This window comes from Antennarius striatus, chromosome 21 (genome assembly GCF_040054535.1).
Source record: "Antennarius striatus isolate MH-2024 chromosome 21, ASM4005453v1, whole genome shotgun sequence".
Classification (NCBI taxonomy): Eukaryota; Metazoa; Chordata; class Actinopteri; order Lophiiformes; family Antennariidae; genus Antennarius; species Antennarius striatus.
In genome coordinates this window covers 13461889-13741692 of record NC_090796.1, presented here as the reverse complement: position 1 = coordinate 13741692, position 279804 = coordinate 13461889, and the positions used below count along the sequence as shown (strand labels likewise).

At 41.3% G+C, this 279804-nt stretch overlaps 23 protein-coding genes, 1 long non-coding RNA gene and 1 other non-coding gene across 31 annotated transcripts; 17 read left to right on the top strand and 8 right to left on the bottom strand.

The window, feature by feature from the left end:
* The first annotated feature begins 6429 nt into the window (after window positions 1-6429).
* On the top strand, window positions 6430-19082 carry scn4aa (sodium channel, voltage-gated, type IV, alpha, a). Its single transcript, XM_068304775.1, has 24 exons — window positions 6430-6556; window positions 6646-6774; window positions 6887-6978; window positions 7124-7417; window positions 7499-7562; window positions 7683-7824; window positions 7952-8149; window positions 8270-8446; window positions 8607-8736; window positions 9255-9493; window positions 9579-9752; window positions 9835-10191; window positions 12234-12683; window positions 12950-12991; window positions 13166-13298; window positions 13386-13540; window positions 13618-13791; window positions 13884-14006; window positions 14270-14551; window positions 14626-14679; window positions 14849-14986; window positions 15088-15192; window positions 15382-15652; window positions 15803-19082. Exons 1-24 carry the CDS (start codon window positions 6477-6479, stop codon window positions 17089-17091), a joined length of 5292 nt encoding a protein of 1763 aa, XP_068160876.1. The 5' UTR covers window positions 6430-6476; the 3' UTR covers window positions 17092-19082.
* A 223-nt stretch (window positions 19083-19305) lies between these two features.
* cd79b (CD79b molecule, immunoglobulin-associated beta) lies at window positions 19306-22530 on the top strand. 2 transcript variants are annotated; one of them, XM_068305451.1, is made up of 5 exons: window positions 19312-19515; window positions 20054-20371; window positions 20494-20612; window positions 20838-20891; window positions 21986-22530. In XM_068305451.1, exons 1-5 carry the CDS (start codon window positions 19464-19466, stop codon window positions 22064-22066), a joined length of 624 nt encoding a protein of 207 aa, XP_068161552.1. In that variant the 5' UTR covers window positions 19312-19463; the 3' UTR covers window positions 22067-22530. The 2 variants fall into 2 exon arrangements, with proteins under 2 accessions (XP_068161551.1, XP_068161552.1); XM_068305450.1 differs by having other exon boundaries at window positions 19306-19515; window positions 20838-22530.
* A 150-nt stretch (window positions 22531-22680) lies between these two features.
* LOC137588393 (interferon a3-like) lies at window positions 22681-23698 on the bottom strand. The gene is made up of 5 exons (XM_068305452.1): window positions 23567-23698; window positions 23389-23481; window positions 23118-23267; window positions 22857-22937; window positions 22681-22779 (listed from the first exon to the last, which is right to left on the bottom strand). The coding sequence occupies exons 1-5, from the start codon at window positions 23696-23698 to the stop codon at window positions 22681-22683; spliced, it is 555 nt and encodes a 184-aa protein (XP_068161553.1).
* A 3973-nt stretch (window positions 23699-27671) lies between these two features.
* On the top strand, window positions 27672-35771 carry plekhm1 (pleckstrin homology domain containing, family M (with RUN domain) member 1). The gene is made up of 12 exons (XM_068305372.1): window positions 27672-27856; window positions 28444-28524; window positions 29428-29669; window positions 30019-30669; window positions 30935-31430; window positions 32048-32195; window positions 32464-33423; window positions 33519-33664; window positions 33955-34148; window positions 34251-34314; window positions 34402-34559; window positions 34730-35771. Exons 2-12 carry the CDS (start codon window positions 28471-28473, stop codon window positions 34836-34838), a joined length of 3222 nt encoding a protein of 1073 aa, XP_068161473.1. The 5' UTR covers window positions 27672-27856; window positions 28444-28470; the 3' UTR covers window positions 34839-35771.
* Window positions 35772-37080: 1309 nt separating this feature from the next.
* On the top strand, window positions 37081-43071 carry LOC137588628 (kelch domain-containing protein 1-like). Its single transcript, XM_068305793.1, has 13 exons — window positions 37081-37397; window positions 38418-38488; window positions 38632-38749; window positions 39480-39592; window positions 39669-39759; window positions 39932-40030; window positions 40125-40199; window positions 40858-40916; window positions 41008-41120; window positions 41512-41584; window positions 41830-41914; window positions 42348-42427; window positions 42775-43071. The coding sequence occupies exons 1-13, from the start codon at window positions 37305-37307 to the stop codon at window positions 42905-42907; spliced, it is 1203 nt and encodes a 400-aa protein (XP_068161894.1). The 5' UTR covers window positions 37081-37304; the 3' UTR covers window positions 42908-43071.
* A 1202-nt stretch (window positions 43072-44273) lies between these two features.
* LOC137588892 (kelch domain-containing protein 1-like) lies at window positions 44274-48300 on the top strand. The gene is made up of 13 exons (XM_068306214.1): window positions 44274-44427; window positions 44993-45063; window positions 45257-45374; window positions 45483-45595; window positions 45687-45771; window positions 45975-46073; window positions 46175-46249; window positions 46379-46437; window positions 46529-46641; window positions 46806-46878; window positions 46982-47063; window positions 47488-47570; window positions 47791-48300. The coding sequence occupies exons 1-13, from the start codon at window positions 44326-44328 to the stop codon at window positions 47885-47887; spliced, it is 1170 nt and encodes a 389-aa protein (XP_068162315.1). The 5' UTR covers window positions 44274-44325; the 3' UTR covers window positions 47888-48300.
* A 128-nt stretch (window positions 48301-48428) lies between these two features.
* LOC137588893 (LIM and SH3 domain protein 1-like) lies at window positions 48429-54463 on the bottom strand. Its single transcript, XM_068306215.1, has 7 exons — window positions 54252-54463; window positions 53604-53698; window positions 53202-53286; window positions 50932-51039; window positions 49290-49359; window positions 49143-49207; window positions 48429-48949 (listed from the first exon to the last, which is right to left on the bottom strand). Exons 1-7 carry the CDS (start codon window positions 54318-54320, stop codon window positions 48776-48778), a joined length of 666 nt encoding a protein of 221 aa, XP_068162316.1. The 5' UTR covers window positions 54321-54463; the 3' UTR covers window positions 48429-48775.
* A 9646-nt stretch (window positions 54464-64109) lies between these two features.
* On the top strand, window positions 64110-64862 carry LOC137588869 (axonemal dynein light intermediate polypeptide 1-like). Its single transcript, XM_068306176.1, has one exon. The coding sequence runs from the start codon at window positions 64110-64112 to the stop codon at window positions 64860-64862; it is 753 nt and encodes a 250-aa protein (XP_068162277.1).
* A 3078-nt stretch (window positions 64863-67940) lies between these two features.
* trnac-gca (transfer RNA cysteine (anticodon GCA)) lies at window positions 67941-68012 on the top strand. The gene has a single exon. It is a non-coding gene; the product is annotated as a tRNA-Cys (tRNA).
* An 891-nt stretch (window positions 68013-68903) lies between these two features.
* On the bottom strand, window positions 68904-80087 carry LOC137588787 (plexin domain-containing protein 1-like). Of its 2 annotated transcripts, none has more exons than XM_068306064.1 (14): window positions 79982-80087; window positions 79553-79868; window positions 74804-74976; window positions 73160-73300; window positions 72968-73037; window positions 72390-72512; window positions 72184-72302; window positions 71965-72064; window positions 71052-71147; window positions 70882-70963; window positions 70747-70807; window positions 70541-70664; window positions 69480-69637; window positions 68904-69393 (listed from the first exon to the last, which is right to left on the bottom strand). In XM_068306064.1, the coding sequence occupies exons 2-14, from the start codon at window positions 79626-79628 to the stop codon at window positions 69268-69270; spliced, it is 1449 nt and encodes a 482-aa protein (XP_068162165.1). In that variant the 5' UTR covers window positions 79629-79868; window positions 79982-80087; the 3' UTR covers window positions 68904-69267. The 2 variants fall into 2 exon arrangements, with proteins under 2 accessions (XP_068162165.1, XP_068162164.1); XM_068306063.1 differs by having other exon boundaries at window positions 79951-80065.
* Window positions 80088-84401: 4314 nt separating this feature from the next.
* On the top strand, window positions 84402-85308 carry LOC137588059 (dickkopf-related protein 3-like). The gene is made up of 3 exons (XM_068304809.1): window positions 84402-84554; window positions 84812-84986; window positions 85103-85308. The coding sequence occupies exons 1-3, from the start codon at window positions 84402-84404 to the stop codon at window positions 85306-85308; spliced, it is 534 nt and encodes a 177-aa protein (XP_068160910.1).
* A 2265-nt stretch (window positions 85309-87573) lies between these two features.
* On the top strand, window positions 87574-89917 carry tectb (tectorin beta). The gene is made up of 11 exons (XM_068306077.1): window positions 87574-87650; window positions 87753-87828; window positions 87904-88094; window positions 88185-88336; window positions 88445-88517; window positions 88724-88827; window positions 88936-89019; window positions 89101-89263; window positions 89362-89440; window positions 89552-89584; window positions 89794-89917. The coding sequence occupies exons 2-11, from the start codon at window positions 87762-87764 to the stop codon at window positions 89865-89867; spliced, it is 1020 nt and encodes a 339-aa protein (XP_068162178.1). The 5' UTR covers window positions 87574-87650; window positions 87753-87761; the 3' UTR covers window positions 89868-89917.
* Window positions 89918-90731: 814 nt separating this feature from the next.
* Window positions 90732-98332, bottom strand: gucy2g (guanylate cyclase 2g). Its single transcript, XM_068306175.1, has 22 exons — window positions 98069-98332; window positions 96403-96751; window positions 96196-96320; window positions 95911-96093; window positions 95687-95831; window positions 95397-95532; window positions 95196-95299; window positions 94939-95105; window positions 94680-94820; window positions 94255-94338; window positions 94045-94149; window positions 93723-93794; window positions 93426-93594; window positions 93182-93337; window positions 92900-93077; window positions 92590-92730; window positions 92208-92400; window positions 91875-92049; window positions 91604-91702; window positions 91292-91383; window positions 91069-91176; window positions 90732-90945 (listed from the first exon to the last, which is right to left on the bottom strand). Exons 1-22 carry the CDS (start codon window positions 98330-98332, stop codon window positions 90853-90855), a joined length of 3279 nt encoding a protein of 1092 aa, XP_068162276.1. The 3' UTR covers window positions 90732-90852.
* A 2041-nt stretch (window positions 98333-100373) lies between these two features.
* On the top strand, window positions 100374-107256 carry acsl5 (acyl-CoA synthetase long chain family member 5). Its single transcript, XM_068305171.1, has 20 exons — window positions 100374-100529; window positions 100641-100752; window positions 101148-101212; window positions 101291-101392; window positions 101491-101590; window positions 102515-102693; window positions 102891-102923; window positions 103010-103061; window positions 103445-103518; window positions 103610-103687; window positions 103789-103923; window positions 104018-104152; window positions 104232-104327; window positions 104575-104647; window positions 104785-104873; window positions 105013-105129; window positions 105789-105932; window positions 106006-106107; window positions 106409-106480; window positions 106588-107256. The coding sequence occupies exons 1-20, from the start codon at window positions 100374-100376 to the stop codon at window positions 106720-106722; spliced, it is 2049 nt and encodes a 682-aa protein (XP_068161272.1). The 3' UTR covers window positions 106723-107256.
* Window positions 107257-129174: 21918 nt separating this feature from the next.
* Window positions 129175-201594, top strand: LOC137588032 (ankyrin-3-like). Its single transcript, XM_068304753.1, has 49 exons — window positions 129175-129295; window positions 147001-147102; window positions 147364-147462; window positions 148159-148257; window positions 149163-149261; window positions 151183-151368; window positions 151829-151852; window positions 153271-153369; window positions 154207-154305; window positions 154457-154555; window positions 154638-154835; window positions 155997-156095; window positions 156305-156403; window positions 157298-157396; window positions 157732-157929; window positions 158990-159088; window positions 159238-159336; window positions 159931-160128; window positions 160252-160350; window positions 160573-160671; window positions 160805-160903; window positions 161101-161196; window positions 161487-161559; window positions 161940-161999; window positions 163220-163255; window positions 165120-165243; window positions 168151-168253; window positions 169900-170006; window positions 170825-170857; window positions 171935-172159; window positions 175092-175246; window positions 175549-175760; window positions 175855-176062; window positions 176414-176510; window positions 176595-176823; window positions 177119-177244; window positions 178506-178628; window positions 179111-179137; window positions 179679-179760; window positions 190578-190652; window positions 191935-192066; window positions 192192-192335; window positions 196329-197040; window positions 197153-197336; window positions 197452-197535; window positions 198802-198885; window positions 199141-199401; window positions 199880-199952; window positions 200150-201594. The coding sequence occupies exons 1-48, from the start codon at window positions 129182-129184 to the stop codon at window positions 199925-199927; spliced, it is 6246 nt and encodes a 2081-aa protein (XP_068160854.1). The 5' UTR covers window positions 129175-129181; the 3' UTR covers window positions 199928-199952; window positions 200150-201594.
* Window positions 138430-141349, bottom strand: LOC137588035 (microfibril-associated glycoprotein 4-like). Its single transcript, XM_068304755.1, has 5 exons — window positions 141189-141349; window positions 139955-140152; window positions 139769-139865; window positions 139328-139495; window positions 138430-139229 (listed from the first exon to the last, which is right to left on the bottom strand). The coding sequence occupies exons 1-5, from the start codon at window positions 141192-141194 to the stop codon at window positions 138979-138981; spliced, it is 720 nt and encodes a 239-aa protein (XP_068160856.1). The 5' UTR covers window positions 141195-141349; the 3' UTR covers window positions 138430-138978.
* A 127-nt stretch (window positions 201595-201721) lies between the features above and the next one.
* Window positions 201722-206171, bottom strand: LOC137588033 (zinc finger protein 260-like). Its single transcript, XM_068304754.1, has 4 exons — window positions 205915-206171; window positions 204422-204524; window positions 204009-204098; window positions 201722-203901 (listed from the first exon to the last, which is right to left on the bottom strand). The coding sequence occupies exons 1-4, from the start codon at window positions 206005-206007 to the stop codon at window positions 202349-202351; spliced, it is 1839 nt and encodes a 612-aa protein (XP_068160855.1). The 5' UTR covers window positions 206008-206171; the 3' UTR covers window positions 201722-202348.
* Window positions 206172-207300: 1129 nt separating this feature from the next.
* Window positions 207301-209731, top strand: g6pc1a.1 (glucose-6-phosphatase catalytic subunit 1a, tandem duplicate 1). Its single transcript, XM_068305536.1, has 5 exons — window positions 207301-207563; window positions 207641-207750; window positions 208204-208309; window positions 208411-208526; window positions 208780-209731. The coding sequence occupies exons 1-5, from the start codon at window positions 207346-207348 to the stop codon at window positions 209292-209294; spliced, it is 1065 nt and encodes a 354-aa protein (XP_068161637.1). The 5' UTR covers window positions 207301-207345; the 3' UTR covers window positions 209295-209731.
* Window positions 209732-210948: 1217 nt separating this feature from the next.
* On the bottom strand, window positions 210949-214005 carry psme3 (proteasome activator subunit 3). The gene is made up of 10 exons (XM_068305616.1): window positions 213864-214005; window positions 213316-213348; window positions 213148-213210; window positions 212795-212899; window positions 212665-212713; window positions 212468-212586; window positions 212162-212298; window positions 212010-212064; window positions 211808-211894; window positions 210949-211686 (listed from the first exon to the last, which is right to left on the bottom strand). Exons 1-10 carry the CDS (start codon window positions 213903-213905, stop codon window positions 211606-211608), a joined length of 771 nt encoding a protein of 256 aa, XP_068161717.1. The 5' UTR covers window positions 213906-214005; the 3' UTR covers window positions 210949-211605.
* An 81-nt stretch (window positions 214006-214086) lies between these two features.
* On the top strand, window positions 214087-225525 carry nbr1a (NBR1 autophagy cargo receptor a). 4 transcript variants are annotated; one of them, XM_068304838.1, is made up of 22 exons: window positions 214087-214286; window positions 214620-214682; window positions 214812-214830; window positions 214987-215009; window positions 215880-216062; window positions 216316-216393; window positions 216538-216761; window positions 216970-217089; window positions 217349-217648; window positions 217999-218158; window positions 218532-218780; window positions 219711-219827; window positions 219914-219989; window positions 220145-220255; window positions 220885-221064; window positions 221183-221341; window positions 221512-221651; window positions 221781-222226; window positions 222393-222478; window positions 222803-222890; window positions 223152-223251; window positions 224089-225525. In XM_068304838.1, the coding sequence occupies exons 1-22, from the start codon at window positions 214185-214187 to the stop codon at window positions 224275-224277; spliced, it is 3213 nt and encodes a 1070-aa protein (XP_068160939.1). In that variant the 5' UTR covers window positions 214087-214184; the 3' UTR covers window positions 224278-225525. The 4 variants fall into 4 exon arrangements, with proteins under 4 accessions (XP_068160939.1, XP_068160938.1, XP_068160937.1 ...); XM_068304837.1 differs by having other exon boundaries at window positions 219708-219827; window positions 221515-221651; XM_068304836.1 differs by having other exon boundaries at window positions 219708-219827.
* A 406-nt stretch (window positions 225526-225931) lies between these two features.
* tmem106a (transmembrane protein 106A) lies at window positions 225932-229734 on the top strand. Of its 2 annotated transcripts, none has more exons than XM_068304841.1 (8): window positions 225932-226084; window positions 227191-227365; window positions 227554-227617; window positions 227782-227941; window positions 228390-228530; window positions 228636-228679; window positions 228787-228840; window positions 229142-229734. In XM_068304841.1, the coding sequence occupies exons 2-8, from the start codon at window positions 227200-227202 to the stop codon at window positions 229248-229250; spliced, it is 738 nt and encodes a 245-aa protein (XP_068160942.1). In that variant the 5' UTR covers window positions 225932-226084; window positions 227191-227199; the 3' UTR covers window positions 229251-229734. The 2 variants fall into 2 exon arrangements, with proteins under 2 accessions (XP_068160942.1, XP_068160943.1); XM_068304842.1 differs by having other exon boundaries at window positions 227195-227365; window positions 229142-229733.
* A 599-nt stretch (window positions 229735-230333) lies between these two features.
* arl4d (ADP-ribosylation factor-like 4D) lies at window positions 230334-232973 on the top strand. The gene is made up of 2 exons (XM_068304843.1): window positions 230334-230524; window positions 231437-232973. Exon 2 carries the CDS (start codon window positions 231561-231563, stop codon window positions 232167-232169), a length of 609 nt encoding a protein of 202 aa, XP_068160944.1. The 5' UTR covers window positions 230334-230524; window positions 231437-231560; the 3' UTR covers window positions 232170-232973.
* Window positions 232974-247474: 14501 nt separating this feature from the next.
* Window positions 247475-256386, top strand: dusp3a (dual specificity phosphatase 3a). Its single transcript, XM_068305510.1, has 3 exons — window positions 247475-247814; window positions 251974-252206; window positions 254055-256386. The coding sequence occupies exons 1-3, from the start codon at window positions 247612-247614 to the stop codon at window positions 254282-254284; spliced, it is 666 nt and encodes a 221-aa protein (XP_068161611.1). The 5' UTR covers window positions 247475-247611; the 3' UTR covers window positions 254285-256386.
* On the bottom strand, window positions 254261-267874 carry LOC137588426 (uncharacterized). The gene is made up of 4 exons (XR_011034057.1): window positions 267677-267874; window positions 267198-267321; window positions 256379-257179; window positions 254261-254400 (listed from the first exon to the last, which is right to left on the bottom strand). It is a non-coding gene; the product is annotated as an uncharacterized lncRNA (long non-coding RNA).
* A 36-nt stretch (window positions 267875-267910) lies between these two features.
* Window positions 267911-272623, top strand: sost (sclerostin). The gene is made up of 2 exons (XM_068305511.1): window positions 267911-268222; window positions 270549-272623. The coding sequence occupies exons 1-2, from the start codon at window positions 267973-267975 to the stop codon at window positions 270956-270958; spliced, it is 660 nt and encodes a 219-aa protein (XP_068161612.1). The 5' UTR covers window positions 267911-267972; the 3' UTR covers window positions 270959-272623.
* Window positions 272624-279804: the final 7181 nt, after the last annotated feature.

Genomic DNA, 279804 nt, shown 5'->3' with positions numbered 1-279804 from the left:
CAGAGTTGAGATTTGTTGTCCAAGTAGTTCTGACTCTGGACTGTGCTGAAATCTCTCCATCAGAAATCAGTTTTCTTAAAGTAATGATTAAGAAAAAAAATTATATATATATATATATATATATATATATATATATATATATATATATATATATGTATATATAATTTTTTTTCTTGTTATTTGAAATATTTGCATTGCCTAAAGTTTTTTTTTTTTTTAGTAATAGCAATATTATCTTATAATAACGTAATTATGGGCCAGATTTGGAAATGGTAATTTCAACTATGTCTTCTTAGTTTTATTTTTAAATGTGTGAGCAAACCTAGTGTTTGTGTGGCAAAGGCTACGACTAAGTTACTGCTACAATAATATGAGGAGGAAAACTGCACAGGAGCATCACATAAAAGGGCCCTTCTTCAATAATCTGGTGAATATTTCCCTCCTGTTATGTTATGGCAATATCCAGTTTGGCCACCTTCTGAATCCTCATAATGCCTCTTCTCATGCCGGCAAAGATTTATTCTTAGCTCATGTCTTCATGGTTAGTCAGATGGAGGTGATATTATGATGCTGTGGATGAATACTCCAGCATTTCCATGCTGTGAATCCAAGTTTCCCATATCAAAGGTTTTACTACAGCTGCAACTGGGCTCGATGCACGCAAAGCAGGTCTTTGGACATGGTGAAAGAGGCTGAATTTTTATTAGATTCTGTCAAAATTGAGTCTCAAAATATTGTGTAACAGGAAGGGCTTCGTCAGATGAGCCGCAGTAGTTGGGCTCAACATGGATTGGGAACATGAGGTGAAGTTTTGCTTGAATTTTCCAACTTAAACCTCAAATATGGTTAATTTCTGTTCTCTGGTGCTGCTTTCTCTGTGATGCATCAAAAACCTGTGCTTCGTGTTCTAAAAATGCACATTTCTGCAGCAGTAGAAATTTAGCAAGGAAGCTACAGTGGTCTTCCTCGACTTGAGTGTGTTTGTGTGTCTCACGTCACATGTTCTTGGACTCAGAAGGTGTCGGGTTTGAGTTTCTTTCACCAAGACAGCTCATGTGACTGCTTGGCTAGGCCTCTGTATTTTCCAGGGTATTCAAAAGGTGAAATGAGGTTAAAGAGGGTTTTTATTTATTTTTTTTATTTTATTTGCTCGCTTCTGTCATTATCTAATCAATCCCTCGGCTGCAGTCGGCCAGGCAGATGTTGTTCGGCTGTGTCCTGACTGGACAGGGGGTGGGGTGGGGGTTATGTCTTTCCAGCTCCTCAGTATGCAACGACAGATGCATACCGTGAATGACTGCAGCTGTCTGCTAAGCAGCAGCATAATGCACATAAATATACAGCACAGCTGCGTCTGCTGTGCACCCATCTGATAAAGACATCAGAAGGGGCTCGACCCCCGAGTGGTAACTGAGGCCCTGAACATGCTTCCCTGTCAGGCTGACATCCATTTTTACTCTGGCTGAACCACAGTATGACCGGTAGTGACACACAATGACACGGTGCAGGAAGTAGCAACAGGTGGGGGGGGGAGGTTTTGTTTTAATGTGGCTTCCCATTGGGTTTGAAATACCGGGTCAACTGGCGGGTGACGGGGGTGTTGAAGCGAGCCAGGAGAGAGGAAACTGTAGTGTTTGAGATTTGACCCCCGTGAGAAAACAAGAAGAGACGGGACCACTTTCATTTGTCCTTATAGCACCTCATGCATTACGATTTCGATTCTCAGTTTAAAGCTGTAGGTCTACTAGATAGAAGATAGTTGATGCCACCTAATTCCTCTACATATTCTTCTTTTTGCGTTTGAAATAATGCATTTATCATCTGTAGTTTGAGTTATCAACTAAACTTTCACCCTTAATAGCTATTTTTCCTGCTTTCAGTGAATTTGCACCTGTATGAACACAAATATATATTCTCATCTCCCAGATGCAGATTGTGATCCAGATTCTGATCTGCATCTGGATCCTGTTGTGCATTCGTGCAGAGTTCTGTTTTCCCTGCTGTTGATTGGTTGGAATAGTGTGTGATTCAGCGTGTGCCAGAATCACTGACTGATCCAAATGTGAAATCCAGTAAACTAAAACGTCTTAAATATTTCTTAGGACACGACACACCCTTTCTTCCCGTTTGAACTCTCCCGGCCCGGCTGAAGTCGAGTTAGTTTCCGGAGGTGAATATTGGCATTTGCATTCCGCGGCCGGCTACTGTAACCAAGAGGTATCTTCATTACTCCGCCTATATCCTCAAGTGGAATGTCAAAGGTCACATAGCCTTCAGTGACATGCAAGCTGATACATATAATATGGTCGGCGAAGGCTTCTGAAATCACCCCCTCCTGTGTGTGAAACAAGCGTGGCCATGTCATGAGATGATTGTCTTCCGCCAGACATTAAAAATCAAACTAGTGGTGGAACCAAATGAGATCCGAGAGCCTCGACCCATCAGGGACAGTTATGATTCTAGAGACTGATTAACTACAGCAGCAATAAAACTGTATTTTAAACCTATTATTTTGATGTCATATTTGAATTATAAACACTTGAATGAATAAATAAATATTCATGTCTACTATAACTGAAGTTCATTTTATGTTTGATTAAATACATTTTAATCAGAGTAATTTTTAAATTTCTTCTCATTGACATAAATGAGAGAAAAAGGGGATTAAATTGAACCTTTTACATAAAACCAGTAAAGTAACATGTAATGAGAGATAGTGAATATATTGGTAGAAGGATGCTGAGTTTTGCTGAGGATGCTGAGGCCTAGAGGAAGACCAAAGAGGAGGTTTATGGATGACATGAAGGTAGTTTGTGTGAGAAAAGAGGATGCAGAAAACAGGGTTAGATGGAGGCAATTGATTCTCTGTGGCGACCCCTGAAGGGAAAAGCCGAAAGGAAAAGAAGAAGTTTTAAGTGATTAAAGTTGATCTAAAGTTTTACGTTTTAGCCCATTTATTTTTGTTCTCTACCGCACAACATTTATATACAGCATGTTTGTTAGTTTACAGATTAACATTTTGCATTAAAGCACATAGTGTGCTTTTAAAAAGCAACACAAATTTCATTTTAAACCAGTGATAACCACAATTTATTAACTTTTAAATTCAGATAATTGTGCAATGTCTGCTGAGATGAAGTTTTCCAATATTCCAAAGAAAGAAGGAAGTATTATATAAAAATAAAGAATGCAAACTCGTTCTTCTTCCCTCTTCCGTGATTCACCTACTGACCAGTCAGGTTTATCTTGGGACCCCTGGAGGGCCCCTAATCATGTTGGAAACCTCTAGACAAAACTGCCTGATTGCTAATTATACACTGAAGCACCAGTATTATCAGCCTCATAATGTTACATAACAGCCTATTAGTTACAGGAGACACTTTTACTCATGATAGTTAAGGTACATTTTGACAGTGTGTTTAATGATATTCACATTAAATTGAAATTATTGAAATTATTTTACATCTTTAATAATTTAGGCTGTGACTACTGTTTTCTATTTATTCCTTATATTCTAGATATGTTTTAAAATGTGTTTAAGTGTAATATGCAAAATCTATTTTGACTGATACTGAATATTGTACTCTAATCTGTACTCTTGGCAACTTTGTGCAGACACTGAAACCGTGGCTACAAAACATTTCCCTTGCTGACATGGGAGACATGGCACCGTCCACTTTGAGAAGACTTTGATGGCTTCAGCAGTCACGGTGTGATGTAATGTAATCAGGAAATGTTCGCCATAAGCCTCAGAGAAACACATCCATTCTCAGGATGTGTATTTTAAGGCTGGCACATGGTGGAGAGCAGCGGGGCCCTCGGCTTCGAGAATCGGGGTTTTGAAACGGGTTGGTGAGGGCAGGAAACTAGGGATCGGAAGGTAGTGTGAGGGGAGAAGGTGTGAGGCGAGTGGCCTTGTGACCGAATGACACTGAGAAACTGTTGATGTTGGTAAGAAATCAGAATGCCTTAGAGGAAATGCTGACCAGTTCAGAAGAAAAGAAGTGTTGCCCTTTATTTTTCAGTGTTGATACAGAATGATCCAAGTGTTGCATGAAAGAAAGATTCTTAGCTTCGTGGTGTCATGGATCAATGGGGGGGTTTTAGGGTGTCGTCAAGTGCAAGTAAGGGTGTGCAGAGTCAGAAGCTTAGCATGTTCAGGGCCTCATGTAAAATAGAAGGTAGTGGAGAGAGGAGTGGGCCTGGTAAGATAAGTTGGCTCGCTGTCGTGTTTATCGGAGGGATGTGAGGCGCAGAGCGGCGGCTGAGCCGGGAAGGAATGAGCAGAGTCATCGGGCCTCGGTAACACGACGCTCCATCTTGATTGCCTGTAGCAGCTGGGAAGCCACCGTATCTGTGCGAATGTGTGCATCTCCTCTACATGTGTGTGAACGCATCGTTTTCTGTTAGAAAGAGGTGTTTTGAGGGGGTTTGCATTGTGTTGATGTGTGGATCTCACACAGCAAACCTCTTCTCTTACTGTATAGCTTTTGGATGATTCTTGACACAGACCTGCTACCTGCTTTCATTGTGTGTGTGTGTGTGTGTATAGATGTCACTGAAGATGGCAATGCCACACGGGGACAGGGATTTTGTTGCATATAGAATTTCTCTACCTTTTAGAGATCTGCGTTTTGCTGCAAATGTGTGCATCGGAGACAATTTTGCATGAATGCATTTATTGTTAAGACCACTTCTAGTCCTGTTTGCCGTCATCCTAAATATATTTTCATACATGTATCAGAGCTAATTTATGATTAATTCAATGCAAACTTGTGTAAAATGCATGTTGCTGTTGCTTTTCTCTGTCAAATACACATCCTGTTTTCTTTTAGATTTTACTGAATCTTTGCACATATGTGGTGTGTGAAAGGTTTTAACCATTTCAAAGCTTGTGCTGGTAGATTCTCTATGAATGTTAAATATACAGCAATTTGTCCACGATAGCAGGAGCCTAACCTTAGCTGTTCTAGATGAAACCAGACTGGTTGCTAAACACATTAAAGGATGTAAGCAAACGCCACTTGGACCCGATGTGAGCATCTGCTAAACTAATAAGTAATCTGATGTAGACAAGTAATGTCTTGGTCTCTTTAGAATGGTGGAAAAGTCCAAGCTCTCGTCCAGAGTAAGAGCCCCTGTTGTCGTGACGGGGTTCGGGGTCGTAGATGTAGGGCAGGAAAAAGGCGGTGGTGAGTTTGGACCTGAATCAATGACACTGAAACCAATGATCAGTATCAACACTGTGGAGATGCAGTTGTAAACAATATTCTTTTCCCAAAAAAATACCTGGAACTGTCCATTTATCTGGTCCTGCACAGTTCTGTGCCCTCCGTCTTTCTGTGTCTTTAAAAACAAATCAGAATTTTAATCTATCATCGTCTTGAAGACAAGATCACCATAACTGTCGCATCTTCGGCCGCTTTACAACCTTGCGGGTCACAAGTGTTGTTGGAACCTATCCCAGCTTGCTACTAGTGCGAGACAGGGTACACCCTAGATGCTTCGCCAGCGATATGCGAGGCCACAAAATTTAAATGGATATTCAAATTATTTGAGGTGATTTCTGGTCATTCATTATTTTGCTGCATTCTCAAGACAAACCCTGTTCAAAATGTCTTCTGTCCTTTGATATGAATTCTTCTCTTCCTAGCACCTTCTAGGGAAACCCCGGTGTGGCGGCATCCCTTCGCGATGCTAAGATGGCGACTTTGCTTCCTCCCCGAGGCACCGATGTGTTCCGCCGCTTCACCCGGGAATCACTGGTCCAGATTAAGAGGCTCCAGGAGGAAAGAAAAAAGGCCGCAGAAGTAGGAGGCCATGAGGATGAGGAGCCGCTGGCCCCACATGCTGATCTGGAGGCAGGCAAATCTCTGCCCTTAATCTACGGAGACCCTCCGTCAGAGCTGCTCAACACACCTCTGGAGGACCTGGATCCCTTCTACAAAGAACAGACAGTCAGTCCGAGCTCACTTGGAAACAGTCATTCAATGAGCCTTACGTCATCCTTATGTCATTTCTGAATGTGTTTTTAGATTCAAAGCTGTGCACAAAATCCATTAAAATACATATTTCTTACGGTGATTACAGGATGTACCCGAAATCTTTGAGCATATTGATTGAAATCTAGATCAGTGCTGTTTATTAACTTTGTTTATCAAAACAGATAACCTATGTGTTTTTCAGACATTTGTTGTGATCACCAAAGGAAACACAATCTTCAGGTTCAACGCCGAACCAGCTTGCTACATTCTGAGCCCTTTTAGCCTGGTTAGAAGAGGAGCCATAAAAATCCTCATACATTCATATCCTTTGACCTCTCTGTTAAAATCATATCAACAACCATGTTTTTTAGAATGTACACTGCATAAACTGATCTAGATGTTGAGTAATGAATAAAGAAGTTAAAAGTTAGCTAGCATGTCAATTCCTTACATCCATGTGTGCCTCCTTCACTCTGAACTAAATTATTTAGCATGTTCATCATGATTACAATTCTAGCCAATTGTGTGTTCATGACCATGAGCAACCCACCAGCATGGAGCAAAACTGTTGAGTGAGTACTACATGCCAAAAGTTTGGTCTTCAGTTGTTTCTTTGCTCTACGTTTGAAACCACTCACATTTGCTTGTTTTGCATTCGTAGGTATGTTTTTACTGGAATCTATACCTTTGAGGCAACGATCAAAGTGTTGTCAAGAGGTTTCTGTGTTGGATCTTTCACATTCCTTCGAGATCCATGGAATTGGCTGGATTTCATGGTGATCAGCATGGCGTGAGTATCTGGAGTTGAGCTATATGAAAGCTGATGTTTGCATGTTTTTAAACGGGCACTTCTCATGTTGAAGCCAGTCCTAGGCTTTAATGAATTGTTTTGTCTTCAACAGATACATCACTGAGTTTGTTGACCTTGGCAACGTGTCAGCCCTCAGGACGTTTCGTGTACTTCGAGCCCTTAAAACAATTACTGTGATTCCTGGTACATTCAATATTAAATTAGTCTTTTTCACAATGTTGTGTGTAACTGAACTGCTGTAATGCCAGTGTGTTTTATTGCATTAAGATTAACCATAAGTTGTTTTACTCATTGATTAGCATCTGCTGATGCAACTGTATCCTCCCAGGTTTGAAAACCATTGTCGCTGCCTTGATCCAGTCTGTGAAGAAGATGGTGGACGTCATGATTCTGACCGTCTTTGCTCTTGCTGTTTTTGCCCTCGTTGGCCTGCAACTCTTTATGGGAAATTTGCGTCATAAATGTGTGCGGTGGCCCATTGAAACAAATGAAACCGCATTTGATTTCTCCAATGTCACCGACCCATTTAACGACACTTTATCCTATCACAACATCACCGGGTTCAACGGAACAACGTATCCAAACAGTACCTTCAATTTCATGGAATATATTGAAAACACGGGTATGATTAACACTTATTAAATTATTTTCAACTCATGCTTCTTCTTTTTCAGTGGAAATGACTTTTCTTTTTTGGTTATAGATAACTACTATTATTTGGAAGACAGTAAAGATGCTCTGCTTTGTGGAAACAGCTCAGATGCTGGGTGAGTACTTTCCCACATTGGCCAATCTGTTTCCAGCTTTTAACATTTATCATATTGCACAGTGTTTAGTTTGATTTTCATTCTGGGACGACAAACATACCATGCTGACTCTGTTGATAGAAAGTGCCCAGAGGGATACACATGCATGAAGGCTGGGAGAAACCCCAACTTTGGCTATACCAGTTTCGACTCTTTTGGCTGGTCCTTCTTGGCCCTCTTCAGACTCATGACCCAGGATTACTGGGAAAACCTGTTCCAGCTGGTTGGTACTTCTTTCATCAGACCTACAATTCAAAATGTCTCTTTTTGAAATTGATGCTATGAAAAGAAATGTGTCCTGTGGTTCTTTTAGCTTCTTTAAAAAAAATTTTTTTTTACTTCAAACGCAGGTCCTGCGGGCGGCTGGGAAAGCATACATGCTTTTCTTTGTGGTGGTCATCTTCTTGGGTTCCTTCTACCTCATCAACCTAATCCTGGCGGTGGTGGCCATGGCCTATGATGAACAGAACCAGGCTACTCAGAGAGAGGCCATCGAAAAAGAGGAGGAATTCCAGCGGCTACTTGAGCAACTTAGGATTCAAGAACAGGTAACTTTGACAAGCTACAAAGACATGAAACCATATTCCTGTATCTCATTGGTTTGATCCAAATTCATTATTGGTTAAAAAATAAATCATAGCGTTGTAGTAATATTTTTGATTTTAAAGGAACAGGCACAGGCGCTCGGGAGCCGAGCGACTCTAACCAGTAAGAAGTCTCTTAGCCGTCACACCACCTCTGAGCAGGGAGATGAGGAACTGAGCCTCGAACACGATGAAGCCATCAAGGATTGTAACGGGAGACTTGTTCCCCGTCTCATAATCAGGGCGCCTACTATGGACAAGGCAAGTTAGTTGCCCCTTTCTCATCTTGAAGGTTAGAGTGAAAAATGACAATCTTGTTTTTGTAATGGTGCTGGTAGCAAAAGTTTTCTAACTCATGCAGCTGAGGTGATTTTAATACATTTTGTGATCAATAGAACCTGACAGATTTATTGATCTCCAGTCTGCTGTAGATCTCGAGCTGAGAGAGAAGTCAGAAAGCTCTGTGCAGAGCATGCTTCATCTGGAGGAACCAGGCCTGACGCAGAGATCAGCCAGCGCTACGACTGTCCTCACCACGGCTGCTATGGAAGGTAAACTGAAGTCATTTTTATAATGCACCTTCCACTGTTATGGGAAAACCCCTGGATGTATGATTCCCTTCCTGGCTACAGTTCAACTGAAATAAGATGATGAAACCACAACACTGTTAATCTTATTTCAAGCTGCTGTTTTTAATGTAAGCAGCACCGCGGATACATTGAGATGACTCAAGTTACTTCCAGGGAATGAAGAGATATTCAAGGCTTAGTTGAAGGTTGCTGAGGGTGAAGCTCTAATGTGAGGTGTGATTACTTAAATTATCAACCTGTCCTTAATAGTATTCACTTATTTATCCAAAGCCAATACGGTAGCATTGTCTTGAGGTTGCCATAGTAGGGGTAATCATGTAGTGAGCTTTAGAAATCCCTGTTATGGTGTTAAGCTTTGGCTATTTCAGTTGGGCTATAACATGGCACAGACGTGACGTGGATACCCAGTCATCAGGGCCTCCGTTAACTGTGCCATGCATCGGATTCATGTTTAATTGTCACTACTTTTTCTCCTCCAGGGTTGGAAGATTCTCAGAGGCCGTGCCCCCCCGCCTGGTACAGGTTTGCAGACATCTTCCTGAAATGGGACTGCTGCGAGTCGTGGGTAGTCTTTAAAAAGTGGGTTCACTTTGTGGTGATGGATCCTTTCGTGGATTTGGCCATCACCGTCTGCATCGTGCTCAACACCCTGTTCATGGCGATGGAACACTACCCCATGACACCCCAGTTTGATTACATGCTCTCAGTGGGGAATCTGGTGAATATGTGCTAATTTAGATCCAATTTGTTCTCACATCTTACTCCTAACTTCATCAACGAGCCTAAAAGAAATACCTCTACAGGTTTTCACTGGGATCTTCACGGCAGAAATGGTCTTCAAACTCATTGCCATGGATCCCTACTACTACTTTCAAGTTGGTTGGAACATCTTTGACAGCATCATCGTCTCTCTCAGCTTGGTGGAGTTGGGCTTGGCAAATGTTCAGGGGCTGTCCGTCCTCAGGTCCTTCCGTCTGGTGAGAAGAACTGTTTGGTATCTATTTACTACAAAGATATTACTTCCCTCACTCTTCTTTTTTTGTCGCATGTCGGAGATAGCTTCGTGTCTTCAAACTCGCCAAGTCCTGGCCCACTCTCAACATGCTCATCAAAATTATTGGCAATTCAGTGGGAGCTTTGGGAAACCTGACTTTGGTGTTGGCCATCATCGTCTTCATCTTCGCTGTGGTGGGCATGCAGCTCTTCGGTAAGAGCTACAAGGACTGCGTGTGCCGGATCTCCTCGACCTGCACGCTGCCGCGCTGGCACATGAACGACTTCTTCCACTCTTTCCTCATCGTGTTCCGAATCCTGTGCGGGGAATGGATTGAGACCATGTGGGACTGCATGGAGGTGGCTGGAGGTGCAATGTGTCTGATAGTCTTCATGATGGTCATGGTCATTGGGAATCTTGTGGTGAGTCTAACTATCATTCACTTTCAACCGATTCCCTAACCTTAACCCTAGAAATGTTAATACATGTAAAGAAACAGTGAAAATGGTGTTACTTTACCAAGCTCCATTTAACTCAGATAAAAATAATTCTCTCAGTTCACCCTGAGGGTAAATAGATGTGATGATTTTTGCGGTGTCGGTGTGTCACATTAGAGACATTGCTTATATCAGCATGCTGTAAATCTTTAGAAGGCGGTCATTCCTGGGGTGCCAGATGCAACTGCTCAGCTACTTATGCAATTTTCAAGCATCTGAGCAACTGTCACTACTGAGAAGCTGTAAAGGTGACAGACCGCCTTGAAAATCTGTGTGAATCTAGCAGTTATCTTTTCATAATGCCGGTAATTCTGCGGCCTGCATGTCTGAGTGGTCTATTGTTAACCCCTTTGGGAGATGGACAGACAGACACAGCTGAGGGAGAACATATTAACCACTAGGGGGCGTTACAAGTCTCTGAGGCGTTATAATGATATCTAAACACACAAGACAGAATATGACCATTTTCTTTCAGTCAGTCAGTCATCTTCAGATTACCACCGCTACATCCGCCGCAGAGGGTCACGGGGAGCCAGAGCCTATCTCGGCGGCATAGGGCGTGAGGTGGGGGACACTCCGGGCACGACGCCAGTGCACCGCGGAGCCACACACAAAGACATACAACCATGCACACACACACACTCATTCCTACGGCCAATTTGGAACGGCCAATCAACTTGAATCGCATGCTTTTGGAGGTGGGAGGAAGCCGGAGAACCCGGAGAGAACCCACACAGACACGGGGAGAGTATGCGAACTCCGCACAGAGCGGGACTCGAACCCGGGTCCGCCGTGTTGTGAGGCGGCAGCGCTAACCACTGCGCCACCTCATTTTCTTTCATTTTATTTCTATTTTGGATTTGAATTTCCTTGAGCCACACAGCAACAGGTACCTTAAGTTTCCTGTGTGTGAATTTGTGTTTGTGACGTGTCAGTTGAATATAAAACATAAAAACACCCGTGACATAAATAATAGAGCTCAGCCACGATTTCTGCATCATATTAAATGACCACAGCCAAATACATTTCCTATTAGGTCATCCATAGAAATGGAAAGCGGACAAAAACGGTGCTAAAATTATCGCAGGTTTTTAAAATCTGACACTCCTCCCCCTTACTTTCAAGACTTATGTGAATATATGCACCATTTGTGCTGATTTCACAGCAAATGGTGTACTCACACACTCAAAAGGAGGGGGTGGGGAGGGTTCTATTTAAATCAAATGACTCGAGCCACCAAACAGTGGTTTTGACCTTGAGCATGAACTAAGATCCGGCTGGAGCAGGCATGCTGCTGCTGAGGGAACAAACACAGACAGCTGAGGGAGCAGAGCTGAGGTGGCTGTTAAGGAAAAGCCACCTGATAGCAGCTCCATGAAGTGTTAATCACACTGTATCGTCATCACTTAAGCTTGTCGAGGAGTGCGGGCATCATTTGAATGTTTTTTTTGGGGCACATACTGATAATTTGGTGTTTTGTTGTTTTTTCTTGAACTTTGAACTTGAACTATTCGGGATTCTTGTGTTTGTCTCATATCTGAATACTTAAAAAGGGCACAATTTACGTCTAAAAATATTTGTTGTAGCTTCAGATTCGACCAATAGACTTGATATTTTATTGGCTAACTTCTATCAATCTTTTGTCTGAAAAACATATACATTTTCCAATGATAAACAGAAGTTTGACCCTGACATTTGCGAAGATGATCTCCCAAATAAAAAATATGACACAAAACAGCGACTGACATAGTTATAAATTAATTAAACTAACTACAGATGGCTGTGTCTGTAAGAAGAGACAGACATTATATTTATTAGTGGAAAAGTCATGCACTATTGTGTTTAGTTTGGCAATCTGTATACTCTGATTCAGTCATGAATAGAGAGAGGAATAAGTTTCTCACTTGTAGAGTCAGAAGGGTTTCATAGAATATACTAGACCAGATTCTTTAATATTCTTTCTTCAGGTGTTGAACCTCTTCCTGGCGCTGCTTTTGAGCTCTTTCAGTGGAGACAATCTCTCAGTGGCGGACGACGACGGCGAGATGAACAATCTCCAGATCGCCATCGGTAGAATCACCCGCATGGTCGACTGGCTCAAAGTGTTCGTTGTTCGATCAGCCTTACGGATTGTTGGCAGAACACCAAAGGTGCAGGAGGAGGAAGCGGCGGACGACATGGAGCCCAAAACAGAAGGAGTTGAAATGAACCATTTGGACGCCGGTCAAAATGTAAAAATTCCGAACTGTTTGGTTGAAGGCCGGTCTTCTGGAACCATTGTGGACGGTGAGATCAGTCTCAATGTGCCAATCGCCCTTGGAGAGTCAGATCTGGGTGAGGATGATGAGGATGATGAAGATGATGCTTATACCAATAATTCAGAGACTGCAGAAGAAGGAAATAAAGAGCATTACTCAGTGAGTAAAGTAGATAAATCAGTAAGTTTACACACATTCACTGGAATGAACGTCATCCTGCAGGTCCACATGACCAAACAAAACATCTCTGCATCCTCATTCTTAGATCCTGCTGCAAAAAGGAGACCGGGCTACACAGAAATTATCTTTAATCCTTGAGAACAACCTAACAATCTGCTCTCCGATAAACTAATGAGTCAATCCGGTTTGGTTTGTCATTCATTTTATGAATGCTCATAACCTACTATATTCATGATCTGTTTCAGGAAAATTCAGAAGATGAAGCTGATATGCGAGGAAAATTGAAAGTGAGTAATAATAAATTAAGAAAAGCGTCTTTGCAATTCAGTGTGTTTATCTGCAGTTTGATTTATGTTCATTTATTTATAGAATGGGTTTCATATTAAAAGGAAAAGAAGCAATAATGCACACCTTTTGCATGTCGCCTTTGTAACTGAGCTGTAATTGTAATTCCTGACTAGCTGATGGGTGCTTTGAATGATGGGGATTCTTCAGTGTGTAGCACAGTGGACTACCAACCCCCCGAGCCTGAACCAGAAGAAGAGGAAGAGGTGGAGCTGGATCCGGTGGAGCCTGAAGCCTGCTTCACTGACAGTATGGCTGGCAGCTGTAAAAAGGAATCATTTCATCTTGAATTTTGGGCTTATCTGCTCACAAAACTAAAATTCTGGTGTCTCTCAGATTGCGTGAGGCGCTGGCCGTGTCTGACGGTGGACATCACCGAAGGTCGTGGTAAGAAATGGTGGAACCTCCGAAGGACCTGCTTCGCTATTGTGGAGCACGACTGGTTTGAAACCTTCATCATATTTATGATCCTCCTCAGCAGCGGTGCTCTGGTGGGTTAACATGACAGCGTTATATTCTCTACCGCTGCGGGGAGATTTACCCAAGAATCTGCATCTTCTTTCGGCAGGCCTTTGAGGACATACACATAGAAAGACGACGAAACATCAAAATCATTCTGGAGTTTGCAGACAAAGTTTTCACCTACGTCTTTATCATCGAGATGCTCCTTAAATGGGTCGCCTACGGTTTCAAGACCTACTTCACCAACGCCTGGTGCTGGTTAGACTTTTTCATTGTAGATGTAAGTTTTGGCAGTTTATTCTATTACTGACCCACTTGAATAACCTTCAGGAGAATATAAAATCGTGTTTTAATGTCTTGATTCTGCTGCAGATTTCCCTGATTAGCTTATTTGCCAACTGGATGGGATACTCTGACCTTGGACCAATCAAATCCCTCAGAACTCTCAGGGCGCTAAGGCCTCTTCGAGCTCTGTCAAGATTTGAGGGGATGAGGGTGAGCGGCTGGCAGTGCGACCATGTCTGAGCAATGCACGTGGCTAGTTTTTGATTTTAGGTGATGCAAAAGCTGTGACGTTTCATGCAATATCGTGCTAGTTTTGCCTGGCTTTCTCCCCTACAATGGGTTTTGAATGCATGTTTAAACTCCGGCTGCTGTGAAAGAGCCAATGGAGGTAAGCATATAGCAACAGCAAGCTTCTGCTACAGAAACTTTGCAACACAGTGAACGAGAAATTGTTTATCATCTCTTTTGGGCAGGTGGTGGTGAATGCCCTCATCGGGGCAATTCCCTCGATCTTCAATGTGCTGTTGGTGTGTCTGATCTTCTGGCTCATCTTCAGCATCATGGGCGTTAACTTGTTCGCGGGGAAGTTCTACCGTTGCATCAACACAACCACAGAGGACCTTTTTCCAATCACTCAGGTCAACAACAAAAGCGATTGCATGGCCATAAAAGAGGCCACTCAGGATGCCCGCTGGGTCAATGTCAAAGTCAACTATGACAATGTGGGGAAAGGATACCTGTCCTTACTTCAGATTGTGAGTTTTCGTCATCAGACAGCTGGAGCAAATGTTCAAAGATGAGTCTGTTCATAATTATGCCTGTTTTTCAGTCCACCTTTAAAGGCTGGATGGACATCATGTACGCTGCTGTTGACTCAAGAGAGGTAGTTGTTGTTTTATATCATATATGTTTATTTGATCTTGAAAATTATCAGTGGATTTTAATCAAATTTTGTGCACGTGTGTGGATTTCTGGCCAAGCCAATCAAAGTTTGAGATAGGATTTTTTTTTCCGTATGATTTTTTTCCTAACAGTTTTTTTGTTGTTGTTAGGTAGAGGAGCAACCTTCCTACGAGATCAACCTCTACATGTACATGTACTTTGTCATCTTCATCATCTTTGGCTCTTTCTTCACACTCAACCTCTTCATCGGTGTCATCATTGACAACTTCAACCAACAAAAGAAAAAGATAAGTATTTTAGTCACAGATATGAATTTAAATCCCAAAGTACACAAACATTGACACTTAATTTAAATAAAACAATGATGTTTCTTTTATTTTGCGTGCACTTTGGAGATAAAGACATCTTCATGACTGAGGAACAGAAAAAGTACTACGACGCCATGAAGAAACTTGGTTCTAAGAAGCCGCAGAAGCCGATTCCACGACCAACGGTAGGTCAACCACTAACCACTGCATTTTTATTTCATGGAATGTGTGGCATGAAAACATCATCAGCGACCCCATGCTGACCTTTTCTACACACTGCTGGTGCGAACAGGCCGAATGACCCCATTGGATTTGTGTGTCTGGTCCCTGCCTTCCCAACCCCTCTCCCCCCTTGGTTTCCCTTTGACCCGCAGAACCTAATCCAGGGAATGGTGTTTGACTTCATCAGTCAGCAGTTCTTTGACATCTTCATCATGGTGCTCATCTGCCTCAATATGGTGAGCATGATGGTGGAGACAGACAACCAGAGTCCAGAGAAGGAAGACTTCCTCTTCAAACTCAATGTGGCCTTCATCGTCGTCTTCACTGGAGAGTGTGTGCTGAAGCTTTTTGCTTTGCGACAATACTTCTTCACCAACGGATGGAACATTTTTGATTTTGTTGTGGTCATCTTATCTATTGCTGGTGGGTACCTGAAACATTACAGGCATGTAAAGGATTATATAGTTTTATACAGTTTTCATTTGGGTGAAAAAGCATTAGCACACTGACATGCTGCAGTCAGCAGGTGTTCCTTTGTTGTCCCTGACTCTGGTTTGTCTCCTTGTCTTTCAGGTACGATGCTTTCAGACCTGATTGAGAAGTATTTTGTTTCACCGACTTTGTTTAGAGTGATCAGACTGGCCAGAATAGGCCGGATTTTACGTCTTATCAAAGGAGCTAAGGGGATTAGGACGCTTCTCTTTGCTTTAATGATGTCTCTTCCTGCCCTGTTCAATATTGGCCTCCTGCTCTTCCTCATTATGTTCATCTTCTCCATATTTGGCATGTCAAACTTCGCTTATGTCAAGAAGGAGGCTGGAATTGATGACATTTTTAATTTTGAGACATTTGGAGGGAGCATCATCTGTTTGTTTGAGATCACGACGTCGGCCGGCTGGGATGGACTTTTGCTACCGATGCTGAATAAGGAGCCTCCAGATTGTGATCCAGACTTTGAAAACCCAGGCACAGAAGTTAAAGGCAACTGCGGCAACCCGGCCATGGGCATGATCTTCTTCTGCGGCTACATCATCATATCATTCTTAGTGGTGGTCAATATGTATATCGCCATCATCTTAGAGAACTTCAATGTGGCCCAGGAGGAGAGTAGCGATGCGCTCTGCGAGGAAGACTTTGAGATGTTCAACGAGACTTGGGAGAAGTTCGACCTCGAAGGAACTCAGTTCATTGAGTACAGCCGGCTCTCGGATTTCTGCGATGCCCTGCAGGAGCCGCTTAGAGTCGCCAAGCCCAATCGACTTCGCCTGATTGAAATGGATCTGCCGCTCGTCATTGGGGACAGGATCCACTGCCTGGATGTTTTGTTGGCCGTCACGCAGATGGTCTTGGGAGACACGGTGGAGATGATGGCAATGCGAGAGAGCATTCAGGCTAAATTCATCGTGAGCAATCCTACGTCGGACTCCTTTGCACCGATTACCACTACGGTACGCCACAAAGAAGAACAAATGGCTGCTGTGGTGATTCAGAGAGCCTACCGCTGCCATCTGCTGAGACGCTGCATGCGCCACGCCGCTTTTATCCACCGCTGTAGGAGGATGGGCAGACACGAGGAAGATGAGGATCCACCAGAAGGAGAGGGGATGCTTGCACGAAGGATAGGCGTGCTCTATGGGAGCAACATGGACCTCACAGAGGAGATGGAGTTGACTGTTTCAGGGACTCTAACAAACCAACAGCCTCCTAATCCTAATCCTAGTCCCGAGACACATCAATCTAGTTCCCCAGAGCCAAATACCTTAGTTGTCCCTGTAGAAATAACTAATGAGGTCTTATTACATTCTGCCCCCAACCAGCACATCTTAACCCAACAGGAAAACCTGAGAGAGTCGATTGTATAACAGACAACAGCAGGACAATTAATTTTGTGTCAGCATTGAGTTAAAGTCTCTGTAATTCAGCTCATTTTGAGAAGAGGTTTCACTCAATTGAGGAATATTCGAACAGGATTTTTGTCCATTAGATTGAACAGACAATTCCCATTTATCCATGAGATATTTAACTTTCTTTTGGGGTTGAAGATGGAGCACATGGTTTGTTTTTATCCATCCACCATTTTTGTGCAGTCTGAGGAAAGAGAATAGATGTACCAGAATTTAATAAAAGGAAAAAAATAACAGGATAATAAAACCCAATGACTAATTATTGATTTTGTATCACAAAATACGATATTACAGTATTCAGCTGATATAAGCGCACACCCTCACCACAAGACAACAAGAAGGATGAACATTTAATGTCAAATTACAGTTTGTTTAACGGTAAAAATGTGAAAATTAATATTCTAGAATATTATAAAATAGTTCCTATTGTAGCATCATTGCTGTGCCTCTGATGTACTTTCTGTGTACACTGATAAGAGTAAATAGTGTTTTATTTCCAAATGAATGGTTTAATATGATCAATATGATCCAGTTTAAAACATTTTAAGGGAATTTCTTCCCATGTTTTTACTGTTAGTCAATAAAATTATGTTTAGTACTGTAAAGTGGACCACAGTGGCTTTCAGTGAAAAATTAGACTTAAAATGTCATTTAGAACCAGATTTTTCTGATGCTCTACACAAGAAAAGATCTAAATAGATTTAAAATAAATGTATATAAAGTATCACTAATTGTGAAGCCTTCATTTAAGTGAACAAATCCATGGATGTCACCAGAACACCAATACATGTGCCCCAGTTTCTCACCAAAGAATAACTTGAATTAATGTTTTCCAGATATGATTTGAATGCAGACCAGTTACATAACTCTAAGGAGCAATATTAGGGAATTAACAGATCCCACATGAGACACCCAGCATGAAAACCAGTCTCAAAATTGCCCGATGTCGGGGCAATGATTTTGAAAGATTTTGTACATTTCTAAATGAACACCTGAAAAATAAGACTTAGCTTTATCACATTTATCCAAGCCTAGCGCTTAAAACCTAATGTCTTGGTCTCCATTCACAATAGCAAAGGTCAGCTGATGCTGACGTCCCCAAGTGCCTCCTGCAGTAAGACCCAGTTTGTATTGCACTATTTATATCCCTTCCAGGTCAACTTAGAGCTTCTGACTGGGAGACTGAGAGACCTTCTTGTTTTCTAAGATCATCACTGATATTTGCATGTCTTATAAATGTTTTGTCTGCTTTTTATTTTTATTTTTTTGTGCCCACAGACTGACCTCAAAGAAATCTCAGCATTTCATTTAAGCACCATCTGGAAGCTGTGATTATAATGCTCTATAAGACTCTGACTTTAAATGAATACCACTCTTCCCGAATGTGTAGATAATCACACTTCATTATCCATAAAAAATATGAGATAACTTTAATGCACAGTAGATCTTACTGTCTCAGGTCTGACCTGGTGGGTGGGCTTCACTTGTTGTGTAAGTCTTAATCTAAAATGTCTTACTTTGAATATATATTCATGAACAACATGAACTCTTTTACAGTTAATAGGTTTTTTATAGACTGTAGAGGCTTGTCTCTTCTCTTGTTAATGTGTTTTACTACCAACCCTGGCGGAGGATAGACAATATGAACATTTCCTCCACAGCAGGTTGTTTTTGTCTTATCCTGCTGCTGCAGCGTGATAGAAATTGACCCTGGCACACTGCTACATTACTTAACTAAAGTCTCCTCTGAATGTCCAGTTGAATCCTCAACATTGTCCTCGTTTCATTTACGTGTCTAAAGGAGGAAGAGCCATACGGAGAGCTTTACTGGTACACTCAATGTCAGTGTTGCCTGTATATATTTATATTTTGTGTTCTGTTTCTTTCTGTAATGTAAATTTCTATTATTTTGTAAAAATTGTAACTATATTGTGGCAATAAATACTTCTTGTAGGGAAAAGTAGGCTGTGATTCTCAGTATTCCGGCTGTCTGAGACTGCACTCGTTGGGGGGCCCCTGGTGGTCATTTGGGTGAACTACAGGTAACTGCTTCACCCTTAAATCCGTGAGATTTTATTTTGAAATATCAGGACACGTTTTGTTTTGGTTTTTTTGAATGTAAGAACATTCAAGACTGTCCTTCCTTGCAGATGCATATTTGTGTTGTAATATTTGAATCATGAGGGTGGTCCTTCTGGTTCCTCTCATTTGCCTAGCGTTGAAGCGTCAGTTCCAGACCACAGACCCACTGATGCACACGTTTCTTCTTGTTCCTGACAGCAGGGAGACTCAGACATACTTGTGGAGATAATTTTCTTTTGCATGTCATCATGCGTTGCTTGTTGGCTGGATACTGTGGGCTCGCTTTGATTCACATGTCAGGTAAAAGTAAACATTTTAATGATTCACTAAAAAATCGATGTCAATAAAACAGTTTTAGCATTGATGCCATAATGTAAAAGAACCCAAATGCTGAAGGTGTATAGTAAATTATATAATCAGTTCATAATGCTTCATAATGTTCTATAACTGTATTCTTTATACATTTTCTAACACAGCTACACAACAAACAGGTGTTTTTTCATGCTATTTTCGACCCCAGGGTGCCCTTATTTCCTGCCCATCTGGGAGGAAAGAGGAAGTTTGTCTGCTGAGACAAACACTGAAGTTGTCTTGTTTATTTTAATATACTATCTAAGCTATATATAGACAACATTAATCCTGTTTTTGAAGTTATTATGGGGTTCAGCTTCAGTTATTTCTTCTTGGAGAAATTTCATGGAGAAAAAGAGAACCTATTAGTGTGGCTGCTCATTCCCAGTTTGTTATACACTTCATGAGAAGTTTGCATTGACTTTGATGCATAACACGTTACAGACTTATGTTACATTAACCCTAAAAACTCCTTCTGTCTGCTCAGTGGCCATAAATAACCAGCTGCGCATCAGCCAGAAGCCCCGCTTCTACGGCGCGATAACCAGACGCTCCGTGCACTTCTACTGCCTGTCCTCCAAGCATCACCTGGCAGCCAGAGCTCGCTGGTTTAAGGTCAATAAATACTACGAAGAACCAGAAAGAGGACAGGAGATGAAGGCAAGAGGAAGGATCAGCATCCGTCCCACGGGCCAAACCAAAGACGGCTGTCTTTATATCAAGGATGTGCACATTGAGGACAGAGGAGTCTATTTCTGCAGGATCAACGACACCTGGGGGCCTGGATCCGAGCTCCAAGTCGCCAGTAAGAGGCTGGGATAACTTAAAATTTTTACTTGAATGGAATTTTATTTATTTATTCACTTATTATTATTTTTTTCAGTGGTCATTTGCTTCCGTCTCACCACCATGCCATTCCATTTACAGGACCGATCAGCCACGTCCACGCCCAGCACAGGTCCAAGATGAAGGATGGTCTCATCATCCTCCAAGGTCTAATGTTGGCTGTGTGCATCGCTGCTCTACTGCTGCGAAAACGCCAACTGGTGAGGAAAAGGATGGGAAAAAAAAACAATACATTAAAAAGAACAAAAACAATCTTATTAAATGTCAAAATAGAAGAAAAATAAAAGAAAGTGGCAAATTTGCCAACATAGCATGTGTGAAGTTTACAGCGTAAAGATTCTTCTAAATATTCATTTTTCATCCAGTTTGAGCCATAACAACTAACTTCAAACCTGTTTCCTTTTTCATCTACATTATAAAACCAGTTGGAAAAGGAGGACATTGATTACGAGGAGCCTGAAATCAGTCACATCTATGAGGTTTGTCAGCTTTTCTCCACTTTACAGTCACATCCATCAAAGGAGGAGGTTCCTGCACAGATGATCTTTCGCTGGTCACACAAGACAAGAGACAGCTGTGTGTTTTACCAACTATAAAAGATAAAAAACAACAACATGTGAGCAAGACACTGCAGGGCACGCGCCACCGGTCTCTGAACCACAACAGTATCTGATTTTGTCAGTTCATTACAAATATTATATTTATGATTCTAGCCTCTAATTTTCTTTATAATACATAACAAGTAGCATTTTTAAAAATAGTTTTTGTAGCATGATTTGGTTTTCGATGCTTTGCTCTAACACATAGGGCAAGGTTTCCAGAAGAAAAACATAATACAAGTTAATGTAATGTCAAATTAAAGGATTCTCAATGAAATACATAAGAACTCGATGTATCTTAATACACAAGAAGACATATTGGGTGGGCTTCTGTTTTAGCTGTATCTTAAATATTGTGGGTATTCATGTTTCTGAAATCTTATCCAGATTTCAGAAACATGACTATATTGCATGTTTTGTCATGCAGACACCATAAACGTTTCTTAGGGAATGAGAAAATGGGCAGGTGAACAGAAAAATAGAATGCAGAACATTTAGAACTGTGATGCTGCTACAGATTTTAGGGCTGAGGAAGCCTTTCTTTAACGGATAACAGAGTACTGCACAACTATTGCTGACTTAGACACTCCCCTTTGGTGAGCATGGGATGAAAACAGAGAAAAATGAACTTCCCAGTCTCATTATATGACATTTAATGAGACTGGGAAGAGACAAAAAAAAGAAACAAAAAGAAGAAGCCTCTGGTTTACTGGACGTTGTTCAACTCCAATGTGTATTATCTCATCAAGAGCTGTAGAGATCGTAAAGCAGATAGCACACATGATATTTATAGCAGGACTTCTCCGTTGTGACATTTAGCAGCTGTATGTGAGTGGTGTCTTCAGATGGATAGATTTATCATCGATGATGCATATTAAAACTACACCGACGTGTCCAGACTGAGTCACAATCTGTGTTTGAGATCTCCTACAAGCTACAGAACTGACTGAAGCTGACTTCTGTCTGTTTGTCAGGGTTTGGTGATCGAAACATGTGGAGGAGGACTGTATGAGGAACTCTCCATGTACACCCAGCCAGAGGCCCCTTGGGAGTGAAACATTTTATCACAGTTTACAGGTTTTTGATTTGGTTTCAAAACCCGTCAGTGGATCCAATCATATACGTGTCATTATGTCTTTATAAAGCAGCATAAGTTTATAAATGTGCAACAAGATACCAATATTAAACTGCTTATGTCTGTTGATAATTATGTTATGCTTTACCCATCAGATGGGATCCGATGTCATCAGAAGTGACCTTTAAGGTGTTTTTAAAAAAAAAAATGTTTGTTTGATGTCAATATGATGACAATAATTATTTTAAATCATTGTGCATCTATAGACTATATTGATAGTCTGAGCGAGGCCTTGCACTGTTGATGTGTGTACAAGATTCATCTGTCAATCCTGATCATAAAATGAATGCGCGGCGGATCCGGTTAGAAGAAATCTGCTTCATTATACAGTACATATATAAGTATAAATGACTTGTGATTGAGAAATAAAATGGTAAAAACTGCTGAGAAAGGAAAATATTTATTGTTTTTCACATAGTTATATAATGACAAAAGCACATGAACTATACTGATATGAAAAATGCTTGAACAAATAAAACATGAACAAATAGATTTCTCTTTATAAAATTTTCTTAAACGAACAGAGAACAGGTCTCAGTTGGTGGCGAGTAGAGATGAAACCAGCAGATCCGCTCTCATCAGATGGGTTTTGATTTCCTTCCTGATCAGCTCCCAGGCTTCAGCGCTGTAGCCCTACACAAAAAAGAAGATGATATTAAAACATGATATTAACCATACAGAACAGTCCAGAGAATAATGGACACACGTACCATTTTCTTCAGGATGTGGCTCGACAGTCTCTTGAAATACATGTTCAGTTTCTTGTTGTTCTTATGGCCATGGCTCCCAAACTAAAGGAATATGAAAAGAAAATGACTAAAGAAGCTCTACGTTCTTTCAGACAAATCAACCGTGGACTTAACTTGTCAACAGGAATTATTTATCAATCCCTCCAGTCACTGAGATCGATTCAACACATCAGAAATCATTCAAAATGCAAAGTGAGGTTATGATGATCCATGCAGACTTACACAGGCACGAAGGCCGTCGGCCTGACGCGTTAGAATGTTAATGAGGTTCTCTGCTGTGTTCTCCTTCCATGATGCAGTGCTTTGATCCTCCTCAAAAAGGGCTGACGTCTGGTTGAGCATCTGCACCAGGAAATTGATTTTATCCTCAGCCTGAAAGAAGAAGATGCACTTACTCCACTGTTTGACAGAAATTTGGTAACAATAAAATCTAAACAACAATCATTCAGTAAAATACGATTAATGAAATGAATCCTAGTTGATCATGACTCACTGACGCGTTGGAGGCCTGGTGGTACAGGTTGTTGGGGAAGGCCACAGTGTCCTCTGCTGCAGCATCCTCAGTGGGGTTGGTGCTGTTTCTGGCCTGAATCACACCAAGACGTACAAGTTGGAGTACAAGTACACAAATTCAAGATCATTTAAGGACTTCATCAGAGAAATCTACTTACCATCGAGTCTAGTAGAGCCAAAGACTTTTCACTGCACTGTTTGAATCTGTTATCGATCCACCTGCAGCTCTGGAAGGCGCCTTCGCAGTACAGACTGAGAGACAAGCAAATGAAGAAAACCCTGTTGAGCATTTTTCAAACGGTGATCTTTGTGTGGCGCAAACTTGAATGCGTGTCGTTGATGGGTTGACACATATCTGCAGCGCCTTATTTATGCCGCAGCAGCCAGGTTTCATTTTCCTCTGGCCTGCGGCAAGCACAACGTAAATTGTGGCGATCGTAAAAAAAATTCCCATACAATGCTTCCGTTTCGGATTTTGATTCCTGTGTTCTTTTGCGGATACAGCGCAAACAACAAGAACGTGTACAGGAGTGCCAAACATTAAAAAGGCCATCAACTAGAAGTCAATACGGATTAGAGGTTAATATTTAGATATATTTAGAGTTTGATATGGGTTTTATTTATGTGTCTAATATACAAATATCCCTTCATATTTCATATGTAATAACATCCCTAGGATTTATCGTTTGTATGCTTGTTTTTTCCTGTTGTCCCTTTATTTTTTAATTGTTAGAATTGATTCATGTAAACCATGAATGAAAACAACTTCAGGACTCTTTATTGCGCAGTAGACACCGGAAGGAGGAAGTTCCCACGAAAGATAAAAAATGAAAGCGCGGCGCGACCTTTGTCGTTACGCGCGTAAAGGCTCCGGGATGTCCCGGTGATTCGGATGTTTTACGTTGTTTTCCTTAGAACAAAAGTAGCCTCATGGAAAGATAAGAGAGATTGAGGTATAAGGAAAGAAAGTAGGAAAGTGTAGATAAATAAAAACGAAAACAAAAATCGACAATTTGACATTTAAAACGCAAAAATATAGCCTGCAATTTAAAATATATTTGGAATTCATATAAATGATGAGCATCAATACTCCCATATGTCTTTTATTTATTATTTCTGACATTTTATTCTGTTATAATGTTATCTTATCATTTTTACATCTTATTTTATTTTAAATATCCACCAAGTTGTAGATTAATATTATGTAAATATCTAAATTAAGAAAGGTTAAAAATGAGCAATTATAGTCACGGAAATTTTTGAACAAGGTAACTTTTTTTACGTTATCTTTTTTTTTTTTAACATAAACATAGGACATCAAATATGTCAGATTTATCATTTCAATTGAATTCTGCACTGTGATTTTTATGTCATTCTGTAATCGTCATTGTGACGTAACGCAGGCCGCAGGCGCTTGATCTTTCGGTTTCTCGCGGAAAAGTTTTGGTCTTTTGACGCGCTTGTCGGAGGACAGAGCACGGACAGCAACGATGAATGTAGTTAGTAGAATATGTGTCATTAAAAACACACGATAATAATCCCTACAAATCATCCAGTCTTCGTTTTGAACATATTTATGTCAGTATTGAAAACTTCAATTTAATAGCCTATTATTATGTAATCCCCCAAAATCTATGTTTCTCGCATCAAACTCCCAAAATGTACTTATTGACCGTATTTGTGACAAAGGTGAAATTTGTTTAATTATTTGACTTAGCGATCCCTTAAATTAAAATAACAAAACGCATTATTCCTCTATTTTGTCATAATTTTTTTTAATCACAAAATTATTTTCTTTTGCCTGAGGCTGACTGCGCTGAGTTTAATCCGAAACACGTGACCTTTAATGGTCCGGTCGAGGTTATATCGATTCATGATTTGCTTGAACCATTAAAATAGTGAAACAATTTCGAAATTTAAGAGTGAAACGGCAAAACAAACAATCAAACAAACACAAACAAACAAACAAAAAATACCACCAACAACATTGACATCACTTCTGTCGGTCTTGTTGTTTACAAGAACAATCTGAAATCTGAAACACAAAAAGTTTTTTACGATCGATTCAATTCACACTGTGAGTCATTATCGATTTATTTATTATTTATGATTAGATAGATTTTACTGTTAATTCATGCCAGCCAGCACCCCGTGACGCGCAACGCCTAAAGAAGTGGGCGTTTGATTAATGAATGAATGAATGAATGAAAGTACAGATGCTCAACCTGTTTGAGGAGAATCAAAGCTCTGCGTCATGGAGGGAGAACACAGCAGAACCTCATTAACATTCTAAGGCATAAGGCGTGCTGCCTGCTGTTAATCACTCCTGATCACTTTGATCAATTTAAAAGGTGTTGTGCTAATCGTTTCAATATGTATGACTGAAAGGATTAAAGAAGAAAAGATTAACTCTGATTCCTACACAATGACTAATAAAGAATACAGAGCTCTTTTAGCACTGTGATATAAAAGCCATTTAAAGAATGAAGATGAATTATAATGCAATTATCATTAGTCGTTTTAATTATCTATATTCCTTTAGATTGGGTGCACGGCCACAAGAAGAATAAGCTTAATATGTATTTCAAAATACTGTCCTTCAGAAACTTGTACATGTCCATTATACTTTGGATTGTTCTGTAGTTTCTATCATGTTTTATTAACGTCTTCTGCTTTGTGTATAGGGCTACAGCGTTGAAGCTGACCATAACACATCCAAACCCATCTGATGAGAGCAGATCTGATGGTTTCATCTCTACTCGCCACCAACTGAGACCTGCTTTCTGTAAAATTAAGAATATATAGCACAGATTATTTATCTAATTCAAATATTTATTTTTCTTATTCATGAGATGTTTGGGTTAGATGAACATGTCTATTTTGGAGAGTAGAATTCAAGAAGATTAAATGTTTTCAAAAATATTTTTATACAGCCAATAAAATTGTTCAGGGAAAATATGTTTGTTTGATTTACTACTGTTACATGAACACAATTGTCATCCAAAAACATCCAGGAACATGTCAGGTTTTTACAATCAATCAATCAATCAATCAATCAATCAATCAATCAATCAATCAATCAATCAATCAATCAGTCAGTCAGTCTTGACAGACAAATAAAACTTGTTTTTAAAAACCTTGTTTTTAAGATAAAGAATTCTATATTCATCCCCAGGATTGTCTTGATTATTATGATCCTGAAAGAATTCTTGGAATGTAAAAATTCTGCAAGTTATTGCTTCTTTCCTGATTTTAAAACAGCATATCTCTTCTTGTATCAATTCAGTGTTGTGTTCTTCCATGTTCTCACTATATGGTGTTATTATGGAACAACGTTTTTAAGAAAATCTGTGGAAAATAAATGATTTTATGAGGAATAGGTAGGCAAGTAGGTAGGTAGGTAGAAAAGTACCTTATTTGTCCATCCCTAAGAAAAAATTCTGCAGGGAAGAACTTTAATTGTAAATTGATAATCATTTCTGATGAATGTGGACATTTTAAGCTTAGGTTAAAACTGTTTATACATATGCCTTCATATAATGGTGACGTAGGCCAGTTTAACATTGTGAATTTCATTTCAGTAAAGCATTCACAGAGCTTCCGCTTCTTGCATGAAAATGCTTAACAAGACAATAAATTAAGCAATCGATCGCTGATCTTCTGATTTTCATTTAATTCATTTAATCGGTAATTATGGAGAGAGTGGCTGACAGCTGAGAAGGTTGTCTTTGTCAGTGTCCTGGAACTGTTCAGGATAAGGAACACGAAGTTCTGGCATGTCAAGGAACACAGTAAAAACATTACCACGCCATAACCCCTGTGCTGCCTTTTAGTGTTACTCGTCAATTACACAACAACATGACGATCAACGTTAATATAAAGTTAACACTTATTTTAGGCGATGCCATTTTACATTATGACGACAACATTTCTGATTAAATCAGCGACTATACTTATAATAAAATCAGCTTTCCCGCTTATTCATGTAGTTTAATTAATAAACACGCAATAACAATTGTGCTTTCACGTCATATTTTCAATTCATTATTCGCATCGTGAAAATTTTGAATAAACTATTTTTTTATTACTCAACGTAATTACGTCATAAAATTGATTTATGTACATTGTATAATAATTGATTAAAGTCAGTAAAATGTCGTTTTTACATATTGTACTAAACATTACGAAGTTTTCTCAGAGAACCTGAAGGCAGCGCTCATTTATTTCCCATGATGCATCTCTTTTCGCTACAGACAGGAGAGCGTCCGACCCCCGACAGCACACACATACAGTATATATAGCTGCGTTTTGTACGCCTCAAGGCATCGTAGCAGGAGCGATAGAGAGCGGCTGAGTAGATTGACTTAGCTTTAACATAAATTTAGGAGGTTTACATTAATTTTCAGAGCACCGGCGGTTGCCCTTGGATTTTAAAGTCAAGCTCTTCGGTAAGCAGTCTTAGCTACTTTTCAGTGGTTGCTAAAGCAAGTCTGCTAATGTTGCTGTCATGCTAACTCTTAAGTTACGTTTGGTGTTACTGCACCAACCCGCTGACCGAATCATGGGTTTGTTTTTAATTCTATGAAGAACTTTGGAGCTTCAAATCCAACTGAAATGTGATTTTGGAGAAACTGCCAATTTTATGCTTGATTGCAGCTATTTTAAAGGGACTTTAGTCATTTTAAAATTGTTGTAATGGTGCTGTGATACTCCTGCTAATCACAGCAATTTCCGCTTGAGGTATTTTATCTGGTTGTCACTACTGAGAAAGACTTTTGGTTTCAGGAAGTTGGTTTGAATTATTGTTGTCCGCGCCTCACATGACTCTGTTCAAAACTGGTTAATCAGGGAATTGTAGATGTCACAGATCACAGTCTTGTGATGTTTAATATATATATTAGATCAGTGGAAAACATCGTGTTTGGTGATCAGGACTTGATCATACTAATCGATGAAGCAGGGGTCATTTTAGATATCGGGGACATTCAAGTGTTGGAAATAATCAAATGAAACGTTTTTTGTTTTTCCATTCTAGGTTGTCATGCTGATATAATCCTTTACCATGCTAGCCACACAGATGCCAGATGTGCCACTCGAAGCCAAAGATGTCAAACAGGTAACACTTAAGATTTTCCTAATCAGAAAACTTTTCCTAATGGTTAAATATTTTTTTTATAACCTTATTGGTGTTTGTTTTATTCGCTTTTGTGACATAGGAGGATATGTTGTCATTTGATTGTTGCAACTGCTTCCACAAATGATCAAAATTACACCACTTTCAGAATTGAACTTTATCACCATTTGACTGCCTGCTACTGTTTGCAGTGGGTGTGACAGCAAATCAAATACTTCCAAGCAGACATGATCAAAAGACAGAATGAATGTTAGAACAATAGGAAGTCATGTTATCTATGCAAAGCTTTGTATGATGAAAACCAATCCTGATAATGTGATTAGTTGTTAGGGGAAGATGCTTGAGGAATGACAAACAAGCTTTGCCAACAAAATAAAATGTGACATTGACGTTCTGATTTAATTAATTTCAATATCATATGTTAAAATATTTTACTATTGTAAAGCTAGGAATGTAGGCAAAATATGTGGTGTCTTAATTCTTTTAAACTGTAGCTCAAGTCCTCCTTAATCAACCACAAGAAATGAAGTGTACTTCAGCATTGAGGGCACATTCAACATGTCTTTGTTAGTTTTTGGCATTGCTGAAGAAACCTATTTTCTGCAACCTATTCCACAATTTTGTCTTTCTTGTCATATGTGTATGCTCTTGGCTTATTCTTATCTGCTGACAGTAGGTATCATGTGACAAGTAATCTATCGCTGCTGTGTTTCAGCCTGAACATGCTGGTTGTATTCTATATACCAGACAAAAATCAGTTTATTGTGTTATGTGTTATTTTTGAGTAAAGAAATAGTTTTAGCCTCTGATAAAAGCAGACCTTGTTTTACCAGTATCCAAACAGAAACAAGGAAGCTGATATTTCCTTCTTCTGTGCTTTTGTAGATTAAAGATAAGCTGGCACAGTCTCTCAAAGCCCTGCAGAAGCGATACGTGACATCAGACACGGTGGTCACCAGTGAAGATGGCGACGCGAACCTCCTCTGCTGTGCCCTGGAGGCCATCTTCATCCACGGCATCAAGACCAAATACATCCGATCCGAGGCTGGGAGCCGGAGAAGGAAGGGAAACCGAGGGCATTTTCCTCAGCCTTTCTTCTGGAGCCTTCTAAAGACTGTTACACACAGGTACAGGCCCATTTGTGTTAACTTGTTGCCTGCCATTGACTTTTACAGATGTCAATTATGGACCCCAGGGAGTTGCCACAGAGCTCACTAGATAAGTTATAGCTGTGACAGCAAAAAAAAAAGTTTTTGTCAAATGTAGACGTAGAACATAGTTATATTTGAAAATAAATTATTTTACTATCATCGTAGAAGGAAAGAGCACGTCTCAAGAACATTGCTGCTTGACACAGCTGGTCACAAACTGGTGCCAGGCATTGTCTTATGTGTTTGTAGACTAAACACCTTTATGTCCGAGATAACAAAACATCTTTGGACATTATTAAATGATTTTGTGCCTTTAATTTTTCAGAGATGTGGTCACTGAGCTGGAAAAGATTTCCTTCCTGACCACGGATGTAGGTCGCTGTCGAGCCTGGCTGCGGCTGGCCCTGAACCACGGCCTGCTGGAATGTTACCTCGCCTCGCTGTTCCGGGAAGACTCCAAGCTGCGGGCCTACTACCAGCCCACCGCCTTGCTGCTGAACACTGAGGAGCGGGAAGTTCTGTTCAGCTACCTGCAGGGCCTGGCATCGCTTACATTCAACCTGTCCTACAAGTCAGCTGTACTGAATGAATGGACCACCACACCGCTGGCTCTCGCTGGACTTTGTCCCGCTGTCCAGGGAGACACACTGAAGTGTGGAGACTTTACCACCCCCAAGCCCACATGCAAAGAACTGTGGGATACAACGTCCCAGTCTTCAGGATCGTCAGATGTACAGGAAGCGCCAAGAGTTTGCCCAGTGTTGACGGGGAGTGCGTCTGCTGGGTTGCAGGGGGGAGAGACTGCACTCACCTCCTCAAATTTAAGCCTGGATACCGCAGGTTCCTCTCAGTTCTCCTCCAGCTTGAGCTCCGACAGCCTCCTGCAGGGACAGGACCCCCCCGGCCTGACAGGAGAACAGTGGTCGTCAAGTGACCTGGACACACCTGTTAGCACGAGCAGCAAGAAGCAGCAGAAGTGAGTGGCTTTGTTTTTGGATATTTTGTTAGCAGTAAAAAGTAAAAAAAGAAGAAGACAAAACAGCAACAAGTCATCTTAATGCTCGTGTTTTCTTATGTAGCAAAAATCTGACTTTTATGAACCCAACAGCTAAATTTTCTAAACGGTTTTTAAAACATGTCATCAGCTGTATCCTTTAGAATCAGACGGAAATCTATCTTTCTACAGTTTATTACATCGTCTGCTTGCATTTGTTTATCCTGACCTCCCCTCCTTTTCCCAGTTCTCTGGCTGACTTTCGAGAAAGCGGCCACTGCAGTCAGGACTCAATGCGGGACGACTACTTAATTTCCAGCTCGGGTCCAGATCAGGACTCTGAGAAGGTTGTTTTCAGCGGGTCTGACAGCGAAGCCCAGGGTCCTGCTACACCATCCGAAGATAAAACCTGTGCCTCAGAGCTGCAGCCCACCCCTCCAGAACAGACACTGAACCATGTGACGTGCTCTTCCTCTGAAGCGTGCATCAGTGCCTCAGCTGAATTGGAATCAGATAAGTTCTCTTTCGACATTAAGGCTGTTGAATCTATAGAGGAAGAATGTAAGGCTGTTGAACCTGTAGAGGAAAAGTATAAGGCTGGGGCTCTGGAGAGTCAGGAACCTTTCCGGAAGGAGAACGAGTCAGAGATCTTGGAACAGAACAACTCGCTTCTGTCATCACAAGAAGGTCCACATTGCTCGGCCAGCGTCCTGAGTGGAAAGCTTTCCTCAGATTCTGTTCAAGTAAGTTTATTATTTCTTAACTAAAAGCTAAGACACGCGAGGCCACAGGCATTGTTAGGCTGATGACATCCCATCATGTGATGGGATTAAACACATCTCTCACAATATCTTGTCTGTTGTAAAAAATCTGTTTTTTGATTGGGCTAAAGAAAGAAATCCCAAAGTGGAATGAGATGAAATATGGAAATATTATTTTTCTCTTGACAGCTTTTTTGGCTCTTCTCATTGAGGAAATGACAAATTGAACAGCTGACTCTTCATAGTGGAAGTCAGGGTGGAAAATTATCACATTTTTCCAGTACTTGATAATTCCTGGAAAAAAATTGTGGTCTCTAATTTGTTTTTATCTGCTCTGGGAGGGATCATGACTTGTCATGTTATTTCCTGTTTGTTAGAAAAAAAATCCTCTGTTCTGCAATAATGGAGACTGATCCTGTGTACAAATATAGTATATATCAGCATGTTTACTACACCCGTGACAGCCAGCTCCAGGATATGTCACAATATTTCCCTTTGCTTTAAGCTGGCCAATTTAATGACATAATGGTGAATGAAGACCAAATCAAAATATAAAAGTTTATCTTTTTTTAAAATGTTTTTATTTTTTATCTTTGTAGTATCCCCGTTCCTGGATATCTGAGGATGACTTTTACAAGCCCCACCTGGAGAACCTGTCAGACGACGCCGAGGTGTCTCCTTCTGCTCCCATAGCTGAGGTCAAGGTCCCTCAGTTGCCTCCCAGCGTCGTCCACAGACGACAAATAGGTGCGGTGTTCTGTTGACTTTTAGTAATTCAAAAAAAGACATGTTCTGTTGATCTTTAACTAATTTTTTTTGTAATATTGTGTGATAGACTGATGGAATTACAAGTTCCTCCCTTCACCATCAATGTCTCCAAGCTTGATTTAAGTTCTCGAATTTCACAGAATTCTTACCGTTTCATTGCTGTTTTATTTAATGTTTTATTTGTTTATCACGTTTTTATAACCAAACACCACTTTCTAAAATCCATGTCCATCCACATGTCCTTCAGGACTGTCCAACCCATTCCGTGGATTGCTGAAACTCGGTCATCTGGAGCGGCGAGGCGCCATGGGCCTGTGGAGGGACTACTACTGCGAGTTGTCGCCCTTTGAGTTCGTCCTGTATCTTAACGCCGACGAGCGGACGTCCTGCGACAGCTACTCCCTGCTGCGCTGTGAGGACATTCGCATCACCACGCTCGACGGACGCTTTGATTTGACTTTCCCCGGGAAGAGACTGCACCTCCGAGCGGCCAATCACGACGAAGCCCAGGACTGGACGGACCGAATAGTGGAGGCTGTCAATAAATACCGCCCGGCACCTCAAGCTGATGATCACTGGGAGGTGCTGGAACCCTTCAGTGTGAATGGTGTGGATGCGTTGTCTCCACCTTCCGCTCCGTCCAGCCCTAACCGTGGAGTATCCCCTGGCTCGAGGACACGTGGAGGGCAGGAGCAATCTCCCCCACAGGAATTTGACTGGACTCAGACGACTGATCTGGAAACGGATGCCATCAAAGAAGAAGTGTTATATTTTTCCGCAGATCCCGAGGCTCGGACTTGGGTACCCCTGGTCTTCTCCCTTTCCTTAGAAGTTCTGAAAAGCTTTGAGGTCAAAGATGGAAGGAAGTTGCTGAGGCAAACCTACCACATTCAGGAAATCCGAGATGTAGTACCTGACGTCTCTGTGGGAGGACCAGCCTTTTTTAAACTCCTTACTGTCAAGGAGACACTCAGACTCAGGGCAGAGAATGCAAATGAGGCTCGCTCTTGGAGGGATTCGATCCGTGAAGCTCTGGACTCCTACTTGGAGAGCGGGGAGGATGGGGGCACTGAAGGGCATGTGGGTGTGACTGGAAACCTCTACAGACTGGTGAAGCATAGACTTAAAGACAACGGGGCACTTCTAGCTCATTTGTACACTGTGCCCTCAGAGAAGGGGCTGGACACACAGAACTTTATATGTGCAGGTAATTCATTTAAAAATGAGTGAAAATGCAGTGAGCAAAACTTGTGTGGAAGAAAAGTGCAATAATTGTCTGATCAATCTTCTGATCATTCACAGGGTGTCCTAAACAGATCGGCCCATCCCTTGGTAGAGCCAGGCTGTGTCACTTCTCAGGCCAGTACTACTGTTCTTCCTGTCACCATGGCGACACTACCATCATCCCATCTCGCATGGTGCACAACTGGGACATCGTGCCGCGAGAGGTGGGTGCAGCGGTGCAGATCACACCGATGACAATGCTGTTTGAAGGAAAAAAAAAAAAAGGCTGGTCAAAATTAGCGATAGCATACATTAAACACACACCTGAGCCACTGATGGACGCAACCTATTTATTTTTATTCCCACAAGCTCTCTTCTGACTTTTAACAAACGAGTCACAAGCTGTGACACGTTTAATTATTTTCCCAGCGTCGCTCATCGTCAGCAATATCTTCCAGCCTGAACATGTGACCCCCCCCCCTCCCCTCTCTGATCGTAACCTTTGTCTGTGCAGGTGTCTCAGAAAGCTCTGCATCTGCTGGCTCAGGTGGAACAGGAGCCTCTGCTGGACCTGGAGCAGCTGAACCCTGAGCTGGTGACGCATGCGGAGCCCATGGCTCAGGCCCACAGGCAGCGGCAGAGGCTTCGCCTCCTCGGAGACTACCTGCTTACCTGCCGCAGCGGAGCCTGCAAGAAACTCCAAGCTAGGTGTGTGTTTGTGAATGTGTGTGTGAGTGTGTGTTGCACATTTTACCGCATTTTATACCAGCAATTTGTCTCACGTGTTTTTCCTTTTTTATCGTTTGCCAGAATGGAGCAGCGAACGTACCTGTTAGAGTCAAGCCACCTGTACAGTGTGTTGGACCTACGACAGGTAGCCTTCTGACGAACCCTTCTGTTATTTCATCAAGTTAATTGACGCCTTAAATCATTTTATTATGGGTGTGTTTGCTTGATTTAGGTAGCAGAGGGCCAATACGTCACCTACCTGATGAAACTGTCCCAGTACGCCGCCAAACATGTTTTCCACTGCGACCTATGCACTCAGCGTGGATTCTTTTGTCAGATATGTCACGATGATGACATCATCTTCCCTTTCCAGTTTGATAGCACCACTAGGTATGTTATCCTGGGGTCTACCTCCCCCCATTTCCTCACCACGAGGTGTATCATTCTGTTGTATAAAACATCCTGCTGAAGGAGAAGGTCAATGGAGGAACATGAGCTTTGTTTTCTTTCTTAAACTTCTTTCTATCAGTTTTAAAAACCTGTTTTTCTCTCTGACCAAGGTGCAAAGTTTGCAAGACTGTGTTTCACCTGACGTGCAAGGCTCCCGAAGACGCGTGTCCTCGCTGTGAGCGAATGAGGAAATACCTGGAAAGGGATCTAGTGGACTGATGCAGCCTCTGGAAAAGATCATCTTTTTCCAGGAAGCTAAAGACTGCTGATGGGGAGCTTTGACATGAAGGAACCTCAAGTGCAATTATTGTTTTGTTGTTGTTGTTGTTGTTTCTGGTCTAAAGGACCTTTAAAACTGAAGGAGGCGTGACAGCCACGGTGCTGCAATAGCTTCACTCTCATGCATTAATTTATGAACTTATTGTTGTTAAACAGTGACTGTGATACCTCGCTCAAACCTGATTCAGCCACGGTCTAAAACTAAAGACTGGAAAGTATCAAAGGCTGAAGCCAAGACTTTTCTTCCTTGGCAGTTTTTATATTTATCACATTGTGCTGAGTAGAAATGCTCTGGATTCCATTCTGCAAATGTCTCTGCTGCACATTTTCTATTTAAATATAATTCAGAAGTGATTTACTGTACAGGAAAAATATCAAATGACTTCAGATATTCCAATTAACACATTTTGATTGTGCCTTCTTTTGCTTTACATTATATTCCTCTTGGTGAATCTTCAGATCCCTTTTTTTTTTTTCTTCAATTTTTTATTTCCATGAAATTATGTGAATACATTAGATGATTTAGGTAAAAGGTAAAAACTAGTAACCAAGAAGGCTTTGTGGAATGTTTCTCTAATGTGCATTAACACAAGTTTAAATCGTAAATCATGATTTATTGTAGCTGCTATCGCTGCGATACAAAACTTTGGATGACATTTGGTTTACATTTTTTAATGCTGCTCATGTTGTGGTCATCCACATGTTTGCTAAAGTATGAATGCATATCTTTGAGGAAAAACAACTGCATTTTTGCAGCGGTCAAGAAGTCAAAGCTTATTTTGCATTTATGTATTTGCACCTAGCCATGACTGTTAAATTCACATGACAATTCAGTTGCAATACTTCCCATTAAACAAATGGACATTGCTGGTATTAATGTGTCAGTTTTTTTTTTCAAATATTAAGTTTCACGGTTATGTTTCAGATGTAGCATACACTTATTTCAGCAGAGTCTACAAAAACATTTTCACATAATTTCAGGAAATTCTGACAAGATGCGAGTGCAGAACTGTTAAAACCAACCAAATCAAATGTGTTATTTATTACTGAACTCTGGTTCAGTGTGAGGGGTCAGCAGCCATACCCCTGTCCTTCAGATTAAAGCCATCAAAGCCTCCTGTGATGTTTAGTGGATTAGAGGACAGACACAAGTCAGTTATTACAAACCTTTACGCTACAAACCACGTTACAGTCTGTTGCTCAGGTAAGACTCATCATACTGTACATCCGTGAGTCAAGAACCGACCCAGAACATTTTGCCTCCACATCAGAAATGTAGTCTGCAGCATCACACATGATCTGTCAGATGTTAGTGTATCCATGATGCACTCATAAACATGTTGAAACAGTAGTCAGTCTACATCACATGTGTGAAACTCAAGGCCCCGGGGGCCAAATGTGGCCCGCGAGAGCATACAAAATCAGTGTATAAAAATAAATAGGTCAAAAGTGTGCTTTGACCAAAAACTACATTTCCCACAATGCAGTATTTAAACCAATTTTTAACTCTTGACAAAAACATTTTGAAAAAAGTTAATATCCTAACTTGTGTTTGATGTTATCTTTCTTTATTAACTTGGATAGTTTGATCCTTGATTGATGGAGTTCTGTGGGTTTAATGATCTGACAAATTAAAAGGATTTATAACAGAGTAACAAGCAAATTTGTTTTTTCTGTTCAACTGTAATGTCTGTAATTTGAATCAGTAATAAATTTAGAGTCATTTAACATTAAGGAGTTGTTACATTTTTTAACGTTACTTTTTAGTTACATTTTAGTTACATTTTTAAAAATTATATTCTCGCGAGGTCTACCGTCCTCAAAATTCCTATTTCCAAAGCCAAGATTAAAAAAAATTATTAATTAATAAAATAAAAAAAATTCACGTGCAACCAATCAAGTATTGATTATCCCCAAAGGCCCGCGGATAGTTCTACAATAATCACTTCCACCTGCGTTTGTCAGCGCGTTCCGATCGCTGGACGGTTTCTTTTTAACGCAAACCAGAAAGACGATGCGTAAACTTGACTTCTCCTAATGACTCACCGCGGGCGTGACGCGCCCGAAATGCGCAGCACGCGGTCGTCCAGGTGAGGAAGGTGCGCGCACCTCCCCTCCCCCCCCTACCCGGAGGTGAACAGCTGATGGGAGGAGTGAGTAATGACAACGATCCTGTTAAACACGTTCCGCAAACTCTCCGATCCAGTCGGATTGTCTGTGCGCAACCGGGGCAGCGGCGGACGCAGCAGCTCCTTCTATTCCCCCCGCATGGAACTCGCGTCCTCATTTGTCCTCCAGCTCCTCCTCCTCCTCCTCTTTTTTTCCCCCTCCTTCTCCTCCGGGAACCATTTAAGTTGTTTTTATTCCTTTCGCTGATCAACAGGTGGATATTCCACAGAGTTCGGGATGTATGCTGCTCGGAGAAGGGCCCTGGAGAGGAGCAGCCACACGGCGTTCATAGACGACAACAACACGCTGTATGTGTGGGGAGGTTACCAGGTGAGTGGGTCGAGCCTGGGCGCGCTTACCTGCGCAGGTACATGATAAAACAACATCGTCTCCATCGTCTTCCTCCACTGGAGGCTTCGTGTGATTCTCGTTTAGTATGAGTTCAGTATTCTTTTACTGTACAATTTATCTGAGATGAATACAAATGCATTTATTTTTTAATTATTGTGGGAAATGTATTTTGTGTTTTGACACACACACACACACACACCTTATTGCACAACTATAACTAATGCAGTCACAGACTGCAATATCCTGCGACACCCCTGAATTCAAAATTGTACCAAGTTTCATAGATCAAAACAGTAGCTTTTATCTCTGAAAGTCAATCAAAGCTACAAATTTTAGCTTTTGTACAATTTGACCTTAACCTAGTTTTCTCAAGGTCAAGATCATCATCTCATTTTCATCCCCTTTGCTGCCCGAGGTAATGCGCTTTTTGTTTCATGTTTCTATCTGCAACTGTAGCAAAGATATTTGATGGACGAACATATGAACACTGACGATTACAATACGTAACCGCTTTGAAGCGGGATGTAATAACAGCCTTCCAAATTTCTGTTTGATCAACTCCTTTCTCATTCATAAACCGGGAAAGGTTGCAGAGCAACTTGAACTTTTATTAGCATGACCTAATAACCTGTACATGGAAAAGAATGTGAACCTGGCCCATAGCGTTGAAATGCTTTGGAGCTTGCTACACAGCTTGAGGAATCTTTTCTGACTTTCTCCCCCTGCGTGAACGTGTTTCAACAAGACTGCATTTCTATAGCCGTATCTTGTTGCATCTCAGGTGTTGATATAAGTTGAACTTGAGCTTGATCCAAAAAAAATAAATAAATCAAACCCATCTTGGATCTTTATGGTGATGCTCTGAGGTTGATGGTCACCACAGCAGCTGTTTTTAACCTGTGTTCTCTGCATCTGACAGATGTCTTTTATTTTCCGCCCAGCAGATAAGGCTTCAAGTTCACTGGTGTCAAACATGAGTTTTATCTCCTTTGTTTGCAGGCGGTTGCCGGAGAGGACGTCATGTTGCCCAGCGATGAGATATGGCTCTGCGACTTAGACAGTGGGACCTGGTGAGATAGAAAGAAGATCAGATAGATGGCGTGTCGTTCTGACATTTGTGACTATCATTTAGGACATGTTTGATTGATAAACCAGGCTTGTAAAAATGTAATCATGACGCTACGGCTGAAGGGGTTTTGTGTGTTTGTGACAGGGAACAAAAGGAGATCATCGGAGAGACCCCCCCAGACTTAACGGGCTTCTGCGCCTCTCTCGTCAACGACACGCTCTACATCTTTGGTGGATGTGACACCTTGGGATACACAGACCAGGTGAGTCGCTGTGGGCTGATGTGGATCGGATCCTCTGGATGGAGGAAGCGGAGTTTTTTCCCCCCGTCGTGTAGGATCAACAGAAACCAATGGAAGAAGCATGGACCTCACTGCAGATGTAAAGGAATACCATACAGTATGCACAAACCGGAATATCCATTGTCCTCCTTGTTCCTTAAATTTTGCCAACAAACTTCTGTCTTGTATTTCGAGCCGTTGCCGTGTGTTTTGCATGCCCTCAGGTGATTTTGTACTTTCGGGCCAGTGAAATTAGATACTTGTAAATATCCTGATACCTGACACTGCATGATTGTCGAAACCGGAGTCCGACCCCAGGTCAGACTGTCTTAAATTTGGTTTATTGTTATAATAGTTTACTTTTGGTCTATTGAGATCATTTGTTGTGTGCAGCTCGATGAAGATTTTCCAGGAGAGACCATCTGTGTGCTTGTAGGCTAACATTTAAAGTACTGGTGCATTTGGACTGAAGTAAAGTGCTTCTTCAAGTTTCTGAAGGAGAATAGGAGAATTGTTTCGACTAAAAATTGTCGTCTGGGTGGTTTTATTTGCTTGGCGTCGTCGTATGAGTTGAAACCAGACCGAGACAACCAGTTTTTGATCAGCGTGTCAGATGTTTATCTAAAGACGTAGATAAGACCGACTTTAAAGATCATCTCATTCGTGACGGCGCCTTGAGCGACCTGACGCGCTCCTCTCTCCTGTTGATTAGATGTTCAGCGTCGACCTCACGAAGCAGCCGTACGCGTGGATGAAAGTGACCGACACCAAAGGGACAACGCCGTCCCCACGAAGCAAACACTCCTGTTGGGTGCACAGAGACAGGTCGGTCTCATGAGCGCCCAGGTTCCTCCAAGTGAGCCCAATCCAGAATCCATCGTGTGATTTTCCTTCTTCACAGGATAATCTACTTCGGAGGATACGGGTGTAAAACCATGGGGGAGGTACAAAACTCATCATCAACGAATTTCATCCTGGAAGAGATGTCCTGGGTAATGAATTGTTTGCAGCTCTATTCATTCCGTTTAATGTGTTTTTGCACTTGTGCATGTACAGGAAGTATCTTCTCTATGATCATCAGTTTGTAATTTGAATAATCATTACAGCATAAACATTTTTACGAGTTTCCTGCTTGGTGCACCTCATCATTTTCATATCTTTTAGGCTATGATCGGAAATGCGTTATTCAGGTGCTGGGGCTGGAATAACGAGGTCAACATCTTTGACACGCATACGGCTACATGGACGGTGCCAGAGACTCGGGTGAGATCAACAATCAAAAGTCAAATTCTAGTGTGTTACTAAAAGCAGTGGGTGAATCGGAGTTCCAAACCAAGACTCTTTCTGTTTCGTCCAGGGTCCAGCTCCCACCCCCAGAGGCTGCCACGCCAGTGCCATTCTGGGGAACAAAGGTTATATAGCTGGTGGCGTGGTGAGTTGATTTTGGGTGTTTTTAAGCAATTCACAAACATGTGACAAAAAAAAACACCAGCAACCAGACCAGGTCAGACCCCAAAATTTTTGCTAACACTCATGGGACTCAATGGGAGACCATCCCTCCGGACAGACTACCAGAGATTGAAACTAGCAAACTGGAGACCTTTTAAAGCTGCAGATTAAAGATTGTTAGCACTTATGTTTGAGTGAAACGTTCAGATGTCTGCAATTTTGTTTGTATATTGTCACCAAAAATAGAGGACAAAGAAAATTCCACTTATGTGTGCTTCTGGATCATAATTTGCATATTGAAGATGGATGTAAATACGAGCTGGATGACTGGTTTTTCTGATTTCTTGCATCTGTAAAAGGGGAGTTTTATCAAGGTGAATAAAATGGATCCATATTTATCATGATGGAAAAATCTTAATTTGGTGTGAGCCAGATTTGAGTAACTCAACGACATCATGGCGACATCGCCAGAGACTAAATAGAATGCTCATACCCCTCTCATGCACACGCCCGTATCATTTTTCAGAGGCCTGGCAGAAAAAAACAGTTCTCATTGTTCCTGTGTTTTATGATGGTGGTGTGACTGCCTTCTAGTCATGACGAGTTTCTCCCCTGTTTCAATTAAATGCATTTGTTGGCAGGAAACTGCCTTCTTGGACATGTTCTGCCTGGACCTGGAAACCTGGACCTGGACTCAAATGTAAATAATATTCTCTCTTTCGCATGACCAGTACTTTTATTTATGTTTTTTCTAATTCTGATGATCTACTCTGGTTATTGCTCGTCACTAGGGACATCTCCCAGTTTAGTGCACCTCTTGGCCGCTCCATGTTCACCATGACGCCTATAACAGATCACACACTCTTCATATTTGGCGGTCTTGGCGTGGATGGAAACACTCTCAGTAAGTCTTGACTATGATAGGGGTCAATCTTTAACTCATCTGCAGGAAAATCTGAGTCTTTACGACTTCAGCTTTGAGTCGGACCCATGGACGGATTGTGGTTCAGCAACCTGGACCCACTTTGTGCTGATAAAAACAACCACGAGGAGTTTTAAGAGCGATGTCAGTGCTTCGCTTTGTCTCTTTGCATACGTTTTATGTCACTTGACATCATTAAATTTGTCTCTCATGGCTTTATTTGTGGAGTTATTTTGCATCTTTCTATATTGCTATAAATATTACTTCAAAGAGTCCGTCCTTGGGGCGGCGTCTGCTCAGAACGACCAATGCTCTTCCTCAACGTTCTGTCGGAATATAAACCACAGGTTTATCTTCATTATCTCTCTGCTAGATGATGCCTGGCAATTTAACACTCTAGAAAGGAAGTGGACTAGGGTGAAACACCCACACAAGGACAAACCCAGGTAAAAAATGTGACAATACTCGTATCGATCTTTTTTCAAAGAATGAATGAACTCTGACAATGATTCCCAAATTCCTCTTTGATTACAAATGATTAATTTGTACCTAAGGTTTTCCCGGAGGAATTGCGTGAATAAATGCATCTCACACACAGTTTCGGCTGTAGCAGTATGTTAATATAAGAAAAAGCTGCTCAAGAGTAGAATTACTGTCTAAAGACTTAATCCATAGTGTTTGTCTTCCTCAGGGTTTGTCACACAGCCTGCTTGGGAAATGACAGTGACGTTGTCGTATTCGGAGGAAGCAGCAACATGGACATCCTCCTGGACTCGGTACGGAAGAGTGGAATTAATTTTTTTTTTTAACTCCACAGGGAGGTATAGGGGAAAGTATTTAAACTTCACACAGCATAATCTTTTCCCACACACAGCGCTGACTTCAGCAAAACTGCAGCATTATGCCTTTAAACCTTCATCCCTCCTGTAATGTTTTAGCTTGTGCAAGCTGTTGAGTCAACCATTTATAGATCACCATACCAGGGTGTGTGTACTTACGAGCTAAAAAGACATGTGGTCAAATGAAATAGTGTTTGGACTTGAACTTGAACTGAATGGGACTGGATTACTGAAAACTGTTCAGTCTGATGGGGCTTGCATTATTTTACTTTTTAAAAAAAAATTTATTGTTTGAATCCATAACAGGATTTTTTTATTTTTCAAATTGGTGGTGATGTCGATGTGACCATCTAATCTAATCTTTTCTCAGGTGGCGATCCTGAGGGCTCCATCGCAGCATCACTGCAGCAACGTGTTCACGTTTCAGACCCAGCCTTACTCCCTCCTAAGGTAGAATCGATCATCCATGTTTATTGCTGCGTGGAACATTGTTTTGACTGTACTAAGCTCTGCTAACGCTGCACATTGATTGGATGTTAGCACATGCCTGTATGTTGTTTGTCCAGGCACGCTTAAGCGATTTTAACAATGTCCACAGAGCTCCTTTTTAAACCCTTGGAGATATTTGCTTTAACACACCTGTATGCAGGTTCAAATGGAACAAAATACTACTTGTTAGATAACTTGGCTTTATTTTCTGCCATATGTTTAGCTGGAGCGGGTTAAAGTTATTCACTTGAGGTTTATTTGACCTTTTAGTAATATTTGGTGATATGGAGCCGTGTTTTCCTCTCCAGATTATGTGAGGACTTTGTAGGAAGAAACTCCAAGATGTTTGGGAAGCAGCTGTACTGTCTACCATCAAAGATGTGCAGAAAAATCAGCAAACGAGTGGCGTTGTTCCTACAGCCTGAAGAGGATGAATTTTAGCAACTGTAAAAAAATTATTGTCTATGTACTGTCTCTATTGTGTTAATGATTTAACTGAATACAATGATAATCATTGTTTTAACTGGTATATTTTGTAAATAAAGCTTATTCCTTATTTTATTCTCCCAGCATGGATAAAAATTTTACTCCATATTGTAATTTGATGTGCAATCTGTTTTTGAATAAAAATCTTGATTTTGTATGTTATGGTGTGAATCATTTCCTGAATGTACAATGTAGAAATAATTTAAGTCACACCAAATAAGCATTTGTACTTTTAGACTTATAAAAGTAAAACTTGTTTAAATCAGCGACGGGTTGTTTTTCTGCTGATATCAAACATGTATGAAATTGATTTTTTTTTAATCTAAGTTTTTTCAAATGAACATTTTGTGGATGTTCTCTTGACTATAGGAGACTCCTTAGTTCCATTCGCACATAGAATGGTCGTGCACATATGGTACATTTGACAAAAAAGTTGACTATGATGGAAACTTGTCCGGATACTTTTGGCCATGCAGTGTGTGTGTAGTACCCTTTTGTGCCATTAGGTGGCGCATTTGTTCCACTTTGTTGAACCTTTGAAAATTGATGAAGCGTTGGCGTAAAAAAACCATTAATATTCACGAACCTTTTAATATGAATCAAACACAATTCGAGCTTGTCGGGATGGGACAAGAAAAACTAGATGCTGAATAAAAATGAGAAGCCAGGCTAATGGCATGATTTGGGAAAAAGAGGAAACAGACTAAATAAGGGGAGGTAAAGAAGCAATGAGAGGATGGAGGTGTGTATCTGTGAACCAACACTCTTCTCATCACTTGTTGAACAGTCATTGCAGTGAGATGTCCTTCATGCTGTCACTGTCAATAGTCTGGCTGACTGTGGGTCGGCCTGGACTCGTTTGTCAGACGAGTGCTTTATCTTCCAAAGTTCAGAGTTTTAGGTTCTGGTTCCTCACACTGGTGGCGTTCTGCAGATTCAAGCACAAAGAGTTCTGTAATTTAGTGCTTGTTTGGATCAAAGACTTAAGTCAATGAAAGACTGAAGGTGGAGGGGAATGCTGTCTTACCATTTTTGAAACCTGCCTCTTTCTGCTACTCCATTGTGTTTGTCTTCTTTGCCAATATGTATAAAAACCACACCAGCCGTTATCGATTGACAACCCAAATGACATTGAAAGAGTTTCAGAAGTCTCATCTGTCAAAAAGGCCTTGCTTCAAAGCAGACGAGGAGCGGTGCAAGCTTTGGAATGACTTTAAACCTGTAAAACTGGTCCTGCACACACACCCCTCCCAATTCCAGACAATTGCTCAGTGTGAAGCCAGAGAAGCAGATCTCCTCCCTCAGTCCAGACAGGATTTTAGTTGTTTTCTGTCATACCCCTAATCAGCTGCTTGATCTTCAGAGAATTTGGGATGAATGCTGCTCAGAGAACCGCCCCGATGATCTGGCCAGGGAGGAGCAGTCATGTGGCCTTCATATGCAACAACACACTATATGCCTGGGGCGGCTACCAGGTAGGACAAGTCTGTGTGTACATTATACCCATTAAGGTCCATCTGCTGGGAGCTTTGTGTCACAAGACCTAAAGTCTCTGTTCTATGTGTGTTTTTTACTGTAGTGAGCTTCACGTGTCCTCTAAAACTTTTTGTATTCTTGTTTAAAATCTGTTTTCAAAAAAATATTTGGAGGACGTGTTTTGTGGTGCTTTACCTGTTTTTCTCCCTACTTTTTTCCTTTAGTCTTAAGCTTTCATGGTATGTGTGCATATAGACCTTAGAAGACCTGCAGAAATGCTCCTGAAGATAATTGGCTGCCCCCCCCCCCGCCCCGCTTTAACGTGTTTCAACACGAACACATTTCTATGACTCTGTGTTGTTCCATCATGGATCTTTCTATGAGTTTATATCCATGTGTAACAACAGGATCAGAACATTAATATAATCATCCAATCATTACAGTGACTAAAGCATCATTTTTGATCCTATAATCAGCCTCCAAACGCTGCTTTTTTAATTTTCGGTGGCTTCATTCAGCGGATCAGGTTTGAATGCATATAAATGTGACTCTATCTCCTCACAGATTTTATCTGGAGAAAACAGAAGCTTGCCAAGCGATGAGATATGGTGCTGCAATTTGGACAGCATGACATGGTAGGTTTGAAAGGAGGCTGTTAGGTACACGTTGTGTCATCTGAGATGCATCTGCAGACATGAACTCAAAGCAGATAGATGGAAAGATACGACTCAAGATCAGCAAATTCCAAATTAAAAAGAAAAATTCGTGTTATCTGTCGTTTCCGTCAGTAGCTGTCTCTCTTCTTTAGTGTGTGTTTTTGTGTGGCAGGGAACGGAGGGAAATCTTTGGGAAAAAAATTCCAGAATTATCAGGTTTCAGTGGCTCCTATGTCAACGGAACGCTCTACATCTTCGGAGGCTGCGACCCTTTTGGATACACAAACAAGGTGAATTACTGTGGACGTGCAGTTTCATCAACGTATTTGAGTCACAGTGTTGAGCAGAAATAAAAACTACACTAAGCAACGTAAGAATTTTTTTATTTTTTTTTGCAGATGTTCAGCCTGGACCTCAGGCAGCAGCCCTACGTTTGGAAGAGAGTGACGGACGCCAAAGGAACGTTGCCTTTCCCACGAAACAAACACTCCTGCTGGGTGCACAGAGACAGGTCAGGCCTTCTTTCAAACTGCTCTTGGGGAGTGATGTGGATATAAATTACAACTGGGTGGCTTTTCTCTCTTTCTTTCTTTTTGCTCCAGATTGATCTACTTTGGCGGATACGGATGTAAGACCATGCTGCAAAACACATCATCTCTAAGCTTCATCGTGGAAGAGATGTCCTGGGTAAAATAGGACAGTAACAACAGTCACACTTCAGTATCCAATAGGAATGTTCACTGCACAATGGAGAAGAGGGCATTGCCCTCACCATTTACGTGTTAGATTCATGCTATCTGTTTTTCGTCATTCATATTTTAACTCAGACTTTCTGTACTTCCTTTAGCGTGTGGCCTGTTTGGTACTCATTTCCCAACATTGTCTTCTAGAAATCAATTGGAAATTCATCATTCATGTGTTGGGGCTGGAACAATGACACCCACGTCTTTGACACTCGTACGGCTACATGGAGCGTTCCCAAGACTCAAGTACGAACAACACAATTCTGTCTTTACCCAACTTTTATGCACGATATTACCTTGTGCACCAAATGATCACTTATCCTGTATATATATTTGGTCTTGTCCAGGGCCCGGTGCCCTCGCCTAGAGCTTGCCATGCTAGCACCGTTGTGGACAACAAAGGCTACATCTGTGGTGGTCTGGTGAGTCAGCTTGGTATTGCCGATAAGGTTAGGTTAACTACAGTTATGTGTTAGCCATTGTCCAGATGCAGCATAGCATGAACGGCTGCGTAAAGACATAATGTTAAAAGTTTGTGTCTGTTTTTGCAGAATCTGGCAGAGTTGGACATGTTCTGCTTAGACTTTGAAACCTGGACCTGGACTCAGTTGTGAGTTGTTGTTTTTTACACACTTGCAACTGTAATGCTAATGATTGACATCCTTCGCATCCTTCTCACTGCTCACTTTGCTTTCCACTAGTGACATCTCTGAGATCTCTGCACCTCTGGGGCGCTCTATGTTCACCATGACACCCATATCAGATCACACACTCTTCATATATGGAGGTCTTAGCGTAGATGGATACACTCTGAGTAAGTCTAGGAGAAGGAATCTTTTTTGATATCACTAACTAGAATTCCCTTCTGCAAAATGTCCACATAGAGATGACATCTGTGCTATAACTGAGATTAAATGTTTAACCCTGAGGACAAAAAATATTATAAGTAGGTGTTTCATGGTTGTCCCTCTCTGTCAGGCGAAGCCTGGCAGTTTGACACTCTCAATAGCAAATGGACCAGGATGGTACACCCACACAAAGACAAGCCCAGGTAGGTTGCCTGAACTCTCCCATAGAAATGTTTAAATTTGTTTCTCCTTTGATTTGAATGCAAGTTCTGAGCGTATAATTTATGCAATGCTTGCCTCCCTCAGGGTTTGTCACACTGCGTGTCTGGGGAGTGACAGTGATGTTGTCGTGTTTGGTGGCAGCAGCAACACATTTTTCGTCAAATCGGTGAAAGAATAGAGAAGTTCAATTATTACTCACTTTACTCCTAATAGTTAAAGGTTTTATTTGGTATATTTATTTGCAGCTCAACTGCAAGGTATTAGGAACATCCATCATGCTGAATATGATAAATTTAGCCCAGCTAAATGTCTTTCTGCTGTTTTCCTTAGCAGTTCTTTTTTAACTGTTGGAGTGCTAAAATCCTAAGCTACTAAATAAAAAAAAAAAATTAGAAACTTTTTTAGCTTCTTAGGATGTAAAGATATATTTAAATTAAATATTAAATGCTCTATCCAGTTATTTACCAACAAAAAACCCCTCACCTACCAAAATCACCTTAAGAGGTTTAAGACTTTTAACATGTAAAAAAGCAGCATACCAGTATTTTCCCTGCCATCCATCCTCATGTGATTTTTGCTGATGCTTTTAGCAGGTGTCTAATCTGAAGTATGTACTGCAGCGTAACTACAGCGATGTGTTCATCTTTCAGACCCAGCCTTACTGTCTCTTCAGGTATGTTGAGTTTACCACCGTTATGTTTGCTGATAGTATTACACATGGTACACAATTCAACCATCAACTCCGGATCAATATTACTTGTAGTTTAGACTATAAGGCTGCCTGTGCTCCCTGTTGAAAAACAGATTCAGTATTTTTTTTTTAAACCAAGTTAGTTAACCTATCAAACATATGCCTTTTGGTGTCTTAACATTTTTATTTTTTTACTCTCTAGATTGTGCAAGGACTTCATAAAAGGAAACCTGGCGCTGTATGAAAAGCAGCTGAGCAGCCTGCCATCGATTCTGCACAGAAAAATCAAAAATTCTTAGAACTTGAAGAGGATGAAGTCTTATTTCTAAAAATATTGCCAATTGATGTGCAATTTGTGTTTGATAAGCTATGTTGAATGTTTCTATGGTGCTCTGTTTGACACTGTTTTGCACGTTTTGCACATACATATTACCTCAATTGATCATATAACTTCTGAGTCCTCCATGAGTTTGTTTTTTCCCCCCCATCTTATTCCTGCTCTTTCCCCCTCTGCGCCTCTTTGACTGGAGAAGACCAGCGCTGTGGATCAAGAGGCTTGGGGTCAGGGGGATTTGCTTTGTGCCTTTCTATGGCTTCATTTGATCCCATCAAGACTTTTATGGGTGTTTCATCGAGTTTAAACCCCCCTGTTGAGCTGGGGCTTGGGTCTCTACTGCACAGACCCTGGAACCAATCGCAACAGGAAGGACCTCTTGTCTTTGCTAACGTTTCTGAGAACAATGTAATAGTAGAATAGGTGGTTTCCTGACTGGTGCAGAATCCAGGAATGAAGTCTTAGATTCAGCAAAATTATGATCGCAGTCATTGAAAAGACTTAAAAACAGTTAAATATTCCACTTTTATTCAAATCAGCTTCTGTGAAATGTATTTACTTTGTCAAAAACAAACAAGTGTCATCTGTTTCTGTCAGGGATGAAGACTATGGATCTGAAAAGGTTAGCGTTACATAAGAAATGTAAAGTACACATGAACTACTAAAATAAACTGTAGCCCTATTTAAATTATTTTGTTGTCTTGTCATTATTTTTATCTTTTACACACAATATTTCACATCAACCTTTAGAATTATCGGACTTTGTTGAAGTGAAATTAGTTGAATATTACAAAAAAAACCAAAACGCCCTAGAGGTCATGACCTCGTGACTGTGTAACGGTTGCTTTTTATTCTACACAGGTCGGACGTAGTTGGCGGGAAGCAAGCCCCTCTGTCCAGTGCGCTTGTTGCATCCGAACATCCACCCTTCATCTATCTGCTCCACGTCTAAGATGAGGTCGCCTTCCTGGAGAGAAACTTCATCCGCTTCCGCTGCCATGTAGCTGTACATAGCCTGGTAACGTTTCTACGGGGCGTGAACACACACAAGTACATTTACACAACTTTCAGCAACGCATAGGAACACATTTTTGGGGAATTATTAAAGAGAAAGACTTCTGGATGAGTTAAAATTAAAAGCTATAAACTTAGGAAGTTACAAACATGTTGATCCTTTTTTCTGTTCCTACATGATGTTGGCTTAAAAAGTCAAACCTTACCCCTCCACCAGGTGGTGCTACAGCAGCAGGATGCACTTGTCCCGGTTTGAAAGGTTGAACTTCTTCTGCACAAAACAAACACAAACAAAAGGAGGTCGTGAAACATGATAATTTCTCGGATGACATCTCGAGGATGTAATCCATTACCTTGTCTGTTTTCCGGAGGAGGCGCGTCGCTTCGTATCCGGCTCTTCTCAAACTCTTCGTGATACTTTATCTGCACACACACACACACACACACACAGGCGACGACACACACTCATTAATCAAGTTCTGTGTGAGGAGCTGTTCACCATTTTAGGATGTGTTGAGAGATGATGTGGGTGTATCTCTGCTGTAACAGCAATACCAATGCAGCATTTCACAGAAACCAATCAATGGCACTGAAAAAAGAGCTATTTTTTCTCAAATTAATTTCCACAGTTTTTGAGCAAAATGACTTAAAATATAGAGTTTTCCTCAGAAAAGTCACCCATACTTACAATTTATTTACTTTTCTGCTCTAAATCGGGATTCTACTGTGGCTTTTTCTTCATATTTCTGTCTCCTGGTGTTATTTTTTCTGGCTTGGCCTACTCATATTTTCTCAAAGAAGAAACTCGGCGAACCCATGTCAAACATAATTACAACTGTCCAAGAGTAAAAGATTCCTGAAACAGGGTTGTGTTGTGTTTGGAAGTCTCTGTTAGTGACACTCGAACGTTGCACTGAGGAATGTTCAGCTTTCCAGTCCACACAGACGGAGAGGGTGACACTCAGGAGCCGCCGTGATATTAATCAAAAGTGGGTCCAGCTTTTAAGGGCTGGAAGGGGAGAACCGGATGCCGAATGGGGGAGGGTGGTGGTGGTGGTGGTGGTGGTGGGGGGGTAGAGGGAGAAGCCCCCTGTTCTCAACGGGCCTAAAGAGGAGTGAACAGGAAGAGATGATACGATGGGAAAAAGACAAGTAGAGTGTGAGAGATTTAAATTATACAAAAAAAAGGAGAGATAAAGGCAGGAAAAAGACAGCTGGGGGGGGGGGCAAAGCTTATCTTTAACGCGACTGGTGCTGTTATGAGAGGAAAAAAAGGAAAGTTTGTGTCGGTGTGTGAGTCTGTGTGTGTGTGTGTGTGTGCAGAGAGCAGATGTTTGACTTTGAGTCCACAGCTGAGAGGCTTTGACCATATAGGGCAGCTGCTTCTGGGTTGAGGAGGAGAAATGTCTGAAATGTTCCTTCGGGTCTCTGCAGGGTTGCACTCTGACATCTTCCACCGCTGAGTGGAGCAGTTTGGCCCGTCTCAGCTTCACAGACTGAACCCGTCCACTAATCCACCAGCCTGCCCTGAAACGACGCCTGTTATCGACGGCGACGTTTCCTTGTTGCATCTCGATGATATTTTTTACCGTGTAGTAACGTCTGAGCATGATTTACTGTTGCAGCATCTCAAGGCAGAGATAGCTCTAAATCATTAGTTAGTCAGTCTTAATCCAGTCTCCAACGGGTCACCTGATAAGCGTGGGGGTTTGTGAGGTAATAACTGGGAAAGAAAAAGTCCTGAGATGATAAACGTGCCAAATTAGAGCAGCTGTGAAAAGTTACAAATCAGAAATGTTGGTTTTAATCTTTACGATGACGAGTTTTCATTTGGATTCGCAATAATAACTAGCAAACTCACAGTATATACATCTATATGTCACATCTAAAAAGACAACAAAAACAGCATTTCGGAAACAACCTGGACTCTTAATTCTCAGTACTACTTGCTTGGGGGGGACCCTCCCGAGTGCTTTTGAAGGGGGCGACGCTTACATCACTGATCTGAGCTTGCGTCTTCTTCAGTCTCTGCATCTCTGGAGTGTCGACCACCACGCTGAAACCTTTGCCCTTGTTCTTCTCAAACTCCTCCTTATAGAGCGCCTGTGAAATTACAGTCCGTTCACATTGATGAAAATCAGGATTAGCTTTTATTAAGACTCTGGAGGTCGACGTCTAAGCCCACAGAGGGGCCGCATTCCTCAAAACATCAACGATCAGACGATGAGATTAGATTTTATGAGGCTGCACACACACACACATACACACACTTTTCTGCTTTAAAACACACATTCTGCAGTTTAAATGGTTATTTTGTCAAATTTATTTGCAGATTTAGACCTGGGGCAAACACATCAAAATGTTTATTGGGAAGTAATTCTGAGATCTGTAGACAGCACACGCACACACACACAAAGTGAGTCATGATCCTGCTATGAGGAGAATGTAGTCTCAGGAAGAGAGCTTGACTGCCGAGACTTTTATGGTTATAAAAATGACCTGGGTTGGATGGAAGTAGCCAAAAAGACAGAGATGGGAAAGACTTTTGGTGAAATTTGATCGTGTTCTAAAAATCACACGGCACAAAAACCAAGATGTGTGATTTTATAGATTTAAAAAAAAGTGTTTTAATCTCAAATAAAACCACATTCTCAACGTGAACGTGACTCTTAAAGTTCTTTTCTTTCACAGCTTGAGTTGAGAAAAACATATTTTTGTATCTATAATGGCAGCAGTAACAGAATATCCTCTTCTGTGCTTTCTTATAGACTTTATGTTATTAGTTTATACTATAAATTAAATCAATCCCCTGTCCTTAATCAGTCATGCAGATTCTTTCCAAAGTATTATTTTGAGTATTTTAAGGCATATTTCAACACTTTGGAGAACATGCTTAATTTAAGGTCTAAATATTTATTCATTCATTCATTCATCTTCCAACCCGCTTAATCCGCTAACGCAGGTCGCGGGGTAGCCAGTGCCTATCCTGGCAGTCTCAGGGCGTGAGGCGGGGGACACTCCGGGCACGACGCCAGTGTACCGCAGAGCCACATAGAAACAAACAACCACTCACACACACACTCACTCCTACGGTCAATTTGGGACCAGCCAATCAACCTGAAGCGCATGCTTTTGGAGGTGGGAGGAAGCCGGAGAACCCGGAGAGAACCCACGCAGACACGGGGAGAGCATGCGAACTCCGCACAGAGCGGGACTCGAACCCGGGTCCACCGTGTTGTGAGGCAGCAGCGCTAACCACTGCGCCACCGTGCCGCCGTAAATATTTATTATATACTGTAATTACCTCTCAGATAACAAAGACCCAAAAGGTAAAGGATTTCTAAAAACCTACAAGACAAGGGTCGGGGTATATAGCTGAAGACAATCATCAGTTGGCTGCTTCCTACTTGTACCAGAAAAAGATGGAAAGTATTTAGTTCTACTGGCCCACATTTAAATGTTACGCAAAAATCTCCCATCTTTTTTTTATTAATCTAATTCTGACAAACAGTCTTTTATGTTGTCTATTTACTTAAAAAGAGTACAATAATATTAGAAATAAAACCTAACACAGCACAGGAGTGCTATAAAAGAAAAAGCGTGGTTAGGCAGCAATAACCATATTAGCAATACTGTTAGCATAGCTACCAGTGACATGACCCTTGCCCTGCAGGTAGCAGCAGCCAATCAGGAGGCTCCATATCTGGAGCCACCGTTCCAAAACATGGTTAGGACCCAGCCATGCATCACAAACGGGACTTCTCCTGTGTATTTCTCACTTGGTACAGAGGGGCTTCACTGATTAATGTTTAACAAAATGAAACTAGGGGATTTTTTATTTTTTTAAAAAAAAGGCAGATTATAGGCTTTTTTCCCTCTAAATGTTTAGTAAAAAGATTATCCTGGAGGTAAAAGTCAGATTCTAAAGGAATCTCTTAGGCTCGGTGCAGCTGGGAGGATTCATCTCTTTGATCAGAGTAAATTGATGCCTTGAACATTCAGATTAGATTAGAGATTAAGAACCGACACATTCATTCAGTGAGGCTGATCTGAGCTCATACTGCATGAGAAAGCCAGAAGAGGAGATAGTTTTTAAAGATAATATCCAGTTATTTATCATTTAGGGAAGTTAGGGAACTTCATGATGCTCTGAATCTGATTGGCACCGTTTGTGCCAATCAGATTCAGTTGAGGGATTATTTCATCCGGGTGATGGGATGAGAATAACAGTAAAGACAGAGATGAGTGGTCCGTGACCATCCTACCTGGCTATTGAGCATGGTCTGTTGTTTTAGACGCAGATTCTCAGGGGTGTCGGTCACTATGGTGAAGGAGGTTTTTGGGTAATGCCTTAAAAAAAAAAGATTAAAACAAAAAGTGTTACTGAGACTATCGTTCATTTTAGCTCTGGTTTCTGTCTTTTAAATGTAATTAAAAGACAGAGCATTGATTTAAGAAAATCTATCCTTTCACCTATAGGTTTCTGATTATTTAAATAAAAAGAACATACTGTGGATATTATTGGTTGAAAGATTGGAACATGTTAGTAATAAAAATTGGAGGCTTTTACATTTGTATGAGTGTTTTTCCAGGGTAAATAAGTATATATCATTATATTTTTAGTTTTTTGCTTATTGTAGTCATCAGGATGATCGTTTGTCACTCACATAGTGCAGTAAGGTTTCTTCTCAAAGCCTTTGTAGGTCTGCATGCTCAGTGCCATCTTGCATACCTCGCAGCTAAAACAGCCTTTGTGCCAGTACTAGAGTAAAGAAGAGATCAGAAAGTCATGAGATGAAGTGTAAAATAATCAATTCAGTGAAGTGAGGAAATTCCTTCTACTGACAACAAATAAATGTTGGTCAAAGAGCCAAATCAACTATTTAGAATTAAAACTCTTTGAAAACCATATGTAACCACCAACAACATCATTAACCTGATTTTTATGATTGAAACACGTGCAATCAGCTGAAAGACCCGTCACATTACAGAATGTGAAAAAAAGTATAGGAATATATATTAAAAAATTTTTTTTAGATCAGTCTATCGTGTATTTTTGTCACAGAATACACATCTGTGTTTGTGTATTCTCATTATGCACATGTTTTAATCGTGTACAGATATGTTATATTACAATAAAATAACAATATAGAAAATGCTTTGACGCAACAAAAACAAAAAAGTAATCTTTGCACTTATTGAAAACCATTTCAGCAGTGAAAATCAATTTGGAACTGCAAATGTGCAACACAGTCAGGTTGAAAAAACAAAACAAAACATTTACATTTTAGCTAATAAATGGGATTCGACCCTACCTTATCAAGGCAATTTATTTTTTCTGTAGGGTAAACTGGTTTATTGCATCTTCCACAGGGCGGATTCATGATGGCGCAGTGATCCCTCACGCCAGAAAAAAAACCCACTTATCCAGCAGAAAATATTTGATGTTCTCATGTAAAGTAACCACTGGATGTGCTGTACCACTGGGAGTCGAACCCTTCTCCTCCTCCGCCTCCTCCTCCTCGATTGCCAGCGTTCCAATTAATATACACTCTGATCTCCAGGTGGGAGGAGCCAGAAACCTTCAGGGTGCCTTCAGAGATTCGGATACAGGACGTTTAACTATTAGTACACGTGTATAAAGTTACTACACAAAAGTCTAAACGGTGCCCACATGTTCAGTTTTCCTAACGTCCTTCATAATACAAGATATTGTGTGTAAAATCTCTACATCAACAACGACGACCTTACCAAAAAGTTGCATTTTGCACATCTTGTAGAATGACGTGTGTTTTGGTGGGGTACCTCAATGCAGCATAAAATTCTGGGGAATTAACCATAAAAGGAAAAGTTATCTTATACTTACGAAAAATAATTTTTGAAAAATCCCTAAAAGCGTGACTTTCAAAGTTTATGAAGACTGAACCCTAATATATTGCTGATAAAACAGCGACGCGAAAACAGTGGATGAGTTAAAACAGTAAAAGACGCCCGAGAGTGAGGGAGCGGGCGCCCTCTTCCGGATATGTTTAGTACTCACATTATAACGTCAGGTGAAACCAGACCCTAACTGACCTCTGATCTTTCTGTACATGCACATACAGTTAACTCTCCGTTGTTCACTCTCATTGTGTTTTGATCTACGGTTCTCTGTTACATCATACAGCCTGCACTTTGATCCACCGGCATTTCCGCTTTCTACTTACTTACAGAGGGTGCTCTGATTTATGGTTCTTTATGTCATACAGCATGCTGTTTGATCCATGGCTTTTGTTACAGGCCTTTACAGGGAATGGTAATATTACTTTTCTAATAGCACTGAAAATATGTTTCACATATTATACAAAACAGATACGCTGTAAAAGAACATCCAGCATGAATAAATGAATGCATTCATGCTGAATCATGTTGAATGGTTCTTTATAGCATATCTGTTGATACGCTGAATGAATGAATGAATGAATGAATGAATGAATGAATGAATGAATGAATGAATGAATGAATGAATGAATGAATGCCCAAAGCACAGGGTGAGATCAAAGATTATTAGTGGGGCTTTGATGTACCAGCAAATGTTCTTTGATGTCTGATGTCGGAAGTCTATAAATATGAATGCGTTAACCCAATATGTTCATACATTTTAAACTAAAAGAAAAATGGCAAGCAGAACAAGAAGAAGAAGCAGATCCACACCCAGGAGAACCAAGCGTAGAACCAGGCGTTCAACCAGGCGTACAGCAAGGCGCACAGTCAGGAAGACAACCAGGCCCCGCAGGGTGAGACGTAGAACGCGGAGGTCTCGCTCCACGTCCAGGAGGCGCCGTTAAACAGACATGTTGATCTGCAATAGCAGATACATGCATTTGACATCTACTACTAACGACATCAGAAAGGCCGTCACAGTAAACCTGTGAAGGCCTGAATTCTGGGTTGGTTTTCTCCGGGTGCTCCGGTTTCCCAACCCTCTAGATGTTGAGGGTACCCTCTCCTCTTCTTGCGTTTGTCGATAGACAAACCAGCGGAGAAGTAGTGCACCCTCAAGTCTAGCTTAAAAAAAAAAAAAAATGAAAAGAAATGGGTGGGCGGGTGGGCGGAGAAGCATTGCACACCCAAATCCAGCTTCAACAAAAAGGGTGGGTGGGCGGAGAAGCAGCGCACCCTCAATTCGAGCCTTCAAAACAGTTTAGCTTTGCAAAAAAAAAAGAGGCTGTATGGATGGACAGATAGACGAACGAATGGATGGATGGATGAATGGACAGACAGATGGCTTTATTGATACAGTTTTTAAGAGGTTCAATCAATCAAGTTTTATTTATAAAGCACTCAATCATGGCAACAGACATTTCAAAGTGCTTTGAAAGACAGAATCCCAACAGAACCCTCCAGAACAAGCATAAGCGACAGATGAAACCTGTCTTGAAGCTGTCAACTATGGATGTGCAGCTGAAGCTTAATGAAACTACCACAGGGTTCATCTGATTGTGCTGGAAAATGAACCAGTTTCGGGCCTTTGAAACCACACAGAACCATGTCTGGTGGTGAACTGCAAATATATCAGCTGCTTCAACCAGCCTCCTTGTATTTCAATATGGACACAACAAAAAAGCATAGAATATAACAATTTTTTGTTAATTTATGTGAGAAGTGCTTGAGTTACCTCATGAAAACAAGACAAAGTGAGAGGAGGGTTTGCTTGTGAAACAGGTCCAAGCTAAAAATGACTGAATGGGATGCATTTCACTGATTTTTATTTAATTTTTAATTCCTCAACTGTGCTGGATTTCAGCCTGTTTCACCTTTGGAGTGACGATGTGTGAGCAAAAGATTGTGATCTTTGTCAAAGTTTGTTCTTGATTGTATAATCATGTATAATCACGTAATCATGCATACAATCAAGTTACTTACACTTGACACTCACATGACACTCACCAATAACTGTCATTAATGATTTGCTATTGGATTATCATCATGTTAATGTGATCTAAATTCAAAGCTTTGAATAAAACTAAAAAAAAGAGTACTTTTTTGAGTCCTTATTCTTGCTTCAGTAAAAGAAATTACCTCCTTAAATAGTTGAAAAAAAATTCCAATGCATTTTGGCATTAGAAGTTAGTTATTCAGCTGCAACGCTTCAAAACATTCTAAAATAACAGCTTTGCATCCGCAAATACTGAAAGTATAACATTGAGAGACTGTTGAGATGGAATCAAGCTTCATCCAGTGGTCAGTGTCAGGGTCATCTCCAGCCTTCCAGGGGTCCAGGTGGTGGCGTGGTTGAGCCTGTGGGGATCCTCAGCTTCCTCACAGCCGTTGCAGATAGAGCAAGACAGTCAGAGACTAACATCCCGCGACACCCCTGAATTCAAAATTTTGAATTCAGGGGTGTCGCGGGATGTTGCAGTCTCTGACTGCCATGCGCACTGTTGCATCATTAATAATTAAACTAGGTATAATTATTAACTAGTTTTTGAACTATGTTTTAAAGCTAACCAAAAGGTTACTATGTTGTGATCTTAGTAGTTTTTAACTGGGTTTTAAAGTAACTAGTTTTTTTTAACTGACTAGGTTTTTTTCAACTAACTACGTTTAAAATAACCAGTTTTTGAACTAACTAGGTTACTGTTTTGAACTGACAAGTTTTTAACTGGGTTTTAAACTAACTCGTTTTTTTGAACTGACTAGATTTTTTGAACTAACTAGGTTTTTAAACTAGGTTTTAAACTTTGAACTAATGTGTTTGCACTTTTACACCGATCCTGCTCTATGTGCTTTCAATTGCCCCTTTGGGACGAATAAAGTTTTTTGAATTGGATTGAATAACAGTCGGGGACATTGTCCACATCCATACCAATTACGCAGTGACAGCCTTCCTAAATAGCAAAGGGTTCACACTATCGCCCAAAGATCTATACAGTGAATTTCGACTCTCATTGTGGTACATTGTTGTTTCAACTGTTCATTCCCCTATTAGTGTTTACTTTCTCTGGAGGGTGGACAAATGTAACTAAATGTAACTCAATGTAATATAAAATTAATGTAACTAATCATTAATGTTAAATACTGCAACTGAATTTATTATTGATTCAAGATACAAACATTACAGTTTAGTTTGTCAGGTTATGAAAACCACATATCTCCATCAAATAAGGATGAAACTATCCTAATTAAGAAAAATAACATCAAACACAAGTTAAGACATTAAGAATGTTTTTATCAGTGTTAAGTGGCTTAATTACACCTTTATGGGGAAATGTAGTTTTGGTCAAAGCACACTCTGACCAAAAACTACATTTTTGGTCAAAAAACAAGCATCCATCCTTTTGAAGGGTTAAAACATCCATCCTTGATAAACCTTTAAGAAGTTTAGAGCCTCCATCCAACCATCTATCCACCCACCCACCCTATTCGTGACCTTTTGTGCTCTCGCGGGCCACATAAAATAATGCAACGGGCCACACTTGGCCCCTGGGCCTTGAGTTTGACACGTGTCATAGATAGTCAAAACAAGAAGTTGACCTTGCCAATGTTCTCAACAAGAATAAAATGATCATGATGTATTTGATGTAACACAGGCACATCTCACATTGTGTCCATATTGTGTGGTTTCAAAGGCATGAAACTTTGGTTCATTTTCCAGCAAATTCAGATGAATCCTGTGGAAGCTTCATGAGGCTTCAGCTGCACATCCCCAGTTGACAGCTGCAAGAATATACTGGTAAGTTTTTAAGGTCACAAGATAAGATGTGCTTGTTTGGGGTTGTTTTTTGCTGTGAAGGTCATTCTGATGTTAGTAATAGATGTCAAATGCATGCATCTGCTATTGCACATTAACATGTCTATCGGCGCCTCCTGGACCGGGACCTGGACCGAGACTTCACAGATTTACGTCTGACCCTACGGGGCTTGGTTGTCTTCTTGATTGTGCTCTTAACTGAACGCCTAGTTGTACGCCTGGTTGTACGCTTGCTTTTCCTGTATGTGGATCTGGACCTGTATCTTCCTCCTGTTCCGCATGGCATTTTGCTTTAGTGTAGAGTCTATGTACATATTGGGTGTACACATTCATATTTATAGACTTCCGACATCTGAGATCAAAGAACGTTTACTGGTACATTAAAGCCACACTAATAATCTTCTGTCCTTTGATGTCACCTTCTGCTTTCAGTAATTCTTCGGCTAATGTCTGCAACTCCAGACATTAGCCTTTGTCCTATAAAATAGAACATAACCATGTTTGCATTTTCCTAGGAACAGCAAGGTTTGTTAAATCATAGATGGTCAAAACAAGAAGTTGACCTTGCCAGTGTTCTCAGCAAAAGTAGGGTGGTAGTGGCTAAGCAGTACGGCGGCAGAGCGGTAGAGTGGGTAGTCCAATGTTCCAAGATCAAGGGTGGTGTCAGCTCACCACCCTTGAGCAAGGCACCGTCCCCCTTTACAGGTTGCTCATTCTGGGTGCACCATGTGGGGGCTGCCCATCACTCTACCCACCCCTGCATGCTTACAGGCCCCTTATGTGTTTGTGTGTGTTACAGGGGCCTGTACATACTAACACATACAGTATATTTGCATGTGTTTGTTTGAAACAAGAGTATACAAAATAAAAAATAAAAAATTACTGTATATGATGTAACACGAGCACATCTCACATAAATTAACAAAGAATATTTTTTCCTGATCTTTTTTATTGTGTTCATATTGAAATATTACAAGGAGAGGGAGGCTGGTTGAAACAGCCTCTGTCCAGCAAAGCTGGTGACCAGACACTGTTCTCCAAGAATATACTGGTATGTTTTTAAAGTCACAAGATGTTGTGTTTTTTTTTAAGCTAGACTTGATGTACCTTCTCCGCCGGTTTGTCTGTAGACAAAGGCAAGAGGAGAGGGTACGATCAACATCTAGAAGGTTGGGAAACCGGAGCACCCGGAGAAAACCAACTCACGCCTTCACAGGTTTTAAAGAGTTTAGTTTTAAACATTTAAAGGTTTCAAAGATGGATGCTTTAACCTTTTAAAGGTTTAACGCATCCATCCACACCATTCATCTATCCGTTTGAAATGGTTCTGGTATGTTTTTAAGGTCAATGGTTAGCGCTGTTGCCTCACAGAAGGAAGGTAATGGGTTCAAACCCCAGCATTTCCAACATGGTCTTCCTGTGCAGAGTTTACATGGTCTATTCGTGTCTGAGTGGGTTTTCTCCTCCCCCCCACCATCATGAAAGCATGCGTCTAGGGACCCTTATGTAATGTTGGCCTGCGGCGGTGGGTGTGCCCAGGGGGTTGGCCAGGACCAACTCTCCATCTGACCTTGTAATTTTTTTGTACGATTGTATAATGATCAATAAAACTTCTTTCTCTGAAGATAGATGATTTAAATTTTTTTTTTTAAAGCTAGACTTGAGGGTGCGCTGCTTCTCCACTGGTTTGTCTATCGACAAGGGCAAGAGGAGGAGAGGGTACCCTTAGTATCTAGAGGGTTGGGAAACCGGAGCACCCGGAGAAAACCAACCCAGAATCTCAGCCTTCACAGGCCTACTGTTAAGGTTAGGGTCAGGTGGTAGACGTCAGATGCATGCATCTGCTATTGCAGATTAGCATGTCTGTCTATCGTCGCCTCCTGGACCTGGACCGAGACTTCCGGGTTCTACGTCTGACCCTGCGGGTCCTGGTTGTCTTCCTGATTGGGCGCCTGGCTGTACGCCTGGTTGCACTCTTGGCTCTACGCCTGGTTCTACGCCTGGTTCTACGTTTGGTCCTGGTTGAGGATGTGGACCTGCTTCGTCTTCTTCTTGCTGCTCTTGCCATTTCTGTTTTAGTTTAGTGTACGTATTGGATGTACACGTTCATATTTATAGACTTCCGTTATCTGAGATCAAAGAAAATTGGTGGTAGATCAAAGCCACACGAATAATCTACTGAGTTCCTTTGATGTCACCTTGTGCTCTCAGTAATTCTTCAAAATGGAACATCACGGAACCACATGCAGAACAAACAAGCTAGCACACACACACCTACGGACAACTTGAGACTGGCCAATCACATGAAGTACATGTTTTTGGACAACAGAGGAAGCCAGAGAACCCGGAGAGAACCGATGCAGACGTGGGGAGAAGATACAGACTCCACACAGAGCAGAACTTGAACCAGGAACCGCCTTGCTATGCGGCGACAGCACTTCCCCCTGCACCACCATGCCACCCAACATTCTGGTTTCTTACAAGTAAATTGTTTCAGCAACCATCAAGTGTAAAACTAAGACAGCATGATATTAGAGTCCTAATTGTCCTAGTTAAAGACAATCATGAACTAACTATAAGAAAACAAACACAAAACGTCTAACAGGAAAAGTCAAAACAGTGAAGTCAGCAAAAAAAAGTAAATGTGATCAGTTTCTGACTTCAATCATTAGTCTAATGTGAACATACATCTTGAAATGAGTTACTCATATCACTGTAGAATTTGTTATGCAGTGAATTTATGGTTTTCATGTCACAGGTTCTCCACCAAAAACCTGCAATTTAGGTGACTAGGTTGTTGTAAAATTGTTCATACTGTACGTGAGAGGCAGACAACCTGTCTTCAATGTGGCCCTGCCACAAGCTGACATCTCGTCCAGAGAGAAAGAGAGAAACTAAAAAAAAGGTATCTACAGTGAATCATTTTGAAGGGTTACTGAGAGCACAAGGTGACATCAAAGAAACTCGGTAGATTATTGGTGTGGCTTTGATCTACCACCAATTTTCTTTGATCTCAGATATCGGAAGTCTATAAATATGATCGCGTACACCCAATATGTACATACATTAAACTAAAACAGAAATGGCAAGAGCAGCAAGAAGAAGAAGAAGCAGATCCACATCCTCAACCAGGAAAACCAAGCGCAGAACCAGGCGCACAACCAGGCGCCCAGCCAGGAAGACAACCAGGACCCGCAGGGTCAGACGTAGAACCCGGAAGTCTCGGTCCAGGTCCAGGAGGCGCCGATAGACAGGCATGCTAATCTGCAATAGCAGATGCATGCATCTGACATCTACTACTAACGACATCAGAACCACCTGACCTTAACCTAAGCAGTAGGCCTGTGAAGGCCTGAATTCTGGGTTGGTTTTCTCCGGGTGCTCCGGTTTCCCAACCTTCTAGATGTTGAGGGTACCCTCTTCCCTTCCTGTCTATGTTGATAGACAAACCAGTGGAGGAGCAGCGTACCATCAAGTCTGGCTTAAAAAAAAAAATCTATCTTCAAAGAAAGAAGCTTTATTGATCATTATACAATCATACAACAAAATACAAGGTCAGATGGAGTGTTGGTCCTGGGCCACCCCCTGGGCATGCCTGCCACTGTGGGCCAACACAACCCGAAGGTCCTTAGATGCATGTTTTAATGATGGTGGGGGGAAAGAGAAAATCCATTCAGACACGAAGAGAACGTGCAAACTCTACACAGGAAGGCCATGTTACATACGTGACAGGTGGATGGGTGATTTAAACTCTTAAAAGTTTAAAGCTAAACTCTTTAAAACCTGTGATGGCCTAAATTCTGGGTTGGTTTTCTCCGGGTGCTCCGGTTTCCCAACCTTTGAGATGTTGAAGGTACCCTCTCCTTCTCTTGCCTTTGTCTTCAGACAAATCAGTGGAGAAGCGGCGTACCCTCAGGTCTACCTTAAAAAACAATAACAACATCTATCTTGGAGCTGTTAACTGGGGATGTGCAGCTGAAGCCTCATGAAGCTTCCCCAGGGTTCATCTGAATTTGCTGGAAAAGCATTTTCGGGCCTTTGTAAACACACAGATCAGTGTCTGGTCACCAGCCTTGCTGGACAGGGAGGCTGCTTCAACCAGCCTTCCTGTCTTTGTTTTCCAAGGACGAGAATTTCACAAGCCAAATGTCTTCTACCCATCGTCCCCTTTCATTTTGGATGGTGTTGTTGATATTGTATTTTATATTTTGTATTTTTCAATTTTATTTTAGCATCAAGTAGAAATTGAAAATAAACATTTAGCAGTCGCAGAGATTTCTGTCCAGGGCCCAGTTCATTTTTAAGACAAACACATTAGAAACTTACACATTTTATACATCTACATTTTTCTATGAAATTTCTTTTTTCAAAATGAAGTTCAAAACATTTGAAACTAACAAATTCACTATGACTTTTTAACACATTTGTTTTTTTCATCAAATGTGGTATGTGTAAATAATTCTGCTATGAGACTTTTAAAATGACCTGTTGCTAATTAAATGGTGAATAAGCTAAACTAGGTTCATATTTTTGTAAATCTAATTATGATGAAATCAGTGCCACACCAGCCGTGAACCTCACCACACGTCACTGTGGTGCCGATGGTGGAATAAATCAACTGGCAAGTTGGCAGCGCAGTCTGAAATATTGACATCAGCACACATTACCCTTTGTGCATGCTCGTCGCAGAGTATTTTTAAGACAATCAAACATAATCCAAGACCATTGTCCTGAGTTCCCCAGCAGTTGTGCAGTCCACAACATTTCCCACAAAAGTCCACCATAACAGCAAAACCTGCGTCCAACACAATCAATAGTTCATGTCACAACTGAGAGCCCGCTGTCCCCGGGATTGTTCCACAATTGTGAGAATGCAACAAAAATGTGTAATCCACAAAAAACAGGATGAAAAAAAAAAAAAGGTCTTGTCTGGGAACATAGGAACATAGATACATATTTGTAAACACAATTTACAAAGATAAATATCTTTCATAACTTTCCATTATTCTGCTATGCTTTCAATACAGCCATTCATGATGAGTTAAATGATACTCATGTCAATGTAGATTTTGTCATATAGTGAATTTAGTGTTCTTTTCATGTTACAGTTACAGTACTTTTTAATGGCAGTAAATTGTCTTATTGTGTTACAGTGCTCCTGCCCAGTTAGTTCAAAGCACAAGTGCTTTGATCTACGGGCCTTTGTTAAAGGTGTGTCCACAAACTAACTAGCGGAAGGACACGCCTTAATTACATTATAGATCAACTCATCAAAGATTTTGATTTCTATAGACAATGTCTATCAAAATCTAGATCAAAAGGCACTGTATTTATATATATGGGAATGGAAATATAACTATTTATGTTGGCGCAATAAATGTTTCCCAGAACAGATACGCTATATAGAACCATTCAACATGATTCACAAGTAACAGGTGGAATGGATGAATTAGCAGAGGAAGGGGCCTGTGCAGAAGCAATAATTCCACCACCTGAGACACTTCTGAAATATGACAAGCCAGTGTTGATTGGCAAAAGTACAGACCCATCAAAGAAACAACCTTCAAGTCCTCAACAATTCACTGATGGGACCAGCAACAGAAACACCTTGAAGATCCTCAACTCCATCTTTCCACCTAGGGAGTGGATGCAAGGCGACTGGCTGTGTGTGCAGTATGTTTCCAGTGCACCTTCCGCAAGAGTTGATATTATCCAGCTGGAGGAGAAGCTGGACACAGAGCTGAGTCAAAGGCAGGCCAGAAGCACTGGAATCTGTCCAATACGCAGGGAGCTCTATACGCAATGCTTTGACGAGCTGATCAGACAGGTGACCACAAACTGTGCTGAGAGAGGTCTGCTGATGGACGAGGTTCGAAGAGAGATCAATATGACTCTGCATACCTACAAGACACTGTATGCAAGCAGTATCACTTATGGAATTAGTAAAGCTTTTCAGGCGGAGCAGGCCAAAGCTGAAATGGAGCAAAAGAATGCTGAACTGGAGAAAGAGATCCATGTTCTGCAGGAGGAATTGAAGGTGGAGAAAGCTAAACTTGATGAAATTGAAAAGAGAGAAAGAGATAAAGTGGTAATTCAGAGAAACAACTACATGGAAGAAATTAAGTTCATGAAGGAAATCAACAAGAACCTCCAGGACCAACTGGATGAGACAGAAGGAGGAACATGTTTGTAACACAGAACCCTTATGATAACAGCTCTGATCCACAAGTAAATGTTCAATTATTCTTTGATCTCAAATGTCAGAGGCATTTGAGATCATTTTACACAAAGAATGGTGAGCAACAGGACACGTAAAACCAGACTCACAACAAGGCCCACAACCAGGCCACAACCACGAGTGCAACCAAGCCTGGTAAGGTGAGATGCTCAACAAGGCCTGTGGGGCCCACTACTAACAACATCAAAAAGACCTGACCCTAACCTAAAAAGTAAGTCTGTGATAGCCTAAATTCTGGTTTGGTTTGCTCCGGGTGCTCCGGTTTTCCAACCTTCTAGATCTTGGGTCGGCAACCCAAAAAACAAAACAAAAACAAAAAACTAAAATCAAATCTGTCGGGAGCCACAGATTTGATTTTTGATAGATGAAGGCAACACAGGCTGTAATACACACGCTGTGTATTAACTATGTTAGACTGCTGTCAAAATTTAGATTACAAATACATAATGAGCATTTATGATGAAATGTTTATTTTCCGAGCAGCACATCCAGGAGAGGACACCATGTGACTACTCTGTTGTATGATACTTTGTGCTTTTTCTAGCAATTCCCGGAACTGACGATTATTTAATGCTTTTGCATCTTGTTAACCATCTGAATGATGAGGTTCATCACCTCCATACACACCGGTGGGAATGTTTGTGCACACAGTGGTTCTTGGTGCAGGATGCAGTGAAATGCAAGCAGGTTTGGATCCAACGCTTTCTGTAGCATAGTCACAAACTCCCTTTGTGACCCTCTCATATTGGAGGCCCCATCTGTAGCCACTGAAATCAGGTGGTTGGTGTTTATTCCCTTGTCATTTAAACACTTCAGCCCAGCCTCACTGATATCATCCTCCCATGTTTAGCTTTTCAGTGGCATAAATTTGATCGTTTCTTCTTGCGGCTCATCAGCTTTTACATACAACTGCACAAACGTGCAGGCAATCCTTACACATTGGCAATGAAAGCAAACAATTCGGTCCATTCTTTCTTGAATCCTCTGTTCTCATCAGCTACCGTTCTCTTGTCTACTTGCCTTCTTTGTAGTATTATTTTTTCATTTTGTGATTTATCTCCAGTGAGCCACTCAGGAGGCACTAAAGAGCCACATGCAGGTCTGGAGATCTGGGTTGCTGACCCCTGTTCTAGATGTTGAAGGTACCAAACTAGTGACAAAGCAGTGTACCCTAAAGTCTAGCTTTAAAAATTTTCAGCAGGTACGTTTTTACAGATGCACATAATCATCCACACGATGCACTGGCGTCGTGCCCAGAGTGTCCCACTGCCTCTCACCCTTTAGTCGGATAGGCTGCAGCCATCCTGCGAGCCGCATAAGAAGATGAATGAATGAATGAAAGATCATCCATCTTGTGCATCCTTATAAACACACAGTATCATTTCAAATGCATGGATGAATGGATGGATGGATCAGTTTTATTGATAAAACGTGTCTTGCAGCTGCCAACCAGAGATGTGCAGCTGAAGCCTCATGAAGCTTCCACAGGGTTCATCTGATTTTTCTGGAAAATGAACCAAAGTTTCGGGCTTTTGAAACCACACAGAAGTGGCTGGTGCTGAACTGTAAGTATATCATCTGCTTCAACTGACCTGCTTGTCCCATATCACAAACCTCAGTGAGGTCGTGATATGGCTCCGTTGTGACCTGGTGAAATGGCCTAAGAATGTCCAGGCATTGGTGCATCTCCTGGTAATCAATGCCTGAAAGTGTGCTTTCAGTGTGTTGATAAAGTATTAAACTGATTTGCAATAGCAAACTCCAATAGTATTTGATAATGATTCGATTGTACTCTAGAATTTCAGTGGATTGCTAAAGTTTTCTGTCACTTTAAATAAAACTCAGTCTTAGAAAAAGTGGATTTCTCCTCATCTTTCTCTTGGTTTGTTTATTTATGTTTAAGTTCCGGAATTCTTTCAATTTAGGCTTGTTCCTTATTTTTCTTTTAAGTGACCCAATCATAAATTGTAAATTCCAATGTCATTTAGGCCTTTTCAAAACCTTGTTTTACGTTTCCTTAGTTCAGAGTTTCCCAACCTGAGCAAGATCACATGGCAGACCATTTCACAAAAAGTCAAAATTATGAACTCAAATGAAAATATATCAATTTAAATATTCAGTGTGAAGCCCTGGCCTGTTTTGTTGAACGCAAAGCTGATAATCTTGCAGGAACTGAAGTCTCTCTTTTATTAGTCTTTATAGTAGTCATGCTTAAAAAGCCCAGCTCGCATGGGTGTTGTGGGGAAAGAAAAGGAGAAGAGCTGAAATTGATTAGTTGCCCAGGATAGTTTAGCAAAGCTGTTTCAGACCATGAATTTGTCTCAGTTCAGTTATTTATTCATGCTCCTGCAAAGTCAGGCCCCTCCCGACCCCAGCTGTGCTGCATGGGCCCCTGACCCAGTCAAGGCAAATACTAGACAGGGGAAAGTGATGGGAAATACTGCGTCGGCGCAGTTGAACAAAATAAATCTGTAATTTTATGTTCTGGAGTGACTGGTGTGTGTATCTAAATGGTGTTTAAGTTTACTTGGAACCATGGCACTGTTGGATAATTTCCCCTCCACACCAGGCAAAGCGGACTTGATGCGCTCGGTTCCCCGGTAAACGGAAATCCAAAGGTAAGTTAATTTCATTGTGATGTATTGAGCTCACACGTTTTGCTTTCTTCTGACCTCTTCTGGTGTTAGGGATTTTATCTGGGTCGGAATGTTTTTTTTTTTTGGGGAGGGGGGACCCAGGTCAGATTGAGTAGTTTTCTTCTGTTGGAAGAGGATTTAATTGTTTGACTTAATGACAGACAGAACAATCAGGATGATCTTCCGCGGCACACCTGCTGACTGGCTGGCCCGTCTCAGTGTGGTCGATAAAGTTTCTAGCACTGTCTTCCGGGTACGTTTAGTCCTCACAGCATTAGCTGAATAACATCGGTGTGTCGTAATTAGAGAGGCTTTACATTTGAAACAGTGAGGTAAACACTAATGCAATGTCATACTGGATTATTTAAATATGACCGGTATCGCATCATTGGTAGCCGGGGGTATAGCTCAGTGGTAGAGCATTTGACTGCAGATCAAGAGGTCCCCGGTTCAAATCCGGGTGCCCCCTCTCTTTTTCTGTACTTCGTCCTATATCGTTTATTTTTTGTTTTATACGGAATTATGTATAAATTTAGCTTTTATCTTGTTTCCGCAATCGATTTATTATACATTGTAGTCGTATTGTTACCGCTGCCGCTACGTGTTTCCTCCTCCTTCCTCAGAACAGTTTGGCCTGTTCAGATTCTGTTCTAGCGGAGAATAATAATAAATGTCATGTGTGGCAAGTAGACGTAACTGTGTGTGTCTTATTATTTCCATCCAGGCGCCTTGTGTTATGAGAAGACATGATATGTTTCTCATGATATGTGTTTGAGGTCTCTGTATTGTGCAATTATGTGGTCAGCTGACTAGTTGTGGTCATATGGCTCCACCTAGTGGTGGAAAGATGTCATGTGTTGTTTAGTACGTCATCAACTCTTGTTTGTCAAAGATAGTGACGTCACGTTTACCGGTACACAACTTTTAACCAATGACTGCATTTAGAGCTCATGTACTTAATTATTGTAATCAGATGTCAGCATGGGAATGAAACAGGTTTCCTTGGTGATACTCACCCTACGGGTTTCATGTAGTCAAACATGGTCTGTTTACATATGTTTTCAAATTTTCACCATGCATGAGATTAGTGTCAACACCAGCCACCAGGTTTAATTAGAAAACATTCAAGCGGAAACATCCTGACAAATTAAAAGTTCTGCACTTAAATCTCATGCAAACTCTTCTTCAAATAAATTCATTGTAATAACTATCAGTTACACACACACACACACACACACACACACACACACACACACACACACACACACACACACACACACACACACACACACACACACACACACACACACACACACACACACACACACAGAGAGAGATACAGTATAACATTATGAACTAATCATTGGTCACAAGTAAGTTTAATGAAGCAAAAATAACTTTATAAACTGGAAAAAAAAACAACAAAAATACACATAGTTTAGTTGGGGCTTATATTTTTTTAGCAGTACAGTTAATTCCCTGACATCCCTGTGCACTGAGTCTTATTATTTCCATACAGGCGCCTTGTTTGATGAAAAGAGCAAATGACGCCAAGATAGCTGGCAAAAGCCTTTACAGTAAAAACTGTTCAGCCTCCAGCCGTGGAGTGGGGGATATTCTGTGTCGACAGGTTGCCCATTTATCCAATTCTTTTCTCTTGTAATACCCGTGTTATCCTCAAGGTGGTATCCTTTCTTCTTCCAAGTCCTGGATGTCCAGGACTTTTAGAAGCACTGCTCAGCTTCAATGAAACCTTCTTTTTCATGACCGCCAAGCTCCACTTCAGCGTAACTTGAATGGCAGCCCTGGTTGCGGAACTTCATTGACGGCCAGTAGTTGTTGGTTCGTCGCTAGAACAACAGTGTGCACATGAAATGTCTTTAAACAGCAATACAAATAGTTGATTTTTGCAGAACGTATGACTCTGCTTTCTCACCTGCATGAGGTAAAATGGGGGAGCCACTGTCGGGTGAGTGTTGATGTAGTAGACAGCAAGTAAGGTCAGGGCCACGAGCAGCACTAATGCAGCCACTACCCCTGCAATGATAGCTGTATTCTCTGTTATCTTAGCGTTTGGAGGACCCGTCTGTAAATCTGAAAGGAAGGGAAGCAGAAATACATTGGTGGCTCCAGAAGAGACTGTGAACTTAGGTCAGACCGTCGGACACTTCCATTTGGGTCACCAAGTTTTCTAAACTCTTTCATTTGAAGGTATAAGTGGAAATGAGCACACCCAAAATGTTGCACTGCCTCTATTCTGAATTGATCTGCCTGCAATCCCGATCCAAAATCAACAATGTCTTATGATCAGACCTGAAGTGAGCACCTAATTAATAACTCCGTTAAAAACTAGGGATTCTTCTCTTGACTTCTGATAGATTTCGGTCTGAAGTCGCCACCTGCTGGCCTGCTGGTTCCGAGAGGTTGTTTGTAAGCTGAATTATTCGTAAATCGTTATTTATTTAATCTCAATCTATAATTGCGGGTGGCATGGTGGTGCAGTGGATATCGCTGTTGCTCTCTGGGTTCCATGTTGCATGTTATGTTTAGGTGGTCATGTCAAAAATGCCTGTAGTTGTGAGTATGTGTGTGAATAGTTGAGTTTGTCTTTTGTGTGGCTCTGCGGTGACGTGCTGAAATGCTCACGGAGACACGTACAAGAACAAGATGGGGAAGATGAGTGTTGGAGATGTACGTATGCGGTGGTGCTGCTGGGCGGGAGGTGCGACAGGAAGGGTAACTACATTAGTTGGATATGGCAGCACACGGTTTTTTTTGTATCTTTGAAGATTCTTAAGTCAGATGTTCGTATCTTGAGGACTAGCTGTATTTTTTAAATCATCTATAAATGTGATATTTGGTGAGTCACTAGGCTGGAGTGATCAAACAAAATCAAACAATTGTTACAATGAGTTCTTTAAGGATAGTCTAATTGTCAGACTTCTATTTAGACTTTTGCGTGTTTCCCGCTACATTCCTTGCTTTAGAGAAATCTACCTCTAGTGACGGCCTGCTCATCGGGCACTGCTGATGAAGGCGATGGACTCGGGGAAGAGCTGTTAAAGGAGAAGGTCGATCCCTCCGGTAGTACGTGGTTGTAGTCCTCACATGTGCCTTTAGCCTGAGTGAAGGCCCACAGGAATGACCCAAGGAAGAACGACCCAGCAGCGTAAATGTGTTGTGTAAAGGAGAATGAAGCTCACCTCCTCAGGGCAGTTATACTCTAACCACTCTTGTCTATGTCGGTCAATACCGTCGGAGCATCTGAAACTCAGCCAGGTCAAAATGAGAAGATGTTTTAAGACTTTGTCATAAGTCTTTTTTGAATGTCACTCTACCGTTGGAGTGTGTTGCACCAGCCGCACCCGGTTGTCAAGTTGGATGTGAGGCAGGAATCGCACGATGTGTGCTGAAGACAAGCTGGTGGAATCAGAAACACAAGTGTTCTGAAGTTTGAGTGATGGGCTAGTAGTCTGTTGTTTGAAGGTCACTTTGGCGGGATACTCACTGGGCAGAGGCGTGATCTCAAAGGCTGAGCCATTAACAATCCTGGTGATGTCAATCTCAACACGATGGTACTCATATATCGTACGGTGTTTGACCCCTTCAAGAAAAACATAGAAGCTTAGTATTTTAGAAAAATTTTCTTTTCTGTGCCGTGTTTTTCAAAACCGATCACTGTGGCTACAGCAAGAAAAAAAATCATTGTGGGTTTCTGATCTTCTTTGTTCATTATATCAAAAGCTCTTAGATATTTTTGTATGTTTTAAAGCTCCAATCAGAGCTTAAATGAGAATCCAGCCTACATACGAGAAGCTGACAATAGCCCAATTACGCAATACCTTACACAAATTAAGTTCTATTTTATGCTTGAGATGAGAAATAGTGAAATACTACCATTTGTGAGTCTTGTTTATTTGAGGTTTTTCAATGTTTAAAAAGATTTTTGAAATGCATCCAGACACAGTTTGGTCTGACCTCAGACATAGAGCCTGTTTCTCATCGAACTAGCAGAGACAGAGAAGTCCGTCCTGGATTAAAACACACTGAGGAATTGATTCAGTCTGTGAGTTGAGAAGCCCCAAAATTAAGTCTTTTCTGTCTATCATTTTGTATAAATAAACAGAAATTAAACTTGAGGTTTAGTAAAAATTAACATACATGTCAAGTTTAACGCCACAAACGCTGATCTAATCTGGTTCATCATGGTTGTTAGGTTATTTGAGATTAAGATTGGCCAGACAATAGCATGCTGGAAGAAAACGTGGCCCACATGTTTTTACTGGAACTTTCCCTTGGAAATGAATAGTGACAAGAGAAATGTAATAAGAAATAGAATAGAGGAACAAAACTCTTTTTCCTAGTAGCAGCAATGCTTGTTCCTAAAGTTTGAAATCAGTAAAAAATATTCTAAAACTGACCTGAGGACTGGGAGTCAAGAAGGTATGCCATGAAAGCGTCAGATAATCCCACTTTAACCGGATGTTCGGTGGAATTAATGCTCATCACTGGTATGGGAACCTGAAAAATGAAAGCCGTATTTGTGTGCACCGTAGCTGAAAAATTCTGTTCTTTGCAAAATAAAATAAACCACATTTGTAAGTGGTCCAAAAAAAAAAAAAAAGTAAAATCAAACAGACCTCTCTGTAGTTGAAAATAATGGTTCCATTCTTGTGAAGGACTGCCTGGAAGGTGAAAGGTCCTTCAGACTCTCGGTCCTTTAGCCGAACGCTATCCCACTCCACCACAAACAGATTACCTGAGCGGAGCAGACGTGGGGGGGGGGGTTGATTACAGGAAACCAGGCAACGCGCAACACCAACTCGACTGTGGAGCTTCACCTTACCGTTGTCTGAGTACCTAATTGTAGAGTTTCTGGAGAAACTGGGGTCAAAGTTTGCCATGAGGGGAGCAACGTACTGTGTGGCAGTCAGCATGCGATGAGTGATCTCCCCCATGAAAATGAACCCTGGGTTAGGGGGAGGGGAACAGAAACTGCAAATGTTAAAGATGACAGCCTGAATATTTTTGGGCATTGTTCAAAAGGTGACGGATCCTAATTGAAGTTTGTTTACAAGTTGTAAACATCGTGACTGGTTTTACGTCTGTAAAACAAACAAATTTATGTGCAAGGGAACTTGAGTTTTCAAGTCCATCTTCTGAACGTTCATTTGTGTCCTAGCATTTCTTTGGAACTGAGGCTCTGTTGAAAACCACATCTTCTCACGCTGTATCTGGGGGTTAACAATGTAGGACATGTACGGCGAGCAATTAAGCAACGCAAACTGAAGGCATTTACTGTCAACCAGGTTTATTAGAACCTAATGTGCTTGAATATTTCCCGAGGGACGGATGAATGTTCTCCTGGAGTACACAGTCTCCTGATTGGAGGAGCAAAGTGGATAACAAGTGATGTAAACTCACCACCGGTCGCTATGATAATTTGTCTCAGGTAATGTCCATAATACGGGAAATCAAAAGAAAGGGCTACCCTCTGTGGAAAAGGAAAAACATATCAGGCACAACCAAGCATTAAATGGCAATTGTGTATTTGTATGTGTGTGTGTTTTTGTGAGTGTGTGTGTGTGTGTGTGTGTGTTTGTGCGTTCGCCACACCGCTGCCTGTCTGTGAGCGTTGGACAGAATGCCGTGGATCTGCACTTGGCTCTGGTGCAGGGCGTTCAGATCCACCCACAAGTCTTCAGTCCGTCTATCCGTTGGACCAAAACTCTGCCATCTGTAGTACTTCAGGGAGTCCTGAGAAAAAGAGGGCAGTTTTCATGAAATTATTAACAATGTTTGCATCATTTTGCAAAAACAGAGTCTGTTGGTAGCAATTAGGACAGATCTGATCAAGATAAATAGATTTTTATCTTGATTAGGGGCAGAAGAACTCATTTCTGGGCATGTGGAGGATGGGATCTGGGGCAAACACTTCAGTTTTATAATAATAAAAGTTTCATTTAGAGGGTTAAAAATGAAACTAGATCCATCCATACACTTTCTTTGCACATACAGGTTTCTCCGCTCTTGATGGTATTATTAACATCTGCCACGGTTCAAGGTGACAGAGAGTGATGGTTCCAGGGTTTCACATGGGTTCGGAAAGTAGAGCAGTTAAAAGCAGCACTCTCACTGCCTCTCTGAATGCTCCATATACAGCAAGTGACCCATTTCTGGTCTCCCATCTCCGCTGCTCAACACCAGCTGGGGTTATCTTGAGGAGGATGTGGGAATAGGAGAAGGAAATAGTCATAGTTTTTCCCCACAGCTGACTGATTCATTGAATGAAAAAACTCCCGTAAGAATGAAAGTAAAGGGTCTTGGAAATTATAATCCCGCTTCATCTGTGCTGAACATTTTCTCTCCAGGGCGTTTTCATTCAAGGAGTTGGGTTGGTCAACTAAATTTACATTTACTAATCAAGAGTTTAGGAATACGTTGAACGTTTGTGAGTAGAGGAACTAGAACAGAATCTGTTAAAAACAGGAAGTACAAATCTGCAGATTTACAAATGAAAATGAGGAGGGTTGACTGTCTGAATAAAAAAAAAAAAAGATGATTGGAAGGGCAATTGATGAGCAAATGTATGATGGTGGGCTGTAAAGTCAAAAATATGTTCTTCCGCTGGCTGGTCTTCACGCGCTAAATATCACAGGTGGACTAGATCACATCCAGATGGTGACTCTCTGGGCTTTTCACACAAATCACACAGCAGCCCACGAGATTCAAGATCTGACAGGAAAAGAAAAGAAGAACTGGACATTCAGCCGTCTGATCCTCATCATATCCTCACCACAAAAAAAAAAACCCATACAGACTGGCCGTGACGGTTTTGCTGAGATTTATTTTGTGTTTGCAGCGAGTTAACAATAAAACCAATTAAAGCAAGTATTGGTTGGTTAAAGAGGGAAACTTTCATTCAGAGGTTGCGTGGTTGAAATTTTTGTGCTTAATTACATGCTTGAAATTTTGGAAAAAAGAGCTTCACTGGTTCTGTGTGATGTTGTTGTTGGATAATAGTAAAAAATATATTAAAATGTTCAGCTGCCATGGGTCAAGACATTGAAAGTTGATTCGACATGAGATGGAATTTTGTACTGATGGAAACATAGATCCTCAAAGTTTAAGTTTGGTACCCAACAATGCAACAGATCTGAGACCTACTGTGGTGCTCGCAGATTGGAAAGCAGGAAAAGAAAGAAGAGAAACTTCATAGCTTAGACAGGTGGGACGAAGGACCAGTCGTTTGGATCTCACCACTATTTGGGTCGTGTTGTCGGACAGGGGATTGATATCAAGTCCTCCTCGTCCTCCTTCCGCCGGTTTCTCACGGGCTTCCCTGCTTCTGTGTGGAGTCTGCTGGTCCCTCCTGGTCCTGTGAAACCCGGACGGATCCACATCTGTCTGCAGGGGAGTACCCCTCAGTGCATCTAGAACAAGACGTGCATTGTGGAACGAGGTCAAGACACATGGTCCGGTGTGGACACACATCCTGCAGGATTACTGGCATTCTGTTTCTCCATAAATAAAGCACCAAATTCTACATGACAAACCTTTCAATTCAATTCTGCTTTTATTTTCAGAATGTGTGAAAAGAGCTCCAGAATTATCTCGTAAAATGATGTGTTTGCATGAAATAGAAGTAGTTCTGCTGTTGAGCCTTGTGGTCACATCTGCTTTTTATTTATTAGCATGATTTGGATCATTAACAGACCGACATGCAGAAAATGGATATACACACACACACACACACACACACACACACACACACACACACAATGCCATTCACCTACATTTGTGATTTGAGTGACTCATTTCCTGAACAGATCATAGATGAATGTTTACATCACGAAGAATCAACTTCTTTTCTTTTTGGAGGCTAAACCGATCTTTGACTCATTGTTTTGTGCAAATCTTTGATCAACGAGATTGCAGGATTTGTAGAACTCACTGGTCATAAAGGAAACATTTCTTGATTAGACTGTTGAAATTAATTCCTCAATAACAGCAGCATGCTGACAGCTTTGTGGCAACAATTGGGGGAAAACTCATCCTTTGTTTTTAATATCCTAAATCAATGTTTTCCATGTTTAAGGCCGGGGTTAACCCCGACCTCAGATTGTATTGGACCTCTCTAACACTCTTACGACTGAACAAGAACATATTTCTAGAAGCAGTTTCCAAAATCAGGGCGAAAGGAGGGAACCAGAAAAGTGTATTCAGTTAGCAGCAGATTAATGTGTTTGGAATGGGATGACAGTCCCAAGGGTGCGTAATGTTTTTGTGTCTGCACATCTTTGATTTAGGATTATTTCCTCAGTAATCAAACATGAAAGGGTGAGATGACATCTATTATCTTATGGGATGTTATGAGTTTAAACTTTGTATGTTAAAAAAAAAGAAAAAAGAAAACACTCAATGATGGATTAGTTGTTTTCCATTAAAGGAATAGCGCTCCAATGATTGTATGGTAAATACACAATTAGCTTAGCTTAGCATAGAGACTTGAAACATTTAGCGTGGCTTTTTCCTACTGGCACCTAATTTTGCTAATCGACATGTTCTTTAACCTGTTTTTTTTTAAGATTCATTGTGACTATAAGTTAGTTTAGGTACAATTTAAATTCTAAATGTCCAACACAGCGGGCAACCTATTCTTCCACTCTCCCTGAATGCTGCTGCTATGATTGCGTGAATTTCCCCACTGTGGGACGAATACAGGATTATCTCATCTTATCTCTCTTATAGTGGGTGTCAGCCTCTGGTCGGTAACATAATGCAAGATTTTATTACCAGGAAATGTTATTTTAACTTCACTGAAAGTTGGAAGACATCGGAGCCCACGTCATCCGTAAGGAGTGAATTACTGTAAATGTAATTTCTTTGGCTCTAAAAAAAAAAAAGAATGACAGGGAGATTTGGGAAGTAAAAGGGAGAAGGAAACGAAGAGTGGCAGGACTACTCATCAGAAAACAGCTGAGGAAGCACCAATAGCGGAGGAACGAGAGGAGGAAGTGGTCTGAGGCAGGGGGGAAGAAGTCTAGGGACTAAGCTTCAGCCAAATCCAATTTGTTGTGAGAGTTCTTGCTGCATACAATGTGTGTCTATTTCACAATGTTAATATAGTCTTTCCTGGATGATTGCTTGTAATTTCAAATGTGGTGTTTGCATCGGGGCTTCAGTTTAACTATCCTCTTGGCATCGGGTCTGGCAGACACACGCAGATCGGGATCCTGCAATGTGCAAACTGGAGCAGAAAAAGATCAGGTAAATTTGGAAGACCCCCTTAGAATGTGACGATTAAAAAGACAAATATGACATCTGATGGTAAATGTTCGGCGGTTTCACAGTTGGGGTAGACTTTACCTCATCTGCTTGAATAAATGCATAGAAATCATTCTGGCAGTTCTCTATATTTCAAATACTCCTGATGACATGGAAGGATTATGTCAATTTACATCTGTGCACATGCACAATGTCAGATTTTCCTGCTGTTTAATCCAATATATCTTGCAGTAGCAGGATTATTTCCTCCTGCAGGCTTATTTTGCACGATTAACAAATATGAATGGGCTGTTTTGGGGCGATAACACCTGAACGCCAGTAGTGTCCACTCTATCAGTTTCCCCCAGACAAGCCTGCATTGCAGCAGTCATCTCCAGTGGGTGTTGGGAGTTATATCAAACTAGGACACAGTACTGTGTTCATTCATGCCACATGCATTAACTCAACACTGAAAAATGCAACATTCCTCTGGCCTCCATGGTGAAGTTTTACTTGTTTTTATATCTTTAAAATTCAGACTACTGATCCATCATTTCCTTAATAATGATCACAGGCATGTAAGAAATATTAAGTCACATTTTTTGCCATTTGAATGCAGTTTCAGAAGGCTAGACAGCGATTGGAGTCACGCTAGACCAAACCACATTCCCCAGCTGAGAGGAACGACTCAATGGTCTTTCAGTGTGTTCACCTGGAGGACGTCCAGAGTTGGAGAATAAATCTTCCCTGAAAATAATCTCTTTCTGAGTGAATGAACAACACCACAAAGTTTTACCAGAATCCAGGATCCACGGATGGCATGAAGGATGGAAGTATTACCTACGCTACAAAACCCTGACCCGATTGCCCTCAGGTTTTTGTGCTGCTGGAGATGTTGTCGTCAGGATGAGAGGGGATTAGCTAAACACCTTCAGTCTTGTGGTAAAACATTTAGCAGCGGAACAGGAATCACGAAGCGAGATCACTGCGGTGAATGCCAGTGTTTGTCAGTGCAGTTTGGCACAGCGCTTTTGTTGGGATGGATTTTAAGGGGGCAACGTGTTAACACCAGCCTGGAGCTTTTGGCGTGGGAAGGAGTCATTTTGCACTTTACAGTCAGAGATCAGTAACCATAACACACAATCACAGTTTTTGGCACACGGAACGATTAAAAAACAAAAAAAGAAAAGGAAAAACATAGACAGCTGGATCAGGTTTAGAGTTTAGGAAACATTTAATGTTCGCTTGTTGTCATCGACTTTTGTTTCTCCTAGGAATCCATTTTTAATGCAGCTAACATGCATTCCCAGCAGTATTTTAAGTTGTCATAATAGATTATTTTACAGCAAGGACTGTTAATCCATAAATAAGCTGTCTTTATATTTGGAGGCTGTGTTTACATAATGAGATTTTTTTTTTAGGCTGTTTCAGGTCCCAGATGAATGGCATCGCAGAAACTCAATACCGGCCTGTCAAAATATATTCACTGGGTAAAACAATAAATTGCTGAAAATAGTCTCTTGGGTGCCAAACTTGATAGATTCAAGCAAAAACATAGATGTTCTGACATTTTTAGCTCATTTAGATCAATTGTTTCCAACCCCTGGCCTAGTTTGAGTATTGATTCGTAAAGTTTTTTTTAACCACATCATAAGAGATTCTCCAGCTATGCAGGTTGACTAAATCTGGCCAACGACAGAAGAACACCTGGAAAAGTCCTTAAAACCACTTCTACAGCAGTTCCTGTTACAAAACACTCACACCCACACAGACACAAGGTGCAGAAACAATTCCAGTGGGTTCTCTCCTAAAATTACAATCACAACAGCAATTTTTTAGAATTAGTAGATCTGCTGAAGTCCAACGAGCCATGCACAGGATTTTCTTTGTAGCTGCTACAGAATTAACTCCACCTCAGATGAGAGGTGACAAAGTCTGCAGCCATCGCTTCATCACTTTGCTCCCCCTCCTGGTGAGATTATGCTGAAGCTATCCGTCTGAACAGAGGTCAGACAGTCAATTTGAACAGCTTGATCTTTTAAACATGCTTTAGTGATGCGCGCGAGCTTGGACAGTTTACTGTAGATTGTCTCATGCTAGCGGGGATCCGTCTGTCCTGGTCAGTCGGAGCGTCCGCTGCAGCTCCAGGCCCCCCAGATCAGAAAAACTGGGACCACAGGAGAGGCCAGAGAAACTGGAGCACCGCTGATTGTCAGAGGAGGAGCAGCAACGGAAGAACGGGGGCTGTCTAAAAATAATTTTTCTCCAAGGAGAACAAAAATACATACATTTTGAACACATGTAGATGCATGGGAAGGATACAGCATAAACAGGAGACGTGTGAGAAGTTTAGATGCAGTTTGACTTGAGATGAAGCTTTCTTTTAAAAATATCTCTTGCTGCTAACGCACCTCTTGTTATTGAAGTCAGTGGTGAACCTCAACCATTTCTGAGTTATTTATGAGGATTTCAAACCACATCCTTGTATTTATCAGGCAACTGCACACCAAATGTTTAGTTTTTCAAACAGAAAGTGCTGAGGTTTTTGAGTGATATATGAGGAAAATCCATTTCAAGTGGCTGGTAGATGTAAATTCTTCCTCAAAATTCTCTCCAAAACAAATTTAATCTGTTGTTCTTGCCACAAATGGAGGCATTCTAGATCAGATAAAAGTTCCTGCAACCTGATTTCAGATATTTGGAAACCAAAAGCTTTCAATCAATACCTGTGTGAGGACATACCTTCATGCACTTCAGCCCAGACCCTCACCAGCTCAGCCTGGGAGAGACAGATGAGGAGAACAGCACAAAGCCCCATGTCTGCCCGACTCTGCTCCCTCCTTCCTCAACTTCCTCAGCGCTCCTCTCTTCTCCTTTTGTCTCCCTGTATCCCGTCTCACTCCTGCAGGAGACCAGAGGGCTCCTCACTCCTCCGCTCCCCTGTCGTAACGCCTCTGCTCTCCCACACAGCTGCCGTTTCAGTACCTCAGGAGAGGTCGGCTGCTTTTTCCTCCCTCGTCTTGCCACACAAGTCCGTCTTTGGCTCTCAGAGGAACTTCTGGGATGATGGATCCACAGTGAGAAAAAGAGTCAGAGAACACATGTGTTGCATAGTGTGGTGTTATGTTTTTTGCTTTTACCCCAAATCTTATTCTGTTCCATGGAATATACCTGCTCACTCCCTCCTCCTCTCTCTCTCTTTCTCCCTCACTCTCTATTTCTCTCACAGTACTATCGAAAATCCTCTTTAAGTGAAATTTTTTTTGGTTTCTGTCACAACCAAATAGAAAGGAGTGTGTTGGGGAGGAGCATGTCTCCCCCATGTGGGACGTTGAACCAAAACAAATGTGATGTTTTTAAATGGTCGCCATTAGAGAAGATAATCCCTTGTGGTCTCTTTGAAGAAATATTACATGTACTAATAAAACAAATACTCAGGTTTTGTTTTCCTTCAGTTTCCATTTTAATTTCCTAATAATTGAATTCAGGTTTGCTCAGAACATGTTTTTCTGATTCTAATAACCAAGTAAAAAAAGCAGATATTGCCTTTTTTAGAGCTTCTTAGAGACTGGTTTTTGTGTCATGTCATGGATGCTGGAGAGGTGATCATGTTCATCTAGGCTGGGATGTGTGGCTCTTCCCTAATTAATACATGTGTTTAATTTCAAAAAGATTTGCTCATTTATTCTTCAATTTTAGCAGCACGAAAAGAAGGGAGAAATATAACAGTCAAATCTCCGTCTAAACAAGAAGGAATGCTTTGTTTTGTGTTGTTGACACAAATATATATGCATGTCTTTCTCACTCATTTTTGAACCAACATTAGCCAAACAGGAGTAAGCATTGCTTCCATTGAGAACTATTTTTGCCTAATACGTATTTAGTGCTCTAGTGAGCGTTTACAACAGCAGGATGGTGTATGTCTGATCTTTTTTGGATTGCTCTGATTTCACACACAGTTCACTGTTGTTTTTGGTCACGCTGGAATTTATTCACAAAAAGGAAACATAAAAGATGCAACCAGCCATATCTGTAAACATTTGTAGCTTGCTGTTGCTACGGTTTTAATTATGAACATCCCAGAGAGGAAGGAAGATGACAGAATATTAACTTCTCAGCACCGATTAAAAGCCGCTATTAAAAAGGATTAAAGGAACATTTTGTTCTTCCTTTCTCAACAAAGTTGCATAGTTTGCAAAACTGCGACAAAACCGTTTAGATGCGATCCAAACGACTCAGTAGATCAGTTTTTTTTTTTTTTTTGGTTCCTCATGAATGTAGACATTTTTTTCTGATGTTGTGACTCACAAACTAAATGATTTCACTGCCGGGAACAAAACCGCTACTTGACGTTTTTTTTAAATGACAATCAATCTTGTTAGGACACGACTTTCCGACATGCTGATTATTACAGATGTCAAGTAAGGAAAGAATCAGCTTCTGCACACACCAGAGGCTGTGAGAGGCTTTCCGTGATGATGATGATGATGATGGTGATTCTGAGTAACAGTAATGAGTATAGGACCTGGTAAAAGTCTTAAACTGTTATTAATGGATAAAGAATGAAGAAATATAATGATGAGGAACTAGAAAACAGAACTGTCTTGGACAGGAAGTGAAGTTTGCACGCCCAAAAAGTCCCTTCCATAAATCAGAGGATTGGACCTGAGGGAAGGAGAGCCGGACCGGTTCCTCCTGAACAAAGGTGACACCGGTGGGATCCGACACACATCGTCTAATGAAACCATCATTCTGATTTACTTCAACCACTGACAGCCAGCCAGGCCTCACTACAGAAAACCTGAACAAATGAGACGGTCCACGGGTGAAATGTGTCGCTGAAGCATAATGGTGAATCTTTGGCTTCACCAGAGTATTGTCAGTCACTAAGGAGCTGACGGGAATAAAGAGACAAAAAACAAGAACAAGTATTTCTGCTCTCCTCTTTACTGTATGTGCTTTTTTGGCTCTTTTAAGTTATCATAAAAAGGTAATAATGGAGAATGTCTGACTTCTATATTGATCGCCAGTGACCCTCGCTCCACTTTCTTCTCTTTTTATTTCAAACTTGGCTAAAAGAACACATAGTTCTGTTTCCCATTACAGATCGACTCACACTCCTCCTCTTTGTTCCAGCTGAAAACAGCTGATATTATTTATTCCTCAGCACAAATGGAGTGCGTATGTCTGAAGACATGTCAAATTTATTTTGTCCCTGAATTAATTAGTCAATATTCATTTTCAAGTACTTCCACACCTAAATAATCATAAAAACACAAATGTGAGCAGGTTAATAATCCCATTGAAATGGGATTATTGCTACTACTGAAAACTTGCATGTCATGTCATGTTATGTCATTAGTTGCATGTCCTCCCTTCAGTTCTTTCATTGCGATATCAACCCCAAATGCTCTTGAACACATATTACTGTAGATATAGGTAGCTGCATCAATACTGTCTTCTTGACTATAGTTCTATTCCTACATGTTTTCAGTTTTTACCACCAATTTACTTTCGCTCACCAACAACCAATGAAAAAAGCTGCACTGTGATGACGGTAAGGCCCGACCATTAATACCATGTGTTGAGGCCGTCAAACCCAATTCCATCAAAATACTTTTATCCTCCCTTGTGTATATCAGTTCATTAACTTGATGACTTCCTGTCTTCAATCTGAGAAAAATAACACCCCTGAGTGTATTTCATTGAGCAGAATAATACCGACACTCGATTTTAAATCCTAAAGAAACAACATGTACCTCCTGTTTTTTCCAATTCCCAGAATACATGTTCACTCGGTGTGACTCATTGACACTCATCCATCCATTTCTCCTCCAAACTTGTGTTTTGTTTTGTTTTTTTTGGGTGGTGGGAAGGCAGATTCCTCTGCCCTTCCACCATTCAGAGATCCCTGTGGGGGTCAAGGTCCATTACAATGGACAAAAATCACCCAGCCCATTGTTTTTGTTAGTCCTTAATTGCAAGACCTATGGCAATGTTGATTGCGACAGTGAGCACATTCATTACGAGCGTCATTAGCGGAGTCAACAGTGGGGGAGCATGTTAAGGAGTGTTTGGAGACAGTCATCTGCTGTTGGCATTGGGTAAATAAAGGGTGGTGGGGGGTATCCCTCAGTCAGAACTAATGTAGAACAAGAACACATGCATGAGGGAGTGTGGTATACAACACAGGGAGTGTTGAAGTCACAAAGCACACTTCTGGGAAGACATACAAACTGCCTCAATGGGAAGTTGAAGCGAAAGCTTCATTGTACAAGAATAACACTGACAGATAAACCGCTGATAGTTGCATAACTGGGATCGAATACCTATTTACTTATCACTAACTGATTGCGATGCTGCTGTTGTTTCTGCTAATTGACCAACAATTATGTCATTAGTATGTGTTAGTCTGCGTTGATAAGGTCTTAACTAACCTGGAGCTGCTGTATCTACACTACCGATCAGCGCTGTCTGCTGCCAGGAATATGCAAATTACTGATGGCTATCCAGTCATCCAAGTCTGAGAGAAATTCTAATAAAGCAATGGATGTAAATGTTGTGTAAAGCTAACCAGGCATGTCAAAAACAGAAGTTATTTCTGAAATCATTCAAATGTGCCGTTACGCAGCGCAGCAGTGGAACCAGAAGGGGTATGATGTTGAGAAACGATGACTCAGCTACACATTCAATTCAGTTAATTCAGATTGCAACGTAAATTATACCAAAGGGTTTTTACGACGAGACTCGTTTTGAACGGTCTCTTCAAATCAAAATCAAAATCAATATTGCTAAATATAATAATAAAAATAGGAAGTTATAAACGTGTCTATATTAGTATAATATGCCAAAAAGTTCCCATTTTGACGAATACAAATTGAAAGATGTTTTTTTGTTCCCCTTGAGCAACCCCCCCCCCCCCCCCTGATGGTAATTACATTTAATGAGATCAGGGGGTCGTCTGCAGGGTGCGCTTCTGCAAATTGCTCTCAGCATGGGGTCTGATGTGGCATAGGGTAGGGGCCAACGGGGCAGTCGAGGTCGGGGTGACGAGTGTTTGTCCAGTTTTTTTTTTTTGGAGGGGGGCCGCAGATGCTTTACCTGTCAGTCAGCGAGTAGTGAAACATGTCAGGCATTTTGTCTGCCTTTGTCCTCCTCATTTGTTTTGTCTGGCAGAGATAACCCACAGAGGTGGTGCTCGTCTCCCCCCCAGACCCCAACTCCCCTCTATCTCCTCGGTCCCCCTGCTCCACGACTGGTCATTTTGCCACTATTTTCTGGCTGTAGGGGGTAACCTGGGCAATTTAGTTAATCCATTAACAACTGATTGTCTCCTCCTACCTTGTTGCTTGGACAAACAGCCTGCTGGGGGGAAGCCGGGCCACAGCAACCTATAAAAGTCATTCTGGAAGAGGAGGCAGCCACTGTCACTGAATGGATCCCTGCAGTCCTCTTTATCTTTATGTTTACCAGCACTTTTAAGGTTTTGATTCTTATTTAGTTGGAGACACCGTTTAATATTGTTCTCTTCGCCGCGGCCATTTACAGTACAATTCATAACTTTTTAACTTAATTGCTGCAATCTGTGGAAATGTTGGGGAATCTGTGGATGTTCTGCCTGTGTCTCTGCTTCTCCCGGGTTGAAGCTCATATTTGGGCCTGGATGCTCAACATGCCCCACAACCCTCCAAAAGAAGGAGCAAAAGCACTTAGAGAAAGCCCTCCTGCAGCCAGAGCTATCACGGTAAGAACACTCTTGGATCATGTGCTGCTTCGCTTGGATTAACTTTAGTTTAATCATCGGTACATAGAACATGGGAATAGCTGCACTCTGGTCACTGTAACTTTTCTCACATGCATGTGAAAAAATTTGTTAATCTGTTAAGTTGCTCTAATTTAGTCTCCATGTTCAGAAGTTACAGTGACAGAGGACGTTGTTTGGGGGCTAAAAAAAAGAGAGAAGTTTTCATTTAAATTTAAAATTGGTCCTCTTTATTCCAGGCTGTGTGTGACCATGACAGAGCCTGTGGGCGGGGGTTCTCCTGCGATCGACACTTTGGTCTCTGTGTTCCGTTGAGAGGGGAGGGCCACTACTGCCGGAGGGATGCCCAGTGTGTCCGCGGACTCAACTGCATGTTTGGGAAGTGCCACCGCAGCATTCCCAACGGGCAAGAGGGTAAGCATGCAACAGTGGACAGATTAAAGTCCTGTTTCCTCTACCTTTTTTAAAACTTTTTATTTCAAAAAAGCAAAGGGAACACCTGAACCTGGAATATTCTTTCCTTCATTCAGGTGCCAGATGTAAATTCGACAGGGATTGCGAGGCATCCATGTGCTGTGCCCGACACCACGGTGAGCAGGTGTGTAAGAGGCGTCTGATCCACGGCGAGAGCTGCTATGTTCCTGACGGCGGCCTGGCGTTCAGCATAAACCAGATTTGTCCGTGCGATGAGGGGCTGCTTTGTCGTGAAAATGGGGCACTACGCCGCAGAGAGTGAGTACATCACTTAAAACCGTGTAAATTAATCCACTCACAATAAGACAAGAATGGGTGAGCAAGAATTTGATAAAAGTGATGCAAAATTAACTTTTTTCTCATATAGTTATTCAGTTTAAAGCAGTAGCTGGTAGTTAGCACTAATTTTATGCAAATAAGAAGTGAACATGAGTGACTTATGTCCAGACAGGTAGGTAGGGAGGTGAACCTGCTGACCTCATGTAACCTAATCCCAGTGTGTTTTCCTTCCAGGCGAGATTTTATTTACCACCCAGAAAGAACAAGCTGGACCTGCCAAGAGCCCAAACCTTGACGACAGTATCGACTTTAAAGCTATTTATTATGTAAATAAGTTGTACATGATTGTATGATATGCCCTGTCAAATATGATGTATTACTATATGCTGTTATTAGGAAGTATTTTAATTTTTTTTTTTCCGTTCATTGAATTGTGACAAAAGCACTACTGTATGCAGCTGAGATCAACAGTACCATTACACCTCATACAGTGTATATTCCTTTGTGTTCAGCTAATTTTGAGTACATCTAAAAATGTTTAGAACCCCTTAATTATGGTGAATAAAAAATATTATTTTCTGAAAGGTTCTGCAAATCCTTTTCCTTTTTAATAATATAGTAAATGCACATAAACCAGATATTATTTGGACTCCTTTTGCCTTTTTGAACACGTGCACATTGTGACCCCATTTATCAATAAATTCTGAAAAAGTTTGGAAAAAGCTCCCATTTTCAGACGATATTTTACCTGTAAATGACATAAATGATTCATTCACAAAAAACAGACTTTAGTTAATGCATCAACAGCGTCTAGTCACATGCACACTGTCTCCCCTGAACACGTTTCTTGGATTGCATTCAAGGTTGCATAATGCAGAGGAAACCCGTGGCCCTCGACTGTGAGCATCACCAGATGTTGTAACGCTAGCTGTCCCCTGGCCCGTTCTGAGATTGGTATCTTCCTTGGGCTATTACAAATTCCCTTTCACTCCATTCAGATGCTAATCTTCTGCGGTTTGCCCCTTCCATCCATGGGTGACTGGAATTGTTCTGTTTGGGACATTAGTCTCCTTCTTCTTTGCTATCGTTTTACACCTCTCATCATTGAGTCTCCGCAAAGAGTCCTGATTGTCCAAATGAAGCTTCATGTTAAAGACAGATTTTTTTTTTTACATTTTTGGCTGCATAAGCATCGTTTTTAATGTTTCAGATTTGGCATCAATGCCGTGTTGAGAACGTGTTTCACACATCTATAAAAGTCGATGAGACAAAGGTGATAGATAAGACTCAGAGAAACCTTATATATCTGAATGCTTCAGAACAGAGGTCCATCATCTCCCCTTCTGGACACAATATACCAGTGTATGCCAGCTCTTATCTGATCTGAAATCACATTTTGTAGGGATCCATGCATGTATGTTTGCCCTACCCAGCTCCTTAAATGCTTTTCTATTTCTTGACTTTTGACCTCTTTGGCCCGAAGGCCAACTTTCATGGATATAGTATTGATACCACTCTCTGGGCCGTTCTTTAAATAAGACTACAGCAAGCACAGTGTTAGCTTAGCATAAAGAATAGACAATGGTGGAAATAAGGAGCCTTACTCTGTCCGACTGCATGCATTAACACCTGAAAATAAGTGAAATTTTGGAATTAAAATTTAAAAATGTCTCATATATAAAATGACTTCTTGCTTCCAAGACTTGATGCCAAGCCAAGCCAAAAGTACTTCCCAATATCTCAGGTGTCTCTTTTAAGTAGAATAAGACATGTTCAAGGTCAGAAGACTTTTGATAAACTGTAAGAGGGAACTGGAGACAATGAATCTCCTCAAAGAGTCCGTCCTCTTTTCCTTTTTTTGTTTTGGCAGTCATTCCCGTTACGTCATGTGAGTTTGTGAGCGGCTTTTGAAATTGAAGTTGTGAAAACTGTTGCACTCTTCCAGCACAATGAGGTGACAGTTCTATATGATATAGGCAAATTTCTATGAATTTAGTCCGCCCTGTAAATTGACAGATTTTTCTGTATCTTTAGAAAAGGTAATTTATGAACCACCCTGGGTGCTAACCCCATGAGGCTCTGGTCATTTGAAAGTCAATGTCCGAGCAGCACAGAGAGCTTTTGTGAGCGGCGCTACAATAGAGCTCTTAAATGAATCCTACCAGGGGGAAAAGTGATGAGAGAAAGGAAGAGAGTCGATTACCATCAACTGTGACATTATAAAATACCTCAAGTTGCCGAGACGGTTGTTGCAGAGTCACTGGAGCTGGTACAGGTTGAAGTGCCACGATGCCCCTCTGACACACCAATGCTTTTTCCCCACAGGTGAGTTTTTTTTTGGGGGGGGGGTTTGGACAAATTCATAATTTTAGCTCAGGCTTTATCCTTACAGATTCTCTCATTGCTGAGTTACAATTTTTTCTGCAGTTTCCCAGTATGGCTTCTGTCAGTGCATTATTAATGTTTTTGCCTATGGCATGGACATGCATTCCCCAAAAAGCAGGTAACACTAAATTACCCATAGTTAGTACTTCAGTGTTGGTGTCACAAAATAATTTCTATGGTTGTTGTATTTCAGACTATGTTATGGTGTCGTGCTTCCCCAACACCATCATTGCCAACGTCCCAGAGTGTCCTTATGGCTGGGAGATTGAGCAGCTGTCCCTGGGAGGAGTCTGTTACAACGGGGTACACAGTCCGGGATACTACCGCTTCGTCATCTCAGACTTGACACCCAAAAACCACTCGTACTGTGGTACTCAATCTGAGGTGGGACGCCGGTGTTTAATAAAATGTAAAGTAATGCTTACAAAGCTCTGCAGCAACTCTTGTGATGTTAGCGTCCATTATTCTCCACAGTATGTGCCTGGCAAAGATTCCAGGTACATCTTTTACAACTCAATTGTGTCCAATGATACTTTACTGACGGTCAGAAACCAGCCGGTCAACTACACCTTCAGCTGCACCTACCGATCAGCCTACCTGGTAAACAATGCAGTCTTCAGCCAAAGGTAAGCATCCATCCAGGACGAGTAGCAGCAACAGCTATCGTGTTGGAGATGCGTGCATTCTGACCCAATGACTTGCAGCGTTTTTACTAAACCATTTGCTTTTTCCAGAGTGGCAACAGTTTTTGTCAACAACGGGAGTTTAGGCACATTTGTATCACAGTTGTCTATGAATGCGTTCACGGTGAGTAGCCGCTTGCTGATTCAGTTTCTCCAGTGGAAGCCTTTCACAACATTAATTAAGTCCAGAGCAGAATAGCTGTATGGACAGATACAGGTATAGTAAAAGAAATAGTAAATATAAAGTTCTTTCATTTGAAGGACAGCAAATAAAATTTGCTTTAAAATGGGAGCATTTTAAAGAATAAAAGAAATTATGTTTTGTATTAGAATTCAAAGTTCCTGCAGGCGAAAGATGCGCCTTATGTGATCGACACTTTCGAGATCGGCTCTGAGGTTTTCATCGGCATCGAGGCAAAAGGTCTGAGTAGCAGGTGTGTTAAAATATTTCCAATTTTTACATTTATTTGAATATATCCCACCTCCCAGTGGAAGCGACTGAATTTCCCACCAATCTTTTTTATTTATTTGCTGTGGCTCAGATTCAAAGTTGTTATAAACAACTGCTGGGCCACTCCCAGTCCTTATGCAACCGACAAGAAAAGGTGGAGTCTCATCATTAACAGGTACTCTATAACAAATGTTCAGCTGGGAGAAATGCAAATGGTTGCACTGATGATAAAAAACACTATTTTTCCTTCCTACAGCTGCTCTGCTGACAAAACCGTGGTTATTTTCGAGAACGCCAAAGACAGCCGCTCCATGTTTAAGTTCAACTCTTTCCGCTTCCAGTGGCTGGAGAAGGTTTCCACGGTGTGGCTTCACTGCGAGGTCCAGGTTTGTGATGGAGAGAAGCTCAACTGCCAACCGGTGAGTTCAACACTTATTTCAGCAGACGTGTAAATTTTATCGTCATTATGTGGGATAATTGTGTGTAAATTACTGAAACAATATATACACACCCCCAGCCCCCCTGCTCCCGTAGAGCTGTGGTATCAGAGGCAGGACCAAGTGGGGGGATCCTCACTGCTCAGTTTGTCTTGAAAGGTATGTGTGTGAGTGTGTGTGTGTTTATGTATATGTATACACTCCAAGTAAAGATAAACTCAGGCATTCAAAAGTGTTTCTTTTGGATCCCAATCATGTGTATCTTTACAGGAAATGAATCCTCCAATAGCGCACACGTAAAAGGTAAATAAATGCGGCGATAACCGTGACTGAAATATTTGATTGAAATTTCAAGGGCAGCAGCCAGAACTTTAGAAATACTTAGAAATACCAAGATAATCACAAATCATCCACAGACCATTTGAACAGACCTGGTTTGATGCTCATCTTGTTTGTTTTTCATTAAACATTGATCCACTGCCTTTTCTTTGTCCCCCCCCCCTTCCCCCCAGGAACATCTCTACTCATTGTGCTGGTGGTCATAATAAATATATTTTGGGATTTAGTTAAGGCATTGAGAAATTAGATTATTTTATTTTAGTTTCAATTTAACACTAATCATCCATATAAAAGCACACAAAACAGGACCGCCACCCAGGAATCAAGGCGCATATGACTTCATTCCTCCCCCACATCCACAGGAATGAGTTTCTGATTTTCTCACAAATACACAGTAATTTGTGATTTGGGGATATAGCTCAGTGGTTTTTACGCATCTGGCAAACAAATATGAGCGTTCACACTGTGGAAACCCTGACAGGACAAGCTGAAAAGGAAGTTTTCTAATTTGTAATTAGCACATTTCAGATAACTGTATCGTCCTGTCATCTTATGAAACGTGACGAACATTTCTCCACTGTTTTCTCCATTAAAGATAATTTGAAAATAAAAATATATTATCTGATGTTTCCATTGGAGTTATTGTGACAAATAAAACACACTCCTACCTTGAGTTAAATTACCATTGTTGGACGCATTCAGGCTGCTGTAATTGCGCTACTCAAGAAAACAAATAACAATCACCCAGTCATTTTATTAGGCCATTGTGATGCATAAATGTTTCACACTGCTAGCTCCACCTATCATATAAAACCAGTAGCCAAATTAGAATTAATGAAGCTAAAGTCTCTCTAACTTCCATGACCTTAAATTCTTTACTGCTAAAGGAGAGAAAAAAAATTAAAATATTAATAATATCATGATGCAGACATGAAGACATTCCATTTTCCAAACTGCACTGATGGGAGATTAAAATTCTCACAAGATGCAGTATTAGAGCTGAAAGAACAATCAAATCCTTCTGCTTAAAATGAATCTTTAATATATTGTCCCCAAAACAACAAATAATTACAATTCATCAGCGTTCATAGTTCATTTTCTTGTCTGTGCTTCTCATGAGGTCATTGGTTTACATTTTCCCCCGCATGTTTCATCTCCAGTCTGCAAACCTTCTCTTTTTTGAGACTATACATTCCTATTAATTTATCCAAATCGGTACATCCACTTGCTCTTTAAATATTCACTGTCGTTAACGTGGCATCTGTCACGGCTTTGGGCAGGGCTTTGTGGGCCTTTTTCTCTGCAGGTCTGGCTATTCCTAGTTTCTTGAGCAGAGATATTGCAAATACAGGTAAAAAAAAACATGGAAAATTATATTAATTTAATCATGATTACGTATACATTCTTTGCTGGCTGGGTCTTCCCCAAAATTGACTGATTTATGTTACCTTGGGCTGTAGTTGGAGAGCATCAGATGGTGGAGAGCTGTGAGCAATCATAGGAGGATTAAATCCCCGTTTGCTCAGCAGCCAGTAGGTCTTATGGCACCCTTTGCCCTATCATGGCCACACATGCACACTGGTTAACATGCATTAATACAAGGAAACCGGAAAATATTTTTTTTAAAATCAAAGAACAGTGGAGAACAAAACATGAACACTCTGAAGTCACCTTCATTTCTATTTCCCCTCTTTTCTCCAGCTCAAATGATCCATCTTGGATGAGGATTTCAGCAGTGCACTGCGATATGTGAATCTTCAGGGCTGCATAAAAACACAAATATAAGCTGAAGATTTTAATTGTTTTGCGCTTGTACACCATGAGTGTTTATGTTTAGCCTGTAATTTTAACTTATAGGTTCAACATCAAACACAAAGTACCGGTGAGCTGGATGAGATTGTTGGTAATTTCATCATATATTTACTTCACATTTACATGTGCACAAACTGTCAAATCAACAGATTTCCTCTGCAGGTCACTCACGTAAGCTGTTGCTCTCCATGCGAGAGGCCATGTTCACCGTGTCACCAAAGAGACAGTAGCGAGGCATTGTGGTGCCGACCACTCCAGCAACCACCGGACCTAAAATAAACAGCAACATGTTCGTATTGGTGCACTTGAAGGCCAAAAATCACTTAACCAGTAAAGGAACTGTAAATCCTTGCTGTTATCCTCTTTACTTATACTAGACCCTTAACAGCTACAATATAGACACATGACTGGTTTAGTTGCTGCCATCAGCCTTGACTCTTACCAGAGTGGATCCCAATGCGAATGGCGAGAATCTCATTAGGCATGTGGCGGATTCTGAAGACCTTGATGGAGCTTAAGAAATGCAGCGCCATCGTACAGATTTCCAAAGCATGGTTGTTTTCATTGCTGATGGGAACGCCACTGGCCACCATGTATGCGTCTCCAATGGTTTCCACCTGCAAAGATGGCAAAAAATGAAAATTGCACTGAAAAGGATCATATAATTTAAAAAAGTAGATAGTCTTAATATAATCCATAAATTAAATGAAACAAAAATTTAAAGGAATAGTTTTCCACTTTAGCAGGAAGTCAAAAATGGCTGTGCGTGACTCACTTTGTAGACGTCGTACATCTTGATGATGTCATCAAAGAGACTGTAGAGGTCATTCAGGAACGTCACTACCTCCATGGCAGAGCTGACGGAGCACATGGAGGTGAAACCCACAATGTCACAGAAAAAGATGGTCACGCTGTTGTAGCTTTGGGGCTCCACTGACTTCCCTGCCATCAGCTGATCTGCGATGTACCTACCAATGAAAAGCTGACTGTAAGGGGCCCATTTGACTGACGGTCCAATGATTTGGACCAAAAAACACGATACAAAAAAATAAAATGTACTCTAAAAGCGAAACAGAAAAAATTAACCCCAGAGACAAAGTCCTGTCTTCTCGGACAGAGTCAGCTGATTTGATGAACCTAGGCGGACCAGTAGTTACCGTGGTAACATGCTAGAGAGGAGTTTGTCTGCACGGATTTTCTCTGCTGTAAGCTGATTGGTCCTCTCCTCCACCACTTCCTCCAGATGATTTGCGTATTTTTCCAACTTCTCCACCATGTTATCCAGAATACTTGCATGACTACAGTACAGAAAATCATGATCATCGCCGTGAAGGGGGATAATGAAACTAAATTTGCTGTTAATCAGTGTGTCACTGAAGACCAGTTAAATTTTAGTTAAAATTTTAATTTTGCATCCTTGTCAGTGGAATTTTTCTAACATCTACAAACAATGTCTACAGGCCTGACCCGTCTGGACTGGTCTCCCTCAACTGTCTCCGTATTGACCCAAAAGGGGGTCGGTAATCAGGGTTCTCATTCCAGCAGGCTCTCAAGAGGGAGTTGATCATGTCATTGCACAGCTGGTCACACAGCACAGGTCGGAGGGGTTCACCTTGGAAAGGTGTTCGCAACTGCATGATAATCTCTAAAGAATACATGAAGCAAACACAAAACGATCGATGGAATGGAAAACCATTTCCTGCCATCTATGCTAGTGTGTGAATGAATAAGCAGCTAATAAGTGAGTACCTTTAGGTTCCAGGTTGATGTCCTGATATGGGCCAACCTTAGAGTTGTACATCAGTTCCCACAAAATGAGGGCAAAGCTGTAAATATCCCCTTTGGGCGTTCCGTTCAGCTGGAATCCCGGTTGTCTCAGAAGCTCGGGGGCTGTCCAATACATCTCTATAGCACAGAAGCAAACAACGGGTAACCGAAGAACACATCACATCCCATGCATCCCTCCTCCACCATGCTGACAACACCAACTGACCTTCATAATTGAGGTTTTCTGCCGGGATAATCTTCTTTTTGCAGCCGTATCTAAACTCCCACAGTCCAAAGCCAGAGAGTTTGATCTGGAGTCGACTGTCAACGAGACACGAGCTCGGCTTCAGGTTCCCGTGAAATTTCAGGTTACTTTTGTGAATGAAATCCATTCCCTAGACCAATGGCAAACACATTAAACACAAAACATGGAAACAAACAGTTAATTTTTTTCCACAGGCTTTAAAAAAGCCACTATATCGTGACAAAAACCTGAACATATCATGTAAATGAGTTGACTTGCATTGACAATATCATAAGCAAAGGAGAGCTTAAAGATTCCATCCAATTCATCATCTGAAGCCCTCAGAACGTCCTGAAACAAATAAATAAGGAAGGATAACATAAATAAATAAACCCTAGTTTGGGTCAATATAGTAGCATCCATGCAATATGAATTAATTTTTACTCAACTAAATTACAGTTATCTTGAGCGTGGGTACATTACATGTTATACAAATGGTTTAATTTCTGGTTAAACAGAGCCAGAGTGGCCTAGAACTGGTTGGAACAATTTTAATTTGGACTAGTAACCCGGCAGTCAATGCAAATAACTCAGCACTGACCTCCAGACTGCCTTTCCTACAGTACTGCATGACAAAGCAGACATTCTGTGGTTCCAAGCAAACGCCAAAGAACTGCACCAGGTTCTCGTGTTTCATCTCTTTCATCTGTCTTAAAGTGTTTAGGCTGGTTAGGTATTCAGTATATCAATTCATGCATGATAAATTAAGTACTTGTTTAGTAGGATACGATAAGAAAAAGAAAAACTTCACCACATTGAACTCCATAATAATAGAAGGTGTCTGGATATTAGTGGTGACGGGGTCCTTGAGGTATTTGATGGCCACTTGATTTCCCTACAGAGAATTAAAAAATAGATAAAAAAGGGTTAAATATGTTTTCAGATATAAAAATGTATAGCATATGAAAGAAGAAATACAAAAATATTAAATTTAATATCTTCAATCCATGAGACACGCAATTGCTCAATTCAATATTCTCAAGAATATTGCGGCTACATCAATAGCTTGGTCATCGCTGTTGGTCTATGTTAGCTATTGTCAAATTGTCTTTCGCCAATGAGTTTGTTGACTTCATTGCAACTTTACCACTAAAAACAATAACCCTAACCCTTTTTGCCATCAGTCTATAATGGGAGGTTGCATTGGCCCGGCCTACTCTCTGAACAGAGTTGTACCTGGTAGAGACCAATGGTGATGTAGACATGTTCCTTCCCTGTTTTGTCCCTCAGGCCATAGCTGGTGCTGGAGAAATTTGACTGGGAACCGTTGCTCCCAGACTGACTAGCTGTGGTACTCATGGATATACAACGAACTCCCTGGAAGAGACACAACCATACCTAAGAACCACAGCAACAAGTAAGCTAAGGCACTACATCACAGACAAACCTGGATATACCCTCATGCACTCCTCAAAGTAGGTTTTAGCACTCATACTGAGAACTCCCTGATGATGGAGATGTCGCTGTAGTTGATCAGCCACCAGCAGGAGTCATCAAGCCTCATCTGGAGCCGGAACTTCTGCAGGATGAGGATCCCAATGCACAGGACTGCCAGCACACCGATGACGGGGAAAGCCACCAGCAGAATCAGCAAGGTGATGTCTGTGTCACATCAAGACATTGTGAAGGCGTTAGGGTTTGGTTTATGGGTGTGTTTAGTTCAAGATATTTGTGTCATAGGTGTTACCTTACCATTAGACATCCATTCACAGAGTTCATTATTGAAACCACAGTCTGGTATGTCAGGAGGGGGTCTTCCTTTTGGCCAGACCACAGAGGCAAACGTAGACGTTGGCCTGAAATAGTGTTTTTTAAATTTTTTTTGCGACTTTCAAACAAAAAAATCAATCAAAAAAAAGTTGAATTCATTGACAATTTAGAAGTGATTTCTACCGGATAGATTTTGTACGACTTTCAAAATGGAGGATGGGCACAAACTTGTTGACATCTCCTACGTATTGCAGGTCATAAATGGAATAATCTAGATTTCTTTCCCCCTCTTCGTCGAAGTGGACCAGTCCAGAGGCACCTGCAATGATGTACCATGACCTCAAAAAGTGTTCAAATGACGTGCTAAACCAAGTGTGTTAGTGTTTTATAGTACAGAATGTAAACTAAAAAAAACTTTAAAGCAAAACAAATTCTTTCTAATAAAAAAAAAATAAAGAAATAAATGCACCAACCATAAAATTGAATGCCACTTTTATTTTTCAATCTCTGTTGCAGCTGCTGCCCATTATGAGGGTCATGGCCATCTTTGAGGATTTCTTTCACTCCCATTGCATATAGGAGGACTGCATCGTGGAGATAGGCAGAATAAGGGCTAACCTGAAAGAGATTGGTTGTATCTGTGATTCTCCTTTATGCAGAGAGTGAGACACATATTTTTTGTACAATTTCTTCTCACCTCTTTTTCTGAAGACAGATAGCTCTGGAATGGGTGTCCTTTCAGTCTTTTATAAACTTGCCCATAGAAATCATAATAATCATAACTATTGTAGGCTCTCTGGCCAATAATAAAAGTCATGTCAAAAGCTCTTAGGGCACCATGGTTAATCGTACCATTCAGGCCATGCTTCCACAAGTTGTCCTGGAGAAGATAGATATGCAGGTGAGTGAGATGCAGGTAAGTGCGATCATGTGATCAGCTGACTATGTGCTCAGCTGTTTGTGTGTTGGAGGTTCTACTCACCACACAGTAACTGACCTCAAAATGCTGCACCAGGAAGAAGACGTAATTACCGTTCATCAGGCCCTGTCGTTCAGCCTCCAGCAAAAGATGCATCGAGTCTTCTTTATTTGTTAGCACCACAATCACTGGAGGAAGGAAGTCACAGGAGGTGTGGAGTAAAGGGAGGAACATTAAAACAAGGTTCAAAGTTGATCTTGCTTTCCTTACCTCTGGACACAGTTGAGATGTATTTCACGTTTTGATGGACAAGCTGAGGATTGCTGGTATCAAACTTGACCGCAGCAGCTAGTTTGAAATGAGCTCTCAGGGGAATCTCAATGGTTTTCCACAAAGCGTCGACTTTATCCCAAGTGTTTGACTCTAATCCTCCTCCGATCATCCCGACGTGATTCCATCCAAAATACTCCAGGGTTTTTACCAGGACCTCAGAGCTTCGTTTTAGCGGGGGCACGATATTGATGTAGGAATCATAGATCTTGCTGTTGTCCATTTTGGAAGATTGTCCAACGAAGCCAAACATTGGGATGTTCCATGTGGATGCAATGAGACCTGTGACCTGGAAAGCAAGTTTGGTTCAATTCCCAATGTAGAAAAAATTCCGAGGAGCTTTTATGGAGAAACACCTTAAAATAGCATTTAATAAATAATTAAAATTATTTTATAATATCTTATACCTGAAGCACGTTGGAACTTCGTTTTTGAGAGGTGCTATATAACTAAAATTGATGATGCAGATGATCCATCCATCCATCCATCCATCCATCCATCCATCCATCCATCCATCCATCCATCCATCCTCTTATCTGCTTTTTCCATTTTGCATATAATAATAATAATTATAAAAACAACAACAACAACAATAATAATAATAATACTGTAATATAATAATAACAGTAATAAAAATAATTATTATTCCTATTTTTGTTTGATATTATTAGATTCAGGATAGCTAAGCTTTACATATTTCATTTCTTACACAGATGTGATTACATTATCAATGCTTGTTTTAGAAGTTGGTGGTTTAATAATCATAGATATTATATAATAATATAGAAATAGTTGATTAATAATCACAGAAACATGCTTCATGCATGTGCATGCATGAAAATGCATGCATGTAAATGCAATTTCCTCCGGGATTATTAAAGTATCTATCTATCTATCTTCATGCATATTAGTAACAGAAAATTATACTTTGTCTAGTGCACCGTCCGGCAATGTCAAAACAATCTCCGACCCCGTATAGATCATGTGATGAGCTCAGCAATGTCAAACAACTACTTCATCACCCCTTCTGACTTTAATTCTGGTGGTGTCATGGTCATATTTAAATCCTGATATTCACCATGGGGGTCACTTGCACACTTGTAAATCACAAAAAGCCCTTATGACAAAGACTGTCATGCATCATTTTGCGGCAATAACCCTGAAATAAATTCTAGAGTTTTATGGTCAGAAAGGTTTAAAAATGCCTCATGTGGCACTGAAATACTGCACCCAGCCTCTAAGGTCCAGCAGAGCTGAGCAGCAAACAGGTTGCTAAAGAATTTAATTGAAGCAAAACTTGCAATTTGCACTATCATAGCCATCTTCATGATACCCCGCTGATAACAGTGGAGGAAACAAACATATAAAAGCCTTTCAGTGCAATGCAATGCAAATCAAAAGCTCCAAAAACCCACCAAGAAGTTTCATCAGTGTGTCTCTCAAACAGTTTCAGCAAACACTGAACCTTTGTGTCAGCCTGCATTAGTTTCAGCATCTAACTCTGTGTCTACTAACAACAACATCTTTTAACAGCATGATATATATTGTTCTAAAACTGGCTACCAAATGCACAAAGTCTAAAGTTGTCCCATCACATGAAACATACCTCTGCTTCCTCAGGACAGGCTGGACCAAACAGCGCGGACACATTTTCCTTCCACACCTGGTTAATAAATCCTCCCAGGGAAGCCTTGGGATTGCAATCCGTATCCAAGTACACAAAATCCAGGCTGTAGTTGCCCAAGAAGGAAGGATTGGTGTTCACCTTATCCACAGCTATTTGGATGGCCGAGCCCAGGCGCAAGGCACTGAAGGGCAGCGACATATTCCAGGGAGCCTGGAAGCCTATTATCAGCTTGTTAGACCCCATAGTGCCAGTGCTTAAAACAACAGCTAACACTGTAAAAGGAAGCAGAGATACGTGCCTCAGGCGAGAGCCACTCATCATCCTCAACATCACTCTCATCCTTATGTTGTCTCACTTCAAGGCTTAAATACCCAACTTCCATGGAGATGATTGACAGCTGGATTGGGAGGAGTAATGTAAATACTCTCAGTGAACGACACTGAAAAATTTAGTCATTTGAGGCTTTTATTTTTCAGACAGTTATATCAGGTACAAGACATCATTAAAGCAATCAGGAAGAACTCATTGAAAAGCTTTTCCAGAAGAGAGGACCCATTAGGCCCATTTATAACGCTGTTAGAATCACTATGCACAATCTGGTTCAAAAAAATGTTAATTATAATAACCTAAATTTGACTTCACTTCACAGTGGAAAGTGTCCTGATAGATTAACAGGTATAATCATTGTTTGAATTTATCTGATTCTGCTCAGGCTGAAGCCGGATCATGTTCACAGTTCCTGTGGATCAGTGGGAGGAGGAGCTTTCAAGTACATATTCGGTTTACATTACTGTGAGCAGAGGGTGTTACTAAATGAATTTGGTAATTAGTGCTAATATATATTTTTAAAAAGCATTGTTTTTAAATGCATTTCTTAATACAGTAATTGACTTTAACTCCAATAAATGTAGTTGTTGCTTTAAATCCAGATGTAGCTGTGATAAGTCACTGATTAGATTTTATCAAGCAGAGATTTCAAAGTTGCCACATCTTGTTCACCTTGAGATATCGCTTACATTCATAAACCTGGTATCAAAGTTCAGCCTAATCTCTTCTGTATCTTTCAGGAATGCATTTCCAGTACATGTAAACAAAATGCAAAGAAGGGACGTAGAAAGTGTTGTTTTAAAAAGATGGGATAATTTAATTAAGAAAGGCAGTGCAGCAAAATACAGGTGAAAACTGTGACGTGTCTCCTGGGAGACAGGTGATCTGCTTGTGCAGGTTGAGCCTTGGCTGTTTGCAGAGACGCTCTCACACCTGTGTGCAGTTTAAAGTGTTAATGACCACAAGCAGGCAGATTGCAGATTAGAGGTGTTGCTGGCTTCAGCTGCTTTTTCCCAGGGGATTACTGCTCGGCCTGGCATCAAACTACCTGTGCTAATCCCACCAGGTAATTCTTTAAAAAAAAAACTTCCTCTAATGAATCCTTGCCTTCACTTGAGTTGCACGAGAAAGTATTGTGGACGTTATGTGTCGTGTTTGCTGAGTAAATCTCCAAAAGATGAGACTGGAGAAAACTGTGTGCTCATTTTGTAGAGTGTAGTTTGTGGCTGTGTTGAATCAAATCAAAGAATCACTGCCTGATGATGTAACAGCATGTTTTTAAAGAGGTGCGATTGTTTTGCACACTTTAAAGTTCAGCCTTATCTCCAGTTTTACATGTAATCAGATGCATCTGACGTTTTGGATGAAGTTTATCTGTATGGACTGAAAATCAAAGCCTTCTGTTGGTCCTTAACTCCAGGAGCTTAATAAATTGCACAATATAGATTTTGATATTCTGACATAAAAGTCAGCAGTCTTGATGTCTCTTCATTTTCTTTATCAGTAGAAGTGATTTCGAGTCAAGGTTCAAAGGTTTCTCTTTCACTGTCGGGCTGTCCTTTACTTCTTGCATTGAAGTGCAGAGCGGAGGCCGAGGATCCGCGGTTTGCACAAAGACCACAACCACCTACCAGCCTGTCAGCTGGGACTAGCGTGGAACTGAGAGGACCAGCACCACCAGCAGGTAGGACAGCTGCCAGTTAAGAGTCCGTTTATGTGAAAACATCTAAAAAGGGCGGAATAGTAATAATTTATCAATTCAGAAATTTTAATTACTAATTCTGCCACTGGATGCATTTGCTTCCATTGCATGTACATACTTGGGATATGTACTGGACTAAACATTCACTGGGTCAGACTCCAGCAGCTCTTGTACAAATCATGTTTGACTTTGACCTTATGAAGATACTGTGCAGTGTCAAGCCACTCAGAATCTTAATTTTTAATTTCCAGCACCATGGACATCCTTTTCCAGTTGCTTTTCTCGCCTCTCCCGACCTCGGCCATCATCTCCCTGTTGGCCGTGGCTGCTGCTATGATATTTTACCTCAATACTCGGCCCAACCCTCTCCGGTCTCCATTTGATCTCCGCCAACAGACTCTGGGCATTAAGGTAACATTCAAGTTAGGTCCAACTGGTAAAATCTTACACTTCTTTTCATTTAGTTTAGAACAGTTTATCGATGAAGTCTGCAGCTGTTTTATTCGTTTTCATTCCCCCCAGGATGGAGCAAGAAAGACTGCTCTGCTTGAGGATAACAACAACCTGTTGTCGTTTTGCTATGACGATGCAAAGACCATGTATGAGGTTTTTCAGAGAGGTCTGAAGGTTTCAGGTGAAAACTTTTTCTTTTACTGATGCTCAAAGCAGGTTTTTCATCCCAAGATGTTTTAGGGTTAGGGTTAGCTCTGAAACGAATCATGGTTTGTGGGTGACAAACTCGTTGGTGGCCTTGATTCTCTGAAAGGAGTTGAAAGAAGTTTGAAATTACTGTAGTTTCAAATTTGATTTACAATGTTTTGGTCTCTGTGTGGATTAAATAAGAGATGATAGCAAAAGGCGTGGTTTGGTGGCGCCATCGCAAACAAAAACCATGTTAGCTGTGTCTCTCTAAAATCACTGCCAAAAATGGCATCTAAGTCTCTATAAGAAACCAACATTAACTAAACCAATGACCAGCCACAGTTTGTCAGATATTGAGTAAGTCTTTGACCCATTTCTCATCTTCAGGTAACGGACCATGTTTGGGCTACAGGAAACCAGGAAGGCCCTATCAGTGGCTAAAGTACAAGCAGGTAAAACTGCATCCACCAGCATTTAACATGGTTAAGATTGTCCAGCTGACCTTCCCTCCACTTCCTGTTTCTACAAAGGTGTCTGACAGAGCGGAACACCTGGGGTCAGGGCTTCTCCACAAGGGTCTAAAGCCAAACTCGGACACTTTCATTGGCGTCTTTGCTCAGAATAGACCAGAGGTAGGTGTGGGGGATGACAGGGGTGAAGTCGTGATGTTAACCTGGGTGTTCTGTGGTCTGAAAATGTAAATGGTTTCTGTTTTCTGCATCATTTGCAGTGGATTATTGGCGAGCTGGCCTGTTACACCTACTCCATGGTTGTAGTTCCTCTGTATGACACCTTAGGTCCAGAGGCCCTTGTGTTCATTATCAACCAAGGTAATTGGAGCTTCTCTTGTACCACTATACTAATTACAGTAGAGCTGGAGTCCGGTAGCACTGGTTCCCACGGGGATCCATGCCGAGTGGGCTCTATAATCTCTTCACACTTATTTTATCACAGCTGCTCCTTCGATCATGAGCCCATCCTGGGTGATCCAATCACAAGAAGACAATTACTGATTAAATGAGTCACATGGACGAACAAAAGATTTTTTTTTTAACTTTGTCAGCATGTAATGTTTGCTAGAAAGAAAGGGTCCAACTGATGAAACAAATAGCAAGACAAGCACTGATTCTCACAACTGCACTATTTGCAAAATCTGTTTTGTTTTTTTTAGGGTTTGGGGTGGGTGAGGTTTCCTCGTGGGTGACCAAGAAATTGCCTGTACTGGTCATTTATATCTTTCTGACTTTTCCTGTCAGAATGTGGTCTTCTTTCATTAAAGTAGTCTAAATGGTGAAACCCATTGAGAAATATGATTTGACAAGTGGATAAGATGCAGCACCTCCAGGTCAGTGGTGTGTGTGTCCTGGACATGTCTGTTCGGTTCCAGAGGTCCTGTGTTTTTTTTAGTCTTAATTGAATCAAACCATTTGCCAGATGGCAAAAGTCCCACACAACTTTTCAGTGCATCTGCATCTTGGGTTCATTCACATTTGTGCTCAGAGCTGTCCACTTGTCACCAGATAACTCTGTGCAGATGCTAATACCAGATCCTATCAAGGCCTTGTTTTCATGTTTATCATCTGAACATCTGTGACAGTTTATCACGAAACAAAGAGGATCTATTACAGGTCTGCTGCCATCAACTTCGGTCATCCCATGCATTCCTCTCTTGTTAGCATTAGCGGCTCAAAACACCGATGCAGATTCTCATTTTCTGCCTATTTTGTGATTTTCGTGAACTTTTTTTCTTTTAGCGGAGATCTCCGTCGTGCTGTGCGACAATCAAACCAAAGCAGAAACGCTGCTGCAGACCCGGGAGAAAGGCCAGACCCCGGTTCTCAAAACTATTGTCATCATGGACTCTTTTGACCCTGAGCTGGTTGAGAGAGGAAAAAAATCTGGGGTGGAAATCTTGTCCATGCAGGATGTGGAGGTATTGCTTGCTCCAGAGGCCTTGCTTGTGGTTTTTTTTTTGGTTTTTTAAAATATTTTTTTCCAGACATGTTATTGGAACTGTCTTCACCACCTTCATCTTATTTGCAACATCAACATTTCAATCTTTTCAGTTCTGTACAACTAACTCTTGGAAGCACAGAGGTGATTGTTGATTTCTTTATTATTGCTTTCCAGACTCTAGGGAAAAATAATCTTCAGAAGCCAATTGTAAGTTTGTTTCTGAAGAATTCACATCATTATAAGTATAACATTTACCAATATAGTTCTGATGTGCTGAAATCATGTCTCAACAGCCTCCAAGGCCAGAGGATCTGGGTATTGTTTGCTTCACCAGTGGAACTACAGGTGATTCCTTTACACTTTTTGGGATTTATAAAAAAAAAAACCCCAATGACTCTGAAAGTTTAACAAGATGCACTAAACTAAGGAGGGAATTCCACTGTTATTCCAACTGGAATATCAACTGCTGGATGGAAGCATGGACTGTTTTGTTGAGCATTAAATTGTCTCGTAACTGAGATGGTTCGTGGCATGTTAGCATTTAGCTCGAAGCACCACTGTACAGTCTAACAGACCAGTCTGCATGTAACCGTCACGTTAAATTATGCCTCTACTTTGTGAAAATGAAGACTGATCGTTTCTGCCAAAGGTCTTTTTGATTACACGAGTCTCCAAGGTATCGCCTGACATGAAACTTTTACTAGCTGACATGTCCATCTGTTCTTCAGGGAACCCCAAGGGAGCCATGTTGACCCATGAGAATGTGGTTTCTGATGCCGCCGGAGTCATCAAAGGCTTTGAGGTATGAATAAGGAGCCATGAGATGTAATTAAAACATTTTCTGATGTGGAAATGTGAAATATTTGACAGCATGTGCCTTAAACCTGTTCCAGACAACCGTGGTTCCGACTACAGATGATGTCAGCATTTCATTCCTGCCTCTGGCGCACATGTTTGAGAGAGTCGTCCAGGTCTGGTCCAGACTTTATGCAATTCTATATTTATAAATGATGCTCATGAGGGAACCCTTATACATGTGCTTTTTAAATGGCTTTTTGTCTCTTTCTTGTAGACAGTGATGTATGGTGTTGGGGCTAGGGTGGGATTCTTCCAGGGTGACATCAGACTGCTACCAGATGACATGAAAGCCCTGCAGCCCACCATTTTCCCTGTGGTACCTCGACTCCTCAACAGAGTCTATGATAAAGTAAGCAGTGCACAACTGTCCCCCTTTTTCCATCCACTCAAACATCAACTCCATCGTTCCATTTCCTTCAAATGGTGCAAAATTGTCTCAATAGGTCCAGAGTGGAGCCAAAACACCTTTCAAGAAGTGGCTGCTGAACTTCGCTGTTGAGAGAAAATACGCTGAGGTGAAGGACGGCATCGTCAGGAAGAACAGCCTGTGGGATAAACTCATCTTCAACAAAGTTCAGGTGACGCCACCGTTGAAGTAAATGCAGATTACGTTGTAGAGACAGTCACTGAATAGAAACCCATTCACTCTGACTGTAGGATTCCCTGGGGGGACGTGTGCGAGTCATGGTGACGGGCGCTGCACCCATATCTCCATCTGTTCTGAACTTTCTCAGGGCTGCTCTGGGTTGCCAGGTATTAAAGTTGTCAATTGTCAAATGAAAAATGATGAAAATGCCAGTTTCTTAACTTCTGCCAGATGACTAAAGATGTGAATGAAAAAGAAGTTTGATGCAACTTCTGAAGCACTCATGCATTTGAAACAAAACACTGATAAAGTGGGATTACTGTATGCTAGCGTTACGTAAAGGCCTCCAGCTGGAACCGATCACTTCGTGTTGTCGTGATAAGTCATTGCCCATCTTTTTGCTTGGACTCTTAGATCTTTGAGGCATATGGTCAGACGGAGTCCACAGCTGGATGCACTTTCACTGTGCCAGGAGATGCCACCTCAGGTATGCGGTTAAACCGTCCCATCTTTACAGCCAAGACCCAGATTGAAGTCCTACAAGTACCTTCTAATGCCTGTTTGTTTTAACGGGCATAATTGGATCGATATTGCAGACAAATGACCATTAGGAATCTATTACAGGACATGTTGGGGTGCCACTGCCTTGTAATATTGTGAAGTTGGTGGATGTGGAAGAAATGAACTACTTTTCCTCAAACGGTGAAGGAGAGGTAAGATGAAGAGAACCAGTGAGGTGGGGGGTAAATTCGATAGATTCTTTAAAAAGAATTTTAATTTTGTGAGATGTCACTGAAGACTTGTTTAAAGTTTTTAAACAATGTCCCTTTTTAAACGATGTGATCTTTGCAGGTCTGCATCAAGGGCAGAAATGTTTTTAAGGGCTACTTAAAAGACCCGGAGAAGACCGCCGAGGCCCTGGACAGTGAAGGCTGGCTCCACACGGGAGACATTGGAAAATGGCTTCCAGTAAGAACCTCCTTTTATTAAATGTGACCGAGTTAATCTCCTGGTTTAAATGGCTAAATAAATACAAGATTTTCTGCACCACATGCTTTTGTGACAGACGAAATAAGAGGTGGAATCAAAGTTTCGTAACGGACACTGGTTTGAAGAAATGGTAACGTTTAATTCAGGAATCATGAAGACCTACACTCCAAAAGGCATATTTATACCTTTTTTTTTTTGGGTTGAATAAGACAATATCATTCCTGTCTTTCTATGATCTCGTGGGGGTTGATTTTACAAAGTACGACTCAACTGTTTATTGCTTTGGTTTTTAAACAAACTGACGCACAAGATTAATGGCCTTTAGAGGTTCTGGTAGGATCTTATTGCCACAGTAACTATCATTTTGTGTCAAACTAACCAGCTGTCTGCAGGATTCATTCTCAAGTTTCTTCTTGACCACACAGATGCAAGTGATCCAGATCTTAAAATTCCTCTAGAAAGGGAAATGTATTGGCAAAACTCGGCGTGACTCATTAGATTTTAAATTGGCTCTGGACACGTTTCCCATACTTCCAACAGGAACAGCAGCTGTTCTCCCTGCAAAAATGCATTGTTTGCCAGAGTTTAACAAGAAGCAAAAGTTTCTTAGTGTTTCTGCCATCCTGTTTTGTCAACAGAGTGGAGTTTTGAGGATCATCGACCGCAAGAAGAATATCTTCAAGCTGGCTCAAGGGGAGTACATAGCCCCAGAAAAGATTGAGAATGTGTATGTGAGGAGTGAACCTGTGGCCCAAGTATTTGTTCATGGAGACAGTTTGCAGGTAAGACCAGCAACTTTGCAGTTCAAGCATTAAATGTCTACAAATGAATCTGATTAACTTTCTTTGTCTGCAGTCCTGTTTGGTCGCCATCGTGGTTCCAGACACAGAGGTCCTGATGGGTTTTGCGAAGAACCTGGGATGCTATGGCTCCGTTGAAGAACTCTGTGAAAACACGGTACTTTTTCTGTGTGGTTTGCTTTTACATCACATACAGGGGGGGGGGGGCTTTCCTCAAACGGTAGGCTCAAGCAGTCCCACCAGAATACAGCCAAGCATCTCAACATTGTTTTCTACCTAAGCTCCAGCAAAGCCTCACTGCAGTAAACAAGTTCATTAATGGTAAAAGAAGCCAGCTGTGCTTTGGTGCTCTTCCTGTAAAACGGATGGCTGCAAATCAAATTCAGTATTAAGAGTGGCACAGGGTTTAATTTGCTAAGTCATTTGTTTCTAACAATGACTTTTTGTTTTGTTTACAGGATGTTAAAAAAGCCATTCTTTCAGATATGACAAAACTAGGAAAAGAAGCGGGACTAAAGTCCTTTGAGCAGGTGATGACCCCTCATTGATGCTGATCTTTGGAATTAATCTAGATTTAGCAAGATTCTGTTTTACCCACTGCATTTTTGTTTTTAATCCCTCCTCTCAAATGTTGCAGGTGAAAGATGTTTACCTCCACCCGCAGCAGTTCACCATTGAGAATGGCTTGTTGACTCCGACTCTCAAAGCCAAGAGGGCTGAGCTGAAAACTCTTTTTCAGCCACAGATTGACCAACTGTACGCCAGCATTTAAGAAATGGAAACATGTTTTAACCTAAACCCATCTACTTTGATTTCTTTAACAACATTGATTATTTCATGTTCAATAACATTTCTGAACATTTCATTAAACTGCTTCAACCTCTGCATCCAACACAGCATTACAGCGTTCAAGACTTTAAAACTTCCTGCAGAATAAAAATTCAGTACCAGTGCAGACTACGGGTTATTAAAAGAATCAATTCATTTGCTGTTAAGCAAAACATGAGTCCCATTTCCTTTGAATGCATCATTTCTATTTCACATTGGCCCAGAAACCTTTGTGCATGTTGAAATGAAATGCAAATGAGATCAAATAGTTTTGATAAATCCATCAGTGGACTGCACTTTCAGATAAACTGTACTGTATAGTGGAGCTGTGAAGACATGCAGCGCCCTCATGTGGTTCAATACAAATATTGCAGTGGTTGTGCGTCACTCAGCAGCAGTATTGGTAAATAAGTGATTTGATAAGTGATCCCGAGGGAGATTTTTGGTACTGAGTTTGTGTGTGGCATCACTGGAAAAAAAAAAAAGCTATGAAAATTATTTAAATCATTCAGTTGATGTGAATATCAAAGACGTCCCATAAAACAATGAATGCATCCACCATCAGTATCTACTTCTGCAGTAAACCTCTGACGTCATCTGCAGGGAACGAGACCCAACTGTTGTGATCTTTCTGAACTCAACCAATGTGTATTGAGACTTGTCATTAACCGTGGCCTTAAATAATAATAAAAAAAGCTTTCTCAAATCTGGTGAAAGAAATCACTCCACTGCAAAGTGGTGGAGTGGAAGTAGCTTTGGTAATAGGAATGAACGCATGAATCTAATTCAAATAAAAAAGAAAAAATGACAAAAGGATATGTTAGAAATTTTCAGTTAGCAAAAGTAAGTAAATATAACTGAGTTGATAATAGTATATTTAATAAACGACTGTTGTGTGACCATCAAAAACATGGAAATATCAAAAAAATCAAGTATGTTGAACTACAAAGATTTGGAAAATTCCAAATCAAGTAGCTAACACGCTTAAAACACATTTACCAAAGGAAATACTTTATTTGTAAATCTACTAAATTAAAAAGTTTGTAAAAAGATAAAATGTTAAATTGAACAATGTTAAGTGTTTCATGCAGTGCAGTTTCATCTGTGACGTTCAACCGCAGAGGACCTTAATTCTTGGAGCGACTTCTACCCACTGTGTGTGACTCACACCGGGCAATACCGCCACCTAGCGTCAAGTCCTTTTGCTATTACAACTGGATGAGGATCATACGGGGCAATGCCTCCACCTAGCGTTCATCTGCTGCCATTACAGGTGGATGCGGCTCCGCTCCAGCAGGGATTTCCTCCCGGACTAACTGTCGCTCGAACTCGGCTCTGCCCAGCCGCTGCGGGTCCCGCAGAGCCACAGCGTCCCCCCAGTTCGCCGCAGAGTCGGACTTTACGCGGATGTCACCTCCTCTTACGCGTCTATGTAGCAGCTGTTTAACTCTCGGTGTGAGGATCGCGCTGCTCTCCGTCTCTTCTCCCGGGATCAGATCCGACAACTGTACCTGAGGACTGGAGCAGCTGCGCTGTTTACCTCGTTAACATGGCTTCTTCCGCCACAGGTGACCGCGAAGAGCAGGTAAGTGGGACTCCCACATGTTCCAGAAGTAAGATGTCCACCTCGCCGTCAGGATTAATCTCCTGCTTTATAGTTCTTTGTAGTTTTGACGGAATTGTGAAACGCAAAACGCAGGGGAGCGCGTTTTGTTGCCAAGTTCCTGACTCATGGTTTAAAGGTTCCTCTGCGGGAAACATGAGAAATAGAAAGTCAGAAAGACATTTATTAAATATCTATAAAGTTCAAGTGTTGTTGTTTTTTTTTTAAATTTAACGCACATAGTGAAATCCTACCATTGTTTTCAGATTGATATATCAAGTTTTAAAAATGAAGGCCGATCCATTCATTCATATCACAGAACAGATTTGATTTCCATCTGTACTTTCTTTACCAGAATAAACTGATTTGCTGTAATTTAACTTCCACGCTGCCCTTTGGTGACACCATTAATTGCTGTTTATTGCAGAGGACTCCTTATTGCAGTACTTGGTGGCACATTGCCCGTGGGGTTCTGGTGTGTTACAACATGAAGTGTTCAGAGGAGGAAATTCATCATGTCTTCATTACTTGAATATTTTAGTTTAATGATTGACTTGTCAAGAACGAACACAAGAGGATTATTTTCTTGAAACTATTCATAATCATTTTCACACTTGTTCTTCTGTCTTGGCCTGGAGTTATTATTACGTCAGAGAAATTTTTTTTTTCTTTTTTGGCATAACGTATTTGTGGTTGGGCCTTTTTAATATCACTTGCTGTGTGTCTCTGCTGAGCTTGACTTCTATTTTTTAATTTCCTTACTGTCTCATCAGTCTTGCAGAGTTTGACACTTGTTATTGTGTTTTTCCTCTTTCTTGACAATGACTGGCAGTTTTTCAGGCGACTTCAGCCCTTTTTTTTTTTTTTTTTAACTTTAAATGCAAATAAAGTGTAAATTGGGCTTTATAGTAATGGCATTTCCACTGGGACAGAGAACCACCTCCGACACTAATATAGACTAAGAGGCAAATAAGACGTCAAATTTGATGATCCACCTGAGAATTTGAATTCTATTTTGCAAATTCTGCAAACTTTGCAAGTTCCTGTAACCCCCACCCACCATCCACCAAAAACAAATGGAAGTCTTGCATTGTAACCTTGAGGTTCGACTGTTAGAGAATCTTAGAAAGAATGTTAGAAAGAGAAGACGAAGCATTTTTATTGAGAGACAGAATGTTAGAATCAGAACTGAGAATCATGAAGAACCAGGACCGCCTGACAGAAGTGATCCCAAATGATCCAAATGATGGCCAACAATAATGACGTGGGGGATGTAATGATCAATCTCAAACAAGCCTTTGACCTCAGTCTTGATCCAACACAAGTTTTATAGGAGTTAAACCTCTAAACATAAAAATGTATTGTCAAACCAGGAAACAAGCGCTCCCAATTCGATTTACCCAGCAAACACGGTAACACAAAAAAGAAAAAGAAAAATGCACATAACAGAGTTGTATTTCAAATGATTCCTGGAGCTAAGTGGTAGTGGTGACTTGACACTGGAAAGTGCATCAGAGCTCAAAAACTGACTTTGTGGAAACTCACAAATAACCAAAATGAATAAAATTCAGACCTTTAATCTGCCGCACTTTACTCTGAGCTAATTTGAGGATATAAAATACAAGTTTTTTTTAATGTAAAAATGCTCAGAGTATAGCGGTCGAGTTTGCCTCACACCAATTTCATCCATCCTTTCAGAAAACGATAGGTGGGTCGATGTTCTGGCGGCCGGACCGTCTGTGTCTGTTAATGTGTTTGTGCACATTTCTGTCTGTGGTTCCTCCCTCCTGTCCATTAATGGTTGACCACAGATTGTAATGGCAAATGGAAGGCGCTTCAGTCCCGCGGTGGCGATAGTAATGACTGTTGTCAAGACACCGTGTAGGAGGTTTATTGTAGCAGAGCAAACACAGGCTCCACCTATGCCCTTGTGCAAAGCAAATGCACAACAGCCAGCAGGCTACACCTGCAGAGATGCTCACAGTGATACTTTTTTCAGGTTCTGATGCAATGTTGTTTGGCTTTTGCCACAATTTCAGCATCGTTTTATTCATTCTAATGAGTCTGTGCTGCATTCATTACAGCTGAAACTCCAAACAAACAAATACACAAACAGGAAAATCACACAATGCAGCCACAAACAACAACTGTGGGAGGTTGTGAGAGTAAAAAACAAACAAAAGCAACGTTGGCATGATGGTTCTGGTTTTTCTGTGTTAATTTATACTGAATTAGCTTTTTTTTTTTTTTCATAGTCCCTCTCATTGTAATGAGAACAGTGGAGTGTTGCTGACTCAGCAGGTTTACAGGTTCACTCAGTCCAGCTTTCAGCGCAGGGGGTTTTTTTTGTACGGCGAGTAAACATGACCTCAGTGGAGATGAGGTAACATTAAGTCAACGTGTTTGTGTCTGTTTTTACAGATAATGACTAGTTAGTGGGTAAACAGACCAGACTGAGGTTAGAACTGTTTGGTATGAGCCGGCATTTATTATTGTTGTTATTTACCAGCAGCGTTAGCTCGACGTCACTGTGAATATGTTCAGTATATGTGTGTGTGTGTGTGTGTGTGTGTGTGTGTGCCTGTCTGTGACTAGCTGAGACAGACACACACTAGGTCATATTGAAACAACAGAGCCTCTGATCAATGAATGGCAGCTATTGATGAAGACTCAGACAGGAGGAAGGACGGCAGCTCGACGGAGCTTTGCTCATATTTGGTGTCTAGATCTATAGGGAACTCATTTCTACATCCTGACCCAAAGTGACCTGCTGGGGGGGTGATCAGGTGGGTTAACAAACATGCTCAATTAGCTATTAATAAGTTATTAACTAGTAAATAAAAACTTATAACACAGGCATAATTTGGGGAAGTTTTGGCCCTGTACTTTTGTCCCGTGGCATTTGTGGCCTAAAATAACCACGACTTTGTAGTTAAAGTTAGTCTCAGGTGTCTCCTTTCAGAAGAGAAAAGACTTCTATACAAGCCAGATTTTTCACGGCAGACCGAACGCTTCTGGCGGAGGAGGCTGCGTCTGAAATGCAACACATCCGTGCAACTTAGAGGCCGGGATTCACAATGAATACTCCAGTCATTCATAACAGGCTTCATAACAAATCCTAGCATTAACTACATGTGTTTAATAGTTAACGGTGATGGGGAGACACATTAAGAAAACATTAAAGAAAAGTATTTATACCCAAATAAAACAGTAGTAGATAATTATTTATGGAAAATATTGGTTATAAACTGTTTTATACAAGTTTAGTGATAAGGTTATACAACAATGCTGCAGATAAACTCATTAACAACTCTAAATTAATTTGTAAGTACAATGTCCTGAATGCTGTAATGTTCTGAAGGTATTGTGAAGTATATCTCAATGTCTGATTACTATTTTGAATTTATAGCAGCAGGGATCAGTGGCACATCAATTTTTTTGAAGCAATAAAGATGTAAGTAGGGGCAATTGTCCTTTTGTTATGATGTTTATTAAATATTTAATCTCTAGTGTTGAGGTGACTTTTAACAGTCTGTCCTGGTTTCCAGAGGAGAAGCATTTGCTTTAGAATGACTGTCAGTGTGCTAACAGGCTAACGGCACCATGGCCGGTACTGTCTGAACATCTGCGTGGTGAAAGAACGAATGGATCGATGAATGAATGAATGAATGAATGAATGAGTACCAGGCTGTAAGCGGCGACGGCGACCGAGGATCTGATTGTCACGCGAGGTTTGTTCCTGTTCCAGAAATGAGGGACGACACGTTATTGAACGTTCATGACGTGGACGAGGTTAGGGGCCGGGTTTCACGAGGAGCTCAGGCCCCTCCAGCTGTGGGTGTGAAAGATGGGGATGCTGGTGACATCATGTGACCTCATCCAGGTGCAGCAGGTTGACATCATGAGCGTGACAACATGCTGAAGCATGTTTTGTTGGTTGTCCTCCTTGTTCTTCATCTTCTTCCCGTGTGGTTTGATCAACTTTTCTATAGAGACGACATTATAGGTCAAGGAGTTGAATAAGTTTCAGGCGGATCCAAATCCATTACCAGTGGAACGTGGGTTTTATTTATCGGTGAGTTTAACATGCCTTACGTATACAGAATGAATTGTTTCCAGTTTCATTACAGTTGATTGCAGTTTTGCTTTACTTTACCGATCACATATGAATTATTAATTGAGGAGAAGTGGATGCAGAGAATGAAATTATCTGTTGCAGGACATGAGTAACGATCCAACTTTCCAGCTCCCCTCCTGCCACCGTTCACGTCTCGGCATTTGGCAACTGAAACCATTTTAGGCGTGGATCCACATCCTTTTTGCTGCCATTAGCTTTGTACGAGTGCATTGGTCGGGGCACAAAGACGGATTGTAAATCGAGGGGAGGGTTGGAGAGGCCCTCTCTTTGTCATTGGTTGCCTGCGCGTCTGCTCTTTCTCAAAAGTTCTCCTTTACTTTACGAGTGTTAGTAAACCTTTTCATCCCACACTTTTGTGTTCCCCAGGGCGGTGCAGAAACAGACACATCTGATTGGCTAGTTCTAGTCTTGGGGTGAAATAGTTGGGTTCGTTTATTCTTATTTTATTCGTGTTTCTTGCTCTTGGGTTAGAAAAAAAAAGGCAAAGCCAGAAAGAGAAATTATCGTTTCGTTTGATAGAATTTGATTAAATATGGTAAAAACTGATAAAGATATTCGAAACAGGACTGAAACTAAACCTAGGAACAAAAAAAAAATATTGTGACCTGGTGTCAGAAATTTAAAATTATTTACAAGTTTTTTGTTTTATAAATGTGTGGTTGGATTGACATTCAAACACATCAGGAGCCTGAAGAGATATAGCACAGATAAATACAGTCAAACATTATGGATTCAAGACCAAACAGGTTGCACCTGTATGAATGTGTAAAGTATGTGTTTTTCAGTATTGTATGTCATCCCTTTTAAAGAGACGACCTGATCTGCATCCCATCCTGTCATGATTCATGCACACAGACGAGCTGTTGAGTTTTCTGACGCTTCGCTTTCTGCGCCTCGAGTTGAACTCCATCAATATCCGTTCAAGAGAAGACGGAAGCTTCTACAGCTGATGTCACCAAAACTCACGCCAAAAAAATCTGGATGGACGAAAACAACCAGTGGGGAAAGAAGGGATTTTTCATAATGGGGGGGGGGGGGGTTGAAGTTTCTTTAAAGATACTTAACGCGGACGTGCACCTGATAGTCGTCACTCTGGTGAGGAATGTAACATGCAAATCTCCCAGTGTAAACATGGAGCTAAATATAGACTCTTCTTCACGGCTCTTTCCTGTCTGATCCGTCCCATCTGCCTTTCTCTCCCTCTGAGACTTCACAAAGACTGAAAGTTGTCTCTTCAGCCTCGGTCCAAAATGTCCAGATGAATTAAATACTCGTATTGTGTATCTCAACAATTGAGCTGATTGCTTTGGGTCCATTAGCAACCCTCCGGTGCCCACCAACCTCTATCTCCTGTAACCACCGACTCTCTTTGCCTATTATAACTCATAATTATGGAGCCCTCGCTGCGGGGTTATAAAGTCACTCCCTTTTCCAGGAGGCCTTTAATGGCTGCCTGAAAGAGGATATTAGCTATAAAAGTATTGGATTACCTCTGCGTCCACAGACGTAACCGTTTTGGAGGCTTGTTATTGTGTTTGCTGGTGTGCGTTTGGAGCTGTCGGATTGGATTTGGGCTGTAAGATGAGGACATGCATCAGAGAGACAGGAGTAGAGGAGAAGAAGAGGAAGGAGACAACACACTGCCAGGGAAACCCAAACTGAAATTTAACACAAACCATCACAAAAAAAAAAAAAAAAAAAGAATTTTAAAACCTGTTTGTCCTCTTTTATGTCACGTCATGTGGAAAATTATTTTACTTATGCATATTTGTGGTTCATACTTATGACTCATCGGTTACTGAGGATAAACAGTTGATTTTTAATGTTAGAGGTTGAGTCCAGGGTCACGTTGTAGATCTGGGTAAAGCGTCATCATCCTGGTGACATCACAGTCTGGGGCAAGTCCTGAGTGTGATGATGTCATACAACAGATGATTAGTGTCAGGGGGTGTCACAGGCTCACACTCGCTGTTTTTTGGCTGCGGATGGGAGTGACATGACTTGTATTAGCAATGAAAATAAAATAAAAAAAATTGGATTATATTTAAATAGCTTTAATGTTTAAATGCACAACATATCTGCTAAATGTGATTGTACCGTTTATAGGTTTGTCAGTCAAAAGGTGGCTGTCATAGCGAGGAGTGGCCACCAGATGGCAGTCCGGATTCTTCTGTTCTGAAAGAGCCCATCTGTCACATATGTCCCATGAATGCGCGTGAGTGTGTGTGTGTGTGTGTGTGTGTGTGTGTGTGTGTGTGTGTGTGTGTGTGTGTGTGTGTGTGTGTGTGTGTGTGTGTGTGTGTGTGTGTGTGTGTGTGTGTTGTGCACGCGCTCATCCATGGCTCTGCAGTGAGTGCACTTCTACAATAATAGTGAATAGCCCTGAACACAAGCCTGGAATCCCAACGCTTCACAGTGGACGGTACAGTTATAATTGTATTGGGTACACTAACTCACATTGGTGTAATACACACACACACACACACACACACACACACACACACACACACACACAGAGCAATAATCCACAGTGTCACCAGGGGTTTTCATCTTTGTTCATTATTGATAAGGGGGAGGCAGGGGGACGTTTGATGGGGGGGTGTTGAGGTGTTTTTGTCCTGATGGGCCAACAGGATCTCGTCACATTTTTGTCCTGTTTTATCCGTACTGATACTCTCACTGACCCATCCCTTACAGCCTTCAGATAGAACTCACCAGGCGTGTAGATGGAGAAATGAGGTCATTTGCTAAGGACAAAACCAGAATACCAGTAACACCATCGACAACTTGTTGCCTTTTCTTTCTAATTATGTCAGTTTATTTTTTTCTATTAACGGTTTTGACGTTTGTTAATAGGTGTCTCTTTCGGTTCTCCATCAATATGACAAAATGTGTTTTTAACCTTTGAATCAGTTGAAAAATGGTTTTAAATAACCGTCAATCATGAATACGTCCTCCATAAACAGCATATATTAAGTCATTAAAATCACTGTTTTTAACATTTTAAAGCTTCTTTAACATTAATTTTGACGTAGAAGTGATTTTGCAATCGTAATTTTCACCATAGGTCAGTGTGATCACAGCTTTCGCCAATTTGAAACTCATGTTTATTTCACAGACTGTCATTGAATAAGAGGTTATGCACATTTAAAAAAATCACAGAGGATTAATCCATGAAAACAACAATTTGTACTCTTGTCATTTTTAGCCAAAATCAGGTTTTTAATACATAAATATTTTTTGTGCTTGTTTTGATTTGAAGAGCACAGTAACACACACACACACATACAAAACACACACACTCAAGTGCTGATGAGTTGATATTGATTGCTATTAATATTCAAGCCCCCGTCGCTTGTTGCTGCTCTGCTCTCTGTGTGGGAGGCATGAAGCGCTGGAAGGGAAGAGTGTGAAGGAGAAAGAAAAAGAAAGATGGAAACACACACACACACACACACAGAGGGAGACAGAGAATGTGTGTGTGTGTGTCCCCATCCCTCCAGTGGGGCAGCTTTGTCGGCTCCTCTTCTCCTGGTGCGTGTGTGTGTGTGTGTGTGTGTGTGTGTGTGTGTGTGTGTGTGTGTGTGTGTGTGTGTGTGTGTGTGAGTGTGTGAGAGTGGGTGTGAGCAGCTGAGCGAGTTGGTTGCTGTGCACGTTGCAAGTGGCCGCCACTCCACTCCTCTCCGCCCGTCCATGCTGGATTAATAACGGCGTTTTTGGACACACGGCTGCTGACATGAGCGAGGAGGTTAAAGAGAAGGCTACGGGGAAGTCGGCTCATCGCAAGAAGAAAGAGAAGAAGAAGGTAAAAGAAATGAATCGACCCCAGTTGGGGCTCTCGCAGCTGAAACAAAAATTAATTGTGACACATTCAGGCAGAATGAGGGCTGTGATTTACAAAAGTAAACACAAGTTATAGAATTTTTTTTAGAAATTTGTCCAAAGATGATTCTTGTTTTCAGCTGTCAGGTCATTGGAAGTTGTGTATTGGTGGATAGCGTTGAGGGAGAGGTGGTCTTTTGTCGTGGTCGTCCTTTGTTAACTGGCGCTTCGATGACAGAGCACTATTATTGAATAGCAGGTGTTTTGTTTTTCACTCATTCTGTAACTTAATTTGTTCTAAATGTACTTGTTTTGGTTCATATATATTATGTCTAGCAGGGATTCTTTTTGTGATGTGGGAATATTCCCATGATTTTTTTTTTCCTCAAATCTTTTTTCCTCAAATCTCGTCTCTTTAATCCAAATATTCCCTCTTTTTTTCCGATTAAGTTCCTTTTTTCTTCACCTAGAACGACCGCCGGTATGAAGCACCTGTTAACCAGGTAATAAACCCACTGAGAGCGTAAGAAGAGACATGAGAGATCAGATTCAGATAGAAAAATAAAAGAGGGATGTGGGAGAGAGACATTACGTAAGCGAAGGAGGACGAGGTGAAACAAAAGGTAGAAGTTTAGAGAAGAAGAGAGAAGAGGGAGGGAGAGATAAAATAGGACAGCAGGTGACGGAGACAGTCGTCTCTATGTGACTCAACATCCTTCAGATGTCTGTTTTGTTTCATCTGCCTTTATTAGATCTACTTGAAATTCATGCTGAGAGAAAAAATAGAAAAATTCCAACCGTGATGGATCCACAGCAGCATCTTTAATGAGTCCTTATTGTATGATGTAATGTGGTTTGTCACCATGAGAATGCAGAAAAGTCCTTCTCAGAAATTATGATATGAATTAGATTTCCTGTGCTTCGCGAAGATGGTAGAATTTATAGTTGTGTGTGTGTGTGTGTGTGTGTGCCTTTTGTCTATGTCGCCATGATTGCATTTGCAAAGTGGGTTCATGTGTTTGGGATTAAATGTTTGGAATTTTCTGTTTTTATGAAACAGGTTTGTTATTGACATACATTTTAGATGCTAATGTTGCCCAAATGTGGCTAATTTTCAATTTATACCTACTTTTTTATGTATTTTATACATTAATCTTACAAGAGGATACACCATCGTTGCTAATTTAGTCAGATAAAATAGCATACACAATAGCGACTTTGCTCCAGTTTTATGTGTAATTTTACGTTGTTTCTTTCAACAAAGAGTTCAAATATAGAGTAGTTGTGTTGCCTCAAGAAAAACCAACGACAAACTGATTTAACTCCAGAACTGATTGAACTCCTCCTCGCATTCAGTTCTTGGCAGAGTTTGAACACATTCAATCAATGACCAAAAATATCCCCCAGCCTTCTCAAAGAAGGTTAATTGCTGCAGTTGTTTCTTTGCATTGACGGGTGTTTGTATGCAGCTGCTTACAATACGTTTGTGTTTCTATCGCTGCTACACATTCTGATGCCTCGGCATCTTTATTCTATAACATTCAGAATTATGTTTAGTCAGCTGTTCCTAATGGCTTCCTTGCATGCAAACGGCAGTCTTCTCTGTTTGCCTTGTGTTACAGGTGCTTTTATCTCTACCAGGAGACAAAGATGACAACACACAATGTGTTACTGCCTATTTAAATATTTGCACTATGTCCTCTTGGAAGGGCTTTCAGGATTTATGTCTGTGTTTTGTTTTAGAGGAGGAATCCAAAAAGCAAGGGATGGAGAAAAGTAGTGGTGTCAGAATGAAGAGAGTGGGTGGTGCAATGAGGAAGTAGAAGTACGAAGTAAGGAGAGAGGAAAGAGAGCTGAGACTACAACCGCACGATTCTGTCGAGACTGCGTCCCGGCTGATGAGAGGTGACTGTTGAGTTGCTGTGATCTTGTGTAGAGGAGACAGCTGGAGAGTCGGGGGACAAAGAGACGAAAAAAGACAAGTGTGGAGCAAAAGAGCTTGATGGCTCTATTTTAGGGAATACAGTTCGACAAAGAATGAAGAAGATGACAAATAGTAGACGGTTATTAAAAGACTGAAGCGGAGACATTAGAAGAACCTGACAAAAAAGGAAATTAATATATTTTTGATTTGTCAGCTGATATCTCTTGCCTCAGATGCAGAATATCTCTGGTGAAAAAAACATTCGCTGTCATGCATTCAAGTAAGATTGAATTCATTCTCCAAAAAGTAACAATTGAAAGCTGGGATATGGATGGTTAAGCTTGAGATAATACCATATAAAAAAAACTTTCTTCCACCTTGTCCCCTGAGGGGTCGTCACAGCTAGTCATCCTTTCCATTTTAGATAAACGCTCATTTGTTTTGGCAGTTTTTTATGCTGGATGCCCCTTCCCGCCGCAACCCTCTGCATCTATCGAGGCTTGGAACCGACCTCCACTTGACCTTGGCTTGGCTACAGATGCCGTGAGCTAATGCCATATAATGAAATTATTTATTGGGAGAATCGTGTCCAGTTATTCAAACAGGATTGGTTAGCTGTAAAAAAAAAAAAAAGCGTGCAGATGGACAAAAATGACACAGTTGGGTTTTTTTTTGTTTTTGTTTTTTCTCCATCACCAAAATGATCCATGAGTCACAATCCAGCTACAGCAGGCTTGTCCTGGTTTGGGTTTCATCACTGTTTTCCTTGCTTTTTTTTTGCTTTTTTTTTTTTGACAAACTCTCTGAATCATCATCAATAAGAAAGAAGTGCTCAAAGAAGAGCAATCGGCTGAAAGCATCTTCAAATTGGAGAGATGGGGCGAGGCCCAGCAGAGACTGACCATCAGACCAGGCCTTTTTTTTTTCCTCTAATGATGAGTTTATGTACAAAGTCAGTTGTTTCAGAGAAATGGGGCACTTTCTGTCACATCCGGCCTGTTTTTCCGTTTGTTTACCTTTTGTTTGTAATTTCATGCCATCGGTCTTCAGTGACTTTCAAAGAAACGCGAGGGAAGTGAAGGGAGAAAAACAGAGAGAGACGTGGAAGGCCTAAAAGCTTAGCAGGTGTGTTAAATGAATGTAACTATGACAACCAAAGATCCTCTGGGAGAAGGGGGAAGTGAGAGATGAAATCATCAAGTGGACAGAAAGCACGCGGTTCTGTATTGAATATCATTCGGAACTGGCAGTCTTGTGTTAACTGGAGTTCTTCATGTAAACACTCAGAGTGAATCACTGGATGAGCTCGACTCCAGGAAGATGAAAATACGTTTATACGGCCTGTCATGTCCGACACCGTTTGTAAATATATTCAGTATACAGACACACGCACAGGCTTGGTATGCATTTTATATTTTTGCCGTGTAACTTCAAACCTGTCTGGTTGGTTCTTGTAATCGAGGAAGGCAACAAGAAGACGAAGACGGAAGAACCGTTCAGGGAAGCCACTCGTGGCAAAAGATACCCTGAAAATGTGGAGTTGTGAATGACACCCAAAGGCCAAATTGTTTACAGCCTGAAAATGGATGGACACTTCACATAATGGCAATTTCTGCAACAATTTCAGAAATATTTTGAATTTTTACTCCATTAACCAGCTAAGAGCAGCAGCAGCTCGCTGCCTTCTAATAATGGCATTCCATCTGTTGGAGAGATGCGAGTGGCAATATGCATGATGTATCAGTGCTGCTGTGCTGTTTTAGTAGAAGTGGACTATTGCTTATGTAACATAACTGCCCACATTCAGTCATTGCCATCCCACACCCTCTCTCATGTCAATGCTTTCAATAGGCGTGATGCTTCAGCTTAAGAACACTTGGTTCTAAAGTAAGGACGCAAAGTTATACGTTGAATATATATATATATACGTTCAGATCAACACAGATGTCTTTAAAAGTGTACGACTCTCGTCTTTTTGTATTAGATTCTTCTTTCTCGCAGCTGTGAGTCAGCGTCCTTCTGTAATTACAATCAATGCGGTGGAATTTCCTTTAAATGTGTCCCTCGAGGGGTTCAGATGGATCCAGGTGACAAGAGGGGTAACTCCACTCCAGTTTCCTCTTCTTCCAGAGGGTGGTGCCGGGTGGGATCACACGGGGCTACACTACACCAGGGTGTAATCCCTGCCGGAATGCCCGATGGGCAGCATTTCTCGAACATGGATCTGGCTGGCCATCCTGTGCAGGCCATCACTCCTGGAAGACGTTGCCAAAAGAAATCTGATTACTCCTCTGGCGCTCGTACGAGCCTTTGATACAGTTTGGCCGGGCTGATGGAGTAAAAACTGTTGCGACATTGCAAATGCTTCCCTGAAAGCAGGAAGTCTTGGCTGTACAGTGTAACATTAACTGATTGGATTCCCATTCTAAGATTCTGCTGGCTCGCTGAGAAACTCGCTCAGAATCTCAGTCTGCAATGTTATCCTCAAGTAGCTCCTCAGCTATAATGTGTTGCTGCGCAGTTGTAGAAACCACTGAACCAATTGGAACCTTTGTGGGGCAAACGTTGGTCAGTCTAGAGTTAGTAATCATGTTAGAATCCCTCATGACCGTTGTGACAAACAGGGGTTTAACTATTCTGCCATAATATATTATTATGCTCAATTTTCATTTCTTTTTTTTAAATTGTAGTCAAGCGGAGTAAAGAACAATTAAAATGCATTTTGATGGTCAGGGGAGCAGATAACTTATTTTAAAAATACGTTATCCTTAGATCTCTGTGGGAAACTTCGAACGCAAACATGACATGTCTTGGATTTTAATGATCAGATTATAAAAAAAAAAATCCTGTAAAGTGGGAGCAAACTCAGCGTTAATATACAGCACTGCAACGCCTTTCTATTAATCACGCAGTTGTTACCTGCTCCTCTCCTGTTTATTGTCCCAGTAGAAACTCTGTTGCGATGAAGATTTTATTCAGGGTGAGAGTTCCTGCCAGCTCGGTCCTCCAGGGCCAACATATTGTGTTTTTGCTGAAGCAGCCTTCGAGCAGAGTGCTGCACTTGGCTCTAATTCTTGAACAGCATGGCGCACTGCTATGTTAACATGGTTTCTAGAGTTCTTTACCTTCTCCTCTCTCTGATTCTCACACACATACCTATAGATATGTATTTATATATGTTGTATAAAGAGAAATGAAGATGAGTCCAACAGTGATGATGAGGTAAAAGGGCTGAGAGAGAAACAAAGTTTTTTCTTTCCAACTAAGAACTGCAATCGAATCGTAATCCCCAACTAGAAAACATATCTGTCCAAAATGCATTTGTAATTACAAAGATTTTCTAATCCTTCCGAGGGACCTTCATTCCTGCTGCTCATCTGTAGATGAATGAAAAGACGATTTGATGTCCGCAGCACTGCTAAACTTCACTGGTTGTTGTTTTCTCTGTTCATCTTAAAGTTTAGTACCTGTTTTTATCAAGTGTTTTAATCCCTAATTATCCCTTTTTTTTATTCCGGAGTTGACTTCATGATGTTGTTAATGTTCCTCTCTTTATTCAGGGGAAGGTCAAAGAATAAAAGCATGGATGCGCAGTTCCTCCTGATTTTATGTATGTATGTTAAATGGACCCATTTATTTCAGATGAAGTGACAAGAAGAGGTAAATGACTGACAGTAAAGTGCGTAGAGGCAGAAGTTTGGGTACAGGGCTCGGGTGAAGGCTAAGTGAAGGTGTCAGACAGTCTTATGATTAGGCTAATTGGCCTGTGTAGTCATGGAAACAGGAGTGTGCAAAAGATGATGTAATTGTTTTAGGGGAAGCATCCATCGCTTTCTCTTCATATTTGAATATTTCCTATTCACTGTACGCTTTGGCTGAGTATGGGGTCTGAGGAGAATGCCTTTGAAATGTGGCACCACAGTCGGATCATCAGGTATGATCAGTAACTCATTCACTTCTTAGACTTGTTTCCAATTGATGCTGGAAATGACCGCGAAGCGATCCATCCATTAGCTTTGTGCTTCACATTTCTCTGTCCCGTTTTTTTATTTTTTTTTCTGATCCTTGGTGTTCAATTTTTCCATTCACTCCCCCATTTACAATTCATCTTTTTTCTTTACCCTTTAGCCTCCTCCTCCTCCTCTTCCTCCCTCCGTCTCCAGCCGGTGGCCACATGCCTGCTACTTGATGCGTTGCCATGACAGCCTGCCAAGGTGTCATCGCCAGGGTTGTTTGCATATCTCCACTGAGCATGCCCACCAGAGTTAGGTCAGGATACCCATCCTGAAGTGGCTGCATCCTGTTGAGCTCATGGCTGCGTGTGTGTGAATGCACGGATTACGAGGAGCTATCAGCATCTATAATAGAAAGTTCATGTTTAATTAACCTTTATAATGTCAGAGAGGATCAGCGTTCCCTAGGGATTAGAGCATCACTTTCATACAGACTCATAAACACCACGCAGGCCAGAGGAGCATGATGGAAGCAGCAGAATTTGTTCTCCAAAGATGACCAGATTATTTCACATCATTTTGACATTTTTTTTTTTTAGGTCATTACGGAACGAATCATGGGGGCATTAAACATTTATTGAATGTAATGACATCTTGTCACGAGGCTAAAAAATAAAAAAATTACTAGCTTGTAGTCTTGTCATGGGGGGAGGGTAGCAGACAAGCTTTCTTCCCATAAGTTATGAAACTTTGATATTTTTCCATCAGAGGAAAGACTGTGATTGTGAGACATCATATAAACATGATATGAGTAACACAGATCTAGAGCGACACAAGCATTTTCATTTGTAAATTCTGATTCTTCTTATTTTGTTTCTTGTTCAATCTTTTAGCCGAATAAACTAGTATAATAAATAGTAATTAACTCCTCAATGTTCAAGGTGACCTGTTAATATAACAGTTAATATTATAATAAATAATAAGTATGTAATAAGCTGGAGTATGTAATAGAAATCTATGTATATTAAGTATTTGGCGTATACCTGCTGGTTGTGACACGGCATTGACCGTTCTGTCATTCATAAAAATACACAATAAACAAAAGAGTTACAAACTCTGCAATGTAGTTTCTCCCATTCCATAATGAGATCTATCTGTTGCTGCGAAGTGACGTGAAACGTGAAGGGGCGTGATTCGGTTTGATATGGTCCCGGCTCGGCGGAGGGATTCTCTGCTTGGAGGAGCTATTTGTGGCTCGTGTATCTGGTTGCCTTGGAAACAGTCGGCAGAGTGCCAGCAGGAGCCCAGTTGACCTCAGACAGACAGTCAGACGGACAGCCAGGCAGACAGATGGGCAGATCAATAGAATTCAATAAAAGTTATCTCATTTTCCAAAATCAGGTCTAGACCAGGTTCTAAATCTTACCCTTCCAACATTTCCCCATGAGACGGCAATAAAAGAGCCGAACACCCTACAGCCACTTAAATATTCTCTTAGCTGGTGATTTACCTGTATCTCTCTCTCTCTCCAATGTAGACGGGTGGCTGTAACGATCTGTTTCCTTCCCTCAAACATTTATTTGCCCTCATTTGTGGCCCTCATTTCTGACTTGAACTCAGCAGATAAGAGCAGATTTAGCTCATCTGGCAATGTTTCCCCAAAAAACAGAAAGCAAAGACGTCTCCAGCGAACAATCGCTATACAAAAGCAGTGAGAAGAAGTGTGTGTGTGTGTGTGTGTGTGTGTGTGTGTGTGTGTGTGTGGGTGTGTGTGTGTAGTGTGTGTTTTGGGTTCTACACTGTAGATGGTTGTGTTTGTTGACTTGCATCCAAAGCAGCTAATGAGAAATCTGTGCTAACATCTATGAACTTGCCAGCAGCGTTAGCAGTCGAGTGGCGACAGATAGCGTCACGAGCCGCTTGTCATTACCCTCCAGTGAGTGATGCCTCTTTGAAAGGGCCTCATGAGACTGTCTGTGGGTTCTCCCCCGGCCACAACCCACTAACTTGAAATATAGGTGAGTTGGGGACTCTAAAATGCCCATAGGTGTGTATGTGAGGGTGAATACTGGTGTATGGGCCTTGTGCATAATGCTCTCTCATAGTTTGGTGTAGACCAATTCACTTAAGCTGCAGGCAAGTAGGGGATTTGTATTCAGATGATTATTTGGTTGTATTTTGACATTTGAGAGGTGACCGCCTGCTGCCTTAATGGAGGTATGCTTGATGGCTACCGTTCCAGCAGTCTGGCCGAACCAACTCAGCCGTGTTGTTAATGGGTATTTATCTTTTTTTATGGCCCGTCTGGGCCGGCCACACCCAAACCCTCTCTCATCCTAATGTGATCTAATCTTCCAGACCAGTCCTGCAGGGACAGCCGCCTGCAAAGTCCGTCATCCAGCAGGCACTTTGAAATTAGATGTATCGTCATAGAGAATCTCAGTCGATTTATAGTCACATCTCTGGATTCTGTATTTCTAGTGTTGGAGAGAGAAGGGGAAAAAAACGCGTGAGACAGCAGGCGATGTTATGTCTGAACAACAAGAACACTTCTTAGCTATGACAGCTGAGTCACCCTAAGGGCTGGTTGCTTTTATTTGTATATATTTTTGAGAAAACTAACTAGGTAAAAAAAATTTTGCCTGTTTAATCTGCAAGTGTTTTTTAGATTTATGGCCACATGGGGGCAGCAGGGATGTCTGGAAGATTAAATATGGCATGCAAGATTTTATTTTGGTCCCCATCTCTGCTGTTTTTTAGACACTAAGTAATCTATACTTACTAGAAAACTGCAGTCATGACCCTTTTGATGCTATGCGGTTAGCAAAACATTGGGGATTCCAAGACTGTTTGGAGGTTTTATGAAAAGTAATTTATTAATAGAACTGATGGTTTGGACAAGATTGGCATTGTTTTGTTTAACTAATATATAATTAAAGGTAGGAATTATACTGCCACCTGCTGGTGAGATGAAGTACACAAATTTGACTCATCCGAAATCTGGATGAAAAGATATTTTAAGAATGACTTCCTTTTCATTATTAAGTGTCCATGTTTCTGTCTTGACATGGGAAATGTTTGGTTTAATTAGTTTTCAGAATAAAGAGGCTCAGTGGAAAAGAATTCTGACCTGATTAGATGCAATTAATTTTATACACACAGAGAGAAACTTTCAGAGGATGAATATCACATGTAAAATAGTAAATAATAAGGCAGAAACTAGCCTGACACTAGTACGGAACGATGCATTTTCATGGAGTGTAACTGAATTTCCTGAGGAGTCATCTGAACAGAGTGAAGTAAGACTTCACTTTGTAGGTGAAAGCAAGTGAACAACTCACTATTTTCTCAGTGTGTCTGCCCCCAAGTGGTCATAAAAAGAATTACACCCTTTTTGTTTTGCATCAACAGAGAGGAATTATGTAATGTTTCAATGACGGACCAAAAATCGTCACACTCTTACAGACAAACCCCACCATCTATCATCTATCAGCATAAACCATTGTTGTGTACTGATCCCAGTTCACTGTAGTATACTTTGTACCTATCTTCCCCATGGAGGACTGTGAGCTGCTAGTCTTTGCCGCTTGAGGGCGCCAGAAACCATATAATAATTTACTCGATGTCAGTATTTGAGCAAGGAAAGGTATAATGTCATACAATCTAAAGACCTTTCCTTCCCCTTCCTGTTCTTTTCGTGTAAAATGTGTATTTATTTGTGTATGACCATTACAATAATCAGTAACCCATCATCATTCTGTTCTAGCTTCCCATCTCTTTTCCAATATGTCATAAAAACAGTGATAGCGGCAGTAACTGTATCTGTTATTTCCACTGATCAGATTAGTTAATCAACAGGAAGGTGACGACGATTGATTGAAAAATTCTTTGACAAAAATACTAATGTTTGCAGTGTTTTTATGTTTGTATTTTTTGCAATTGTGTTTTGAATATCATCAGGCAAAATAATGACGTCATCTTGAGCTTTTTTGAAAAAACAAGCTATGATTTGTCTTATTCATCACATAAATATTCCAAAATCGATAATCACAGTAGCAACGAATGGGATAAAATTCAAATTGACTTGGGCTTATATTGTGCCTTCAGGTCAACACGGGGATGCTTTTTTACTCCTTTTGAGTTTTTATGGGCAGGTTTTCATTTATAGAATGGGCCTTCTCAGATAAGCCCTTGAGGCTATGCTGTGTTCATCCCTCCACAATGCAATATTGTTCCTGCCTGTGGAGGCCGGTAACACACTCCTGCCAATGACTGATCAACTGCAGTTTGCAGCAGACAATGAATAACCCATGAGCTGCTGTCAGATCAGCAGCATGGGGACGGAAAGGTTGACAAAAGGAAAACGGAAATCCAGAAATGATGCAGAAGACGAAGAAGATGATGCACATGTAGACAAAGAAATAATGCAACTGACTGGCATCTTCGCTGCAGACCCACATCCAGAGCCTGACATTATTCCTGAGTGTGCTGTTTTCTGCTCCCCAGCCAGACACATGGGCTGTTAAATGAAGGAGATTTACGCTGCTGTGGGGACACCGCAAGAGACGGCAAGACATCTTCATCTATTGTTAGGATAGTTTTAAATGTCTGATCCATGTTCAGCGGAATCACCTGCTTATGTTAAGCCCAGTTTTAGCATGAAGAGAAGGCCTTTAAGGGATTGAATGTCCTATTTATAAGCTCCTTTTACGGACTGAGATAAGGAGGGATTAATCCACTAAATCCTAAATCTGAAATCTGATATAAGCGAACACAAACTGGAGTTTGGTTTCTGATTAGCCTCTGTTGTAAGGATGGGCCAGATTCTCTCTAATTTATGGAACGTTTTACTTAAAAAAGCAAAAAAAAAAAAAAAAAATCAATATTAGTAGAAACATATTAGAAGTCATTCACTCCACAGTAGACTAGAGGTTGTATTTACTGAAACACCGTCTCCTCTCTCCCCTTTGTTTATGTCATTTTGTGGGTTGGATCTCCATGCAGCCAATTATGATTCCATCATTTCCCAGGCAGCCAATAGCAAGCCTGCCCTGATGTCACATGCTTCTGTCACAGGCTACAATCCCACCCCCTTTCCCATGATCTTAATATTCAAAGGCTGCAGTGTTCCACCATGAGCTCACATTATTCCAAGAATATTGTGGATTATTTTTCTGTCTGCCATCAGTTATCAATTATCAATTTTATCGCCCGTGGCAACAAACGGGATTTTTAGCCTCTCCTGAACTCAAATCTGTTTGGTGACAGCATCCTTGAAGGTTTCTTAAGTGTCACGACAGCATCCCTTTAAAGCTATAACCCCACCATATCTGAGTAAATCAGTTTATTCTGAATAATACATTAGCATCTCAATAATTCATTAATTGGTGAACAGCAGCTTTTCTTTTGTATTTCTGAAACTCAAATAAAAGTAGTTGTGATTTTTCATTGTGAATGTAATTATTTCAAATGAAAACATATAGTGTGTATATTATATGCCCAACACTTTACGAGCAGCATTTTAAAAGTCTGTTAATGATTTATTATACATGCACAAAACATATGAATATTGTGTAACCAAAGCTAAAACTAAAAATTTATTTGATGCACACAAAATATTTATTTATTTGAGAGATTTTACTCCGAACTACAAATGTCACCTCATGAGACCATAAATGGTACCACATGGTGACAAGTTCCATAACTCCTCCGGGGTGAACTGGGGTGAACTGGTCTTCTATTTTTCTTTGTAAAACCAAGTTGACCTGATGCAGTATGAATCTGACTACAGCGTCTTCTGATTTAAATGTAATCAGACCATTAATCACAACAATTTAAAAAGTCACAATTTTAAAACGAAGTGAATGAAGATTTATTTCTTGTGCGGCCGTTTTTTATTTTTTATTTTTTTTTGGAGTTCAGTTTGACTAGTTCAATATTCTGGTCTACTGGACCCCACTTGATCCTGATTGGCTGCTTGAACATATGGTTAGCTTTGCATGCTGTGCAAGGCTGGACACCACTCGTGTGTGTGTGTGTGTGTGTGTGTGTGTGTGTGTGTGTGTGTATGGGTGGGTACTGCATGTACCATACACACACTCTCTTTCTCCCTATCTCCGGTGCTAGGATGAGGTATCCATCCCTCCCTTTACTCCCTCCTTTTTTCCTCCCGCTGTCCCACTTGCTCTCTCCACGTCGTTGTGCCCCCTCCTTTCTCACCCTTCCCTCCTCCTCTCCCCCTCCTCCTCCTCCTCCTCCTCTATCTCAACCTCCTTTTCACTGTCATTTCCATCCCTTCCATACATTCTGCCGAGGCGTTCCGACTGAACATGTGTGTGTTTGCACATAGAGGACGTCTCAGCTGCAGGAGGCAGGATCTGGGAACCAGTCAACCGGGCAGCAGGACCAGTTAAATTACCCAGAAGACCGAGCGCTCTGCTAGACTGGAGCTTGAGCACCGTCTTGGACATCCAACACAGGAGCTCCTCCAACAAACCTGTAAATGAACTGTTTTATACGTCAGTCTTGATCAGGAGGACAATTTCCCCCCTGACTCTGGACCCTATAAATAGTCTTTTTTTTTGTATTTGCTCTAATCATTTTGCACTTGGAGTATTGATCAGTGAAGTGGCAGCCGGGACAGACAAATATATAAGTGTCTGTCTGCTTCCCCGAACTGGACCTTTGCATCTGCAAAGTATGAATAGCTGCTAAAGGAGATAAAGGACAAAAGAAGGAGGGAAATATTGAAAAAGGAGCAGAAAGAAATCCCGTCTCCCACACACCTGTGAGGCTCCCTCCGCGACAAAAAGTGCAGCTGACTATAAGAGGAACAAAAAGATAATTAGGAGAGGAGAATAAAAGGCTAAAGAGGAGACAGTGGATCCACGCTCCATCCCTCCATCTATCCGTCCCCCCCCCCCACCCGCTCACACCTGTGAGGATTAATTGGACCGGAGCAGCATGGCGCACGCCGCCTCGCAGCTGAAGAAAAAGGCGGACGAGAACCTCACCGCTGCAGAGGAAGAGAAGGAGAAGAAGAGGACGAGGAAGCGTTCCAGAGAAGTCAAGAAAAAGGTAGAGGGAGAGGAGGCGGAGGAGCCGATAGAGGGAGGACAGCCTGGGGGGGGGGAGAAAAGAGGGGGAAATAGTGGAGGAATGGGAGAGGAGAGCTGACGCCAGAGAAAGAGAGGCTTCAGACGTGTCGGTCTTTTGTCGTGATGCAGACACACACACACACACACACACACAGTGACATGCACATTCACATCCAGGGTGATAATCAGAGTGTTCCCGTTGGGAATAATGGGGGGGGGGGAGTGAGGAGTGAGAAAGATTGATGAGAAAATCTCCTGGATGGGGTGGAAAAGCAAAGATAGCTGGAACCAGCTATCGAGAACAAGTTGGAATTTTAGGCAGCAGCGATTTTAATTGTGTGTGTGTGTGTGCGCGTGTGTGTGTGTGTGTGTGTGTGTGTGTGTGTGTGTGTGTGTGTGTGTGTGTGTGTGTGTGTGTGTGTGTGTGTGTGATCTGGTATTGCTGAGTTATCAAATATTTCCCACAAAGACATTAGCAGCCCTTGCTCTTTCCTTGGTAATAAAACACTTTTACAATATACGTACAACTTGTATAAAAACATGTGCCCCAATGCTGTCAAACCTCCCCTGTCATACCCCCCCCCCAACCCACCCCCCCACTGTACATAATGTGTGTGATTCAACCTGAGTGTTTTAATTTGAAAGGTGTCCGAGTTCATGGCAGGAATCTGAGCTTGAGTCAAAGACGTCAGCAGTCACACCCTGCGGTTAGGTGTGTGTGTGTGTGTGTGTGTGTGTGTGTGTGTGTGTGTGTGTGTGTGTATACATGCGTCATTGCGCAAGGACAAATCAAAGAAGTGGTGTCCGACAGGTATTGATCACCTCGTGACCTAAAATCAGTGATCGTCCTCACTTTGGTGACAAAAACCGTTTAGCTGAAGGGGACGAGGATGTTGACTGTTTGGATAACTTTGTTGGTGGGTGTGTGTGTGTGTGTGTGTGTGTGTGTGTGTGTGTGTGTGTGTGTGTCTGTGAGGGGGGTTGCTGACTAGCCCGAGGCCATCATTAGTCCAGGGTTAGCCACCTGTCACAAAGAGTCAATGCCGGTGACCTCATTAGCATCAAGGTCACAGTGAATAGAGAAGTGACTTCCTGTGGTGGCAGGAAGTTGTTGGCACACAGACGGGTGCTATTTCTTTGGAGGACTCAACTTTACGTTAAACTATGTCGTGAGATCAAATGCGAAATGGGGTGAGTCTCTCGATCCGGTCTTCCAGGCCCCCATCCTGGGCGGCGGTGGCAGCAGACAGGGTATTCAAGAATATTTTGTTCCCTAGCAACACTTTCCAGTTCCTCTTGGGGTATCCCGAGGCATCCCCAGACTAACATGTGACATGTAATCCCTCCATCAACTGTCTCCTGCCAGTAGGATGCCCCCAGAAAACCTCCAAAGGGGGAGGCATCCAACCGGCTCCCTGGACTAAAAGTTGTAGCGCCCCCCTAGACAGTATCGTAATTTTTGTTTTTTCCGTTTGGTTATATTATCGAACAATGGAGTGAGCATTCTCATGATGTTGATGTAATGTAAAAAAAGAATTTCCTCATTGAGAGATCACTAAAGGGACTTTCATCTTCTTTTTTTGACGCCTGCAAGATTTGTTGGTTTGGCTTCCACCAGTCTTGTAATTGATATGACTCCCAAACTACGCCCAAATTTTAACACCAGTGTCTATTTGGGCGTAGGCAAGGGATATATTGATCCTCCTTCCTGTGTTGTGTAATCAATCCACTGCTTTTATCACAGCCGGACTGGTCGCCAAGTCTGATTTTGGGCGTCGGGGAGTCACAACAGCCTCATCGTGACGACAAATTGAGGAGGGAGTTTGACCTTCACCATGCAGAGACTTACACCTCTGTTCTCTCAAGGCAACAAGTGAACGGGACGTGTTGCTGTGGTATCGTGTGTGTAGGGTGACATCAGCGGTTTTTCTGTGTTTGTAGTGTAATGTTGTCAGAAGGGTATCAGCTATCCTGGGCTCGCTCAATGTAAATCTATAACACCGTCTGTCCTGGGCCCATCCCTGGCACCAGGAGGCAGAAAATTCATCTCCCTCTTCAGAACACATCACCTCAATTATCTTTCCTATTTTTTTTCACTTTACCTCACCCAACTACAGTTGGCTTGGGTTTTCATCTCCTTCTCACACTACGCTGTTTGACTTCGTACCTCCTCTCTCCGAATTGCTTTCAGTTTTGTAGCTACTAAGTAAAATATGCACACGCAAAACTTTGGTCTATTGCAATTAAATCTAACCTAAATTTTCTTATTGTTACATTATTTAAGTGATTGTAGACATGTGTTGATGTGATCTGAGTGCTTCACTTGGAATGAATGAATGAGATCCTTATAAATACAGAAAGCATGTAGTAGATGACTTCCCAACATTATCCTTAAGAATTACACAACAGATACTTTACCGTAAAAACATTTTAAGATAATATATGATTTCTAAAAATAAAAATGAAGGTTAGATTATAGGGTAGGCCCCAAAGACTCCACAATGGTTATTAATTTCATCTAAAATTAAAAGTGATGATAGCAGTTGAACATTTTTAAGTAGAAATAGGTAAAAAATAATTATAGTGTAGTAGCAGCCCCATCAGGCACCAACCAGTTAGCTTTACAATGTGCGAGACATGCAAGTCTACAGCTGAATTTGTCGCCCATGCCTTGGTTTAGCTCCTCAGACTGAGCCACAATAGCAGCTAAACATGTATTAACAGTCATGCTATATAAAGCAATGTGCAGCATTGCATGAAGTGAAATATCATATGCATCTTGTGCACAGTGCCGTGGATAGTGCGACATTTTTGTTATTCTTACAGGAAGTAAACAACGAAAATGCATTATGGGAAACAGTGGGACCATTTTAACATGCAGTTTCCATTAAAGCTCTTAGCTGCAACCTTCAAGCAAATATCGAACTGCGGTATAAACTATGCTTTCAGATTACAGTGGGTCATGCTTCTCAGATTGGTTGGGAAGCGACTTCCACGTGGTCTAAAGCTGTGTCTTTGATTAGATAGGTGACCGGCTAGTTATCAGATGAGTGTGGTTGAAAGGCTGCTAGTCTGCCTGATTAACTAAAACTGGAACGATGCAAACGTAGATGTTTGTGCAAAGTCATCTGTGGGCTGATTTTCCATTGCAGGAGATTTTTATTTTAAACAGGGATTAAAACTGGCAGCAGGATAAAAATAAATAAAATAAAGAGTATGTGCAATGAAATGGATTTTAAGACGGGCAAGTTTAATGAGGACCCTTCTGTCGCTGGGGATTGCTGCCATCATTTTCTGGTTTTACTTGTTTCCTTTTGAATCTTATGTTTTAAGCGGTGGTGGGATTCTGAAGAGTCAGGATGTGTTGTGGTTTCTGCTTGTTAAAGGGCAGTTTTCATCCATCTGCTCGCTCATGGGGCTAATGTTCAGTCTATTTAAAAAGTTGTGACATAATTCAAATATAACCTATATTTTAAACCAGGTCTGCTGGTTCGCTTTTTTTATCGGCTATGTCCAAAATTTTCTTTTACTATATGAACAAATTAATGATATCCTAATGCTAAATAGCAAACATTAGTATGCATATACAATAAAAAGCATTCTCATTCTAACCATTCTACTGTCTTCAATGTTTCATTCAACAACTGGTATTTTAATATGTTCCAGGAGTTTAAGGATCATATAAATTCAAATCAGGTGAAAATGTTGGAGCTATTTAAGGCATATTAAGATAGATTACCATCATTGATGATTATCTGGAGCCTCCTCTATGCCCAACCCCCCCACTACTCCCCAACCCCACCTCCCATTTCCCTTTCCCTTTCTTTCAGTGTGTCCTCCCCCCCACCCCTTCCCTCCATCTCTGTCAGCTGGCGGAGGGCTATATTGTTCTGTCACACTTCTGCTTCTGGGACTTTGGGGGAGGAACCACAGATCCCTTGTGACCAGCCATTGTACCACATTAATCCCTCGACGCTTATTTAAGCCAAGATTCGTATTACAGGCCTTCGTGCTCTAAATCCAGTGCGTCTGTACCTCTTTGTTCCCTCATGCCAGATCTTTTTATGTATACACAACTCTTTGCACTATATGCTAATTTGTAAGGTTGCATGATGGTCCCAAGAATGGAAATTATGTCAGTTTAAAGATTACGGTACTTTCTTTTTTTTTATATGTCTCCATATAAAAAGACGCTACCAATGCGAAGCAACAACCTGCTAATTAGGAGCGTTAGCTATTCACACTGTGTTCAAACTATAATGATGTAATGATAAGCAGATCGATAGATGGAAAAAGTCATTTGCATCCATTTTAATAATTGATTAAACAGATAAATTATTCAAAAGAGGTAACTTTGTGTTTCCCTTTATTTCCATTATTATTACCGGCGTTATAAAATAATTGATTACTGGTGAGCTTTATAAAGAAAGAATCATTTATTGTAGCATAATGCTATGTTTCTCTGCTTCTGCACCCATTCCATCCACTCTTTAGTCAATCAATTATTAACTCGGCTCTTCTTTTATTTTATTTTTTGTCCATAAAAGGCAGTTGGTTGGTCATGCATGAAAAATATGGAAACACGAAGATGTTGGAAGAAATAAATCGAATACACCATCAGAAATGTATGGTTTCGTTGTTGAGCGTGACTCTCTTTAGTCACCACCACCTCCTGAAGAGCTTCTCTATTTAGCTCTTAATCTGCTAAATTCTCCACTATGCACAGGACATAAACACTTAATTTGTGCATCTGCTGTTTCCACACTACCTGTCCAGCGGGTTTATTAGTTTAACTTCTTAGAACTGCTGCCTGAAGAAAGGAATTTGATGAGACGGATGACTATTAAGTCTCCAGAAGCCATAACCATGAGCTCAGGCGTGCGTCACTGATCTGCTGCTTTGATGGGGAATGCTGCCTCAGTTTACAACATTATATGCTAATTGCTAAAGAATAAATGAGAATTGACTCCTTAAAGGATCTAAAAAGAAAGGGACATGTCAGCTGTCTTCCTCTTCTCTTCTCCCCACTTCATTTTCTCCGTCGTTGCTGATTCTTGTTGTTGGTTATTCTCACCAAACACTGGCAATACTAAAGCAACCTATTTCTGTCGTTGCAGGAATGCAAAAGCATTTGTCAGATAATTATTATAGGATGCAGTTTTTGAATAAATGCATTTCTTAGCTGAGGAGAAATCGCAGCTGGAGAAAGAACAGAATATTATGGCTAATATGGAAGCTGAAATGAAAGCAAATGAATGAAGGATGGATAGCAGAGGAGGCGAGAGGGATTGGGACGATCAAGTCCATCGGCCGCCACCCTTGTGGCACCGGGGCTGTAACGTTCACCGTCACACGACTGTCGGAGGGGTTGCTGGGCCGGAGGATTGGTGCAGAGCCTGCCAAGCATCCTGATTGGTGGATCCGGATAGCGATGAGGTGGTTGAGGAGGGCGCGGGAGGGGTGGGTGTAAATGTGGGGGGGGGGGGGATGCCTCCCCAACATGCTGCGAAAGGAATTGGAGAGACAGGAGGGAGGGGAGGTGGACAAAAATCTAATTAAAATGACGGGGAATTAGAGAAGGCATGGAGAAAGAGATGCGGAGTTAGATCAAGGGGAGCGATGGATCGAGTGGGAGAACGTTCTGGCACAAAAAGAAGAGGGAATTGAAGAGGGGGGGTGTGTGAGGATGTTCTCTTCCTCTACCTGCAGCTCTCGTCTCTCCTCTTTTCTCTGATCCACACTGGAAACTGGGACAGTCGAGTCATTTGACTGATTCACCCACACACACTCGAGTATCAGCATTTCACCGAAACATCCCACTCTTTTCGGGTTATTTTATGTATTTTGCCACAGCAAGATTAGCGTTGAGCTCAGTGGCCTCCTGACGCATAGAACTCTTCAGGCTTAGTATGTGATGCCTTCACAGGCAGAGGTTCTGTCGTAAATAGCAGGACTCCCTCAACGTTTTTGCTGCCTTTGAGTTCTTTTGTTTTTGCATTCTGCAGACATTTGTGTCGTCAGGCGATGCAGCAGTTCTGTTCATAACAAATTTAAAATCATGGAAATTCTGAGCATCATGAGGTAAAAAAAAAAGGAAAAAGAAAGTAAAATGCTGCGTCAACCCTGTCGATCCACGACATCGGTCAGTGAAACAGACTTCTTACAGCCGCCAGCTGAGTTTTCAGGGTGTAGCGGACATTTTGAAGGTGAGCAGCAGGGAGGAGACCAGACAGACGATAAGAGTTCACTGGACGACTTATTTACAGTCACTTAAACCTGACAGGAGAGAGAATGACAGAGGCTAGTTGTACACGGCTCAGCTCAAATAACTGTAACAAACAGAAACACTCTAAATGTTTTACAGCCTTCAGAACTGCGTCTTTTGTCAAGCTGTGACTTTTAACCTGAGACGGTTTTTCGGTTTATGGGAAGTGATGTTCAGCTCCCTGAGAAATGGAGAGACAAGTAAAGGATGTTGGATTTTAAAATGGCAAACACACAGCGTTGGTGACTGGTCGTGGCCGTGAGACCTTGGAAGTCAGCAGGAGGAAATAGCCGTGCTGATGCATAGGGTTTAAGTGCTCTATTGATTTCTTTGAGCGATTGTTGAATTGCCTTCGGGCTCTCGGAGCTGTAAAGCTGATGACCACACCTCATACGGCGCTCCTGTTTACTATATTTACTGGACATGTCAGAATTTCCTCATCTGGTTTTTGGTTTGGACTCATTGACTGACAAATATTCAGTGTGAAAGAGGTGTAGTTTCAGTTTGTCTCATCGTAATTCCTCCGTTTTTCTATTGAGGGTGCAATTTCTTTTTGTTATTACTATTTTTAAGTTAAGCCTTATACTACGTATAAATCAATGAAGCCTGTTCTTTACGAAATTTGAGAAAATATTTTGGGAATGACAGAAAAATGCATGTAAGCAAATAATTTCATTTAAATAGCCAAAATAATCAAATAGCAACCACTTTTTGTAAAGTAAGGGTCAGAACTTTAATTGTCTGTTACTTTAAGCAAACTGGCGTTCCCATCAGCCTCAGCTGCACATGCAGCACCTTGCAGCACTGACTGTTTGTCCTGTGTGAGTTTGCTTGCTGATGCTGATTTGCCTGTTTGTCTCGCATCTCTACCTCGTGAGATGAAGTGGATGTAGAAAATGCAATTAACGACAGAGCTTTTGAATGCATGCAGGGGTGGTTGGGAGGTTCACGTTCACTACTCACTCGCTGCACATCCCTTTTTGGTGCAGTGTGTGCTGTTTGTGCTTTCGGTCTCGGACAGATGTTAATTTATTCATGACCAGGGTTCTGTCTCCATCATAAGAAGTGATCCAAGCAGTGGTGCTTCCTCTTATTATTTTTTTAAACATTATTCTGTATTTCCTTTCTGCAGTCGAATTGAGCTTTTTTATTCACGCCAGGTTCCTGTTTCTTTGAAAAACCTGAACCAAAAGGATGTCAGACTTTCTTTTTTATTCCCTTTTTGCCCTCTGGGCTTGCCGGTGTGTGTCTACCTTAACAGTCAACACACACACACACACACACATGCACACACACACACACACACTACACATTAGACACACAGCCAGCAATTGGCATAGTGAATGTAATCTGCAGCAGTGGAGCAGTATCATTTGCTCTCATCCAATCAGAGGACTGAGGAGCAGATCTTCCACCCAATTGGAAGTCACCCTAGTGAGGGGCAGAACCTGCACACGACGATGAGATATGACTGTGTGGAGAGCCTCCCGACACACATGGAGCTTTATTTAATGGGAATTTGTCCAGATTGTGATTCAGTGCTGCGAAACGTAAAATTAGTGACAGAGAGGGCGAGTTGAGGAGTTGGCGCACCGTGTTGTTATCCTCCTCTCTGGTGTTGTGAGAATACTGAGACTGCAGTACCCGAGCAGCCAATCAGATTGCAGCTCTCAAAACAGTCTCACATGGAAACCCACACACACATAGTGTGGCCTTTATCTCCCATTATGTGATGATTTTATACTATATAGAATAAAAATTGACACAAGCCTTTTCCTGACGGTGAAACACTGGTTGTTTTGTAACCTACTACTATTTTATTATAGCAGTATTGCTCTGCTTTTAAAATGTGTACTTGCATCTGTTTGCTCAACAACAAACCAGGGCTGGTAGCACTGATTGATTACATTTAAAAGGGATTCATCAGTTTAGGAAAATACAGTGCTTGTGTCTCCTGCTGCATTTGATGCAGTACAATCGACAGACCACCAGGGACTGATAAAGGACCTGAGAATTAATGGCTGGGCGACCTGAGACAGTTGTGTGTTAGTTTATGGCTTTGCATTTCGACTGCATCGCACCGTGTTTCCAAACTTCTGTCGTCCATTTCTTGAAAATCTGTCAAGTAGTATTTGTGTAATCCTGCTAACAAATAAAACCCATCATCATCCTGCAAATTCCTGTTACTTACAGCTGTACAACATGAAACCAGTAAAGCCTCTTTTGGACTTTTACTAATGAGATGCATTTCTCATAAGCTGTCATCGAGTCGCACACTGAAGCATAGAAGTATATAAATCCTTTGTTATAGCAGCTGATGAACATTTATAGTAAATAACTGTTAAATACAGCAGCTTTGAAGGATACGCTGCAAAAATGTTTTTCTAACACACTTGTTTTCAAAATTTAACAACCCTTCCCAATGCTAAACGCCTGCACGTAAAGTCACACAAGAATTCTGCATAAATAAATGTTTATTTTCAAAGTAAAATTAGTGAAAAGTATTAAAGAAGTAAACAGATAGTTAAACAATAGATAATAATAGTGATTAATGGACTGTTTGCGTCACAAAACAGTTTAAGAGACCCGGTGGAGTGAAAATTTAGGCGCATGGGTTGCCATGGAAACATCTCTCCTATCATGCTTCTCACCCCACCCCACCTCCCCAAAAAAAGATGTCATGAAGCTCTAAAGACGGATCATTAAACCGGAGTGCGAGTCCGTGTGTCCGCATCTCGTGCCTTTGCCACCCTTCTTCCTGCAAGCAGGATCAGAGGAGACAACTCGCTCTCATTTGTTAAAAAGACCCAGCAAAGACACACAAAAAAACAAAACTGCAGCAATTGTGATGCTCAATAAATCAATTTTATTTAGAACATTTTGCAAAGATGTTTGTGCATTAACTTGATTTGCTGCTATTCTGGTTTCATATCAGAAGGAAATCCAACTGTTGTCAAATTTCTACTTTTGACACTGAGAACTGTTTAGATAGATAGATAGATATACTTTATTAATCCCGGAGGAAATTGCATAATGATGTTTAATGATGCTCTATAAACTTGGATGGTTTAATGTCATTGATTTAGGGCAGTTGTTTCGTGAGGGATTATTTTCAGCTGCGGATTAATACACACATGGAGCTGTGGTATCAGCAGCTTGGTGTATCTGAGTTATCAACGACAGCAGTGTGTCAAAGGAAGATGTGCATCTCTCATTTTTGGTTCATTTTCATGTTTTCAGTATTTTTCTACTTTTTGTGACACAACAAGAAAAAATAAGCAGCAAGATCATTTCTGGTTTTCCGCATATTTGCGTCTGATCAAGTCAACCCATCTGAATCTATGATCACACATGATCGGAGCTTTTAAATTAAAAATTTAATGAAAAAAATTACACTTTTAAGCAGCAACTGGTCTGATCTTCATGATGATGGTTTTTAAGGAGTTCTCAAGTCCTTTGAAAGTGGACCAATGAACACCAGCTGTAGGTGGTGAAGGGCCCCAGGTGTAGACCCCGTTGGGGTTGGCACTAAAGCATGCAGCGTACCAAAATCCTCCGAATGCCAACCTGGCGCAATTTGCATTATGTGTGTCTTGATCTTTGTCAGTGGTGGTGAATTTCTGTCCATTGTGCAACTTTAAAGAGTCTCCTAATGGAAAAACACAGATTAATGGTAATAAATTTGTTCTGCTCCTGTACAGCCAGTCAAGAAGAAAATAGTTTAACAGTCCTGATGAGATAAAATACCTGCTGCTCCCTTGATGAAACTTCCCAAATTTAGCATGTATCCCTCCGCCTCCGGAGCAACGGAAAAGGAAGAGTATTGGGCAAAGACTTTCTGGCCCTCAAAGTCTTCCATGTCCACCCTCAGCTCGTAGGTCTTGGCCTGTGTCAGCAGGTGCATCGTCTCCAGGCCTGAGATGTAGACAGACAGCTGAGTTCAGCTGGAATAAACTGGAGGAAATTAACTCATGTTACTGCCGAGGAACCTGTGATCTGTTTAAGGACCTATAATTTCACAGGATTCTTTTTTTCTCATCAAAAAAAATGAGCTTTTTCCTCTCATTAATACTGATGTACTGCAATCAATCATACCGATGTGCATAGCCGAGATTATTTCATGGAAAAATAAAAGATTTGAGAATGTGTGAACTGGTCTGGTTGTTAATTAAAGAATTGCTGTCGTACCGAGCCAATATTCGCCGGCAGCGCTGCCAAATCCCGTTTTGTAGTGATTCCACTTCATGTAGAAGTTCACCGTGCCATCTTGTCTTCTTTGAATGACCTTGTTAGATTAAAAAACATTACAAACAACAGGGAAAATATCTTTTTTCTAAGTCAACATCTGTGCCCGGATCGTTCTTCCATCCTCACCGTCCACTTTTCTGCTGAGTTGTCGATGCCGTCTTTGCTCATGTCGCAGTAAACCTGCACAGGAGAGGTGGGACCTGCTGGGTAGATGGTGTAAACTCCATCCAGACCTGATCCGGATCTGTAGACATCACTGCAGTCTGTGGGGAGGGGGGACTGATGAACTGCTAGAGGTAGCAGCACTACTAGCAGTATGCTGAGCTGTGGGAAAGTGATGGAAGAACAGTTTCATGCACCTTTAAAAGCAAGTGTAAGTCCTATCAATGGATGATGAGTAAATATGTCCCTGTCCTGTTTTTGAACTTGAGTTCTCACATCTGGTGGTGGTGGTGGTGGTTTGGGACGGTTTGCAGATTCACAAATCTGTTGGGGAAACTAGCTGCAATAGCAGAATTGAGGCTAATAGCTGAGTGTTGGAAAGCTCTTATAAGACGCTAGTGAGACAGGAAAGCAGCTTATCTATAAACAGTCTCAAGCTAAATATAATGTCTACGAAAAGAACTGAGAAACTCTGCAGCACGGGTGCTAAGAACCATCAAAGTGTAAAACGGCGGCCGAAAGTTATGGATTCTTGTATTCTTTCTAGCCATTTCGTTGATAAAGTTTTTTTTTTTTAAAAACCAGACAAAGCTTTCTATGGGTTAAGTCCTGTTGTTATAGACCAGAACAAGGGAAGCTGCACCAAGAGATTGTTGAATGTTTAAAGAAACTTTAGTAGAAATAAGATGCAGTTATGCTTTTTTTGCGACTTTTATTGCTTCAATCCATTTTCCAAACCAATTACTGGCTGAAGTTTTATGAAATTTGGTGGAAAGTAAAAGAAGAATCGATTATGGAGCTGATCACAAGTGGTCCTACGATGGTTCGGCTTCGTCTACCTGACTCAATGATACAGCAGGAGGTGAACAAAGCGAGTTGAGCACGTTTGATGAAAACAAAGTGGAGAATCTGGGACACGCAGTTATTTTCTGAGTGTTTCGCAGCGGTAAAGTTTCATCAAAGACTCACACCTCTCTACGAGTCTACGGGAAGATGCCACATCGCAGAACGAAATGACAGCAAACACTCCAGCAGCTCTTTATACATCCAGAACACAGACAGAGCAGAAGAGACTCCTCTGGTTCTATAATGAGATGTTTTGGGTTTTTTTTTTTTTTTGTCAAAATAACCGTTCCCACTCACAAACACACACACACCACTAACACACACAGTTTACCCAAACTGTCGCTGTGCTTACCATCATTCTGTCACCAGTGATTTGCAGAGAGGAGGCGGCGGAGTTATCCTGAAAAGAAAGCAAAGATAATATAAGGTTCGCTAAAATGAAAAAGGGTCATAAATTAATTTAGTGGCAATCAAAGTGTGTGTCTATCTCTAAAAAGCAGATCCTTTTATAATTGTGAGACATTTTTTTTCCTGGGTAATGGGTAACGTATTATTTATTTTCTCTGTTTTTATCTCTCCATTGCACAACAGCTGGTATTAGGACATCAGGTTCTCAGCAGTCATGCAATGAGCGAGATTATTTCAATTTGCATAATTCTGCCGTACAATTGAGGTTCACATCAATTGTAATCATTTAGTTCATACATTCAGTCAAGCATTGTTCTTATGTTTGGCTCCTTAACATTTATTCATTATTACAAAACATTTCATCACCATTTCTTGCAGCTCTGACAATAAATGTTTAATAATGAAGACCCCAGATTTTTATAATAAAGATTAACAGATTAAATATCCCTTCATTAGTTCCCCGTAGGGGAAGTAATTTTTTGGAATGAATGTCTCTTTTTCACACAAGCTGCATTGTTTCCCGTTTGAATCTAGATGTCCTATCTCTACACTGAACCAAACCAACGCTCCAGACTCTGTTGTTGCACTGGCTAAAATGTTTTCTTGTTGACTGTGTCTTGTAGTTTGAACTCTGACTAGACGGCTGGTTTACAGACTAACTGACTGGCTGGCCTTTCCTACAGGAGTTAACTGATGCTGTCTGGCTCCTTAAGACTCGAGGAACCGTCCAAATGTTGTTTATCTGTCTCCTGGGCTCTGGGCCCTGAAGCCAGATCTGTGTTCTGTTTGAGTAACCTTGGCTTGGTGCACCAGATAGACGTCTCTGCTGTGTATAGAAGAACCAGAAAAGAGAGGTTTGAGCCTGACTTAACATTTTACTTCCATGGTACCAAACATCCGTGACAACCAAGGTGTCCGACTGGAGCTTAAACCTGTTCAGCTTACAGTTTTTTCCGCACTTTAAGGCGCACCTAAAAGCCTTTAATTTTCTCGAAAACTGACAGTGCGCCTCATAATCCAGTGGGCCTTATTCGTGAAAAAAGTTTTGAACTAGGCCTTTCATTGAAGGTGCACCTTGTAATCGATGCACCTTATAGTGCAGAAAATACTGTAATTAAAGCCTGACTCAAGCAAACAAACTTTTTTTTTTAAAGGTGACCTTCAGTATATATATTTTAAAATTCATATGAATTTGCCACTCCTTTGAGGGGACCTCCTCAGGGGAACCACATGAATTTTATTTTGAGATAGAATCAAACTAGAGAAGGACTTTATTTCGTTTTGTTCTATTTTTGTGGCGTGCTCACACTCAGGCCGTCCCATTGTCCCCTGATCCCATGTCATTCCAGTGAGAGTTGGTTTGAGATTAACGCCGGAACTCTTCGGCCTCACCCCCCCTTCTCCTCTTCCTCCTCCACGCTCTGGACTTTCTCACTCTCTGCAAGCCAGGTATTTTTAGCTGTGACATAATGCCCCTAACCGCCCTCCCTCTCCTCTCTATCTCTATCTCATTCACACTCTGTCTTTCCCTCACCCTCTCTCTCGCTCTCACTCACACACAGATTGTCCCTCCTCTTCTCCCCTCATCTATTACCCCCCCCTAGTCTTCTCTTCCCTTAGCTTCCAGGCTATAGGGCTAGCAACTCCAGTAACCAAGTGCTCAGGTTTCACCACTTTGCAGCTCTGAGAATCATGGCAGTGGAGGAGGCAGCAGACTATTTGGCAGAAGTAAGTCTTTAATGTCAAGTCGAGCTGAGCTCGCCGGCGTGTCTCTGCTGCTACATCAATGCTAACAAGATTGTGGAATTTATATCCAGTGGGATTGAGTGAAGGGAAGTTGTGGCGGGACGCTGCTGGAGGAGATGTAAAGGGTCGCAGTGGCAACTCTGCTGCACCGTTCTGCTGCAGTATGCATGGATGTGTGTGCGTACAAACTCATGTATACAAACCCGTGTGTCTTGTGATTGTGATTTTTTTTTTTTTTTTAAGTTCCTGTTGATTGTGAGCTGTACATACAAGCATAATGTTCTGTGGATATAGTTTTGGTGTTGCAGAGAGATGTGAGTGGAAACACCTGACCTTGGATGGTGGCGCATGCTCCCTTTGTGAACTTGAAAATGGTGAATAAATGAGCCCGAAGTAGAAATAGAAAATAAAGAGGAAGAGGAGGGAGATTGGTGTACTTTATTTATCACGTTAACTTGAATCTATAAAGTAGAAAGAGAAGCAGTCCCCTTTTTTCCTGACCGTATGTAATCTATACCCTGCACCGTATGGAGAGGGGCTCACTGCAGTTTTATGTTACTTTAGGAGATTCTGACTCAGACTTTCAAGTAAAACCAAGTTGGGAGTTGTGAATCTAAAGCAGCATCATGCTAAAAAGAGAGGTTCTGTCTTTGAGGGATTACTGGTAGATCTTCTTTGTGTAGGAAAGCTACACTAGTTGGTGATAAGTGTGACTTTCATTGTCGTTCGGTGGCAGCACCCATGTTGGAATGTGTATGACTGTTTGCGTGTGACATAGTGTGTCCTGGGAAACGACTGTAGCAGCCTTAGCATACCTCCAATGGATAAAACAAGTTACACTGGAATGACAAAGGCTCCAAACGGCCCGTACAACCCCTGAAATGTCATTAAACCCACATGACACAAAATTAAGTCAACTGAATTTAAAATAATTTCTTTCCCACACATCTTGAGTGTGCTTGCTACTTTGCATCAGTGGACAAGGACAATTACTTCTTTAATCTTTTTAAAAATCCCAGATAACATGAAAAGCCTTAGTCATGTTCTCTAAACCGGCTAATTTTTACCTTGTAACACTGCAGCACCGTCCCTTCAGATAAAGTAACGCAGCAAAAACCTCACAAGTGAGGAACTGGAACCGGTGGCTGTTTGGATTTTTACTGGACCTGGATAGTTTTCCAATCCTAATTCATTTTCTGTTGATTTAACGATAAATGATGGTATTGACTTTAAAATGGATGCAGGAAGTGTGATGAATAAAAACTGCATTCCTGGCTCAAACCGTCCAGTGTGGTTCGTAGGACTGCAGCAACCCGAGAGGCGCGATGATCAATACGGCAGATGTCGATGGTCCCAGTTTAGCAAAATAAACTTGATTCCATTTTGAGTGCACATACACATACATGAGCTGCACAGCATGCTTTTTGCAGGACTGTAGAACTTTACCTTTCTTTATCTGCTTTTACGCATTTTTGCCTTTTCTGAGATTAAAAAAAAAACTGAAAAAATAACCAAAAAGTGCACAATTTGACATTAGTATGGAGACAGTGATGCTTTGAACTGGAATTCTGCTAATGCTCTGAGTTATGAGACTGGTGCCACATAAAAATCTTGGTACTGCTCCAAACCCCGACCGCTTTCGCGGAGCTGAGGCAAAATAAATCCTCAAGAAAGATTTGAGGTTTTGATATGAATCATTTAAAAGATGCTCTTCCTATCCCATGTTTGTTGCCTATCTTACTCAATCTGCATTAGTGAATTGTCACTGGAAATATGGAAGGATTTTATGCATGATAGTATAGAAAAAATAATGTTATTCACATTTAATGGACAAGGTTCCATGTTTGCATCATTTCTAGTAGTTTTTTCACGTGAGCTCTGCTATTCAGATGATGATTTGATCGCCCTAAATCTCAAGTAACCGCAAGTATTTTCTCTTTAAAGAAAAGTAGTCAAAATCAAATGGGATTTATCATGCAATTGCACCAATTTACCAAATTATAGAAAAAATGTACCCCTCCCTCATCTCTGCTCCACAGAATTGATGCTGACACCAGAAACACTCCCTGCTTTGGTGTGTGTGTGTGTGTGTGTGTGTGTGTGTGTGTGTGTGTGTGTGTGTGTGTGTGTGTGTGTGTGTCTTTGTGTCAGTGTGTGTGTGTGAGATCGTGAACTCAGATAAGATCCATTCACTGAGTGGGAAATGAGCTCAGCGATCAGCTTTAGCCAACAATCTGTCTGCAATAACAAAGATCACGGCTCGGTGAGCACCAGAGGGTTTCTGTACTCAACCTCAAAAACTTTCTCTAAAGTTCACTTATTTTTCCCTTCAGCTTGAAAGCTGATGTCATATCACCTTATGAAGATGTTAAAACTGTACTTGAAGCCTGGATCAAATAAAGTGTGAGGGCTATGGTTGATAATATCATTAATATAGGTGACAAATAATTTATCAATGTAGCATTTCTATGTCAACCACAATCCTCTAATTGTTTCTTTTTTAAAGAATTATGCAATAAACTGCTTTTATACAACTACCTGGCACATTTTTAGGATTAAATATTGTCAGTGGTGAAGCTAGAAGATCTTTTTTCTGCGAGCAGTGTCTCCTCGACAACCTCAACCAGTGACGGAGGTCGGCATCTATTTTGCCTGACAGGCAAAATCCAGGGCACAAAAGACATAAAACCGCAACACACATTTGAACTAAACGAAGCATCTTATTTATAATGAATTTACTGCAAAATATTATTATTATTATTTATTATTATAAAATTATTATTATTAATTTTTGTTAATTCAATATTCAGTGGGCTTTGCAGCATAATGCAGAATTTGTGTGAAAGTGGGTTTGTGAATGAGCCCATGTGCAAAAACTTTTAGATGAAACCATCTGTCATTCTGCACGGATGCTAAAGCTATAATGCCTGTTTTTGTGTAAATGAGAGATGGTGTTGTGTGCTGCGTGGGTATCGGTTTGTGTAATGGGTGTGGCCCACTGAAGCACTGCACTGCAATCACGAAATCGGAGACACACTCTCAGAGCCGGCCTGTCTGCTCGTCTTCCCCACATTTCTCCACCCTTCATCCCCCTCCCCATCACTCGTTCTACACGCACCCCCTGCCTTCAAGCACATATCTCAGAAATCCTCGCCACCCAGCATATTTAGATCCCCACATGTCTTCAGTTGTGACACCTTAAGTGTGAATTGCTTTTGCTGCTGCTGGCGCAGTAGGTGTGTGTCCGTGTTTCGTCTGAAAATGGCTCTAGAGTGTTCATAAGCAACGATTTTTGGATGCTGACAGATGCTGAGTCAGACTGAGTCAGACTTCTGGAAGTGATCTAGTACCCATAATTTTGACGTCGTGTTTTTGTTTGTTTATTTCTTATTAGAATTCCTCTGAGCATCTTATTATATTTCATTAGAAAAAAGACAGAAGATGAAAAAAATGAGTGTAAAAGAATAATAGCCAATGAATGCTGGTGGAAGTCTTTCTAGGTGGGGCAGTGTATGTTTTAATAAAAAAATGTGTATGTGTCAAAAACACATTTATAGTTAAATAATTAGCAGTTATTTTCTTTTCCAGACATAACATTAGATTGCAGTGATGTCTATGGACTCTTCCTTTTTTATTTCTCCACACAATAAAACGAAATAAAGCGCCCGAATCAAACAGTCACGGTTTTGGCCGAGCCTGCTGCTCGGTTGGAGCAATAAAATAATCTCCCCGCTGCTGTTTGATCAGCAGAAGCTGATTGGCTAATTTTCTGGATTTTATGCAGCTAATAGCAAACAATCCTTAAATGATTTATTCGACTTATCTCTTCTTGTGTGGATCTGAGGGGACGCTATGACACATGACACTTCCACTTCCAGACTAATATTTTTTTTAACAGTTTCCAAAGCAATAACCAACTTTGAATAAACATCATTAATAACTTTGTGGATCATTTGCATTCAGACAGTGAAGATGACCGATTGACCTGTTCCTCTTCTGTTTTCCCTCAGACGGATGTAAATGCTTGTTATTTGCGGTCAGCCCGAGCCGGCAACTTGGAGAAAGCTTTGGACTATCTGAAGAACGGCGTCGACATCAACATTTGCAATCAGGTAAGGTGTCAGCAACAAATTCCTCGGTAAATTCTGACCCGATTTGAATGCTCTTATTTCAGATTTTTGGGCGTGACGAATTTGCGGAAAATGGGAGATTAAGAGATGCACAAACACCTGGATTGTTTTGGGGTTTATTTGTCTTTATTTGGGGTTTAATATCTGGTAACATTCAGTGTGACTGAAGAATAGAGAAACATTCTACAAGGGCTTGATCTCTTCCTATGTCTCGGTTTTCAAACTGGTCTCTCCCTCCTCCAGAATGGTCTGAACGCTCTCCATCTGGCCTCCAAGGAGGGCCATGTGGAAGTGGTGGCTGAGCTCATCAAGCACGGCGCCAATGTGGACGCAGCGACCAAGGTGTGTGTTACTCAGGAGTGTCACATACACACACACATAAAACCACACACATGCTCTCTTTGTGCACATACTGTAGTTTGCTTTGTCAGCTCCCTCCCAAAGTCACACTGCAGCAGCGCCAGAGGAGATGAAAGGCTGTGTGTTAGCAGAGATGTTCAGGGACCGGATTTATGGGAAGGAAGCTCTGTCTGGTTTTTTTTTGCTGTTTTTTTTTCATTGATGTTTTTATTAGTGATTGAACCGCATTCACACGGGCTGCAGCTGCTGTACAGTTAACTGAGAGGGGTGAAGCACGGGAGGAAGGGGAGCTGCAGCAGTTCAGATTCAGGAATGGAGGGAGGAACGTATGCGGAGGTGTCAGTGGCAGAAAAAATGACAGCATGTCGGCAGCTGCTGCTAACGCTAGCGTACAACAGGTGCATCTATTAGAGGCTCAGTGTGAACTCATACTAATACCAAAACGACCTCACTGCTTCGGCATCCCAGATAATCATCTGTTTACACACAATCTAGAAAAGTATTGGTTTTTAATAAGACTTTATAGATCTTATTAAAAAACCGCAGCAGCTGCTGCTGTGGAGTAAATAAGCGCCTCGTTTTCATCCATGTAAACACACCTCTGGTCATACTGTAAAAATAATTGGGAAAAAATTGAATCATTTTTCTCTTTTTTTAAAATTTTTTTTATCAAAGCAGAAAGGAAACACGGCCCTGCACATAGCATCTCTTGCTGGGCAGACGGAGGTGGTGAAGGAACTCGTCACCCACAGCGCCAACGTCAATGCACAGTCTCAGGTGAGACACACACACACACACACACCAGCAAGAAAATTCATTCCCCAAAATATTTTTTGAAACACAAAGCAGCCTCGTAATTAATACATTCAAACAGGTTACATTAAAAAAAAAAAAAGGTTTTATATCCACTGAGTCCTTGGTTGTTTGAATGTTAAACAATCAAACATGAAAAAAAAAAAAGCTTTTGGGTGCATTGACATCAGAATGAATACAAAGGAGAGAGGAGGTGGATGAGCTTTTCACATGCTGGAGTGATTTTTGCATCCTTCTGTTGCTACGGAGATGCGATTTCCTCTTTTCCCACAATGCAGACACATTTCACTTTAGCAAAGCTGCAGTCCAGCTTGTGTCTATACTGTTATCAGGTGTGAACTATGCACAGAGGTGACAGTGTGCACTCTGAAAGCTCTGCTGCACCAGTGTGTGTTCTGGTGTCGGTGCAGAGGTCAGGAAACACAGCAGGTATTTAATACTGCTGTGTTAAATAGTTCAAAAGTTTTTTAAAAAATGGAATAGTGTCTGTTTTTGCGCACACATAACAAAATACAAAGAAAAAAAAAGAAAAAATACCTAAAGAAACATAAAGAGAATACCTAAAAGGAAACAAATTCTTTTTTTTTTAAAATTTTGCTAGCTAAAAATCACAAAAATGTAAATATGCAACTGAAAAAGAAGAATTAATTTAAGAGGAAAGATTTCAGAATTAATGTTTCAGGCATTTTTTTTTTCATATTTGAGAAACAAGACCCCTTTTTTCTAATTGCTCGACGAACGTCCCCACATTTTGTTTTCCTGCTCACGGCCTCAGACGTTAATTCTAACGATAAGCCACGACTGAGAGGAGGGTTTAATGCTCCTTCATGATCATGATTGCGGGTCTGATTCAGTGTTTTCTGTTCCAGAATGGCTTCACTCCGCTGTACATGGCGGCGCAGGAGAACCACATGGATGTGGTGCAGTACTTATTGGACAATGGCTCGAGTCAGAGCATCGCCACTGAGGTAAATAAACAAGAGCAAAGCGGCCACTAACTGTTAGATAATAAAAGCCATTAGAGGTAATTGTTATCATGGATGAATGAGAGGAGAGCAAGATTCGGAGCGACCTTGACTTCCCAACAGCCGAAACGGTTTGATTGTGTTGGGAGGATTGTGCTTTCCTTTGTCTCCATCAGATAATTTAATCACAGAGGCTGCAAGGATATGAAGCAGCAATGATGCAGCTCGTAATTACACAGTTAAACCTGCATCTGTCTGTATAACTTAAGTACTTAATTCATTCTTCCTACTTCCTTTTATTTGCCCATTTCCTCGCATCAGTCAGAGCAGCAGTGAATTATTCATGTGGAGAAACATATATCCATTTTTTTAAGCATCTCTCGGTTTTTAATAATTCATTTTTAACCATTTCATCTTAGTATAAGACAGAAGAGATCAGGAAGGGTTTTTTGTTTCTTGTCTTCATCATAAGAATATCCTGCAGCCAGATGCACGTCTGACTTCATGTCAGGTTGATGCTGTCTGAATGTTCCAATTCCAAAGTTTTAAAAAAAAATCTTGTTATGTTATGGTGAAGCACAATGATCCTGTCATTCACCGATGTAGAGCCGGATGATCAAAAGCTCCTCTCTTAGTGTTCTTTTTATTCTCCTGAATTATTTTTAGGACAATAAACAATCTTTGTTCCTTTTGCTCGATCCAAAGTGAACCAGAAGAAAACGAGCACGATGCTTTGGGAGTGTTTACAACTTTGAAATCCGTAAAGAGGCTAAAATGATTCATGTTTTGGCGCAGGGGGTGTTTGTACGTCTTGTAGAGACGCTTGTGTGTGCACATGATTAGGAGTGTGTGTCGGCGTGTATTTGTGTGTGCCGCCGTGGGTGTGTTGGTTTGTTTGTTGCCTGCGCGGGATCTCTGGGGGAGGTTGTGTTTTGACGTGTGGGTGTAGAGATGCTGATGAGTTGGTTTTATCCAGACAGTCGGCGCCCTGCGTAAACACACGCCCCTTTAGTGTGCACATAGACACACACACACACACACACACAACCTGACTATTATTTGTCTGTAGCCTTAATTCATGGGTACCGCTGCTCCAGTAGGAGCCTCTGCTGAATTTCACTGCACCGCCTGTGTGATGTGTGGATTTTTGTGTGCTCTCTTGGTTTTTAACCCAGTTGCATCTAAATATCCTTTTTCCCCTGAGAGATGCTGAACTTCCACAGCAGAAATGTCTGCATTGCCGAAGGCTTGTAAAATTTATTCCATATACGCATCCTTTCAGGTTAATCTGATGACATCTATCTGAATATGCGTCCTGTTCACTTTCTAAAAACGCTGTTCTGTCAACTCAGTTTTCACGATTTACTGACTGAGACTGAGAAAGATGACTGAAGAGATATAAAAAGTCTTAAATTCCCAACATTTAGTGTAAAAAATTCTGTCCAGTTGAGTCCCATGCATGCAATGCTGTAGTCAATATTTACTAGACATGTTAAAAAAAAAAAGACAATTGATATTAAAGTCCTCCACTCTGCTGAGCTGTAATTTACTGCGCTCGATTCTCTTCTAATCTTTGGAATTAAATTAAAATTAAGAGGAATTGAATTTACTAAATATGAAGTTTTCTACAGTGAAAGTACGTTATGTCCAAAAAGTGACAGAAGTATTAGCCACAAAATTCTGAAACAGATGAGGAAGCAAAAAAACTAATGTTTAATTTGATGTTTTAATTTAAAACCCAAAAAAAACAAAACAAAACACAAATAAAATACAATGGATTTTCCTTTTTGTGGCCAAAAAAGAAGGAAATTAAAGTTTTATTCTTTGTGTAAAGAAAATGATAGCTAAGAGAACCCAGAAATGGTTCTTTTGTTAGTTTTCTGTGACTGGATGTGGTTTGAAAAATGTTTCTGCTGGTCCACAGGATGGTTTTACTCCTCTGGCCGTGGCGCTGCAGCAAGGACACGACCAGGTGGTTTCCCTCCTACTGGAAAATGACACGAAGGGAAAAGTGCGCCTACCCGCGCTGCACATCGCTGCAAGGAAAGACGACACCAAGGCTGCCGCGCTCCTTCTCCAGAACGACCACAACGCTGATGTGGAGTCAAAGGTAGGCGCTTGTGTGCGAACTACAAGACTACAATTCCCATCGTTCAGATACATTTAGTTAGTTTCCTTTCTGTTTGAGATGTTTTATTCTAGGTCACCTTGTGTCAGCTGCTAGCTGACTGAACTATATTAGAGTCAGTTCATAAAGAGTCCAACAAATATATTTTTTGACTTAAATTATTTTTTGTTTGAAAGCACTAATATGAAGGTATTTGACTTTAATTCCTTCTGTGTGGAACACATGACAGTCCATCAGTTGTCTTTAGCTGTGTTTTAGTTATTTACGTTACCTCTACATTCTCATACACCCATCCGACAGCTGTGTGCTACCATGGTGATGGTGTTTCTGTTGTAGCCGTGGTGCACTAACCACCCCATTTTGTCCTCCTCCTCCTCCTCCTCCTCTTCCCTCTTTTCGTTCTTTTTTTCTGACCCTATCGCTTCCCTGTTCTCCCTTCTAGATGATGGTGAATAGAACAACAGAGGTACCTCTTCTCTTCTCTTCTCTTCTCTTCTCTTCTCTTCTCTTCTCTTCTCTTCTCTTCTCTTCTCTTCTTTTCTCTTCTCTTCTCTTCTCTTCTCTTCTCTTCTCTTCTCTTCTCTTCTCTTCTCTTCTCTTCTCTTCTCTTCTCTTCTCTTCTCTTCTCTTCTCCTCTCCCCTCATTGTTCACTCACTCATGGTCACCATTGTGAAGCTAAAGCCTTCTGCCTGCTAGCATGAATCCTACATGCTGGCCTGAAAGCTTTCGTTGCTAACGGCGCCTCTCTCCTCTGGGCCTGTTTTTATGCATGCGTCACATTTTGCTTTGTGTGCATCCAGTAAGTTGCTGCTTTTGTGAACGGAGGAAATTCAATGAAATTAGAAACGTATTTGCCATGAATTTGTGTCCCATCGCAGGCAGACGTAGGTTTTTGTTTCACCCAAATATTGTGTTTGATTCTGCAAAAATGCTCACAAACATTGGATTTTAAAAAATGCTCAGCATACTTACATTTTGCCCCACCACCAAAGATCGAAAGTCTTTTATTTTGATGAGTCTCACGTTGGTCCTGACTTTCAGCCCCACCCTTAAAGGTTTTTGTTATGCATCACAATCCCGGGCAGGTCATGCAGCATCAAAGCCCTATGAACCCCCCACCCCCATAGAACAAACTGCTAGAAAGTCCTGATGCATTCCTTTAAGAACTATAACATCAAGCTTACCTTTAACTAATAAAGTTGCATGTTCTACTGCATGTCTATCAAAGCCTGTGACAGAGAAGTGGATGTTTAAGGAAGGAAGATGAAAATGAAACTAGAATGGCACTCAATAGAGAACGTACCGCTGCAGGATCCCAACAGATGCACGCCTCCATCCAGAGCTGCACCCTCCATGTTTCATGAAAGCCCATTTGACAGGTTTTGTCTAATCCTACCTTCAACCAAACTCAGGATTACTCAAAACTTTGTAGAATAGCCTAAAATATTAAACCTTTGGTGTTGATCTGGATAGAGACATTTGGTGGTTTTCACATTTTCTTTCACTCCTCTGTGGATTATGCCTCAATTTTCGTGAACGTGTGTGTGTGTGTGGGTGTGTGTGTGCACAGTTTGATGTGGATCCAAATAAACACTCATGTCCAGTGGTTTTAAAGGATGACTGTTGGGTTGTGGCGGAGGTGTGTGCTCTGCTGAATGTCATTCTAGTTAGAGTAAGTAAAATAAATAAAAAGTAGAACTTAAAAAGATATTTGAAGCACGCTTGGCTCACGCTCAGTCCTGGTCTGCTGTGCTCTGTTACCCTGCTGTGTTACCTCCCATCATGCCTTGCTTGTGTTTTATTATGAGGGATGTTTTCCTTCCGTTTCTTTCTGTTTTAATGTATTCTACTGTCTCTCTTTCCGTCTTCTCGTCCCTTCTCAGAGTGGCTTCACTCCCCTCCATATCGCAGCTCACTATGGAAATATCAACGTAGCCACGCTGCTGCTGAACAGAGGCGCAGCTGTGGACTTCAAGGCGAGGGTAGGTACAAAGATAGCACACATGCTGTGCTGCAAGCATTCACTGTAAGGACAACAGGATGATATGCATGTACTTACGCGAGCCCAGGAATCCGATCCTACAGCTGTGCTCGTCAATCTACCGGAGGACGCTTAAGCATGTTGTTTGTATGTTGTATGATCCTGTGTATGGACATGTGGTGGAAACTGTGTAGGGTCATGGATGTTAAGTAATGCCGCAAATTAATTCAGTTTAGTTTGAAGATAGTTTTTTTCCTCAGGAGTTTTTGTCACTTCTCAAAATCGTATGTTTTACTGTTCATGGAAAAATCTGAGGGGAAAAAAAAAAATCATAATTTAAAGGATGACATTGGTGTGAATTTTTTTCTTATTTCAACATATTAAGGTGAAAGATTGACAAAATTTACAAAAAAAATAAGTTTAGTATATCTGTCAGGAAGCAGGACGTAGGAAGTAAGTAAGTAAACGAGAAACCTGCTCATCACATGTGATGATCTTCTGCGGTATTCATCCACAAATGGCTCAAAATTATTATTTTACATGTCAAGAACTCATATAAAATCTTTCCAACCAAGAAATGATTTAGTAAATATATATTTTAAAAGACGATAGATGTTTCCAGATTGTAGACCGTAACAGCTCAGCTAATGTTCCTGGATTTGCTCCACAAGAGGGCGCTATTTATCTGTTTATCCAGCACCAACATTGTGACAACTCTTGTTCACATGTTAGTTGCACCTTGTGTATTAGTGGCCCACGGTGTGTAGAAAGCCAGCGGTACGATGTTCTGTGATAATTCCCTGCTGAACGCCTCATTCCTCCTCATCCTCATCCTCAGAATGACATCACGCCGCTGCACGTAGCATCCAAACGAGGAAACAGCAACATGGTGCGACTGCTGGTGGAGAGAGGAGCCAAAATAGATGCACGGACCAAGGTGATGTATTCACACAGACACACACACACACAGTATCCTTTTCATTTTTATATGTCTACTTAGGATGTTCAGTGAGAGCCTTTAGGTTGGAGGAAGTGTAGGAACTGGAGTCTGACATGAGTCGCTGTGCCGTTCCTGTCTGTTGTCACAGGACGGTCTGACTCCTCTCCACTGTGGAGCCAGGAGCGGACATGAACAGGTGGTGGGGATGCTGCTGGATAGAGGAGCTCCAATACTGTCAAAAACCAAGGTACTCCTCCAACCTGTCGCTCTAATTTAATCATCATTGTCCCTCTCCTTTCTGGCTCTAAATACCGGTTTCCCTCCCCCAGAATGGTTTGTCTCCCCTCCACATGGCGACTCAGGGCGACCACCTGAACTGCGTCCAGCTGCTGCTGCACCACGAGGTCCCCGTGGACGACGTGACCAACGACTACCTGACAGCGTTGCACGTGGCCGCCCACTGCGGCCACTACAAGGTGGCCAAGGTCATCGTGGACAAGAAGGCCAACCCCAACGCCAAGGCGCTGGTGAGGACGAACGGCTTGCATCATGTTACTTATTTAGTTCCTTTTTTCATCTGGTGAAAATAAGTTAAGGCGTTAACATATTTTGTTCTTTTATCTTTTTTTTTAATAATCGGTAGCTGTTTTGTTTTTGTAATACCTATGTTAGCCACAAGAGGCGGATGTGAGCTAATGCAGGATATACAGTAAAACTGCACTGGACTGTGTTGCTTTTTTTTGTTACCTGATTCAACAGATGGAAAAACGACATTTAAATTTCAAATGGACGCCCTTTGGCTTTTTCCATTGAGTCTTACAGAAACCAATGAAATTGGATTTTTATACAGTAATGAAAATATGACAAGAGACTCATTCACAGTATGTCATTGATTTTTTTTTGACACTTATGATTTATTTCTATAATAAAGTGTCACCACTCTTAGAAAATGAAACAAAATTAATGTTTTCATTCCTGGAGCAACCAGAAATGTCTTCCTGCCCTTCAAAATCTTTAATTTCCTCTCCTCCTCCTCCTCCTCTTACATCTCCATTCTGTCATTCCTTCTTTATCTCCATCTTTGTAAGTTTTCAACAAAGAGAAAGATATTATAGAATTAAAAAGAGAAGAAACGACACAGATGGGTGAAAGAAATAAGAAAATCCCGTCTTTGTCACCCCGGCCGGTGTCTTTGAGGAGGATGGCTATCTCCGTCCTGTAATGGGAGAAGTCTGGGTGTGGTTAGAGCGCTGGGACTTTGTAGCCACAGCGAAAGAGAAGGGAAAAAAATGACAAACAGAGGAAAATGAAGTCATACGATTAAGCCAGAAACCTCAAAGTCAAGCAAGTAAAAGAGGAAGGGAGGGAGGGGGCCATGTCTACGTGTTGGCAAGAGAAGAGTGGGTTGTAAAGAGAAGTATCTGTTTCAGTGCGGCGTGCTTTTTTCATTTATTTAGAATTGAGTCGATTATTTCCACACATGTTCGTCTGGTTTTCATGCAGAGGGGTGAAGAGAAAAAGTGAAAAAACAGAAGGGGAGAAAAGGACTGCTCTGTATTTTCCACTTGCCGGTCCAGGTTTTGTCTTCCGCCAGTTCTGAGAGACCTGCAAAAGCGACGCACACACAGAAAGAGTTTCTGGAATATCTCACCCATCTATTCTTTTGTTTCTGCTTTTCTGCATTGTAGAATGGTTTTACTCCTCTGCACATCGCCTGTAAGAAAAACAGAGTCAAGGTGATGGAGCTACTCCTGAAGCATGGAGCTTCTATACAGGCAGTCACTGAGGTTAGTGTGTGTGTGTGTGTGTCTGTGTGTTATCAGCCTTCACTGCACAAGATCTTTCTGAAATGAAAAGACATTACACAGGGAATAAATCCATAACTAGTGTATAAAGTCATTTTCTTTTCTTGCAGTTTAACAGCATATTGAAATAAAAGCGTCATTTTTTGAATTTCATTCATTTATTCCCTAACCTCTCTCTTTTCACGATGCAGTCCGGTCTGACTCCGATCCATGTTGCAGCGTTTATGGGACACGACAACATCGTCCACCAGCTGATCAACCACGGGGCTTCACCAAACACGAGCAATGTGGTCAGTTTTTTTTCTCTCACTTAACTTTTAAATGTACTTTCCTAAAAACATATGTGCATAACATAAAATTTCAGCTGAAAGTAAGTGTGGTTGTTCATGTTGTTAAGTCATTAAAATGTAAGAAATAATGATGTAAAGAAATGTGTATGGATATCCTAAAGTTTTACTGGTTCTTCATTTTAAAATGCACAACCCTTAATTTTAATCAAAATCCTTCAGAGACCTTATTACTAATAGAAGAAAAAAAACCCACCTTACAATATCAAGCAAATGTAGTTATTGGATCTATCTGAAAATCGATCAATCAAACCTCGTTAGTAGTTTCAGTGACGCTGAATGTTCGCTTTGTGTTTCTGCCGCCCCCTAGTGGCCAAATATGTTCTAGTCAGATTTTTTTTTTCAAGAGGTGAAACATTTAGCTTTCCTTCTTGTGCCACACATATCTGATATCTGAATTCTATGCTTATGTGATGAAAGGAAATTTAGTTGGTTCATCGTTGTTCTTCTATTGGAAAAAGGCTCAAGTGAAAGAAAGACAGATGAAGGGGGAGAACTGAAGGAGAGGAAATGAGCAAATAGTGGGGCAAGAGAGTGAAAATACTGTAAGAGGGGAGTTAGTGCTGCTCGTTTAACTCTTCAGCCCCAAAGTATTTGGTCGCCCACGCTGCGTCTGTGGCCAGGTTACCGTAGTAACAGAGCATTATAGGACGTCATTATGGTTAGCTGGGTGTGGAAAGCAAGGGGTCTCTCATTCTCTCTCTCCTGTGCTTTTGTCTGTATCGTAAATCACAAGTTTGGAAGACTCATCAATCCCTTTTCTTTGTTGTTTGTGTGTGTGTGTGTGTGTGTGTGTGTGTGTGTGTGTGTGTGTGTGTGTGTGCGTGTGTGTTCCAGAGGGGGGAGACGGCCCTCCACATGGCGGCGAGGGCAGGACAGTCAAATGTGGTCCGATATCTGATCCAGAACGGAGCGCGGGTCGATGCCACAGCCAAGGTACACCACATGTGACATTTGAATCCACACAGGACTCGTCCCTTTAAATAGAAAAGACCTGGAAGCCATTTGCCTGCAACACTTACATGTATGTCCATAAACAGTCTGTGTTAGAGATGGAGAAATGAGAGTGTGGTTTGGTTCTTTGCTGAGGGCCTGCAGTCAATGCTCATTTCATGACTCATGTTCTCAATGTGAATTAAGTCTTTATAGGAAATCTGTCAGAAATTAATCATAGAAATCAATTAATTTACTGCATAGGTTTGCAAAACCAAAAATAATTAGAGGTTAGAGCGTCCTTTTCCTAAAGCTGGGATGTCTTGGTGATTAAACAGGACGACCAGACTCCGCTGCACATCTCCAGCCGACTGGGGAAGCAGGACATCGTCCAGCAGCTGCTGGCTAGCGGAGCATGTCCGGATGCAACCACCAGCTCTGGATACACACCTTTACATCTGGCTGCCAGGGAGGGACACAAGGATGTAGCTGCAACGCTGCTGGACCAAGGAGCGAATCTGGGCATTTTTACCAAGGTAAATATCACACACACATACATATGCAATCGAAAATCCTGTGTGTGGAGGTAGCACTGATTGTCTGTTTGTTGCCGTTCTGTTCTGGGATTGAAGAACACGAGTTACAATTGATCAGAATAACTTCCCTACCGCTGCTGGGGAGTCTTTCTTTGTGCATCGCTCTTTTCATAAATTCCATTCAAACAGTAACAGAGATTTTTCCAGTTTCCATTCTTGAGGAAAGTCCCTCCTGTCTAAATAGAGCCGAACAGAAGAAATGTGTCTGTGTTGTAACTGGATATTGGGAAAAAGAAAGGAGGGAACAGACTGTAGCTTTTACCTTCAGAGAACATCTTAAGTTCCTTTCTGTGGCAAAGGAGCCACAGAATTCACGTAGCAGTAAATCCGAATCTTGTATTTTTTTTCCTCCATTTTGCTTAATCATTAATAGCTGCTGTAAATGTGAGGCTCTGTGTCTATGCCTGCTTAACATTAGCTTAGAGTTTTACCATTCTGAAGGTTGCTGATTAGCAAGGACCCAAGGTAAAGCACATCCTGATTGAAGTTTTACTCCACAGGAGAGTTGTTTTAGATTAAAGGACTTTTGAAACATAAATTTGTCGTAACACTTCATGCTGTTAAATAATCCAATCAAATAATTCAGCGCTATGCAAGCTGGTCTGGGATTCTGTCAGGTCCCGTAATCTTTGGGCACCTCTCAGTTTGTGAGCTTGCAAATAATCTACACATGTGCAAACATACAGAACTGGGTCTCATTCGCAAAGAGTGGTAATGGTGTCTGCATGACCTCATAGGGGAAGAATCTGATATAAAACATGCCCACATGGTCTCTCCACACCCCCAAACCTTTATTTCATTTAATCACATCTAATCAGTTTCTCATGCAATCATGACACAGCCCGACTAGCGGCTCAATTATAAGTGATTGAGTACATGTGGGTTTCCTGGAGCCGCCATGTGTGCTACAGAATCACGGGAGATTCCAACTGTGAACTGAAGCCTCTCGAACAGCCATGGATTGTAATTTTTCTGTTTCTGTTGTTGTGTGTCTCTCCAGAAGGGTTTCACTCCTTTGCACGTAGCTGCAAAATACGGGAAAATCGAGGTCGCCAACCTGCTGCTGCAGAAAAGTGCTTCGCCCGATGCCGCTGGGAAGGTAACGCGTATCCGATCGGTGGTGTGCAACAGTAGAGCTAGACTATGAGCCCCCACAGATTCACACTACACACCATCACACCAGTCTAGATGTTTTCTGCACTACTCTTAATGTAAAGCACCATCTTAACAACGGTTGTGTGTGTTCAGAGCGGATTAACTCCACTGCATGTGGCAGCACACTATGATAACCAGAAGGTGGCGCTGCTCTTGCTCAACCAGGGAGCTTCACCGCACGCTGCTGCCAAGGTAAGAATCAGTCAATGAGTTTCTATTGAATTTTCCTCGAGCCTTAATGCACAGAAACATCTCTGCCTCTCTGTCTGAAAGGAGGCTGACCCAGTTTCAATCACTCACATCGTGAAGGGCAGCGCTGTGATTGGTTAGCCACTCCAAAGGCATCTATTTAGAAAAAGCTGCCACTAAAATTAGCCAGGCCTCAAAAAGCTTTTATTCTCGTATTAAATATTGAATAAGTCACAAAATAAAGGATTTCGAGTCGCGTCTAATGGTAATATCTTTGGTTTATGGTCAATAAACCCAAATGTGTTGGGTTGACTGAGTTGAAAAAAATAAATGATGCACATGTTCTCGAAATGAAACTTATTTAGTTAGTTTTAAATTGGACTTTTAGTAAGATTTAAAAAAAATATACTGACTGTTTGGAAAAGGTGATTTTTTTTTTGAGTGATTTTTTCAATGAGTGAAATACAAAGTTGACCTAGTAGCTAGTTGGCATTAGCTTGGTTTTCATATGGAGTTGGTGGATGGAGTAAATATGCTGATGACATTGCTGTTTACTTGTGACGGAAGAAACAACCCTCTCTCTTCGTCTGTGCCCAGAACGGTTACACGCCACTCCACATCGCAGCTAAGAAGAATCAGATGGAGATCACCACCACGCTACTGGAGTACGGCGCCTCCACCAACACGGTGACTCGCCAGGGGATCACGCCTTTGCACCTGGCAGCGCAGGAAGGCAACGTAGACATTGTGACGCTGCTGCTGGCTCGAGACGCCGCCGTGAACATGGCCAACAAGGTACGAGGTCGGACTGTGACGTCCGGAGGTGCTTAGGGTGTGTTTATGCATGGTGTAAACCTGGTGTAATGGCCAGCTCCGCATGGCCTGTGTCAGATATTTGTGTGTTTTCCGTGTCCTCAGTCTGGTCTCACTCCGCTTCACCTGGCTGCCCAAGAAGATAAAGTCAAAGTTGCCGAGGTCCTCGTCAACCATGGTGCGACAATAAACCCTGAGACAAAGGTAAATCTTTCTATTTGATACGTCACAGTTGAGCTCAGATGACAGATAAACAGGATTAACAGTGAATCGTTGCGTTTACAACTGCACTGTCTTGGTTCCCATGGTAACAAGTTCAGTTTTTCCTTATTTTGTGTGTGGGAATCTTTTAAAAAACTGATTTAATGTTTCTCCCCACATGCTGGAGAGATGGATTTTGACTTTTTTGATTTCTGTGCCATTTAGCTGGGATACACTCCTCTCCATGTGGCTTGTCACTATGGCAACATCAAGATGGTGAATTTCCTGTTGAAAAATCAAGCGAAGGTCAACAGTAAGACCAAGGTAACCACAGATGTATTGCTTTCTTTATTTCTGTGTGCTAATTTGAATCATTACCCATCTATTAGACAGTATATTTTAATTATCCATCAGTAGGTGTGCAATATATGTATTTGTCTCATTTTGCACTCTGCAGAATGGCTACACACCGCTCCATCAGGCTGCACAGCAGGGACACACACACATCATCAACTTGCTGCTGCACCACGGAGCGCCGCCCAACGAACTCACTGCTGTGAGTAGATACAGACAAATGACAAATATAACATATTTAAAAGTCTTATTTTGCCTCATGGCTTTTTGTGTTTCCCCAAATATTTGACACAGAATAAGATGGGGAGTAGGGTTGAATTTTAAGATTTTAGTTTAACTCCTCATAGACATGCTGTTGTTTTTCGGGGTTTTTTTTTAAATTTTATTTTGCTTCTTCAGAATGGGAACAGCGCTCTGTCCATTGCCAGGAGGCTGGGCTACATCTCTGTAGTCGACACCCTCAAAGTGGTCACGGAGGAAACTCTGACCACTCAGGTGCGTTTGTTTCCCAGAATCTGAAATATTCTCTTGTCAAGATCACATTCTTCCATTACTTATTAAAAAGAAACTCAAAGTATGAAGAATCTTGATAATTTCCATGATATTTAAGACGTCCTCCAAAAATTCTTTGGATTCAATTTGCTCAAAGGGCACATATCTTTTTCTTTTTTTTTCTTCATATTTAGTATCTTGATGCTGATAAAAACAGTAACAATTAAAGAGAAAATGAAATATCACCATCAGCACCGAACTAAACATCAACCATCAACTCTCTTGTTACGCAGACGGTGACAGAGAAGCACAAGTTGAACGTTCCAGAGACCATGAACGAGGTGTTGGACATGTCTGATGATGAAGGTAGGGATTCGCTTCGCAGCTTACTGTTGTGTAAATCTGTACGGTTAACGTTTTTTTTTTTTTTACAGTATTTGACGTTTGAAGTGGTTGATTTTGTGTTTGCCAAATTTTCACATTTTTTGAATAAAACAGCTTTTCTGAGTCGTTCGTGTGAAAAGGTCGACAAAATGTCAAACACTTTTTATTTAATTCCATCATTTCACATTCTAACTTTAATTCTGGTGACATAAGCTTTTATTTCCAACTAACCAGCCAATGAAAATATCGATTTATGTCTTTGTCAGTACATTATTTATCTATGATTTTACTGTACACCTGATTTTTCCATACATTTTGGTTCCCTTTCTGTTCTAACCCTCTCCCCCATCCTAATCACACAGTCTGTAAAGCCAATGTCCCCGAAATGATCACAGAGGACTATATATCTGATGTGGAAGAAGGTATCTGTCATCTTTTTTCAATTTTTTTTTGTTCTTTCACTCATCAGCTTCACTTCTTTGTGCCATTTCCCTGTTAACATTTCTAATTCGTGGTTTCTCTTTCATTTAACTCTTTGTTTGTTATTAATTTCATTAAAATGACCTTATATGAAGATGGAAGTGGTAGTATTCTAGTCAGTTTGTGGCTCGCCATATTTCAGCTTCTGCTTCCCTGTTCAACTCCACTGTGCTGTAAAACCTGCAGCGCTTTCATGCATCAAAATGCGGGGAATGTCTTTCTGCTGGTTGCCATGCCAACTGTCTGCAAATGACATCGTAGAGCGTCTAACAGATTTCTTTTTCTGGCGTGAAGTAGACGCACTCACACTCAACCCTTTGTCTTTGGAGGCTCATCGGTGATGCTTTCATTATAGTTTCACACATGTGGGAAGAAAAAAAGATGGTGCCAGCTGGTGCAGTGTGTGTGTGTGTGTGTGTGTGTGTGTGTGTGTGTGTGTGTGTGTGTGGTGAGCGTGTGTGTTTGCTTTGTGTGTCTTTTCAGTCATGGTTTCTAGTAAAATGACTAAACCTGAACTTTATACAGACTGTCACAGACAGGGGGACAACTAGGAGTTAATACAGTGGGAATTTTCAATCAAGTCTTTGTTTGATTTTCTTTCTGCTCTCGGGGGGCTTTTGTAAACTGTCTGCATTGATGGTAAAGAATAGCAAGCTTTCATTTTCTAGGTGGTCACATGGTTTTTTGAGGGGTTTTTTTTTTGCCTACTGCAGTTCCTGATGTTTAAAGCTGCTAAATGCCAAAAGCCGCCTGCAGTTAAGGAGTTTTTTTTTTTTAAATTTTCCTTAAATATAAAATGCAGCTCATCTAGAACGGCCCGCGCACGGTGTCATAAAATGAACATCTGTGCTATACGTGACGGCCCAGCCTGAATATTTAGATTGCTACGTACCGAGCGTCTTTAGATGGGATAAAAAAACAACAACTGAAAACTAGAGGGGAAAAAATAAAGAAGATTAAAGGAATTAAAGGAATCTAAAGGAATTAAAGGAATCTAAAGGAGATTAAAGGAACGAAAAGAAGAAGTTATACTAAAAATTTAAAGAAGGAAACATTTTATTGGTGGCTTCATGTCTCAGATGCAAATATTCTTGTGGTGAATATCCACCAAAAGATTTCAGATTACTTGTCTGAAGGTTTATTTTTGCTTTTATTTGAACAGATATGGATTTTGGAAATGTCTACATCAGCTATTCTTGTAAGTCCAAAAGAAATGATGGTGTCGGTCGCCGTAACTAACCGCATTAACCGATATGAAGTGGTGCCAAACTGGGTGATTGCCAATTGTTGTGTTGTTCATTTACTGATGTGCACGTGTGCCTTCACACTGACGTTGTTGTTGTTGTTGTCGAGCTTTCTTTCTTTCACAGACATACCAGCTGATCTCTAAAATATCATCTATTTCCAAAAAGCACACAGTCCACAACTATTTTTATTTAATGTAGTTTATTTTTTATTTACTAAACTGAATTCAAAGTTCTGAACATCTACGCTTCTAAAAGTTAGAAATGTCATGGGACATGTTGGAATACAAAGATCATTTGGTAGATCTCTGAAATTCCGTGCTGCTTCGATAGAGAGGTAAAAAAAATGCAGACGGTCAGGTCAGAGCAAAGTGAAATGAATGAAAAAAGTAGACGGTAAATAAACAAACTAGTGCGGAGGTAGAACTAATAAAAGAGTGAAGAAGAGCAGTGGGAACATTTAGTAACTGTCAGACAACTTGTCACACACCAACTTACTATTTCTGTCCCGCAGTGAGTCCTAGGTATCTGCTCTGAAACTTTCCCTCTTGCACACACACACACACACACACACACACACACACACACACACACACACACACACACACACACACGGGATAATCCCGGAGCAGGGTGGGGAGGCGGGAGAAAGCTGATCTGTTTGTGTGAGTGCCGGGCAGAGAGAGAGAGAGAGAGAGAGAGAGAGGGAGACACAGAGAGAGAGAGAGAGAGAGAGAGAGAGGGAGACACAGAGAGAGAGAGACAGGCAGACAGAGCGACAGGGAGTTGAAGGAGTGGAGGGAAGTTTTCTCGGGGGGTTAAATCCTGCAAACGGGACTGAATGAAGTGCTTCAGAGCAGGGGGTGAGTCTCCACACGGCTCCGGTCTCAACCCGGAGAGTGTGTGTCGGCAGATGGAGTCTGGAAAGGGTGAGTGTGTGTGTGTGTGTGTGTGTGTGTGTGGGGAGGGGAGAAAGTTTAGTGGGGTGCCAGGGGGTGGGGGTGTAGCAGCAGGGGACAAGAGGGTGGAGCAGAGGGTAGTGGGTGGGTGGGGGGGGGTCTCCGGTGCTTTGTGGTCGCTGGAATGCCTTCCTTTTCTTTTCTGGTCATTCCCCCCGCCTGCATGCACTTGCTTCCCTCTCACTTTTTGAACCCCTCCTCTCCTCCCATCTCTCTCTTTTTTTACTCCGGCGGTCACCGGTTCATCAGGCCTGCTGCACGTCTAGGGGGGGGGGATGACGCCGTTCTGCTCTCTCTGTAAAGTATGTTCCAAACGCTTTCTTAGAGCCTGATCGTCTCGTTTGCTGCGTTTTGCGTTCCCATTTGTTGTAAATGACTTTAACCTCCATAGAAAGCTGCTGATGCTGAGATATGACACGCTGTACTATTTACTGTTCGCCTCCTTTAGGGACAGAAAGCCTTTGTTGACAGTGAGACTGGTTGTTCAAATATGAAGTGGAAAACAGCCTCTGGGCAGAAGCTGCATTGATCCGTCTGAAAGAGATGTTCAGTCGCGTTCTGAACGGACAAACAAGACAAACACTTTAAAATGTGTGTGAATGAAACACCCGGGTCCTGCGTCACAGTGCGGACCCCGATGGTGTGAATGAGTGAGAGGAGAGCCGAAACCCATTCATTCTCTTTACACTCGAGTTTCCGCCGCATTCCAAAACGTTTGAGCTGACCCACTTTTGGGACACACCTCCCACAGATGAGATAACCAGCGTCTGATAAAAAAGTGTAGAAAGAATTCTCTCATGTTAACCTTCCTCTAACGCCCCCCCCCCCCTCTACACCTGTGTTGTTCTCAACCCGGCAGGTGATGATGCAATGACGGGGGACACGGACAAATATCTGGCTCCCCAGGACCTACGGGAGCTGGGGGACGACTCCCTCCCCCAGGAGGGCTACATGGGCTTCAGCGTTGGGGCTCGGTCGCAGAGGTGAGCCCCCGTCAACCCGTCCGGTTTGAATCAATCGTTTTTAAGCTTGTTAAGGTCAGTCGAGGAGAAACCCTCGTCTGGCCCAACTTCCATCAAAGGTCAGCTTCAGGTTTTACTTCCTGGTCATGTGGCCTTGCAGAGTATTTACGATGGTGCTCCCCACTCCAACCCCACCCCCATCCACAAATTCGTCCTGAACCCACAGGAAGAAAGAAACGTCTCTTTTGAGCTCAAAAATGAAACCTCCATGAATTAAATGTTTGCAAAGAGTTTTAATCGTCTTTTTTTGGTGTCAAAATGAAACCTAAAAATTTATTTTTTTTATAATGGTAGAATATTTTAGAGACAGTTTAAGAACTCTGACTTCACTGATCTGTCGGCCAAAGTGTTGTTATCTGTTTTTTTATAATAAAGATCAAAATGAGGAAAACAAAAAGGAAGCTTTACTCGCCTCTGCGGTCAACAAGCGTTAGCACGTTCCACGGCTCCCAGCAAAAACATGGGATTTCTTGACAGTCGTCCTGTCTGCATTAGAAAGTGGGGTCACGCTGTTGCCGCGCCAACCGGCCCATGAATGTTTTTTTTCCAAGTTTTGAAATCTCCTGATTTCAAGATATCTCCTGAAAAAATCCAGACAGATTAGGATGAAAAGAAGTGAAGTATAGGAAGGCCCAAAAAAACAGCCACATGCACACACATTTTCCTCTAACCAGTGGTGGTGGGGGGGGGTGGGGGTGAAACTATTCAAAAATATTGATTCCTGTGCAATCCACTGAAGAGGGAGGGGTTATTGAATATCTGAGGGGTGACACACATGGACGCTGATCCACAGGAAATGAGAAACATGTTCGATTCTCTGGCCTTGAGTGCCGGGTTAGATCAACAGTCGATGTGGGTGAGCGGGGCGTGATGTGTTAAAGTGTGTGTGTGTGTGTGTGTGTGTGTGTTTGTTTCAACAAAATGCCTGTCGTAATTCAAATCACTCAATGGATGACCTACGGCATCAGTTCAAGCAAGCTGAAAGAACATGAACGTCATCCATGTCGTCTGTGTCTGACATCACTCGTCCTTTTGAAAAACTCTCTTAACGCTCGACTCTCTTAAAGTGAGGTTACGAACGCCGCATCCCTGCTTGAGCTTTTTCTCGTCTTTGCATCTTTCTGTCCACTCCTCTGTTTGTTCATAATCTTTTATTCTCTCCTCATCTCCGTTCTGTTAGTCCCAAAATCAGGTAAGGCTGAAGGCATGAGTAGGTTTCCCTACGTCTCCCCCACCGCTACCATTTCATCACTTCCCCTCTCCTGGCAACCCCAGGCTTCATTCACAACTAATGTGTGGTCCAGTTTAACACATATTTAGTCTTTGCGTTTGACTACTAACCATAATGGTTCTTTTATTTCTATTTCTGAGTACTGTGGTGAAGCTGAGGATAGTGTGTTGTGTTTGCTTCTGTGTCTTCTGTATCATTCAAGCCCGGGTGTTTGTGAGTTACTCACAAAGATGGAGCTTTTGCATCATTTTGGTTTCTGTGTGTATTGTTCACATCAAGCTTCCAGGGACCTGAACTGATATACCTGGAGGCAATACTGGAGTTATTGCCTCCCATCAGTTTGGAGTCATATGTAGACTGCAAACAGTGGACAGGGTATTCTCCCTGCATGTTAGTAAAATACTGAGAAATAAATGTGAATACCATACAAATATACAAAGACTCAGAATATATATTTGTTTTGTCATATGCTCAGGGATCTCTAAATCCTACCGGTAATTTTATATCTACCATATCTATTTACCTTTGCCAGACAAAGGAGCCAAAAGGAGCTATCTTAGCAAATTAAATTTCCTAAATCCAAACAGCTGGGAATTAGAATTAGACCTATTAGAATTATGAGAAATTCCATTAAAAATGGTGAAAATGTCAACATTTTCTTGAAAAATCCTTCCCTCTGTACCTCCTCAGTGGAGGTACTTATTCCTTTTTTAAATGTGTTTCTACTGCATTATACTTAAGCGAAAAGCTTCTTTAGAAAGGACAATTATATGATAATTGAATGGAACTAGACACCTTTCTTTGTAAAGCTGCAGGTTCAGTTGTGTTCTTTAATGAGAGACACATTTGAATGACTTGATAAAATTATTTTTGTATCTAAAAGTATCTAATTTCATTTATTATGACTCATAGCATTTGGTTTTTGTGAGACGATAACCCCTGCAGATAACTGTACACGCTGGTTTGTCTTGCGGTCCAGCCTCATCCTTCAGATTTGACTCGTGTACTATAAATAGCAGTTCTGAAAATGTGGCTCAGATTTTGGAGACAAACATTCCTCCCATTTCATTGCTCAAGAATGCTCTTTATTTGCCTCATACATGTTTTTGTCTCAGTCACCCTAACAAACGACAGGTCACAGTTATCTTTTGAAAAATAAAGTTTTAATGCACCAAGAATAATCATTTAATCCACAATATCAGTCAGTTATGTGCAGTTTTTTATGAATATGGCTAAAACCGGCTGCTCTGCTCTCCACGTTATTTTTTTCTTCACACGTTCACCTTCCAAGAGGATTTTATTGATAAACCTGTCGACTGCATTTGCATCTGGAAGTTTTTAGGTTGTTATTTCCCACGCAGTAGCCTCTGTGCAGCAGTTATTTCCTTCCAGCTCTGGATTTTGTCTTCAATGCCCTCCTAACGTGCATCCCGCCTCACCTTGTGATTGATGCTGGTGGCAGACGGGTCAGGTTCCTGGAAGCTGCATGCATTTAATGTGTTTTTGTTTGTTTTTTTGTTTTGTTTTTTCTTTCCACTTTCATACCTCAACACCCCCCCCTCCCAACCTTCCTCTCCCCACCCACCTCCTCATTGTGACTCTTGTCTTGGTAATCCGTGACACCTACGGCAACCAAGCCTCCGTTCCTTCAGTTCTGACAGGTCCAACACGCTGAACCGGAGCTCCTTCACGCGGGACAGCATGATGATAGAGGAGATGCTGGCATCTAATAAAGACATGGTACGTCTTCTTCTGGCTTCTGTCTCTATATTTCTCTCAATCCTTAATCTGCAAGCCATCAACTTTTACAAGACACCCAGTTCTGGTTCTAAATCTGCCAATCTATCTTGGTGCTGTTCCAACAGCCAGGCTATCGTCAGTCGTCTTACTGAATTGGTGCTGACATAAAAGTGACCAATCCTGTTATATTTTACTGCTCCTTATCTTTTTACGATAGGCAGTGACTGTAGTATCAGAATAAACCTGCCTCCCTAGATGTAAATACATTTGAAATCTGTCTTGACAAGATGTGTGTGTAGAGAGGGTTGGGTATTAAGTCGTAAAATTTCTGAAGTCATCGCCAAAATGATGACTGAGTTTAGCTGTGTCGTTTCAGCATTGCTGTACAATGAGAGTGATTGTGGGGAAAATTAGAGTAGAGATAGATAGAGATATCCCGAAGCCCTAAAACAGGTCCAGATCTATCTGTAAGAACACTGTGTCCCAGATTTCCTGGACTGCAACTCGATAGCAACTTGCATTAAACCACTGCTAACTCACCTTTGAACCTTTTAAGAGTCTAATAGCAGATTCAGATTCAGTCAATCAGAGGAAAAGTCAGGAAATTCCATGTACGTACTTCATATATAAAAGCAGTGAATGCTCCATTAGGATTTAGAATGAATACCTACTAGTAGCGGAAATCTAAGTTCCAGATGTCCCAAAACTAACTGACACTTTCCAGCTTTCCATTTAATTATGAAACGCTTTGACAAATTATTGTCCTGTCTTAAGGAGCTAAATAAAAACTTTACATGAAATGGCGCGTGATAGCATGACTTACGGGTGTAACAGCTGCTGAATAACAGTTTGTCTCCTGTCACGCTGCTCCAGATTCTCCGTAAGGAAAGGTCTTTCATTATAGAGCAGCACAATAAGGTACATTTTCCAGTCATCGTGCACTCCTTCGTCCAGTGCATGCGGAAATACGTCATTCAGAATTTTTCTCCATTTTTTTTAATCATCGTGCAATATTTTCTGTTCAGTTATGACATCATTAGAGCATGTATTTGATTTTGTTTTATATTTATGCAACATTATGTTCAAAATATTTTTGACAAGCACACCAAAAAATGTATTCTGGATCCTACTGCTAGGTAAAAACTGGACTCTCTTGTTATTTTAATGAGTATGGGTAAAGTACTATTATGCAAGATTTCATTATTTTATAATCACTGTCAACCAATATGTTCTTTACAAGCAAACTCCTTAAAATAATTCCTTTTATTATGTGTCTTTAAGTGTTGGTTTATTAAAATTTGAAACTAGTCAGAATTAAAATATTTCATTACACTTCAGCCATGTCAGACCTTTTGGAGAATTTGATGCAGTTTTATGTTTGTTGGTCTCTTTTCTATTCCAAAAAAAATAAATATTTTTTTTAAAGGTGTTCTTTTTGGTTTTTTGTAAGTTTTATGTTATGAAAATTGACTTTTTCAACATGAGCTGCCTTTTCTATATTTCTTCTTTTCTTGTTGATTTAAGTGCATGAAAAATGCTGTGCATTGAACATGGTCACATGTGCATATCCTGTTGCACATGCTAGATTTCTGTTGTGCACACACTCACACTCGTGCATTGACATGACCTTGTCGTCTCCTCTGCAGCACCTAGCGGCGGCTAAAGACAATGACAACGACTCTCTAAGGAGGTACAGCTGGACTCCAGACACGCTGGATAACGTCAACCTTGTCTCCTCACCAATACACTCTGGGTAGGTTTAAATGGATGATGAAGAGGATAGAGGGAAGATGAGAAGGATCAGGGAAAATTGTCAGCCATGCTTTGTCAATAAGGATAAAGTGGGAACTAAAGGGAAGAGGGAGAGGCAGGAAGAATAAAGATGAGAGCATGTCTTTGTCTGCATCCACTTCTACATATACTTCGTTCTTCTCTGTTGATTTTCTTCCTCATTGTCTTTCCCCTTTAATGAACAGCTCCTATCTGCTCTTCATCTCCTCTTACTCTCAAATTTTACAGCTAATTTGATAACATGGTACCAAACATACAAGAAACATTCTTTCAGAAACCGGTCAGGTAACCAAATCATTGACATTGATCAGTGTTCAGCTGCTAAAAACGATCAGGTAAATCCTTCATCCTGCAGCAGCAGATCCTCATGTGTCTTACTTAACTGTGGAAATGAAGGAACTGTAATTTAAATCAAAATGCACTGATGTTATGGGAAATATGATTTCTGGTGCAGATGGAGCTAGACGAGCAGATCGACGCCACTGGTAGTCGGTTAGCGTAGCTAGGATGAGGGGGGTCGTTACCTTCGCTCCGTCCGCCAACCACTACTGCTTTTGCTAAAGTTGTCTAACAGCAAAATTGTAAAAACAATTGTGGTCTTGCTGCTACGCTAAGCTAAGCTAACAGACTGATGGATGTAACTCCGACTCTCCACCAGAAAGCAATCAAGCCCTTTTCCAAAAGCACGGAACTATTCCTTTTTGGTGATCAGTGCTATTCCTGATGAGAAAGCTGTTGTTGACCTGTCACTCCTGCGTTGCTTTGTCGTCCATCCTGCAGTTTTTCCTCTCCGCTCCCGCAGTACGACAGCAGGTGATTGAATGTGATTGGTTGCCGTCTTTATCCCCACCTCGATCGTGTTACATCTTGCTTCCCGGAGACGTCACACACCCTCTGCTCTCTGTTCACTCATAACATCTGTGTTTGCTCTTCTCACACCTGAACTGTGTTACAGACTTGATATGTAGTGGTTCGGATTTTGGGCTTTGTGTTGGTTACTTTTATTTGGAGGAAACTTGTGGGTCTCAGAATGAGTTTGGGAGGTGGGTGGGGGGGCTACACTCATGAGAATGAGACTGACATTGCCTTGGATTGCCAGCTGACAATAGATTCCTTAAAACAGTCTTGTTTATTGCAACCACAGATAACATTCATATTTGCTAGTCATGCTAATCGACGGATTCATTTATGCCAAATGACATCAAGTTGAAAACATATTTTCAACAGGCAGAAACTAACATGACATCTCATTCATTAGACAGTGCGTGTGGATCTGCGTGTTTGCGTGTGTGTGTGTGTGTGTTCTCTCTAAATCAGAACATATATACAGAACAACACTTCTTTCTAATATGGATAAAACAGATTACACTGGAGGCTCCTGTGTTGGCATGTCGATTCATCAGCATCTGAATAATAGAACATTTAAGGTCATTTCTGCAAAACTGTTATACCAAAGTTTGTCATTTCTTGGCTGCTGTACATCAGAAAAAATAGTGCCTACCCTTCCTGTAAAGGAAAGGTCATTTTAGGTATTTAAGTAGTTACATTAGTTACGGATAGAGCTCTGTAAATCTGACACACCGGGGCTTAAAGAATATTTATTTTCTGGAACAGCAATCACTGCCAACACAGAAAACTCCCCACATTTCTTTCTTTTTTGGCAATTTATCGTCTACTTTGCTCACACTTACTTTGCTTGTGTTTTGAAGATCACAGCATGGGAAAGGATCTCACCTCAACTAAAGCTCCTCTCTCTCCATCAGTATAGTCGTTACACCGATTTGTACATTCATTTTCTTATATCCTTCCCTCACACGCTCCTTTCTCTTTCTCTTTTATGTGTCTCCCATCATTCTTTGCCTCTTCCTCGTTTCCCCCCCTAACCCTAAGGTTCCTGGTCAGCTTCATGGTCGATGCCAGGGGCGGTTCCATGAGAGGGAGTCGTCACAACGGCATGCGCATCATCATCCCGCCCAGAAAGTGCACGGCTCCCACCAGGATCACTTGCCGGCTGGTGAAGAGGCACAAACTGGCATCGCCTCCTCCGATGGTGGAAGGCGAAGGCCTGGCCAGTCGACTGGTGGAGGTCGGGCCAGCAGGAGCTCAGTTTCTCGGGTAAGACTTTTTTTTTTGTTTTTAAATCCTCACAGATTTTGCTTCTTAATTGCTTATTTTTCTCCCCTTTTGTTCCACAACTTGACATCTCCTTCCTCCTGCTTCTTGCATTGCCATCTCCAAGCTATCTGCCTTTATAATTGAAAGCGTGTACCTAAAGGTGCATGTTGAGGTGCAGCACCGTTTGAGATGTCGTATTTTCTTGTGTATTCCTAGTGGATGTCAAGAAGTACATCAAAACCAAAATCTGCCTCAAATAAATGGCAACGCCTCGATTACCTTTAATTTATCTTGGAATCAAGCATTAGAAATAAATTTCAACAATGAGACACAACACCTTTTACTTTATTCATAGCAGAGGTTATTTCTGGGATTGCTGGAGGATATATGGAAAGAGAAGCTCATCTAAGCTGATAAGCTGATGCATTCTGAGGTTTCAGTTCACAGCAAGATCTACGGTGTGCGGGAATGATTCACGTGAGTGAATGAGTGATGAAGGTGATCACATCAGCGGTTCATTGATGTTAGATCTGAGTCTTTTTTTTCCCCTCTCTCTCTGGTTCTGGGGATACACACATAATCAGTTGTTAAAACGTCACACCTCAGTCCCTTCCTATCACCTCCCTGGGTTCAGTCCATCCCTCTGCTACTGTCTCTGAGGCGCAGCGACAATGACCTCCATTAGCTCTCCATTGTAGCTCTAATTTACAGTGGTGAATTAGAGATGAGTATATTGGTCTACTGATACAAAACTAGGGCTCAACGCTGTATGCTTTTACTGAAAAGTATGTTTTGTGTGTATGTATGTGGGTGTGTGTGTGTGTGTGTTTCATTATCTTGCGGACACAGTAAACTACATCTTCCCAGAAAGCTGCCAGCCCTTAATGAAGGCGAGAGCCTGGTTAGTCCAGTGCTTCAGCTGGGACCCAGAGGAACTAGATTTGTTGGGTAGGAACCAAACATAGCATCCCCCCCCCCCCACACTCGACTCCTCTCCCCTCTGTGCCTCCCACATGACTGAGGCTGATCCATGCTAATGGATATGATTTCTGTCACCCACCTCTTTGACTTTGATTTATGGGACACAGCATTACTTTTATACCGTACGGGTTGCCATGTAGTTTTGGGAAGAAATCAGCGACATATTAATGATCGATGTAAAAACTTATGAAGAGAGGACGAATAGTTTTACCGCTTTGGTAAGGATAAACTTTTACCTCTAAAATTCTTCCCAAAACTACACGATGTAACGTAAAATTCATTACAGTTACTTTCTAGTCACTTTCATTTAGAAGACATTGTATTTTTTGAGTTCAGAAGCTTTCAGTGGGGCTTCTGATGTCACTGAAAGTAAATGTTTTGATTGGCTGTTTGGACTGGACTGCGCTTAATGGGCATGAGCCTTCTCCTCCTCAAGCCGAGCACCATTCTGCTTCCATGACTGTTACTTTACTTCACCTTTGCGATCCGTTTTACGTCATTTCGCAGTTCTTTTGTGTAATTCGTTCATTTCCAGAGCCGGTGAGTTGGACTGAGATGCAGTGATCCTCATTACACGAACCTGAAGCAATGTGAAAAGGTCTTTATTCCATGAAACCAATCCAGCGTTGATACTTCAATTCAGCTGAACTTTGACATTCATGCTTGGTATGAGATAAATTCTGATTTATCACCTTGCAGTAATGACAAAATGGAAATTAATACATTTAAATGTACAAAACAAAGTTAAAAAGCCTTTAGATAGCTTTTTGGCAATGCTAAATAAAATTTAACTGGAATTAAATCTCAAATACTGTTTAAGTTGTGCAGAACTGCACATATTAATATTAAAAGAGAGGAATACATTTGTTGCGGTCCTTTGATTTGCATTTCCACAGGCCATTTAGGAAGGATAACAAACTATTAAGAGATATGTCAGTCTTAGATCAGGGCGGTATTTAGATGTTGATGTGGCTCAAGTGTGTCTGCTGAGAACTTTTGTGGGCAAGATGCCTGAAATGTATGTCCTGTAAATTTTATTTAGTACCTTGTTTTCTTAAGTTGATGTTAGCTGTTGGAGGAGTTGATAACTGATAAGTTGTGTTTTTGAAAATGATATTATAAAACCAAAATCCTTCAGTCTTTACGCTTGTTGTTCAGTTACATCTCGCGTTTCTAATATTTAAAATAATATGATTCAATTATAATGGAACATCTAACTGGTTTTAACCAAAGAGCTAGCGATCTAAAATCTGTCTCTTAAGTAAGGTGCACAGCACTGGCTTGTCAATTTCAGCCTACAATCCCAAAATTGTGCGTTCATGATGGACCTGGCAAAATTATGTGGATTTTAGAAGATTATCGAAGTCAGTAATCAATAAATGTAGTTCCTCTGATATCTCCAGAATGGTCTCACTCTTCTCTGAGTGACTGAAAGAAACCTGGTCCTCAGGTTAGAGTGTGTTCATCTTTCTCTCTTGTGTTGCTATCATGCCTTCTTTGAATAAGAGCTGTGCAGCTTTCTCCTCCCTCTCCTCATTCCATTTTGTGCGTCCTGTCGCGTCACGGACTATGACATGCATTCTGAATGTTCCATCGAGCTGCAGCACGAACGCATCTACAGTCTCATTTATAAAACAACAGTGTCATCAGCAGATGTCTGTTTTGGACTGAAAGGTGTTATTATTTTGAGATCTCCAGTATTCTTTTGTCATAGTTGAGTTTCTCTGGATTAAAGCAACTTTTATTAGTTTTAGTTCCACTGCATATAGTTAAAGCTTCAGGAACATCTAAATAATATCCTCTCTTATCTAGTCAAGGTCGAGTTTGAAGAACAGAATGCTGGAATGAAGCTTTTGTTTAATTGATTAAGTAATGGAGTGGAAAAAAATAAAGAGTGATTAAGTGACCCATAACTAATGAAAGCATATTTCCATGACCTGTACCTGACCAGACCTGTGATAGTGGAGATCCCTCATTTTGGCTCGATGAGAGGTCAGGAGAGAGAGCTGATCTTACTGCGCAGTGAGAACGGAGAATCCTGGAAGGAACATCTGTACGACTATAAAGGCGATGACCTCCATCAGCTCCTCGGTGGAATGGATGAAGGTAGAGCTGCTTTGATGAGTTAGACTTCAGGAACCAGGATTTAGAATTGTACTCAGCTATGTACAGTATTTTCCACACTGTAAGGTGCACTGGATTATAAGGTGCACCTTCAATGAATGCCCTACTTTAAAACTTTTTTCCTATATAAGGTGCACTGGATTATAAAGGCTTTTAAGTGTGCCTTGTAGTACGGAAAATATTCAGTGTTAAGACTCGAACACACAGACAATCCACGTTTTTTTGTTAACTACCCACGAGCAACCAGGTTTTTCTGTAGACAGTAAACATCACTGCTTCTACAGAGCTGGACAGTCCTGAGGAACTGGAGAAGAAAAGAATATGCCGGATCATCACCAAGGATTTCCCACAGTACTTTGCTGTGGTATCAAGAATCAGACAGGAGACCAATCAGATGGGACCCGAGGGTGGGACTCTGTGTAGCCAGAGCGTCCCATTGGTTCAGGCTTCCTTCCCAGAGGGGGCGTTAACCAAAAAGATTAAAGTTGGACTGCAGGTGAGATCCCTTGTTATTTGGGAGCCCTATAAAACAAATATAGTCATGGAAATGTAGGTACACAGTGAATTCATCACTGCCTCTTCTCTGCCAGGCCCAGCCAGTGCCTGATGACACTGTGAAGAAAATCCTTGGTAACCGAGCAACATTCAGCCCAATTGTTACAGTGGAGCCGAGGAGAAGGAAATTTCACAAGCCTATCACAATGACCATCCCAGTCCCGCCGCTCTCAGGGGAGGGGCTTACCAACGGCTACAAAGGAGACTGTACTCCATGTCTGCGCCTCCTCTGCAGCATTACTGGTGTGTATTCTTGTACTCGTGTACATCTATTCTAATGAGGAGCAGTTTCAGCTTGGGACCTTGAGAGTGAAGAAAATTGCTTGAGTATTAAACTTTAAAAAGAAAAAGATTTTGGATGTTAAAAGTGGACATTAGGGGTAGATATGATGATGTTTTATGCATTGTTTTGCAAAATGATTTGACTTTGAACTCTGAAGTGACACCAGATATCTGCAAGGGAATTAAAAAATGACTTTAGTTGGAAGTATCAAATGTTGTTCTGTAATGCCCATGTATTATATGAAAAAGAGAGATATAACATAAAAATATTTTTTATCTTTGTAATCTGTTTCCTGTTTGACTGTCTACCAGGTGGGACGTCTCCGGCACAGTGGGAAGACATCACCGGAACAACTCCCCTCACCTTTGTCAACGACTGCGTCTCCTTTACCACCAATGTTTCTGCCAGGTGAGACACTCTACATCAGCTGCGTTTTGCGAGTGAAGCCATAGTTAGTTTGGGAAGTCATCATTTTATGTGCCACCTGTGCAGGTTTTGGTTAGCAGACTGCCACCAGATCCCAGAGACGGTGGGCTTGGCCACACAGCTGTACAGGGAGCTGATCTGCGTGCCCTACATGGCCAAGTTTGTGGTGTTTGCCAAGATGAATGACCCGGTGGAATCCAGACTGAGGTGCTTCTGTATGACAGATGACAAAGTGGATAAGACCCTGGAGCAGCAGGAGAACTTTGAGGAGGTGGCCAGGAGCAAAGACATAGAGGTGCGTCATTATTGGTTGATAGTTATTCATTTCTTAAACTTACATAACTTTTGTTATTAAGTTTTTGTTATTTGAAAAAAATATACAGCAAATACAAAGTTGTTAAAATACAGATCTTTAATGTGAATTCATGTCATCTTGCTTGTTACAGTAAGTACTTGAACGTATGTAAATTTTGTCAGAGGGCAACTTCCAGAAATTATCTTCAATATTTCTCAAAAACTATAAATGGGTACGAAAGAGTGATGGTTTTATCGTCGACTATTGTTCTCACCTCTGTGGTGTGGTCCATCAGGTTCTGGAGGGCAGGCCCGTCTATGTGGATTGCTATGGAAACTTGTCTCCTCTGGCCAAAGCTGGTCAGCAGTTGGTCCTCAACTTCTACGCCTTCAAGGAGAACCGTTTGCCCTTCTGTGTCAAGGTACTACAGCTGGTCTGTCATCCATGTGGAATAATTCTCAGGCTGGATTGTGGAGATGGGAAATCCATGAATGAAGTGAAAAAAAAACCACTTACAAGATGGTTATCATGAGGATACAATAGACAACGATGGAGATCAGCAGCTAATACACCTGCTTTAAAAAGCAGAGCTTTTAAGCAAAGCTTAAAATACTATAATTTTAAGCTTTGTTCACTTTTCCACTTATTTCCCAAGCTCCTTTGGCAGTATGAAGGCAGTCCACATACAATAAACTAGTTCCCTTTCCCACCTAAATAGTCTCATATTATTGATTTCCCCATGAACTTTATGTTACAATCAGTTCTCTTGAATCATTTGGTTTTACGACCATTAAAAATATCCTGGCTGGAAGGAAACCAGATAGGCCACCAGTGTTTTGCAATGCAACTGAGACCTACAGTAGAAGGGCAAAGTTCACATAGTAAAGTACATTATGGACCAATTATAGAACTGTTCACTTGGTCATTATATGACTGTTAGGGATCCTCCTGATACTCATTAGCTCCAGGATGTCTGTTAAATCCAGATAATGGACACCTAATAAGTAGTTCCATTGAAACTGCCTGTTATAACTGAATGCAGTGGCTACATAGCATTATCCTCCATCTATAGTGAGTACCAATGGCAACAGTTGCATAAATTTTCATATGTATTACCTCATTCTTTGACAGTGACTGTAACACACGAACTGTAACAAATACCTCTTTGAACTTAATGGCGCTTAGTATCACATGATCAATCATCGTGGCATATCATTTGTTCAAGGACGTGGCTGGAGAAGAAGGTATTTACTGCCAGCTATGCAATTTTCTTGAACTTACTAGCCTCACATTATCTTTCTGGCTCAGCCGAAGGGTTCAATGAGTGCAGCAGGTGAAAAATATCTCCTGTTGCCAAGTTGTATCTGAGGTTCATCCTACTCACTGGTGAAGTAGACACTGAATACCAGTGTCATAGGATGGGAATGATTGTTGCAGGTACTGCATGCAATCATGAAGTTGGTAGCTGTTTGATCACCACTTACTGCTTTCAAAGTGCCACTAACAAGAGCTTCTTTCTTTATGACTCAACAGGTGTCAATCTCCCTAATACATTTATGTTCATTAGGAAAATATAATAACCAGATGCACAACGTTGACATGCATGTTCACAGTGAAGAATACACAGACTACCAACTTGTAATGGAAAAAAACAGGATAAAGAAGCACTGTCTTCCATCTAGGTGAGAGATCCAAGTCAAGAGCCCTGCGGTCGTCTGACATTCCTTAAAGAGTGTAAGACGGTAAAAGGCCTCCCACAAACGGCCGTGTGCAACCTCAACATTACACTTCCTGCAGTGAAAAAGGTAACATGTACTCACCATTCCCTGTTGTCACCTCATAACCACAATCATAGTGAGGGTTACTAGGCTTTTTGCCCCGATAACGATAAAAGATGAGCGACGGAGAAAACCTTTGGCCAAACTACCTCCACTGTGTCTTTTATCTGTTTAAAGCTTCTCTTTCGTGTATTGGTTAACTTTGTAGTGGGTTCTTGCCATTGGCTGTTTCATTATTTTCCAACCTACCTTTTGATTTGGATGACTTGCTTTTTGGCTGAGGGGTTTTATGCAACAGGCTTGTTTTGTTATCTGGCTGGCTTTCGTGGCTTCACTTTATTTGACGTTTTTGCTTGTGAGAGTTGGCGGTTTTATTTTGTTTTTTATTTGCTTAAGTGGCTTCTCCGAGCTTCTATCAATCACTCCTTTTTCACACCCTGATGTTTCTTTCCCCCCTGCTTTCCATTATGTTACTTCCCCCTGTTTCTGCAATGCATCTTGGGAACCAGGAAATGGAGTCAGATCCTGAGGAAGAGGTAAACCACACCCTCCCCACCATGTGCTGTCCTCTTCACTAAGACCAGCAGCTCTGCTCTGCTCATCATAGCCTTATTTTGTCTGCTTTTACAAGGCCAATACAAGCTGCTTTTCTCAAAGAAACCTTTGCTCAGTTTTGCATGATATATTCTAGATATGAAAAAGTATGTGCTTTATATCCGATTCCAGCTCCTATCACTTGTTCATGTGATGCAAGTGGTCTCAGAGTTATGATGTCATTAAATTAACATTAAATCACCTTAAATCCAAATTATTACATATGACTTAGAAAGTAGAGTTTGTTGGCTTATTGTGATTAACTTAAACTCATTTTACTAGGTTGACAGAGCAACAATTATTATATAAAATGCTATCAGTACTAACTAAAAATTGTGCAGCGCACAATTTAGGTTAATAACATTAATGCCGACTTTTGGCTTTGCCTCAGTTTGACATTTTAAGGTCCAAATGTTGCTCATTTGGCAGTACCATATAATGCAGGGTAACCTAGAACTGATTTGTTGTTTACTATTGTTGCAGACTGAAAAGCCAGAGCGACGTCATACCTTTGCATCCCTAGCCTTACGTAAGCGCTACAGCTATCTGGCCGAGCCTGCACTGAGTGAGTTTGACATTTTCACTAACAAACCCTTTGATGAATATAATATTGGCAATTTTATTGGATAAGATACTTAACAGTTTTAATTAACCTGTAAAATGCGTGATCAGTACATAGACAGATGTAACATACGTAATGAAATAAATGCATATTTCTCATTCCACGTGACATGCACCGTTCACATGCTTGTTTACAACATGGTACATATTTTTGCATGGATCAATGAGTTGTGGTTTTTTATGTTTTTGTGCTGTGCTTGCCCACATTGTGATTTGTGCTTCTTCTGGGTTTGGTTGATTACCTCTGGCGAGTTTTAGAAGTTCAAATGCATCAGTGTTTTTCTTTGACTACCCAACACAACATTGTACAGGTTTGGCATGGTCAAAGGAAAATGGTATGTACCTCCTCCTCTGAGTTTAAGCTCATTTTGGTGTTGCGATGGTGAAGCAGTTTTTTGTGGACCGAGAAAGCATGTGAGGAGGTTTGAAGACTGAATTTTGCTTTGCTTTGACGTGTTTCTTTTCAGTTTTTCATACGCTGTTCTTTTTACCAAACCTTCTCAAACTTACATGACAAAATGAACTAAAACATAAGGTTTGAGAAACCAGTTTTATCATATTTTGTTTCTAATATAATAAAAGAAATATTGAAACCTCTGCAGCCCCTTGGCTCTATTGTACCAGTGTCTAAATTGTCTATGGGGAATTGTTCGTTACCTTTTGTTTTGTGGCCAAACAGATAAAAGGCACTTTAAAAAGCTAATTAAAGTTAGACCCAGAATTCATACATAATTTTAGAACCTCTGAAGACCATAAGAGAAGTTGTATTTGTGTTTTATCGTGGTGCATTTGTCTTGCCATTTTCTGTTGTCAATTTGCGTCAATGCCATCGTATTTTAAAATTTTATTTGCTGCTGTGTGTGCTTTGTTCATTTAAATCATTTTTTTGTTGATGTTGTTGGAGTCCTCTCCTAAATTACTTAGGGTCACAACCTTTTGTATTCATAATTCCATCATAAAAATACTCTACATTGTGTCACATAATACAACTACTGTTTTTCCCTCCTTTGTATCAGGACTGCTTCACTGACCAAATCTTCCTCCTCTGATCTCTTCTTCTTTCACATTTTTTTCCATCCTTTTCCTTCCCCGACATGATTTCTTTTTACCTTTTATTATTCTGTATTATTTTGATTTTCATCATTTGCACACCTTCATATGAAGAAACAGCAGTTGAGCGAAGTACAACAGCAAGAACACTGCCTACTGGTCACCCTCACAAACCTGTCTTTCCAGCCAGACCTTACCCACCATGGTCGACTGCTCCTATTACCATCCCTGGCCAAACAAGACCAGCCGGAATGGGGTGTTCCCTCACCTCTACCAGTTCACCGGCAGGCTCACCAGCTGCTTCTCCATTGAAAACTGCCTGGCCCCTCTCTTCCCCTTCACATGCATGTCCTGCAACAATCAAAGCTACCCTTGGAGGCCCATCACCAGGACTTATCGGGTCATCCCCAGTGAAATCAGTTAGTGACATAATATGCTCATCCCCCAGCAGGTCTTACAGGTCTATGCCTTCACCTATCAAAACTGTTGCCCAAATGGGTCAGTATCCCGTCCAGGCATCTGCCAGCCTTGTATGCTCTGGAAGTCCTTGTAAACCTGCTACAGATCCAGCTTCTATCAAAAACTTTGCTTCAGCTTACACATCGTCTTTCCCCCTTCACTCATTAACCAATGGATCTATACAACCAGCTCAAGCCACTGCTCCAGCATCACCAAAGACACCTTATCACATTTATAATTCTAACCTAATTAAAACTGCCCTTGGGTCCACCATAACAACAGATACTGGGACACCTAACCTGTCTTCTGTCAAGAGCATCTCCAGCCTGTCTTCTTTGAAAACCTATGTAGATTCAACACTTTCATCCAGAGGAGGGAGGACATCCCTGTCTTCTCTCTCCTCAACTGGGCAGACAACCATTGCTTCCTCAGAAATGATGAACGGATCAGTGTCGCCTGTTAGAAATTCAATGTCCTCTTCCACGCCATCCTCCCCTTCTTATCGGCATTCCTCAGAAAGAAGTAGCAGCCTCCAGGAGAGGATCCAGGCCACCACACAGTCAACAACCTCCAATGTCAGTGCAGCCATAAATGAAGTGATTGACTCACACTCTGTGTCTGGTTATGGCACTCTTAAGTCCCTGTCCACTTTACGTAGGGCTGCAACAACAAGCTCTCCTTATAGTTCTCTAATATCTGTAAACTCCTCCTCCGGTTCAGCAGTTTCATCTAATACTATAACTGTACCTGTGTATTCGGTGGTCAATGTCATTCCAGAAACCCCTCCCAAACCAGGACCAGGGTCTCTCAAAATGGCACTGCCTGATTCTCCTCGTGCCTCATCCTCACCTTCTTCCTCTTTGTCTTCCTGTGTCGCAGCATCAAAAATTAAGTCCCAACTGAAATCCCCCCCATTTATCACACCGCCCATCATTCACTCGTCAGCAACTTCCAACCAGGAGATACTACAGGATGTAGCAGACATGAAAGAAGATCTGATCAGAATGACAGCAATCCTTCAGACAGACACACAGACCGCGGCTAAAACTGTCCAAACATCCCATACCGGCACTCCTAAAGAGACTAAGCTAGAGGATGAGGAGCCATTTACGTTAGTGGAGAAAGTGAAAGAAGATTTAGTAAAGGTTAGTGAAATCTTACAGAAAGATATAATTAGTGACTCTAGGGCAGGCAAGAAGAGAGCCTCAGAAGATGAGTGGGAGGAATTTTCCAAAGACGAAATTGAGGAAGCACAGAGAAATGCCCTCTCAGATTATTACCCTCCTTTTGATGAACACACACACCTGCTCAAGCACCAGTCCATGTCAAGCAAAGACTTAGAGCTGGCTAAAGTGGTAGATTTCTTAACAAATGACATTGGTGCTAGCTCACTCTCTAAAATGGCCGAGCTAAAATGTAGATATGAGGAGGAGGTAAAAAGAGAAGGGGAGGAGAAGCAGAAACGGGTTCTCAAGCCATCTATGTCGATTCAAGAGCACAAACTTAAAATGCCTCCGCCGGCTTCGGGCATGTTAAGGTCTCCCTCAGAGAAAGACCTTAGCAAACTTACTGAATCCTATCAGGGGACGGACACTATTTTAGAATCTCCTGAAGACCTGTCTCATGAGCAGGATAAGAGTCCCTTGTCTGACAGTGGGTTTGAGACCAGGAGCGAAAAGACACCTTCTGCTCCTCAGAGTGCTGAAAGTACAGGACCAAAGCCTTTATTCACAGATTCACCCATCCCACCTTGTGTGACTGAGACGAGGACTGAAGTTGTTCATATCAGGAGTTATGAGCAGCCTGAAGATTCTTGTGAACCAGCACTCATGGAGGAGGCAACACCTGCTAGTCCATCCATTGACCCTGATGCAGCTTCAATGAGTTCCACAAATGCCTTGCAGATGAAATTGCCGGAGGAGGACTCCATGCTAAACAAAAGTTTGTGTCTCAAAGAGGAAACACATATTACTACCACTACCAGAATGATATATCAGAAGCCCCAACTGACTGATGGCGCAGAGATGATAGAGGAAGGTATGTCAGTTAGAGATATCATGAAAGCCTTCCAGTCAGGTAGGGATCCGTCTAAAGAGCTGGCAGGTCTTTTCGAACACAAAGCTAGTCAGGATTGTGTCAAAGGTGACGAACTGACTCCTAGATTTCTTGACAGAGACATGAAATCCAAACCCAAAGTTGAAAGAATCATTGAGGTTCATATAGAAAAGGGTCACACCACAGCAGATCCAACTGAACTTATTATCAGGGAAACCAAGAAACACCCAGAGCTTTATGTCTACAAAGGCGACCATGGTATTAAGGAGCTCACTGATTATGATGAGGTCCATCAGGAAGAGGAGGAGCTTACTGCTGAAGAGTCCCTACCCTCTTTCCTAGAGACATCACGTGTTAACACTCCGGTGTCACAGGAAGAGGACAGTCGGCCAAATTCTGCACAGCTAATGGCAGATGATTCGTATAAAGCCCTGAAACTTTTGAGCCAACACTCCATTGAATACTGTGATGATGAATTGTCAGAAATCAGAGGTGAGTCGTACAGGTTTGCTGAGAAAATGCTTCTCTCAGAGAAACTTGACATGTCATTGTCTCACTCTGACACGGAAGATTCAGCAGTGGTGACTGACAGAAACTATCAGCTTGTTTCTGAGGAAAGTGGTAGCCATAGTATTGAGAGCATGGGTCAGCCACAAAGCCCCAAAAGGGAGTTTGCTTCAAAGTCATCAAAAGATGGTTGTCCTAAATCTGGTAAATTCATGCACCGTGATGAGTCATCTCAGTTTGATAAAGTGACAGTACTTCATTACTCCACAGAACAGGGTAGCCCCAAACATGCTGTATGGATGCGATTTACAGAGGATAAACATGACCGAAGCAGAGATAAGCTCCTGTATGAGGATAGGGTTGACCAAACCGTAAAGGAAGCTGAGGAAAAACTCAGTGAGGTATCACAGTTCTTCCGCGACAAAACGGAGAAGCTCAATGATGAGCTGCAATCCCCTGAGAAAAAACCTGTGAGACGAGACCTAAAGGAACCCAAGTCCTGGCCCAACTCACCCTGCAGTAGCCCTCAGAAAGTACAGGGAAAAGTTAAAGCAGAAGAGGGTACCATTAAAAGCAAACTTAGGGAGCCTTCTGTTGTTAAAACGTTTGGTAGCACTACTACAACCGAAAAGAAAAGCTCTAGCTTACCAAGCAGTCCCCAGAAAACCATCCTCTCTCAAGTCAGTGAGGCTAACATTAAATCAGTGAAAACCAGTGCGTCTGAGCCCTCTTCTCCCAGTCATGTCAAATCAACATCCAAAGTCAGTGCTGTGAGGATGAAGTTTGAATCTGCCGCACAGAATCAAAGTCAATCAAGTCCAACCAAAATTCCCCCTCCGGTACAGCCAAAACCTTCAATTAAAAAATTACAGGAAAGCAAACTTCCTGTTTATCAGACTTTTGCAGGAGGAAAATCTTCGAAAGTATCCGAGATATTGGAAGAGAGAATCTCAAAAATAGATGCCGAAAAAGACGTATCTGCCACCACAGACCACAGTATATCAACACTGATATCATCTACACCAAAAGCCCCAAAATATACGGGAGAAAAGTTGCCAAGCAAAATCATTCCAGAGACCTTGTTGCAAACACAAACAGTAACAGAGACTCACACAACATTGGTGAAAGGCAATGATATTCATTCCAGTGATACTCATGAAATTAAAGACAGTAACAAAGGTCAGAAAGTTCAGAGACATGTTGTTCATGATACTGCTAGACTACAAGAGAAAGATAGTGATCTTAATAAGTACCAACAAGCTACAAAAACTGGGTCTGCTTCCAAAGAAGTGACAACTTCTGTATCAAGAAAAGACACAGAAGAACCACTAAACAAAAATCTTAGAAAAAAGTCTGAGTCCCAAATTCCTGTAAGATTATCAAATTTAGATAATGATCTCACAAAGAAACAGACAAGTAAATCCTCACAGTTACCTGTATTATCCAAGAACAAAATACAGACAACCCTTGACACAGCGCAAAGAAAAACAAATGAAAAGCTTACATTTGAAATTCTAGATAATGCACCCAAAGATTCCAACTCCAATAACCTTCCCAGCCCTAGAGAAACACTGGAGAAGGTTATAACCTCTCCCGTTGCCGTAACAACCAAAGAAAATTTTAAAGGCATCAAAACATTACCTGTATATGTAAGTGTCCAGGTAGGAAGGCAGGCGGAGAGAGAGGCCAAAGGGACATTTTACACAGTAAAACAGAAATCAAACTCTGCAATTAGCCCCATAAGTCCTGATGATGACACTCTGGAGCAAGTCTCTTTCATAGATAGCTCAGGGAAAAGCCCCATTACGCCAGAGACTCCCAGCTCAGAGGAGGTCAGCTATGAAATTACTTCCAAAACACCTGATGGCTTTATGGGATTAATACCAGGGCAACCTAGCCCCATCATGGAGGTATCTGAAGAAGAGGAAGACGACCAAGGCAAAATTGTTTTCTCTTTTAGAGAGACCAAACTTGAAAACAAAACTAACGTTTACACCACCCAAGAAGATCTTGCCAATGCCAATGAGGAAGATACAAACACAAATAATAACCAGCAGAAATTAAGTAATAATGTCAACCAGCAAGAAACAACATTTAACGGTAGGCCTGATGAGATGGATTGGCAAGAGCAGCAAAAAGTTTCAAAGGACAAAGGTATTGCATATATTGAATTCCCTCCACCTCCACCTTTAGACTCCTCAGATAATTCAGACGTAGAAAGGAAAGGGTCTTGTGCTTCTTCAGAGACTGAGACAGAAATGATGGAAGTGAACCTGCAGGAGGAACATGATAAGCATCTGCTTACTGAGCCAATTATACGTATCCAACCCCCTACCCCAGTGCTTCCTGGAGCAGATGACAGTCAATCAAATGACGAAGAGGCAGATGAAGAGGAGGAGTCAATCTTTCAACCAATTCCTTGTAAAAAATATCCTGTCGCTGTTCCTGAGGAGGAAGAGAACAACAAGGAAAAAGAAAAGGAAAAGGCACCTAAATCCAAAAGACATGACAAAAATGGAAACAGTAAGGACACTAATGGAGGGACCAATGGATCCAATGGATCTAATGGTTCTAAAGATTCAAATGGAAAAGGAGAAGACTATGAATGTGAGCAAAACGGAAATGATCAGTCAATAACAGACTGTTCAATCGCAACAACGGCTGAATTTTCTCATGACACAGATGCAACAGAGATAGACTCATTAGATGGATACGAACTTCAGGATGAGGATGATGGCTTGTGTGAACAGGCAGACTTACGACTGTTTGGTCTTCCAGACAGTCGGAGAGATGTGTGGGCAGCAGAAACATTTAGGTCCTCTGACCGCTCTTTCCCCCCAACCAAACTTGAAGTCATTGAAGAGGAGAAAACCCCAGAAGAGTGTCAAAAAGACACTTTCAAAAAAGAAACCCTCTCACAAGTTGAAAAACTCGATGATGTTAGTAAGCATGGGGTTGAAATTCAGGAGCAAAAACAGATAGACAAAGAGGGATTTTCAGACACTTACTTTAACTATAAGTTAGAAGAAGAATTAAACTCGCCTTTTAAAACTGTTGCCACAAAAGGGCTGGACTTTGACCCCTGGTCTAGTAAAGCAGGAGATGATGTCATTGACATTAGAGGGACACAGGGAAGCAATGGTGAGCCTAAGCCTTTTGGCCTTGCTGTGGACGATCAGTCTCAGGCCACAACACCAGACACTACTCCAGCCCGAACACCAACGGACGATAGTACGCCGACAAGTGAGCCAAACCCATTCCCCTTCCATGAAGGGAAGATGTTTGAGATGACACGCAGTGGTGCGATTGACATGAGCAAGAGGGACATGGTCGAGGAGAGACTCCAGTTTTTTCAGATTGGTGAGCATTGCTTCTCGGCGGGCAGGTACAGGGTCAGGGATTACGAGGTGGATACCTCTTCACAATACAGGGGTCAGTTGGATATTCAGAATTCCACAGATACCATAACAGTTCCTCAAGTCCCTATTCAGACAACCACAGTCCCTCTAGAAATCTCAAATGTGATTGGCTTTAACACCACATGCAGAGACTCAACATCTAAAACTGAGCCAAAGTTCTCCACTTTCAGATCAGGACTAAAGTTTTCATCTGATGACTCAAATGCTTCAAACAGTAATGTTGAATATAGAATATTAGGCATAATTGATGATTCTAATGACATAAACTCAGACATAGCTGCTGGTAGTTCATATTCTCTAACCTCAAGAAATACAGACTATTCAAATTCTAATACATTAGGCACTGCAAATGGATATTTGAGTAATAGACCTTCAGACATTGCTGATCACTATTCAAGTCAGAGCATTCTTTCAGGTACATCCACACATGGGGAACCTCTTCAATGGACCTCAGAAAATCAGAACCTTCATGAACATAGCATAGTCACATTGTGTGCACCTTCAGTACAGAGTAGCAATACTAAAACATGGAGAAGCAAAACGAGTAGCAACATACATGACTCCATGTTAGTACATTCAGGCAACACTCAGACTGGGAGTATTGTGCTTGACTTGTCTTCTTCAGGACTCACTCTACAGGAGTTTGATATGAAAGAGGTATCCTTCAGCGAGTTAGAGGAGAACAGCAAAGAAGACAGAGTTTTTACCAATGTAGCAATAATAAAGACAGGAGCCAAAGATATCAAGGACAAGATATGCAAGTCAAGGTTGCCAGTGAGGGTGGCAAGCCACAAACTATGCTGTCGAAGTCGACCAATAGTGAAATACAAGACACAAGAAAATTCAAATGAATTCCATGTCAAGAAATATCCAGTGTTATTCATCAGGGAAAGATTAGATCCTCTTGAGAAATCACATCCTAAATCTAGGATCCCAGTAATAAAAGCCATTAAATATTCCTCTTGCTCCAAGGATCAGAGAGAGACTACAAACAAGTCTGTGGTTAGTGATGGAAGCGTTAAATCAGTCAGGGCCAATAAACCACAAACAAAAGTCAAAACCAATACTGAACTGGGTAGTTCAATAAAAATCTCAGGTAAATGTAGCACAAACGGAAAGGGGAGAAAAAACAGTGCAGTGTTCTCAAAAACACTGAAAACAAGATCTGCCACCAGCATTATAACAAGTCTTTTTGATCAAAGTATACCCAAGAGGGCTGAAACAAAGTTAGAGGGAAAAACATTGTCCACTGAGGATGAAGAGAGCTGCAGCGTCAGCACCACCAGGAACACCTCCTTATCAGAACCATCTAGATCTTCTAGACGTTCCTGCCCTTCACGCACCTCTACCTCTACCTCCACCTCCACCTGCACCACCACATCAACACCATCTGCTAGAGATGTGAGAGCTGAGGTTGAGCAGGCCAGCAGTGAAAAGATGAGAAGGAGGAGCGGGAGGAAGATTAGGCGGACATTTGGAGGGACGGAGCAAAAGCACAAGGCAAAGGAGGAAGGGAGTCAGGTTGATCCACCAGTCACGGCTCTTGTCGCGGAGAACCAGACTAGTTTGTAAACTCTTTCTAAACACTTGTTATACTTTATCTTTCTCTATGAGATGCATGTAGCTGTTGTGGGTGTTTTGTGATGTGATGTGAGTGTAGCCGTCCCTTCTTTGTGTCATTCTTGTCTCTGTCTTGTGCTGTTAGATTTTGACAGTGGGGTAAAGACTAAGACACAGAATATCGTAGTCAGTACCACTCATTTAGCTTAATTAGCTTACTGCCTTACCGTTCATTGTCAGAAATACAGCTAGGGGTTGTTTGATGAGATGATTTACCTCAATGGGAGTGAGTGTATAAGAGGAAGTACAGTTTCAGGACAGCAAACGATTTTTAGTCATTGATTTCTTGCAAGAATGCACAATTGATGAGCAAATATAAGAGTTAGTATACATCCTACAAACATTCATCTGACACTACAGACTAAGTTAGCCTTTCACCTCACCACATGACACCACACCATTCACTTGCACTCCTTTAAAAAACCGGGGACGTATACCCTTGTGATTGCTTTGGTCTGCTTGCCTGGTTTGTACAAATCTCGGTGGTCCTTTTGCTCTCTGAAATGTAAAAAACAATTCATCAGCTTCAACTTGACATCTTTTTGCGAATGAGCTGCACAGCAATAGGATAACGCAGTCAGTTATTCACAACATGGAGGAAAATTTAGTGCAGTTTAGTTTTGTGATTTCAAGCTGAAGCCATGAATTGCTTTTGTGAGTGGGAGGGAATGGTGCCTGATGGTAGATTGTTTGTTGTTAGTGATGTGGTACAAAACTCTCTGAACGCTTTGAATGCATTATACTAATATTTCTGAATATCAAACTGTTCAGTGTGAGATTGTGTTGGTGGGGCTATTTATTTTTGTTTGTTTGTTTTCTGGCCTCACAGATCCTCATGTTTTGATTGTTTACCTATCAGTTAGTTCAGGTGTTCTTTAGTCTTAAAGTTAGGGCAATGATCAAATTACATTATTGCTTCACCTTGACTTTATGTAGGTGTCATATGAAAGTTAGTCCAGAAAACATTTAGAAATGACAATTATTACAGTGCAGTAGTCTTCATATCTTTTACAATGATAGACAAGACATAGAACAGATTTATTTATAACTTAGAATCAAGCCAGGCTCGTTGTTTTACCCCATTACCAGTCTTTATGTTGAGCTAATTACCTTTTCATTGACACCTAATCTCATCATGTAGTGCGCAGCAGAAAGGTGAAGGTCATTTCCCAAAGTGTTAAACCATTTTTTTCATACAAGCGTTCATTATCAAAAATTAAGCATTGAGGAGTCTGGCCAGAATTTTTATTATTATTTTTATACAGACTAATGGGACAGTGAGCTAAAGTTAGTCCTTGTTTGTTCAGTTACCAACACTGCAAAGTTTAATATAGATCCAAACAGAAAATGTCAGAAAGGAGATAAAAACATTCAGTATCATTAGTAGATAAACGTTTAGCTATCTATTAACTAGGTATAAATTATATATTTTATAACTCAGTCATATTAATGTCTCCAGTCTGAAACAGACAAACTTTCAGTTCACAATCCCAATCTGTTTCTTTCCTTAAATATCATTGGTCCCTACTGTGGCCCATTTGTTTTGTGTTTCTCTGAGTGAGAACCACACTATTTAATCTGGAGATTACTGTCATGATATCCTAAATTAACTGTTTGTCTCCTCCCCCCACCCCCCCACTTGTTCGCTCAGGCCCTCAGAGTCCGTGTGAGAGAACAGATCTCCGCATGGCAATAGTAGCCGACCATCTGGGACTCAGCTGGACTGGTGAGCACACATCACACTATTGAAGACACACTCAAATACAAGCATGACATGATGCGTAAATACCGTCTTCACTTTGGCACAACACAGCCAGAGAACATTTGTCTGGCTGAGGAGTGGACAGGTACGATAGACGTGTAGAGAGGATTCAGTATGAATGGCTGAAACAGCGACACTGAGTCCAGCACTCAAATCTTTGGTTTTCCCGTGTTTGTTGCCATCTGGTGGATATGGATTCTAAAAATCCCTCAGCTTAGCAGTATTGCAGTGGCATTTTACATCAAATGCATATCAACAGTGTGCATTTGAGACAACATGAGAATATAATTTTTATTATTCGCTTTCAATTATAGAACTGAGTTTTAAAACTGAAAAAAAAAAGCACTTCATTATGAGACATTAATCAATGGGCTAATTTAAATGCACAGTAATCAATATAGTGTGGCTCTTAACAGCAAAAACCCTTGAATTAATATTATATTCAACAAGGTTTGTATCTTAGTATTTGAGGTGCATACTCTTTTTGTAATAAGGGTGTGGCCTCTGCAATTTGATCTGAGCCCAACAGTCTGCAGTGCAGCTTTGCCCCACGTCTGTCTGCAAGTGTCAGTAATGATGTGCACACGGGCCTCCGTCTCTGTCCGGTGTGGTGACTCAGCCTAAGTGCTCGGCACAGAAGAAGGAATCTAATCCATATTTAATAGGTGATGCTATTGCAGAGCTGCAGTCAAGCAGTACTTCTACTGAACACAATGTCCTCATGGTTCAAAGTTGTAGCCAGTATTCCAGTCGGGCAGAGCAGTAGTTCACTGCTCCTTTAGCTTTAGACTGTAATAATAATAATAATAATAATAATTTAACGACTAAGTGCAAAGAAAATTGAAGTATTGACACAAATAATGTCCTTTTTTCAAAATCTAACCTCCTGTTATATCAGTTTATTCACTCTTGTGTGTGTGCATGCATGCATGTGTGTGTGTGTGTGTGTGTGTGTGTGTGTGTGTGTGTGTGTGTGTGTGTGTGTGTGTGTGTGTGTGTGTGTGTGTGTGTGTGTGTGTGTGTGTCCACAGCTGATGTTTCTGCATGTCAGAAGCTATTTATGAATTTTGATTTTAAATTAGAATTTTGAGTCAAAAGTTACAAGTCCAAAACAATAAGTTTCCATTTTTTAAATCTTAGTCAATTCTCAGAGTTCTAATTTTACTCTCAAAAAGCTGAGGTCGACCCCTTGACCAACAAAGGAGTGCATTTTGAAGACGACTGTTTTTTGTGCTGTCTGCTGCAGAGCTGGCCAGGGAGCTGGATTTCTCTGTGGAGGAGATCAACTTCATCAGAGTGGAGAACCCCAATTCCCTGACAGCACAGAGCTTCATGCTCCTAAAGAAATGGGTGCACAGGGACGGTAAAAATGCCACAAGTAAGCAGGGTGTCTATAGTGTCTACATTTCACTGAACTGACAATGACTGACAATATGGAGTGTTGTGTTGTGACATGTGAGGTTAAGTTCCTCTGAATGATATCTCTGTCTCTCTCCTCTCCAGCGGACGCTTTAAGTGCGGTGCTGACTAAGATCAATCGGTTGGATATTGTGACTTTGCTGGAAGGGCCCATATTTGACTACGGTAACATTTCAGGCACACGCTGCTTTGCCGATGATAACGCAGTATTCCCGGATCAGTCCGATGGTAAAGTGTAGCCCACCCTAGCTAAATTCTCAGTCTATCTCTCAGTCTATCCCTTCACCCTTCTTCATCTCCTCTCTAAAACAGATAGTCAGACTTTTTTTTTAAACAAATAGACAACCAATCAGATTTGTCCAAGCATTAGGCTCATCTTGATCAAACAGTCACCCTATTTGTTGCTAGTTTTCAAACTCTCCGGCAGCACTAGTCAGTCAGAGCACTCAGTCATTTGATTAATAAAACTTTTTTACAGTGATTTTTGGGTGATTATTAATATATATTTTATTATATATATTAATAATATACTATTAATCTATATAATATGTTTACCATTTTATATGAATGAGCTTTTTCAGTATTTGTTTTTATTAACTGTTAAAAAGCATGAAGCTGCCAATGGATTTGTGTCTCTGTCCTTTCTGATAAATGTATTGACGATCTATTGCAGAAGCATGTTTTTCAGATGGTTCAGGGCACTGGTTCACAATTTGGTCCACAATAGTTACGTTTATTATGTATGTTTCAACTCATACCCAACATTTTTTCCCCTGTGAATCATATGCTCTAAGAGAAATACATAAAAACATAATTCTAAAAATGATCTATCATAATGGCATGCTTGCTTGAAGCAGTCTTTCTCTCTTTCTCATCATCTCTCTGTCCTCTTATAATGAATTGTGGCAGCTACCAGTATTTTCTGATTCGGACAGATCCAATGAAACCCATTTCAAAATGTTGTTTAAAGTGTATGATTCATGATGGACATGGTTCTAAAACACAGTCAAATATTCTTTATGTTCGAGCACTTTTTATAAGAATCAGTTTAACAACTCCAACATTTTACGTTAAATTACTCCTCACAAATGAGACGACTAACCAGAATTAACCTGTGTTACCCAGAAGCACTTTGAGACAAACTTTTGAGATGGACCGGATCTGTCTAGTTAGGTTTTTGAAATTTATTAATGTTATTCAATTATTATATTTCACACAAAAAAAAAATGCATGGCTATGGCTTTCTGTGAGAGGCTGCCTGCTGTTGGCTTTACAACAATACACTTTCAACACATTTTAATGGGCAGAGCTTTTTCAACACATTCTGATGGTGTTTCCTGCACAGCGCATGTCTGTTAGGACGTGTTCTGTCCTGGATGACACCCGCAGGCTGGTTGGAAATGAAACCCCTTTTTTTTCCCCAAAGTGTATAATTCTGCTCCTGTGTCACCGCTGTTAGCTGTTCTGTACCTGTCATCTCCTGGGTTCCTCTGAGCCTCCCAGCTTCTCCTGCTTAGAGACCTCCTGCTTCCTCCTCCTCCTCTAACCTCCTGCTTCTCAGTGACTAACTCCTACACCAAATTCTGCTGTCAGCACTAAACAGCTAACTCCCAGCGGCTACCACTTGCAAACTCCTTCTAGACCCAATCCCAGCCTCTCATTTTTCACAGCAGCACCCCAGTTAGTTGTTCACAAGTCATGCAGGGATGTAGCATCGAGATATGCCAACCTCCACGTTCACTGGATTATCATATCCGCAACCATATGTCCATTTCAACAGGGCTGTAGGTTTGAAAATTATTAGATTGGTTTTTAAGTTTTTTTCCCAGCAGACAAATCATTGATCCAAAAAATATCCGTCAATATAATGAGATCCATCTGTCAAATAATCTCCACCTTCAAGTAGCACAGAGATAATTCATCTTTTAACATGAACAAATTGTCTATGACTCAATGTGGGCTCTCTCTTTGTGACGTTGACGTTCCAATTTAGAGAAGAAACAAGGTTAGAATCCAAGATATTCTTACTATTCAAAACTACATTACCCACAATGCAAATCCAAGTCTTAACTGTTGGCTTTCAGTCTGGGTGCAAATAGGAGATATTGCAGCAGAACAATCCATAGACATCCCAGATACCAGAACCTGTCCCCATATTTAAAATCCCTTGCTGTTGAAAACAACACAAAAGCAGGAAGCCTGTTCCTGCTTCTCAGCTGAGATCGGCAGTCACATGACTCTGATGTGTGACATCAGTGCTTCTGCAGCTTCTAAAACATCGATCACTCAACAACCACTGTACCATCTGTGCATCGATCCGTTTCTTCTCCATCCTGTCTAACTGTCCTCTTTTGTTTTCATTGCCTTCATCTCTTGTATTAAATGTAGTAGCTCCAAAAATTCTTAGATCTTCCACATTTCCCCGTGGTCCTCAAACGCCTCAGCTCACAGCACTTCTCAGTGCTGCTCCACCCTCCTCTACCTCCCTTCAGCCTTCATCTCCTCCCTGTCATCCCAATCCTATCAGCTCTTTCTCTTTCCCATCTCCTCCTGCTATTCCCACTGCGTCCTCTGTCTTTCTCTTCCCGTCTCCTTCTTCCACACCTCCCATTTACCTCCTGCCAGTTCCTCCTGTTCTCTCACGCTTCCCCACCCTTCCGCCTCCCTCCTCCCCTCAAAGTCCTTTAAGCAGCTCCTCGTTCTTCACTCCTCCTACGACTGCTCCTCATGACGTCCCTGCCTGTTCCTTTTCCTTCTCCACTCCCTCTTCCTCCATTCCCCCTTTTGTTCTTCACTCTCCTCCCTTTTCTTCCTCTCCTACATCTGCACAGCCATCTCTACCTTCTCCTCCCACTCCTTGCTACTCCCTCTACATGTCTGCTTCCTCCTCCCACATCTTTCCATCTCCTCCTGCCCTGTTACCTTCTTCTGTTCCCCTTTCTCCTCCTTTCCCTTCTCCTCCTGCTTCTTCACTATTCTCACCCTCTCCTCCCCCTGCTCCGCATGCTCCCATTTCTACACTTCCTTCCTTTTCTTCTCCTTCTTCTCCTTTTCCTTCACCCATTCCACATTGTCCCCCTTCTCCTCTCCAAACTCATCACTTTCCTTCTTCCCCTTTGCTTCCCACCTCTCCTCCATCATCTCCCCTCCCTCCTGGCGTTCCCTCTTACTTCAGGCGAGATCATTCAGTTCCAGAGATCTACATATAAATGTAACCTGTTGCTTGCTTTGCTCCCCTCTAGAACTGAAATCAATTAACCTACCTGAATTATTGGATAAATAATCAATTGCAAATATTAGACAAAGAGCTAAAGTGAGGCTCTTTTTTTGAAGAGCTGTAATGACGACCCATTCACCAATTTAAATACTCAAGCAGCAGCAGTTTGAAACCTGACCAGAAACTGACAAACTCTGCAGATGACTGAATGTTCATGTAGAATTGATGTAAATATTGTATATGTTGACATTTCTATTTTGTATTCTGTCTGTTCCCACCTCTTTGTGGTCTGTTCATGTGTCTGCTCTGTCGTGATCGTTCAGAAGTCACACAGTTCATCTGTTTTTGACGAAAAACGACAATCCTTACCTGGACTTTTTGGCCACTTGGGGGCAGCAGAGGGACTTTTGTCTTGGAAAACATGTTGTCAAAGTGTTATTTATTCAGCAAATATGAGCCAATGTTAGCAATAAATTTTAATGGATTTTCTTACCTTTGAGTGATATGGAATTTCATACCTCATCTTTTATTTCTGAGCGACTATATCATGGTGTGTGGAATGAGAACATTCTGACATAATAGTCTCGATCTAATTGATCAGCATATGTATTTTTATGTATATTATTGGTGTAAATTTTGCTCAGAATAAATTATAAAGGTGTTCCATATCTACTAGAATTGTCTAAATAGGCAAGTCTTATCAAGCAGGGCTATAGTCACAGCTTTATGCAAGGATAGAACATCTGTGTTGTGTTTTCATCTCGTTCTGCTGCCATCAAGTGGTCAAAAAATGAATTACTGCACCAGCAAAACTTGAGCTGAGCCTGTGTGAGTCGAACATGTGAAACTATATGTGTTACAATTACTGTATGTATCATCTCATCACCTCCGCCACATTTCATCACCTCTACCTCTCCTCTCCTGCATTTCCCTCTGTCTTTCCTCTTTCCCTCCCTTTTTCGATCCTTTTTACTCTCTGATCTTTACTCCTGCCATCCACCCAGGATACCAAAATATAGATCTGGAGCTGCAAACCCCCTCAGACCTGAACTACCAGCCCCCCACCCCTCTACGCTCAGACGACTTCTTTAGTGAAGGTGATGCTAGTGCAGAAACCAAGTCCCCACTTATTAGACCTAGTGACCTCTCCCTCACTCAGACCATCAGTATCTCCAGCAGTGAGCCCCTTACAGATGCCCCTGCCCCCAGCTCCAACGTGTCAGCGCCCCCCATTGTTGGGTGTGAAGATACAACTGAGACCAACCATGAGACGGGCTTAACAGCAGGAGAAACAACCCGGCTGTTTTCTTATGAGACGCCAGATAATGACAGAAGATCGGTAAAACAATTAGGAAAGGGACCAGACGGTCGTGATGTGGCCTCAGAGAAAGAACTAGAAGCAGGGCCTGGCGTTGTTCTAGAGCGCCGGGGAGGAAACCAAAAAGATGACCACCGTCAGACAAATGGAAGGCAAGAAGAAGAGGAGGATGAGGAGGAGATGACCCAGGAGAGGCTGCGGAATCTGCTGGAGGATATCAAATTGGAGGGAGGCTTGGAGGACGTGGAGATGTCAGAGGAGGGAGTGAAAGCCATTCTGGAAGAAGTGCGGCAAGCAGAAAAAGACGTTTGTTCAGTTCCAGGCTGGAGCGGGGAGACATCCGGTGCGACGGCAGAGCCGACAGCCCCTGGCCACAGGCCCCAACCTGAGGAGGGCAGGTAGGACAGGTTATTTGAAATACCTGCTCTCCTGCTGACTGCGATCCAGGGTTCTCTCTATTTTCTCACCTCAATTCATTTCTTGTCTATCTTCCCCCCAACCCTAACTCAGCCCGGACAGTCTGGCTGATTCCTCGGAGCAGCCCTCAGCTCAGACCGACAGACCGAATGGAGATCACAGCGACTCGGCCAGAGAGGAGAGGGCAAGGGAAGACAAGAAGGAGGAGGACGGCAGAGCAGGAGGACCGAGCAAACGACGAGAGGAGGGGGCTGAAAGATCCCAGCACAAAGTCCAGGTGAGAGTCACTCATCCAGACGGGAGCCTATCAGCTCCCACTCCCACAAAGTCATGGATGCACCTCCTTTCACACACTGGGGGTGTCTTTAACGCTACTGGGCTGCCTTTGTCAGGGGAGCGTAAGACCTGATGAGTCCAGCTCCGACGAGGAGACCACTGTCACCACCAGGGTGTACCGCAGACGAGTCATCCTCAAGGTGTGTGAGGCCTGCCGGATGGACCAATCAGGGCAGGGCGAACCGGCACGGAATCTGTAAATGTGTGCAGAAGAGCGAGTCACAGAGATAAGAGCGTGACTTTGACAGCATTTTGTGTGCTTCATGAGTGACGGTGGAGCACGGTTCTGTTCGTGTGGAGTTGTGTGATTTATGGTTTTCTGCTGGACTGTTTTTCTTTTTTTAATGCAATTATTCAATTCACACGTGAATAACCTGAGTGGAAACGCTGCATATTACAGATATATATTATGGTTTTGCTTGAATGAGGTGGGAAAATTTTGGTAAGTAAAAGCACAAATTATTTCAGGTTTGATCAGTGCCTGTTTTACATATCAATGGATGAAAACTAGCAGTAACTGCATGTTCTCCAAGGACTGGAGAGTAATTGAGAACAAATGAAGAAAACGTCATAGTGGAGTGTGTGTGGACGTTTAGCCTACCTTTAGCATGTCGTGCTACTCACTGTTCGTTGGTTGTGAGCCTCTAGGCCATCAGCGGTGCTGTTTAGACGGTGAAATGTTGATTGTGCTGAATGTTTGATCGATAAATACAACCAGGAATTGTAACGATGAAGCTGCATTTCCACAAAAAATCCACACAAAAAAGAAATGATCAAAAATGTTCATTCATCGTAGATTTATGGGTTGTTGCCGCTGTATGATACAGATGGTCTGTCTTTGTGGAAATGAAGCTTCTTTTTTATTGTGTGGTGGTGTTTTGGTTTGTTTATTTTAGACAAATGAAGGAATTACTTCCTTTAAACGACGACATCTGCAGATATAAGTCTTAATCTAATTATTTTCTTCCTGACAGTGACTGACAGGATGTTATAAATCAAACTAAAATTGCTTTCTTCAATGCATTATCCTCACCGTTTGTGCTCCTGCAGTGCTGTGGTTCGTGGGGTATTGAACAGCCAGTAGAAAGCGTAAGCTCAGTTGGGTTTCCACATTGGCCCAAAAAGTGTTCAATATGAGTTGTGAAGTAAAATATGAGCTTGAGATGTTTTGCAAGGTTTGGTTTTGTTTGTTCGTTTGTTTTTTATTGTTTTTTGGAACTACATTTTTTTTAAATCTCATTCTTGATTTTAACAGTGAGTAAACCCCTGAGCTCTGACTGACAGGCTGACTTTCTAAATAACCAGATTTTTAAAAAAAAACAACTTCCCAACTTGTACCTCCATCTTTTCCTCTCCTCCTTCCCTCCTCCATCCACATTTATTCATCTTTTAAACCTTCACCTCAGGGAGAGGAGGCCAAAAACATTCCTGGAGAATCTGTGACGGAGGAGCAATTCACAGATGAAGACGGGAATCTGGTCACGAGAAAAGTAACCGCCCTCACCCCTCTCCTTTACACCTTAATCCAACACACACACACACACACACACACACACACACACACACACACACAAACTTTTCCGTCTTTTGACGTAATACCAATAACTCAAACGACATCACATGACATCTCCTACATCTACCTTCCACACACACACCCCCCATCCCTCTGTTGTTTCTCTTAACAAAATGCTTTGCCGGTTTCCCGCCCCCTGTTCCTCCCCATGACGTGCTTCTACTCCACACAGGTGATCAGAAAGGTGGTGCGCCGCGTGATCAATACGGAGGAAAGGAGCGAAGGTGACGCAGTCACAGAGGAAGGAGACTGTGCTGGTGTTGGTGGTGGTGGTGCTGCCACGGGTGGAGCAGATGCTGATTCTTCAGCTGCAGCGGGAGGAGGAGGAGGAGGAGGATCCTCAGGGGGGAAGGGCAAGAAGAGAGGGAAGCGTTCCCGACAGGGCCACAAGGCGGAGAGGTCTAGGGAGGAGGCCCAGAAAGGGAAATCAGAGGTTGGCGTTAAAACCAACCTTCTATTTTAGTCACGTGACTTGTGTGGCCCGGTTACACCTGCATGACTCCGTAGACGTATCTGAACACCGAAACTGGTTCAGTTCAGCTTGTGCTCTTTTGATTGCGTCATCAAGCTGCATCCTCTTCTTGAGGATATTTGAGTTTGTCCAATTGCAGTTGTTGTTTTGTGCTGTTTTTTTCTGCTCTCCAGTGTAACCCTGTCTCATCGATCGGACTTGTGATGTTACTAATATGTTTTGTTTCTAATATAGAACATAACTATTTCTGCTTCCTCTTTTTTAACACGTGTTGATGCATGTGTGATTTTGCAGCAGTAATATTAACAGCCTTTTCTCTCTCCAGCATGTTGCTGCGATCTCCAGAAAATCAATAGTCGAGCTCAAACTCTGTTCCGTTTAACATTTACATGTCGTATTGAGCATGAACACAACACTAACTTTTTGTTTCTCCACCAAGACCGTAGATGGCAACAGCAAGAAACAAGGGAAGAAGAGTCAATCATAATGGAAGAGCTGCTCAACTGAGCGAGGTAAGAAAAATATAAGAAAAATGATCAACATGCTAAATTTAAGGATGGAGCGATTTTAAAAAATAGCAGTTAGCAATAATCTGCACGTTTCACGATCGTTTCAATATTTTTACAGATTCTGGAATCGCTTAGATAAGTGGAAGGTCAATGCACAATTATTGACCCATTCATTCATCTAAACGTGTAATTCTTTCCAGCAGGTCCACCTATATCCACCTGCAACATCACCACAACCTCCTCCCCCAAGGAGGAGGAACCGACCCAAAGCCTCGTCAATCAGACAAGTGTGTCTGAAGACTTCACTTACAAACGCATGGTTTCTACAGCAACACAACAAACAAACGAACAAGTTGCTTCTCGTTGATTTCGCATGAGCATGTCACCAAAAGTCATTCAGTTTGGGAAAGGCAGCGTCGAAGGACACGTGCGGATGGAAACTGGAACTTTTTTTTTGAAATCTTCAATGAATGAAAAGCATCTGTGACCAAAGATGGCACAAAAAAATAATGAAATGACAAACTGCTGATGAGGAAAAGACGTGTGATTCACTCTCGGAGACACTCATTATATGGTCTATTTTTTCCTCCTGGACCCACAGTATTGGAGGGTGCCACATGGTTGTTTTTTAAAAAAAAATATATATATATAATAGCAAAGGGGTGATTTTTTTGTTGTATATATAATGACACTGTTTAAAATCGGAATAAATCGGTAGCTTCACAGATTATTTATGCACTGGTTGGTTTTGATGAAGCTTTGCAGAGTCGGTGCATTTGTAGTGAGAAGGCGTTGCCGTTCCGTCGACTCGGGCGCGACCTTACATGCTCTTCCAAATGAATTTAAAAAAGATTAAAAAGAGGCGAGGGAAAGTCAAAAACCTGTCTTTTAAAGAGAGGATGTTTGATGACAAACAGCTCGTGCTCAGACTGCGGGACTTTTCTTCAGAGAAATATTTTGCTGCATGTGATGTCACTTTATTTTTGGACTCGTTTTGGTTTTTCCCCTCCTAATTCAAAAGCACTGAAATACAATAAGAGACAGTGGTGGGACTCATCTCTGTAGGTGTTCACGTTAACCCGAACCAAGGTCATCTCTTGCTGTTTTTTTTTTATTTTTTTTTTACAAAAATCAGAACACTCCAGTGGCGCAGATAGATAACGCTTATTTTCCACGCTTTCAGGAAGGTCCCTGAATGTAACCTGCAGACTAGCACAATATGCTATCTTCAAACTACTAGCAGCCCTGTGTGTGTGTGTGTGTTTCTGTGAACCAATCATGCAATCTAGAAGTGTATGTTCAAGCTTTTAGATCTGCTCTGAATTCAAAAAGGGTTTTGAAGACATTTATCTTTATTTAATAGCTTGAGAACAGAATTGCATTTTTAGCTGCATTATTCAAATTTAATCCTTTTTACTAAATCACAGTTCATCACACCTTGGTAAAAAAAAAAAAATCTGATATTCTCTTCCTGTGTATTTTTTTTCTCAGTTTTGTCCAATTTTGCTTTTATTTTTTCAGACAAAACTACCCCAAGCATCCATTGTTGAATAATCTGGTACTGACATGTATGACAACCAACATAGCCTACACTGGATGATCCAAGTAATTATTTAAACAGAAAAATAAATTGTGTTTAAACCTACATCTGAGTCGGACATTTTTCTATATTTTCAGGGTAAAAAGCTTAAAAGGAATGTTATAGCTCATATAGCAATTCAGATCTTTAGAGGTTCAGAGCCCACATATTCATTCACATGGCCAGAAATGTGTTTCTACATGACAGGTGCTGTTCTCAGATTACATCTAAAAAAAAAAGTCAACCGGTTTCCTTCACGTTTTTATTTGAATATTGCAGCAACATACCTTCTGACTGAAAAACTTGTGACAATATGACTATAGACGTTTAATATCTTTGCAAATGCAATGCAAGACCTCTTAGGAGTTTAAACACAATCTTTGTGGTTCTGCACGCAATTTTTTCTGACCAAGAATACAATCCACTTTTAAGTATAAAAATTCCGTCTAGGAAACAGCAACGTACATTTCATATATTTTTATCTGTTAAAAAAAGGGACACATGAAAAAACTTGATGCTGACCATGTCAGTCATTTACAACTGACTCTTTGAATACGCTGTTTGTATTTATTGGTTTGTTTACTGCTTCAACTGACTTTGTTGGCATTTACAGCACAGGTAGTGACTGCAAAATCAGAATAAAAACCTGGAGCATGATCAACATGGCAGTAACACAATAATAGATATAATAATAACCAAATTGTTATGTAAAATGGCTATTCTCTAATGACGGGTTGATAACTGAGTGTTTTGTCTAAACACCCTGAAATGATGTCACATAAATACAAAAAACTGAGAAACAACTGTCTAACAGACAGCATCAAAACTCGAGTGACTCGTTGGCGATGTGGGTTGGTTCCCTTGAGTGTGAACGTGTCTCTTCAGGTCCTCGCCGCAGATGTTCTCGCGAACCCTCGTGGGCGCCCATGTGTTTCATCAGGGAGCCGCTCGCCGCAAATCTTTTCCCGCAGACGTTGCACAGGTACGGCTTCTCCCCCGTGTGGGACCTCATGTGAATCTTCAACGCTCCGCTCTTGTAGAATTTTTTGTCGCAAACGCTGCAATGGTGCGTGCACTCGCCCGTGTGGATCATCATGTGCGTTTTCAGGGTCCCCCTCTGTCTGAATCCTTTCCCGCAGACGCTACAGAGAAACGGCTTCTCCCCCGTGTGGATCCTCAGATGAGCCGTCATGTATTCTTTAAAGCTGAAGCTCTGACCGCACACGCTGCAAGCATACGGCCTCTCCCCGGTGTGGACTCTCATGTGTCCCATCAAGTTCCCGTTCTGCGCGAAGGCTTTTCCGCACACGGCGCAGACATATGGCTTCTCTCCTGTGTGGGTTCTCATGTGCATCTCCAGCTGTTTGAGGCCATCGAAGCGTTTGCCACAAACTTCGCAGTCATTTGTTCGGATGTACGTTTGCAGATGAAGCCTCAGACTGTCGTCAGAATCAAACCGCTCGCCACACACGCCGCAAACATCTGCATCCCTTTCCTCCTCTTGCACATGCTTCAGAAAAGATGCCCTGTAACAGAAAGCCTTGCAGCACACTTTACATCGATATTTCATTTCTGATACATCCTTATTTTTTTGGCCACTTGGTTTTAATCCCCGATTTTTCGCTTCTGGCGGCTTCTGTAAAGAGGTCCTGTCTCTCTCGCATTCTCGACTCTCAGTCCCTTCGCTGTCTTTCCAGTCATCGCTGCTGTCAGTGTCTGAACACTCTGATCGTCTCCCTTCCCTGCAGATGTTCTCCACGTTGTGGGTTTGCAAATGTAGCTTCAAGCTTTCGTCAGGGTCCAATTGCTTTCCACAAGCTCCACACTGATCGGAGCTCCTTTCGTGCCGAAGTACATGTTTCAGGAATGAACGTTTGTATCGGAACACCTTCCCACAAACTCTGCAACAGCTCTGTCCCGTAATTTGAAAATTGTTTGTTGGAGAAATTGTCCTTGCATGAAGTTTAATTTTCTTCCCCTTGTGCTGAGATGCTCCACACATTTTGCAACACTCTGAAACCTGAGTTTGTCTTTCAAATCCTTTTCTTTTGATTGATTTTAAACCTTTGTCATTAAGCTCTGTATCACTATCACCACTACCTTCGCTCCCAGCTTCTGAAATGTCAGATGATGGAATGTTCTGGTCACCTCTTTGTGTCTCAGTTTCCATCCTACCTGAGGTTCCTTTTTCTGCTCTTTGTGTTTGAGGATGTGACCCATTGTATTGGCTCAACTCAGGGTTTGTTTCCATGGATGTGTCATTATTCTGTTGTGGATTTGATGTTTCCCAGACGTGAGTGGAGAGCCTGCTCCACCCACATTTCAGCATTTTAGAGGTAGCATCCTGTTGACAGTCAGACCCAGTTAGTCCACCTAAAGGGAAGATCCAAAAGAAAAGACAGCTCAGACCTGCAACGTTAATAAAAATACGAAATGTGAGATCTCCTCGTGAGAACCAGAAATGTCTGCCTCCTACTCACCCATCACCATCTCCAAGATCTTAAAGATGTCATTGGCGACAGCAGTCAGTTGCTCATGTACAAAAGACTTCTGCTGTTCAGGTGGCATTCCTGTGAGAGACGAGATGGTACAGTGAGTAGATGTGTGTGCAGTTTTTAAATCCTGGTGTGCATCAAAAAGCTTTGCCCACAAACATTAAAAAAAAAAAAAATTCAGCGTGGAGAATAAGCCTTTTTAAGTTTTAACGGAACTATTTTTTTTTGTTTTTTGAAATTTTCTAAACTCCAGCATGATTTTAAATGGAAAAAAAGAAAACTGCTTCAAATACCTAAAATAGGTTCTAACAATTAATAAATCGGTAACAGTTTGACTGGTGCACGGAACATTTTAAATTGCGTCATTCTTATGACAAAACGTGCTAATTTGAACACACCGGGTGTGGTGAGCGTCCTCTTCTCGGTTATCAGCCCCTCCACGGCGCCGACGATCTCCTCCGCAGCTGCCGCCAGTCTTTGGGTCACCAGCGCCCTAAAAACCTGCATTTGGTGAGGTCCTTATTTAATCTGTGAGCATTTTAAACCCACAACCACAGCCCCTCTCAGCCCACCACAGCACAAAAACACCGCCAACAGGTCACTAGGGAAACTAGTTTCTTAGGGGTGGATGTAAACAATATTACTTCCGGGGTCGTTTCCTTCTGTTCTTATTTGGTCAAATCTTCCCCTCGCTCGGAAATGTCGCCACCCTGTGTTGTGACGTGGTATTACAGCTACACACCGCTAGTAGCCGAGGCATTATGGAGATGAAGCGATATCTTTACTTAAATAAAGGTATAAATATGTTCAATACATTTTATATTCCAGGTAAAATTCGTGCCCACAAGAAAAGAAGAAGGAGGTCGAGATATTTTAATGCTGATATATGTTTAATTTTTTAAAAAAAATTGAACAAGTACTATCATTCAAAAAATACTTTAAATTGATTGTTTTTTTCTTTTGCAATTTAGTGAGATTACGCAAAAGTAATCTATTAGATTTTCATGAAACAGGGTGAATAAGCATGTGGTAAAGATGAACTGGTCACGTTTTGTTTGTCTTGTAGGATGTCAATGTGTGGAGGAACTCACGTGTCTCAGTTTCACCTTTGTAACCTTACATTCTGGATTACGCACAAAACAACGCTGCAGAACCAGTTTAAACTCAATCTGTGAATGACGAGTGTTTTCTATTTGGATTAGATTAGATTAGATTAGATTAGATCCAGTTTCATTGTCATTGCGCATACATTCATAAAGCAGTTGCATCTAACCGAAAGTTCATAATGACGTAATGACAATGAGCTACCTTGATTGTCTGAATGCGGTCAAGTTTGTTTGTCTTTGACCACAATTACATAGGCAACAATTTTCAGAGAGTATTCCAGATTTATTTCCACTTTATATATATATACAGTATATAATTTATTTATTTTTTTTTTCAAATAATTTCCGATAAGTGTAAAATGTAGTACTGCAAGATTCCTTTTTAACCGTGTTGGTGTGAGTCAAATCTTGATTTTATATTGATTAATCATGCAGTCTTAACAGGTTGTCATGACACTGGATGGACGAATTTAAGTTCTGATGAATGTACACATTCTTAAATTATGTCCGGAAATGATCTGAGAGGTCACTTCGATGTTGACCTTGGACTTCAAATTAATCAATTCATCTTTGAATTCAGGTGGAGTTTTGTGATTTTTTTTTTTTTTTGTGAGAAATTTCTTTTCTAAAAAAAGTACAACTTAAAACCACAATGCATTAACGATGAAAAAAACATGGTGTAGTTCGGTGTGCGCACACGTAACAGCAAACCCACTGAAACAACGGTGTCAATATTAAGCATTGAATAGCAAGCGTAACAGCACAGAGGGGTGGGCCATTCTGACCTTTTCCAACACCAGCAGGTCTGATGGGGGGACGTGAGCAGCGATGAAGACTCTGGAGAGACAGACACACACCTGGACTTCACAAAACAGCATCCAAAAACCGGCCTTTAGATACCTGACCAAACACCACGTGTTTAATCTCACAGAAGTCAATGATCAACCACAGCACAGAGCAGATTGTGTGTCCATGGCGATAAGCATCAACCGGAAAATAGAAAATAACAAGTGAGCAAAGTTGTGCTTCAGGTTGTGTAGATTCTTTGTACATTTACTAAATTACAGTCAAGAGAAGTAAGTTTCTCCTATTTCAAATCACTACATTTCAGAGGAAAATATTGCACTATATAATAACTAATCTGGTCATTTGAAATGACTTGCTTCTTAAAAATTATAAAATGAAAAACATTATGATCTTAAAAATAAATGGTCAAAAATAAAGTTGGGGCCCTTTATTCCAAGTTTCTGACATCAATTAATTATTAGCAGTTACAACAGATATAGATTTCTGGTCTAACATTTCTGTGAAAATAAAGATGACCTATATCAGAACTATGGGATTAAATGACTTAAGTATACATAAATAGATAATACTAGCAGACCTAGACCAAAAATCAATTAAAAGAGGTAAGCATTTATACTTTCATCACATATGTATAATAATATATAATATAATTTGCACATATAATACAGGACTGAGAGTTATTGGGGGTTCTGTAACCCAAACGAGATGTAAAACAGAATGACCATCTGTCGCAGCGAATGCCAGCAGCAAGGAAAGGAAGTCAGTTCAGTGGCTTCAATTCACAAATGTCACCGAATGTATCATTAAAAAAACTGGGAAAATAAAATATCGACCATCCCATTGAAGTTCTTAGAATAAATTAAAAAATATTCTACAGATATTCATTTCAGGCTCAGACTGATTTCTTTCATTATTGAATGATTCATGTATTTATTCGCCCTTCATTCAGCCACTCAAGAGTAACATTTGAGTTACGTAATTGTTTTTTATGATGATCGTGGGACCCGGCTTACATAAGAAGCTCAATGATTAAGAGATCTGGGCGTAGTAGACACGAGGGGAAATTGTCGGTGATAAGGTTGGAGGTTGTATAGGAGTTGTAGTTTGACGTTTCTCACAGCGGGGGGTGAACTAACGCTAACGGAACAGTAGCAGCGAGTATTTCGTTCACACCAATCGGAGAGATTCATTTGTGATCCTTCAGCGGGGTGGGGGCTGAGTTCCGTGACGATTAGCAGAGGGGGGCCCTCGTGAGTGCAAAGGTCAGGAAACCTGTCTGCATGCTGCCAAAAGCAAACAAGTCTCACAGCCTTGATTAAAGTCCATTGAGGCTCATATAGAAAAGGGGCGATTATGAGTTAAAGCACAACAGATTCTTTGCATCGTCCTGAGGTACAGTCAGTGGTATCATGGATCTTCTCCACGGGTGGGGGGTTGAAGTACTGGTTTATTTGCAGAAGAATTACAGCTGGTGTGAGGATTTTTTTGGTCTGGCGACCACAGTGGGCGATCTTCGCTTCACGTTCTTTTACTTCTTCCCGGTATGGTTCTTCCTGAGGAGGGAGACGGCGCTCAGGCTCGTCTGGGTGGCGGTCATAGGAGATTGGCTCAACATGATCCTAAAATGGTAAACCCGCTCAAATTAAACGATTAAAGCACTAGAGAGAAGCTGCATTCTGAATTTGGTTTGTGTTTTTGTGGTAGGGTTCTGTTTGGGGAGAGACCATACTGGTGGGTTCATGAGACCAGCTATTATGGTGAAGGACCGCTCCCGGTTCTGGAGCAGTTTCCCATCACATGTGAGACCGGACCAGGTAAAAACTAGATCGCAGCAAATGATCATGGCTAGATAATATATAAAGTGTTGTTTCAAACATGATCGTGATATTATGAACCCCAGTAGTGTTTTTATCGTTTATAGGTGTAAAGAAATTCACAGTTTATATAATCTAGTATCTCTTTCCAGGGAATCCTGCAGGCATGCATTTGTAAAATATATAAATGAGTCTTTTCCCATAGGCTGTTGTGTTTCTCTACAATTCTATTCCAATATGTTTCAGAGGAAAGCACCACACCTGTCAATTATTTGACAGGTGTAGTCATGTCACAGCTTATATAAAGAGATCATATATAAATATGAGCTGGCACTCTGTCCTGAAGCTTTGACAAATCAGTTTCAATTAAAAAAATAACCTGATTTACATAAAGAAAATAATTATAGATTATAAAGGGTGAACACATGATGAGATGACGTCTGTCCTTTGCAGGAAGCCCGTCGGGTCACGCTATGGCTGTAGCTGGGGTCTGGTATGTGATGGTCACGTCGATGCTCTCTATTGCAGCAGAGAAGAATTGCCACCCTCTACTGTACAAGTGAGTCCGTGGCACAAAATCTTTTATTTCTTTTCAGTTTCGATGCCAAGTAGACTCAAGGTCAACCCGTTCAGCCACTTTCAGTGTTTCCTCTGTGTCAGACTCCTGCAGGTCGGCCTGTGGACGCTGATGGGCCTGATGGAGTTGGTTGTCGGAATGTCCAGGCTCTACATCCTTGCACACTTCCCTCATCAGGTCATTGCTGGAGCAATTATAGGTTAGGCTATTAAAAAAAACCCCGCCATATTGCAACGATTAAAGCTTTATTTGTGAGAATTTATGGTATATCTGACATATAGAAGATATCTGAACCCGTTCTGGCCTGTGATTGGGTGAGATTACTTATTTGATGCCATAAAAACATTCCTCACCATGTGGTATATACAGGAGCAAAACAAACCTGCTGGAATGTGCAATATTTGGATGGCTGCCATTATTTCATGAATCTTTTTCATCTGTTTTCATGTCAGGTCTACTCGTTGCGGTGGTTGTCTCAAGGGAGAAAGGGATCTACAACGCTAGCCTTCAAAAATATATTTTCACAATCGTCTTCTTGACTGCTTTCGCGTTTTGCTTCGACCTCCTGCTCAGAGCTATCGGCCTGGACATGTTGTGGTCAATGGCCAAAGCCCAGAAGTGGTGCGTGAGACAGGATTGGGTCCATTTAGACTCCATGCCCTTCTCCAGCTTTGTGCGTAACATGGGCGCCATGTTTGGCCTCGGCCTGGGTCTGCACTCGCCCCTCTACACTGGGAACAGGATGAAGAAAACGGGCACCAGTTTCAAGCTGGGATGTATTATTTTCTCCTTGATTCTGCTTCAGCTGTTGGATTTCTGGACATTTTCTGCTGGAAATCACATGAAGATCACTTTTTACTTCCTGTCTTTCAGCAAAAATGCAGTTGCGGTTTTAATCCCGACCTTTTTGGTTCCTTGGGCACTTTGTCGGATTTTTAAAGGAAAGAGAGAACACAAGAAATTGTGATTTAGGTGCAAAAAAGTTGTTTAAAGTCTGTAATTAGTTTAATTTTGTATATTTACTAGGGTTGTTTCCTCACATGTTCATTACATGAGGGAAATGAGACTTTTTCAGTCAATGTCCATGAAATTATTCTGACAGAAATCAGTTCCTTACAGGGACATGTACTGTAGTTTGACTGGGAAATATACTTTTCATAGCTGAAAACCTATCGGTTAATATTCCATGTATGTTGTTTCTTCTCTGCCTTGTGGGGTGGGGGGTGGGGGAGGAATTCAAGGCTGGGGAAACTGATTATTACAGAAAAATGTCTGCAGACATTCTTTTTTTCATTATGACTACAAGTATAAACTGCATGTGTGAAAAAATATTTTTTTTACACAGATATGGTTCAAACCTCAGAACAGTGTTTCAGCTCGATGGTACTGCTAGTAATTTAAATAAACGTGTTTTTACAACAGTTCACTGTGGATCAAGAGTCTTTCTTGTTTTTGTGGTTGTTCTAGAGGTGCCTTGTTCCCCTCATTGATTTTCTCAGAATGTCTCAGACTGATACTGATTAATTCTCTGGTAGGAACAACCATTAAATATTAACTAGACCACGCTCCCATCACTCGGCAGTCCCACATAGTGACACTGCCTTTCACCATAACTGTGAACTTTCAAAAGAGACATGGAGGGTCAAGGGGCAGGATTGATTGCAGACAACACGTGTGCCACTCGAGGCTAGGCATGGCCCGAGTCAGAGTACTGTGATCCACAGCACTGACAGCGAATCAGAGCTGTAGGTGTGAGTCACATCAAGTGATCAAAATATCAAAGTTCAGTTTTTTCAGGTTGTTGGATTTTTATATAGCTGAATCTTTTCTTCATAAAATTATTACCAGTAGTCAGTCAAGATGATTTAGAAATTGAAGTTTCTCTGATAGTCATATCAGCGTGTTGCTGCTCATGCGTACTGTTGCATAACCTTATTTTGAACAATCAGCACCACTAGTTGTTTTCATCACTTGTGATGGACAAATCTTATCAGTGACGTCTTACCGAGACAACAACATGAACCTCAGGTTGAGAATGTATGTCAGTGTCTGTACACAGGCGCTGCAGTCTCGTTTTTTTTCTGTCTGCATTGAGTTTAGATTTACAGTCTGAAATGTATGTGAAGGTTTGGACTGTATTAAAAGGCAACAGCGCCAGAAAGTGTTGTTTTGTAGCTGAATCTCAGGTGCCTCTGCAACCTTGATGCTTTTCACAATAAAAGTCTTAGTAGAGAAAAAATAAAATGCATTGCATATCTGATGCCTTGTCAAGTTATGAAATCATTGATGATTGTGTGCAAAATATCTATACAGCTGCCAAAGGTTTTTCATTGTGTGTAGGTGTGGATCTGTGTGAGATGCCAATATTTTCAATTCTGCATATGTATCACTGTCAAAAATGAATTACATACTCATATAGATTTACAATCACAACAGAGTTGGTTGTTTGTCCATGTGGTGTGTGTTCCTTAGACTTTATACCGTATGGAAATCAGCTACTGTATTTGTATTGTAGAAAATTAGGTGCGACAGCGCCCCCTGCCGGTCAAGAGAGCACAACTACATAGTGAGATCTACAATTATATTTTTTTTATTAAGCCTATAAATCTTTGAATAATTGAATGATTACATACATTTGCATAACTAATGAAATATTCTATTGTTGACCAACATTCCTAAACCAATACTGCCAAAAAATTCCAAATCTATTACTGTAAGATATGTTACCCGACAGCATCGTACTGGGATGCTTTAGTATTTGAAATTTAACAGAAAGCTAATGAATTCTGCTTAGTTTTCTTATCTAGTATGACTAAATGTGTCAGTTATGTCTAATATTTAGTGTAAAAAACAACAACAACAACCCTGTGACGCACATACTGCAAATCACCATTCTCCAGACTCAGATCTAAACAAGCTCACAATCAGTGATACTGCGGGTGAGAAAATAAACCACTCTAGTCCAGTAAGGCAGGTTCACAAAGATCTGAGGACGAATGTTTAATTAAAATTAAAAAATACATAGCACTTTTAGTCTATGAGCTATCTCCCCATTTTCCAAGACAATATTTATGTCTTCAAATGTTTTAAAACAACAAAAATATTTTACAATTAAAACAAAAACATGTGCATTTTGTCCATCTATGGAAGCCATTGTTGTAATGGGCTGAATGAGATTGTACTGAAGTAGATGAATGTCTAGATGTAGTCCTGTCTCACTGAACAAGGCAGGGGAACCGTGGTGGAGATGAGAGGCAGAGGCGGAGATGGATCAAACATCAGTACAATGCGTCGGTATTACTGCTTCGTGGCCTCTTGATTTTCTCAATGTTCTTCAGGATCATGTCGTGTAACGTTACCTATTGTCAAGAAGAAAAAAAAACACATCTAAGTGTGTAGAAATACAGGAAAAGGGAAAATGTTTCCATTACATCCTTATTAATAAAGAACCTTTAATAATAAATAAGGATCATGACGTACGTATTGATTTCGGAGCTCCGAAACAATGATCTTCAGACTGATGTATTCCTTCTCGTCGATTTCTGTTACTGTGCGCCGATAGTCCTCCTAATAAACAAAACATGCACATATTTCAATAAATGTTAGCTAGTTAACAAGCAACCTCAAAAAGTTAATCCACTGATAGGTAGTTTCCATTCCTTTCACACAGTAATTCACGTACCACATGTGGATATTTTGCTATTTTGGAAACCAGCTTTGCCCTTGTGATGTAATATCTACAAAGAAAAAAGTAGAAACACATTTTAAAATAAAATGTGGCAGTGTCAAGTCTCATAGTTCATCAACAGTAATACGATCATGATTTCTTCAAACCTTGATATCTGATCGAGGTAAGATGCTGCCTCCCCTTCAACCGTCCTGAGTTCAGCTACAGTCTCCTCCTGGATGGACACTCCGAAGTTATTTCCATCCTCTATCCTGGGAATGAGCAGCTGAACCCACATTTTGACCTGCAGATAATAATAAAAAAAATACTATAACACAAGAGCATCTGCAAAGTAATCAGCCAATATGTATGACCAAAGTCATATCAGCAACACCTATTCATAGCCATCTGGGAAGTGCAGCTAGTTTTTGTACATCTTGAACCAATGGGACATAGTTAATGACAATACTTACTGTGTTACATTTCTCTATGAGTGTCCTGATCTCTGGTTTGACCTTTTCAATAAGATCAACAAGGTTTCCATTGCTTTTCATCATCCCACCAGGCATGACAAAGACCTTGGTGCCAGTCACTGGATGATGAGAGACAATTAGTAAAAGTGACAGGTTTGATAATTGCAAAATTGAAAAAACATCCTACTTTTACTCACCCATATCCTGCTCTGCTCCATCCTCCAGCTTCCTCTTTTTAGCATTTTGCTGTGAATGAGATAAAGTTTGCTCTTACCTCTGTCCAAAGAAATTGTTTTAAGTACTTTAAACTCAAAAATGGAGCCTCACCCCTTCTAGTCCATCGTGCAGGTTCGAGAGCAGGATGGGGTCCGGCACCGTCAGGTTTATGTCCGAGTGTATCTCCTTCAGTTCAGTGATATTTATGATTGGATCCTGAAAAAAATAACACTAGCTTATTTTCATTTTTTAATCTGTTTGAGATATTGTATTCTGTAACTTGAGAAGATTAGGCATTGGCAATATGACAAACACCCTGTGAGACCAAAAATGTCCTTTTTTTTTAACCTGAAACATCTGTACTGCAATATCTCAGGATTCATATAAAACTGCATAAAGCATTATAGAAACTTTAGTCCAAGCTAAGATTTTGTTGTCTTCAATTGAATGAAAAAAATACTAACCTTTAGGAAGTGATCAAGTTCCAGCAACTTCTTTGGGAAAAAATTGGCAACTAAGTCTTCTGCCTGAAATAAAGGTAAAGCTTAAGTTGAGTGTTGCTTGACAACTAAACAGTTTTCAGCTGCATATGTTAACAAACATTTTTTTTTAACATCTCAGCCAATACTTACTTCTGAAGTTATTCGTTCTCTGAAAGCATCAACCTGCAAACACAGAAGAAAAGAGCCCAGGTGTCAGACTGGCTTCAAGGAACCACAGGCAAAATCATTAACGCTTTATGTTTCACTGGCTTTGACAAGGGATGATTTAAATATCAAGACGGACCTAATAAATGTCGCTGGTAGATCTTTTTAATAAGTAAAAGCTACACTACATAAAAACGCTACAACTACAGACTGTTGAGTCGGCTAAAATCACACCTAAGGCCTCTCTTTTGTTCGCGTTGGTTTCAATCAATAGCTATTATCTCTACGCTCAGCAACGTGACGCTATCCTCACTACTCTTAAAACTCAACGTCACGGTGCCACAACACTTACTGGAAGGTTTGGCAGGTATAAGGTAACAGGCGGGAAAAACACCGGTTAGCTGTTGCTAGCTGCTATTAGCCTGGCCTTATCACAGACCTCACATCATGCTACAAAACGTGGCTAATGTGCTACCAAGCAAATGGCAACAACACGTCGTGTTAGCTTAACAGGGGTTTCGAAACAATCCTACCTTGGTTTTAATTTCATTGTCCACCTTGAGGAGTGAAGACATCTTATGTTATCAAATTTGCTAAGAACCGATTGTCCCAACAGCATTAAATTCACTTGTAAACGTGTGGCTTACTGCTTGTCAGCCACACTTGTGAGCTTAATGATGACGTGTGTGACATGCGACAGACTCGATGCCTTTAGTGCGCATGTGCGAAACGTCACCGTATTTTTCTAGACGCAGCTGACGATGTAAACAAGAAAAGACAGTCGAGGGCAACAAGGATCAAATAGGCTGGTGTCACAACAAATGATAGCCTTTATATATTCATAAACGGCTGACATGGGGCTGCCTGTGACCATTAAAGTGAATTTTCGGGGGAACGTAAAGAGGTTTCTGGCGCAGGATTTGGACAAATTGGAGTGGGAATCCGTTGAAGCCTGGGTAAGCTGCTAGCAGAGCGTGTTGGCTAAACGCTGGCGCAGTTTGGTGAAAAGCAGGCCCAGACATGGCCTAACCACGTAAACAATAGACCACCTGAAGGACATTCGACATTTACTCTAAAATGTGTGTATAAATAGTCTGTTTAAGCTACCAATTAATTTACAGCGTACAAAGGGAAGGGTTCCTTGCTAACGTGTCTAACATTCGCTAGCCGTTGAGCTAATTCTCATTGTGCCTTTGATATCATAACACGTGTGAGGAAAAAAAAGTGTCTGTTCTAAAATGTTATTTTTTCTCTGTTTCGAATCCAAACTCATTCAAATTTAATTTCAGATCAAAGCATCTTTCGGGATCAACCATTTTCAAGTCAAGTATTACGATGAGGATAATGAAGAGGTAAGAAAGTGTAAATACATCCACCCGATCCTATTAAAGCTGTATGACTTTGTTATACTCACAAACTTACAGGATTTAGTTACGTGTAAAATTACTGATTTATTTCAATCGTATCTCTCTTTATTTCAGATTTGTATAAACAGCCAAGGTAAGAAAAATACTTAATCCTAATTTTGCAATATATTTTAAGTAGAAATCAAGTAACTACCGACTGTAACTACAGATTGTAGAGGTTTTAATTGAATACAAGTCAATTGTCCAAGCAACTTGCTGTTGATTTGTTTTTTGTTGTTTGTTTTTTCAGATGAATATGAAGAAGCCATCAAGGTACTGGAACTGAATTTTTGTAAAATAGAAAAGCGTGTTTTAGCAGCATACAACACACGTTTTGTTAATCAAAGAGGAAGTGGTGCAGAATATGGGCAAACTTGGTAAACAAATAAGAAATAGGAAGTTAATCATGACAACGTAGATTGAAAAGTATGTGCCTTTACTTGCATGAGTCAACCTGTTTTCGTTTGAAAACAGCAGGTACTGTGTGACCGCACTCCTACCAATGTAACACCATTCCAGTCATTTTTATCAAAGAGAGGCTCAGTATGTCTTGTTACCATGAGGTGATGTCATTGCAGTTACACCCACTCAGTAGCAGAATGCTCCTATTTATTTTTAAAGACTGCCAAAAGCTAAAGTAGAGATAAAGAAATGGATTGCTGCAACAGTTTTGAGTTCAGGCACTGATCAAAAAATCTTCAGAGATTTGTGAGGAAGCTTATCGTAGGTCAGATTATGTTCAGTGAAACAGTGTGTCGTCGCACGTCTTCATAGCAGACATAACTGCAAACAACAAAGCTGCCAGGTGCAAACCTGACTCTCCAAGTTGTAATGACATTATGTCTGTACACCCCTATCCACCTACATCATGGATATCCATTCATGACATTTTTACACTAAGTTCCCCCACAGACTATGCCTTCAAATACAGTCACTATCAAGCCTTTTATGTTTGTGTGGGTTTTGTTTTGTGTATTTCTTCATCATTGAATTCATCTAGTTAGAAATGTGAAGAATATTATGCTATTTCCCCATGCAGAAGGTAGCAATTCTGCAGGATTTCCAACTATGTGCAACTTATTGGAATTGCTTTTTTGTGCAATGTCATGCTTGTTGTGTAAAACACTCTTATTTTGTATGCAGAGTGCTGAGAAGCAGGGGAACCAGTTGCACATGAATGTGTACAAGATGAAGGGACAGGCCTGTGGAGGCCCACTGAAGACTGAAGTGAAGGAGCTGAAAGGAGATCTCCGCCCTGCTCCTCCTTATCCGTCACGTGTCAAAACAGTGGACAAAGGCACACAGGTCACCCCGGAGAGAGAAGCTGTAAGGAACCAAATGGATTCACTTTTTTTTTTCTCTACTTCCTCTTCCTTATCCACTCACACGTGCAGTGTTGATGTATTTGTTGTCAGACAATAATCTCTCATTCCAATTTGAGAGGATTTGTCAGTTTTCACTGTTAAACACACGTCAGTATCTTGTGTCTAGTGACTTAACTCAGGTTCAACTCAAAAGAGTCTGAAAATTGAACTACGAATACATGGGTTTAATGCAAGTTTGATATACTTTGACGTAGGTCACGATTAAGGACCCCAAGGCGAACAAACCTGAGGATGAGCCACCTCCCATGTGGTTCAGATCATATATGGAAAAGGTAAGATTTCAATAAATTTTTCAAACAATCAGTTTAAAACCAAAACCTACTTACTCTTAACCTTTTATATTTAATTATCAATTTTTCAAAATTACGGTAGTTGTGTTTGGCTTTTACTCAAATAAATATGCTTTTTTTATGTAGTTCAAGGATGAAGTGGTGAAAGAGGTAGTGGAGAGGATGTGCAGTGACTTTTCCGGCCAATGTTGCACCCACAAATCATCTGATGGACTGCGTGAGGACGGCGGGGCAAGTGGTGGACCTATAGGACCCAGACCGGGCCCTTCCACCTCAAGTGGGTCCCTTGGCTACACCCCAAACTGCAGTAGTTGCAACAAACTCACGTCAGAAGGGGCCTACAAGTGCAGGTAGACATGCTGCCTACAGTAATAAAAAGACATGTTTTTCTCTGGAAAGGTTTATGGAAGAGGTTTATGTATGCAAAAGGCTTTAATTTCCAGTTATGAATACTTTTAAATATAGCACATAATTTTGGGGTCTGTCAGTTTTCTCTTTGTTTATGACCAATTTTTTACTCGAGTCTATTATCTGATGTATTTGTTCTGTCCATGCTAGTGTATGCCCATCCTGCATCCTGTGTGAGTTGTGCAGACATAGCCATGACCCCAGCCACAACCTTGTGAGAACCAAGACACCTCTGTCCATCCCTGAGCATGGAATGTCGGGAGAGTTTAGGTAAACCCCCGAAACTGAGGATAAATCTTCCCGCTTCTGGAAACACTGAGACATTTTTACTTAGCCATTTTTGCTTTCGCTTCTTCTATGATAATGGAACTAAACATGAATATAATTAGATGCGAAGCAGTATTGACAAAAATGTTTTAGCAGCTACCTTACTGTAAATATGGAGTTATGAGTGTGTATGTGTTTGTTTTTGGAAAAATAAACGTTTGATAGTCAACAAATAGGTGTTCCTGATGACATTTCAAACCAGGTTCCCAAGGCGAGGAGACAGGACAGTGCGCAAGGCCGAGCGACAGCGCCTCAAAGCTGAAAGGAGGCAGCTAAGAGCTGAAGTGAAGGAAATCAAGAAGAAACTGAGACTGGAGAAGAGGGGGCTACAGTGGAGTGGGCCCTCTACCTCAGGCAGAGCTAACCTGACAAACACAGCCTCCGCATCAACCCAGGTTCCAGCCCTGCCCCCCCCTGCTGCCTCAGATACAGCCTCAGGTCCAGCCCCAGCCCAAGGTCCCATCCCTGCCCCGGTCCCTGATCCCCAGGCCTCCAGTCCAGAGTAAGCGCCACCTTGGAAGGGCGTCCGACAGTGCTGGGTACCTCAAACCCAGCATGGATGCAATAAAGTCATTTTTCCAAGACAAGAAATCAAAATATGCCATCTTTGTAATCTAGTCTGTATGAGTGTAACGCTGGCTGCTCTGGGGTGGTGGAAAATGTTGGAACTACCTCAATGTGAAAACTGCTGCTGCTGCTGCTGCTGCTGCTTCATAGATTTTCTAAGAAAAATTGCTTTTGAGCTGCAAAAAAATCTGGGGTCCTGCTTTTTTGATTCGTAGAGAGCAAAGAGATGGGTGTTATAAAGAAACCAGGGCTATTTTCAACAATGCTCTGTACACTTGAAACTAGGGATCCCGGGCTCTCGCACACGTCCTTGGTGCCCACTATGGCTGCCTTGTTTCTGGATGAAAATCTGCCGGACGGAACCCGTCTGGAGCCTGGTACCAAGTTCATCAAATACTGGAAGATGAGGAACTCGGGCACTATCAGCTGGACCTCAGAGACTAAGGTACCTCTCTCACCCTTCGAGAGGCCAGGCTCCACTCTCTCTCTGCCCCTCCGCTTCACTTCCACACTGAGCCCCACTCAGCTCATTACCTACTTCTTTTCCACTAACTCAGCTAAGATTTCTTACCCTGCCTAATTCGACTAATGCCCTCTTTGTCTGAGGTTTTTGTTATTTCAATTCAGTTAAATTTAAGTTGTGCTTTAAGTTTCTTAGTCTTTGTCATTGTTCGGATGTGTGGGTGCGTATGGATCCCTCACCTGAGTATTCTTTTTCTGCCGTGTGACTTTGGTTGCATGCATCTGTCTTTGTGCTTTTTCGCATGTGTATTTCTATTTTGTGTTTTTTTTTTTTGTTTGTGTGTACGTTCACCCAGTTAGCGTTCATGTGGGGGAATCTCGGCCTGGCGTCGGGGGAGAGGCGGGAGGTACCGGTCCCCTCGCTCCTGCCCGGACAAGTGGGAGTGGTCAGTGTGGCCTTTGTCGCGCCTGTGATGGAGGGGACGTACACCTCCCACTGGCGTCTGGCACACTGCGGCTGTCAGTTTGGCCCTCGTGTCTGGTGCAGCATCGTGGTCGAGCACGGCGACAGCCGCAACGCACTGGGGCATCCAAACAAAAGACTGGCAAGTCTGTTCTTCAGTGACACCCTGTGCAGCAGAACATCAGCTGTTGATACGTCTAGACTCTGTTAATATTTGTAAAAACTGAGTCACGAAGCACACTAACCATATTCAGTTTTTAAGTACTTGTACTTGATTTCTCAGTCATTTTGATTCACTTTAAACTTCTACTCTACTATAATCAAAAGGAAAATATCGTTTTTACTGTGATACATTTCTTTCACACGTTGCCTGACTGATTTTAAAAAGAAAACATTGAATAAGCTTACCTGTAACAGCGCAAGTTTAGTGGTTCGAAATAATTGTTACTAGTTACTTACACAAACAATTTCAGTTAATAATGATTTTATTTCCAAACACTCCAAATTTTCTCTCATTAAGTAACTTTTTGAGGGGAAATTAGTCAGAATTTAATGAAAAGAAAAAAAAAAAGCAAATAACCTCAAAAATCGATGACTGAGAAGATGTGTGTAGCAGAACGTCCCATCAGTCACTTAATGGCCCTTTAGACTCAACTGATGAACTGTTGAAGGGGCCTGGATGGAAACCACTAAACAAAACTACATGAACACAACTTAATGTAGAAAAAAAGTTCTCCATCCCATCTAACTGCAACAGTTTGTCAAGTTATTAGTCACTTCGGACATTTTGCTGTAAAATGTACAGAGTTCTATTTGTAATTACTTTTAGGTTCAACCTGAACATGTAAGTTTAAGTCAGTGTGTGTTAGTCATCTTTCCAGTTTAAAAATGTAACTAATATATCTGTAAACAGACACAATTTGAAGAACCAGATACTCTTGAATAATCCTGGAAGCCTTAAGGACACTGAACTTGTTAAAATATTAACTGTCAGATAAACAACACAAAGGGTTTCTTTCGAATGCACCCTGTAGCGACACTAATGACTCCATTCTCCTGTCTGCTTCAGAAGGAGGCTTCCAGACTAGTGGAGAAGGAGACCTGGGCCAAGAACAGTGGTCATGGCTTGTCTGTAGACCTGATCCATGAAGACTACTACTTTCCCTCAGTTGAGCTGCTGACTGCACAGGTATAGAAGGAATGACCAAAACCATTTCACCAGTAATAGATGAGTGCAACAGGATTTACTCTCTCTCTGTACTTCTGTTATTTTAGGATCTACTCTCATTTGAGTTGTTGGATATAAATATTGTGCAAGAGTTGGAGAAGGTTCCAAACAACACCCCTGTGGGTAAGCAGCACATCACACTTTACATGTTGGAGAAGTCGATTCATAAAGAACTAAGAGACAATTATTCCGTAGGATAGAGAATGGCTGCACTTGTTTTAGTTTTAATAGAAAGGTTTTAGTGGGTAAAATGTTGTTTTGCCCTGAATAACTTTCAGATTTGACACCCTGCATATCCCCTCTGCCTCACGAGACATCAGTGATGGAGAAGGCCATCAGTTCACAGATAAAAGAGAACACAGAGGTCAAAGGGGTTAGAAAACTGTTTGGTAAGACTCCCACTGCTTCCTTTCATGGTATTTTGGCATAACATGGGGCGGCAGTAGCTAAGTGTTGGGCCGAGGACCGGAGGGTGGCCGGTTCAAGACCCATGTGAGCCAAAAGGTTGGAGTTTAAACTGGAAGTGGAGAGGTGCCAGTTCACCTCCTGAGCACTGCTGAGGTGCCCTTGAGCAAGGCATCGTCCCCTTACAAGTTGCTTATAGGGGGGCCCCATGAGGTAGCAGCCCGCCACTCTACCTCCCTGCATGCCTAAAGGCCTCTTGTGTGTGTGTGTGTGTTTCAGGCCTCATGTATATACGCATGTGGTAATTATCTAGGGTGGAAAACTAATTTCCCCTACGAGGGACGAATAAAATCACGATATTATTATTGTAATGATAAATTTAATAAGGAAAAGGTGTCTTAGGCTAAATTTGATTTGTGTAGGTCAGGGTTCAACGAGCCACATCACAACTACTTAAACATACAGTACGTAGAAAAAGAGTTAATTATGGCTTAGTTGGAGCTGTGTAAAATTACCTCATGTGATATCCCCTGAGTTTGGCTCAGCTATTCTGCCGCTACAAATATAGTACACTCCCCAGTAAGACTGCATCTATTTTACTAATACTTACTAGGTATGAAAGTAAGGCAGCAGAAGGAGCTGCTGGAGCCTGTGTCCCAAGAGGACGACAGGGAGGAAGAGATCAGTGGAGCTCAGTTCCTTTGTGAAACACTCATCCGCTCCCTCACCTTGGAGGAGGCCCCTGATCACAGACCCATACGCAGAGCCCAGCACAGCAGCCACAAGCCACAGGGTGATCATGCGATGCCAATATCATTGAACAGTATTACAGTATATTTTTTCGTTTTGTTTAAAGGTTCTTTAATGATGAGTTTCTCATTGTTTTTCTTAATTCCATTAAATCTGCACAGTTGTTTCCCGGGGTCCCAACTTCTGCATTGAGAAAGCTGCAGAGACTCGGGCAGTGAAAGAAGGAAATGAAGAACTCTGTGCTGTTAGACTTGAGACTTCAGTGCAGCTTCCCAACACAGGCCTCCACCAGATCCCCCACGAACAGGAAACAAAGCCAGGTTAGACAACGACTTCCTGGATTTTATTCTTGTCAGTTCACATTTTATTCAAAGGCTGTCTTATTCAGAAAAAGATGAAAACATAAATCCTTTCCCCATCATAACTTCAGTATTCAGTATGAGGCCTCACTTTAAATCTTTAGATTCTCATTTTCTTGTTTTTTTCTAAGTAGTGCTGCTGGAAGAGAATGAAACTCTGCGTAACGGTTCACATGGTGGGAATGAGGAGGACGAGGTCTTGGGCTTGGATGACATTAGGGACCGTCAAGAGAAAGACGAGGCTGGAACTAAAGGAGAAGACTGGGAGGAGGTGAGGTTTGAACTTTTTAGATTTGTGTTTTGTTTTAAAGGACAAACATAACATATATCGTTGGTGTAATGAGGTCAGGTGACTTTAGTTGTTATACGACTAAGACCGTCCCATTTTCCTGTTTCTCAGGTTAGCAGCCAGACGTCATCAGTGTCCTCCTGCGATGATTACCTCATCGTCCTCCCAGACTGCTTCGATACCAGCCGGCCTCTTGGCGAGTCCATCTACAGTTCTGCCATTTCACAGGCAGACACTGCTGCTGTGACCGCAGCCAATCCACATGCACAGCAGGAAGAGGAGGAGGGGGTGGAGGACGAGGAGAAGGAGGAGGACACCACCTCTGAATCAGGCGTGGTAGCAACACTGAGAGAGAGGCAGGAGAGGACAGAGGAGGTCACTGCGGAGGATTTGTCAGTGAACACGAGGCACCCACCCGTCCCTCCCATCCACAGCAGCGTAAACCAGATGTTGTGTGCCTCTCAAACCCTTGACGCCATGACACTAACCCCTGAGGTAGTTCCGCCTCCCGTGCTGCCGGACCCCCTGCTTCCTCCGCCGACCCTCTACTCACCGAGGTAAGATGGATGAAAATGGTGACACCTCTGTTCCAGAATCTTCAAGCATCTATAAAACAAATTTACGATATATTTTATAAATACTTTGTGTTGTGAGTTTTTGTCCGTCTTGTTTAAATTGTGTAAAATAAAAGGATATTTCTTAAGGGTTTTCTGTGTATTTCAGGTCTGAGGCTCTGTACCTGGCTGAGGACCCCAGCCCGCCAGCCTGTGAACTGTATGAGCCAAACCAGCCAAGGGTCCACTTGAATTGTGAGTTTTACTATTTCAAACATTGAATATAATTACATTGCAGTTTCTCAGCTCAAAGGCATTACACACACGATATTTACAGTTCTAGCATCTTCAGCCATAGTTTCAGCTTCAGTTGTTACACTTGTGTTGCATCAAGACCTTCCGTGAGACTGTCTTGACATGACTGACTATTTTGAGGAGTTTCCTCCTTTTGAGGGGTGCTGGAAGTGAGCTGGCACACAAGCTTTTAGAGGTTATGGCCTTAGAAAGATGTCCTCTTCCTCCTCTAGAGCGATGCGTGAGTGCCGTGTGTTGTTATTTCCTTTTTTATTTTCTCTGCAGTGTCATCTGGTTTGTCAAGATCAGCAGGCTCAGCATCCAGTGCCTTCGAGACGTACAACCCCAGACCCAGCAATGCTCTGCAGCCAAGGTGCAACATGCAAAATGCTTTATGAACATTTGTCAAGTAATTGAGTAAAAATATCAAGCGTAAGCTTTACATAACAATCTGCTCTGACAATGTTCAGTATAACCATATAGCAGGAGTGTGATGCACCTCTTAGCTTGCTTTATTGTGACAGTCCTAGTCATGAAAAAAGAAACTGCACATCTATATGTTTTCCTGTGTCTGGAACACACCGTTACCATCGCAGTACTGTTATGTAACTCCATGTTACCACATCTTCTTTAGGGCCCAAGGAGGAATCACGGAAGGACTGGTCAAAGGGGCGCTTTCTGTCGCAGCGTCTGCTTATAAAGCTCTCTTCACTGGACCAAATTGCTCGATTCAGGTACATCACACAGCAGCCTCTGCCACATGTCGAGCCCCTCACTCCCATTTCCTGTATTTTATCTTCACTATCAGAAATAATGATATAGAGAAAGGTCTCATTTCCAGTGTGCATTGCCCTCATAAGAGCTATAAACAGTAAATATTAGAAGAAAATAGAAAAATAAACCAGTATGGGGAAGTTTTTGGTTGTACAGTTTGTGTGTTTAGTTGTAGGGAGTTCAGTAACGACAAATTAACTTTGTTTTCTACCACACAGCAGCCAGCAGTTAATGATTCAGTCAATGCTTATGTGTGTCAGAAAAGAAAGTTATAAATAGCCGTCTGGCAGATTCTGCAAGTTAATTAACAATATATTACATACTTAATGTGTTCTCTATAAACCATTTGTGTATTCAAAATGATGAAGAGATTAATTAATTGAAAACACTTGAATTAATAACTCTTCAGTCATGACGCTCATTAATTCAAAATGAAAACAGTGTTGGTCATGTTTTAGTGACGGGTGGCCACATAGCGCCCAGCGAGCGGGGGTAGTTGGGGGTTGGTGCCTTGCACAAAGGCACCTCAGCAGTACTCAGGTCAACTGGCACCTCTCCAGCTACCAGTGGGCTTTAACTGGCCACCTTCTGGTTCCCAAGCCAAGACTTAGTGGACTGAGCTACTGCTGTCTCCTGTAGATATTCGCAGTATATTCATTCTACTGTAGATAGAAGGAATTTCGCTTGTGTAATCTGAGGAGATTTTTTTGATAACTTCCTCAAGTGTTGAACCAGTTTGACTCGTTTTGGAGATTTAGAAAAATTGTCCTAAAAAAACCCTCCCCTCCCCCTTCCAGCGAGGCATTGATCCAGCCACCCGACAGGACCCTTCTATGATGGCAATGCTGCTGGAAATGGGCTTCAGAGACCAGCGGCTCAACCAGCGTCTGCTGAGGAAGCACGGCTACAGCCTGCTGCACACCGTCAACGAGCTGGTGCAGATGGCCGAAGACAGCCAGAACAAAGCCGACAACACTCAGCGCTGAGGGAGGGGCGCCATCGGAGAAAACCACCAATGTCCAGTTTTATTTATAATTGTTTCAAAAGAGGAAAAAATGTTATCCACTTTGCGAAGGATTTATAGTTGGTTTGGGTTAGAACATAGGTGATTACAAAATTATTTTACTTTAACGTGGTTAATGAGAGAGAAAAGTCTCCTCTCGCCTTTTATTGTCATTTATCGCCAACTTTTTGACGTCGTTAGCACATCTCCATACTTGTAATTTATTATCAGCCTTGTTGAGCTGAAAGTGTTGCTCAAAAGGTGCACAGACCGTATTTCACGGGACAAAAGTGTGCACCTCAGCTCTTTATCTTTGTGTTTGTGTGGCTGCTGTAGCTGCTCCCTCTGCGCTGAAAAATACTTTGTCGGCTTCAGCCTTCTCATCGATAGAGCATTAAAAAAATGATCTGACAAGCCGGCTCGCATTTAAGATGATTCTACTGAAGCTACGTGAATATTCTCGGTGTTAAGGGTCCGCAATGCAGTAGTGAGAAAGACTTTCTTAATTGTCTTAGTGAAATCTGCCTAAACAATGCAATCTTTTCTTTATCAGAGTACTGTTATTTTAAACGTCGACCTGTAGAATGTATACAGAACATTTAAGAACGGATCGCTGTTCAGGCTCGGATGTTTTCTACCGCTTTTTAGGAGACACCTGCATGTCAGGTAGAGGCTTTAGAGATGAGTGATGTTCTTGTGGTCTTAGCACAGTCACAGTGGAATATGGTGTGCTTTTTTTTTTTTGCATCATTTGAAGAAAAAAAAACCCCCACCTGCCTGCATTTTCAAACATCCTCATCGAACCACAACCCCCCCCCCCTCTCAAAAAAAAAAAAACCTATAGCAACAGTTGTTTGTCGTAAATTCAAGGTGTGACGTCTTTAACAGCACATTCCTCAGTCTCATAGTGGAACCAAGTATATTGAAAATATATCACATTACATTGCCTTTCAGAAAGATGATTCTTAGTTTACTTAAGTGTCGTGATTTTACATGTGTGGGGTGAGTGTTCAAATTTAAGTTAACGTACGTCTCTGTTCATTTTTATTATTTATCCAGGGAGTGTGTTGGTATGGTTGAACCATGTTTTCTTAGTTTAAACTGTTCATGTTTTAAAGAAACATTCTCTTAAAAATCATTCTCAGTATATCTACTAACTATATGCTTGTCAAATTCCTCTGTATACATTGAATACCCTTCTGTCAATCCACCAATAAACTATTTGCACATCTCCAGTGTACTTTGTTCGACTTAAACCACACCACATACATCAATACCACGCTTTGTACAACTTATTTTAATTTAAATGTGCTCATGAATGTAACAGGATAAAGTTTGAAGTCATACTGTATTCTCTTGGAGTTGAAAGATACAAAACAAATTATAAAAGTCAGACCAGAGCAATTTCAAGAAGAAATTGCCTTTCCTGTAAAATAGGATGCACTTTGTTCTAAACTCAGCACTGGGGGGGCACTGACCCCATAAATTCATTTTGCCATGATGTAGTTTCTAGGATCAAAAGAGGCTAATCTAATCGTGTTAAGTGTGTGTGAGGGCGTGCATGTGTGTGTGATACGGTGAGTAGATCAGTGCACATGTGATCTGCAGCACTATCTGTTGCTTAAGAAAGAAGGAAGTGTTCCTCCCACTCGGTTTTGTTTCTGCAGAAAACGCGTCGGCTCTACGGAGTCAGAACTCCTCCGAACCCAAACAATGAATAATCCGCCGGTTTAGCGCTTCAGAACCCCAATCTCACTTGAAGCGGTGAATAATCTGAGTCCAGTTTAGAGGTAAGTCTTCATTTTGATTCACGTTTGAAGTAGTGCGTGTTGAATTCTTCCGTAAAAGTACAACAACACATGAAACAAGCCCGACAGGTAATGCAAGGCTTGTCATAATAGGACCCCTTTAAATCAACTAAAATGTTTTTTGACTGGAAACTAGACGATCTAACAATTATACTGTTCTGTCAAAATGTCTTAACAGTTAAAATAATAAATTCATTCACACAAATAACCTTTAGAACCTTTTGATTAACATTTTAATTTCTATTATTTCTAAAATGCTTGGAAAGTTAGACGCTGCCTAATTTCCTGTTTCGTACGAGGTTATCATGTGACTGTGAAAAGTCGCACCTGTTGACATGAGCGTGATGACGTCACATGATCGGGGTCTACATGCGTGACGCGGAAGCGTCAGCGTTCATGCCAAACGTTTATTTCTGTTTACTGTGTTTGATCATCTTTGTCTTTTATCTGTCAGTAGGTACCGTTTTGTTTGTTTGTTTTTGTTTTTTTATTGGTATGTTTGTCCAGTATGTAAATAATCCATGTATTAATTATGCATTAAATTATTTTGTTAGGTACACACATTATTGAATTGCACGCCTGCGTGAACGCTTACATACCCCACGGCACGGCAGACACGGGGGTGACGTCATTAGAATGATGTTGTTCAAATTAAGTAAATTAAGAGATACCAACTAATTCTTTGACCGAATCTTCATCACGTGTTTGTTATCAGTTTGAGGGAAATTAACACAAATATGATTTTCCTGTTTAGGTATAATTTCTAATCTGCTGCTCCTGACACCCTTTCATCATACAGCATGAGCCAATTTAAATAATAATAATAATATATATATTTTTAAAACTATGTGGAAAACCTTACAGGCATACATTCCTGAACTTTAAAGTAGTAAAATTATGTGGACTGTGGACTCGTATCCAAACAGATAGCACAAGAAGAACCTTTTATTGGCCATTTAAACATTTGTGATGACATTATAAGTCACTCAGGAGGCTTTCTGTGGACATTAATCCTACATGTACTATAAAAAAGGGTGGAGATTTCCTCCATATTGATGTTTTACCTTTCCTCTTCTTCTTTTCTGGAGTAAGGTGTCATGGTTGTACCGAGAAAAAACAACAAAAGCAGTGACGGACCTGATCTGACAAAGGGGATGGAGAAGGTGAAATCACTGAGGTTCTTCCCTCCATATGGTTCGATGAATGAAAGCTCGACAAGCGACTCCTGCCCCACATGTCGTGGAATCGGACGGATCCCCAGAGGTCAGTTTTCTGGAATCTTTTTTTAAGAGACTGGACCCAGATATTCAGAGGAGAATGTGTTGCATCGTTCCTCAAACTTAAGAATATTTTATTTCTCAATCAACAAATAAGGAAACTGTTCATGCGGCTGCGCTGCATCATTCATTTTTATGAAAACAAAACAATATTTGTGTTTATTGTATTGTCAGGACACGAAGACCAGCTTGTTGCTGTAATACCATGTAATGATGTAAGGCTGAACCCCAGACGCACGTAAGGATAATATTGATATTAATTATCCATTGATTGCTTGAATATAATAACATTTAATATTATTATAATGAATATATAATATAATAAAAGAACTATATTCATATGTTTACATCTTGTACATGCATACAATGACTTGGTAACGTGGACTTTGTGTTTAATTTCAGGAAGCTGTATGTGTGTGTCTCCATGGTGGTGTGTCTTCTTCTTTGCTGTCTGATCCTCTTCTTCCTCTTCCCCCGGAGCGTCACCCTGACTCCTGTGTCTGTGCTGTCAGTCATGATCTACTTCGCCCCAGAACAGTTCACAGTTGAAATACAAGTCACTGTGAGTAACACTAGCCCAGTCAGATGCATGTACTGTAAATCTGCAGCCATTTTTTCTTTCTTGTAGCATCTGCATGCATGAAGTCTGGCTTAGTATTTGCAGCTTTGACAAGCATGATTTAAATTCAAAGGTAGCTATGCTAATTAACTGCTGTTACTGGTTGGTAAATAATCAAGCAAACAAGCATATGTCCCCAAATGTAAAAGATGTATGTCTTAGAAGGAAGGAAACACTTAAAAACACAATTGAGGTGCAGTGAAGAAAAACAACCAATGAAATAATGAAATTAAATATTTTTTTGTCCTGTGATTTCTAGTATACACTGTAATATTACAACTTACTGACCTTTGCCGAGCCATATTTTGTGAATCACATGACCTGGAGCTACTGCAGTTGTGAAGCATAAGACTTTAATGGCAGAAATGTGAACTGTGTTTTCCTCTCCTAGAACCTCATCAACGTCACCAACACCAACTTTGTTCCAGTTCACATTGAAGAGTTTAACGTTCAGAGTTTAATCTCTGGCGCGGTCGTTGGAAAGACTAAGATATGTAATTTGACTGCCATCGCAACCAGGTCTAAGAAATCGGTGAGTGTCCCTCAGCAAATAAATAAACAGATGAATAAATAAATAAATTGTGAAATGTATTGCTAACATATTTGCCATGCTGTTCATTTCTTGCCCTTCTTGTAGTACACCTTTACAAATGACATGCTCGTCACAGATAGAGGCTTGTAGTAAGTCTTAAATATACTATAATTTTCATGTTTTTGTCATTTTTTAAATAATTTATATTATTTATGCATCTGAAATCAGCCCATGACTCTCATTCTGTCCCTTTCAGCTCTTACTGCAGATCGGAATCGATCAATATTCACACCTTATTTCTGGAGCTGCAGTGAGTGTCAATCACAACCAACTGTTGAACTTGTGACAAATATATAATATATAATTACATACGTCACAAGTTTTTATATTTGAAATATAATATTTAAATGTCCAATATTCACTCTCCTTTTAACCTTGTTCTGGTAATTATAAGTAATATAAGTAATTGTGTAAAATGTTACTTGCCTAATTTAATGTTTTGTTAATATATGCAAAAAAAAAAGAATAATGCTGCTTTTAAACATCATGAATCTTGAAGCACGTGCCTCTTTCACCCCTCCCTAATGTCTTTTCTCTTTTTCCCTCCACAGAATGACTATGAATATTTCGTATTTCTCTCACACAGAGCAGTTGTCTCTGGATACCTTTGAATATATTGACTGTGGCAAGAATTCAACAATCCCACATCCTATGGCATGATGAAATCACAATGCCAAAAAACAGAAGTGTGAAATATTGATATTCAGGGGGAGCACTTTTATCTCTTGTGTGAAGGATGTGAATTGTTAATGATAACTACTGTGAAAATGCATCTTTTCTTATTCTGCATGTTGTTTTGGAATACCTCAACGATCTAATTAGTCACTACCATGTTAAAATTAAATATATTGATGGTTTAATATATAACATGAAGGCATAAATGCTTTAAAAAGCAGTTCTGTGAAAGCTTTCAGTAAATTATTATACGTATAATTTCTCTCATTAAGAATCCCATTCCAAAGCCAGTCATTCCAGAATAATGCTTGAAACAACTTATTTTGGCTGTTTTAATTTTTGTTTATATTTTTTGTATTTTTTTTTTTTTTCTGAATGCTATAGTATATTGTGTAAATTGGATGCTAATGTATGAACTTTTAATCTTTTCCATTGCACCGCAGTAAACAATAGCATTTTTGATTCTGCATGGACTTTGTCATTTTTAAAAATTTCAGATTGACTTGCACCTGCATAATTTACTTTGTCTTGATTTAGGGTGATGAGATTGGACACAGGGTGGAGGCAACACTTTGTTCCCCTCATAATATAATCAAACAGAAAGAAACACAACTTACATTTAATTGGAGAAGTGACACGACTGATTTCCTACAAAGAAACCCGATGTCTATTGGTATTTTTATTTGCTTGGAAGAGAAATACGCATGAACCTCAGATTTGAATTATTATAGGCAATCAATCACATCATCGATGGTCATTAAATATACTGAGACTTTATTGACACCAAGGATGGAGAGCCCTGAGAATTTTCATTTAGAGAAATAGTTTGTTTTTTGTTTGTTTGTTTTTTGCTTTTGTGTATTATTTTTGTGATGTAAAGTAAAACAGAAATACAGAACATACAATACAGAAATACCGCTGTGATAATAAATCATAACCAGAGTAATGTAATAAATTGGTAATATATACATTTTGAATAATAAGCACTTAAAATTAATTGATTTGTTGATCAGTGATTCATCGGTTCGGTGCAGGCAGTTCACATCTCAACCGGCAGGGGGCGTAGACTAGTTAATCCAGGCGGATGTGACGTCACTCAGGCTCGAGGCGCTGTGGGCTCGAGCCTCTTCAGAGCTCGTCAGTGCAGTTGGACGTGAGGAGGAGCAGCGGATGTGACCGCCGGGATAAACACTTGTTTACAACTTAGCGATGGATGTGTTTACTGCTTTCGGGTGACGCTTCCGCCGCCTATTTGAAAGGTAATGTTCGTTTCATCCATCTTTTAAAGGGAACTATTTTATTCAGGCGCTTTCACTGTGAACTGCGTGCATTTGGACAGCACCGAACCTGATTCTGTCCGGTTATATTTGAACACTCGCAGGTTATTATTGGTCGTTCTGTTATTTAATTCATGCGTGTATTGGATGGGAAGGAAACTGAGGTGACGCATTTAACTTTTAACTATAGTTAAGTAAAAAAAAAAAAAAAAAAAAAAAAAAAAAACCCCTGATGCACAAGGAGGCAATTCACCTCTTTGAAAAAATAACCACAGAAATGCATTTACATTCGCACGAATTGTGTGTGTAGCACACCGGTATACTCCTGAGTAAAAAACAAACATCCCTCTGCAGACATGCGTTGTCTGTATTCTGTCCAAAGGCAGCTGTTTGATGGCTATCAGGATGTCAACAACAACCAGATTAGTGCTGCTGCAGCAGCCCTCATAACATTAGAGAGAAACATTACAGAGATATCATCCATCCGCTGCATGGAAACCAATCTGCCCCCAAGATTAAGCCTTTCAGGTTTATCTTTCTTAAGAGGATTAGACTCTAGATATCCTCAGCCACCCAATTAGCTGTTGTTTGGATCTGTAATGTGACAATGAAAGCCCAAGATATTTCTCCTGTTACAATCAGAAGAGACGCTGCTGGAATACACGTTGCGGACAGGTGGGTTATTTTAAGTCTCCGGCGTGAACTGAAAAAGGAAGAGTTGCGTTGATTGAATTAAAGCGCTTTCCGATGATAATCCTTTCCATTCCTCCGTATTCCTCAGGCGATACTGAAATACTGCCAGCAAAAAGTCACGCTCCTGAAGGAGCCACCGTCTTCCCCATTAAATGTTAACACACTCTGTGTGTGTGTGTGTGTATATATGTTTTTATCTAGGTCTCCAGCACCATCTGATCCCATCTGCCTCCGAGGACAGGGAGCAAATGCCAATCTGTTGATAAAGGATTAAATTAGGAATCTGCCACCTCTTCGAAGTAGGTGTGAATTGCTGGCTGCAATCATGGGGAACCAGCTGACTGATATGGCTCCGAACAAGCCATCCTTCCTGCCAAACTTCCAGTGTCTCCATGTGGTGGTCGTCGGGCTCGACTCGGCCGGCAAAACCTCTCTGCTCTACCGGCTCAAACTGAAGGAGTTTGTGAAAACCATTCCCACCAAGGGCTTCAACACGGAGAAGATCAAGGTGGCCGTGGCCACGTCCCGGACCGTAAACTTCCAGGTGTGGGACGTGGGCGGTCAGGAGAAGTTGCGACCCCTGTGGAAGTCCTACACCCGGCGGACAGACGGGATGGTGTTTGTGGTGGACTCCACTGAGCTGGAGAGGATGGAGGAGGCCAAAGTGGAGCTCCATAAGATCACCCGCACATCTGAGAACCAGGGGGTCCCCGTGCTCATCCTGGCCAACAAGCAGGACCTGGATTCAGCCTCGTCCATCACGGAGGTGGAGAAACTGCTTTCGGTGCGTGAACTGAGCGTGCACACTCTGCATCACGTGCAAAGCTGCAGCGCCGTGGATGGGCAGGGCCTCCAGGCGGGGCTGGAGAAACTTTACGAGATGATCCTGAAGAGGAAGAAGATGATGAAGCACAACAGGAACAGGAAGCGATGAACTCCTGGAACATTAACATTGGAGATTTATCCACCGGTGAAACACTTCCAAGCTTAATGGTCCCATTTTAATGGGAGAGCGATTTGTGCCAACAATTGAACAATTACATACAGCCTTAGGTTCAGGAGGAATGGATTTGCTCATAACAACAGAAGCAGTATTGACATATTCATTATTCTACCATCAAGCAGCTGCCCTTTGTGAGTTAATTTATAGACTTAAAGAGAAGCTTGATAGCAGTTAGTCCAAACTAAGTGCTTTTTTTTTTTTTTTTACACTTGTTGGAACTGTTCACTGTAGGACCAATTTGTGAATGCATATGAAATGTCTTTATCTTTCACAAGGTCTATGTTTTTGTTCCACAGATCCACATTTTTTTGTTTGTGTGTGTGTGTTTTGTTTTTTTTAATTATTTTTGTAAATGAAATCAATGTGAGCTCAAAGTTGATGAAGCACATAAAGATATTAAAATTAATTTCCATGGAAACAGAAATTCTATCTTCCCTTCACGGTCGCAGAGTTTAATTTACGGTTATTATGGCAATAGTGTTTTTGTAACAGGGATTAATTAATAAATTAAACAATGCACAGATCATTCATTGCTTTCCTTGTAATTAATGGAAGAGAATGAAGGAACGCGTTTATGGTTCAGGCACAGTTATCTGCAGAAATACTTCCAACAGGCTGCTAGAGTCAATAATTTCATGTTAATAAAGTATCAACATGAGATGAACGGGGTCATTTGTTGTGACGCAGTTTGACAGCATTTCTAAGCTTCTTTTCATCCATTATTTCAGCTTCTCAACCCTTCAACTAATTTTACTGCTCTTGGCAGAAAGCTGCTGTTTGTAGTGGGGCCAAAAAAAAAAAAAAGCTCAGAAAATCCAACCTAAAACTACAAGCAAGTGACTATAGTGGAGAATTTAAGTTAAACACTCAGATTTTGCTCCAAAAAACAAAAAAGAGATGCAAATGTTGGACTTCAGTTCCTCAGGTGTCCCAATAAATAGTAATGCTGCTCCGTGTCTGTCAAGCGATAATTAAAAATGTTCCCATAACACCCGGAGAAGGGATTACATTATTGTATTAAAAGAGCAGGTGGTATAAAAATCTGAGATTGCATTTTTAAAATAATTTATTTTGCATCCTGAGCTTGAAGTCCAGTTTTGCAAATGAGACCTTTGGGAGTTTTTAACGTGTGAGGGGTAGGGTAGATTTCTGTCCTCCCCCACACGAACCCTCAAAGCCTCCCCTCGCTTTAATTCCCTCTCTCTTGTCTGCCAGCTGCTGACATTGTAATTGCATCAATTAGCGGTGAGGTGGTTCAGAGGTGCGGTTGTGCGCTCCTGTGTGTGTGTGTGTGTTCCTGTGGAATCGAGGCCACCTGGGGCCCCCGTCGGCACCGGCTGACCCGCCCCGCTGTCTCTGACGCAAGAACGAGGAAGAGAATGAAGAGTTATAACACCTCTCTATGTCTGGTTTCTCTTTAAATCCAAAGTATTTTACCATTAAACCTGCTATAACAGCATCATTTAAATGCTTGTGATGAAGGATTTTAGTTTATTTGCATTTCCACAAGTCGACCTAAAGGTCACGTTGTTGACCTTTTGTGCACGCCATCCGTGTGCCTAAGCTCCAGTTGCATATTTTTCTCGCTCGACATGACGAGATAATGACCTGTTGCCTCCTGCTGAGGCTTCTTAAACCTGTCAAAACAGACAGGGATGCATTTACATACGATATGAGAGGAGAGACCGCGGGGGCCAAACACCAGCTCATCTTGACCCCTCTTCCATCTCGCCGTGCCGTGTTATTAACGCCGATGAGCTCATTAAAACTTTCCAGGATGTCTTCTGCAGAATCATCCTCAGCGCAGCAGCTGGCGCCTGAATGCATTAGCATTGTGATGCGACGTTTTTTTTAAAGAAAGCCGAGACATGCCGTGGGCGTGCAGGGGGCAGAGATCGGCCTATCGGGTCGGAAAATGATGGTCCGTGCTTCGAGGGGGGAAAAAACGAGGGAGCTTTTCTCATTTTTTTTTGCTTTTCCTTGTGTATTTCATCACAGCCTCCCTGATGTCTCTGTCTTACCTCTTCTGGTACGAATCGTGGCTGACAAGAATCCCCTGAAAGGAAAAGCCCCGGTAATAATGTGTCAGGGATTTGATGGGGGTAGTCGGACAGCTCTGGTGGGATCCATGAAAGCATGTGACCTTAATCAAACACAGATTCACCACTGGGCTTCAAAAACACATGTTTGCATGGGTCGGCTCAGGAACGCACGTGTTTTTTCTGTTTTTTTGGGGTTTTTTAAAAAAAACGTGTTGAAATATGACCAGAATATTCAGCTTCAGTCTCAGCTAGAAGGGTTTGCATGTTAGTATGTAAAAAATGAGCTCATTAGCACCAAATATAAAGCACGATAATGGTTTTCAGTCTGTCGGTACCTTCTTTTCATATTTGGCAAATTAAAAATTTGAAAAATTTTAAGCTCATCTATGTAGATTTTTTTATATAATATATAAAAACAGGAGTGCAAATGTGGAGCTGTGAACATCCCTTCCTTCCTCTTCTCATAAAAACACGATGCACTGATATTAAAGGATGCAGCAACAAAGTTACCAAACGTCTCGATAAATAACAGCCGAGCAATAATGTTCTGCTGCAGTCGCTTTACAGCCCTTATAATGAAAAACAATGACGCGCTGGCCACAAAGCCTCTAAAGCCATCCAAGGAGGGCCTTAAGAGACATAATTTTCCATCACCATGACAACCTAAAGTTGGCAGTCACTAAAAGGTGACCTGTGAGGGCAGCGGTGGGGGTCAGATTGCTTTTTTTTTTTTTTTTTTGTGGCTTAATGTCCAATCCAGCTGGGGTTGCTGAGCAGGCAGGAAGATTAGACAAAGATGATCAGATCAATAGTAGAACCCTGAGATCACCAATATATCCCATCATTTCGTCATGTTGTCATTTCTTTATCCCCGTGTGTGTTCTGTTGTTTAATCTTCGGCTCTATATTTGTTGAAAACCTCTATTTGTTTTTACTCTTTTACTTTGCCCTGATTTGTTGATGTTGGAGTCAATCTCCAATAAGATGTCTCAGATTTCACACCAAACGGGGTCTTTTCTCGGAAATTGACCCGGTTGACATCACCGATCGATGGAGGGAGGGGGAGTGGGGTTGATTTTACAGAGTTGGTTGTTAGCAACAGACACACCGCAGAGCGACGGCCTATTGATAGTTCAAAAGGGACAACGCTTGTGGGAGGGATCGTTCCTGAAAAAGGTTGTAAAACCGCCACTTGGCCCTCATTTAGAGCTCAGCCTGTGGGACTGAATGGATGGGAAGGGATTAGAGGATGAAGCTTGACATCAACACATAGAGCAGTCTGTCACCACAGGAGCTATAAGTGAAGAAAGAACTAACGCAAAGGTCGTATTTCTTAGCTGGAACAATTTAAAAAAAGGCGAATGTCGCAGGAGGTGGGGTTTGTGTGTCCCAGTGGATCAAACCGTCAACAAAACACACGGTCGGAATCATCGGTTTAATTTATCCTTTGCCGTCGACTGAGAGACAGCAATCACTTTTATTTCATTTATGTATAAAGTTCGTCGCGTCACAAGTCAGGCAGTGTTTATACTTGTTTCCCTGCTGACTCAGAGTCAAGGATGATTCATGGCTCATGAGAGCCATGAGGAACATTATGGGCCTCACATTGATTTAAATCATGGCCCTTCCATCACTGTGTTCAGCTGCGCCGTGATATAAACATGATTTCATCAATGGTTTCATCTCAGAGGTACGACGTTGAAAATCGGTTTTCGTGATCCTCCCGCGTCGATGCACAGGTGCTGCAAAGTGACGCCTCTCGTTTTTGCTTTATTACCCAACATTGTTTATTACACCTATTTAATTTCAAGGGTACCGCTCTGCAGACCTGCGTCATCGCCTTGGGTCCCCTGAATTACCCACAAACTCTTTTCTGGCACATGCCGGCTATCTGGGTCGCCCGGCGACTTCTAAACCCCAGCTGCTCTTCATCCTGACTGTTAGTGCCGTTTTTAAAGCCTCCGAACTGAAACACAGATTGTGGAGCAGCCATGCTGTGAGGCGCTAAATCAACGTTTATTTGTGTCACCCTGGCAGTGGGTGGATGTGGGAATGTGCTGACTTAGGAATTATGTGGCTCGATATAGCAGAACACAATGATTTAATGAGATAAGGTGGGACATAAATAGTCGCCCCGGTTAAAGATGGACTCAGCACAACTAGGGCTTGAGTGGTGAACTGATTACATGCATGTATGTCTGCAAAAATACAACACATGAATTAATATATGTATTTAAAGCATTTTATGTGTGACATTAAAACAATGTAGATCTGGTTTAGTCCATTCATTGCACTCCTGCTGCGTTTTTCCCCATAATGCATTACTAGTTCTTTATAAACATGCTACTTAACCTCAAATTTAAGTTGAATCTTTACTAATAAAGTGTTCCAATGTTTCCACCTGAATGCAGCAGATATATAAAATGCATTCCCTAATTAAATAGAAAATAAAATGTCTCAAAATGTGGCACACTTGAGGAAAGTACATCAGTAGTTATTTTCACTTACCTCACATCGCTGCTCCAGACTAAACCATTTCATGTTTATTGTGTTTTAATGGGGAATGGGTGATTTTATTCTCAGCTTAATGTCTCACCTAACTCACATTAAAGAGGATTTGCGCCTTGTGAAGGCAATGAATCACAGATATGTTTGAAGAGGAGATGAGTCAACCCACTGCAAATACTTGTTATCTGAGGTCGCCCTGTTTCTCTCCACGTGACTGCTGTTGATTTTGCGTCCTGCCTCGATGGAGATCAGAGCTCCATCCAGTGTGGGACCCCTGTGAGGGGAACAGCTGTAATGGATGGGTTCCAGGTTTTTGTTTAGCCTCGTACAGATAAGGAGAAAACGTGAGACGGGGACGACACGTGAAGCGTGGAGCTGGCAGCCAAACAAGGAACCCCCAGAGCGGTTTGGTCTTGCTGGGAAGGTTTTTATTTCCTTGATAGGTGCTGAGATTACCATCACGTTTCTGGTCCCCTGTCTCTTTTTCCTCCTTCCTTTTTATTTCCAAAGGATGTTTAACGAAAAGAAAAAAAAAACGGTGCATTTTTATTCATTTTGTAACTTACACCCAGTCTATTTTCCCCAGACATGATGCAGAAGCGACGCAAAAGCTAAATTATACTCATTAATAATTGTAAACATCTTTTCTGGTGAATTCTTTGTGCTGCTGCAATCTCTATATAATTACATGTGAACTGAAAAACGGCAAAGTGGTAAAGGACCCAGCAATCTTGACCAAAGGGGAACCCATGCGGATCAGATCTGGTATTTGGGTAAATGAGGATCCCATAGTGGTCTTTTTGTTTATCCAAGCCATCGCGGCTTCTGTGGCTCTTTCATGTCATTCTATCAAAGATTGCACTGTTAGTGAGGATATTTCGGATCGGGCACGGCGCTCCGGTGAATCTTATGACCTTTGTTTGATGGCTGATGGTGACGTTCCAATTCTCCGGTGGTAATGACTACATAGGACAACCTAATGCTGAGTTCATTCCCGTAGGAGATGTGGTCATTCCCTCAGATCTCTCTAAACCTGGACTGAATGGGGTTTCTAATGCACAAAGAGGCAGCTGCCCGTAAATGATTCGGCACAGTTTCTCGTTGCTCATATTTTGGCCCGACCTACAGTTTCACATCGTGTTTGAGAGGTTGGTGCCCCAGTTTGAACAAAGCAGCCCTGCTGCTTAATGACATGGACCATTAATAAAACAGGACGAGGAAATACTGCTGAGGAAAAGGACTTTTTTCCCTCTCAATATTAAACTATTAAAGGAATAAGTTGACTTATATTCAACTTTTTGTCAAGAATTAGGCAACAGGATCAACACAAACATGTGTAACAATAAAGAGATATTATTTCATGGGGACATTAGAGGCAGGTGTTTTCTGAATGTGCATGAGATGCAGACATGTGTGTCAAAAAAATAGGCAGAAAATGATGCCCTGGAAATGAAATTGGTCTCTAAAACTGTACTGGGTGCCAAAATCTCGTCACCATACACCCCAGAGATTTACATCAAATCCTTCATTTTCTTTCTCTCTCCATTCATTCACAGGTTTCTATCCTGTTCTATCAGCTATGTTTAGAATAATCTACCAGTTTGACATTTAAGCTGCTGTGTAATATGACTTCATTTTGTGTGCCTGTGTGTTGCTGTTGTGTGTGTGTGTGAACACTAGCTGTGTGTTTGATCACATGTCTACCAGCCTCCGTGTGTGTCGCTGACACACAAAGTCCTCCAGCGTTGCTTTAGTCCTGTTAGACGGACCTGGTGCTGGGAGAATTGCCAGAAATCACAAGTGGAATGAGACCAGCAGGTCAGAAATAACCTTAAGTCTCGTCTAGACTGGGGGGGGTAATGGACGCTAACACCCTGCGTGTGCATGACCTGCAAAACGGTTAAGTAATTATGTGTTAAAAAGTCAGATGGGAGAAATAGATTCAGGGAATCGGAACTCTTTGTTTTATATCAGTCCACAGTGTCACTTAAAGTTGACTTGTGAAAATTATATTTTCAAGGATAGAGCAGTTAGTCTGTTGTCAAACATGTTTAGTTTTTGTTACCTCTTTATTAACAGCAGAAGAAGACAAAGCGTAAGCAAAAGAGTTAATATTAAAAAGTGAATTTCCTCTGATATTAAACCAGGACGCCCTGTTTTATTGGACATTAAATACTATGGTAGTCAATGTGAACATTATACATGCTGCACATAATTATGCTACACATCACTTCACACGCAAATTTATATTCTGTACATAAATGACACAGAAAATAAAAAATAGATTCTTTTTCTCTATGAAGTTGATGAAATAAATGGAGATCTTTCATTATTTTTTTTCCAACATGATGAAATGCAGATCTTTTTCGCCAGTATTTGCCTTCCTTGATTGAGCGTGCAGCTTTAATTTGCCAATTTATTTCATAATGACAACTGGGTGCTCGATTGAAACCATCAAAACTGTTTCTGAGACGAGGAGGATTGTGTTCTCCTTTGTTGCTTCAGACGCCCCTCGTTCCAGTGGAGAAGGAGGAAAGCAAATGGAAAGCCATTGTGGGAATGGTTTTTCTAATACATCCCATAGCCCACATTTGAATCACCCTAAATGGAGTATCCAATGATCTGTAACTATGTGGAGAAGACCGACTCAAACGGTTCCTCCTTCGTCAGGAACTTATTAAACCTGAATGGAAGCTTGGTGAATGCTAGGAAGAAGGAAAAAAAAAGGAATGAGTTGAATGTAACTAAACATTCAGAGGCTTTGAGATTGCGTTGTGGAACGTGCTTCAGATATATATTCTATAAATGCACAATTTGACCCCTCAGACCCATTCCTGAAACGCCGAGAACCAAAGATGAGGACGAAAACGATCCTCTGTCATCCCTTTCAGCGGGTGCTGTGGGATTTTTTTGCTCGGAAGTCGAAGCGAGGGAGGAAAGGGAAAGCGTGTATCGCGTTACTCGACGTGTCGCCCGGTGGTCTGAGCCCAAGGGCACGAGATGACAGGCGGGGGCCAGGAATGATCTGAGCATCTGTTCCCCCAGGTAGCTTCAGAAGCTGCTGTGCAGAACCTGAGAGAGGAGAGGCCACGGTTACAGGTGCAGGCTGACACCCAGAACAGGAGTCTGTAGTCTCAGAAGACTATTATTAGACCATACCACACTATGACTGGATGGATATTAAAAATTCATGAACTGTTCCGCGGTCATTTTCACATGACGGATGAGAGACGATATCCAGCATTAATAAGGTCTTTCTGTAATTTCTTTAGAAGCTTATTATTTATTCCACAATGAACAAGCTGAGTGGGCACTTGAATAAAAGCCACAATAGATTTGATTAAATAGATAAAAACAAAGCATTTCACATCAAAAGAGTGACAGCAGACCGTGTGAAAAATACTCACTATAAATGTCATATAAGAAGCTGCATCACGGAGACGTGACACGTACATGAGAACCGGTTTGAGCACCGTTTGGATCAGATTCATTTATTCATACTCAGCGTATCACTCTGACTGAATTTAATACATTTTCAGCCAATGGTGATGCATGAGTTCATCCTGTGAGGCTCACAGATAATAACTTGCCTTCAGGCTGGATTCAGGGTCGCTCAGGGAACGCAGGCAGTCGTTCACTCTGCACCGAGAAACAAACATCAAGCTCACGTTTTCATCCCAGAAGTAGGTTGTTTCATCTAATCTGCCCAGTAACGGTTTTTTGCCACGTGCATATGTATGTTACAGTAGTGTGTGTGTGTGTGGGGGGGGGCCTGGTGTGTGCAAGCGTGAGTAATTGTGCATGTGTGCATGTGCAGCCAACAGTGAGTGGGCCGAGGCGTGCAGAGGAGGAGGAAGAGTGGGAAGAGTGGGAGGAGGCCAGTGGTGAGAGCTTCAACAAACGCTAAAGATAGCACAGAGCTAAGAGGCACTCTGTGAAGCTTTGCCTGTCAAGGTTACACACACACACACACGCACACACACACACATGCACGCACGCACGATGAAAGTAAAACTGCACAGGTTATCAACATTTATGTTTGATTATGTTTAACATAAGTCTATAGAAATTTTCCTCACCCTTTGTGAAATGGAAAATGTGCAAATATTAATATGTAGGGAATAAAACAGTTAAACTTTTCTCTATATGCAAAATAATAAAAATACCTTGCATAGAAATATGGATGTTAAGTGAATTTGTGTGACTTTATATCAACAGAAAAACCAAAATCGTTCAAAAAAAAATTCAAAATTAAGAATTTCTCTTTGGCCTCTGGGAAGTTCTAATGGGAATAATTCAAAAACTTTTGGTCAACTAATCAGTTAGTATTGAAAATAATCAATAGATTTATCATTCCCTTTTTTTAAACTATCCAGTTTTCAGCTCCTGATGCTTTTATCTTACAAACCATGGAACTAATGATTCTGCAGAACGCAGCATAACTGCAGACCGTCTGGACGTTTAACTCCGTCTTAGCTTTTACGCAAGATTCCTGTTTATAATACAGGATTTCTCTGGATTAGAAGCACTTTCCTCAGCATTCCCCCAGACGCGATGCAATGGACAGTCTCTAATTGATTACATTTGGCGCAGCACACGTGCTAAACATGAGCATTAACTTGTTAATTAAACACAAATCACATCGGCGGCGTCAGAAACACGTTGATCTACTCGCCTTCAGACAAACGAGTCGATACGTCTGAAGGGATTCATCCAGCTCACTGATTCCTTGGGACTAAAGATAGAACCGAACTAATAGAGATGGTCTCAAAGACTGCACACAGTAAATAGTGTAATCAAATAGGCTAGTTAAAACCCAGAGATACTTCAATCATTAGATTTGTAGCTTTATATTGACAGATTCAACCTCCAGCCTTATCTGGACATGAAATGTAAAAATTAAAATCATGCATGGGATGTTGCACCTCAGGCCTGGCTTATTTATGTCCAGATCAGACACACACCTAGAGGTGTTGGGAAATGAAAGTGAGCGTCCAAACAGCTGCTCACCTTGGAACATCCTGCTGTCGTTGTCCGGGGCTTTCCCCAACAGCGCATCACATCTCTGCCTGTCAGCCACATGTCATCTTGGTCTCTTTTTAAATATATCTCTCTGTAGTTTATTCATACTGCACCAACCTTATCATTTCCTTAGCCTCATTTGTCTCATCAGAGCCATCAGCCGCCACCACCACCAGCTTCCGTACCCAAATGGGGGATTTATCTTGCAGCTTCACTAGGAAGACGTCCGTCGATCACAATCGTCTTGAAGAATTTATGCGCCAAAGCCTTTCTGTGAGACTAAATATCGCGAATCACGCGGTGCAATCTTCACTTCTTGTACTTGTGTGTCCTGATTAAAACAAACGTAAGAGTTCAAGACAATAGAGGAACGGTTTGATTTAGACTGAACATTAGACCAAGCTAATCATCTTCATATTTAAAGGTATGTTACAGGCCTAGCTCACTCTCTGCAAGAAAAGATAAGAAACACTGAAAACACATTATCCATCTTTTGTTATCAGAGAAAATGTACATTTCCTTGGAAAATCTTTGAACACTATCCACAAAAACAAAGCATCAATCCCATGAGCGAATAGATAACACGCTGAATATGTCAGGCAGATGTGTGCTGCAGATCACGTTGTTGTGGATGTACGTGTTTCCGTGATGATGTCGCCGCCTGCAGTTCAGTTGTTGTGCTATGACACCACCTGGCAAAGATTACACAAGATCCGCTCTGTGCAATGTTGATCTGTCCAAACCAAACGTGACGCGAGCGAGGAGGTTGTTCTCCGAGTTCACGACACGATGAAACGCCATGGGAAAGCCTCACACGTGAGCTTGGTGGCAGAAGTGTCAGGATTTCACAGGATTTTGCTTAGTTTCATCCAAACCTGACAGCTGGCCTTGTCTTTACACCCTGATGGGGTGGGGTGGGGGGGTTGTCTTACGTCGATCCATCCAAACACAGATTACCTAAAACAACATAGAGCGGCTGCGGTTATCGCTGTTGTTGAAATAACGTTCAGCCTAACTAACAGTTCAACAAAGAGGCCATTGTGAACCCAACACAAATATGCCGGCAGTAAATCTCATCTCAGATTATGGGAGCAAGCCTTTCCTCAAACATGCCACTCTGCTTCCGAGACAAAGGTTTTTTTTTGTTGTGGTGTGAAGTGAGAACAAGTGCTGGTTGGAAAAAGAGAATGTTATCATTTTTCCCAGATGTTAATGAGCAGAGTTGTATAATCACTCTAAGCTTGTACGGGTCAGTGTGTGATGGTTGTTTTAGTGAGTTATGGAACGAAGCGGGTTATGAAACTGTTTTTTTAGAATGAGGGGAAGGAAGTTACGGGTCAGTGTTATTCAATTCCATATTGTATTTCCATAAAATAAAGGACCCTGCTGAATGGGCTTTCTGTGCCCTTGTTTAGACTTGATGAGAAAACATGTATCATCAACAGATGAATTGGAATTTTTCAGATATTATAGTTATTGATCAAATACTTGCAAGGCTTAAAGTCACGCTTCTCTTTTTAAAAAAAATAAAATTTTAAGTTTTTTTTTTTTCTTTGTTTAAGAAAGAAGCACATGTTTTTTTCAGAATGTTGAGTCAGTAAAAGAGATGCAGGAAGTGAAACGTTTTCTTGAAGATTTATTCCTCCGGTCCAATCGACCACAGAAGAAATTTTGTCAAGAATGTAATCTGAACGCAACAATTCACATCAGAAATGAACAAGACCGGCTGGACTGGAAATGACCTCCCCTCGAAAAAAAAAAAAACCCAACAAAATAAACCCCACCCAAGGTCAGGACCTCATCTCTCATCCATTAGATTAATATAGACACAGAATGACCACCCAGGAAAGGTGCAGAGGTCACCACAATACTGCAACACACAACCAGACAATTTCTACCAGCTTGAATGCAAAATACATAGAATGCAGTCGCACCTGTACCTGCCTTTGCTTAGTTGCGGTCCTATATGCACTTCCTCCAAACATCAGCATTCAGATTACACTACTCTCCTCAGGCAGATGGTTATATCAATCACCATTAACAATTGTTATTTCCCTCCTATAGAAACTTCTATTGTCATCTCCCCTCAGACATAAGACAAATAACCTTCCACAAAAGCCTGTGGTAAAGCTGGACTGAGCAGTGGTCACCGCTGATAAAAAGAACTCAGATTGATTGAAACCCACTGATTATGCCATGAAAAGAGCTGAGGACTAAAAGGCACCGCATGCAGATATGCATTACAATGGAAAGAGTATGTAGACAGGCAGCTTTAAATGATAGAGTACAGCACATGAAGAGACCATCTGGATAATTCAGCTAAAACAAGAGATGGCTATCGGGTAAAGATCGTGCATCTAGAATTAAAGAGAAGGAACTCTGTTATACATGCCATTGGCTACGCTTTGCTGGTGCAGAAATGTGAATATTCTCATGACCCTTTACTCAGAAATATTCCTGGATATGCATAAAATGTCATGTTGACAGATTTCCTCTCTAGTATGTGTAGCTGATGAAGATGCCAACAGAACTGTTCTCTTTCTTATTGATTTCTCTGGATCAGTTGAAAAAGAAAAAAAGAGTATTCCTCCTTAAGTAATATTATTGTGTTTTTACTCTAGAGTCCAGATGAAACTCGGGTTTTGTATTAGTTTCACAGTCTCCCTGTGGGTTTATATGAAGATGTTAAGACTTATATCAAATATTATTCCCATTGGGGTCACGTCAAATCAGATCTTAGCAAGTAGCATCGCGCCACCGCCTGTCACTGATCTCTGGTTTGCAGAAGGCCTCAGGTGGGGGTCATTCGATTAAGTTATCACGCAGAATGTGGACGGGGACAACTGTCAATAAAATGCTACTAAATCAAAGTTAAGGCTTGATTTTTGGCAGCTAAATGGTGCTTGTGGCAACCAATATAGCTCCCCCCTAGTTTAAATGATATCATCTGCTATTTTCAGTTGAGTTTTTTTTAATGGGAAAGGATAAATGGAATTTCTGTTAAAAAGAAGACAAAAAGGGCAAATTTCTAAACTATTAAGCATGTTTTGTCAAAGCAATAGGGTTACATGAAGATCAGCTTATGGTGGATGTATAGAATTAGAACAACTAACTAAGCCCAGCTATTTACTGCTGGATTCTTGTGCCACTTAAAACCAGTGAAAATATTTGGTAATTTACATGTTGTTTTACATTGAACACACATTCACAGGTGTGTGCACAACACAAAGCTCAGATTTTATCCCAAAAGATCTATTGTTGCTATGGTATTATGCTGGATCTCCTTATATTGTCATGGAAACACAAAATTGATGATCGGCACAGGGCTTTGAGTGAAGTGGGTCAAAAACATCCCAGTCAAGTCATATTTATCAGTGCAGCCCAATATAAGGTAAAATAACTATTAGTACACTGAAGTAATTTTTAATGGAACAAGTTTTTGTTCTAATTGATAGAACATGACTGAGTGAATATATCTGGTGTTCATTAACCTGGATTACTATAGTCATGAGGGGTGACAGAAGAGCATCTAAAATCTGGAGATGTACGTGAGCCAACACGATGCTGTGTGACCAGTTGAATAAAAATCACTGCGATCAATATTCCTTTACAACTTGTACACCAATATACAGTAGTTGCTGTTTGGTTCAACTGATCCTCACGATGCCTCCCAAAATGTTTCCTGTCGTGACCGCTGATGTAACAGAAGAGTGGCGCCCTCTAGTGGTTGTATGTATTACAGGTAGGTGGCACACTAGATGTTCGAGCGTCATCAGACTATTTTAGCTCACAAAAACCTTTAACGACTGCAGTGAGAGCTCCAACAATAAAGTTTTATTTCGGAATTTATTGTATCCATGTGATGAGCTTAACAAGGGACAAAAAGCACATACAGTCACATCATCAACAAGATGTTAAACAAATGACTTCTGCTGAGCAATAGATCAATCAACATGTAAGAAATGTTATCTTAGGTCTGCAAATGACTAGAAATTATTTATTCCAGCAATAAAATAAAAATATACAGAAGAAAAGTGAATATAATATTATTTCCAACCTTTTCTTTTTGCTCTTATTTTTCTGTCTTGATGTAAATTATGGAGGATATGAAGAGCTCCATAATAACCACACCAAAGCAGAGAGGGAGCGTGAGTCCAGTTTCAGCTCCGACTTCTTGTTACATCTAAAATTGATTTTATTGTCCTTCTTTTTCTCTACAAAGCTCTTAATGCGTATAGGATACAGTTGTATTGCTATAGCTCCCTCGTTCATAATCTACCTTCGAGACAATGCAATCATCTGCTGCTGGTGTATCAGCATGTTTTATGCAATTTCATATATATATATATATATATATATATATATATATATATATATATATATATATATATATATATATATATATATATATATATATATATATATATATATATATATATATATAACTTCATATTCATCCATATTTTGGTTACTTTTTATTCATATTTTTAGCTCTGCTTTTATGCATCTCCACTTTTGTTAATTGTGTACTCCTGTTTCTGCATTCTTTCAAGGTTTTTTTTTTTACACCTGGTACCTATAAATGCATTTTTTGTGTGTGAAATAAATAAGTAGAATATTTTATATTATGATTATGATTATTCTCACATGGTGCCATGATCTAGCAGAAGCCATTAACTGTCTGTTTCGAGGAAACCCATGTAAACACTGGTTGAACGCTCATGTTAATCAGAGTCCAAACTGGTTTCACTTCACTAATCCTTCAGCTGATCAATGAAGCAGGGGCTTAAGGGTTGTTATGAGAGGCTCCTTATTTGGTTCTGAAACCAGTCAAAGTGGGGTGTCATTTCGAGTGGAGCAGCATCTGAGGATCTCCTCCTGTGGCCTCCTCCTCTTCCTCCTCCTCTTCCTCCACCTCCTCCTCCTCCTCCTGTCTCGTGAGTGTCTGACTGAAGATGGGGTGTGTCTGCTGGTGATGGTGGTGACGACAGACGGATCTGTTAAGTCTGCCATGAACAGGTAGACTGACACAGGAGGTTACAATAAAAATAAAAGCTCTGTATAAAAAAATATTTTGAATGAGAAGTTCAACTTTTTATTAAAGTATTAATTACCTCCAACATAGAACAGCGTACATATTAATAATATATTTGTTTCTTACTTTGCTCCAATTTCACGTGTCACACCAAAAGATTTGATTTGATCTCCAGTTCTTTCCTGGTTGTCTTCCTTGTCCATCTATAATCCTGAGACAGATATGCCCTCCCAAAACTGAGACTTATAATGGCACATGAAAGAGCACTATAAACCACCTGAAACATGAAAAAAAATATCATTTTCTCCTCAGTTTCCATCCCACTTTACAGGAGTGTGTTAATGAATCAAAGCAGTCATCATTTAAGATTAGCTGGACTAAGATATTCTATAAATTTTTTTAACAAACAAATACTGTCAAGTGTGTCCAGACTGTGTAATGTTGAGAATCGTGATCAAATATGTCTTGTGTGTAAACGCACAAGTAATTAAAACGCACACGAGGATTAAAAAAAAATAAAAATTAAAAATAAATCCATGTTGCTTTTATTTTGAAATCCCAAACCGGAAGTTCGCATGTGAACTCCTCTTTCTTGACATCGATGTTAAAAATCGGGGAGGTGAGCTCGCGCCTCAGACACCTTGTAGACGGGAAGACGAGGCGCGCGCGGCTGAGGTGTGACGTTAAAATGCACCTGAATATCCGGTCGAGGCTCACGAGCCTGGCGGTGGTTGTTACTCGAAATTAACCGGAGAGACGAAGAGCCATGAAGAAACACCTGAGTCCCACAAAGCAGCAGCAGCAGCAGCAGCAGCAGCAGCAGCCGCCGCCACCGGCTGATGCCCCGGCTCCGGGCGGCGAGGTGACCGTCCAGCAACTCAACGAGCTCCTGTCCGACGGCAGCGGCTTCTACAGTTTACCCACGCAACATTTCAACGAGGTCTTCCCCAGGATATACATCGGCAACGCGTGAGTCAATTTGTCGTGTCCCCCGCGATAGTTGACGCTGACAGGTAGGACAGCCTTTATTTCATGTATTTTATTTTGTTAGTTGTTGTTTTATTTATTTATTTATTTATTTATTTTGTAAAGACGCTCCCTCTTCTTCCGCCGCCCAGACGCCACAATGACAACAGTGTCGCATGCCGGGCGATGCGCGCTGGTTTTATTTTGGCGTCTGCTGGAGAAAACGACCGCCTGTTGTTGTCAACAAATTGTGTTGTTGTTGTTGTTGTTGTTGCCAAGAGGTGTTGACGTGTCTCAGCAGCCAGGACAGGTGGATGATAATAATATGAAGACAATAAATATAATGTTATTGATTATGATAATTAAAAAAAAAAAAAAATTAAAGGGGCGATCGATTCTTATTTAATGCTGATATATCCCACGAAGGACGTCCAACCCCCCCCCCCCCCAAAACAAACAGTTTTTACTCCGTGACTCCCTCCATCGTTTGGATCACAGCCATGTAATCATGGAGCCGCTCCCACTCCTCTCATCTGGGCGCTATAAATACAACGATTATCGCGTCTAAAACTGGTTTATTTTGTTAATTCCCCAGTCAAGGTTACAACAGCAGCAGGGTGTCCCTCCTGCGGGACAAGGCGAGAGGAAAAAGGAGCAGGCGGATTTTTGTAGTCGTGAGAGGGAAGATGCCAAAAATGTTACTCATCTTTTTTAAGCATCACATGAGCCAAACGTCATTGTAGGAGATCAGTAACTTGCATTTACTGGACTCAGTCATGATGGATGGAGTTTTAAATAAACGAGGATACATTTGTTTTAAGAAAAAAAAACCTAGAAACTATTTATTTAATCAAATTAATTAAATAAACCGGACTCATTCTGCCTATAATAAAATGAAGGGGACAATAGTTAAGGAGGCTTTTTCACCTGTCAAATAAATCCACAATATTTTTTTGGGCTGACATTTTTGTAGTTATTCCAATATATGTGTGATACAACACAATCTTATTACTGCTTTAAAACTAATTTCACTACCAAATTTTTCACTGTGACTTTGGTAGTGAAAATGTTTTTAAAGCTGTTATGTGCTATTTCCTCCAGGATTAATAAAGTATCTATCTATCTATCTATCTATCTATCTATCTATCTATCTATCTATCTATCTATCTATCTATCTATCTATCTATCTATCTATCTATCTATCTATCTATCTATCTATCTATCTGTCTATAAGACATTAATGTGGCTTTTTTTGTTTTTAAAAATAGAGAAATTAGAGGTTAATATCTAACATCAGGTGCGTGTGGAAGCTGAAAAGTTCAAGGTTGCCATGTTTGATGGCTAAGCTAATGTTAGCATGGGTTCCCGCCATCAGAGCGATCGTGCATTTGAAGTATAAACAACGCTGGTTATACATTATATATTTAGTGACTTATTTGTTTGCAAACTGCTGTATTTACATTTTCTTTGTTGTAAAAGTACATTTTAGTTTCTCCTATCAAGTGACGCAAAGTGAACACGTACACGGAAACAGTTCTTGTATAGTTTATGAAACATGGCGGGTGGTGGACTGTAAATCAAGGCTCGTTGTTTGATTGGGTTTGATCGGTTTTGTAATTAACATGTCGACGCTTGAGGAATTTATTGCTCGGTTTCCCAGTAAAGCCAGTTTCATGATACTTCAGATTGTGCCTGCATGACAAAGAACTGAACAATGAAAACAACATTTCACTTTATGGCATTAAAAACTGATCTGTATTTGATTGAATTAAAATTACAATGGAAACGTGAGCTGTAATCAGTCTTTTCCAATGGAATGAACAATCAAATACACTCTAAAAATACTCTATAAAGGTATTGCATGTATTTTTTGTGAAAAAAGTGGTTTTAATAGTTTTGCAGTGCTGCATTTTAATATATGCCTTTAAAGAGCGTCATTCAATCTCACTTTAATGGGTTTATGCTTGAGATGTGAGTCAGGGATGTCCCAGTCCGTCACTTGGCTCCAGCTACTGCCAAGTGAGTGGTGGAGGAGGGTGAACAGGATGGAATACAAGCACATTACTGTACCTCAGTGATACAACAAAATCAATCTGAATACGCCAATCTGCCCGGCCAAGTCTCTAAACAAAGTACTGGCACTCCTGTGCTCAGCTGAAGCCGATCGGACGATGCCGTCTTTTAAAAAGAGGCTCTAATGTGCTTTCAGTTTTCTGAAAGCTTTGGAAGAGATTTTGATTTCTGATTTCCTGCCATTAGATTGTCGGATGAATTTGTAGCCGTCCATCTTTAGGCTGTGGCACAGTGGAAGTAGAGCCATTAGTTGATCTACAAAGTCAGTTTTAACTTACAGGGAAGATACTGATGATCCCGTTGGCATTAACTTACATCATCCACTTCCCCTCTGGTAGATAAAACTTCAAACACGATCTCAAAAAAGTACTGAATTAACAAAAACAACTAAGCCACATGTATTGTGTCCTATAAACTGAAGTCTGTTAGATCTGTGTGAGGAGAAGAAGGCCCAGTGATTAAAAGAGTACATATGGTGCACTTCACATTCTCGTTTGATCCCGGTTCACATGAGAAAGATCACTTCGTCCTTGAAGGTATTCATTAACATCTATCATGGGATCCCTCGGGGAACTGAGCCTGTGACCCACTTTTGGCCCCGATCTATAGTTTAAGCTACTTTCAGTTCAGGACAAAGTTAAATATAGGATCTTTCCTCTGGCTTCCATGAAAACACGTTCTAGTTAAAAGACCGATCAAACGTGACCTTACATCTCTACTGACATTGACAACCTGTGTTGAAAGACTTCATCTGAGCTCATAATCATCCAATCATCTGCCTCCACTGATGGAGTCTGTTGAGAGTGACAGACAGTCATTTAACTGGAGTGTTGCTCGCACAAGTTTCTTAGAATTTAAGTCTTAAATTTAATAATAAAGAAATGGGGTTTTTTTTAAATGGCAGAGCATCCCTAGTTTAGAATGTCACTGCTCATAATTATTTGTTTATCTCAGCTTTCAAACCATTAAAAATGAGCTTCTGTGGGCCATGTCAACATCTCCCAGCTCAGTAAAGCGATTCCCTCCTGTAACTCAATTTGAACTGTACCTTATTTTCCAAACTGAAGCCCTCAAACTGTCCAGTCAGCACTAAAAGCCGCCGCGCTGAAGGCGTGGTTGTGAGCTGCGAGGAACACTTTGGCTCTTTGTGATGCTGGTGTTTAATAATGGATGTTGAGGGACTGCAGATTCCCGGGTGAGGAGGCTGGGACAGGGCAGGTAAACAGGAGGAGGGCCATCGGCTCTGAACTCGCCTGAACCCAGCGTGCCTCAGCATTGTGTCGCCTCGTACGAGCTCAGATACGCGTTGAATTCGAAACACTGGTTGTGAACCAGTTACTTAGTAACACCAACATCTGATGTTTGCTTCAACGTCTAAAGGGGCAGCTGACACACAGGCTGAAGGCCGACTTCATCCATCCTCCTCTGACCATAAATCAAAACGGTGGCAAGGAGGGGTTTTTTTTTATTTGCTTTGGCGGCCAGCACCTCCAGGGAGGTGTCCAGGGTCACCCAATCCCTCCAGCCTCCTACTGGCTGAACGCAGTAGCTATTGGGTCTCGCTGTTCAAACATAACTCTTCTGCAGCTAATTGGTGACAGTAACTGATCTATAAATCAATAAGACACAAACAAAAGAGGCCTTTTATCCAGAATCCATTGCCCAGTGCGGACTGTTGCCGTGGACAGGCATAGAGCCAGGCGAGTTGGAGAAACCGGAACCGCCACATAGCTGCTGTTGTTTGCTCTGTGGACAGAAACTGCAGATCTCTGTTTTCTGTCTGCAGTCCTGCTGAAATCCATCTTTTGTTCTGCAGTCTCTTGGAATTTGTCTTCTTTACCTTCTTTATTTATGACATAGCATCCTTTCATTAGCGTACAGTTTTTGTGAAAATGCAACCTAAATTTCTCTTTAAAAGTAACCTGAGCTGATACTCTTGTTGTGTACTGTTATGATGTACGTGCATCATTTCCTGTTGCGTCGGGAGCACTTGAATGCCTCACCAACAAAGGCACTAGAAGCATTTTAACCCTAAGTCCTCAAACTTTGTTGGTGTTTTGTTTTTTCTCCTCATCCCCACCCTTTCCAGGTTCGTCGCCCAGAATGCAATGCGTCTGCAGAAACTCGGCGTGACGCACGTCCTCAACGTGGCGGAGGGCACCTCCTTCATGCACGTCAACACCAGCGTGGATTTCTACACGGGCACGGGCGTGACCTACCACGGCATCCGGGCCAACGACACGGAGCAGTTCAACCTAAGTGCCTTCTTCGAGGAGGGGGCTGATTTTATCGACAAGGCCCTCGCACACAACAACGGCAAAGGTGATAAGATGATTTCTGAAACCCGCTTCTTTTACATGGATGTAAAAAAGTGAGGGGAGGAGATAATCACCATGATCCTGAACATCCCGGGATCGATGTGACAGTCCCGAGCCCTGCTCCGTTTCCCATTATCAGATCACATCCCATGATGTCAGCAGTGTCACAACGATCCGCATGTAACACACCGACACCGCCGGAGCTCATTCCGTCTCAGTTGTTAACCTGATGATACGACAGTTACTTCTCATTCGACGTGTGTTGTCTGCTCCGGCTTCCATCAAAGAAACGATCCATCCCAGGACAGCCCAACCCCCCTCCACCAAAGACCGTCGCTCCGTCGCTCTCCCAAAGCTGCAACTAAATTTAGTTAATTTGTCAGCACACATGAGGGATGTGTTTTAATTAGCAAGCTCAGTCCTGTGTTTCATGTTATGGATTTACTTTCAGGTTTGACACAGAAAACAGTCTTGATTCCAAAGGTGCGCCATGGAGGAGAGGAGGCTGAGGATGGATGAGGGGTCAGGGACGGGTGAACGCTGCATAGGTCATATTACCATATCGGTAGCTGTCATATTACAGCTACGGATAATTTGCTAATGATAAATACATGCTAAACGTGGTGTTGTTAGAGATAGGCTCTCTACTCTTGCTGCTTTCTAGTCAGACAATTAAAAACGTGAGTCAGGATGAGGGATATTAAGAGCGCCCTCTGCTGGACCTTAAGGCAAACTGCTGTAACTGTATTTTGAAATTTGAACATTTCCGTTATGAATATTCCCTCAAAATATTCCCTGCTTCTTATATGAACTGTAATTTTTGAGAAACTAATACACGATCTTACATCCGGGCGGTAGATTGAGCGAGCTGGAGATCCGTCATGTCTAACAAGAGGATACAGCGAAATCAACATCGATCCGTGTCGGGCGGTGTGACGGTGTTGAGGAGGTTACTTTATTGGCAGCAGGCTGCTCTGGGTAGAGTATAGACAGAGGTAGATTATACACCAGTGAAGGGGGGGGTGAGATGTTGGGGATAATACAGCAGAGGCATCCAGGAGGTGTTTGGTTTCACATTAAGTGCAGAATCTGCAGATCTCACCTGAACTTGGAGCATCAGCTGCTCTGTAAACATTCCTCAAGGGCTTTTGGCCTGTCGGTAATGAAGTCAAGCAGAGACACGTTGTAGTAGTTGTGATTCATGTATATAGCATTCTGCATACACACACACACACACACACAAAGCAGGGTTCTTGGTCGGAGGCGACTGCAGAGAAGATGTCCGACCTTGCAGCAGAGGTCAGTTCCTGGATTTGCATCTCCTGGCGCAGAAGATGCTTCACTAGGCAGCTTTAGTCACAGCGGGTCTCCAGAACTCTCTCACGCTCTCTCATTTATTTCCTCCATCCTGCATCATTTTTCTTCACCATTGTCTTCACAGAGGAATCCCATTTTTCTTTTTCAGGTATCATCCTTTATGTTAAACTATTCTGTTAGTTTTTGTTTTTTTTAAAGTCATTGTAAAAACCAAGGTGTGTCCAAATAATATAAGATTTCCCATATTTTAATGTAAATCTATGTATTATAACTCCTGTTTGAGGTTATAGACAAAATGTGATTGAAAAAACAATTTGAGATCATTTTCTTACATCTCTATGAAAATGTGGAACCTACATAAACTGTACCTAAAAAGAAATGTGTATAAAATGATTCCAGCTGGGTTTACAGTGGTCAGGTCACATAAATTTTATAATTATTTTTATATATGTCTGTTTCTTGTGTATTTTTGTTTCCTTTCTGCCGCCTCCTCACTCATATTCCTGCCCTCTCCTCCTTCCCTGACTCCTTCCAGGGAAGGTGTACGTTCACTGCAGAGAAGGCTACAGCCGCTCCCCCACCATGGTGGTCGCTTACCTCATGCTGCGCCACAGAATGGACGCCCGGCTGGCGGTTGCCACGGTGAGGCACAAGAGAGAAATCGGTCCCAACGACGGCTTCCTCCGCCAACTGTGCCAACTGAACGAGAAGCTGGCGAAAGAGGGCAAGCTGAATGGGGAGGTGGGCAAACTAAAGACCAAATGAAAGCAGGAGAGCCGCGAACACCGAGTGACTCTCTGCCCCGCCTCCTCCCATCATGCCTTTCAGAGACTGACGCCATCCTGACCAAGCCAGCACGCATCAGTCGCACCATGGGTACCCTGAATCACAAACACACACACACACACACGCTTTAAACAGTGTATATAATGACTCCTCATACACACACACACACACTCAGACATACTCTTTTTTTTTTTTTTTTTTCAGCCTTCAGTTTCAGATCTCTGATTCAAATGGAACGCACCCCTCGTCGCTTTTCTTTTTAAATCACTACATGTGAATGTGTTGCTGCTCGCGTCGGAAAGTTCAAGCGTTGCAGCGGAGCTACTTAAAGCATTCCTTCCTGGTGAAAACTCGCCCTGATTTTTAAGATATCTCTAAACATCCTGAAGATGATAGCACAACCGTTTCATAGTTGGACACTGCCGGTAATGCGAGTGACATCTCCTGCCAGCAGGACTGCTCCATAAATTCCAAATGAAATAAAGTTGTTGACCAAACAAGCCAGAAAACGAATCCCAAACATTCCATGAAATTATTTTTTACCCACTCTATTGTCTTCTATTTGTAATTAAGACACAAATACAAATAATTAACCTCGTAACGGAAGCTATGCAGCGTTTCGACCCCGACTTCTCTGGCCTCTTGTAGTTTAAAACTTTTTGGTTGTTGATGTTCTTCCTATTTTATACAAGGAATGGCTGAATCCTGTTTGATGGGAGTGGGTGAATCTTTTCCTCCAGGTGATTTTCTATCAGTGTAATTTGTCTTTAACCTAAATTTAATTCAAACTAAAGGGTAAACTGTAGCTTTGATGAGCTCTGTGGACATACCAGCTCCAGCGACAGAAAGGTACGGGTCTCGATTGACATTCCTCAATAAGTAAAGGATAAATAGAAAATAAAAGTAAACTAGTCACCTGTTTTGTCTAAGAAAAATGCCAAATATTAAACCCAGGTTCATAAATGTGACAGCTTTGGTCTTATGGGGATTTTTTTTTGCTGTTGGATAAAATAAGCGACAAACATCACATGTGAGAACCTTTTAAAAATGTATATGAATCTATGCCTCTAAAAAAAAAAGACCAACGATTGAATCAATAATAAGAATTATTTGCATCCTACAATTAAAATCAGTGCATTTTGCCGGGTTACCACCTTCAAAAGAAAAGCCTATTATTTTGAAATGATCACTAGGGAAGAATATCACACGCTTCCAACGTAAACTTCCATCCATCACCCCCCCCCCCCCCAAAAGTTCACTGCCAACTCCCTGACATCCACATCAGCTGTTTCATCAGCACAGGAGGTCTTTACACACCATTGTTCTGTCTCACCCCTAACTGTGTGTGTGTTTTTGTTGGTGTGTGTGCCATGTCGTCATTTGTTATTCCCGACTTTCTGCACACATCCAGGGTCCAATCACAACTGTTTTTTTATTTTTATTTTTTGAGTTGTTTAGTAAAGCATTGCGATATATGTCAATATCCTGTCAGATATCAGATGCAATCTCATCTAAATCACGGTCGATCAACACATTAAGAGACGCGCTGTTTATTACTATAGACTGAAAAGTACACCCAGCCAGGAGGGGCGGCGATGGAGGGATCTTCGGACACCCCCCCACCCCCTTTCTTGTGGAGCTGTAGGTGCTTTAGAAGCTGGACCACCAGCAGCATCACTTCATGTCCAATATCTCACCTAACGGACGGCCTGCAGCTTTTAGCTCCAATCCGGAGAAAAGAACGGGGACGAGGCCGTCTCACCCAATTAATGGCCCTATTTATTCCCTTCATGTATCTGTTTATGTATGCATATATACATGTATACTGTATATACATATATAAGTGTTGACATATATGAATGTATGAGCAATGTGTCTTAAAAGTCTAGTTATCGTCAGTGTGTACTAAGTCCTTATATATCATGTTCTATTTGTATATGCGCCTCCATGTTTTCTGTTCCATGGCTTTAATACATGTACATTATCTTATATTAATCATTTAATATTAATGTACATGTGAAATGTGTGCGATTGTGATAATTCTGTTATCACAATTGGGGAAAATCGACTTACAGCATGCAAGTTCTCGCCAGTGTTTTGCGGAGACCGTATCCATGGTAACGTCAGTTTGATCACGTGAAGCAGGCTGCAGGTGGCAGTTTACAGGTTACAGTAAAGATGGGTGACGTCACACACGATTGGCCAACCTCGTGTGTGATGGCCGACTCGTCCCCATCACGCGTTCATCCGGTGCTTCTATACCTGTAGAAAAAGAGGTGAGGTGTGACGTCACAGTAAAAACGTCCGGGGTGCCTGTGGAAGTTTTCATGCACTAAATGCAGCTTTGATTAGCTGTTTTTTTAGTCCACAATTCACGGTTCTATAGAAATATAGAAAACAACCTGGATCTGAATTGATAATCATAAATTAATTGCTTACAGAATTTAGCAGCTCTATATAATTTATTATCCATTCATTCATCCAAACGAATGTTAATATTATTTAAACGCCGCCAGATGAGGCGACCACGTGTTTATTCAGCGATCTGATCTCATCAAATCACGCAGTATCTTAAAATAAAATCTCCAAACACACATTGAAATGTCAAAGTGTTTGCTGTTGCCCCCCCTTCTGACTCGATATTGGCTGGGATGATGGGGGGGGGGGGGTATTATCACGGGGAGGTAGAAACAAGGGCAGACTGTCTCAAACCGCGCTGAAGGAGAACATGACGGTCCTCGTGGGGGACATCATGAGGTCACACCGATGGCTCCAGCGCTGGTTCACACACGGGTTGCTTTCCAACTCCAGGTTGGCCGAGGCGATATTTCACACATCTTGAACCGCTGCTTCCTGTTGGGATTCCTGAGGTGTCTGGAATATTAAAAAAAAAAAAATCAGGTGCAGTGGTTAAAGTTTCAGACCACTTGCAAGGATAATTTAGAACGTGTCAAACCTGATTTTTTCTCACACCATGGACCCCTAAAATCAAGTTTATTGTATGGCTGGATTTAGAAAAACTGTTTGTAAATTGGTTCATCTTCCAAATGGATTTTATTAAAACAAGAAAATGCTAAAAGGAAACTCGTTGAAGTTTACACACGTCCTTAAATTTAGGGATTTATGGGTCAAAATAATTCCCAAATTGCGCTTAACGAACACTGCCACCTGCTGGTTCAACAAATCAACTTTTTTTTTAATGCTCTGTCTTGTACAGCGTTTACAGCTAAAGCAGAACACAAAGTAAATCCTACCCCTTTTGTCAAACTCTGTCAAGATGAAGCCATTTGTTTGGTTTTACAAGGTACCAGCATCGTTTTGTGGGTTCTCCTCCAGACACAGTGCATTAACTACTATCCAGAATGTTAAATGTGAATTGCCATTAATGTATATCGTTATATATCCAAATTATGTAACGCACTAAGGCAACTGCTGCATTTTACTGTCTTAAATGGCCTACTATATAGATGGGGTGTTTGATATTGGATCTGGTGGGTTGAATATTATTTCTGATTGGTTTTTTTCTTCATTATTATGTTATTTTTCTATTACAACAATGTAAGGTGATTCTGGGTTTTGTTTTGCTAATAAAGAAAGCTTTTTATGTAAAGTAGGAGTGTCTGAAAAGTTCCTGAAAGCGACCCAACCATTTAAGTGCAGTGTTTCATTAATCACTTTGGCGTTTGATATAACGGCACTGAAGGTGATTGTAAATCATTCTGATCGCAGCAGAGAGAGATCCTGGTAGAGTTTTATCACACTGACATTTGCGGTCTCACGCGAGGCATCGGACATCTGTGCCGAAGGAGGTAAAAACCTGAGAACTTTCAACTCTGAGTGGCCGACAGCTGAAATTGTGGAAACTTCATCTGGCTGAACCTTTCTGTCCGTGATGTCATAAACTCCTGGTGCTCTTGAGAGCGTTCAGACAAACACCCAGAAGACCTGTGGTCCTCTCCTCGCTCTCCATCCTGATTCACAGCTTGAAGCAGGAGGTTTAGCACAAAGCATGGGACCCTAATTTCACCTCAAGGACATTGTTGGAAACTTTATAGGTATATCCACATGTGTTTGTCACTTCAACAAAGAGGAAGGACAGTCATGCTCCACCTGAAGCCTTAAAGCCAATACCGATTCTTTTAGATTCCTTTGGAGTTGGTCCATCTCAACATTGTTGAAGTGCACTTGATTTTAAATTGTTATTATTCTCACCTTGAAGAAGTTGCGGCTGAGGTATTAGTATCCGATCACGAGTGTCCAGTTCTTTTTAAAGTATCAGATTAATGCTTTTTTTTTGGAGATCGATATCTAGCCATTGAACGATATCTAGCCATTGCTACAGAATGCTTTGAACACTATCTGTAATTTGTCTGCCATATTTCAGTCAGCTCTTCACCGACCACTGATCAGCCATCCCTGGGAAAGGAGTAGACAGACTCTGCAGTGTCTGGTTCCCAGGCAACCAGGTCTTAGAAGGTTTCTGTGGTCATCCAGCAAGAAATTACTTGTTAGTGACACCTAGGAGCATTAGTCCTGCTCAGTCCTGAGGCTGGAACCTGGTGTGGAACCGTTCTAAAGGCAACATGATGTCTGCAGAGAAACACCAACACTCATCTACCTGCACTGGAAGACATGTACGGCATTGACTGCCTCTGAAGGTCATCCAATGTCGTTAAAGACCAATTCCTTACCAGCCGTCACCTGCTTATCGCAGGTCCTGTCCAATATTTCAGATCTGTGCAAGTCAACCCTGTGCAGAATCTGGTGTTGGTCTGCGGTCGTGTGTGTGTGTGTGGGTGTGTGTGTGTGTGTGTGTGTGTGTGTAGGAATTTGCGGCGATGTATGTTTGTCATGCAGCAGCTTCATAATCTAAAACAATCCATGTCCTGGAAAAAAAAAATTCATAACATTGTGGAGTGAAATAAAATTTAAATTTAAACACACTTATATTGATTATCAATACATCAAGGTATATTAATATAACTTCACACTACTGCCGCTCTCCATCATCGCCTACTTTACGGGATTGTGAGCAGCTGTTGCTTCCCTTCACCACTAGGTGGCGGCAGACCCTATTCAAACTCTCCATGCACCGCAGAGGAGACAAATGACAAAAATAAAGCTTTATGGGGAACGAGAGCGAAAAAGCAGAGAAATCAGAGGGGAAAATGACATCAAGAGTGGGAATAAGATGACAGAGAGAGCAAAAGGAAGCCTTCCAAGTGTCACCTTCCAAGTGTTGATGCAAATGCTATTATATGTTTCACAAGACTGGACCAGGACACCTGGGGTGGACCCTGTCACACAGCAGGGTTACCGAGAAGGCTCAGACTCTTTCTTTTCCTCCTGCGCTGGCTTTCTCTTTCCACGGTCCCTTGCACAAGCAATTATTGTAGACCAGCTGTGGGGTCACTTATGGGCCCTCAGAAAGCCAGGGCCCTCCTCCCCTTCTCTGGCTGATTCCATGTTAGAAGTTCAAGACGTTCAGTTGATGTATGGAAATAGAGGACATTCCTTTACTGAGCCTCAGAAAAAGTTTTTAATTTGGAATAAAGGAAAAGAAAAGGAGCAACAACAGTCACCTTAAATCTATAACTTGTACGTACAAGAGAAATACAGCAGGCACAGCTTTCACTGGAGGAAACAGAGGGCCAGGAAGTGGCTCGAGTAAAGTGGAGGGATTATGTGTTGCAGGAGGTTATAGGTCCCTCATTGCTGCTTATTTGAAGGAATCCAGGATGCCTTTTTTTTTTTCTAAACTCTCATCAACAACATTGCTGGACTCCGTGTGATGAAGTGCCATTTATTCCAGCTATGCGGTGTCGTGAGTTTTGCAGAATAGAAACATTTAATGTTGAAGCCAGAATCAAAGCAGATTAGGTTATAATGCATCCACACGTGCCAGCAACTCAAAGGATGGAGTGTTTTAGTTTTCTTGTGTTGGTTTCACATTTGTTGTATTTTTGAATGTGCAGTGGATTCGGATTTGAAAGGCTCTCAGCTAACAGAATACATCTGCTTCCGCAAAGATTAATGTGCACATGAATCACTGTTTCGTTCATGCACAATTTCACATGATCTCAGAGTCACTCACCAAGTTTGACTAGCATGGGTGGGAGCTCGATTCTTGTTTACGCGGGGAAATGATTCATTGGTGAGACAGATATCCAATCAGCTTTGCCCTCGATGACCTTGAAGCTGTCTCTCTCACTCACACTAAAGAAAAGTCTTCAGTTGTCTTTGAAAATCTGAACGCAAGTTGACTTTGTTATCCCGTTTCCCTCGGGCTTTTTGAAATCTAGAGATTTGATTCCCAAATTTTTAAAGCCCCTTTCCCCCCATATGTTTTGGTTCATTAGGCTCCTTAAATACCTTACAGTTCTTAAATACGCACGCCTATAATTCTCCACAGCTTTTATTCCTCATATGGGCCACTCAGCTTTCATCTTTGTCCTCAATTTTAATGACTTTTTAAAATAGAAAGCATATGACACTGTGTTTAAATCCTCAACCTAATATCCTACATTCGGAGGATGGAGAGGATGGAAAGCACCAGGGTGAAAAGAGAGAAACGCACATCTGTGGCACAGCGCTAATTATTAAGACATACTGAGGAGAAAAAGGGGGGTGGGAGAGGAAAAAAAGAGGGAATGGGGTTTTGGAGCTGAGAGATCCTCAGATCTTCTTCCAAGAATCTGAGTCTGTGGTGGTGTTAGTTGTTTAATCTGGTCTGAAGTTTTTGTGCACTTGCTGTTTGAGCGTTAACGCATCAAAAACCACACACAGGTATGAAGAAATGTTGCTCAGGGAAAAGAAAAGACAGTTCAAAAGCAGTTTTTTGGGCATTCTTCAAACCAACAGGAATCTGCATTCTTGCCGCTTGATTTTAACAATTATTGAAAGCACTTAATAAGAACCAGGCGATTCCTGCGAGAGGAGCGATGTCCAAGGGAGCATTGTTTTTATCTAAATTGCTCAGAAATGTAGTTCTTCCATTTGTCTCTGTTGGATGCCAAAAACATCCGCCAATGACCCATCATTCCTAACCTTCAAATCAATTTAACACCAATCATTTACACACACATGCACAAAAACCACAAAAATTTACTGTTGACACAAATGGGATTCTCATTTGATGTCAGTAAACGCAGCAGCACAACAAAGTAAAATGCTCCATTACAAGTTAGCATGGGCCAGCGATGCTTGTGCAGCCCTGCGGAGACTCAAGCCAGTGTTAACTGTCCATTATAATTGCCCCATATGCATAACACTGTAAATACTTACGCCTTAGATTAATGAAAAATACACGTCATTAATAATAAGGGTGTTATTTTACAGAAAAGTATGTGTGTGCAGATTGAGAAACCATACCAGCGTGTTATTAGAGGTCTCAGGTGGTTTATTAAAACATGTCAATCTATCTGCATCACTCAAATGATGCATTCTGACTTCACTTTGAGCATGAGCACACAGAGATCCACCCTAAATGTATAGAAACATGTCTCAGAACCAAACCAGGGGAGGTTTTCTTGCAGAAGCATGTCAACTACACCATGACTTCTCTGCAAATTGTGCAACTGTTTCCATCCCAACCGTGCCGTGTGTGGTCTTATGTTGTGAAAAGGTGCAGAAGAGCAACATTTGCGCATGAAATAAAGGCTGGCCTTTCTCAGGAAGCTGCGTGCTGGGTGGGCTCTGGGTAAGGGTTAAGACTGACAGCCAGCTGCAGCACCTTCTCACGATGAGCTTAAGCATGACGTCTTACTTTTCAGTTTTGTTCATATGGCCTTTGTTCAATTAAACACAAGTGTAGTGGATTGCTATAAGATGTTGCTTAGCTTGCGTTAAAAAAATATTCATTAGCACATGCTTCGCAAGGCAAAGCATTTGGGGAGATTTTATTCTTTAATATGCCAAATTATTATTAAAATGTGCAACATGTTGTCACAGTGAGAGCCACCAGTAACCAGCTGATGCAGAAACGAAAATGTTTGTTTATCCATCAAAAATTCACCATTTCTGTTTTTGTATTAGAATTAAAGGAACTTTAACCATTACCGTTTCCAGTTGTTATAATAAGCTATTCTAATATCATTTCAGCTCCAGGTCATGGAGGTGGTGGAGGTGAATAATGAATAAAAAAAGTAAGACTTAATAACGTTCAAAAGTCAGGGACTGATGGACGATAGAGGGCGTTTGGGGATGCAAACAAAGCGTGCGTAAAATTTATGTTTGCAAAAAAAGATGTACTGTATGTCTTTTAATGTTGTACCCCTGTAATTTTTTCCACTGTGATCAGTAAGGATGGGATGGTGGTAGTTATCAGGTGTCCGGGCGCACCTGTCAGGGGTGTGTGAACCCCTGACAGGTACTAAGGAGACGCCCAGGTACCGTAAGGGAGGCGGAAATCACGTCGCGAGAAGTGTGCGTAAATGGAGAAAGTGAGAAGCGCTACGGCTCTAGAATCTACTGCTACAACAAAAAACGTTCCCTGGAATCATGTGAAAGTCTGATAAAGCAGGATTGGGGGGTGAATATATAAAACTGTCGATATGGAGTTGCCTTTTTTGGACGCCACCAAGAAGAAGGCGTTTCCACGCGCCCACCGGTGGATTACCTCTCCAACTCCGGTAAACTCGAACCTTTTTTTTTGTGTGTGCGGGGAGAGGGGGGGGGGGTGAGGTTGTTTTATTTGTGGGTTGTTGTTTTTTTTGTGGTTTTCACGTTTTTGTTATTTATTCTGAGGAACAATCCCGGGGAAGCGGCGTCTCAGTCGCGACCTGGACTATTGACTGTTACGCGCAGGTTTTGCTGTGTTAGGGTGGACAGGGTGGACTGTTGAGAGATATTTGTGGACTGCACTACTGCTGGGGAAGCAGAGGGATTATGTTCTTGAGTTATTTTGTGTGAATATATAAAAATACACGGCAGCGAGCGCGCGTAACGCAGGAAGGTGTGGTGCCGTTCGTTTATTATTATTTCAGATGCTAAAGGAACATTGCTTTCATTCCAGAAAAGAATCCACTGAGCGTATTACCAGCAAGACGTTATAAGGTTGAGTTATTGTACTACTACACCTGCTACACGTGGTACTGCTATACATTTTACCGCCATACACGCTGCTTGGCCTGTGGGGGTCAGAGGGTTCCTGATTGCTCGTTCGACAGGCACGAACATGGACCACAGCCCCACAAACATCCTACATTTCTTTCGCTCTTGCTCTGTAATTAATGCACAGACATAAAAGGGGTATCAATCCTTTCATTCATCTCTGCAAAACTTCATCCTACTTCGATTTTGATTGCGTTAATGCCTCCGCCATGAGTTGGACCGGTTTATGTGATCGCCCACGTTTCCGCGTTTGTTTGCCTTCCAAGAAGCCTTCAAAAGATTTTGATGAAATTTTGCATAGGGGTGGATCTCAGGTCAAGGAAAGGTTTATTCAAATTTAAGGCAGATCCCTGCTTGAAGATTTTGGATCACTTGTCCACGTTCTTCAACATTGAGATGGAACTTTTTTTCTCTCTGTTCTTTTAAACATTTTGCCAATATTGTTAAAAAGATATGCTTGTCAAAATGAAAACACCCAGACATGGACATCTCATGATGGAACGGATTCAGAGATGTGGATCTGAGAAATTAACGTACATTTTTAAGGTGGAGGGTTGGATGGCAGACAGTACAGTAACTTGCCACTGCCACCGTTCTTACTAAACATGTTTTGCGTGCTTGAATGGGAGATAAAAGCCTTCGTGTGGTGAATAATTTCTCGTGTAATTTCTTTCAGCGCTATGAAAAGCACCTGCGGCTGCCTGGTTGGCTGGCAGGCGGCGTGCTGGTGGTGAGCAGTGTGCTGAGAGGAATGGAGTGGATAGCAGACAGCTTAGCGTGGTCTCTGAGGTACAGCCAGGCTAGTTACCACAGCTCCTGCTTCTTGGCTGTGAGGCGGCTCGATTGGGTGTGCATTCTATTTTGATGATTCTCTGAAAAGCCTTAAGACAAACAAGAGACATGGCTGGAGACTGATTTACAACAACCAGGATTTAAGGTCCTGTTTTCATCTGCGGAAACCACATAAAAGATCAGACTGGAAGATGAATCCCAGTTTGGATTTGAAGGCTTATCATTTCTCCACACAGCTGGAGCTGTCAGTCCCCTCCCAGTGACCTCCTGCTCCACCAAATAAACCGACTGATGCTGCCTGCAGAGAAACAAATTGTACTTTCATTTATAAGTAATCATCCATCTGTGTTTCTCAATTGCTCTTGTTTATGGTGGTGCATTGAAACCATTCAAGAGGTCTTTTTATTCTCATGCTACATCCAGTTGATGGGTGATAACCATTTGTTTATTCCATGCCAAACAAGATTACTGAAATCAGTGGTTAGCTTGGACAAAGCCAGCTTGAGGATTCTCTGCGAAGGGGTAAACAAAGTGATTGACAGCGGTGAAACTGCCAATAATGAAACACCAACTCATCCAGGGTCAATTTACGTTGAATTAATCAAAATCTCAGCGCTCTGTAGGTTCTATAAACAGACGTGAATCACCAGAGACCCAAAGATGTAAGTACAAACACAGAGTTGTTTCTGATTGCATCAACAACCGCAATGAACTCCAGCATCCACTGTTGCATTTGAGATTACAAAAAAGGGTTTTTGTTTGGGGGGAACTAATACAGGGCTACAAGAGAAAACATATGGAATTCATTGGCGATTAGATGAAGGTTATTTACAGTACATGCGGATGAACTACAGCAGAATTTAAAGTTACAACACTCGCAGCGGTTTTCTATTGTCTGAAAAAGATGCAGCAATGTGATCCGTAGATGCGATACCGTACATAATCTGACTATACAAACAGTGGTAATCGTCTGCATATATACGTATCTGAACAGATTTTCCTAATTGCAGTGCTTTGCAACTTTATCTGCGCTCTTTCTTTTCTTTATCTTTATTTTTCCTGTCTCAACTGATAAATTTTTGCACTTTTGAAGCCTGATTTGTGTTTAGGAATTTGTCCAAGTTGTTCTCAGTTTCACAGTAAATGACAGCCTTTCAAACAGAATAACAAACAGGATTTCGGAGCCACTCTCAAACATTGGGATGTTTATTAGTGACCCACATGTCACGAGTTAGTAAATTTTTCCTATATTTAACAGTAAACGATATTTTCTATAAAAGTATGGTACAAATATGCTGCATGTACTGCATTGTGATACAGTTCATAAATACTGAGGTGATCTTCATCAAAATGAGATTTTATAATAAGTCAGATAATTTCCGCATAACTTTTTGCTGTATTTTATGAAGTAAGCACAAATTATTTCATGAATGGAAACGATGTTGTGCTTGGATTGGATAGAAAAGTACTTTTATCCCAAAAAAAATCAGTTGAACTCAATTGAAAAAAGACGATGCATGAAACACGTGGCTCAAATCATCTTAAGAGAATAAAAATAATAATTCCAGATTGATGGAGAGTCACAAATTCCACATTTGCAATGTGTTTCCTCAATCAGGGTTCCAATATTGTGTGGGAAGGCGAAAAACAACGGGAACAAACTATGAATACTTCATCCCCACCAGCTGACAGCTAAACACTGTAGTTTCAGATATTGTCATCACACGTCGGCGGTTTCGACTTATAATGGAAAAAACCCTGAAACGTCCGCACCTGCTGTGTGACCAAATAGGCAAAAAACTTTTACAACAACATAAACTACCAAAGCACCAGACAGAAGGAGCTGGAACATTCTGTTTATGGACAAAGGACCCTTTTTTTTTTTTTTTAACTTCATTTCCATAAAACCTTCATGTGCCAGAGGCTCTGTTGCACTGATGTGAGCATCTGATTGTTATTTATGCGTTGTTGTACTGTTATCATGATAAAAAAACACTGCTGGGGCCATGTGCTCTTTAAAGAAACCCAAAGATTCTAAATTGAGGCTGTGACTGACGCTGCTTCCTCACGTCGGCGAGGAAGGCTGTAATCAGCCCTGGCTTCGCGTCGACAGCGGGACCGTCCATCGCTCACTCAAGAATTCTGGCATGACCGCACAGTTGTAGGCACACAATGGGACGGCACACAGTAGCTGTCAGCAGTAGTTACTTTAAGGCTTCTTGACTTATGAGATTCATTTTTGATGTACAGATAGTTTGTTGAAGCTACACAACGATGCTTTGGACAACTCTTTCTCTGATTTTGACACTAATTGTACAATAAGTTGGAGAAGAAAGATATAGCCCTGTTGAGTTGTTGCAGAGGTCAACTTTTAGGGTTTTTTCACACCTAAACATCCAAATGTTTGTTTTTTCTATCCAGCTGGCTTTGCTTACACACTGTAATGATGTAAATGCATTAACGAACTTAATATCACATGAATACTTATCGATATCCTCCGTGTACTCGACAGCGATCGGTTTGCGGGAGGGCTTTATAACTCTTTATCCACTTGTACTTGCTCAATCTCAGCAGAGTCATGGGCCGCCACCACCACAGTCGGTGTCTGGACCGGGGTAGACGCTGCTCAAAGCAGACGCCCAACGCAGACTCTCTGATGAGTCTCAGCCCCAAAGAAAACCGTTATCTTTTTGTCTGTAATGTCTTTGTCGTCATTGGAACAACGTTGTTATAGCTTCACCGTTAGTGGCACATGTTCCTTTTAAGCAAAGTGAACTCCCATTTAGCAAACGCATTTGTCAAGAAATAATAGATGTCAACGTCACAAATCTGTTATTGTGATCTTTTGAACCAAAACAATATCAGCTGTCTCAAATGAATGGATACAAGATGTGCAAGAAGAGGCAACGTCAGCTGAAATTTAAATTCTGATTTTTCACGGTATAACTAAATCAACTAGACATAAAAAAAAAAAAAAGTCAACACTCACCCCATCTTTCCCCTTCTTCCTAACTGATCTCTTCCTCCTCAAGAGGGCAGTGTCGAGCCTCTGCTGTGCTGGGAGTGGAGGGACGCCAGGAGCTTTGAGGAGAAATGTTCATGCAGCCTCTTTCCTAAACAGACACAAAGCAGAGGAAATGAAACACAGGACTTCTATAAGTTATTAGATCAATTAAAATCATGGAAATATGTTGATGAGGTGCATCTCGGTGCAAGAGGAGGAAGCGGATATTTTCCATGTCCTTGATTGGGAGATGTAATAATGGTGGAGCGACCTTAATCACGCATGAAGAAGAGAGAGAGAGAGAGAGAGAGAGAAGACGTGTAAAACTGCGGAAGTCATTAAATGTTGTTTTGAAATGAACAAAACAACAACAACAACAACAACAATGTGGCGCTCAGATGCCCCGCTCGACACAGTCCTGTGAAGTCTAACCATCTACATCCTCCACCATCCTTTCTTCTCACCGTTTCCGTCCTCTCCTCCTCTCCTCCTCTCTTGAGTGAGTCTCGAGTCTCTCCCCCAGGTTTGACCCCTCCCACTCCGTCAACTTCTTAATTGGCTGTCTTGACGGTAGCTCGCGCTGCCTTAAATATCGCGCGCGACTCTCGCACGGAGGGTGGAACCGACCAACTTCTGACGGGCATCCCTGTCTCTTCTCTCGCTCGCGCTCCCCTCTCTAAAAAAAAAACCCCCCCACCCCCCCCTCTCCCTCTTCCTCGTCGTCGCGCGCTCTCAACCATTTCGCCTCCGACCGGCCAGCATGCAGGTGTCTCTGGCGCTCCTCGCCCTCAGCCCGGCCCTCCTGCTGCTCCAGGGATGCTGCACCGCCGCGAGGGGATGGAAGGTCCTCAAAAACGGTGCCACGGAGATTTTACCGGAATACACGGAAAACACGCGGACGCCTCACGAGGCGACGACGCACGCGCTCAACGGCAGCGACGACAACGACATCAGTAGCGTCAACAACCGGGCGAAGAACGGCGGGAAAACGGCGAACACCGTCTCCTTCAGTAAGTCATCGTCCCACCACTTGTTTTAACCAAAGAAATAAAATATATTTTTAAAAAAACGGAATATTGACATCAGTAATAAAATATTCCAGTGATTTTGTGTTTTTTAGGGAGGAAAAAAAGAGCCAATATAAGATATACAGCCTTAATAAATTTAAAGTTATATTAAAAAAATGTAAATCTTATCATTTAAATACAATTGGGTTTGTGGAAAGAATGACTCTTACAAAAAAAATAAATAAAATTTTCTGTGTCAGATCGGATAAATCATCAGTCTTTTTATGCATATTCCGTGATTCTGTTAAAAGTTGTGCAGAAATTTAATAGCAATCTGGAAATATGTGACATCAATTTTGGAACGTATATTTCATTAACATGTTCTACCTGTGATCTTAATGAAGTAAACGGATTAATTATAACTGATTTGTGTCTCTTTTTTTTTTTTTTTTTAAAGATGAATAATATTCTAGCTGAATGAATCCACCTCATCCAAAATAAACATACAGACAACCTCTTTATTTTTCACACATATGCCTAATGAAGAGCAGCTCGGCCATGTGGAAAGTATCTCTTTTTTTTTTGTTTGTTTGTTTTTGCTTAATCCTTTGCCAAAATTGAGGCTGATGAAAGCATCACACACACATTCTTGTGGTTTTGCTCTCATATGTGTGAGATAAAGCATTCAAAGAGACACCGGTGCTTATCCCTGCATTGTCTTTCAGGTCATCTCTGTTGATCTTTATGCTATTAGCGAAGCTGTATCATCTCAATAGAATCCCCCCTAGTTTGTTCTTCAGCTGGATGTCTTTTAAAACGAACCATTGCCTGTGAGAAGGATTCCCACCTGTGTCTAGTAAAGGTTGTATATTATAATTGGACCATACGTTTCGAGGAATCCCTCGCTCATAAGGATTTGAGACAGCTGGTCCAAAACTGACTCTATTAGAATCTCCTGGTGCAACAACTGCACGCATGAAGAAAGATTATACTTTATAGGAGAATTATAAAGTTTAATATAAAGAAAAGGGCTTCCCCCTTCTTTTCATTTTGTATAAGAAGCATACAGCATATGTAGAGTTTCACGCACGGAAGCAGAAATCTGGATTATTTTCATAGTCCGGTTCTCATCTTTTGTCCTGGGATGGCTTCTCAGGCTCGCTCTGGGGTCACAAAAGAGGCTTCGACCACCGTTTGGCCCCCCCCGCCTCCATTTGTCTCCTGAGGCTTGGGGGAGAAGAGCGGCTCACGCAAAACCACGGTAGTGGAGAACAGCGTGGTTGATGCTTTCTGGGCTGCCATCATTAGTGAGGATGTCCGTCCCCCCCCAGGCTGACAGCAGAGAGGGGAACAGGAAATGTAAGAGGAGCGACAAAGAATGATTGGGAGGAAACGCTCATTGTGCAAACAACCTGACTTTTTTTTGGGTGTTAATTGGCTCAAAGCGCTGCCCAGTGTGTGCTCTACACATTGTGTACCGGTCCCTTCAGTGGCGGCCAAAGAATAGCAGCGGATCGGGTTCTCATGGGGAGAAAAAAAAAAAGGAAGTCACCTCATATAAATTCTTTGTTCAGCCCTTTTTTTTGCAAAGAAAGCCTCAGAGGAAAACAGATCCCTCTCTGAGTGTATCCTTTCTTTACCCATCAGCTCCTTTTCCCATTTTTCTACACACTGCTTATAAAAAAAACAATAACACACGTAAAGCTGTTAGAAAGCTGCAGCTGAAACATTAGCGTTATATTCTGCGTATGTTGCCTTAAATCATTCTGGCGGATCTCCAGCTCCTGTAGAATTGTACAGTCCTGCTTTAAAATAACCAGACAGCTATTTACTTCTCCATCACCACATACATTTCCTGAAGGCTAGTGCTGCATGCCAGCTTTCCCTTCCAGCCCAAACCTCCATTAGGATTGATTGAGCTGTTTAATGGTCTTCTGGTCTGGATTTGCTATCAGCTGATTGCTGCCAGCTGGAATTATTTGTCATTCCCCCCTTAGTCTGTTTATGATTGGACCATGAATCAAATTCAAAAAACTCTGATCTTATGTCACTGGCGTAAGTCCCTACTAAAATGTGAAATTCGTTTTATTAAGTGAAATTTATAAAAGTGCAGCTTTCAGCTTTTACATCTCAGAAATGAAACAAAATGCAGTTTTGGCTCACTTTATACCCATCCTATGTATTTTCTTTAACTTCTCCTTTAACTAAGAAAAAAGCCCAAGCTGGACGCAGAAACGTCTGAAGTGGTTTACATGCAGAATGTCCATGCAAAGTGTTTCTTTTGGGCTGAAATCCTGAATGTAACTGTGAAATCCTGACCTCAACCCAGGTGCCTCGGAGCTGAGCTGCAGGGAGCTGCGTTCCACCCGTTACATCACCGACGGATCCTGCCGCAGCGCCAAACCAGTCAAAGAGCTGGTGTGCTCGGGCCAGTGCATGCCAGCGCATCTCCTGCCAAATTCCATCACTCGTGGCAAGTGGTGGAGGAGTAACGCTTCGGAATATCGATGCATCCCAGCACATTCCCGGACAAAGAGGGTCCAGCTGCAGTGTCCCAACGGCAACACTCGGACTTACAAAATCCGGGCAGTCACTTCCTGCAAGTGCAAGCGCTTCAGGCCTCATCATAACCAATCAGAGGTCAAGGAGGTCCCGAAGCGGCACCGCAACAAAAAGCACAGTCGTTTGTCTCAAGACCGGAGCAAGAACAACACGCCGTTAATGGGCAACTCGTACTGATGCTACCCGTCAGCATCCGAGGACAGAGACCTAACCACACTAATACACACGCACATGTTACCAAACACACCGACCAACACATCTCCTTCAGGGAGGAAGGAGAGGCAATAAAAAAAATAAAAATCAGTGAGCGAATTCATAAGCTAATTACTGGGTTGGATTTGACAGTATAATGGTGAACTTTGCTTATTTGCTTGACTAAATGAGTCAACGCCGCGACTCGCCACAACTGTGAGTGGTCAGGACACTCATCACCATGTTGGATAACATGCCCATCACTTCATTTCAACATCTCTAAACCTCCTCAAAACCTTCCTCTTAAACAGATTTCATGCAAGTATAATGAGAAGCCCTCCTGGAGGTTTCCAGTCCATCTGTACAAACATCCTGCAGACGCCGAGCTGCAACCACCGCAGTCCAAATTTCATGTTGGAAAGGTGTATTCTTGCTCCATCGTGGTTGTAATTCATATCCTCCTGGCCGTGTGTGGAGAAGATAGTGGCAGCTCCCGTGGCTCTGATGCTGGCATGTTGACAGGTTTTGCGGGGGCCCCTGGCCTGTGCGGCAGTGCAGGCAGTTTTTGGACAACACATTAAGGGCCTCTCTCATCAGTACGGCTCAAAAGCACCCCAAACAGGCCTGTCATTCACAGTAGCACCTGTCTTATTAATAGATAGATAGTCAGGGAAGATGAAGAGAAAAAAGAGGTTGGAGGAAGCAGTTTTGTCTGGCTATACACCACGGGGCATTAAGCAGTCCTGTGACTCGTTTACATACTAAACGAGTCTGTTCCTGTGTTAAAAGAGTAATGAAATACCATTTTACTGCCTGAATTGTCGACATAACTCCTCTGGCATTACGCATAAAAAAAGTGCACATGTGTAAGACGCTAGTTGTTTAGTTACCTTGGGGCAGAGCGTTCCTCATCACGCCCACACCGGAATTCATTCGTAACGGGCCAGCAGAGATCAGCCATCCCCTGCGAAAACAAATCCACCTCCATTCCCTGTGACTGTCTGCTCCCATTCTGTAAATAGCTCAACCAGGAAAGACCGACAAAGATAACAAAATTAATACAAAGGTTTTATTCTTAATTACAGCATTGACTGCATTGAATTCTGTAGGAAGAGGAAACGGTGATATACAGTCTGCAAACGCAGACATCACAACATTCTTCCTCACAAACACCTCAGATGGGACCGTGCTTGAAGATTATTCACATTTCCACAAATTGTCAGAACCCCCCTGCTGTTTTTCCTCTCATATTGCTTCCTGATTTTGGTTGTCTAAACTGTACTGAGAATGTTTGCTTCTTTTTCCAATTGTAAGTTTGAAATAACAACTGGAAGGGGATCGGTGGTGTAAGCTGAGAGCCGTGATGCATAACTTGATTGTACATATACCTGTGTGGTCCTCTGTGGCGGTGCCCCCACTCGGCAGGGTGTCGAAGAGGAGCGGGGAGGGCTGTTTTCCACAGACACAAAGAAGGACGGTTATAAAGAATGAACTCCATATTTATTTTTTACGTCTACATTTAAATTATTTATACAACCTTTTTTTTTTCTAGTAAATGATAGCCATTATTGTCATATAGTATGATAGCAACTTGGAAATGAAATACTGTACAGTACATGAATAAAGTAAAAGTGAATATATTTGAAAGAACTGGCTTGTTATTTTTATTTAAATGAATTTTTATTGAACTAAATGCTTTATAATAGACTATAATGGGGTTATAAGCCTCCCATGAAGGCTTAGAGTTCTAAGCCTTCATGGGAGAACTAACGCCCATTTCTATATCAGCATATGAGTGTTATTAAGTGTGTATGAACCTCATTAGTTTATGCAGCTTTTAAATTTCTAAATATAGGGGTTAAACTAAAGTGTTTCCGTGTTGCCTTTACTTCGATTCTTATGAGTATGTCGGATATCTGCAAAAAAGCAGAAATTAAGATTTGAATCTGAAGAGTCTGCTCAGAAGAAGCCCTCTGTGGTTTATGTTTGAGCTCTTTGGATGCTACCCTACTGCTGTCTTTTCAGCTCAAATATAAGTTATGCAAGAAAGTACCCCCCCCAACAAAATGAGGTCATTATCTACACTTATTTTTAATTAAGAGGACATGAGCTTCCTATTCGAGGGCCAAACAATCACATGAAAACACATAACAGAGGATCACTGTGGCAACTGTGGTCAGGAGCTCATCCGACATTGTGCCAGTGGGGAACATTTGATATTGGATTTCATGACGTCATCCATAATGTACAGTCATTATGTCATTTTCAAGCTACGTTTTCCGAGCGAGAGCAGACGCGCCGTGCATTAACTTAGCTCAGAAGGAACAAGTTCTCCAAGAAAGTCAAAGACACATTTGAGACCAGTAGTATACATGTATAGTATACCGATGACAAATAAGGCCCACAATGACCTATAAGTGACCCTTGCAAACCAGGGGAATACTGAGGTGCATGATGATCTGTTCTCAGCACACACAACTAGTCCACCAAATTTGGTTCAGGCCCCAATATAAGTGTCATGAGTGAAATTTTGGATACCAGGTGCAGAAGTCCCTGAGGATCCCACTCTGTGTAAGAAACTGGATTTTATTAAGTACACAAAAAGTTCACAAACAGTTCCTGTTTGACTCATGGCCTCCATAAGAAATATTTATAGAATGGACGCACTGACCATAATAAACGATAACCGTTTTTTTCTGTCCAAATATGGGAGAAGAGGTGATTGAACCAAACTGTAGGAAAAGAATTACACCATATTCGTCAGACTTTCGGTCCGCTCTGCAGACTCAATATTGACCTCATCTTTCAATATGAGATGATTATTGTGTCCCAACAAAAGCTCTGTGCTGCTTTCGGTGATGACAATTGACTTTTCAGCATCTCACCACATCTTCATTTCAAGTCTGCAGGAAGGAAAGGACCCACAAGCATTTATGTCTCACAGATGTATACTACACATGCTAAAGATCATGCATGCCGCATAAACATGGATAGCCATGTGCAAAATATTACTTCATTTGGTGAGGCGTGCTGCAGCACCCTGTAAAACCAAGCATTAAACTATTAATTGATAGAAAAAAAAGTGTGATGCAGTCAGAGAGCTCATGAAGCCTAATTTTACCCTAAGGGTTATCGGACTGGGGTCTGGTAACAGCGGCCCCTTTAACACAGCCTGTTCAAGTCGAGACAGTTATGCCTTCATTGTGCTTCTCATTTCCTTAACATATGTTTGATCCACAACTGGGAGATTTTAAAAAGCAGCTAATAGTAGTTAGCAGCTAAATCTAGAAGAAAGTCTACTAAAAATAACTTCAAACGGAGGAGACAGAGGACTATCTGAGAGCTCAGATGCGGCTGGTTTTTGCATCACGCCTATTTAGCTCAAGGCCCAACAGAATGTTAACTAAAAATGACACGTCGGAGCAGAAATATCATGCTGTTGGTTAACTCAGTGTAAATAAACAACATTTGCAGAACCGTGTTTGTGTGAAAAATACAAGTGATTGTGTTATTTCATCCCCCTTTAAGATACATGTCCATGTTATTCCAGCAAGTTTGAAGCTTTTCTGAGCAAAAACCATTAGTCAACCCACCTCAAAAGAGGTGAAAAAAACATGGTGAAAAAAGTAAACTCCAAAAAACATTGTTTTCTAATCACTACGGGATGCTGCAGGGCGGTGGGCTGTGAAATTCCTGTTAAAATATTGATTTTCTGTCAGTAAAGTTGACAGTTGTTGACAGAGGTGTGTCTTGATATTACATTGATCTCATCTCCAACAACATAATTTAATGGTGATTCAGTCCTTTCAAGTATTTGATAGATAGCCATTTGTCCATCATTTTTCTACCTCTTGTTGGCAGACTTTATTCCTGCTAGAGTCTGCTGGTGTTCTTTTTGCATTGGATTCCCTTTATATCTTTTTTTTTTTTTTTTTTTTTTACATCTGTTTCAGTTTTGTTCTTTGATGTCACGTAATGGATCAGTAAAATATGTAATTCCAGCTTTGTGCAGTAAAAAAAAAAAAATCATAAAGTCAAGTTGTCTTGAGGGAAGCCACTTGAAGGGTTTAGGCTGTCAACATGGTCTTAATAGTTTGTCATCTGCAAATATAGAATTAAGTGATGTGTTTATTTCTCTTTTCGTCGATCACGAAAAAGACCACTAGCATCTCTTGAGGTAGCATAGAATACATGCAAAGCGCCTTCTCTTACTAGCCAAAGGTGTCCCTATAAACGTCTCTAAAGTGCTCTGTTTATGGTCAGCTGCAAACGCAACTGAATGGCTTAATGCTGCAGCATGTCCAAGACATTTATAGAGACAGTATATGGTGACCAAACACTTACATTTTGGCCTTCGTCAAGGATTACAGAAAGTCAAAATGCTACACCCCGGTACTTTTAACTCCACTCCTACTAGCAGCGGATATTATGGCTCAAGTCAAACACATATGGAAGATGACGGATGTATTTGGAGATGGATGTTTGTGCTCTTCCAACCACTCCCTTATCAGGTCATGAGTGCTAATAGCTTGAAGCAAATGGAAACCAGAGGACAGCCCTGGCTGCCTGAAGGGATAAGGAACACAGGAACCACAAGTTCAACAAATTTTGTGTTCCTCCACCGATGCAGGATTTGTAAGGCTGCTAGTATTTCCTGCAAACGGAGACTGTTATTCTCAGTCAGGAAGGGAAAAGCTGAGGTCAGGACAGAGGCAAGACCAAAGATGTCCTCTTAGTTTAACATCAAAGTTTCTTTATTTGAAGTTCTGGTTGACCAATGTGAACCAAAGCACCTCTGCATCTGTACAAAGGTATAGAATTTGTGACTCGTTTTCAATGATGGACAGTAGCATGGCGTGGGTCATGGACTTCCACTTAACCATGCAAGGCTCAGTCTCTCAGCTGAGGCCATGCTTGCAGAGAAGCAGCCGACCACATGTGTGCAGGACAACAGAAGGCGCAGGAGATAGGAAACAGTGCTGTCAACAAACAATGCTCCACAACCACAGCGTGCCTCAAGCCTCTGGAGGCAGAATGCATTCCTTGCTCAATCATCTTCTTGTGAACTTGTGTCTTGTGAAAGCATCAAGCAAATATAAATCTTTTTTTAAAAAAAAAAACAGTGAGTAAATATGCTTGGATCAACTGTACTTGTGTTCTGTTGGGTGTATTCTATTTTTTGTGTTACTGAGGGAGCGTGCAGCTGCCAATCTAGCATGTGTAGCATCAAAAGTTTACACAACCTGTCAGTCTGTAATTATCTTGAGGTCAATGGAGCTGACAACTCAAGGAAAGCGGACATAAGCAAGGTCCTCCACATATTAAAGCAATTAAAACATCTTTATACGTTTTTCGGAATAAACTATCATGAAGTCATGCATAACAGTGAAATTACACGTAGCGGTAATAAGGTCGTCCAACAAAAGGCAGGTACTCCCCTGCAATCAGGGCGCCTTCAGCTAGATGGTGGGACGAGAGGGTTAAATGGTGTCTGAGCTAGTTGGCCAAATGTTACCTTCTTCTCCTCAGTCACTCATTTTGATTGGCCTAGAGTTTGTTTTCTTGGCATTTCAAAAAGGCCACATTTTGCAATTCATTGGAAAATCAGAGAAACATGAAGTAGAAGATGCATCAGTATCTCCATCAAATCTGAAAAACTTATGGAGAAAGGAGAAGAAGGAGCAATATGGTGGCGTCTCCGAACTGTATCTCTGTATCAGCACAGTAAGAAACTGGTGACCTGTCCAGAGAATACACTACATGTCACCTAAAAAAAAAAATTTACACACCTTTTAACAGATTTAGTTGAAATCCGTGCAATAGTTTTTGCATAAAGTTTATTGAAAAATAAAAGTGTACAACATAGTCCTCATGGCCAAGATGGGAAAGGTTGTAACACATTGATCTCCTTCTTGAAATGCAGATTATTTTGTCTACAAGACTTTTGCCACATTGGCTAAAAAATGGATGTGAAAAAACAAAACAAAAAACACCCCCATGCTTGTTTGAAGCTGTAATCGATAAAATGTTCTCAAATGCTGGCTGTCATGGGAAAACCGCAGACATTGTGGTTCAAGATGATGTAATAAAAAGCAATTCCCAGTTTGCTGTGTAATACCCCCAAGTGTTTTGATTGGCTTGAATTCCTATGATATGCTTACTCACCTAATTCCTCAGTGTCAACTGCTTGTTTCTCAAACTGAATAATCATTGTTGTTCTAGTTGCTGCCTCGCATTGCGTCTAAAATACTATGCAGCTATTGTGTAACAAGAATCACAAATCAAACATGTCATCTCCTGAGGGTTTTTGAACAAACAATTCAGCAAAATTTGTTTTTTTTATATCAGTTATTACCACACATGCCGCTTAAAATATACATGCATGCAAAAGCACATCCATGCTCAGACAAACTAAAAAAGCTTGCATTAAGCTGGCTGTCACCCAAAGCACTTGAGAGAAAGTACGTTAAAATCACACAAATGAATTCCGCAGACACTACGAACAAAAAACCCCAAACCGACTCCGTTTAAGAGCGTGCAGAATCAATGAAATAAACCGTGGTTGATTTTCAAACAGGAGCAAAACATCTGTGTGGGTGGTAGCAGGGGTACGTCAGGTGTTACGTAGCCTAGCACTAAATTCTCACATTTATCAAAGCAATCAGTCTCTAACCAAAAGCTTGCCTCACATTTGTAATCATTACAAGAACAGAGAGTGAATAAAAACCATGTTTCTTGATGTCATTGCTGCTAACCACAATGATGCTGATTGTGTTAACGTCATGGTGCAGACCAGACCAATGCTTGTCCACTCCCTTCCCTTCCTCTCCTACATTTCTTTGTCACATTACAGCTAATTCTGAACAGGACAAAGCTTTCCGGGTGGATCGATGTCTCCAAGCTGTCAGCGGCACTTTTTTTTCCAGTTTCCCGGGACTGCTTGCTCCTATATCATATCTGGTGCAGTCTGTTCTAAAACCACAGACACAATGCCCGGTTCATCGGCATTGCAAAGTCATACGTGCAAATTGAGGCAAACAGTGGCAATTTCTCTTTCCCAGAACAACAAACTGAATTGCTTTTTCCCTGACTTTAGAGCTATTTCCACAGACTGGCCGGTGCCTTTGTGCTTGTTTTTGTGTTTATGTGCAGCTCCTAAGCTAAGGTTATTTCAGAGAAAATTTCCCCTCAATTTGACAATATTCCTCTTGAACATATAGAGATATTATTCAGTAAAGTCAGCTTTTTCTCCCACATGGAAACTTTTATTTTCTACGACTGCTGCTGATTAATCAGGCATCAGTTTTTCTTTTTTTTTCTTTTTTTTCCCTTCAGACTGACCCCCCCCCATTGGACCAACTCAATGCAATCAGTTCCAAGTGCAGAGAAAATTGCTTCCTATCCATGTGGCCATGGGTGCACGACCCAGAGGAGGCTGAGGCCTATATCTCCAAAATCTGCCCTAGCTTAGGAGAGTTTAAGATCAGGATCAATTCAGCTCTCCAGCCCTTATCAGATGTCAAAGAGCCTCTAGTACTGTGTTCCGGATTCGGTGTCCCAGTCTCGACCCAGGTTGCGAAAAGGGGTTCTAAGTGGTCCGAAGTAGTGTCTTTCATTGAAACCGATGACCCTGGGAGGCTTGGTAAACATTCCCTTATGAAACTGAGCTTTTGCTCCCAAAAAGTCCAACTATTTTGCAACAGCAAATGAGACCGTAATTGATCGATGTGTATGACGGTGGAATGTTAGAATCACATGTCTTATGGAAATGGTGTTCGGTGAAAGGTCGAGCTTATTATGCGTGAAATGGTTCGGTGAGAAAGTGTCTTTGTTTCATGGCTCACAGTCGACACATTTGCATCATCTTCAAATTCTCACTGGGATCAGTGGAGGCCTGGGATCACACTCAAAAATAACACACAGTTTGTTTTTGCGCTATATGGTGTTATATAACTCAAAGCCTATGATGATCACTTCAACAAAACACCAAGAGTGATGATCTCCTCCTTCACTTCTCTGAGTTCGAGCTCCAGGGCCTGAATCCCACCGCTGGTCGGAGAGGCTTCCGACTGTTTCAGTTCGTTACCACGGTGATCTGTGATCACCTCCTGACTCATCATATCCGACCCCAACGGGACGGAGCAGAGAGCAAACGCTGTGTGTTCTTTAACAGAATAGGAATAGACAGGGAGAGAGCTGATTCACCCAACAGATGCTTGAGAGCCCTTTAACGGATGAGTGGCCAAGAGGGCTATAGATAATTAAATGCATTAGAAAAACATCTTGGGCTACTGTGTATGGTGTCTCCATCAAACAGCTCTTTAAAGGAAGTGCTGTAACGCTTCATTGACTTTGGCAATGGAACCTTAATGTCGCGGCAGTGTTTTGCTTAAAGACAGCATTTATTTCCAACAAAGTTGAATTACACTGCTCGGGTGCCAAATCAAATATGAATACCAGGCGGCGATGTCAAACACCTTGAAAGATGGCTCCATCAGCAGGGAGGCAAGTTTTATGGCGATCCTTTAATATCATTTGCAGCAACTTGGCGAGAACGAGTCACGATCAGAAAAACATCTAATGAATAAATGCTCAATCACTCGGCGAGAACGCAGCGTCTCTGAGACTTTAATGGACGTGTTGTGTGTCTGGTTCAGACTCGGCTTCTCTCAGTCTAGATGGTGATGGAGCGTTTATCAAAATGTGCAGCACAACGCGTAAGCAAGCGCAGTACAATTTACAATTCCAGTCGTGTTTCTCTGGCCCCGTCCACACGATGACGGATTTTTTGAAAACGCAATTTTTTTGTTGCGTTTACGCCTTCCGTCCAC

Coding starts and splice junctions, on each gene's coding strand:
- scn4aa (XM_068304775.1), top strand. CDS start 6,477: ATGTTCATCATGATTACAATTCTAGCCAATTGTGTGTTCATGACCATG. Junction 9,753..9,834: donor TCCTCAGGTCCTTCCGTCTG/GTGAGAAGAACT, acceptor TGTCGGAGATAG/CTTCGTGTCTTCAAACTCGC. Junction 15,193..15,381: donor AGCCGATTCCACGACCAACG/GTAGGTCAACCA, acceptor TTTGACCCGCAG/AACCTAATCCAGGGAATGGT.
- cd79b (XM_068305450.1), top strand. CDS start 19,464: ATGCGTTGCTTGTTGGCTGGATACTGTGGGCTCGCTTTGATTCACATG. Junction 20,372..20,493: donor ATCCGAGCTCCAAGTCGCCA/GTAAGAGGCTGG, acceptor TTCCATTTACAG/GACCGATCAGCCACGTCCAC. Junction 20,613..20,837: donor TGCTGCGAAAACGCCAACTG/GTGAGGAAAAGG, acceptor TTATAAAACCAG/TTGGAAAAGGAGGACATTGA.
- LOC137588393 (XM_068305452.1), bottom strand. CDS start 23,698: ATGCTCAACAGGGTTTTCTTCATTTGCTTGTCTCTCAGTCTGTACTGC. Junction 23,268..23,388: donor ACCAGGCCTCCAACGCGTCA/GTGAGTCATGAT, acceptor TTCTTCTTTCAG/GCTGAGGATAAAATCAATTT. Junction 22,780..22,856: donor GCCACATCCTGAAGAAAATG/GTACGTGTGTCC, acceptor TTTTTTGTGTAG/GGCTACAGCGCTGAAGCCTG.
- plekhm1 (XM_068305372.1), top strand. CDS start 28,471: ATGCTAGCCACACAGATGCCAGATGTGCCACTCGAAGCCAAAGATGTC. Junction 28,525..29,427: donor AAGCCAAAGATGTCAAACAG/GTAACACTTAAG, acceptor GTGCTTTTGTAG/ATTAAAGATAAGCTGGCACA. Junction 34,149..34,250: donor TGCAAGAAACTCCAAGCTAG/GTGTGTGTTTGT, acceptor ATCGTTTGCCAG/AATGGAGCAGCGAACGTACC.
- LOC137588628 (XM_068305793.1), top strand. CDS start 37,305: ATGTATGCTGCTCGGAGAAGGGCCCTGGAGAGGAGCAGCCACACGGCG. Junction 37,398..38,417: donor ATGTGTGGGGAGGTTACCAG/GTGAGTGGGTCG, acceptor CTTTGTTTGCAG/GCGGTTGCCGGAGAGGACGT. Junction 38,489..38,631: donor GACTTAGACAGTGGGACCTG/GTGAGATAGAAA, acceptor TGTTTGTGACAG/GGAACAAAAGGAGATCATCG.
- LOC137588892 (XM_068306214.1), top strand. CDS start 44,326: ATGAATGCTGCTCAGAGAACCGCCCCGATGATCTGGCCAGGGAGGAGC. Junction 46,438..46,528: donor ACCTGGACCTGGACTCAGTT/GTGAGTTGTTGT, acceptor GCTTTCCACTAG/TGACATCTCTGAGATCTCTG. Junction 46,642..46,805: donor CGTAGATGGATACACTCTGA/GTAAGTCTAGGA, acceptor CCTCTCTGTCAG/GCGAAGCCTGGCAGTTTGAC.
- LOC137588893 (XM_068306215.1), bottom strand. CDS start 54,320: ATGAATCCGCCCTGTGGAAGATGCAATAAACCAGTTTACCCTACAGAA. Junction 51,040..53,201: donor AGACCATGCTCAATAGCCAG/GTAGGATGGTCA, acceptor GTAATTTCACAG/GCGCTCTATAAGGAGGAGTT. Junction 49,360..50,931: donor CGCAAGCTCAGATCAGTGAT/GTAAGCGTCGCC, acceptor GTGTGTGTGCAG/ATAAAGTATCACGAAGAGTT.
- LOC137588869 (XM_068306176.1), top strand. CDS start 64,110: ATGGATGAATTAGCAGAGGAAGGGGCCTGTGCAGAAGCAATAATTCCA.
- LOC137588787 (XM_068306064.1), bottom strand. CDS start 79,628: ATGGGGCTTTGTGCTGTTCTCCTCATCTGTCTCTCCCAGGCTGAGCTG. Junction 72,513..72,967: donor AATTATCATAGCGACCGGTG/GTGAGTTTACAT, acceptor CCCCTAACCCAG/GGTTCATTTTCATGGGGGAG. Junction 72,065..72,183: donor TTATTTTCAACTACAGAGAG/GTCTGTTTGATT, acceptor TTCATTTTTCAG/GTTCCCATACCAGTGATGAG.
- LOC137588059 (XM_068304809.1), top strand. CDS start 84,402: ATGTTGGGGAATCTGTGGATGTTCTGCCTGTGTCTCTGCTTCTCCCGG. Junction 84,555..84,811: donor CTGCAGCCAGAGCTATCACG/GTAAGAACACTC, acceptor TCTTTATTCCAG/GCTGTGTGTGACCATGACAG. Junction 84,987..85,102: donor CATTCCCAACGGGCAAGAGG/GTAAGCATGCAA, acceptor TCCTTCATTCAG/GTGCCAGATGTAAATTCGAC.
- tectb (XM_068306077.1), top strand. CDS start 87,762: ATGGCTTCTGTCAGTGCATTATTAATGTTTTTGCCTATGGCATGGACA. Junction 88,518..88,723: donor TGTCTATGAATGCGTTCACG/GTGAGTAGCCGC, acceptor GTTTTGTATTAG/AATTCAAAGTTCCTGCAGGC. Junction 89,264..89,361: donor AGAAGCTCAACTGCCAACCG/GTGAGTTCAACA, acceptor ACACACCCCCAG/CCCCCCTGCTCCCGTAGAGC.
- gucy2g (XM_068306175.1), bottom strand. CDS start 98,332: ATGGGGTCTAACAAGCTGATAATAGGCTTCCAGGCTCCCTGGAATATG. Junction 95,106..95,195: donor CTGTGAATGGATGTCTAATG/GTAAGGTAACAC, acceptor GATGTGACACAG/ACATCACCTTGCTGATTCTG. Junction 93,595..93,722: donor TTGCTTATGATATTGTCAAT/GCAAGTCAACTC, acceptor CCATTGGTCTAG/GGAATGGATTTCATTCACAA.
- acsl5 (XM_068305171.1), top strand. CDS start 100,374: ATGGACATCCTTTTCCAGTTGCTTTTCTCGCCTCTCCCGACCTCGGCC. Junction 101,393..101,490: donor TTGCTCAGAATAGACCAGAG/GTAGGTGTGGGG, acceptor CATCATTTGCAG/TGGATTATTGGCGAGCTGGC. Junction 104,648..104,784: donor GCCAGGAGATGCCACCTCAG/GTATGCGGTTAA, acceptor AATCTATTACAG/GACATGTTGGGGTGCCACTG.
- LOC137588032 (XM_068304753.1), top strand. CDS start 129,182: ATGGCGCACGCCGCCTCGCAGCTGAAGAAAAAGGCGGACGAGAACCTC. Junction 129,296..147,000: donor CCAGAGAAGTCAAGAAAAAG/GTAGAGGGAGAG, acceptor GTTTTCCCTCAG/ACGGATGTAAATGCTTGTTA. Junction 175,247..175,548: donor CCTCGGTGGAATGGATGAAG/GTAGAGCTGCTT, acceptor CTGCTTCTACAG/AGCTGGACAGTCCTGAGGAA.
- LOC137588035 (XM_068304755.1), bottom strand. Junction 139,866..139,954: donor ACTCAGCAGAAAAGTGGACG/GTGAGGATGGAA, acceptor TAATCTAACAAG/GTCATTCAAAGAAGACAAGA. Junction 139,496..139,768: donor TGCCGGCGAATATTGGCTCG/GTACGACAGCAA, acceptor TCTACATCTCAG/GCCTGGAGACGATGCACCTG.
- LOC137588033 (XM_068304754.1), bottom strand. CDS start 206,007: ATGCTGTTTTGTGAAGTCCAGGTGTGTGTCTGTCTCTCCAGAGTCTTC. Junction 204,525..205,914: donor ACCTGCTGGTGTTGGAAAAG/GTCAGAATGGCC, acceptor CACCAAATGCAG/GTTTTTAGGGCGCTGGTGAC. Junction 204,099..204,421: donor GAGGACGCTCACCACACCCG/GTGTGTTCAAAT, acceptor CGTCTCTCACAG/GAATGCCACCTGAACAGCAG.
- g6pc1a.1 (XM_068305536.1), top strand. CDS start 207,346: ATGGATCTTCTCCACGGGTGGGGGGTTGAAGTACTGGTTTATTTGCAG. Junction 207,564..207,640: donor CTCAACATGATCCTAAAATG/GTAAACCCGCTC, acceptor TTTTTGTGGTAG/GGTTCTGTTTGGGGAGAGAC. Junction 207,751..208,203: donor CACATGTGAGACCGGACCAG/GTAAAAACTAGA, acceptor TGTCCTTTGCAG/GAAGCCCGTCGGGTCACGCT.
- psme3 (XM_068305616.1), bottom strand. CDS start 213,905: ATGTCTTCACTCCTCAAGGTGGACAATGAAATTAAAACCAAG. Junction 213,349..213,863: donor ACAATGAAATTAAAACCAAG/GTAGGATTGTTT, acceptor CTGTGTTTGCAG/GTTGATGCTTTCAGAGAACG. Junction 211,687..211,807: donor CGGAGCTCCGAAATCAATAC/GTACGTCATGAT, acceptor TCTTGACAATAG/GTAACGTTACACGACATGAT.
- nbr1a (XM_068304836.1), top strand. CDS start 214,185: ATGGGGCTGCCTGTGACCATTAAAGTGAATTTTCGGGGGAACGTAAAG. Junction 216,762..216,969: donor GAAGGGGCCTACAAGTGCAG/GTAGACATGCTG, acceptor TGTCCATGCTAG/TGTATGCCCATCCTGCATCC. Junction 222,891..223,151: donor AGCAATGCTCTGCAGCCAAG/GTGCAACATGCA, acceptor CATCTTCTTTAG/GGCCCAAGGAGGAATCACGG.
- tmem106a (XM_068304841.1), top strand. CDS start 227,200: ATGGTTGTACCGAGAAAAAACAACAAAAGCAGTGACGGACCTGATCTG. Junction 227,366..227,553: donor AATCGGACGGATCCCCAGAG/GTCAGTTTTCTG, acceptor TTGTATTGTCAG/GACACGAAGACCAGCTTGTT. Junction 227,618..227,781: donor AGGCTGAACCCCAGACGCAC/GTAAGGATAATA, acceptor GTTTAATTTCAG/GAAGCTGTATGTGTGTGTCT.
- arl4d (XM_068304843.1), top strand. CDS start 231,561: ATGGGGAACCAGCTGACTGATATGGCTCCGAACAAGCCATCCTTCCTG.
- dusp3a (XM_068305510.1), top strand. CDS start 247,612: ATGAAGAAACACCTGAGTCCCACAAAGCAGCAGCAGCAGCAGCAGCAG. Junction 247,815..251,973: donor AGGATATACATCGGCAACGC/GTGAGTCAATTT, acceptor CACCCTTTCCAG/GTTCGTCGCCCAGAATGCAA. Junction 252,207..254,054: donor CGCACACAACAACGGCAAAG/GTGATAAGATGA, acceptor GACTCCTTCCAG/GGAAGGTGTACGTTCACTGC.
- sost (XM_068305511.1), top strand. CDS start 267,973: ATGCAGGTGTCTCTGGCGCTCCTCGCCCTCAGCCCGGCCCTCCTGCTG. Junction 268,223..270,548: donor GGCGAACACCGTCTCCTTCA/GTAAGTCATCGT, acceptor ACCTCAACCCAG/GTGCCTCGGAGCTGAGCTGC.